General features: G+C 45.6%; 27 protein-coding genes, 1 long non-coding RNA gene and 1 other non-coding gene across 50 annotated transcripts; 20 read left to right on the forward strand and 9 right to left on the reverse strand.

Moving 5' to 3' along the window:
• Window positions 1-12,646: 12,646 nt before the first annotated feature.
• Window positions 12,647-20,663, reverse strand: rasip1 (Ras interacting protein 1). Of its 2 annotated transcripts, XM_061289893.1 has the most exons (16): window positions 20,364-20,662; window positions 19,781-19,902; window positions 18,697-19,148; window positions 18,095-18,331; window positions 17,786-18,030; window positions 16,901-17,065; window positions 16,230-16,434; window positions 15,549-15,847; window positions 15,301-15,462; window positions 14,915-14,955; window positions 14,518-14,672; window positions 13,960-14,072; window positions 13,604-13,883; window positions 13,352-13,515; window positions 13,144-13,285; window positions 12,647-13,062 (listed from the first exon to the last, which is right to left on the reverse strand). In XM_061289893.1, the coding sequence occupies exons 2-16, from the start codon at window positions 19,900-19,902 to the stop codon at window positions 12,884-12,886; spliced, it is 2,961 nt and encodes a 986-aa protein (XP_061145877.1). In that variant the 5' UTR covers window positions 20,364-20,662; the 3' UTR covers window positions 12,647-12,883. The 2 variants fall into 2 exon arrangements, with proteins under 2 accessions (XP_061145877.1, XP_061145876.1); XM_061289892.1 differs by having other exon boundaries at window positions 19,781-20,663.
• Window positions 16,953-18,393, forward strand: LOC133161553 (uncharacterized). The gene is made up of 2 exons (XR_009716088.1): window positions 16,953-17,091; window positions 18,133-18,393. It is a non-coding gene; the product is annotated as an uncharacterized LOC133161553 (long non-coding RNA).
• Window positions 20,664-21,253: 590 nt separating the features above from the next.
• Window positions 21,254-22,596, forward strand: LOC133161546 (cytochrome c oxidase subunit 6B1). The gene is made up of 4 exons (XM_061290127.1): window positions 21,254-21,319; window positions 21,770-21,884; window positions 22,070-22,170; window positions 22,317-22,596. The coding sequence occupies exons 2-4, from the start codon at window positions 21,779-21,781 to the stop codon at window positions 22,368-22,370; spliced, it is 261 nt and encodes an 86-aa protein (XP_061146111.1). The 5' UTR covers window positions 21,254-21,319; window positions 21,770-21,778; the 3' UTR covers window positions 22,371-22,596.
• A 1,697-nt stretch (window positions 22,597-24,293) lies between these two features.
• slc2a3b (solute carrier family 2 member 3b) lies at window positions 24,294-31,114 on the forward strand. The gene is made up of 11 exons (XM_061289982.1): window positions 24,294-25,192; window positions 25,307-25,398; window positions 26,607-26,714; window positions 27,241-27,401; window positions 27,476-27,716; window positions 27,794-27,956; window positions 28,031-28,218; window positions 28,283-28,387; window positions 28,470-28,571; window positions 28,745-28,948; window positions 29,090-31,114. Exons 2-11 carry the CDS (start codon window positions 25,375-25,377, stop codon window positions 29,348-29,350), a joined length of 1,557 nt encoding a protein of 518 aa, XP_061145966.1. The 5' UTR covers window positions 24,294-25,192; window positions 25,307-25,374; the 3' UTR covers window positions 29,351-31,114.
• A 707-nt stretch (window positions 31,115-31,821) lies between these two features.
• On the forward strand, window positions 31,822-52,841 carry ephb6 (eph receptor B6). Of its 2 annotated transcripts, XM_061289889.1 has the most exons (19): window positions 32,183-32,288; window positions 38,140-38,204; window positions 41,349-41,621; window positions 42,950-43,119; window positions 43,195-43,490; window positions 48,134-48,289; window positions 48,686-48,960; window positions 49,047-49,128; window positions 49,431-49,555; window positions 49,634-49,796; window positions 49,889-50,003; window positions 50,076-50,131; window positions 50,361-50,477; window positions 50,554-50,801; window positions 50,865-51,083; window positions 51,159-51,308; window positions 51,424-51,608; window positions 51,674-51,832; window positions 51,920-52,841. In XM_061289889.1, exons 1-19 carry the CDS (start codon window positions 32,183-32,185, stop codon window positions 52,023-52,025), a joined length of 3,066 nt encoding a protein of 1,021 aa, XP_061145873.1. In that variant the 3' UTR covers window positions 52,026-52,841. The 2 variants fall into 2 exon arrangements, with proteins under 2 accessions (XP_061145874.1, XP_061145873.1); XM_061289890.1 differs by lacking the exons at window positions 51,674-51,832; window positions 51,920-52,841 and adding an exon at window positions 31,822-31,969 and having other exon boundaries at window positions 32,202-32,288; window positions 51,159-51,567.
• Window positions 52,842-53,859: 1,018 nt separating this feature from the next.
• On the forward strand, window positions 53,860-58,932 carry trpv6 (transient receptor potential cation channel, subfamily V, member 6). Its single transcript, XM_061289931.1, has 17 exons — window positions 53,860-54,000; window positions 54,070-54,285; window positions 54,540-54,637; window positions 54,694-54,816; window positions 55,277-55,417; window positions 55,497-55,595; window positions 55,725-55,900; window positions 56,199-56,345; window positions 56,478-56,557; window positions 56,644-56,779; window positions 56,873-56,959; window positions 57,287-57,363; window positions 57,436-57,601; window positions 57,702-57,768; window positions 57,902-58,170; window positions 58,268-58,374; window positions 58,453-58,932. Exons 2-17 carry the CDS (start codon window positions 54,155-54,157, stop codon window positions 58,685-58,687), a joined length of 2,139 nt encoding a protein of 712 aa, XP_061145915.1. The 5' UTR covers window positions 53,860-54,000; window positions 54,070-54,154; the 3' UTR covers window positions 58,688-58,932.
• Window positions 58,761-61,972, reverse strand: si:dkey-26c10.5 (uncharacterized protein LOC563797 homolog). The gene is made up of 7 exons (XM_061290074.1): window positions 61,693-61,972; window positions 61,490-61,570; window positions 60,713-60,817; window positions 60,449-60,547; window positions 60,218-60,369; window positions 60,026-60,126; window positions 58,761-59,179 (listed from the first exon to the last, which is right to left on the reverse strand). Exons 1-7 carry the CDS (start codon window positions 61,799-61,801, stop codon window positions 59,053-59,055), a joined length of 774 nt encoding a protein of 257 aa, XP_061146058.1. The 5' UTR covers window positions 61,802-61,972; the 3' UTR covers window positions 58,761-59,052.
• A 144-nt stretch (window positions 61,973-62,116) lies between these two features.
• On the reverse strand, window positions 62,117-63,754 carry zgc:92606 (uncharacterized protein LOC100000242 homolog). Of its 2 annotated transcripts, none has more exons than XM_061290121.1 (5): window positions 63,550-63,754; window positions 63,002-63,091; window positions 62,845-62,923; window positions 62,585-62,703; window positions 62,117-62,506 (listed from the first exon to the last, which is right to left on the reverse strand). In XM_061290121.1, the coding sequence occupies exons 2-5, from the start codon at window positions 63,089-63,091 to the stop codon at window positions 62,447-62,449; spliced, it is 348 nt and encodes a 115-aa protein (XP_061146105.1). In that variant the 5' UTR covers window positions 63,550-63,754; the 3' UTR covers window positions 62,117-62,446. The 2 variants fall into 2 exon arrangements, with proteins under 2 accessions (XP_061146105.1, XP_061146103.1); XM_061290119.1 differs by having other exon boundaries at window positions 62,117-62,480; window positions 63,550-63,753.
• A 423-nt stretch (window positions 63,755-64,177) lies between these two features.
• arhgef5 (Rho guanine nucleotide exchange factor (GEF) 5) lies at window positions 64,178-73,515 on the reverse strand. Of its 2 annotated transcripts, none has more exons than XM_061289869.1 (15): window positions 72,962-73,515; window positions 69,333-72,581; window positions 68,525-68,567; window positions 68,348-68,397; window positions 67,244-67,614; window positions 66,721-66,881; window positions 66,408-66,560; window positions 66,204-66,333; window positions 65,903-65,977; window positions 65,704-65,793; window positions 65,485-65,627; window positions 65,168-65,311; window positions 65,023-65,093; window positions 64,839-64,943; window positions 64,178-64,771 (listed from the first exon to the last, which is right to left on the reverse strand). In XM_061289869.1, exons 2-15 carry the CDS (start codon window positions 72,559-72,561, stop codon window positions 64,629-64,631), a joined length of 4,908 nt encoding a protein of 1,635 aa, XP_061145853.1. In that variant the 5' UTR covers window positions 72,562-72,581; window positions 72,962-73,515; the 3' UTR covers window positions 64,178-64,628. The 2 variants fall into 2 exon arrangements, with proteins under 2 accessions (XP_061145853.1, XP_061145854.1); XM_061289870.1 differs by having other exon boundaries at window positions 70,008-72,581; window positions 72,962-73,512.
• Window positions 73,516-79,517: 6,002 nt separating this feature from the next.
• Window positions 79,518-83,100, forward strand: m6pr (mannose-6-phosphate receptor (cation dependent)). Its single transcript, XM_061290066.1, has 7 exons — window positions 79,518-79,788; window positions 80,484-80,656; window positions 80,723-80,892; window positions 81,055-81,164; window positions 81,386-81,516; window positions 81,764-81,890; window positions 82,073-83,100. Exons 1-7 carry the CDS (start codon window positions 79,783-79,785, stop codon window positions 82,193-82,195), a joined length of 840 nt encoding a protein of 279 aa, XP_061146050.1. The 5' UTR covers window positions 79,518-79,782; the 3' UTR covers window positions 82,196-83,100.
• A 152-nt stretch (window positions 83,101-83,252) lies between these two features.
• On the forward strand, window positions 83,253-88,799 carry phc1 (polyhomeotic homolog 1). 3 transcript variants are annotated; one of them, XM_061289924.1, is made up of 14 exons: window positions 83,253-83,418; window positions 83,969-84,144; window positions 84,216-84,326; window positions 84,506-84,571; window positions 84,651-84,794; window positions 84,863-85,021; window positions 85,139-85,783; window positions 85,853-85,988; window positions 86,113-86,288; window positions 86,671-86,734; window positions 86,835-86,922; window positions 87,100-87,268; window positions 87,341-87,590; window positions 87,670-88,799. In XM_061289924.1, the coding sequence occupies exons 2-14, from the start codon at window positions 83,977-83,979 to the stop codon at window positions 87,819-87,821; spliced, it is 2,328 nt and encodes a 775-aa protein (XP_061145908.1). In that variant the 5' UTR covers window positions 83,253-83,418; window positions 83,969-83,976; the 3' UTR covers window positions 87,822-88,799. The 3 variants fall into 3 exon arrangements, with proteins under 3 accessions (XP_061145908.1, XP_061145910.1, XP_061145909.1); XM_061289926.1 differs by having other exon boundaries at window positions 86,116-86,288; XM_061289925.1 differs by having other exon boundaries at window positions 83,972-84,144.
• Window positions 88,506-92,674, reverse strand: styk1b (serine/threonine/tyrosine kinase 1b). Of its 4 annotated transcripts, XM_061290006.1 has the most exons (12): window positions 92,400-92,674; window positions 92,143-92,228; window positions 91,214-91,268; window positions 91,030-91,102; window positions 90,547-90,717; window positions 90,155-90,481; window positions 89,876-90,057; window positions 89,736-89,810; window positions 89,395-89,603; window positions 89,286-89,326; window positions 89,121-89,217; window positions 88,506-89,055 (listed from the first exon to the last, which is right to left on the reverse strand). In XM_061290006.1, the coding sequence occupies exons 4-12, from the start codon at window positions 91,082-91,084 to the stop codon at window positions 88,863-88,865; spliced, it is 1,350 nt and encodes a 449-aa protein (XP_061145990.1). In that variant the 5' UTR covers window positions 91,085-91,102; window positions 91,214-91,268; window positions 92,143-92,228; window positions 92,400-92,674; the 3' UTR covers window positions 88,506-88,862. The 4 variants fall into 4 exon arrangements, with proteins under 4 accessions (XP_061145990.1, XP_061145989.1, XP_061145988.1 ...); XM_061290005.1 differs by lacking the exon at window positions 92,143-92,228; XM_061290004.1 differs by lacking the exon at window positions 91,214-91,268.
• Window positions 92,675-92,906: 232 nt separating this feature from the next.
• LOC133161516 (glutathione S-transferase kappa 1-like) lies at window positions 92,907-94,644 on the reverse strand. The gene is made up of 7 exons (XM_061290086.1): window positions 94,340-94,644; window positions 94,163-94,244; window positions 93,939-94,067; window positions 93,698-93,837; window positions 93,501-93,617; window positions 93,341-93,434; window positions 92,907-93,164 (listed from the first exon to the last, which is right to left on the reverse strand). Exons 1-7 carry the CDS (start codon window positions 94,406-94,408, stop codon window positions 93,106-93,108), a joined length of 690 nt encoding a protein of 229 aa, XP_061146070.1. The 5' UTR covers window positions 94,409-94,644; the 3' UTR covers window positions 92,907-93,105.
• Window positions 94,645-94,907: 263 nt separating this feature from the next.
• rap1gapl (RAP1 GTPase activating protein-like) lies at window positions 94,908-98,891 on the reverse strand. The gene is made up of 15 exons (XM_061289981.1): window positions 98,371-98,891; window positions 98,058-98,172; window positions 97,941-97,988; window positions 97,659-97,856; window positions 96,962-97,059; window positions 96,814-96,892; window positions 96,595-96,648; window positions 96,435-96,518; window positions 96,272-96,372; window positions 96,078-96,207; window positions 95,799-95,966; window positions 95,655-95,726; window positions 95,496-95,582; window positions 95,260-95,415; window positions 94,908-95,178 (listed from the first exon to the last, which is right to left on the reverse strand). The coding sequence occupies exons 1-15, from the start codon at window positions 98,439-98,441 to the stop codon at window positions 95,074-95,076; spliced, it is 1,566 nt and encodes a 521-aa protein (XP_061145965.1). The 5' UTR covers window positions 98,442-98,891; the 3' UTR covers window positions 94,908-95,073.
• Window positions 98,892-99,775: 884 nt separating this feature from the next.
• casp2 (caspase 2, apoptosis-related cysteine peptidase) lies at window positions 99,776-106,695 on the forward strand. 2 transcript variants are annotated; one of them, XM_061290000.1, is made up of 12 exons: window positions 99,776-99,932; window positions 100,263-100,410; window positions 100,609-100,773; window positions 100,839-100,913; window positions 101,493-101,562; window positions 101,981-102,072; window positions 102,630-102,803; window positions 102,882-103,010; window positions 103,099-103,189; window positions 104,163-104,363; window positions 105,195-105,304; window positions 105,397-106,695. In XM_061290000.1, exons 2-12 carry the CDS (start codon window positions 100,267-100,269, stop codon window positions 105,532-105,534), a joined length of 1,389 nt encoding a protein of 462 aa, XP_061145984.1. In that variant the 5' UTR covers window positions 99,776-99,932; window positions 100,263-100,266; the 3' UTR covers window positions 105,535-106,695. The 2 variants fall into 2 exon arrangements, with proteins under 2 accessions (XP_061145984.1, XP_061145985.1); XM_061290001.1 differs by having other exon boundaries at window positions 104,163-104,351.
• A 1,917-nt stretch (window positions 106,696-108,612) lies between these two features.
• clcn1b (chloride channel, voltage-sensitive 1b) lies at window positions 108,613-133,491 on the forward strand. Of its 3 annotated transcripts, XR_009716079.1 has the most exons (27): window positions 111,268-111,466; window positions 114,700-114,913; window positions 115,285-115,416; window positions 115,487-115,615; window positions 115,697-115,830; window positions 116,738-116,815; window positions 117,723-117,801; window positions 118,687-118,812; window positions 119,795-119,879; window positions 119,944-120,045; window positions 120,306-120,390; window positions 120,713-120,868; window positions 120,948-121,017; window positions 121,109-121,219; window positions 121,318-121,531; window positions 121,605-121,738; window positions 121,818-121,999; window positions 122,079-122,160; window positions 122,297-122,382; window positions 122,483-122,527; window positions 122,615-122,719; window positions 122,959-123,045; window positions 123,145-124,347; window positions 128,029-128,308; window positions 128,479-128,619; window positions 128,981-129,160; window positions 133,142-133,491. XR_009716079.1 is itself a non-coding variant. In XM_061289896.1 (24 exons), the coding sequence occupies exons 2-24, from the start codon at window positions 112,829-112,831 to the stop codon at window positions 123,520-123,522; spliced, it is 2,835 nt and encodes a 944-aa protein (XP_061145880.1). In that variant the 5' UTR covers window positions 108,613-108,899; window positions 112,685-112,828; the 3' UTR covers window positions 123,523-123,883. The 3 variants fall into 3 exon arrangements, 2 of the variants coding, with proteins under 2 accessions (XP_061145880.1, XP_061145879.1); XM_061289896.1 differs by lacking the exons at window positions 111,268-111,466; window positions 128,029-128,308; window positions 128,479-128,619; window positions 128,981-129,160; window positions 133,142-133,491 and adding exons at window positions 108,613-108,899; window positions 112,685-112,849 and having other exon boundaries at window positions 123,145-123,883; XM_061289895.1 differs by lacking the exons at window positions 111,268-111,466; window positions 128,029-128,308; window positions 128,479-128,619; window positions 128,981-129,160; window positions 133,142-133,491 and adding an exon at window positions 108,613-108,899 and having other exon boundaries at window positions 123,145-123,883.
• On the reverse strand, window positions 124,205-149,332 carry fam131bb (family with sequence similarity 131 member Bb). 7 transcript variants are annotated; one of them, XM_061289993.1, is made up of 10 exons: window positions 149,137-149,332; window positions 148,278-148,358; window positions 143,924-144,622; window positions 134,269-134,303; window positions 132,193-132,295; window positions 129,773-129,997; window positions 128,944-129,084; window positions 128,332-128,666; window positions 127,996-128,262; window positions 124,205-127,669 (listed from the first exon to the last, which is right to left on the reverse strand). In XM_061289993.1, exons 3-10 carry the CDS (start codon window positions 143,949-143,951, stop codon window positions 127,412-127,414), a joined length of 1,392 nt encoding a protein of 463 aa, XP_061145977.1. In that variant the 5' UTR covers window positions 143,952-144,622; window positions 148,278-148,358; window positions 149,137-149,332; the 3' UTR covers window positions 124,205-127,411. The 7 variants fall into 7 exon arrangements, with proteins under 7 accessions (XP_061145977.1, XP_061145976.1, XP_061145982.1 ...); XM_061289992.1 differs by having other exon boundaries at window positions 134,269-134,306; XM_061289998.1 differs by lacking the exon at window positions 132,193-132,295.
• A 20-nt stretch (window positions 149,333-149,352) lies between these two features.
• zyx (zyxin) lies at window positions 149,353-157,630 on the forward strand. Of its 2 annotated transcripts, none has more exons than XM_061289959.1 (10): window positions 149,353-149,610; window positions 152,910-153,147; window positions 153,472-153,707; window positions 153,896-153,991; window positions 154,631-155,152; window positions 155,264-155,408; window positions 155,485-155,654; window positions 155,714-155,892; window positions 156,009-156,129; window positions 156,343-157,630. In XM_061289959.1, exons 2-10 carry the CDS (start codon window positions 152,925-152,927, stop codon window positions 156,442-156,444), a joined length of 1,794 nt encoding a protein of 597 aa, XP_061145943.1. In that variant the 5' UTR covers window positions 149,353-149,610; window positions 152,910-152,924; the 3' UTR covers window positions 156,445-157,630. The 2 variants fall into 2 exon arrangements, with proteins under 2 accessions (XP_061145943.1, XP_061145944.1); XM_061289960.1 differs by lacking the exon at window positions 149,353-149,610 and adding an exon at window positions 149,647-150,149.
• A 143-nt stretch (window positions 157,631-157,773) lies between these two features.
• kel (Kell metallo-endopeptidase (Kell blood group)) lies at window positions 157,774-164,040 on the forward strand. Its single transcript, XM_061289921.1, has 17 exons — window positions 157,774-158,275; window positions 159,439-159,691; window positions 159,769-159,993; window positions 160,062-160,183; window positions 160,257-160,415; window positions 160,476-160,547; window positions 160,612-160,806; window positions 161,007-161,167; window positions 161,248-161,506; window positions 161,572-161,670; window positions 161,736-161,813; window positions 162,030-162,136; window positions 162,207-162,296; window positions 162,370-162,437; window positions 162,502-162,656; window positions 162,726-162,815; window positions 162,890-164,040. Exons 1-17 carry the CDS (start codon window positions 158,192-158,194, stop codon window positions 163,034-163,036), a joined length of 2,364 nt encoding a protein of 787 aa, XP_061145905.1. The 5' UTR covers window positions 157,774-158,191; the 3' UTR covers window positions 163,037-164,040.
• emg1 (EMG1 N1-specific pseudouridine methyltransferase) lies at window positions 163,666-165,250 on the reverse strand. The gene is made up of 5 exons (XM_061290082.1): window positions 165,082-165,250; window positions 164,846-164,947; window positions 164,583-164,724; window positions 164,301-164,506; window positions 163,666-164,224 (listed from the first exon to the last, which is right to left on the reverse strand). Exons 1-5 carry the CDS (start codon window positions 165,229-165,231, stop codon window positions 164,111-164,113), a joined length of 714 nt encoding a protein of 237 aa, XP_061146066.1. The 5' UTR covers window positions 165,232-165,250; the 3' UTR covers window positions 163,666-164,110.
• A 210-nt stretch (window positions 165,251-165,460) lies between these two features.
• Window positions 165,461-170,056, forward strand: nop2 (NOP2 nucleolar protein homolog (yeast)). 2 transcript variants are annotated; one of them, XM_061289928.1, is made up of 16 exons: window positions 165,461-165,550; window positions 166,100-166,226; window positions 166,331-166,373; window positions 166,460-166,527; window positions 166,669-166,970; window positions 167,093-167,312; window positions 167,394-167,593; window positions 167,719-167,808; window positions 167,884-167,971; window positions 168,059-168,199; window positions 168,336-168,475; window positions 168,550-168,639; window positions 168,761-168,883; window positions 168,955-169,052; window positions 169,154-169,290; window positions 169,370-170,056. In XM_061289928.1, exons 2-16 carry the CDS (start codon window positions 166,121-166,123, stop codon window positions 169,804-169,806), a joined length of 2,283 nt encoding a protein of 760 aa, XP_061145912.1. In that variant the 5' UTR covers window positions 165,461-165,550; window positions 166,100-166,120; the 3' UTR covers window positions 169,807-170,056. The 2 variants fall into 2 exon arrangements, with proteins under 2 accessions (XP_061145912.1, XP_061145911.1); XM_061289927.1 differs by having other exon boundaries at window positions 165,469-165,550; window positions 166,067-166,226.
• Window positions 170,057-170,337: 281 nt separating this feature from the next.
• ing4 (inhibitor of growth family, member 4) lies at window positions 170,338-173,040 on the forward strand. Its single transcript, XM_061290078.1, has 8 exons — window positions 170,338-170,465; window positions 170,845-170,916; window positions 171,007-171,173; window positions 171,245-171,359; window positions 171,434-171,545; window positions 171,631-171,775; window positions 172,211-172,272; window positions 172,361-173,040. Exons 1-8 carry the CDS (start codon window positions 170,429-170,431, stop codon window positions 172,398-172,400), a joined length of 750 nt encoding a protein of 249 aa, XP_061146062.1. The 5' UTR covers window positions 170,338-170,428; the 3' UTR covers window positions 172,401-173,040.
• Window positions 173,041-173,266: 226 nt separating this feature from the next.
• On the forward strand, window positions 173,267-185,471 carry ncapd2 (non-SMC condensin I complex, subunit D2). Its single transcript, XM_061289880.1, has 32 exons — window positions 173,267-173,422; window positions 173,744-173,863; window positions 174,013-174,088; window positions 174,224-174,282; window positions 174,369-174,544; window positions 174,994-175,136; window positions 175,316-175,443; window positions 175,604-175,727; window positions 175,845-175,992; window positions 176,083-176,280; window positions 176,352-176,486; window positions 176,547-176,634; window positions 177,599-177,794; window positions 177,859-177,977; window positions 178,274-178,471; window positions 178,543-178,717; window positions 179,080-179,164; window positions 179,246-179,382; window positions 179,803-179,935; window positions 180,005-180,080; window positions 180,155-180,364; window positions 180,436-180,596; window positions 181,112-181,223; window positions 181,354-181,477; window positions 181,556-181,711; window positions 182,749-182,926; window positions 183,010-183,104; window positions 183,352-183,432; window positions 183,869-184,052; window positions 184,679-184,841; window positions 184,999-185,121; window positions 185,279-185,471. The coding sequence occupies exons 2-32, from the start codon at window positions 173,746-173,748 to the stop codon at window positions 185,359-185,361; spliced, it is 4,182 nt and encodes a 1,393-aa protein (XP_061145864.1). The 5' UTR covers window positions 173,267-173,422; window positions 173,744-173,745; the 3' UTR covers window positions 185,362-185,471.
• LOC133161619 (small nucleolar RNA U85) lies at window positions 174,597-174,914 on the forward strand. Its single transcript, XR_009716102.1, has one exon. It is a non-coding gene; the product is annotated as a small nucleolar RNA U85 (small nucleolar RNA).
• Window positions 185,472-186,557: 1,086 nt separating the features above from the next.
• Window positions 186,558-188,279, forward strand: nppcl (natriuretic peptide C-like). The gene is made up of 3 exons (XM_061290110.1): window positions 186,558-186,885; window positions 187,171-187,345; window positions 187,631-188,279. The coding sequence occupies exons 2-3, from the start codon at window positions 187,244-187,246 to the stop codon at window positions 187,922-187,924; spliced, it is 396 nt and encodes a 131-aa protein (XP_061146094.1). The 5' UTR covers window positions 186,558-186,885; window positions 187,171-187,243; the 3' UTR covers window positions 187,925-188,279.
• Window positions 188,280-190,659: 2,380 nt separating this feature from the next.
• gapdh (glyceraldehyde-3-phosphate dehydrogenase) lies at window positions 190,660-193,742 on the forward strand. The gene is made up of 12 exons (XM_061290047.1): window positions 190,660-190,774; window positions 190,891-190,936; window positions 191,735-191,834; window positions 191,907-192,013; window positions 192,091-192,181; window positions 192,261-192,376; window positions 192,448-192,529; window positions 192,612-192,763; window positions 192,847-192,925; window positions 193,021-193,104; window positions 193,187-193,284; window positions 193,374-193,742. The coding sequence occupies exons 2-12, from the start codon at window positions 190,914-190,916 to the stop codon at window positions 193,441-193,443; spliced, it is 1,002 nt and encodes a 333-aa protein (XP_061146031.1). The 5' UTR covers window positions 190,660-190,774; window positions 190,891-190,913; the 3' UTR covers window positions 193,444-193,742.
• Window positions 193,743-195,983: 2,241 nt separating this feature from the next.
• Window positions 195,984-202,904, forward strand: iffo1b (intermediate filament family orphan 1b). The gene is made up of 9 exons (XM_061289957.1): window positions 195,984-197,292; window positions 198,718-198,778; window positions 198,863-198,958; window positions 199,146-199,286; window positions 199,389-199,609; window positions 199,679-199,805; window positions 200,140-200,232; window positions 200,541-200,671; window positions 200,801-202,904. Exons 1-9 carry the CDS (start codon window positions 196,394-196,396, stop codon window positions 200,892-200,894), a joined length of 1,863 nt encoding a protein of 620 aa, XP_061145941.1. The 5' UTR covers window positions 195,984-196,393; the 3' UTR covers window positions 200,895-202,904.
• Window positions 202,905-203,238: 334 nt separating this feature from the next.
• Window positions 203,239-206,872, forward strand: si:dkey-260g12.1 (tumor necrosis factor receptor superfamily member 14). Its single transcript, XM_061290049.1, has 12 exons — window positions 203,239-203,260; window positions 203,328-203,400; window positions 203,474-203,516; window positions 203,594-203,660; window positions 204,174-204,284; window positions 204,354-204,485; window positions 204,729-204,840; window positions 204,964-205,004; window positions 205,083-205,202; window positions 205,276-205,298; window positions 205,547-205,610; window positions 205,693-206,872. The coding sequence occupies exons 3-12, from the start codon at window positions 203,475-203,477 to the stop codon at window positions 205,935-205,937; spliced, it is 957 nt and encodes a 318-aa protein (XP_061146033.1). The 5' UTR covers window positions 203,239-203,260; window positions 203,328-203,400; window position 203,474; the 3' UTR covers window positions 205,938-206,872.
• A 1,895-nt stretch (window positions 206,873-208,767) lies between these two features.
• tnfrsf1a (tumor necrosis factor receptor superfamily, member 1a) lies at window positions 208,768-216,221 on the forward strand. Of its 2 annotated transcripts, none has more exons than XM_061290023.1 (10): window positions 208,768-208,991; window positions 210,644-210,743; window positions 210,863-210,968; window positions 211,058-211,183; window positions 211,387-211,542; window positions 212,548-212,626; window positions 213,267-213,322; window positions 213,563-213,723; window positions 213,796-213,898; window positions 214,133-216,221. In XM_061290023.1, the coding sequence occupies exons 2-10, from the start codon at window positions 210,711-210,713 to the stop codon at window positions 214,444-214,446; spliced, it is 1,134 nt and encodes a 377-aa protein (XP_061146007.1). In that variant the 5' UTR covers window positions 208,768-208,991; window positions 210,644-210,710; the 3' UTR covers window positions 214,447-216,221. The 2 variants fall into 2 exon arrangements, with proteins under 2 accessions (XP_061146007.1, XP_061146008.1); XM_061290024.1 differs by having other exon boundaries at window positions 208,768-208,964.
• Window positions 216,222-217,283: the final 1,062 nt, after the last annotated feature.

Below are 217,283 nucleotides of genomic sequence, written 5' to 3' on the forward strand. Positions count from 1 at the left end.
TGGCTATCTCCCAATCCAAATCGCTTCCTCCTTTGCCCATTGTCTTTACGTGTTATCAGCCCAGCTCATCACTCGCGTGCCTTTCATAACTCGCACATGCCTGGAGGTCATTTTATTTCAACCCCAAAATGATGTTATTTATATGAATGGAGAGAATACCTTTCTCTCCCTCTTTTTCTCACCCCTGGCTCTTTTTCTGCCCCTCTTGAGACAGCAGTCTGTTATTTCCACTGCCCCGCCACCCACCACACACACACACACACACACGCACACACACACACACACATACTATCCACCTCCCATTTTTTCTTTCTCCCTCCCTTCCTCCCTCCCCAGGGTGAAGGAAAGAGTGAGGAGTGAGCGACGGATAGGAGAGAGAAGTGTTGTCCAGGACCGGTCCAGAAGGGGCCTCCGAGACTCGTTGCATAGAAACAGTGAGAACACATGCACATCCATGCATTTTTTTTTCAGGGGCATGAGCGCACGCTTGTATATTGTGGGTGGGGTGCCCACTCAGCGAGGTCACGAAGGACAGACAGCATGACAACATACATATATAACGAACACACACGACTCGCTGAGGCACAAACAAGATTCCTCACACTAATGGAAATGTTTAGATGAGCAAAGCAAACAGATAAAGTGCACGGTTGGCTAATTAATTGATTGTGGCCCCTCCCCCACTCACTCGAGGGGAAAACTTTCTGAGGGTCACTCATAACACAAATGTTTTCAAAAAATTAAGCGATTACTCTAAAAACTAAATATCCGGCACTTTTAAGTCAGTTTTACTGTATATATATCTATATCTATATATAATTAAATAACTATCAAAGTGCGCTGAGGCGCCCTCCTGTGGTACATGATGGATTTTTCTGAATTAAATGTTCAAACTTTTTGTCATAGTGGCTTCAACTTTTTAGGTGCAGTAGATTTGCAGTGTATGTTATTTAACTTTACACGCAACACTTAGAAATGTTCCTTAATGTAAACGTTACGACCGATAGATTTTAATTTCGTGAATCTCACCAGCACTGGTAATAAGACCAAAAATGGAGGGATGACTATTTTTTTTTTTTACTCGTGTTCTGTTTCATGCATTTCCCCCCTCAAACACGCCACACATGCACACTGCATATTGAGCTGAGTAGGACTGACTGGAAAGATTCCGTCAGGTGCAGTAAAGCGTGACCCACTGTTGCAAAAGGGCAAAAATGACTTTCCAGTCATGCCAGAGGGATCATGCATCAGTGTGTATACACTACTTTCAAGTGAAAGCACCCACAAGGAAAGAAACTGAGAGAAAACTAAGAAGGAAGAAGGAAACATAAACTCGTGATGCGGTCAGGTAATATTTGGCAAGCGGGACATTTTTGTGCGGGAGCGGAATGGCCACCGCGGCAATCAGGGTCACCAAGCGAAAGATTGGCGAGCTCATTTCTCAGGTGGGCGACCTGGAAGAAAAGCCAGGGGAGATGATATTGACACACGGGGTCCTTATTTCTCATTTGCCACATCAAAAGGCCGTTTGAAGACACAGCTGGGGTGGAGAAGAAAAGAAAGAGTGAAGTTAGTCACTCTCCCTGCTTTGCGCTCATGATGGGGGTCTCCTGGGTGGTTCGCAGGATCAACAACACACACACGCACAGATGCCCGTAAGACTTTATGGTTGCGATAATTAAAGGCTTTTAGACAATACAAGACTTTTCAAACACTTTTATTATGAAATTGTGCTGTATGGCCCACAGCCACAGCATGTGTAGTAAGACATTATAGCCACATGTGATTCTAGGTCAAAGGTCACCAACAAATTTGATCGAATGATATCCACTTATGTTAGTCACTGATCACGTTAATGATTGTACGCAATCATTTTTAACAGTTTCATTTGGGATGCCGCTAAAGTGGCCGCTTTAGAGCGCCTCATCGTTGTCCATAAGTGTGTGTGTGCACGTTACAAAAAAGGTGTCAGCCAAACATTTGTTGCCACGACTCAAATATGTTGGAGGTTAAATGGGTCACGTTTGATTGGCACTTGACAGCCAAGTGGGGTGCGGCCTCGCCGTGTCAAGCGGACACGCCCACAATTTTTCACCATTTCAAAACCTCATTGGATATATTTGGCAGCGTTTCCAACAGCACACTGGCGCACGCCTGCTGAAAAAGGGGGACTCCAGGCTTTGTGTAAATGCGGACTGTAATTATGGGCATGTGGCCGTATAAATGCGGTGCCTGTGCAGCGCGCCGGGCATCAGCGTTTGTGCGTGTTTGTGCATCTACGTGTGTGTGGCCTTCACGCGCTACCCATGACATCACCGATGTGCGTTAAAGCGCCACGGGAGGAGAAACAGAGTGAGACACTTAGCGACCTCAAAGGCATCAGGGAGGAAGGGGAACCTGTGACACGGCCTCGCCGCCAGACAAACTTTACTCACATAAGCTTCTCTCAGCCGCGCAACACTGGGCTTCCTGTGCGCCGCCGGGCCGTGCGTTCACACATTATTACGCAGGCTTCGCATCATTTCAATGCCCGCCACTCTTCGCTCACCTTTGGCGGTTTGCGCCCGCACAGTTGCCCGATTCATGACGCTGTTTGCCGAAGTCTCTTTAACACGCCAATTTAAACGTATTCAGAGTGATTATGGCCGTATTCTCCTACTGGGCAAACATGCTCGTGTTGTTGTTCGCAACTTACTTTAGTGTGACAAATTAGAGGGTGGGTCGTTCGGGATGAAAGCATTTTTTTGCATTGTTTACCATTTCATCATGTAAAGTCAATCAGTGAGCTCCTCAAATGTAAACATGATTAATATTTTTTTACTTATGTGCTTGATGCACAGGTACATCATGGCGTGGGCCATGACATTCAATAATTGGATGAGTGTGAACTATCTTTATTTAGTCTCCATTATTAATATATTAATATAAACTCCAGGAAGCTTTGATTTACAGCATAGAATTCATTTTGACCTGCTTTTGAACAAGTTTATTTTGGACCACACTTTCTGAGAACCACCCACATACTAGCATCAAATATATTGTAGATACTCTGTTTGTACCGTCATGGCCATTTTGCTAATGTTGTTGTTCACTTGTTACTTTAGTGCAAGGAGGGCGGCACAAAAATGTTGATCATGCTAGTTATCATATCAGAGAAGTGTTTCCCTCAATTACTGTCATTTTTTGGTGAGGATAAACAATGTCATATTGTCTACTTGTGTTTCTTTTTGTTAGCCTGTCTTTGGCATTTAACATTAAGCTAGCGGATAATCGGTTGCTCTACTTTTCGTTGTCACGTAAGCATTTTTCCAAGTCTTCTTCCTTTACATTTGCCGTCAACCACATCACTGGCCAAACATTGTGATGACATTTTATGGCGAGTTACTCTTCAACAGTGTTGCCACCTCCGGCAACAACATCATGCTGTGACTGTGTGTCCATTGCGATATGGCTGGTTTTCCCCATCCTTTATTTTTTTATTTTTATGGCTCTGTGTATTTCCACGTCCAGGTGGATGATAAAGCGACTTGTGTGGTTTTTAGGGTCAGGTCCGAATCCCCCAGAGCGTCATTTGTAAACAGGGGAAACGTTGGCCGTGACGCAACGGCCATCGGAAGAAGTGGTAATAAATTCATTATTTTCTTTTCTTTTTTTTTTTTTATGTAGCACGCTCATTTCCTCAGGGAATTCCAGCAGGGTCTTGAGTAAACAAACCCAGCGATTACGTTCAAAGGCGAAACCAAAGCATCCAACCTTTTAATGTTAATATTTACTCTCCCATAACAGGACACTTTTAAGTTTCCCCGCGACCTTGTTCTCCCCCCCCCCCCCCCCTTCCTCCCTCCGCCGTCATTCGAGCTCTCATTCATTCTCTCCGGCTCGCTCCCACGTGAGTGATTCCGACGGGGCATCCTGTCCGAGGGAATCGCCATGGTAACCCAAGCCCAACTTGCTACCCCTTCATACCCCCTTTTACCTACGTCAGAGAGAAAGTGAGTGTGTTAATAGTTAGTAAAAAAAAGGGGGGGGGTGAATATGGTGTGCGTTCAAAGGGCAGCAAAGTGACGTCTGCGGCCTTTTGTCGTTGTCAGTGATAGGGGTCGTCCTTCTCGAGTCATCTAACCATGCCACTCTCGCTTTTGTACACCCCCCCCTCCGTCCCAGACAGACGTAATGTGTAGCGACGCCACTCAAGAAACAGTTGCTAAGATGAGTGACTCACAAGTTCACCACTCGCATCCATTCACACTTTGAAGGACACTTTGGTCTTCAAACGCCACAGGGGGTCTTCTAAATATAGCCACATTGGAGAATTTCATATCCAAATGCTGTCAAAAGTGTAACTGGACTCATGAGAGTGTCCACAAAAGTGGCATTTTTTGTGTGATGAGAAAGAAAGTTCATTCTTATGTTTTTACAAGGATGGTCCAAAAGTGAATCACCAGGTTTCCAAATGCTGAACTTTCCCCTGATATGATTCGTTGTGATATCGCCAACCGATCCAGCTATGATGCACCAAAAATGCCAACATTAGCCAACAAAACCTTCATTTGGTTGTAATTTCCAACACGTCATTGATTTCGAAAAGTAGATTGAAATTTAAAAATGATCAATTAAAAAATTATCAAATTGAAATTTCCACCTTGTCTGACCTTGGTGATTCAGGAAGTTATATTCTGTTTTCCAGTGAAAATACTTTCTCTTGTCATTTTTGCCCGTGTCTCATTTTTGCAATGAATCATCAGCTCCTCAATTCCTACCAGTCTGCTTCCTTTTTTTTTGGTTTTCTGCTGGTGTGTCCCATCGTAGCCTCTGGTTGGGCCTCGCAGGAAACAGGCTTCAGCTTTCTTGGAAGCCGATGACTTTGGACTTGCTCAAGCTTTGGCCCTAACGACTTGAGTCACCTGTCTGGTTTATGCAGGCTTTTTTTTTTTTTTTTTTTTTACGAGAGCGCCGTCGTCATTAGTACTGTTTTGCTACACGAAGCCCGGCTTGCGCTGAATAAAGTGGAACGTGTTGTTGCGTCACTTCCCATTGAGGAGACCGAACAAAAAGATGCTGTGGCGGTGTTTCGTCGATCGAAGGGGGCGGGACCGAGCAAAAGGGAACTTTTGACTAAAATAAACACTCTTTCCATCTTCCGTCTGGTGTCTCAGACTGCTTTTAATCGGCCCGAGAGCAGCCGGGCCCTGTGTCGGAGCTCCCGATTCCTCCTCCGCCGCCATTCTCAGTCGCCCTAAACATTCTTTCCTTTCCTGTCACTGCGCGTCCAGTCTGTCTGCTGCATCCCTCAACTCTTCCTCTCTCTAAAGTGCTACCCCCTCATCTCTCTCTCACTCTCTCTCCCACGTGCTCTTCCAACACAGTCGTGGAATCGATGAAAACAGAACAAGCTAGCAGATGTTATCAAACTGTGGATCATTTTATCAGATGGCTACGATATGTTAGCTCATAGCTAAGAGCTAAGCTAAGAGTCATGAACTTTTGCAGGCGCATACCCAAGTCCGCAGAGACGTTGCCCCCGGCGACGCTTCCTCACCCGCACGCACTGAAGTGAATGACTCCATACGTGTACTTTGCGCCACGTGCGCCATATCGGAGCTGAGCGCCATTTACCGGCACGGTGTACGTCACTCGCACAATGGGCCGGTTGCCATGTTTTGCTACGGAAGCTGCACTCACGGGGTGTGTGTGTGAGAAAAAGGAAGACAAAAGGAAGAAGTGACAGTTGCGTTGTTACTACGTCCCTCAATGTCGTTATCAACGTGACCCCTGTCACGAGGGGTCTCCTCAGACGTATACAAGTCAGGACGACACAAATATGCTTACGTTCACGCCGGCAATTTATAACCCAATGCCATCTTTAACGTGACATGCCCGGGCTGTTTTTTGGCCAGCGCTGACGCACTTCAGGCGCCCCCTTGAGTGGCCGTTCATTAAATTAAAGCTCATTACAAATGAGCCGCCGTAAATCAAGGCCTCGGAGACGGTGATAGCAGATAACGCAAACTTCTGTATTGATTCTGCCAGCGTCGCTTCCTGTGCGTCAGCCTTCGGGGTGTGTAAATTTCGTCACGGCTGAGAGTAAACATGGGAAAGGAAATTTCATATCCGCGTGTTGTCAGGGTTTGGGAAGCGAGGGGAAGCCGTCAGCAAGGTCGCGCGCATCTGAAGACCGTGTGGTCAAATTGAGTTTGAATTGACGACAAGCTTCTTCTCCCGTGTGTTTTTTATTGTTTCTGTATCAAAGAAAAAGGCTTACTGTAATTGTTTATACAAGCTGTGAACTTTATATTCATCCTTGCTCCTGAACATTCTTATCTCCGGCACAGTCAGATATGGAAGTAATGTGTTTGCATGCATTCTTGCTAACCGCTAATCGCAGCATCTGCGATTTGCATCGACCAGCCTAACAACAGCACAAACTCTGCTTTCATTTCCTCGACCTTTGTTGATGGTGGCAATTCGCTGAAGCTTTGTTTAGCCGAGCACCTTTATCGCCAGGAGGGCCGTGACTAAGAGGAATGACACGGTCGGCATTCTGATCCCGCTTGTTCCCGCAGTTTAATGTGCACTTTGACCTCCCGCCGTTACCGATTTGCCACAAACGGCTCTGCCGGGGGAGATTTGAATGCCTGACATGTCTTCTTTTATCAATAACTCTTTGAGTCAAGGTCTTTGAAATGAAAGCCGTTCGGAATGTTCTATTTTTGGCACCGAGTTCACACACGTTAGCATTACACCACCGTCGCCGCAGTCGTTTTTTTTTTTTTGTCTGGCCCTCCCTCCCTTTTCTCCCCGACTGCTCGTTGACTTTCGCCTCATCAATCACAGAAGATCACCGCTGGATGTAGGAATGGTGTCGGTCGGGTCTCGACCAGCGCCTGCGTTGTTTTACCGACGCCCTCGCATCTGGCCCGGACCCCCGGTAGCGCCGGGAATCGTGCCAAGAATTCAAGGAATGGGCCCCCCTGGTGAGCGATAAGAAGGAAATTCCCCGCCTCCGTTCGGACGGGGAGCAACAGGCGCGCAGGCAATCACTGGGGAGAAATGAAAAGGGGATGACGACAAAAGCGCAGTCCGGCCGAGCCGGCTCTGACATTGACGCTAAGACAATAAACACGGCCACGGCGGCTATCCTGGGAGGCCGAGAGTGATGACGAAGATGCGAGTGATGACACATGAAAGGGGAGAGCGGAGGGATGGGAAGGCTGGGCGGGACACGGACAGTCATGAGAAAAGGCCTAATGAACACTGACGGGCGGGATTAGACAAAACAAAAGGATGTGAGACAGGGGTGTCAAAGTCTTTTTTTGTCGCGGTCATAGTTCCCTTCCAAGGGCTATTATGACTATCAATGCCTTATATTATTTACAGCAGAGGTGTCAAACTCAATTTTTTGCGGGCCTCATTGTAGTCATAGCTTCTTTCGAAGGGCCATTATGACTGTCAACCCAAATAAATGTATATTATTAAAAGTGAAGACAATTTGCAATTCTAGTACTGACACGAATTTGATGCACAATTTGTCTTCGCGGGCCACATAAAATGATGTGGCGGGCCGTATCTGGCCCCCGGGCCTTGAGTTTGACATCTGTGATTTACAGTATAGGCTACACAACAAACGGACTAGTTTTGAGACTAGTAAAACGCATTTTTTTAAAAAGATGAATGGTAATAAAAATTGCTAGCAACATCTCTTAAAAGTGAAGACAATTTGTAATTTTATTATTGACACATAAAGTCGATGCACAATTTGTCTTGGCGGGCCAAATATAATCACACCAAATTTGGCCCGCAGGCCAGAGTTTGACATCTGACGTCAGAGATTGACCCAATGCCGGATCGCGGCGGTACAGACATAAAACAGACCCGCGTGAAGGCTGTCGGCCCAACTGAGGCGCTTCGGCGGGACAGGAAGACAAGTATGATTGGTTGACAGTGACTGAGAAGCAGATTCTTGGCCGCTGAGTCCCCCTGTTTGACTGACAGCACCTGCTCATGAGTCAACCCCCGCCCCCCCCTCACGGCTTTTCTTTGGTCGCCCACACGTTGAGGCCTCCGACCCAGTAAATCTCACTCAACGTCACGACACATTCCCCTTTTGTCTGGCTACACATGCGCTCAGCCACTTGTAAATGGTTTTGGCCTGCCAAATTGCAGCGGGAAGGATCGGATTACCGACCACCGGGCCAGTTTCTCCCGGATGACATCAGTAATTGGGCGCCCTCATCTGTGAGTAAGCACATACCTCGCAGTAACAGGGGTGGCCATCCATGTGACTGGAAAGTCTTTTTGAAATTGCTCCTTATTATTTGGGGTATTTCAGAGACGGTTACTTGGACCACCGACCGGCTCGAGTGTATCCTAGTCCATCGTCTGTGATGCCCGAACCAAAAACCGGTACTGAAATACTTTGCGTAGCTGACAGTCATGCAGCTTTGATCAGTCTGAATTGTAGAAACATTTCTAGGCTAGTTCTTTGTACAGCAAGAGCAACCCCTACTCATGATTGGTCAGTCCAGCGTCGTCCATAGTGAAATCCAGACGAGTAACTGGTTTCTGTCCGACGATTGGTTCACACGTGTGACTTCCACGCAATTAACTGTGTCTCTGCTCTGACCCTGAACAGAACAAGCAGGATGGGAATCCGATAGATGTATGAAGTCTTCCTACTGTTCACGTCCTGATCCAAAACCAAGAGTTCTTTGTATGCAGATCATAATCGCCCTAACTACTAAAGGAAATGAAAGATTGTCCCCATAAAAAGCGCCCGGGGTGTGTTATTTTGTTTGAAAATGTATCATTCTTAAAATATCAAGATCACAGCGCAGAGCTCAGCCAATCGCAATAACCAAATGGAAGATGGATCACAATATTCCAGCCACAATATGGACCGCTTTGCTCCACAGCATCATACTAATTAATCTTTGAAGGCAAAGAGTTGACCTTTCATGAAAAAGCAAACACCGACCACTTCTGTGGGATCAGATCAACACCGTGAAGGTCAAGCGAACCCGAGTGGGCGCAAAAGACAGACGAGACACGACACGCTATTCGTCCCACGGCGCGGTTTGCGTAGAACAAATTGGGGTCGCAAATCTGATTATGTGAATGTGAAGAGTTCTCCCTCGGTTTGGGTCAAAACCTCCCGTAATGACATAGTGCGGTTCCATGGCTTTTCGACCCATCTGAAACAGCTGACGCAAGGCGGCGGTTGTGTGTGTGTGTGACTTTTTGAGGGGAGGCAGTGAGAGACGCAGGCAGACGGGCAAAGGTAACTCTGTTTTTAGGCAACCGCATTCAAAAAAGAACCCCTGGGAAGTTTGGACCATTGACGGCTGAGGTGGAGCCTGGGGGCGGCCAAGACGCTGGGAGAGTTTTTCCCCGTGTTTTTGCGAGCGGTTTCCTTAACTACTGAGACCTACAGTGCGGATGTATGCAGTATATGTACATGTGGCGGTCTCTCAGAACCGCAGGTGAAGGTGAAGGGTCCACCAATGGGGGGGGGGTACCCGGGGAACACCTCGCTGTGTAGGTGGGGGCCTCCTCCAACATGCAGAGTATCCCTGACACTAATATGGAAAAAAGCATGTTTGGAGTGAATATAAGGGCAAATATTATTCTTCCTGACAGTTACCACGGCGAGCACCCCTGACCTGGCAGTGAAACGGCCGAAACAAAAAGCCCAAAGACTTTTTTTTTTGCTCCATCAAAGGAGAGCTACATAAAATAAACACGGCCATCAGATTACCACGCTCGAACACGAGGCTACGCTAACCCCGCTTCGGCACAAACCCTCAGCTCTGAGGGACTAAAGTGTGGAGTCCGCTCAGTCAACACCATGACGCAAAATGGAACAGAAGCCCCCCGGGCTGGATGGAATAAGGCCCCTACCCGCAGGTCCCCCCGGCCTGAGGTGAAGCGGGAGAGCCCGAGGAATGGAGGCTAAAGGTAGAGCTGAGACAAACACCGGCGTCCCGTATTGGAGCCATCGTTGGCCCTGTCCCAAGCGACGGCCCCCGGGACTCGCAGCCGCCAGTGGCCAGCAAAACGGGGCCGGGTTTGGCGGGAGTGGTGAGACTTTTCGGCTGGATCCGACCTCACAGGGTTTCTTTATAGCTCTCTGTGTCCCGAAAGGAACTGCGTGTTTGTGTTTATACGCGCATCTCGTGTTTGGGTGATGCGAACCGGATCAAAACACACGTCTGCCCCCTTGAAGGTTTTTCTCTCCGCCGGTCGTCTGGCTGAACATGACCTAGTTCCCTCGCCGGCCTTCAGTCTGTCTACACCCCTGGCCACGGTTCAGTCTGTCTCTGTGCCAGTCTGTGAGCTAACAGAGAATCCCCCCCTTGCTCCTGTGTTTCCTACCTCACCTTTACACAGGACTCAGCTGTGAACAATGTTCCACTCTCTGGCTGTCTGACTGCGTCTGATACAGCCAGACTCTTCAAATATTTTCACTATGAGACCCAAAAGACTTTTTTCCCCACTCCCTCATTTATGCGGAGCCAGACTCCATAGTGACCCCCACCTTCTCGATGAGGCCACGATACAAAAACAATTTAAGTCCACATCACGTTTAAGGTTCCACAATGTGTGGTAATGATGACTGCTTTGGACCGAGAAGAGCCCACACACTTTTCCAATCCAATTTCCTGATAGTCTCACGGCACGGCCTCTGTCAGTGGCCCTGACGTAGGACTTGAAAAAACGTCCTGTGGGGTGACGTCGGGCTCAGGTAAAATGTTGCCAGATCACAAATAGAGAGTTTCTGCCAAATGGTACTTCTTAGTTGGCAGGACCGTGGGCCGTTGCGGGTTCCCGATGGCGACTCCCGGGCCTCACTGCATCTTTTCTCCTCTGACTCAGCTGTTTTTGTAGGAAACTCCGTCTCTTTGAAGAGTGGAAGAATCTTTCATTACTCGACAGCGGGCCCAGAGAAGGAAAAAAGGGAGATGATAGGGAGAGAAGAACCGGTCCATTGTCTCCAGACTCCCCCCCCTTTCCCGATGGTAATTGTGCGGGGCTAATTACAGAGAAACGCCACAACAACAGGTGTGGGGACTGTGCACCTGGGCGAAAAAAGACGGCCCCGGGTGCGTACGTACGTGCGTGCGTGAGGCCGGTAGGTGGGATGGCGCAATTCCGGGTGAAAGTGTGCATGACATGTCGTCTGTGTCAGATCACAGGAAGCGTTTGTGTGTCACACACTTACTAAAGCTTACACTGTTACTTAATCCTAGTCAGACGCTGCTCACAGTAGTGCAAAAAACATCAAACAATTAGCAGAGGGCCAGTCTGAGGCTCCATCTGTGTTGAATTATACGTCTTACAACTTGCATCTGTGTGTGGCATGACTGGAAAGTAATCACTAATCACCGCTTCTCAAACTGAGGAACCCGGGGGGGTCGGCAAAATAATTTGCAATAAATGATGGCAGTACAGTAGCGGGTCTCAAAATGAAAGTTTAGTTCTCCCTCATGACACTCCCAAATGTTGAATCATCGTTCATTAATCATACCGACAAAACAAAACAAAAATGTTATGTGGCTCTCTATGATATGGTACTTTTAAAATCATAAAGTAAGAACATAATTATAAAGAATGAAAATAATTTAACATTTTGTACTTCATGCTGCTAATTCAATTAAATGTGCTGCTCCTTCTGATGTTCCTGCCTTGGCCACCAGGTGACAGTATAATAAATTCATGCAGACCCAAAAAATATTTTACTGCTATTGTAAGTCACGCACTGTAATAGTAAATTTTCTAAAAAGTGTATTTTTATCTGATCCAAGCGTTACTATTGATGCTGTTAGCATGTCATTGGCGAGCAGGGTTAGCATTAAGCTAGCAGGCGTTTCTTAAGACACAATATTTAGCTTTTTTTGCTTGTCTTTCAACCTTACGCAGGCTTCTGCTTTTTGGATGTCTACAGTGAGAATACTTGGTGATGATGTAAACAGAGGGGGTGTGTCAGATGGCGTCTCTGGGCGATCTTTTTTTTTTCCAGCTTTTTACCGTAATCATACGAGGGGCTGACCGGAAGAGAGGAAACCGGTTTGGGTGGAAGCCAGTGTTGCAGAACAATAACTTTGCAGAGACGTCAGAGGGTTTCAGCCCCTAAACTGAGACCCTGATGCACTGTTTTCTTTGGACTCCTGCTTGATAAGTATGCGGACTTAACTGGATATGACAGAGACCGGGTGCAGCAACAAGTCCATGGCATGGCCGTTAGTCATTCCACGATAGCGGCCGGCCGCCACCACCTGTCTGCCCCATTGTGCTCGGACTTTACCGCATTAGTGAAATGGGAAAGTACTCGAGTGTGTCACATCAATTGAAGGGGAAATTAAAATTCGTCTCTGCACTTTTAAGCTCTGACCTGCTTTACGATACCTTGCATCGGCGATTTGTTGCCTTGAGTCATCGGCCGACCTAAATTGTCACCGTTATTACAGGAAATGACAGTTGTGGCTTTGGCGCTGATGATTATGTGCAAACGTGATGGCCTCCTTACTAAAGCAATTCTACATGCGCACTCATCATTTCGGCTCAGAGGACGAATGGGTCCTGCAGCGCCACCTTGTGGGAACACTGTTTATCTTCAGAGACCTCTGTTTGGCACAAATCATTCAGCCAATGCAGAATAAAGACTTTTATTAAAAACTAGTAGTTTTAATTGATACAATTCCGTAACACGGACATTTAAAGCATTGTTCCAAAAGCTTTTCGGTATATTTTGGGAATCAAAACAACGCAGTCCTCTTACGGTAGTACTCGGAAATATCTAAATGATTACATTCATTGATATGGAAATGTTGTGAAGTTTGTTGGTTTTATTTCATGCGGCATCCCTAAATCTAAATCCAGGGCCGGCTCAAAGCCGAGTCCTCTGATTGGCGGGAAGCTCATCCTGGTCAAGCCCCCACAAGAAGGTGCGAAGGCGCGTCACTTCCTTTTGGAGGTCCGGGCTCGGCACCGGCTGGGAGAGGTCGAGGCGAGGGGTCTCGTTCGGCAGGATGAGAGGAGGGTGGTCCAGGAAGCTCTCAAATATGTCTAAAGAAATCGAAAATGGTGGATGGATAAAAGGTCTTCAGCGAGACACGCGCTGAAATGGACAATGGTGAGAACTTTTACCTCCGCTGAGCATGGTGCCAGGTGGCGGAGTCCAGCAGGCCGGAGGTGCTCTGCTTGGTCCCAATTTATAATGAGTGAGGAGGTGGTTCAGTTGGGCGGGGCTTAACAAGGTGTGATCCTCTTGTAAACTGTTCCAGGAGGACTAGAAGAGAAGAGACAAAGTTCCACAGGAGCTCCAAACAGGCAGCAATGGGAAAAATCACATTACCTGTATGAGACGGGTTTTGGGGATACATAAAAAGTTGACTATGACTGACAGCTTCTTCATGAATTCAGAAGCTATGTCCCCTAGTCCCGCCCCCTGGAGCCAGTCCAGGACCAGGTCCAAGTTTGTACGTATCTGCACGGCTCTGGACCAAGAAAACAGTCCATCTGTGAAAAAACACAACGGGAATGTGAGTAATCTGGACTTTTTCTCCATGTTTTGATTTTGACTTGAAAAAGCAAAACAAAACCTCACCTCTCTCCAGCAAGGTGTTGAGCAAAGATGTGTTGGTGAAGAAGAAGAGGTAGCCGAAGGTTTGGGAGGTGAGCGGCGGTGAAAGGCAAGCTTCCCTGGAGAGCACGAGTGAAGAGCGATACACTTCCACCAGCCCGGCCACTTTGGGCGGCAGGGTGGACACGTCGTCCGCCTCGTCTCCTTTCTCCTCACCCTCTGCTCCCGCCGCTCCATCTTTTTCCTTCTCTTCCGTGGAGAAAGGGTTGGTGTCCAGCAGGGCGGGAAGGAGCGAGTAGAGGGTCTTGTGATGACAGGAAGTGAGGTCATGGTGATGCAAGGTGGATGAGTTAACCATCACGGCGGGTGTGGCGGTTTACCTTGGTGAGGTGATAGACGCACTGCTGGAAGGTGTGCATGATGACCTCATCCAGTTGCGCAAGAGCTTCTGAGCATGTGTCCATGTCAGCCGTCAACACTGGATCCCCCGGGGCTGTTTTATCAACACGCATGACTTTACTTCATTACCTCACATTTAGGAGACTAAAATGACGAAAACTAAAAATGACCAACCGAGATGAGTGATTGCGCAAGTGTGCACACCCTCTTATAATGACGGTGTGACATTCTTTTCAAACCTTTTGGCATTATGGCCAAAAGGTTAAGCCTTGGCTTTACGGAACTGTAAGAAAAATTCTCACAAACACAAGTGGGAAAATGTGTTGAGGAAATGATCCAATTAGCAGTTAGCGTTAGCGCAGAACCTTCAGGATTTTGCTTAAAAGATGAATGTTAGGACAATTCGACTAGAACATCTGAACTTGACTCACTTTATTCACTTTGAGCGTGATTAGATAATTCTGAACAGTTCTGAGTGGGTGTGCACACTTTTGCTAAGTCCAGAGTAGTTACAGAGTTTGCTCTCTCACGGTTCTCACCTTCAAACTCCCACTCTTTCTCCATGTTTTCCACTTTCACCTGAAAAAAGTTAAGGAGCTCTGTAGCATTGGACATCCAGAACATCAGAGGTCGAAGGTCCGATGACAACTTCTGGACATTGGCTGTGCTAATCTCACTTTCTGGCTCACTGGAACTGGACACAACAGGTAATGCCATTCCAAAATTAGTTTCTTACATAATTGTGAAACTTGGGAGTAATAACAGAGCGGGGTTATTTTTACCCGACTCAATTTTGCAACTTGCTTTCATCATACCACAAAAATGTAGCGCAGTCATAACAGTGCAAGGACAAATGTATCATGAATCGCTGAGCCGGAGGCTGCTAAATGAAGCAAACATGAGGTTGGAAGAAAAAAAAAAAAAAAAAGGTCTTACTTTTGCGTGGGATGCTTATCCCCAAATTCCTTAATGTTATCCTGGGAAGAGATTTGGAGACAGAAGAGAGGAGAGAGACATCTCGGCTTAGTGTGGAGGTGCTGGAGCAGCGGCAGGAGTCGGGCCCGAGGCCCGCCGCCGGCCCGGCACCATGACAGCACATTTTCCAGCAACACAAGCGAGTGACATCAGCTCATCCCTACTCATCTCCAGAACTTTGCAGGCCGCAATGACATTGATGCGCTCACTAACAATACTGTCAATACCAGCGTATTTTCCATCCATAAGTCGGACCGAGAATTCAAGGCAACATTTTTTACGGCATCATTCAAATGCTGCAGGCGTACTTAATACTGTGGCCTTTGGGTGTGGACCATGTGACTTACCCAGACAATGTCTTTGATCTGATTGGCCGCCTTGAGTAATATCTGCGGCGTGAGCGCGGGGTCGAGGCGCTTGGATGCGTGGTCGATCATGATTGACAGCAGATACGCCGGCGCCAAAGGCCCCCCTCCGGAGTCGGGGGAGGCGTTTTTCGATAATATCTCCTAGCGGACCAACAAGAGACACAATCTAGGTTATTGGTCTCGTACAGCTTGGTTGGGGTTTGGTCCGGTACTTTCCGATACCTCACCTGCAGCAAGGCATCGGCGTGCCGAGGATGGAACTTGAGAACGGACTCGGTGGATCCGAGGTAGTGCCTCAGCGCCTCCTGTTTGTCTGCCAAGCCCGAAGAGCAGCAGGGGTGCAAGCCGTCCGCGTGCCAGGGCAGCGTCAATGCCAACGGGGGAGCCGGTGTGACTCGGGGGTCGCGGTACAAGAAGAGGAAGTGGTCCCCGAGACCGATGACGTCGCCGGGTTTTAGGACGGTCTCTCTGTAAAGAGCCACGCCGTTGTGCGTGATGGCACCGCCTCGGAAAGGCCGTATCAAAGCTGCGATGGCGTGGAGACAGACGAGAGCAGAATACAGTATCCCTTTACGACTCATAGAAAATATTCTCAGTTAAACACAGTGAAATTACGGTAGTCGTTCTTTGCAGAGGATGAGGAATATGTCAAATCTGATATGTTGCACCACCGTTTTTCTTCAAGTATTTGTAGCTTAAATGATAACCGCTTAGCCTTTGATCAAAAACTGCAACTATTTATTAGCCTGCCTATGGCTTTTAGTATTGTTCGTTAGCACTAAGCTAAACGGGCAAAGCTGTGGTTGTTTTAAATACATAACATGTTAGTTTTATGTTTAGTTTGAGAGTAGATTTGAACTGTGAGTTTGTTAGTGCTGCTTGTCGTAGTGATGCTGCGTACTGTGTACCTCGCCCAGCGGGGGTCTCAGGAACGGCGGAATCCCTCCTCACAAGCAGGTGTCTGGCCAAGAGGTCAGGTGCAGACAAGAACGTGTCCACCTTGAGAGGTTTCTTCCCCTTCCTCTCTCTGTCTTTGTCCTTCTCCCGTTCCCTCATTGTGGGCTTTCTCCCAAACACGTGCGTATGTCCCGCCATAATGTACAAAACAAAATCCTAAAGAAAACACACAGCGGTGGGAAAAGGTGAGGGACGCCTGGGGGGTCCCGTGGTTTACATCAACCCTCCATCAGATATTGAGGCTAACAGAAGGGAGTTGATATTATACAAAGTGTGTCACAGTTTGCTACAAAGAGGACCTGTGTGAGGTCATTGTGCAAGATGGAGTGATGTGCGCGAAGCCTCTTGTGTCTCAGGAGTGTGTGTTGTCCGGGCATTGTGCGCATCTGCAGATGTTTTGAGTCGGACGCTGGGCGGGGGAGGCGAGATGGAAATGCAGATGGTATGCGGCGATTAGAGGCATGCTGGTATGATGTCATGACCTGGGGGTGCGCATGTGTTTACGTCGCGCCCCGTTTTCATTCATCATACTCGTGCTGTTAGCGTCCACATTGCTACGTGGGGCTCGTCCTTGGTTACGCGGCTGTTTGCCAGCATGATAGCATCTCTGAGCGTGTCTTGCCTTGCTTTGGTCGTAACCCTGCAGCAACAGGAAGTAGGGCCGGTCCGTAGGTGGAAGGATCAAACTTTGGGACATCATCTCCAGGTCACAGCTGGAGTAGTCCTTTTGCTCCTCGGATGTCTGGTGCGTCCAGCCGACCTTTGCGTCCGCCTTAGATGCTCTAATCTGAAAAAAAGAACATCAAAATCAAGGTTAGACAACCAATCGTGGATCAATACCTCTACACACAAATAAGGTTTTTACTAGCGTAATTTTGTTCATCCATGTACATCGGGTGTAAAAAGTCGACACACCCCAGATTTACCAGAACAGCTGAAGTTTATATGGGCTTAATCAGAGCAATATGAAATGTTGGAGGGTGTGTTTGAATGTGATTGATTATGAACACAGCTAATTCCCCACTTAGAAGAGGGTGTGCACACTTATGCAAACACATTATTCCAGCTGTTTGTTTTTTATCCTTTGTTAATGGAGTTGTACAGATAAATCATATTAATAATGGTTGGAAAACATTTGAAACGAGCTCTTTTGTTTGTATTACAAATCCTGGGATTTGAACAGGGGTGTGTAGACTTTTTAAACATTGTCATTGGTGAAGCTGAAACCGATTTTGTTGCAGTGTCATTTATCCCAGAGGAAACTCAGAAGACAGTAGACATTACTGCCCTCTAGAGGACACATTAGTCCTTGCTCTGCTGAGCTACTGTTTTGCCGGACTGGTGCCGACTTGCGTCACACTTGGGTCGGCTCTCGACAAAAGGTACTCGTACAAATCCCAGGAAATTTTGGCAAAGGGTGTCAGAGAAACCAAAGACCAAACTTTTTGTGAATTTCTGGATAAAAATGCTCTGAATGATCTTCTTTCGCCGTGGTGATGTCCCTCACCTCTCCGTGCTGCGGGCTGATCATAGTCACAATGTTCTTCCTGTCCACCACGGCTCCGTTGTTGTTGGCGGGCCGGCCACCGCCTCCACGCTGCTCATTGGTCACATGGTTGCCTTGGCGGCGCCTCAGGCTGAGGTTCATGTCGCTGATGCTCCTCCTGAGCTCCGAGTTCCTTCCGCGGTGGCCGCGCTCGCCCTCCTCCGCCGCGCTCCCTGACGACATCCTGCTTCGCCTCCAGCGCACACCTGTTGGCCAGACAGTCGGCGGGATGAGCACCGCTCGTCGTCACCTCCGATAGCCTCGGCATACCTTGATAGCTCTCCCGTTCCCTCTCTTCTCTTTCGTAGTCTTCCTTCCTCTGGATTTCAAAGCGCCGCTCGAACCCATCCTTGGGCCGCCACATGTCCGCCAACAACAAGGGGCACTCCCACGGGGCCACGTTTCTCCGACACTCCGTCTCCCACTTGATAGCTCCATCTGGCTGTTGGATGGGCTTTCCGATGACATCACACAGCAGGAAGTCCTCGGGGATGTGTTTCTGGAGAACTAGAAGGTGATGGAGGAAGGGTGGTGGTGCTGTTTATGTTTACGCTATGTCGGAGTTGGGACGACGTCACATAAAAGTCGAGTCAATCTCAAATCTTAATTTGGGTTAAGCATTTCATAAATCAAATTAAACAATCATGCTGGTCACAAAAATCTGGTCAAATTTCAGGTTTCCAGTTCTAGTGACAGCTTCCTTAGAACAATAACGTAAAAAGTGAGATTTTTTAATTGACGTCAGATCGAGTCTAAATCATGTCTTGTAAGCCCAGCAAGTGCCAAGTCTTTATTTTGACGTACGTATTTTGTTTGACTAGAGTCAAGTCACCTATGTCTCCAAGCCAAATGGCTTGGAATGGATCCTGTACCTGCTTCGTCAGTCTCCTCCCGCTCCCTCTCGGTGTAGCGAGTGATAACCTGAGCGATGAGCTGACTGGCCGTCGAGTGAACGTTAGCCAGCAAGGAGCGATAGTTCGCGCCGCTGGATAGCGCATCTCCGTAGATCTTGATCAGGCCCGGGGCAGAGGAAGAAGTCGGGGATACGTAGTGGTGAGTGGAGGAGGCCGCCGAGTGGGCCCAAAGCTCTCTCTCCCTCTCGCCCACCGCCCGGTCCCGGTCGCTATTGGAGCGCCCCCGCAGGAAGAGATGGGAAAGGCGCTTGGTGCGCGACTGGGGCGCAGCGGGCCGAGGCCTGAGGAAGGCCGGGGAAGGAGACGGCGACGGGTTTGGGGAAGCCAGCGAGGGAGTTGAGTTAGAAAGGGAAGAGGAAGGAATAGAGGGGGCCTCGTGTAGGGAGGCCGCGTCGGAGCTGGTGGTCGACCTGGAAGCAACACGACAGGGGAAGAGGAAGAGACCAGTCAGCTGTGAATTATGACGGCCTAAACAGGTCCAAACAAGGCCCAAAATAAAATGCGCAAGGCTGCACCGGAAGTGATGGTGGAACATGTCCAGGCATCCGTTTTCTACTGTGCGCTGCTCTGGAGCCTAGCCCAGATGATTCTGGGCAAGAAGAAGCAGGTGACACCTGGACCGGTTGCAGTCACAATTACTCTCACATCCAGACAATTTAGAGTCCATGTTTTTGGACAAATTACATTCTATAAACTTAGATCTCCTGATTGCAAGGCAGAAGTGTTAATGGCCAAATCTTAGCCATAGGCTAGTGTCCATCTGTAGTCCTTTTGTTGGTTAACGAAGCATTTTAATTCATTCACTGCCATTGACGACAATAGACGTCGGATTTTTAACTGGGATGGCAGCAAATGAGTTTAACTAAATAGGTTAGGCTCCAGCTCACTCACCACAATAAAAGGGATTATAGATGTAGAATGTCTGGATGGATAAAAACTTGGGTGCCTCATGTTGCGCGGTGAAAGACATTTGACCAAATTCTGAACTTATTTAGCAATAACTGGCAGTTCATCGAAAATCAAAAAGCCTCAGTAGACTCACTTGACAGAGACCGCGCTGGGCCAACGACGCCCCAGCTTTGCAAAATGTTTCCTGGGGGAATTGATCCAAAGACCGACTGGGAACTGGAGCTTTCTGCCACGAGGACTGCCTGACCCCTCCATCTGAGCAAACCAACACATTCAAAGACACGTAGATGCTAAAAATGCAATAATCGCAGCCGGATACTGCGTGACGGCGTGTCACCAGTGCCAGAAGTGAAACAATATAACAATAGGATGATGTCACCCTCAAGATATATCAACAGGATGGAGACACTGTAAGTTGTCAACATGTGAAAAGAAACACGGACAAATCAACCCAAACGCAGTTCCTGAAAAATGCGACATTTGAACAGGAAGCGTCCTTTTGTTGGATTCGGCTCCAGCTGGAAGGGATGTCCCGCTGCTGGAGTAGTCGCTTTGCCGCCATTAGCTACAATTCCCGTCAAAATACACTCTGGACAGCCTTTAGGAACTATTCACATCCTTAGGAAGGATTATATTCACCTTTCGACATTTAAAAGGATCTTTCTAGCGAAGATTTACCAAAAAAGTAACTTTGAAAATATCATTTTGGTACTCACCCACAGGAACTTCTGATCCTTGTGTAGTTTTTTTAGTACCTTAAAAGCAAACACGCAAGTCAATGCAAACTAACAATCCTCAGTATTTCCCTTTCCCTGTGACGATATTCCATGTTTCAATCCGTCGCACATCTACGCGTGTGCTTCTCTATCTCCTGCCATCCATGAATCCAATCTTCTGCGCAGGAGAAAATTCTTTGAATTCACGACGGCTTCAACAAGCTATGCTGGTTCCTCGCAGCCCTCGGCCTTTCTGAGTCTATAGATAGAGAAACAGGCCCATTGTTCTGAGTGACAGAATTTCCTTCCTTTGCGGTGGACAACACCTATATCCTGACTGGGAGCGGGAGAGAAGGAACGGCGACTATGAAAGCGGGACAAATGGGAACAGTCGCTCGGACCTGGAGTACAATCAATCATTCCATATTTGAGGGTAATTGGAAGGACATTGAACATCTTCACTTGTTTGCTTTCACAGCAAAGAGGATGAGGGGAAGTCGTAGACAGCGAGACAAAAAGTTAGAAAAAAGTAGACAACCATGACCTTTGCAAGAGAAAGCTGATTAGCAGAGGGCCACATTGCTGTTGCCAATTTAGCAAGGTTTTTCCCATAAATCGTGACTTTTCCGACCCCTCTAGTAAATATTTTTCCCAAAAACAGACAAGCAAAAATGACAACAGTTGTCCATATGTTAGCAACATTGTGAGATGGATGTATAAACAAGTGCAATAAATTGACAAAGGATATAAAAGCCAGATAATATAAATTAATAAAAAAATTAGAAAATACACAACAAAAATTATACATGTTATACATGATAAGATTTGTGTGTTTTAGTGGCCTCGAGTTTTTTTTTCTTCTTTTTTTGCACTGACTTTTTATTTCCCAGCATGCATTGTGCATCGAACAGGAAATACGTCTTTCCGAAGAGGACATAGCTGACAAGCACCTCAAGGTTAGCTCGCTTTCACAATCAGATATGGCTTTTTCTGCATACATTTGGTCTTTTATGAACTCGATAATGTGCCACTAAATATCTTAGAGATAAGTCGCAGTTGCTGTCTTACTAACGTGACAGTCCTGTTCCAAAAATATCCAAAGAGCTAAGGTGTTAGCATCTCTGTATTAGCATTATCCTCGGCTAACCCTGCATGCTAACTCCCGTTAGTTGTTTTCAATCGAATTGGGTGTCGCTATTTCTACTAAACATTCTGTTGTGTTTTATGTTGTTTGTATTGCCAAACGGTGATCGAGTGTTACCAGCCATTACTAATCGTGGCTTGTTTGTTTATTTATAGTTTAGCCGGCTAACAGCGCTAAATCTAAGCCGAGGTCATGACGATTTGCTCCGATTTAAAAGCATTCGCGGTTTAGTTAAAGTAACGTGTTCACATCAAATTTGAAGCTCGCAAACATGTCTGAGACGATTGCTGAGAAAATCAAGAACTACAAGACGGCGCCCTTCGACGCCCGCTTCCCTAACACCAACCAGACCCGCAACTGCTTCCAGAACTACTTGGGTGAGCCACAATCTCTAGTTCAGTTAATTGCGTGGAATCAAACATTGAATTGTTTTTTTAACGATGCATGCTTTTAGACGCCTCGTCTAATTTTTACGTGATTGACTAACTGTTGCAACTTTTAGGACACAGGTTGAATTTCCCCTCGAAGGATAACAATAACTTATTCTCAATTCATTGCACAGACTTCCACAGGTGCAACAAGGCCCTGTCATCCAAAGGTCAAGATGTGACACCCTGCCAGTGGTACCAGAAGGTTTACGATAGTCTTTGTCCCATGAGCTGGGTGAGGTGTACACATTGGATTGACTCAATAGGTTCATAATGTGCTTGTCAAAAATTGCCCACTGTGAATTGATGGCTGATTTTAGACCTCAATAGTTTGAGTGGGCCCTTTAAAGATGTGAGCAATGTCTTCATTGTGTCTTTCAGGTTGAGGAATGGGACGAGCAGATTGAAAATGGGAGTTTCCCTGGAAAGATCTAAAATGTGACCCCTGATCCCTGTCTAAATATTTGCAGGCCGTTTTTGTGACAGCTTCCGCTGTGGTGCTGTGTAGAACATCTTTAATATCATCGCCATCATCTTCTACGGTGTTGACTTAAGGTGCAAATGCACAACCATTTAACCTGCGTGTCAAGTCCAATATGTGTAGTTACCCCCTCTTTGGCATTGTTTATTCAATAAATAAATGCAGTGCACATTTAATTTATTTTTTTTCAGTGTATTTTTTTTACTTGATAACCTGCCAATCCCAACTCTGTCAGAAATGCATTTTTTCAAAAATATATTCATAATCTGGTCATTAGGTAAATATATTTTGCAAATGGATTTCAGAAAAGAAAATGACAGTTATTCAGTAAGGTACATCTGCAATATCTTGTAATTTGACACTTTGGCCACAAGGTGTCACTGTCGGATAGATTTCCACACCGGTTGGGCATATTATGGGGGGTGAAGTTTTCCTAGTCGAAAATGTACTTGGAGTAACGCTCCACTGATGAACCTGCTGAAACCATTTATGTTGCTCATGTTTTTTTTTTTTTTTTTTTAAAGCCACTCTTCAACAGTGTTTCAAACAGGCTCGTAGGCTAACCGTTGCAACTGTCTTGCATAACAAATTGGCAACACACCTCAATTACTACAAGCCCAAAACTATGCCTGATAGGTCCTGACATGTCTTGCTTATTTAGCGACCGCTAACTTGCCACATCGCCCTCTGTTGGCCATTGTGATTAAAAACAGTTTTTAGTGACGCTGTCAAAGGTAAGATGAACTCTTTGACATGTATTGTTTCTGTTAAAAATAAACTATGAAGATTGGTTGAAGAGTTGGGGATTCAAGTCAAAGTTTGAGTTTTAAATTAGGTTTGTTAAGTAAGTTTGGTGTTTTATTAAGTGTTAATCCGTATAGTGGAAACATGCTGGTCTGCTAAGACTTTTTTGATTGGTTTGAGGCAGCGGACGTGCTTGTCGGACTTATTACACATGATCAGGAAATGAACACAAGTCGTTGGCTTGTGCGCCAGCGAGATTGTCCGACAGTTCCGCCCTCGCTTCCGGTCTTCATTCTTTTATTTGACCACAAAAACAATTGTTTTTATTGTGTCCATGTCGCTGGAGGGCAGGTTGCCTTGGCGACAGATGACAGGACGGGACGTTGGGATTGGAGGCTCTGAAGAATGAAGAAAGTGAGCGCTTTGCATTGCACGAGCGTGCGTGCGTGTGTGCATGTAACAGCTGCAGGGTGTGATGTCACATTTGCAAAAGCGAACCGGTATGTGGCAAGAATGAGTGTTTGTAAATTACACACGCATGTGACGTTACTAGAAGGGAAAAAAAAAAGACGATGACTATTGGATCGCTAGAGTCTTGTGAAGGATTGTCTTCTTTAAACACCCATGTGTTATTTGTTGGGAAATCCTCGCCAACTAAATCTCAAATTAGCAACAATTTAAAAAAAACATTATAAACCTGTTGTAAAAAAAAGTCAGATTTAAAAAAAAAATAGGCACAATCTCCTGTGTCACATTTGGTTATATATATATATATATATATATATATATATATATATATATATATATATATATATATATATATATATATATATATATATATATTTAATAATCTAAACAAAGTAAAAATATTCATTTTTCATGGCTAAATTCACTCGTTTTCCTCAATTCTATTTGTAAACAGCAGCTCTCGACTCTCTTTAGATCATGAATGTTGATCCTGTCAATAATAATCAAATCTTAGCAAATCGTTTGGCATTTTGTGGAGGCTTTCAAATTCCAGGCTGAGATTTAGGTGGGCTATAAGATTAGAATTGAAGTATTAGGGGAAGGAGGGGTGCGGTGGCGAGTGGCTTGTGATTGTTTGCCACCCACTGAGTCGGTCTCATGGTCTCGGCGTGACCGGGCTTTGTATCTCAGGCATGTACACGTTGACCTTTGTGCCAGCGTTTCGGTGGGCAGCCGCCACAGAGCCTCTTTTCACCGGCAGTGTTTGTCCTCCACCTCAGACCCATTCCGCCTTCTCCTTTTTCTTCTTCTTCGCCTTCTTCTTGTATAAGTGAGGTCACAGTGATTGGGGGAAGTACACACTTTCATATTCGTATAAGTCGATGTGTCGCACACTGTAACAGTTCTCAGAGATGCAAATACAGTGGATTGAAAAAGTCCACGCACTCCTGTTTAAAGGACAGTTTTTAGCCGAGCAAAGGTTTTAAATCAACTTTTATTTTGAAGGCCCATGTCTGTAAATTGCCAGACAAAATAGTTTTGGTGACTTGAAAATTCCTTCTGCTGTTCCCAAATGTTGCTACCCAAAGCTTTGATAGTGGTGAGATCTGATTGTAAGAAACACTCTGTGCTAGATGTAGCAAAGCTGCCCCACAATTCAAGAACATTGTGTGGTTTCGTGATAAAAGATACAACAAGTTACTTTTATCAACATCCTGTTAAAATGTTAGGTTTTTTTCACCATCTTGTAACTTGCCTTCATCTTATTTGAAAATAAGTATCAGTGGGTGGTATCATCAACCTCCACGAGTACCCAATACCTCAGAAAAATGTCCTGTTTTGACCCAATACCGATTTTCCCACGCACCTCAATATATTTTCTTTAAGAGTTGACTGAAATAATTCAGAAGCAGTTTTTATTGAAAGAGACTGTTGCAGCACTGGGGGGGAGGCAGAGTATGAAGAGAAGTCGAGGGAGGAGGAAGAGGAGAAGGAGGAGTTTCTCGTCTGCCGCTGCTGTTGTGAGTGAGAGCAGACCATCTTCATTCTTCTGGACCCAAAACAGGTTGGCACCGTCCCCGTTCAACAGATATGTAACTTGTTGGTACATGTAGCTCTCATTGGTGCGTTCTGGTTCTGCTGAAATAATCCTGCTCCTTATTTATATATTTGCTTTCAGGATTCACAGCTGTTTGCGCTGAGAGGTGTGTTATTCAAAACAGATCGATTTGTGTAAAAAGAAGCAAGATGGAGCGCATGGAAGATGACAAGGTAAGCATTTGGCTTACTTGTATTCTATTAATGCAATTTTTATTTCTTCTTTTTCTTTTTTTTTTACTGTAAACCTGCTAAAGGTTTCCATTCCTGTCTTTAGACTTTCAGTCTCGGTTGCCATTAGTTAGGACTCTGTTTTAAGTGGCTTGTATTTGAATTTAAAAAGAAAAAAAAAAAGCTGGACTTTATTAAGTCACAGGCTGGCACTTCTGTAATTTTCCTTCATGGTACGAGGAGGATGAGAACGGATTTTGGGGACGTGACTAAGAGCGAGAGAGCAGGAGCAAGTTTCAACTTGAGCGCGATGCCTCAGTGTTTAAATGCACGTTGGGAGAGCAAGCGCGTGCGGAAGACAATGACCGATCACGGACACAACATTAGGTACACCTGCACCATCATTTTTCTCAGAGAAGTCGTTTGCACTGCATCCAAGTGATTTTGTAACCTGTTGCACAGTTACGTCAACCTCAAGCTTACTTAACATTTTGAAATCGCTTGCATGGGTGTCCAAATACATACAAAACACCAAAAAGTGTCATTATTTTGCGCCTCGATTTTATTTTGCTGTCATGTGTGATGCGAGGAAAAATGAGTGGGCCCGGTAATGTACAGTAGTTTTGAAATTCCCATTTTCAGCAATGAGCACTAAATAAGCAAAAGTAACAAAACCGCCCATTAGGGTCACAGCGATTTTTGCCCCGCCTCTCGCCCAATGTCAGCTGGGCTAGTCTCCACCTCCTCAACCTGGCGACCCCGAAAAGGGCAAGTGCTGCAGAACCAGATGGATGGATTCTTCATACAAGTTCCCACATGTTATAAGTGACCGTTTAGATTTTTAGGATTATGTAACACTCCTTTAGAAATGGAGTTGAATTGCGTGTGATTCTCGGACGGATAAACGTCACGACCACTCCCCGGATTTTAAAGGTGTAATTTTCACGTTGCTTGACAGTTGGGTAACAAAAGCGTGTCGCTGCAAGTGCTCGACTTGCCAGTTGCACAGCGAGCGCTGCGGTTGAAAAGCGCCAGTGAGAGCCGAGATGTGCAAAAGGCTCATTGTGCGTTTGTGACGGCTGGTGTGTCCATAAACAACAAGAGCTTTGTCAAAAGGCAGGAACGCTGTTCAAAGAGAGGACTTGATTTGTCAAAAATCCACCCTTGTGTTCTTCTCATCTCGTCCTTTTTCTCTTGCCTCCACAAAACAGCCCAAGCAGAAGAAAGTCACATTGTACCTGCTCTACTGCGTGGCCACTGCAGTCATCGGTTCGCTGCAGTTCGGTTACAACACCGGGGTCATCAATGCACCAGAGCAGGTGTGTGTGTGTCAATGTGTGTGCGCGCCACATGCAAAATCAAGTAATCCACAGAGCAGATATTTGATGACATCGTGAAAACATTAAAGCATGCTTAATCTTTATACTGCACTCTTCCTTTAAGTGTAACTCACTGGCAGTTGTTGCTAATCATACAATTTGTCTATCTATATATGCAAAGAAATGTGCATTGCAGTTTCACATAACGGCAAAGACCATATTAAAGTTGTTTAAGGTGTGACTCATTGTTGTGGGAGATCAGTCATTCCAAAATATTGCAACAACTGATGACAAAAACGTTAGTTTGTCATTATTGCTGATACATCAGTGGTATTCCGAGTAAAAATTGTTTCAATGAAAATATTTGATGCCATGACGTGTGCGCTGTGCGAGTTCTTTTGACCTTTTATGCCCCCTGAGGGCTGTAGCATTATTATGGTGCCCCCTTGTGGATGGACACAAAATGCTCTTAAAGTTGAATAGCAACATCTAATTGTTTATTTCATTTGTTTTATGACTACAATAGAAACTGCGCCGCTTCTTCCAAAACATTTCTCTGGAGCGCTTCGATGAGCCCTTCACTCCCGGAGTCACCACCATGGTGTGGAGTTTTGCCGTGGCCATCTTTAGTGTGGGGGGTATGTTTGGCTCCTTCAGTGTGGGGGCAATGGTCAACAAGTTTGGCAGGTGAGTAAGTCAAGACCCTGCTCAGGTGTTCGTCCCAAAATGTCACTGTTGAAATGTCCTGTTCTCTCTGGCAGGAGGAAGTCCATGGTGCTGGCCAACGTTCTGGCTGTGCTGGGCGGGGGCCTCATGGGACTGTCCAGCCTGAGTCGCTCTTTCGAGATGATCATCATCGGACGCTTGATCATCGGTGTCTTCTGCGGGATGTGCACGGGACTGACGCCCATGTATGTGGGCGAGATCGCCCCCACCGCCCTCCGAGGGGCCTTTGGCACCCTGAACCAGCTGGGCGTGGTCATCGGCATCCTGGTGGCACAGGTACGAGGATGGAACGCAATTAGAAACATAAAATATGTATATATATTAATACTGTATCTGTATTGATCAATGTTTAGATCTTTGGATTGGAGTTTCTTCTGGGCTCTGACAGACTCTGGCCCATCCTCCTGGCCTTGACCATCCTGCCTGCCATCCTCCAGAGCATCATGCTGCCCTTCTGCCCCGAGAGCCCCCGCTACCTTCTCATCGTCCTCAAACAGGAAGAGGAAGCCCGGAAAGGTTCTGACCCACAAACGCACGCCGATGACCCTCACCTCGGCTTCTCGTTCTTAATTTTATTTACTCCCTTGCAGCGCTGGTGCGGTTGCGCGGTCGCCAGGACGTGAGCGAGGACATGGACGAGATGAGGGAGGAAGGGATGAAGATGGCCATGGAGAAAAAAGCCACCATCTTGGAGCTCTTCCGCTCGCACAACTACCGCCAGCCCATCATCATCGCCATCGTCCTGCAGCTCTCGCAGCAGTTGTCGGGCATCAACGCCGTGAGTGCGCTTACTGAGGGACGCTGAGATGAAGTCATGAGGGTGTACTAACATTTTTTTGTAGGTCTTCTACTACTCGACGGGCATCTTTGCCACGGCTGGTGTAACGCAACCCATCTACGCCACCATTGGTGCCGGAGTAGTCAACACCGTGTTCACCGTCGTTTCCGTGAGTGGTGAACTGCGAGCTTGTCGATCTTTCACTGCAGTCAGTTGGATTATTATTGCGCAATCTTTGGTGTTTGTCGCAGCTCTTCCTGGTGGAGAAGGCGGGCCGAAGGACCTTACACCTAATAGGGCTCGGCGGAATGGCCGTTTCTGCCCTGGTCATGACCATCTCCCTTTCGCTTGTGGTGAGTGACAAGTAGGCGTGTCCATCAGTTTTCAAATCGGCTTGACATGTTCAGGTGGCACAAAGATTCTGGAGCCCATGCTAAAAAATGTTTTATTTATGTTTAGCAGAACCCTGAAAGTTTTATGATGTTCATAATTACTATTGACGTCATTTTTCTGTTCGTCTGATCAGAAAACGACCCCGTCTCTGAGCTACTTGGCCATCGTGGCCGTGTTTGCCTTCGTGGCCAGTTTTGAGATGGGTCCCGGTCCCATCCCTTGGTTCATCGTGGCCGAGCTCTTCTCCCAGGGCCCTCGACCCGCCGCCATGGCCGTCTCTGGGTTCTCCAACTGGACCGCCAACTTCCTGGTGGGCCTCGGGTTCCCCAAACTGGAGGTATGTACGAGTTCAGGATGCTTTTATTGGAAGTGAAATACAACCAAACTGCACATAGTCGATTGTTCACATACCGCAAGAGCGCGCCTGTGGGCCACACTTTGAGAACGACCCCACGAGCTGACCCAAACTCTTCCTCAGGAACTCTGCGGGCCTTACGTGTTCATCATCTTCATGGTCTTGCTCATCATCTTCTTCATCTTCACTTTCCTGCGAGTGCCCGAGACCAAAGGAAGGACCTTTGATGACATCGCTCAAGCGTTCGCCGCCAGCGCCGCCAAATCCTCCGGCTCCCCCGTGCCCGAAGCGGCGGTCGTGGATCTGCCCGGGAGCAAAGAACCTCCGCCCATGTCCCCTACGGAAAAGGTCCCCATGGTGGCACTTCCTGCCGACAAGCCCTAAGACGGAGAAGTTAGAAAAGGTCAGTGGAATGACATCACAAATGAGACTTTTTATAGATTCAAAAAAATCACATAAAACAGGGTATTTGATTTGTTGTGTGTGGAAATGCCAAAATAATTAACCTGGGTCCTTGTAAGCCAGCTTTAACGGAATTTCTGGCTCATAAAAGTTTGTTGACGTTCTTCGCCAACCGCCCGCCTCGTTTTTAAGAGGATCACTGTGCATTCAGTGTTAAAACCCCCTCGGCCATCAGCTGCATTAGAAGGTTGCCGGATTTGAGCTTTTAGGTATTGAGGTCAAGCTCAGCAAAGCCCGAGTGACCCCGAAATGCTGATGGCGGGGGTCCCGGACCCCAAAGTCTTCCCTGTGACACACGGAGGAATACAGCTACTTCAAAGAATTACAAACCACGAACCATGTGATGTGTGTGTTTATACCGTGTGCGTGTTGGACTCTGCTGCTAAAGAAGAAACAAGTTGTGCGAACATCTACTGCCAAGGAGGAACTTTGATTGTATGACCATGAGGTGGACTTGAGGCTTTTTGCTGACTTTTCACTTTTTCCAGCCAATGAAACCAACCACATACTTGTAGTTCGGCATGCGCCGGTTCAATTCTTGGGCCTGACCGAAAAGTGTTGCTTTGGCGCCATCTGGGGGCCTCTTGGGAATGAAATGTGTTGAGGAGCTTCATTTGGATGACGGTAGTAAAGATTATTCGAGAAGGAAATTACAGTGGAGAGTCAAATACTTGCAAAGGTCAGTCTCATACAAAAGTAGTGCTTAATAGTAATGTGTAAATTAAAACTTTTCCCTCAATTACATTTAATGACTTTTTAGAGCAGCTTCATTAGTATTTATTTTATAATTTTTAGTTTCATTATTTCATTAGTTTCAGTATTACTGTATTTTTTCACTGAAAGGGCAAAAAGTCAACTATTATAAATAATGAAATTAATAAAATAATAAAAAAAATTTTTTGTAACTAACCTTAATATCATTATCGTGGCAAAGCACTAATTTTGTTTCAGACATCTCTACACATTGACTCAATGAAGCTCTTACTTGCACTTCAACATAGTTCCCAGGCGCCAAGATGCCACAGGAGAGCACCAAAGCACTACTTTTATTTTGGGCAGGGCTTTGGCCTACAAACAAAAACAGAAAATAGGGGAGCAAATTGCAAACGTTTGCTCAAAGTCTGCGGATTCATTCTAAGCAAAGAGCTCCAATCAAAACACTAGCAACTATTTATTTCAGTGGTTGGGACGCACGAAAAATGAGCATTTGTTTGTTTTGAATGTTGCTGCGGCAACGACAGTAACGACTGCGACAGCAACTTGAGGAGCCAGCAGCGTTACGTTTGCACTTTGGCATGGTGAACTTTGGTGATTTCCGTCTGCCGTCCTGCTTAATTTTCATCCACTGGACGCATTCTGTCAATTTATTCAATTTGTCGAGATGAATCCTCCCCTCCGAGATTCTTTTGTAGGCTGACATCGTTGAAAGTTTACATTAACTTCGATTGGCCCTTCGAGGGGTACCTAATATATTGATTAGAGTGTACGTTTATTAAATGCTGATTTTTCATGCACTTCTGTCTTTGGACTGTTATAATGCCATTCCTGTATGCCAGCCTCTAATATGTATATTTTGCTCTGTGTTTGCATTTTTATATGGGTACGACAAAAATGGTGAGTGGGTGTCACTTTGCTGTGAAACAACTCCTTGAAAAAGTGGAAATAAAGTTGTGCATCTGTTTAAAATTAGGGCTCTGTGCCTTAATCTGTGTGGATTTTTAATGCTTGCAACCGTTCCGTTTCGGACCTGCGTGCAAGTGTGACAGCAATGCCTGCTCAGTGGAGCGACACAATATGGTAAATAAAATAAAACTTAAAAAAAAAAAAAAAATGGGCAGAGGCAGTCGGATAAAATATGCAACACGAGCAAGAGTTCAAATTTTCTGCCTTGACTGGTCATTTTGCATGAAGTCTTCTTAAGACTTTTAAATTATGCGGTGGTTTAATGTGCAATTATTTGTTTTAGGGTTAGTTCCAAAGTAAAGTTCAACTAGGAGTGGCGTAAAACCACGTGACATGAAACCACTTGAAGCCTCTTTTGGGAAAAAAAAGGTTCACTGCAATGACAAAGATTCGAATTCTATCTGCAGAACAATAAACATAATAGACCGACACATCAGATTTATTATACGTAAATTTTTTTGTCTTATAGATTTAGCTTGCATTAAGTAAGAGGTATAATATTGTTTGTACTATGATTTGACCCCTAGACAAATGTCACTAAAGTCAAGCATTTTTTTTTCATAATCATTTTGGACTTAAATACCCATATTTAGTCGCCCCTGCCCCCCACGCCCCCGACCGGCTGGGAATGGGGCCATTGAATTGTGTCGAGCCGGCGGGCAAACATCTCCCTTGCAAGAGTCTACTCAAGTCTTCCTCATTGCAGGGAACTGGGGCATGAAAAGCGCCCAGTCAACAAGCTGCAATGCTTTGAGGAGACCAGTGTGTGGCGTGCGTGGGCCAGGCGTGACTTCACAAATAAAAGTGTGCATGACATAGACATGTGAGGGACGCCACAACATGCTGGCTGACATTGAGGTGACTCTCACACTTCTTATTAGCTCTCTTGTTTCCATGACGATGGCATTGTTTACAAAGGCAATTTTTTTCTTTCTGTAAATATCACAACCCCCCCCACCCTTTTCTCTCATTCATTCATCCTCCTCCTGTTCCTGATAGTGGAAGCAGACTCCTCCTACCCCTAGCCCCCCCCCTCGACACATACTCAAACACACAATCTCTCACTCTTTCATGCGCTCTCCCTCCCCAGCCCGCTGTCAGTGTCACTCTGTAGTGGAGATGTGGAGCGTCTTTCTGTGCCTCTGTCTCGTTCTCCGGCCCAATTCAGCTGAAGAAGGTAAGAAGTAACTTTTTACTCACGCTCATGAATATTTCATTTTCCATAATGTTCTAATTGTGATGAGAGCTCGCTCAAAGTTAGTCTTCACTGAGGAACTCCGACTGCAATGTATGGGAATTCAATTGTTGCTAGGAATAACACCCTCTCACCTTGTTCCAGCGTGCATGTGTGTGTGTGTCTGTGTGTGTGTGTTGCCAGGTGCATGTTGGGGCTTATCGTTCATCAGCAAACAGAACAATATGGAGATAAGGTAGCAGATACAAATGAATAAGTTGCGCAAGCTACCTCCCCCTCACTCTCTGATGTCCCCCTCAAGCCAGGCAACCCTTAACACCCACACAACCAGCCAACCAGCAAACCAACCACCCACACACACACACACACACACACACAGACACACACACACGCACGCACGCACGCACACACACACACACACCACACACACGCACTTTCTCTGTCGCTCATAAGTAAGAGACCCCCTGCCCCCATCTACATTCTTGAGTGCCTATAGAGGCAAATGTGCAAGATTGTTTAAGTGAGATTTTATCCTGGGCAGATGAGAGTGGGCAGGTTTGAGAGATTGGAGTGATAGTCGTCTAATGACTCAGATATCATCCGCGCGTGGAGGCGAGGGGTGTACCTGTCTGTCAATGTGTGTTGTGCCCTTGAAACCGGTCTTACTAAAAAAAACATTTTGGATCTGCACCTGTTCAAAATTTTTAATTAAAAAAACTGAATTGGCATCCATGGAAAATTATTATTCTCTGTGATAAATCACAATGAAAACCTGTAACTATATTCCTTCCTTAAGAAAACACCCTATTTAATGTAACTGATGCCTGATGCCAATGGTGTTCCACAGGGATCATTGTTAGGACCACTGCTATTAGTCTGTAAATAAATATATTTAGGGTTATAACAAATATGTAACTACTAAATAGCAACAAGCCTACTTTTATAAATAATTATATATAATAATAATAATTTAAAAATCCTGCTCAGATCTATTTAAAAATCTCAATCATCTCTGTGTGTGTGCGTATCAAAGAGGTAACTTGTACGTCAGCGTGTGGCCGCCCATCGATCAGTGCTGGCAGCAGATGGCCTGGATGAGGATGAAAGAGCGGGAGCAAGGCCACCACACTTGAGCTTATCCTACTGACTCGATGTCGTTGAAATGAAGCTCTGCGTAATACACAAATGTCCCAATAGCGGGGGCATCCGTAAAGATCCGCCTCGCCCTGGCATGTCGGGTCTGTCTGGGCACATTCTGTGTGCAACAATGTTATTGCTTGTTCTTTGAACCGCCGAGATATTACTTGAGTTATTTTGTAGGCACAAATAAGACAGCAAGTTGACCGCACAAGCCATCCGACCATTTTCTGCAGCGCTTGTCCTTACTTGAGTCACGGGTGAGCTGGCAACACATAACATTGTGTGTGATTTAGATTTGTGATGATGGCGTGTGGACTTTGTCACCATACGGACGGCAAGAAGGTGCACCTGAGGCCCTTCCAGCGCTTCTCCTCCAGTCAAGCTGCAACTTAATTAGGCAGCTCGTCGCTCTGTCGTTAAGTGTGATAAGCCGTCTTTTCGGGATGATGATGAAAACAAAGGGCGGGCGACAGTCTGTCGACGCAAGGCCGGAAAAGAAAGGAACCTTCTGTTCAGGTCGCTGTCTGTTGTAACTGAAAGAGTGCAGCAAGCAGGATTTTTGACACGACACGGCCGTGGTTATTTCGGGACTAAGGTTCATCAGGCCCTGCTCTCTTGGCGTAGGGCTGGTCGTCTGTGGTCGCGCGTAATGATGGTTTGCTTGAGGCTTCGTCCTGGACCGACTGTCTGTGGGTGGAGCATCCGTCGGAGGACTGCATGCTTGCAAGTGCGGCCATCTTACAAGGAAATGTCAATGTGCAGGTGTAACAGCTTTTGACTACATGAGACTGGTCATTTTTCTCAGCCTTGACTGAGCTAAGGAATTCATGTTGAAGTCTTGTTGGTGTTGACTGAATGTTATAGTGTGTCACACCGCTTATTTTATTTTATTTTATTTTATTTTATTTTATTTTATTTTATTTTATTTTATTTTATTTTATTTTATTTTATTTTATTTTATTTTATTTTATTTTATTTTATTTTATTTTATTTTATTTTATTTTATTTTATTTATGTGTTGGGTATAAATAAGCTAGCATTGACTGGGTTGGCTATTTCACCCAATTTGGGTTATTTTCGACCTATCAGTTTGAAGAGTGTGCATAATTGAAGGGTATATAAATTTTCAAAGTGTATTTTATTCTACTTAGCGTTGCTCTTAAGCTGTAATACAACCTGGGGCATTTGTTAATAATAAAAGCAAAGTCTTTGGCGGATTGTGTAAGGCGTTAAAGTAACATGTGGCCCAAAAGCAGGCGACAGCAAACACGACACTTTGCACGCGCGAGAGTGTGGCGGCAAATGTGGAAAGCGGATTTGGAGGCTGCGAGTTGGAAGGCCGCTCAGCTGTGAGCCAAGCGGAGGAGGTCGCCCGTGAACTAATGCGGGTCAACACTGCACCGTTCTCACCCACGCTCGCGCTCGGCGAGAGACAAACACAATGGCGGCGAAGGCAACGGCTCAGGCGGCGGCTTTTAATGTACACCCAGTCGGACCCTGCTGTCACTTTTTTTTTCTCCCCTCTGAATAATAGACACCCGAGCAGGATGCGAAGAAGATGACTACGAAGTGGCAAAAGTATTCACACCCTGTATTTAAAATACAATATAGGGTTAACATACTTGTGGTTAAAAAATAATAAAACTGGTAAAAATAGAAGTGAAACTAAGAAAGTAGACAAGGGGACATGATGGAAGAGCTGGTAAAAGAAGCAGCGAGTGAAGCGCTGTGCTTTAAATGCAACAGCACTCAGGTCCAGATTGCAGACTCAGCACTTCTCCGAGCTGTCAAGAACAAAAGCCGAGTGTTTCTGCTGTCAGATGGACCAAGAACGGAGATGCTGTGGCAGTGTGTGTGTGTGAGTGCGTGTGTGTGTGTCACAGAGTTAAATAAAGAGGCTTTTACAGCCAAGTGGCCCTGCCAGCAAAAGTCCCCCCACCACCACTTTTTTGTCCATGTCGCGGGGTCTTAATTCCCTGAAAGGTGTGCACTCAACGCTTTACCTCGTGATGTCACCGTGAATTATTCACCATGCAAATGTCACGCCACGAGAACTGCGTGCGGGACTTGGCGACGATCCGCTTATGTACACGTTTGTTTCGCATAGTTAGTAGCCTATCTCACTCCCTCAAGACACGGGAACTAGAAAGACGTGAATATTCATTTTTAAATCTTTAAACGTGTTATTACTCATGCTTGGCTGCATTCTGACCTTCCTGTGTGAAGTTTGCGTGGTCTCCATGAGCTCGCGTGGCTTTCACGGCTTCCTCCCACTTACCAAAAACACGCATGTTAGGTTCCATGAAGATTATAAATCAAAGGGGTCAAAATGATTTTGTCATGAGATTATCAATCATAGTTTGGCTTTCCCTCAGAGACTGTCAAAGAACGTATAGGAGAAATTGCCTCATCATATTACGTTAACTGGAGAAAATTTTGGAACAGTCGAGCGACACAAACAATATAACATATATTCTTTATCCTCTGCAAAGAAAATGCCAATGTTTTTCATTACTGATCCGCTTAACAGCTCAGTCAGAGATAATCCGCAAATGACATCATATTCTTCTCATCACCTGTGACTGAATTTAAGCTATCTGCCATCAAGGCAGAGATCTTCTCCACGCACAGATGAGAAATTCCTTTTCAGTGAACAATCGTGTGCCATGAATTGTGATCAAAATTGTATGACCCCGGTAAGAATTATTTATGCAAAACCAGAGGTAGATGTTTCCCCCCGAAGCATGACTTACTGTACGTGGACTGCAGCCCGTCAGAAAATAAGCGCCTCTCCCCATGCAATTTTTTTAACCTCCCCAAAAAAACATTCCAACGGGAAGTTTTTTGCTTCACCATGCACAGGAAACTTTGGTTAAGTGTGCTCGCTACCAGACTGGAGCGGACGGCGGCCAGCGGGAAATTTGGAAGCCAGCTGGAAAAATTCCTGTGGCCAGATTCTAAGTGTAGACCCCCGTCCCAACAAAAAGTGTGTACTAACACAATGGGGCGGTTTTGCTTGAAAAGTGACAAAGCAATCTTTTCCCGTCTGGCTTTTTTCGAGGGGAAGCATTTATTTCCTTTTATTTTTAAACCACCAAAAGAGATTCATACTGTCTCTTAAGGCCAAAGCAAATTTAGCAAACACGTGGGTGACATCCATCCCTTTTTTGCATTAGTCTATGAGAGTTACTAACTTTTTTATATTTTATATTTTTTTGTTGTTGTTGTCTTCATTCCTTATGAGTCTTACCGTTTTTTCCATGTATAATGCGCCCCCATGTATAATACGCACCCTAAAAATGGCATGTTGATGCTGGAAAAAAGCCTGTACCCATGTATAATACGCACCCAAATTTTGACTCCTACTTAAGTCGGCGCCCCGGTTAGGACTCCCTGCGCCCCGGTTGAAAAAAATCGAGCTTTTTCGATTCTTCATTTTCATGCCGTTTCTTTCTTTCAGTCTTGCGCGAATGTGCTTGTGCTATTCTATGCGCCCGATGTTATCCATTCACCGTTTGCCTCCCGGACCCGGATGTTGTTTTAGCAATCAGCGAACGGCGTGGGTGATGTTCGATTTTTTTTCCTGTGGGCGTGCACCCCTACTGGAAAAATTCCTGGCTACGCCACTGTCGAGCAAGCGTCTGATACGAGAGCATTGTGTTCGTATGGAGCGTGTTTGAAGTGAACAGCAGAGAAGAAAGCGCATCTGTAATGGCGGCCTCCGTATGATATCCGGATAAAAAAAAATAAAAGATTGTACCCATGTATAATGCGCACCCCAGATTTTAGGACAATAAATTAGTTAAATTTTGCACTTTATACATGGAAAAAACGGTATTTGTCTTTTTACTTCCCGTACTGGATTTAAAGGCTTTTAAAACACAATATACAAAACATTCAGTTCTCCTTTTTCTGCGGTGTTCCTCAAGAGTCAATCTTAGGACCCATTCTTTTTTCCCATAAAGGTTGGGAAACACTGCTTTAGATAAATGAGTCGATATAATAAAAAAAAAATGCCTCGAGATGACATCATCCTCATTAAAGTGATTTTTTAAATTAATTTTTTATTAATCACTGTCTAATTATGTCTAGATTCACTTCTGCTTGTGTTGGGCTATACATTGGTGCTGCATATTGTTCCTGTTCAGCCAGTGCATTCAAAATGTGTTTTAACATGTTTCACCATCTTTTTAATACCTTCGTTGCTGCTTCCTTTTTGTGTGGGAGGCCATCATGTGTCGGAATGCAGCGCCCTGCCTTGAAGTGGATCCTGCTTTTATCAAGTGCTTGAAAACCAATGAGTGGAAAAATCTTCAATTGGCTGTCTGAAAATTTGACCAGCGGTTCATTATTATCATTAGTTGACCTTCAATGGAGGTCACCCTTTTCGGGTCGATCCGTTCGATTTTGCGAACACCGGAGCCTCGTGCCAGCGTGCATCTTCTCGGAACGTCTTATCATCTTTGACATTCGCACATAGCGGGAGAGTGTTGTGATTACACAGCGTGGGTGTGTGTGTGTGTGTGGGGGGGGGGGGATCAAAGCGCAACGTGCACCGGACCTGGATTTCTTCCAGGGTCTGATAATCTGCGTCCATCTTTTTATTTGGAGCTCAAGTTCTATTTTTAGCATGACACATCTCTTCATCAATTTTGAACCTTCTAATAACCTTCTGTATCTGTTTTTGTGACAGTGATGCTGCTGGACACAACTGAGTCTACCTCCGAGCTGGGCTGGACCACTTACCCGGACACGGGGGTAAGGAACCACAACAGGAACATTTCACATATTGACATTTATGGGAACAATTTCAGTTAGTCCAGTACGGCAAAAAAAAACTGTTCCTAGGGGAAATCCAGACATTTCCCCCAAATCCCTGTTGGCCACCACGCCCCTGCTTCAGTCCCATTATAACTTGAAAGTTAGCTTCATCCCCGATTGACTAGCGACCAGTCCAGGGTTGCCCCCGCCTCTCACTCCAGTCCAGTCGGGACAGGCTCCAGCAGGATAAGCGGCTGAAAATGAATAGATGGCGGGATTACAAGTGCAGATGTGCGCGTTGTCTCCTCTACTGGAAGTCACTGCATGATTACAAGCTACCTCAAACTGGAAAGAACATAAAAAAAGGCAAATTATACGGATGCTGTGGGGGCTTTTCTCCTCCATGACAGAAGTGGGCCTGCAAATGTGTAATTATTTCTAGGTGTGTTGAACGCTGGCGACAACACCACAAGACCAGAAAAAGTTTTGGTCTTAGACGCCCCCCCCCCACATGTTCTTTGTCATATGATTTCATCCATGATGAGATTGCAGTGATTAAAGCCTAGATTTGCCTTTCTCTACATGCGTGTCTGCGTGTGCATGTCTGCTTGCATGACTGTGCCAGGGTCATGTCCTGGGTCAGTAAAGTTCATTCATCTGTGAGTGATTCTGGCTCACTATGTCTACTAATTACACACACACACACACACACACCTTTTATCCACTGTCATTATCAGTAAATGAAAAGTGAACAATAACTTCAAGAAAATTCAGTTAGCCACTTTGTATAGTATGGAAAGGCGAACAAAGGTGTTTTGCTTCTGCTAATTGTTTATTTTTAAGTACTGCTTTCAGTTTCAATTGTTAGAGCATTCTTTTCATGCTTAGTGGAAGTCTAGCACAATGTTTACTCAAATGTTGGTGTTTTCTATCTTTTGGTATTTTTGTAGGCAGGCGCTGTTGTGGGTGTGAACACAGTCGACTCACTTACTGCCCAATAAAAACGACTCCACTTAATGTCTTTAAATTCAGCACAGGAGAGTTCTTGTAAAAAAAATACTCTTAGTAATCCTCAAATTAATTTCTTTGTTTTTTTAAGTATATCAGACCTAATTATAATTCATTTTTTTGTTGTTTTAATTATTTCGGGCCCTAAAAAAAAAGAGATTTTATTAATGATACATATATTTTTTAAATAAATGATGGATTATTTAGTTATCAGAAATGTGTTCACTCAAATATTAGAATCAGCCTAAATAAAAAAAAGTTCATTTTAGCCCGAGCCTGAAAATGTCCCTAAAACTTACCCTACATTCTAGCTTTGTTCAATGAGTCACGCTGAAAGAATTTATCCAACACTGACATCCCTCCCGAATGTGCGCGTTTGCACATGCCTGCCGTGCTTATGTGCATGATGATGGCAAGTGCATGTGAGACCAAGATATGTTTGGATGACCGAGAGCAAAAAAAACACATGCGGTACTGTTAGTTGTATGTTTGAGTCCATGTGTGTCTTCCGTACATTTCTCCCCACATGCCATCTTTTTTTTCCAAGGCTCGAGGGCACATGGAGATTCCGTGTCCTTGCTGTGTCTCCGTGCTCCAAATGACAGCCCGCCCCCTCCTTCCTCTTCCTCCTTCTTCTTGTCCTTTCAATCTTTCCTCCTTTCACATGCATACAACCACTTCGTTCGGTCTCCCACTCGGAGTCCGTGCAACACAACTCATGACTTCAGTTAAAGCAGTTTGCATTCTTATCACGCCTTTATCCCAATTCCATCACGTCCATATGTCTGCTGAAATGTGTGTGTGTGTAAGTGTGTGTCTTTGTGTGTCCTGGTTTGGGTTCTGAGCCGCCACCCCGCCCTGTTCTTTTGTCACCGGAGGGATTACGAGCCTCGCTGGCATTTCAGATCAAATCAAATCATATATGTGAGTTGTTCCTATTTTTTCTGTTTGTTACTTATTAGCTACCCCCACACCACCAACACACACACAATCTGTGAGCCCACTTTTTTTCGTGGTGTGTGTGTGTCTCCCACACCGAGTCTGCGTTTGAGCATCTGGACATGAGTTGTGGCCTACAGCAGCTCCAAGCCAGTGTTCTCATTTTTCGATTTGTGTGTTTGGCTTTTTGTCTTGTTCAATAAATGGATGCAAGTGCATGTGTGAGCGTTGTTCTCCTTGCCCACACGCGAGGGGCATCACAACATCTCAATTGTAGAATGCAGATTTTCGTTTGTGTAGGTGAACCTAATGTTATAACCAGTTGGTGTTTGCATGCTGCCTCCCTTCCAGTTCTGTCCTTTGTCTCAAATTACATTCCATCCCTTTTATTGTGACAGCGTTATTATCTGTGTGTCATCATTATTTTAATTGGACCAAATGTTGTGCGATGATTCAGACTTTTGTCACAGTCGCACAAAGACAGACACGCACTTTGTTTGAGCGAGCGTTCCCGCCCATTCGGCCTGCCATTGTTGCGTGGAGAATGATGAACATGTTTAATACATCATTCCTCAACGTTATGACATAAAAGGACCGAGGGCTGCGCAAGCCTTTTTTTTTTCACACTGCCAGCGAATAATTGGTGAAGCTAAACCACGGGGACTGCATTTGCATTTTGACTCGTCGGCTTTGGCGCTGCCGGGTTTTCTTCATGGATGAAGTGCTCAAAAGCCATGATGGCGTTGACAGTATTAGGATTCACCATAATGACACCGCTGGCCTCTGTTTATGTTCATGTTATGCGATAGTCACGCAAACGTCCAAGTGAACTTATATGCAAATGAAATGGCAGGAGAACAAATTGCGGTGAAAATAGTCAGTCCTAGGTTGGGGTGAGCTAAAAACATTGATGAAGTATAAAAATATATAGTTACATATTTACAAGTTCATTCATAATGGTAATGGTTCGTGGAATGTCGGTGCGAATGGTCGGCCCCTATACAGGACTGTCTCAGAAAATGAATGCATTAATCGTGCGCCTTATAGTCCGGTGCGCCTTATATATGGACAAAGTTTTAAAATGGGCCATTTATTGAAGGTGCGCCTTATAGTCCCGTGCGCCTTATAGTCCCGTGCGCCTTATAGTCCGGAAAATACGGTACTCTAACAAGCATTTGTTTGCGTTCCTTCCAGTGGGACGAAGTGAGCGTCCTGGACGACCGCGGGAGGCTCATCCGGACGTTTGAGGTTTGCAACGTCAACCAGAACTCGCGCACCAAAGACAACTGGTTGGCCACGCCTTTCTTGTATCGCCACGCCGCCCCGCGGGTCTTTGTCACCCTGCGCTTCTCGGTGCGGGACTGCGCCAGCCTGCGGAACCCGTCGCCCACCTGCCGAGAGACGCTCACCTTGTACTACAAGCAGGCCGACAGCCAGCGGGAACTGGAGAGGACTTGGGCGCCGGAGGTGAGGCCGTCGCTTCCATGTACAGTACACAGACACGAAAATATGTCGGGCATTTTCTATCTACCGCATTTGAATATCATATATGGTTAACTTTATAACACAATCAATGACAATACCTTGAACTCCACATACGTCAACATCTTCATATTGAAAAACTAAGATGTAAACTTATGAAAACTATAATTATACTGATTCCAAGACACTATAAACCACTTTGTTGCATATAGTTCTTGACACGTGTATTCTTAATAGCGATAACACGCAACATTTGCCGTTCGCACGCTCATGTCAACCTTGTTGTACAAGCAAGTAATTGCCTAATCATGCAATCATCATTTGTGTTCTTGCCGAGAGGAGACGACGCCTTACATCACATTGATGTGAAGCTAATAAGCTACGATTCGCAGGGTACGGAAAGATGTCGCTGTCATCTCTCAAAACATCACCGCCGTCCAAGTAATTGCCTCTAAAGGCTTCCTAAGTGGCTGTGGCGGCCTTTGCAAAGATGTTTTATTTAGTTCACTAAGAAGTTTTCTCTGCTTTTTCCACCCATTTCGGGACCCATCGGCAGTAAGGGAGGGGGGGATATTTGTAAAGATGAGTGTGTCGCTCTTCGGGGAGATGAGAAGCCTTTTTTAACATGCAAATCAAAGCCTGATGAGGAAGGAGCAGGAAGCGCTGAAAGTCGACGAGAGGGTTTGAACGCAAATTCCTGCAACGACCTGCTTGGAGGCTAATCAACATTTGCCTTGCTCCTCACTTTGTCTTGCATTTATATTTAGTCAGATTGATTCCATTGTATATTTTGAGGACATGACAATAAACCCACAAAAAAAATAATAATGATGAAAATGCTGTAGTTTGCATGCCAGGCCACTAGGCAGCAATGGTAATTGTCTTAGTTGTTATCTTGTCCTCAAGTGAGTAACTGAACGTTGAGTGTATTAGTGGTCAAAGTTCACGCGTCCATCTACTGTGTCAATATTTCAGATAAGATTATATATCATTCGCTTATGATTGTATTTATTTTAACTTTCTGAGTCATCCATTAATTTCTGAACTGAAATCTGAAACGTGCTGCTCCCTAAATGTCAATATTGGAACTAAAAACCTTATACATTAGTTTCAAACATTTGTATTTTCTCCATCTCAAATGACATTCTCAGAAAAAGAAAGGACATAAAGAAAACTTCTTATTTCTGTTTTACTTTTTTAATATCACAATTCTATTCTTATCTTTTTATTTTGTTCATGTTAAAAATGCTACAGAGTCGTTTATATCATCTTCTGTCTATTAACGTAATTAATATTCTCTTGCGTCCGTGCAGCCTTCCAGCGGCGAGAAGGAGAGCAGGGAGGGCTGGGTGAAGATTGATACCATCGCAGCAGACAAGAGTTTTTCCAAGGTGGAGCCCAGTTCACCACATCAGTACCAACCCAACCGCTACAGCCGCATCAACATCAAGACACGCAGCTTCGCCCCGCTCACACGCAACGGGTAAAGACGCGCACCCGCGTGCCCTGCTCCGCTCCAGATTGCGAGAACTTTGGCTCATGTGACCTCCCTCGGCAGATTCGTCCTGGCCGTTGTGGACAGCGGCGCCTGCGTTTCCCTCATGGGAGTGTCGGTCTTCTACCGCCGCTGTCCCGCCACCAGCCTGTACTTGGCGTCCTACCCGGCCACACCCTCCGGGGCCGAGGCCACGGCTCTGGTGCCCGTGGGCGGAACCTGTGTCCCCCACAGCAAGGCCCAAGGGGGCAACGGGCCTCGTATGCACTGCAATGCCGAGGGCGAGTGGATGGTGCCCGTGGGCGTCTGCGTCTGCGATGAGGGCTTTGAACCCAACCTTAACGGATCCGCCTGCTTGGGTAAGCCAGCGTCGGCATAATCACGCCGTCATGTGGAAGGATTAAAAGGGCACAGGCGGGTTGATAAGCCTCGATGATGCCTGGTCTGATTGCGGAGGAATAGAAATGACTTTGGCGATGTTTTGCCGCGTGAAAAGATAAGCAAAAGGACTGCGGTCACCTTGAGTAGAGATGCTGTCAATTTGGTCCACAACTTGAATTTGTGGTGATGGAAAGTTTAGATGGAAGCAAGCTTAAGATGGGATGCTTGAGCAAATGTTTTACATCGGAAAAATTGAGCACACCGGTATGGAATCGCAGAACGTATCCACCATATGTTATCCAATTCTTTCAAGTTTGATTGATTGGATATTGATTCCGTTTTGAAAGATTTGTATTCAGTTGGCCTCGGTATAAAAGTGAGTCAGTGAATATTGAGCCCATTTCAGCCATCACGCTGGAAATCGCGCAAGCTGGACTAAAGAGCACGCCACCGTTATGAGCGCACGCACGCTTCTGAATCCTTCACCATCTATTTAAAAGATTCCGCCGGCAACTGCGTCCATATGGTCCAACTCATCAGAGAGCACAGCAAAGCGCACTGCATATAGTTTAGGAAATAATGCCGACGTCGTCTGTCCGGCCGGGGCTTGCACGTCTGTTATTTTTGTTTTGGGGGACAATGAAGAGATGAGCGAACAGTGACGAGATATAAGAAGAGGACAGCGGGGGGGGGGGGGAGTAGAGTCATCATGTGAGCGGGCTGTGACACATTTAGGTCACGGGGACGTAAAGGCCACTCATCTGTGAGCAAATGATGGAAACAGCGGGGGTTGGCAATGCAACGGCTGGTGGTCGGCATGGATTGACCAGTATAGGATGCAATTTAAACAAACGGTTGTCTTTTTCAAGCGTATGCACGCGGGAACGCCAAAGAGGCGAGATTTTTTAAATTAAAATCTGCGGAAGTTATTTTTCTATAATTGTCTAATTGGGTCCACGGTATGTACGCTAGCAAGCAAAGTTCCTCCCGAATTTTGCTGCCAAAATCCGGAGGCTCATGACAATGACTGTTTCAGTCGCGCCAACTCAGCTGTGAAATATGTCAAGGCTTTTTCTCTCGTCCAAACTTGGTTGAAAGGCACTTGCGAGCGATCTCACGGTTGCGACCATCTTTGGATGAGCTGGGTTTTTGTTGAGCCATTCGTCGATGATTACAAGAGAGACAAAATGGTGATGAAATCATCACTGGTAATTAAACATTGCCAGATGACGGTCGGGATGACGTGGACGTGCATTCTTTTGTTTTCTGGCCCATTTGTAAATGTCATTGGCTGCTCCGATCCAAACTTGACAAACGTCGGCGAAATGTTAATAGTTTAGACACCTCACTTGAAAAAAGAACACGTACTTCTCTCACTGTTAAGTGCGTCTGCTTATTTGCATTTCATCTCGCCGCTTGTTTTTAACAAGTAGGAGGCACTTTGCAAGCGGCTGCTTTCCATCACTTATTTTCCAAATGTCACAACGAAACAAAACAAACTTCATTAAAGCTATTTTCATGTGGCTGATCGAAATATGTTTCCCAAATATTATTAGTTGTTGAGTATTTAGTTTTGTACTTCCCCCCCCCCCCGACACAACCTTTGAAACTTTAAGAGTGATGACAAAGCGTCACAAAGGCTTTGCTATTTTGCGCCCAGAAAAACCCAGCTGACATTTTGGCAGAAAGCAATTGAAAAAGTCCCATTTTAATTATTCATCAAAAAGTTTGTCACAAGCAAGTAGAGCGGAACATCCGCCCGCGCTATACGGTCACGGTGACATTCGGAAGCTTGTTTTCGTGCCGAATCTCCTCTCGTCTCGTTTGAAAGCGCACACGTGCGCGCCGGCCGGCCGGCTGCCGGATGTTGTTTGGGTTCTGGCCGACTGATGAGTCTCTTCTTGACATTTGTGAGGCCTCGTGTGGGTGAACGAGAAGCTTAGAAGGGCATTCGCGCGAAATAGGACTGACTGAGCAGGGGAAACCAATTATGCATCAATGAGAATGTAGCTTTGACTGTCTGGCTAAGCGTTAGCCATGCTGCGTGTTTGTTGCGTGACCTGAGTTGAGGCCGTCGACAAGTCATCTTTATTTTTTTTCTGTTTGATAAACTGATTGAAAGCGGCTATGTCTCTCCTCCCTCCACCCTAAACACTAATGAAAGGATCACATTTTGTTCGTGGTAGGCTATATTAGATTAGCTAACGACTATATTCAATTAGCTAATAATGTTTACTTTACCATAGCTTTGCGGTTGTGTATTTTCTCTATATTCGGTTTCAAATGATCCCAAATTTTCGACATTCATTGTCTTAAGCATGATTTCCTCCTGCCTTGGGCTTTTTGCAGTCCGCGGTAATCGACGAGCATCTGAAAGTTGGAAAAAGAACCGACCAGTGATGGAGTGACGTAGCGATATAGTATACAGTTCCGCATGAATACTTCATTTTTGTTTGGCAGTAGCGTGCCGTGATGTGATCTCAAATATGCGCCTTGGCTCGATAAAGATTGGAAAACACGGCATGCACTAAGTATTCCTACAGGAAGGGAAAATTGCCGCAAAAATGGAGTTGGCCCTCTTCTTTTTCAGCTATAGCTAATCTATTGAGACCATTTTGGAGCGTGCCTGTTGAAAACATTTGCAGTGTTGGCTGCCACGACATCATCTTCTTTCTTCGTCTTCACTCACTAGTTAGTGTTTACTCGTTCCCAACCTCATCACGTACACAAGAGAAAGGGAAACAAAAGAATGGACATGATTTGTCGGCCAGTAGCTGAGCGAATGTGTGATTCACTGGATGCGGTGTGCTCGCATCTGTGCCTGAGTGCGTGCGTGCGTGTGTGTGTGTGTGCGACAGATTATGCTGGGAGTCGAAAGAGAGAGAGCGAGAACAAGAAGAAAAAGTGGGTCACTGATCCAGGCAGCAGCAAAGTATTATGTCGAGATCATGAAATTACGCATCCAGCTGCCCTCATGTCTCTCTCTTTGAATAGCACATTGCTTTTTTTTTTTTTTTTTCAAATCCCACTCTACCCAAATAGAAACAAGAAGGTTCGGTGCAATTAAAACCACGCCGAGCGTAATACCGATTAGGCCAGAATCCACCAAATTAACTAAAACCATCATTACAGAAAAAAACCCTTCATTTTTTTTCTTTATTGCACAACATATAGAGAGCTTTTTTGTCTTGCACTCAACAAATACTCAATGCTTGCTTTTCATCCAATTCATGTTTCATGTCAAACGTGTAAGCCGACACGTCGGCCGATGTGCTCACGGAGCATTAAAGATGGAGGAAAGCTGCCGTTAACATTGTCTTCCTTCCTTTCTTTCTTCATTCCTTCCTCCAAGTCAAGAACTCACATGGCCGTTTTGGGTGCTCTGTTTTGCCCTTTCCCATCTTCACACCTATATAAAAGCCACGCTCGAGTCCAGCCGACAAGCGAGAACACCGAAAGGCTTTTATCGTGTCATTCTCTCTTTATCTTTTACTTCCTGCTTCTTCTTCCTTCCTCTTTTGCATAGCGCTCAAGCACATGCCCCAAAAAAATGTTGTGCACATGCCCACAATGGTGCAATCCTCATGCACCCCCCCTTTTTTTTTTCAGATTTAATAAAGGTTCTGTTTTTGATTGTTCCTCCCGTCGGGCGCTGAAATAAGCATGGCCTTTGCAGGCATGGCAACTCATCAACACTCAATCGTCTTGCAGCGGCAGCTCGGGACAAACGAGGCCGCGAGCGCGGCGACGGGCGCGTTTAGCCTCGACCTCGGCGTTCGGTCAGCGCACGTGTGACATTAGCACTCGACGCACGCTCCACATTTGGAAGCAGTCAAATACATTAGCCGGCAGTTTTATACTAGCAGACAAATTCCATTCATTTTATCACTTTATTTTTTATTCAATCTTTTCTTTCATGTGTTTTCAATAATAACAGCTTGTGGGAGTCACAGCTTAATATTGATTCAAGCGTTTCCCTTTCCAAGCGTCCAAATTGGAGTCCGAGTTAAGAAGGATTATCGATGTTCCTCTCAATGTGCGGCTTCCTTTCAAATAGGTCGCCTCTACCCTCAGCAAAACAACATGGCGGCCAGCACAACATGTACGGCTCTTGCGCGGCGGCCAGTGGCCTGGCGTGACGCCGGCCAGCGTTTCAGCCTTTCAGCAGCAGAACGCAACTTACTGCTAATAACAGCCCTCGCCTTTCACCACTAATTCGCAAGAATTGGATGCTCGGCCCCGAAATCATTTTTGCTGTGGTTGCATTTGTCTGTGAGGGAAAATACCAAACAGCACATGTGTTGAGGAGGAGGAGGAGTAAAAATGTAATAATAGTAATAAGAACATGTATTATTATTATTATATTGTTAATATATAGTTATTGTCATTAGTTTTTCATATTATTCACAAAAAATCTTTCAAATGTTCCAGGAAATATTTAAAAAATCGGTGGTAGGCATATAAGATTGAAATTTTGAAATGGTGACATTTAAATTTTTTAAGACATAATGTTATGAGAACAATCTTTAAAAATAAAAAAAACATTGACAGTTGTAATTATTTATTATATTATTGTTATTATTGATTAACCGAAAGATGTTTCTTTTGTGTCTTCCTGCAGGCTGCTCAGTGGGCTACTTCAAGCCGGCCTCGGGTTCCGCTGCCTGCGCGGTGTGCCCCCCCAACAGCAGAACAAGCCACGAGGGCTCCAGTGTGTGTGAATGTCGCAGCGGCTTCTACCGGGCGGCTGGCGACGCCAACTCGTCAGCCTGCACAAGTGAGCCTTTTGTGCGCTTTTGTCGGTCACGCTCCGAGGGAGTCCCGCGCTCGTTTATCTTGCTCACGCCGCAGCGAGATGCCACATCCATCATCTGCTCCCTCTTACAGATCTTTAGTTGAGACGTTTGGTCTCCTCGCTTCACATTTGTCAACACGCACGCGGGTCAGTCGTAAATCCATCTTCTTTTTTTTGACAGCGTTTGTTCTCATTTGGGTAAACTAGGGCCCATCTGGGCCGACTTTAGCCATGACGAGGGGCTGCAACAAAAATAACCAGTCGAACGCACATCCAAATATTACAATATGGACAATTGAGTGCATGTTTTCCAACATTCCTTAAATGTCCTTGCTCGCTTGTTTTGTTGATCCAAACTCACTTTTATTCTCTACGCAGCTCCTCCCTCGGCTCCAGTGTCCTTGTCGTGGGAGTATGAGAGCGGCGACGGCGCCGGGGTATCTTTAAGGTGGCGCCCCCCGGTGGATATGGGAGGCCGCAGTGAAGTCTGGTATGGAGTGGTGTGTCGCATCTGCCCCTCGCCCACCGTCATCAACCCGGCGTCGTGCTCCTGGTGCGGAGAAGGTGTCACCTTCAGCCCCGTCCAGACCAACCTCAAGCAAACCAGCGTGACCCTCAACAACCTGCTCACCAGAGTCACCTACCTCATACAGGTGAGTTGTCAGGTTTACAGCCTGGGTTGGGGTTGACATCCTGCTCAGATACTCAAAGGAGCTATGTGTTGTTCTCGTTGTGCCAGGTGCAAGCCATGAATGAGGTATCGGCGCTGAGCCCGTTCCCGGCTCGTTACACAAGCATCAATTTTACCACGAGCCAGTCAGGTGAGTTGGGACGGACGGGATGAAAAACGAGGAGATGAAAGTGAAGCCCGCTTTTGATGTTAATGTATTTATGTTTGGTACTGGCGTAAAGAGCGCCCCCCGCTGCCCTCCTCCTCTTTCCGCTCTCGCTGTCCAGACAGAAAGGTTGTGCGAGGTTACAGTATCCCGTCAGATCCCATTATAGTCTCTGTGGGATGACTAAAAGGATCGAGATGAATGAGGAAGGGAGATTATGTTGCATGTTGTCTTGGCAAACGAATTGAAATGACACCTTTGAATTTGGCAATGATTGTATCCCACAGTTCCCAGTACAGTTCCCATGATGCACCAGCTGAGCCGGGCCCCGGACTCCATCACCCTGTCATGGCCGCAGCCTGACAGACCCAATGGCGACATTTTAGAGTACCAGCTCAGATACTTTGATAAGGTGTGCGTACCAGGGTGGTGGGGCTAATTCCAGGAACCAGCAGATGTCTCACGGTTGACTCCGTGGTGGCTTTGACAGGCCTCGGATGTGGACAGCGCGGTCAGCGTGTACAGCGAGACCAACACTCTAACCGTCGGCTCGCTCATCGCAGGCTCCATCTACGCCTTCCAGATCCGAGCTCGCAACGAGCGCGGCTTCGGTCCTTACAGCAACACCGTCTACTTCACCACACTGCCTCTTGGTGAGGCTCAAAATGAATCCTGGAGGCTAACATGGCATCCATTCAGCAATGTATTGTTATTATTATTATTATTTCCATCTTCTCTTTCATAGAAGAACATTCACATCAGGTTCAAAATCAGCTTCCTCTGCTAGTGGGCTCAGTGATGGGAGGGGCAGCGTTTCTGCTGGTGGTGGCGGCCATTGTGGTGGTGGTGGTCTTTCGCAGGTGAGTCGGTGGACCAATGTAACCAGACCAAACGCATATTGTGCAATTAATGTGTTTGCTTTTGTGCGTCAGTAAAAGGAGGGCGAGTCCATACAGCGATAGGCTCCAGAGGTACATCAGTAACAGAGGTGGGAGGATGCATTTTTTCTTTCAAGGTTCTTTTTACCTCTTTGACTGCAGTTGACATACGTTTTCGTCAAAAACGAGACAGAAGTTTTAAAACCAAAGAATAGCAGAAAAAAATATTTTAAAAATTCCCGGCTGTAGTTCTAAATTAACCTTTCATTAGTACTATGTGATTTACTCGCACGTGCATGCTCCCTCTAGTGGTGACTTAGAATGAATCCGTTTCTCCAGGTGGTGTGAAATATTACGTGGACCCCTCCACTTACGAGGACCCCAGCGAGGCCGTCAAAGAATTCGCCCGAGAGATTGAGTCCACTCACCTGAAGATCGAGGAGGTGATTGGTTCTGGTAAGTCTCATTTCTCTCGGAATGGGCCAGTGACTGTTTGATGGCGATAATGACCAATGCTTCTTGTCCTCTGCAGCCCAGTTCGGGGAAGTGTCCAGAGGTCGCTACCGTCCACCGGGCCGCCGGGAGTTGCTGGTCGCCGTCAAAACCTTGCGCTTGGGGGCGTCCGACCGAGAGAAGGGCATGTTCCTGAGTGAGGCGGGGGTCTTGGGACAGTTTGACCACCCCAACGTGCTCAAGTTAGAGGGCGTGATTACCCGTGTTCCCTCTGCAAGGATAATCACAGAGTTCATGGAGAACGGACCCCTGGATTCCTTCCTCAGGGTGAGACGATCAAAAAGAGAACTTATGTTTGACCTTGTATTGACCTTTCGTCGCCCTCTATAGGAGAACGAGGATCAATTCAGCGTCCTCCAGCTGGTGGGGATGCTCCGAGGTGTCGGCGCTGGGATGCGTTACCTGTCGGAGAGGAACTTTGTCCACAGGGACCTGGCGGCCAGAAACGTGCTGGTCAACTCCAACCTGGTGTGCAAAGTGTCCGACTTCGGCCTGTCCCGACTCATGAGGGGCATGGACCACAACATGCCGACGTACACGGCTTCGCTGGTGCGTACCGGGGGATCGGAACTTCCTTCTAGTGAAATGTGGAGTACTTAAGCAGCTCCCGTTGTCCTGCATCAGGGGAGCAAGATCCCTGTGAGGTGGACAGCTCTGGAAGCCTTTCAGCATCGCAAGTTCAGCTCGGCCAGCGACGTCTGGAGCTTCGGCATCCTCATGTGGGAAGTCATGTCGTACGGAGAGCGGCCCTACTGGGACATGAGCAATCAAGAAGTGGGTACCAGGGAGCTTTTTAGTCTTCAATTTTACTTTTATGGAAGATGAATGGTTTTGAGCTTTACTTTTGCTCGGGGGTCCATGTGAGTCCTTTTGTCAATGTTCGACACAGGTGATGAAGGCTGTAGCGGAGCAGTTCCGCCTCCCCGCCCCCACCGGCTGCCCCTCAGCTCTCCACTCGCTGATGCTTCAATGCTGGCAGGCCGAGCGAGAGGACAGGCCGAGCTTCGAGTCCATCCTGTCCTCCATGGACCGCCTCATTAGGCATCCCGTGTCCCTCAAGACGGACATAACGCGGTAAGATCGCCGACCATGCGCCGAGTCTCCACACACGGGGTCTTTGATTTGTTTTGTATCTGTAGAAGCTGCTCGCAGCCACTGCTAAGCCCCACCCCCACAGACTTCTCATCAGTGTCCACAGTCAGCGATTGGCTACGGGCGCTGAGGATGGAGCGATATCAAGACGAGTTCGCTCGGGCGCATTTGGACACGTTGGACAGAGTCAGCCGCCTCACCGTGGAGTGAGTCCGGCCAAAAACTTGCGGGGGGGGGGGTATTTCGTCAACCTTTACGTCCAACTCTCCTGACTCTTCCGCTGTCTCCATCAGAGACATCCAGAACCTTGGCGTGAATCTGCTGGGTCACCAGAGGAAGATCTTCAACGCCGCCCAACAACTCAAGGCCCATCTGACTCAAGGCCAGGTGGAGGTTTGACTGCAAGCCTCGGTGATTGAAGGCCCAAAACTTGAAGGCCCAAAACTTGAAGGAAACCAGCATGTACTGTACTTCCACTGACTCTCAACACAACATTCAAAGTCACGTCCGGGGACTGAAAGGAGCGAAAAAGTGCACTATGGGAAATGAAGTCCAGCCATGAGGAAGAAGAGAACGGTATCTTGTTTCAGACAAAATCAGACTTGATTGTTTTCCTCTCCTTCGCGTCTCCTTTTCGGCACCCCTCGTCCACACCCGGAACGTTGGCGTTATTATTTGACATTTTTTATTTTTTGATAATCTATCAGCGGAGGTTGCCCTGAGCAAGGAATTGCGGCAAGACAATGATCAAAGTATTTTTGTGCGTGCGACTTTATTTTACCAAAGGCTGGAAAGTGTTGCTGCCTTTCAAGGTTCTTCTGCGTAGTTGCTTTAAACTTGAGGAGGGGGGAAAAAAAGATTTTAGTAACCCCGAAAGACATATTTTCCCCAGGACATATCCGTGGTCGGACTGCAGCCACGTTCGTAACACTTTTATTCTCACTTTCTGTGGCAAAAAGACATTTTTTGGTGTAAACAGCACCCCACGAGGTTTCGTACTGTAGAGAACTCTCACGCTTCACTTTGGTTTTCTTTGGACTGCAAAACACCGAGAGCTCTTGTGATCGGATCGGATCGGACTCACACTTGAAGGGAATGACCACGTGTGTGCGCGTGCGTGTCAGCTTACACGTAAATAGCTGTGTTTACATGTATGAGTGAGTGTTCACCGCAATTGTGAAACATTTGTAAAATAAATGAAAAGATTTTATTTAACATATATGACTGTCATTTTTTTTCAACACATATATAGTTCTGATTCTCTATTTTCTCACTTTTATTATTCAGATCACTTTTTGGCCTGCATATATGTAAGTACTCCCAACTGATACATCTGCTTTACACCGTTCCCATTGACCATTCGTGGTAAATATAGATACGTGGACATTTAAAAATAAAGCCTGGTCATTTTTTTTTCATTTTAATAACCTAATTCTGTGATGTAAATGTATTGGATCAAGGTTTATATTAGCAGTTCATACAGGAGAGTAAAAGAAACTCATGACGCTGACATCGATCAATACCAACATCAGAATTGTTACTGATGATTGGATTGTTCCGCCCCTCATTACTCGAGACAAATGAATAGCAGCCATGACTGAATGACAGTAGAGGATTTTTTTTTGTTTCCGCACTGACAGCCCTTGACATTGACAACCCAGGATGACCTTCACGGTGGACTCATTGATCTTTGTGGAGGTCAGCATTTTTGGAACCGAATCACAGCGGGAGATCTGCTGGCCTCAGCATGGGTCGGACAAGACTGGCATGGTGGCACCACCAGGAGGACGTTGACAAGCGATTTGCGGCGATAGCGAGACTGCTTACGCAAACTCACTTGGGAGCACCAATGAGACGTTATGTCACGTATGACAGGAAGCCTTATTGCTAGTATTGTCTTCTTAGGAAGTGCTTATTATTTATTTATTTATTTATTTATTTATTTATTGCAATTCTTTTTATTGTTATTTATTTCTTGTTTATTTATTTATGTATGTATTTCTTTATATCTAATTTTCCAAAACATTGATGGTGTCGCGATTCACCTTTAATTTCATCCTATTCAAAACAAAGTAATTGGTTTTCATGCTGAATATGAGTCAATGTGTACGTGTCATTGTCAAAAATGACTAATGTTAAGGCTTCAAATTGAGGCGAGTTGTTCCTTGCATCATATCTGATTGAAACGCTTGCAAATTCCAAACTGGTTTTTCTCAGAAAGCTGCATTTGAAACCCATCATGATGTTGCAGGATTTGCCATGGTGGCCATGCGGGTTTCCGTGCAGGCTGCCGGAATGCAGACCAGCTTTTAAAAACTTAAAACCACTTCTTGGATGTCTTTGAAGGACTTCTTTAGCTAAGCGCTCATTTCCAGTGAGTTCCGACTCGAGGTCGATACGGTGTGTCGCTTCTCTTGCTGCCTCACCTGCGGCTCTCTTGCAGGCGACTCCTCCCTCGTGACGGGGTCATATAAAACGAAGCTCACTGGACATTCTGGGACTTTGTGCGCCTCAACTTTTGGACGAGTATGTCTCCTGCGTTGGCCAGATCGGCTCCCAGCGAGCTCAACCACTGGTGGAGTCAACTCAAGTTTCGCCTTCAGAACAAGAAAGGATGGAACGAGATGCTGGATGAGACATTTCTGATGCACACCAAGTGGTGAGAAGTCTGTTTCATCCTATAAATAAGTTTGTCAATCACCACAGATTTTAAAAGTCTACACACCCCTGTTTGAAAGTAGCAAAATTATTAAAACTAGAATTTTTTTACACCTTTTTTTGCCAACAAAATACAATAAAAGAATCATCTATATTGTAATAATCTATGTTGATTATTTTTTAGCCTTTTTTATTTTTTTTTTGATATTCAATGAGAAACTCATGTGCGAGGCGTAATGTGCAAATGTCTTTCAGCATGACTGACATTCCTCTCTTCTACGCGGCAAAGAGGAACAGCGCCGGCTGCATCAAGAAGCTGCTCGGCTGTTCGTCCACCAACATCTTTGAGAGAGGTACGCCTGTCCATCCGTCCATCTGTCCGTCATTTAACCCCAAGTTTGTACTTTAGGCGCTCTGGGCGAGACGGCGCTCCATGTGGCCGCCATGAACGACAACCTGGACGTGGCCGTGGCTCTGATGGACGGCGCCCCGGAACTCATCAATGAGCCCATGACCTCCGACCTCTTCCAAGGTCAAGATATTGTATTGTATATATTTGTAGATACCATACAAATGTTGTAATAATCCTAATTTTTTTCTCTTTACTAAGTCATTTTATCTTACCGTATTTTCCGCACTACAAGGCGCACTGGATTATAAGGCATACCTTCAATGAATGGCCCATTTTAAAACTTTGTCTATATATAAGGTGCACCGAATTATAAGGCGCACCTTCAATGAATGGCCCATTTTAAAACTTTGTCCATATATAAGATATACTATACATTTGGCCCACGGGTCGGACTTTGGACACGCCTGCTGTAGTGGCTCAATATTGGTCCATATATAAGGCGCACCTGATTATAAAGGCGCACTGTCGGCGTTCGAGAAAATTTGAGGTTTTTAGGTGCGCCTTATAATGCGAAAAAAAACAGTAATATATGTGAATCCTCAGCTTGACTATCCACTTTACCCCCCAAATATGTTTCCAGGTGTCACTCCTCTCCACATTGCTGTGGTGAATCAAAACTTGGACCTGGTCCATCACCTGGTGAGTCGTGGGGCGGACGCAGCCACCCCCAGAGTCACAGGCCTCTACTTCAGAAAAAGGATCGGAGGACTTCTTTACTACGGTAGGAAACATCAGTTTTTGTAAAAGTAGAATAATTCATAAATAAAAGTCTGACAATGCCCTTGTCCCGATGTTCTCAGGCGAGCACATTCTTTGTTTTGCTGCATGCGCGGGCAATGAGGACATCATTAACATGATCATCGACGCAGGGGCCAGCACCAGAGTCCAAGACTATCGCGGTAGATGAAAACAAAAACTCAGCATGATCACTTCGTTTCATCATGAGCTTCATCACGACCTATGTAGGCGATGCTGCTTCTCGCCTTCAACTCGATTGTCTCGTATCTTTTGTTTCCCCCCTTCAAAAGGTAACACCGTGCTTCACGTATTAGTCCTGCAGCCCAACAAGACGATTGCATGCCAAGCTATTGACCTAATAATGGCCCGTGATGCAGAACTGGACCAGTCGGTACCGCTTGACATGGTGCCCAATTCTCGAGGACTTACGCCTTTCAAACTGGCGGCCAAAGAAGGAAACACCGTTGTGAGTCACCAAAGACATTACAATTAACTTCGTCGAATGTTTACGTTTTTTCCACATTGGAAAACATATCTGTACTTTCTACTTCTTATTTTGTCAAAGGTTAGAATTAGCTAGTTTAGCATCTACATTATCTTTCTATTTAGCTTATTTGCTAGAAAGCTAATTTGGTAATTCACTTGCTAATTTCCTAACTAGCTAGCTATCTACCTGTCCATCTGTCCTTTTGTCTCGCTAGCCACTTGTGCTGTTTTGTATAAAGGTGAAGTGCATTGTTTCACTCCCCTTCTTTCTTCATCAGGCTTTTCAGCACCTGGTGAACAAAAGGCGTTTGGTCCAGTGGGGTCTGGGACCTTTGACCTCTCACCTCTACGATCTAAGTGAGATTGACTCATGGGCCGACAACATGTCAGTGCTGGAGCTCATTGTGGGAAGCCCACGGAGAGAGGTGCAGTGCAGTGTTCATTATTATATATTCATTATTATATATTCATTATTATTATAGGTTAAAAATTTTAATTAGTGATTAGCATGTCAAAATGGAAGACTGGATAGTATGTTTCATCATTTTGGTGTCCAGGCCAGGAGAATACTGGAGTTGACCCCTGTGAGGCAGCTGGTCAGCCTCAAGTGGAACCTGTATGGAAAGCATTACTTCAGGTAAACTTTAACATGTAACCAACTGCAAACTTATTTAGTGTTGCTTCACACTTGTATTTTATTTTTCCTGAATGTCATTTTTGCAGACTCCTGATGGTTTTCTACCTGCTCTACATTGGAATATTCACATTGTGTTGCACATATCGCCCCCTAAAGGACATTCCTGAGAACTACACGTTATCAGAACTGGACAAAACCATCCGAATTCAGAAAACGCTTCGTGTGCGTTGACGGCCGAAAATACACAGCATGAACATGAGTACATTTATTTTCTAGCCTGACTGAATTGACTGTAATTCTCCCTTCATCTCTCAGGAGAGTTATGTGACATACACGGACAAGCTGCGACTGGTAGGCGAGATCATCAGTGTCCTGGGAGCTTTGGCCATCTTATTGCTGGAAGTATGTCCTTACGAAGGATATAAAAAGGCTATACACCGCCGTTCCAATGGCAGGCTTGCAACATGAGTTGGGATGTGATTCCTCAATTTAAAAACAGCCACATGCCCAGTTATTAAAGGGTGTGCACACTTTTGCAACCACATTATCTCAGTTGTTTGTTTTTACTTTCTCTCTCAGAAAGATATTCTTAAAAATTTAATGGAGTTGAACAGATGTTTGAAAAGGTATTATGTCACCTAGCATTTAAACAGGAGTGTGTAGACTTTTTATTTCCCCTGCTGTTTATTACAAACGCGCATTGACACCTTTGCTGTCCATCCTTTTCAGATCCCGGACATCCTGAGGGTGGGAGCGAAGCGCTATTTTGGTCAAACGGCATTGGGCGGACCCTTCCACGTTATCCTGTACGATCGTGAAATAGCCACGAATGCCGAGCGGATTCAAATTCACTCAAAATGTCGTTGGTGTTGTTGCAGTGTCAGCTACGCATGCCTGGTGGTGCTGCTGATCGTGTTCCGAGCGTGCGGTGTGCAGCGCGAGGCCGAGGTCATGGCTGTGTGTTTGGTGCTGGGCTGGAGCAACGTAATGTTCTTCGCACGCGGCTTTGAAATGCTTGGCCCGTACGTCATCATGATCCAGAAGGTACAACCAAAAAGATCTCCATGCAAGTGACTTTTTCAAGTCATACTGCACAGCTGTGTTGACGTTTTGCGGTCATGATCTTCGGCTCGTTTCCTCCTAGATTATATTTGGAGACCTGACCAAGTTCATGTGGCTGAGCATGATTGTACTTCTTGGTTTTTCAACTTGTGAGTATATCTGTGTCAAACAAAGTATCAAGTATCAATGTGGGGGAAAAAAGTACAAAGTGATTAAATAGTCTGACAAATGTACATTTGTAAGATACTCTAAATGCACTTGACCCTGGTTTTGACTCCTCAGCCCTGTGGATGGTGTACATGACTCAGGATCCGGACTCCCTCCCCACATATCGCTCCTTCCCCATCACGCTCTTCTCCCAGTTTGAGCTCAGCGTGGGCCTCATTGACCTGCCAGTGGACCACACCTTCACTACGCCCCCTATCGTCCACGTGCTGCACTGCGCCTTCTCCCTGGTGTCCTACATCCTCTTGCTTAACCTGCTGATCGCCATGATGAGTGACACCCACTGGCGGGTGGCCCAGGAGAGAGATGAGCTCTGGAGGACTCAGGTAAGCGTTGCGATCAACGTGCAGATCAGCACAGAACATTAATTTGTTTTAATTTGTTACATGGATGTGATGTGTTGTCATGGTGACTGTTGTGCAGGTGGTGGCCACCACGTTGATGCTGGAGAGGAGGCTGCCCCGCTGCCTCTGGCCTCGACTCGGAGTGTGCGGGCTCAGCTACGGCCTGACCGAGCGCTGGTACCTCCGGTAAGCCGCGTTCGTTCGTCATTACGGAAATTCCTCATTTTTAATGCTAAACGTTCGAATCGACGACTCGCTTTGCAGAGTTGAGGACAGGAACGACCCATTGATGCAGAAGATGCGGCGATACATTAAAGTATTTGCCCGCGAGGACGAAAAGCAGGAACAGGAGGGAACCGAAAAGGCTGACCTGAACGTCAAAGTTACACCGAGAAACGCGAGATCTCGGATGAGCTGGCAGCTGATTCGTCAGAGCGCTTTGGGCGGCAACGGGGAGCTGGAGGAGCCCGAGGACGAGCAAGACATTCAGTTTGTCTAGTCTAAACCAGTAAATGACGTCACTTTCTATCTTTTAGTCTTTAGAGTCAAAAAGTGCAATTTTTCCTGCTGTATTACACACTAGAAAAGTATTTTTATAGCAATATATGGCAGGAATATATGCAAGGAGGAAACAATGTGCTACACAATCATATTCATGTGACAAATTTCTATTGAAGCTAAATGCAAAGCTATGTCTAATATTTAAGGTGAATTAAAAATCAATCTATCCATAGCGATACATAATACTGTGGAGTTGTGATTCTAAATTTAGCACATGAATGCAAACGCACAAACTTAGACAGTGCTATCATTTAAAAGGTTTCATTGGCAGGCTGGGAATGATGTTCACGGACTCACTGCAGTTCAGAGCTGGATCTGACAGATGTAGTACGAGTGCGAGTTGCAGGTGATCTTCATCCAGTTCTTCTCGGCAGGATCGCTGCTGCTCAGTAGCGCACAATCTCCCGATGTCTGACTGTCTACCCAGTAGCTACAAATCACAACGAAAATCATCAACCTTTTATCATGCATCTATCCATCTTGCGCACTAGCTTGAAAACTTGCTATCTTACCTTACGTATACAGTAATCCTTTGTTTATCGTGGATAATCGGTTCCAAAAACCACCCGCGATAAGTGAAATCCGCAAAGTACAATCACCAACAAGAAGTACTGGGCAGGCTAACGAGTTAGCGGAAAGATGCTCATTCGCGATCGTGCTAACACGCAAAAACGGAATTGTAAAGGAATGTAAACGAACATTTGGAGCAATACTACATTGTCCAAAAGGTTAGACACATGTTTCCTCAATTTAGAAGTTTTATTTTGACTTTTAAATGTTTTTTTAATTTGGAAAAAAAAATCCGCCATGTAGTGAAGCCGCGATAAACGAAACGCGAAGTAGCGAGGGATCACTGTAGTGTAGTTTTGCGTTGATGTAATTTACCTTCATGCCACTAGAGGGACTCTCATACATTGTTATGTTCTGGGAATCATGTTAAAGCCGTGGTCAACTTGAACATGGCAGGAATTGACAGGACGGCAACAGTTTTTGACTCTCAAATGTACGTTAAAGTCAGAAAGTGGGAATTCTCACTCTAAAGTCAGAATTCTGAGAATAAAGTCCGAATTCTGACGAATTGACTATATGGGTTTAATCTTATCAACAATTTTGTCATTGTGTTCAATAAAATTTAATTGGAGGTATTGGGGCCTGTGTACTCAAAGAGTGCATATACTGGTATCGTTCTGAAAACAAAGTGGTATCCAACATTCCCAAATAAATGACCCTTTAAAAAGATAATCTGGCCGATCCAAACTGACTTTCATCAGCTCACCTCTTTCCCAGCGTGCTGTTGTCCACCCAGGTCCACCTATTGCCGTTGCGCCGCAGACCGATCCAGTATTTCAAATTTTCCGCTCTTTCAGTCAGAAAGGTCTGGAATCGGAAGCCGACATCGTCATTCAAACCACAATGTGCAAATCAGTTTGTAGTGCCTGGAGAGCACGGTAATCGTCGCGGCAACCACCTGGAGTTTCTGGCTGCTGATGACGGCCAGAGATCCTCCTTCTCCGGAGCAATTCTTCTGGCTCTCCTCCCAGTTCAGCCTGAACGTGGACGCGAAGAAACAAGTCTGGTCCAGCCTAAACCACCCGAAGGGGCACTGGTTGCAGCAGTAACCTAAGGCAGAGTACACACAAAGTACATCATCAATGATGGACCTTGAGCTGGATTTGAGAATGCTCAAACGTCCACCCACATTGGTCTTGATTTCGCGACTTGAAAGTCCTGCACATGTCCGCCCTGCACGTTGGCGGACGCCAGGTCCCAAGATCCTCAGGGCAGGCATCGGTTTTTGCTAGAAATTGGGACGAAAGGTTGAGGGGAGAACGTATTAGCATCAAGGCCCCGGCAGCAGAACAGACTGTCAAATGTCTACTGACATAGGAAGCGTAACAGATCGGAGCCCGTTTCACTCAAAGTGTCAGGATGTGTCAAAATGGAGTTGGATTATTCTCCTCACTTTTCACTAAGAAGACAATCACAACCACCAGCAGCAGACAGCACAGCACAGTCAGGATCAAACACGCAAGACGATAAGGCCTCACGGCACCTTGGGCCTGGTCAGCTGACGATAGGGAAAGAGAAAAAGATGAGTAGGAGATCTTGCTCACATATTCCAAGAAAGCGAAACCTTTCCAGCCTTCCTTCCTCTTCTGATTTGGTGGCTAGTAGACTTGGTTCTATTGTATCAAGCTTGAAAGGAAAGCTGTTTTGCATTAAAAAAATAAAAGCTACATGAAAAGTTCAAGTAAATGCAAATAATTAGAATGAAGAATGGTATTTCTAATTATTAGTTTTCTAATTAATTGATTTTATTGTATCAAGCTTGAAAGCAAAGTTGTTTTGCAAAAAAAACAAAGCTACATGGAAACTTCAAGTACATGCAAATAATTAGAATGAAGAATGGTATTTGTAATTATTAGTTTTCCAATTAATGGTATATATATATATATATATATATACATATATATACAATGTAGATATTAATTACAAGGTACAAAGTCAGTCATAATTTGCCCACTCAATAAAATGCCACAACTTCTGCTTTTGAATCGATTATCTTAAATGCCAGCAGCCTTTTTCAAAGAAATCTTGCATCCGTTTCTTCTAATTGCATTCATCATCCCCAGAAATGGTGTGATGGAGACACACCCTAAAATGTTCTCACGCACTCTAAAGCTTTTTTTTTTTTTGGGTGCGGATGTATTTAACAAACACATTAAAAGCAGTTGCATACTTGGTTCTGAAATGGCTGCGTAGATATCCTCGGATGGCTTTTTCAATCCTGTGTAGTCGTTCGGTTCTATTTCCTCTCCGGCTAAAGCAAAATAATGAGAATATTTTTAAACAGAAACTACATGGAATTTGTAAGACCAAAATTAGAAACTAATAAGGCAAAGGGTGTGTGTGAGTCCTTAGTATTTTTTTGTTCAGACTTACTTGGTGGTACCGCGGCAAGCGAGTACAGGTTCGCACCACATTCACCTTCCACCAACGCTGCCTTTTCTTTGCGTTGCTTTATCTTGTTGGCTTTCTCCTGCATCTCCATGATTCCTTCTTTCTCTCCGACAAACTTTCTCTTTCCCTGGAAAAGTACTGAATGGGATTGACTAGTGGATAAGAGATGAAGTTCTCACCTTGAGAATGTGCAAGCGGGGGGGACGAAAACTCTCAGATGTGTCTGATCTTCAGCTGTTTGTTGAAGACTGACTACTTCCCCTTGTTAAGATTCTCTTTAGTTCTACATTTGACCTTCCTCTAAATCTTGGTTATACAGTGTAAGACCAAAGACAGGGTAGAGGAAGAAGCACTGCGCAAAAAGTGTTAAGTCACACGATATGCTAAAATAAACTGATCATTATCATGCTTTTCTCGTATTTATTTGCCACAAAAAAAATCCATGATTGGATCATTTACAAAACCAAAACTATGTTCATTAAATACACATGAGTAAGAGAGGACGAGAGCGCCGGTTGAGATCATGGGACAACTTCTTTTTCCATCACTTTTTTTCATCAGCCTTGTAAATAATAAAAAGAGTAAAGATTTAATCGTAAATGAAACTGCAACTTTAGCCTGCGTGATTATTCATACACCAGCGTAGTGATATTAATGACGGCAGCTCCCGTCACCCCTCTTTCCCGTCGGCAACGCGTTCCCCTTCAGGCGCCGTAGACGCTCTCGTTGCTGTAGGTCATGTAGAGAAATAAGTCTTCTTCGTGGTGCTCCTGGAACGCAACGCAACACCCGTGCACTTGTAATTTTTTTTAGGATTGTTTTGAAGTACACGAGGGGTAAGGATTTATTTTCATATTATCCGTTGAGGTCTTACCTCGTAGACTGCAGACAGAGGCGAGCTGGAGGGGGGCATGGAGTTGTTGACAAAGAAGAAGAGCGCCTCCTCTGGTCTCAATGACACGCGCTGCCGGATGAGGAAACACAACTGGCCCACTGTCAGGGAGAGACGGCAGCGAACAACGTGAGATCAGCAGAAGGAGCACAATGTGTAGTGAAGCAAGGAATCCTCAAGGGAAACATTGTATTTATGTTCCTCTAGTACATGTTTACAAAATACTGTGGAGTTAAATGTACCTGTTAAATCTGAGGGCACCAAGTATTTCTTCTTATCCAGGTCAGGAGCTCGTGACCTCTGGGCCCTCTCCACAATGATCTGTTAAGAAAAAAATGGAGTAATGAATCAAACATCTTATTTTAACCTGCAAATTGAGATGTTTGTCATCAAGCTGACCGGTATCTTGTCAGGATGTTTGGCCCGGACGCGCTCTCCTTCCGCTCTCCTCACCTCCAGCGGTACGGAGCGCTGGTACTGACTCGACATCTGGTGGCAATGACGTCATTTTCAGACGTTGGCGGGGCAAAAGAATGTAAACAACGATAACGGACTCGGAATAGTCTTTTTCCTCCCCACGCGGTTCAGCTACTTATCTCGTTTCTGGCCTCCACGTTTGGTCAAATGGTCGAAATAGAGCAAAATAAAAACAAAACTATGGAGATTGGCCTCCACATGGTCGAAATGGAGCAAAATAAAAACAAAACTATGGCGATTGTGCAACAATGCCACGTCACGTGACGTCACAACATCAGTGTTGAACTTGGTTGATTTGACAGCCGAATTCCCATAAACAACCTAATCGAAGCTGACGAGCGGTCAGCACTATTTGTCTAGATTGTGGTACTATTTTTAAAATGTAGTGATGTTAACACGAATCAAGCAGGTGCTAACGTTGCTTTGAGGACCATGTAGCAATACCTTGTCGTCGTTTCTGGTTTACGTACCTTCAAGACAGCTTAAAAACGATCCTCAATTTCAGAGCAAGTCCAAAAAACCCTGCTTGTCTATCGCGTCAAATAATTAACTACTGTAGAAAAATGTTTATCGCTCCGATCACTTTTTTGATCATTTTTGGGAGTGCAACCGAATGTAAAGATGTCGTCCGTCGTTTTCCGCTCCTCGAAAACAACAAATATGACACGGTCGGCCCACAATATTTCTGACCAATCATTGGATAGCAATGTTGACTGACAGTAATGCCAGACCATTTGAATTGCACTACAAAATAACTTGCTGTGATTTCATTGGTGAATAATCTCTAGTGATGTGACAATCCGCCAATCGGTGCTTTCGGGACAACCTTAAAAAAACGCCCCCAACGTTTACGTGCTCGACGTGTTCCGCATACCTTGGGATCAACGTGAAGGAACTTGCACTGGTACTATTCCAATGCAGGTGGAAATTTGAGAGATAAACGGTATACTTTTAAAGGTCTAATTAGTTTAAAACAATTTATTATTGCTGTTGCCAGAGCTGAAGGTGCAGCTATCAAATGCACTGCCCACCTCTGCTGATTTCTGTAGCTGTGTATATATAAAAATGAACATTCCAGTAAATGCGTTCCCACGTGCGTGATTGAAATTTGAATTTATTGAAACATGTTCACTGTGTCCCTAAAACGTTCTGTACATTTAAGAAGTTGCGATTTTTTTACATTGAGCGCTGTCAAGGTCTCCTGCATGCAGGAGCTCGCGTTGCATTAATACATGCGCGCTTAACTCATCTATGCCACTCGAATAGATATACAGATGTATTATTTTCCTCAAAACATTTCTTGGGAAAATATTTTTGCTTTTGAAAACACATATTATAACCACACACAGTTTGTGATGAGGATAAAAAAAAAAAATCATAGAGTCCACAAGTCCAGGCCTCATCTACTGTGGTCTTGCATTGCTCCAATGAGGCACAATGTCTTTGATTAAAAGGCAGGAATCCACATTCAGAAACACAGACTCTCCAAATCATCCCAAGAGGAAATGTAAGGCAAGCAGATGCACGAGTCTGTCGCTTTCAGTCCCGCTCATACCGCGGCCGTGGCCGTCGTGAGCTTGAGGGCATCTGACAGATTGCGCTGTCGGACCCTGGTGTTGCCGATCAATTCCAAATGCGAGTCCGGTACCCATCCGCGATGCCGATCGGACAGTCTGGTGCCCTCGACCCAATCTGGGGAAAACCATAGAAAGCCATGAGGAAAAAGAATCAATGGATTACAAGTTTGAGATGGTCTTACGGTCGCTGCTTTGTTGGTGCACTAGTATGATGTCAGCTTTTTCTAACGACAACTCATCCGGCTGCTGGGCCACAAACGCTCTGATACACTGCATCTGTGGGAAATCTAAAAGGAAATAAAAATTATGTTAGATTTTATAATATGGATGGTTGATTAATGAGGCAATAAGGCGGGAGGCATTTACCTTGAGCTGAAGAAAAATCCACTTCAGGGTGAGGACGTGAAAGGGCGGATATCCAGCGTAGCTTATCACTCCTGAAGGAAACAAAAGGCAAAAAAAAATGATTGCATATTTCCTCAGCCTTTTGTGACTTTACACCGCCTCTTACTGTGTGTCGGTCCTTAGCAGCAGCGACTTGCCGGACATGTGGAGCCTGAAAAGGTTCTTCTGCAGGGAATGAAGTTTGACACGGCAGTTCTCCACTCGCAGCTCCTCCACGGGAGCGTGGTCGATCACCGTAAATCGGCCCCCCCTGGATATGGGAAAGTGATAATTAGATATCTTGATTGACGTGAATAATTTGAACGTCAGAGTGATTTGACTCAAAGATAAAAAGATGGGGCAGATGCGTGAAGAACGGGATGTTGTTGCAAGTCGCCAACCCAATCAGAGTCAAAATAAATAAATAAACGTCGACTGACTCACTCTTTATGTTGTGAAACCAGCAGGTAGTCGTTGAAGAGGTGCATGTAAATATTCCTCTCTGTGTCTTTTAGGGAGAAGTCCATCAGTTCGGTGACCAGTCCCTCTCGTACCAACCTCCGAGACTGACTGATGAGAGGAAGAGTCTGCGAGCAAGATCATATTGTCAGCATTGATTGCCACTTTAAAGTTCCACAAAGAAAATCCAAAGGTTTGACGCACCCTGCACTCAAAGTCCACCTTGGCGCTGAGACACACCAACGACTCGATGCTTTTCATTTGGGAGATGCTGTCGTTGCTCTCTTGGATCAGCTGGAGGGCACCAAAAAAACAACAACCGTAATGGTTATAACCTGGCAAGCGGCATAAAAGAAAATGACCAGCAGAGGGAGACAGAGCGGAAGCCTGAAGGAAAATTGACCTTTTCTAACTGTCTCAAAGCTTTAATAGCCTGCGTCGCTTCCGGGGTGCCCGCAGTTGTTCTCTTCACGATATTCTGCGAAGGGAACAATAAAATGTTTGTTAATTTTTTTTTATCAAATTTAGAGGTAGAAATATGCCTCGAAAGTCACATACTAGATTTTGAACTGTTGCGAGCTCATAGAGCAGTTTTGCATACATATGTGTTTTTCTTTTTCCTTTTTTTTTTTTTTTTTTTACAACACTTTAAATATATAGGATGACAGGGAAAGAGGTTCTGTTAGGAATGAGCACAAATTCACCTGGACCAGCAGTTTGATTCGTGTTATTCTTTGGAATGGAAGGACGAGGAAGGAACGAAGGGGGAGTCTCTGACAAACAGGACTCCTCTCCAATTTCTCCACGATGCGCTTAAAGCCTGGATTCTCATTCCTGGAAAAAAAAAAAAAAAAATTGAAGCAGTCGAAAAAAACATGAAGCAGTTGAGAGGATGAATCGTTTCTTACATGAGTCTCTGGTAGGTGGCGTCCTGATAGGACTGGTTGGTGAGGTAGGGAACGTAAACCATCTTGAAGCGCTGGCAGTGGCGAGCGATGATGTCACACACGGTAAAGTGCATAATGTCAGACTCCAGCCGCTCCTCCAGCTTTGACAAGAAACTAAGACGTGAGACATCAAAAGTGGTTATTTGCGCCGTTGCGAATCTTAAAAATGTAAATGCTCGGGGGGACGAATTAAAGCAGCGAGCGGGTCGTATGTGACCCACGATCCATACGTTGCCCACCACTGTTAAAGCTTCAAAGCCGCATCCCATCTGACCTGTGACTGATGGCGCGGACGTCAGCTAGCCGGGAAAAGAGCCAGTTGCGATCCTGGGTGGTCAGTAGCGACCCCAGCTGTTTGGACTTGACAAAATGCTCCACCACGATGTCCAGACTGCGACAGTAGGACGCCTCAGATGTCACCACTTCAAATCGCACCTTGAAATGAAAAAAAAGAGGAACACAATGTGACTGATGCCCCTATGCCTGTTCTCCATGACATATTTTTGGCTTGACTGGAAAAAAAAGTGGAAGTGTCAATTCTGTTGAAAAGCTAACTGGCAAAGGCGGACCTGACTTTTTTTTCAAAGGAATGATTGCGCAATCGCTGCTTGAAGAACGATGGGGAAACTCTGGTATTTTTGGACTATTTTGTAGCAGCTTGAGTTATGAGGTAATCACAGAGGGCGAATGATTCGTTTTGGTTACGCTTTGTTTAAAGCAAAACAGCCATTTGTAGAAATAAAATAAGGCCCCAAAACAGAGTGATCATGTAACAAAGAGCAGTCCTGCTGCCTTACCTCCTGAAGACGCCTCTTGTCTTCCGTGAGGTCCTCCAGCTCGTTGCTACTCCTGACTCCCGGCAGCTCTCGCCACAGCGTGGCCGACTGCGTGAGCGAGATGGAGAGGCGCGGCGACGAGGGCCTGCCCTCGCTCCTGTGGGGCTCGGGCAGAGGCAAGCTTTTCACGCTGGTGACAGAGCCCGCATGGGACAGGGAGTGGGGGTGCGGGACCGGGGGTAGCGGCGGGAGAGGTCGGCGGGCCGGAGGCGGCGACGCGGCCGGAGAGGCCGAATTTTCCTCGCCAACCGAGAGGATATCGGAGCGAGACTGGCGCAGGATTTCGGAGTTCTGAGCCGCTTCGCTGTACTGCTGGTAGAGTTGAGCGCGATCTTTCGTGGTGAGGAGAAAAAGAGGGCAAGAAGAGGATGTTAGAAAAAAAAAAAATGAAGTACAGGAAGTTAAAGACAAGAAACAGACAAAACTTGATCAAATAGGGTGACATGTTTACATTTTTAGTACCCTAATACTTTTCATTTGGTTCAAAATAAATTGAACTATGATATGTCCGTCTGTGTCTGATTTACACGTACTCGCTGGAATGCAAAGTTAGTAGCAGCAGGTTTTTTCCCGCAAGGTTGTAGATACGAAAGCTTGCGCAAACCTGCCTGTTGCTCGCGGACACACACATATAGCCTACATTGCCTCAACACACACATACAAACACACACTCCACTTGTGAGTCAAGAGCAGGCAGACTTTTGTTTTAGCTTCTCCAAACACTTTTTTTTTTGCTTTTCATTTGTATCATTTTGGTCAGAGCTGCGTGCGGTAAGAGGCGGAGGTGTTGTGAGCTAGTGTTTCTGCCCGAATGAATCACACAAGCTGAAGGGAAATGAGCCAATGCGTCACGCTTTTCCCGTCTGCAGATACACATCTGAAGGCACGTTGCCCAGCCAACTAATACACTCGATTAAGATTTATTAGGAAAATAACACCCAAAACAAGCGTGGAATGTTTTCTGACTGTAGAGTTCTATTTCTTCATCTTTGCATGATGGAGAGCAATTCACTTAGGTCATTATGTACTTTTGCATGTTCCATATGAGGGAAATGAGTTACTCACTGAAAAATTTTGAATTCCTTTTCCGTCTCCCAATTGTGTCCAAAACGTTCCTGAAGAAACACAACACCAGTGTTTTGTTTATAACAAGAAAAATAATTATAACATACATGATTTGAAACTACGCTTCAGTGTTGAGCATCACTAAAGTGTTTTCTAAAGTTGACTTTTTGGACTCACCTCAGGTCCACCTCTCCCCAGCTTTTACAGCGATCATCCTCGTCTGGAAGAAGAAAGTTTCCAGTTGTCAAAACATTGTACAACAGCGTTCCCATCAAAGTACCACAGTGAAAATGGTAAAGAAGTACAAAAATTAAATGCTTGAGTTAGTCCGAGGGACTTAAAGAAGTTAAAAAATGAAATGCTCGAGTTAGTCCGAGGGACTTTGGTGACATTGAAGCTGTTCAACTTCTGAGTACTACTCCTTCAATCAACTTCTCTTGGTTTCCTTCACTGCCTGCACTTGACTCCGCCCACCACCCAACCACAACGTTACCTGTGATGCGTGGGGCCGCACAATCGCGTAAGACTGACAGTAAAGACGAGTCTTCCGATGAAGTCAAATTGTGAGATTTCATCAACAGATGTGGGTTTGTGACAATGGCATGCAATGATGCAATATTCTGGAAATGTGAGGTTTCAAGGCATTGATCAAAACAATAGAGAGAGCACAATCAAGTATTCTACAAGGTGCCCCAAAAAACTCATTTGAAATATAACATCTTTGGCAAAAAATATTAACCCATTCATTGCCAGCCCTTTTAAGACATCTTTAGCCGTCAATGGCAGTGAATGAGTTAAATGGGCGACAGAATCTGACCGACAGGTACCCCCTTCAAAACAGGCTGATTTCATCAGAACAGCTACTACAAAGTCATTTTTTTATATTTTTTGGTGGCACCTCCTATTTTGGATCATTTAAGAAAACAGGCAGTTGATTGGTGAGCTAAGAACCATCAGAATCAGGGACCGCCTCCTCTTTGGTTACCTGTTGTAGTGAATATTCGAGTTCTGCGATCGCCGGCAACACCTTCCTCCTCTTCCACCTCTACAAGCACCTCGTTTCTTCTTTCGGTGGTCTTACGGATGCCCCGTCTCCTCAAACGGGCCTCGGAACCCAAGTCCCGGAAACTGGAGGTGCTCGTCAGAGCGGCGCCTCCCCGTTTCCTCGCTTCCGGGTCTGCTCCGTCTGTGCTAAGCTCATCTGGTTCTGACTCTACACTTGATGAGTCCTGATCCTGCAGCGAACCTGTCTCCTGCCCCTCCCTTTTGCCTTCTGCCTCTTCATCATCTACCTCATCATCATTACCCTCTGTGGAGGGTTGGAGGAGATCCAATTGAGACGGATAATTGAGAATGGGGCAGCTGCTCGGCTTATACAGCGTGTTGCTCACGCTCAAATATATCTCCGTTTCCTTCTGTCTGCTCGCCTCTTTCTCAGTCTCTGACATCTTTACCTCGTTGTCTGTCTCCTCGGCCATTTTCACGGCTACCTTCTCTGACCGCAACTCGGGCTGAGCCTCAGATTCTATATCCACGGCCGAGTTTGGATCCTCCTTCCCTTGTGTGTCGACCAATGTGTCAGCGCGAGTGTACGCGGATGTGTCAGCATGCATGGCCGAGAGCCGGTGAGCATGCATGTCTTCCTGGCCTTGCCCCATACCTCTCAGTCCCTCCACATCCTCCTCCAGCTCCAGCTCGGGTTCGGACTGCGGCTCGTCCTCTCTCGGTTTCCGGAGGTGCATTTCCGCGGTCCCTTGCGCAACCTCGTCCGCTCGGCTCGTCTCGGTCCGTGCGAGTCCTCGATCTCCCGAGCCGGGGTCTTCTGTCAGGTCCTCGGCTGAGTGTCCCAGGATCTCCCGTACTACGTTTTTGGCCCACTTAAGGTGAGGGGCTTGTGAATGACGCTTCGGCTCCTCTGACATGCTCCACGCGCCGCTCATTCGGATGCGAATGGCTTCTTTCTCTTCTGGGCTCATGTCTTCAACGTTGAGTCCTTCTAAGGCAGGCAGAATTTGCTCAAAAGTCACCTGTGAGTAGACATTGGCGTAAGGATTCCTCGGGGGAGGAGACGGTCCTTGCCGCTCTACAATTTCTTTACTCTTTTCCCTCCACTTCATGAGGAGTTTTTCAGTCTGTGAATCCCTTTTAAAAGGCCCAATTTCATCGTACGGGTGCTCCGCTTTCCTCGCTTTCATGTCTTGCGGAGAAAGCGTTTCTTGGTTGTCCTCTGTACACCTGTTGTTGTCCCCGTCAGCCTCCCGTTGGCTGTTCATCACATGCTCATCATTGCTCATCGGTGACGGGCGTAGGTCATCAGGAGGTTGCCAGCTGACATCATCGCTGCTTTCCGAAAGGAGGTTGCGTCTTTCGGCTTCTTCCTCCTGCTCAGCAACTGACGGTGACATCCTGTCAGTCTTCGCTCGTTCTAACGTTTGCCCGATCACGCAGAAGACGTATTTGGGCTTCTTTTCCCTCCCAGCCGGTTCTTCCTCATTAGCATTTTCCTCCCTCGTCTGCGGCTCACGTCCGAGAGTCGGAGGAGTGTCTCTCGAAACCCCGCCCCCCCAAAAGTCCTGACAGTCCAGAAACTCCTCTCGCTCGTCCTCGTCGTCACCGCCGCTCGACACTGTCACAAAGCCGTCCTCTCCTGAGTGTATTCGCTCACTATCTAGCCTCCACCCTGTCTCACTTCCCCTTTCGCTCTCCTCGCTGTTGCTCTCTCTCTCTTCATCCCTCTGCCAGCTTAGCCCCATACCTCCATGGCCGCCATCTAACTCCCCTGGGACCTCCTCTTCCCCGTCTACGCTGACCCCCTCCCGTCTCCGACTATCAACTCGTCCTGTCTGTGCCTCCCTCCCCTCGTTCCACTCGCCGGGCTTCTCTCTGTCTGCAAAGTCGTCCTCCAGAGACGACTGTTTGCTGTTCCTGCCCCTCACTGGTTCTAACCACAGCCGTTTCTGCTCCATCTCATTTTTGCCTATCTCACTTCTCCTTTGCTCTTCTCTCTTTGCACTCCTCCTGTCGTCCCGCTGGCTGTCCTTCCCCGACTCCCCCTCTTCTTCTCTGCCTCGCCTGCGTCGCGTGTCATTGTCCATATTGCTGCTCCACTCGCCACTACTCTGAGATTTCGGCGGCGCCCTCGAGGCCGCCTCCCTGAGGGTTGTGTCATCGCCCCTAGGGTCAGCCTCTCTTTCCTGTCTTTGCCTTTCCTTCCTCGGACCGTGCGCCCTGTAGTGCTCCTTCTCTCTCCTGTCTCTGGACTGTCCCCCCCCCTCCCACGCTACTCTCCCACCGTCATCCCTATGTCTGTCCCTCTCCTCCCCCCTCTCAACTCGGTCTCTGTGCCGGTGTCTGTCCGGCTCCCTTGCTGAGCTGCCCTTGCTGTCCCCCTCACTTCTGCTGTGTTGATATGTCAACTCCTCCCGCTCTCTGCTGTCCCTCGTTTTTTGCCGCCTTCTGTCTCGGTCATCGCTGTCTCCCTCGCTCCTCGTGCCCCTCCCTCTGGCTGTCTTGTAGGCCCTCTCGCTGTCGTGATACATCCCCCTGTCTCTCCGACTGTGCGGTGAGGGCATCCTGGCCTCCTTGCCTCCCACGTTTTCCCTTCTTCTTGACTCAATGTCTTTCCTTTTTTCTCTGGGAGGAGGGTTGGACTCTTGATATCGTTGCCGGGATTTTTCATAGTTTCGCCATTCGCCTCTTTCTCGCTCCCTCTGATGAGTTCGATCTCTTTCGCGCTCCCAGTCGTCCGCCTCGGTCCTTCTCGGCTTGTCTCTTTGGCGCCTCTGCTCGCGTCCTTCATCCCGTTCACGACTTCTTCTCATCCTGGGAAATGTGTCACCTTTCCCCATGCTCCATTCCATCTCCCGCCCAATGACGCTCTCGACATTTGACAGCGGCCTCCCATTTTTCCTTTCATCGTCTCGCCTCCTTTCTTCGCCAGCCTCCCTCGGCCTGGTCTTTGGACCTCGGTCTCGCTCGTAGTATCTTTCACGGGGTTCTGTATCTCTGTACCTGGGCTTGTATTTCATTTTCTCAACTTCCCGATCCCGCCGTCCCTCTTCGTCTCGGCCGCTTTCCCACTCTGCCTGGGCAGTCATGGCTTGCCTTGGACTTGGATCCCTGGAGACTCTTCCGCCTGGCTGAAGGCTGCGGTCACACGTCTTTATATTTGATGAATTATCAAAGAGGGTGCAATTTGGCCTTTTGGTCCCCATGGTACCATAATTTGGAGAACCTTAAAGACATTTCACACAGTTAAGTCACAAAAGAATTCAAATCAAAGTAACATCTTATATAATGAAGTACAAATAAAGACGTCTCAGCACGTTTTGCTTCAGCCAGTTTTACATCTCCACTGTTACAGAACTGAATGATACATAGTAGCTTCATGCATGTCTGCCAAAGAGCAGAAAGGAACACACAGCCCAGAGAGAGAGAAGAAAAGGTGGCACCCTGGTACAGTTTGCTAAGAATGCAGCACAAACCTGCAAAGCGGCGCATACCAAAGGAAGCCAAGGGGCCGCTTACACTTAGGCACGGCATTTAACATGCAAGTCACGACAGAATAGAAAAAGACTCACGGTGGTGTATATGTGGAAATCACAAGACACTCACCTGAATGTGAAGTCGTGGGGAGAGCTGGTCTCCCCCCGGTCCTGCTCAGCTCTCAAGCATGGGGATTGCACAACACACAAGTCTGCATTTTTTGCTTTCACCTTGTCCGAGGTGACTTATTTAATCTCAAGCATATTTCCAAAATGAAGCTGCTTATCTAAGAGTGGCGGAAAAAAAGCCAAATGTTTACGCCTGAACTCTCCTCCACTTTCTCGCTGCCTCTCTCTGGCTCTCCCCACCTCCTTCCTTCTTCAAATTCCCAAACAAGTCTCAACAGATTGACACTTATCTTGTCCCCTCCTCCTTCAACCCCCTTGTGCCTTGTTATACTCTATAAGCCGATCTCACTGAACTGCTTTCTCATAAATCAAACAAATATTTTTGCAGGCTCTTGTCCATTTCTTTCGCTACTCTTAGCTGCGCAGCATGAAACTCCCAGGAAGAAAAGTACTCAAGTCGTTGGCTGCGCTGTCCTGCCCCATTCTTCTTTGACCAAAGACAGGAAGTACACCTCCTTGGGGGAGTGGCTGCTCAACACACACACACACACACAACCTCGCAGCCAGGTAAGGTGGTAATGGAGCAGGAGGGGGAGGGGAGAACCGAGGCCTTGGAAAATAACGCCTGCATTCCCCAGAGTGGTATTGGGGAGGAGAATGACAAACACAAAAACACATTTTGGAATTATTAAAAATTAGATTAGGAAATCACAGAGGAGAGAGCACAACCTCATAACAAAGTTGTTTGTGATTCAAAACGACTTGTTTTTCCAATTTGGATGAAGTCACTCGTCATTCCATTGCCTTTGTTTGTGCACACATTTTGGTTTCATTTAGAAGGATGCAAATACCAAGCACACAACTCATGAAGCACATAAATAGTTTTGAATACATTTGATTGAAATCTTGGGTTTTCCATTGTTTTTATTATCATTGTTGTCATATTTTTATACGTGTCTGTTTTTAATTTCATTATTTTACTGTTTGCACAGGAGAATTCCTTGTTAATGGTCTGCACACATTCTTGGAAATAACCTTGATTGTGATGGATTGAATCTGATGCGCAACGAGAGTTGACATATTTTTGTTGGAATGGTTGAGGCTATATTTGTCAGGATCATAAATTGAATAACTGTGGCCCTGAGCGCTGCATTTAGAAACTAACATATTTAGTTCGTCCTCTTCCCCTAAGGAAATGCAGTCAGTCGCTGTTGAAGTGAAGGGGCTTACATGGTGATGTTTTAGGTTGGGACGCGACTGTTATGCAAACTAACCTCTTTGGTTTTGATTGGTTCATGGTCCATTCACATATGGAAATGAATAACTTTCAAGATACAAAAGGTAGGCTTATCATCTCAAAAGGGCTACTAGATATCAGTTAATCAGATGATGTTGTCATTTCAAGACGTTTTCTACTGCAGTCTGCTGACTTGATTAAAAGGAGAAGAAAATGGCATGTTTGTAATGTAATGAAATGTAATGTAATGTTTTAACCATTATCAATTTTGATTCACTAGAGTAGTTTTAGAAACCGAAAACTAGTCTTTGAAAAAAAAAAATTCTAGAGTTAAACACTAAAACAGTCATCATGCCAGTAAGCTTGTGACGTACACTCCCACTATACTGTATGCATATTAATTAGAGGGAAATTGTTTTCTCCGCAGAGCTTTTTCCATTGTGCCAGGCAAAACTGGTATTGCATATTTACGATAAATAAAATATATTTTTTTAATAAATTTACTTGAAAGTGTTGCGTCAGTTCCTCTTTCTCAGTTTTTTTTACACATATATCCATAGTGTATCTCATCATCATCGGCAGTCACTCGGAACGAGTATGACGGTCTTCTTTTCAGGGTCGTCTACTTGTGGGTCCGCAGGTGGGCGTAGAGGCCGATCCGGGATCCACATATTTTTGTGCAGTGTGGGCAGGGGAAAGTGGCGGTGGGTTGTGGTCGTGCTGGAGCCAGTTTTTGTCTTTCCTTTCGGAGTTGTCGTTTGGTTTCTGCGACACGGCGGAGTTCCTTTTCGTGATGTGCTGCACCTTCTTGCACCGCTGCCCTCCAGCAGTTCCTGTTCAAGGCGATGCGCTCCCAGTCCCGAGATGTTATTTGGAATTTCTTGAGATTGGTCTTGAGGTTGTCCTTAAAACGTTTCTTTTGCCCGCCCGGGGCTCGCGGACCTCTCTCCAGCTGGGAGTATAACATCTGTTTGGGGAGGCGGGTGTCAGCCATGCGGATGAGATGTCCTGTCCATCGGAGTTGGTGCTGCATTATTAAGGTGGTGATGCTCGGTATCCTGGCTTCCTCCAGAACGCTGATGTTTGTGCGTCTGTCCTCCCATTTGATCCGGAGTATTTTCCTCAAGGTTCTCTGGTGGTGTTGTTCAAGAGCTCTTAGGTGCCTGCTGTAGGTTGTCCATGACTCTGCCCCGTAAAGTAAGGTGGGGAGAACCACAGCTTTGTAAACCAGGAGCTTGGTGTCAACCCGGAGGTCTCGGTCTTCGAAGACTCTTTTCCGGAGTCTGGCATACGCTCCACTGGCACAGCTCAGGCGATGGTTGACCTCGGAGTCAATGTCCGCTTTGGAGGAGAGAAAACAGCCGAGGTAGGGGAAATGGTGAACATAATCAAGTGCAGTGTTGTCCACATTTATGATGGGCGGAGTAGATGGCTGGTTGGGTGGGGGTTGATGTAGCACCTGGGTCTTCTTGATGTTCACGGTCAGACCCAGGGCTCTGTATGCCTTAGCAAAGGAGTTCAGGATGCCCTGGAGGTCTTCTGCAGAGTGTGCTGCTATGACATTATCGTCTGCATACTGGAGCTCCACGACCGTGGTGGTTCTGATCTTGGTTTTGGCTTTGAACCTGTTAAGGTTGAAGAGCCTGCCATCAGTCCTGTACCATATTGGGATTCCGTGTGGTAGTTCTTTGTTGATGAGGTGGAGTATGGCGGCAATGAAGACAGAGAACAGGGTGGGTGCAATAATGCATCCCTGTTTGACCCCTGTCTCTACAGTGAAAGGCTCAGTCAAGGAGCTGTTATTGAGCACTGTGGCTGTCATTCCGTCATGTAATAAACGCAGTATTCTGACGTATTTGTCCGGGCAACCATACCTCAGGAGGATGCTCCATAGGGCCTGGCGATCCACCGTGTCAAAGGCTTTTGTAAGGTCTATGAAAGCCATGAACAAAGGCTGTTTATGCTCACGGCATTTCTCCTGGAGTTGGCGTGCTGTAAAAATCATGTCTGCAGTGCCTCTAGATGGGCGAAAACCGCACTGCGATTCTGGGAGAATTTCCTCAGACAGTGGCAGTAGGCGATTGGCAAGAACACGAGCAAGTACTTTGCCAACTGTTGAAAGGAGCGAGATGCCCCTATAGTTTCCGCAATCCGCTTTGTCCCCTTTCTTGAAAATGGTCACTATCAGAGCATCCCTGTGCTCCGAGGGGAGTACTTCTTTTTCCCAGACCTTCAGAAAGAGGGAATGGAGGTGGCGCTGGAGCTCTAGTCCACCTTCCTTTAGGACCTCAGCTGGGATCCCATCTGGCCCAGAGGCCTTGTTGTTCTTCAGGCTCCTGATGGCATCTTGGACCTCTACTAAAGTGGGAGGTTCACCCATGTCTTCCCTGATGGGACTCTGAGGGATGTGACTGAGGAAATCTGACTGAGTTGTGCTGTCACGGTTGAGGAGTTCCTGAAAGTGCTCTCTCCACCGGTTGTTTATGGACTCATTGTCCTTCAACAGCTCCTGCCCGTCTTTAGAGCGTAGGGGGTTTTGGCCGCGATGGCTTGGGCCGTAGACAGCCTTAGTAGCGCTGAAAAAGCCTCTGGTGTCACCAGAGTCTGCCAAACTCTGGATTTCCAGTGCCCTTTCTGTCCACCAGGAGTTTTTAATCTGTCTCACCCGGCTCTGGACGTCAGCCTTGGCTTTGGAGTGGGCCTGTCTCTTTGCTGTGCAGGTGATGTCATTTTGCCAGACACGAAAGGTTTCCCTTTTCTTGGAGATGAGCTGTTCTATCTCTGTGTCGTTCTCATCAAACCAGTCCTGATGCTTTCTGGCCTTGTACCCGAGAGTGGCACGGCAGGTGTCGAGGATGGAAGACTTGAGCAGGCTCCAGTGTTTTTCGATGTCCTCAGGGTATTCCTGAATGAGGCTTTCTCCAAGAGAGGCCTGAAACAGCTGCAGGGTGGCAGTGTTGTTCAGGGCCTCGAGGTTTAGTCTCTGCCGGCTCAGCTTCTTTTGGAGTCTCCTCTTCCTCTTGAGTCTGATGGACATCGTGGATCGTATCAGGCGGTGATCTGTCCAGCAGGCCTCTGAATCCATCATGGCTTTTGTGATGGTCACGTCGCGCTGATCCCTGGCTCTGACAATGACATAGTCAATAAGATGCCATTGTTTAGAGCGAGGGTGTCTCCATGAACCCTTGAGTTTGTTCTTCTGGCGAAAGATGGTATTTGTGATGGTAAGGTCATATTGAGCACATTTGCTAAGAAGCAAAACCCCGTTGGAGTTGATGTTTCCAATGCCTTCCTTTCCAATGGTGCCCTTCCAGAGGTGGTGGTCCCGGCCCACTCTGGCATTGAAATCTCCCAGTATAATAATCTTGTCCTCTTTGGGGATTTTTGACAATACATCATCCAGACAGGCATAGAAGGCCTCTTTTTTGTCCTCATCGGAAGCAAGGGTAGGTGCATAAGCACTAAGAACTGTTGCCGTCTGGTTGTTGACCAGCACCAGACGGAGGGTCATCAGGCGCTCACTGATTCCCACAGGGAGTTCAGAGAGCTGACTGATCAGTTGGTTCTTGATGGCAAAACCAACCCCATGGATCCTAGGCTCATCTGTGGCCTTTCCTTTCCAAAAGAAAGTGTATCCACCCTTTTCCTCCTTCAGATGACCTTCCTCTGCCCGCCGGGTTTCTGAAAGAGCAGCTATGTCAATCCGGCATCTTCTCAGTTCCCTGGCAATGATGGCGGTTCTCCTCTCCGGCCTATCACTGGTTACACTGTCCATTAGTGTGCGCACATTCCATGCTCCAAAATTCATGTTTTTGTGGTTTCGACCGCATATTGGTGATCCCTCTGAACGCGGTAATCCAGTCGGGAGGTTTGAGGCAGGCTATGTTTAGGGCACCTTTTCTAGCCCCTTCCCCATCAGGGGTGAGCAGAGTGGATCCTAAAAAGGGCTGCTCAGTCGTGGATGCAGCTACCGAAGAGCTCTATCTGCCTCGGTCCAGGAGCCCAACGATCATCTAACATCCACCGCCTGATGTGCCAGCTTGTGACTAGGGGCTTCCAGACTTCACAATCCTGCCCCCGTTGCCACTTACTGGTCGCCACAGGACTTTAATCCGGGATGTAAGGTGGATTCCCTGAAAAAGACGCCTGTGCGTGACTTTGTTTAAAGTGGGGAGACTGGTGCACAGACAGTCACCACACTGTCCTTGACAGATCGGGGTCAGAGTCCAGTGGCAAGGAGACCAAGACGACTGGTGACCCTTTTCTGCTGCAGCCTTCATCCGCCTTCCCAGCCGTTGTGACGCCACCCCTCAGGTCAGCCATCATCCTCCGCCTGGTCCACCGTTGAGGTCTTCACTATTTACCCATAGCTGGAGCTGTTTACCCACAGCCGGGACAGTGGTTGATGGGCAGTAGGGCGTGTCCACACACCGGTGGGCCTACATGCCACATCTCTGGGGCCCACTGCTGCTCCGAGATCCTGCACAACTTAGCCTGGGACCGCAAGGTGCCAGTTACCGTGTGTGGCCACGAGGAGGCGTGTGCAAGTCTTGGCAATGGAGAGGCTGTGTACCGGCTGAGGAGACTTACACACTCGGCTCCTCTTTTCACCCCCGGAAACAGAGGGCTAGCCGGTGGCGGTAGCTGAAAGCAGAAAAGTGGCAAGCAGAGGCAGCATGCAGCATGCACAAACTACAGGCACTACTACTCCAACACTACTGCACTGACGCATCACACGCCCTGTGCGCTGATGGAACACACACCCACAAAATGGCATGTTTGTAATGTAATGAAATGTAATGTAATGTTTTAACCATTATCAATTTTGATTCACTAGAGTAGTTTTAGAAACCGAAAACTAGTCTTTGAAAAAAAAAAATTCTAGAGTTAAACACTAAAACAGTCATCATGCCAGTAAGCTTGTGACGTACACTCCCACTATACTGTATGCATATTAATTAGAGGGAAATTGTTTTCTCCGCAGAGCTTTTTCCATTGTGCCAGGCAAAACTGGTATTGCATATTTACGATAAATAAAATATATTTTTTTAATAAATTTACTTGAAAGTGTTGCGTCAGTTCCTCTTTCTCAGTTTTTTTTACACATATATCCATAGTGTATCTATAGTGTAAGCATTTTCGTCACATCTTGTGAGAACCATGTTAGATATAAATAATTTTTATGATTCAACTATTTCCCCACAGTAACAATTTCCCAGCAGCATTTTGCCGTATTTATCGTTTACACGGTGGCTTTTCCGGTCAGCTGACTTAGCGCGCAGGAATCTGGCGCTTGTCATAGGTGGCTTGTGTCACGTGATGGCATGTTTAGTTTCACTTCCGCACTTTGGTAACTGTTCTGCTTACATCACGTTTGCAGGTCGGCTGGCGTTAAAAGCATTTCCTTTAAAGAGATAATCATCCTACTAAAGCAGCCAAGACGTTTATAAACTTATGTGATGATGTCATAATTTGACTTGAGGACACATGTGAAGCAACGTGTCCATTAAAGTCAACCAGGAAGTGGCGTGAACGCTGCGACGTTGGCTACTTGATTGGACGCCAAACTGCAGCTAAAAGCAGAAATGCAGGTACGTTAGCGAGATACTGCTCACACTTTCCCCTTGATCCATATTTATTAAGCTTAGCAAAAAGCATCCTACGTTTAGAAGCTGTTACTACTGTTACGATTGCAGTTCAAGTGTTTATTTACTGATGAAACATACACGCACCAGTACAATAAGTTCTTTGCTTGGATCGTTAAATGGTCACAAGGAGGATCTTTGCTCATCGGTAGACTTCATTATCCATTAACACGAAACGTCATCACCATATCTTTGAAGCCGTTAAATGCCACGTTGTTTTTGAGTCCATTAGTACTTTGAATCAATACTGTATTTTGCTCATGTAGATTTTCAGACGTTTCCGTTACATAGATACTATGTACATGCACGCTACAATCACAGTAAAAATGTTTTATTCGTATTAAAAAAACGACCTAAAATATTATTGCAATGCTAGGTAAATAAATTTGATGTAATACTGACCGGAAAAACTGCTCCCTTGAAAAAAATGAGAAGTCCTAAATCTGTTTGAATTAGATTTCATAATTCAAAAGTAGAAGTAGAATTAGTATTTTATTTGCATTCTTTCCTCTAGTAGTGTCTTACTATGGGTCATATTCTTATGTACTTAAAAGGGAAATACAACTGAAATGTACTTAGGCTGTGATTCTTTTGATTACCACCAGAGGGGGTGATGGACACTTAATTTTGTATTTTTTCAGAGTTTGACGCATCCCATCGGAAGGTGTCTCTTGGTGTGGACACTGGTGGTCCAGCTGGTCCTGCAAGGAAGTGGAGCGTACGCTGACAGCACCACCAAAAACTGTAAACTTACATTTGAGTCCGAGTCGGAACGCAAAGTCCTCCAGCGAATAGAGTCGCTCGGTCACAGGAAGTAAGTCAAGCTCCGACGCCCACGAGCAATGCAAACGTTCACTAATGTAAATCTCCCTCACGATAGCTTTTCAGCGGAGGCCAAGATTGGAGAGGCCAAGTACTCGTATGTTTTCCGGTTGTGCGCCGATGCAGGCGGGGTTCCCGGAGCCGGCGTCATTCAAGTGGAAGGACCGAAAACTGAGAAGAAAATCACCGTGATTGGCATGTACAACGCAACAGAAGTCATCGGAGGAAGTGAGTTGCTGTTCAAACCAAATACGCAACGTCCCCACCGTTTTATATGGGCACATATTGACATATTAAGCGTCCATTCGATTCTTTCAGCATGATTCTGTCATTTGTCCTCTCTCATTGTAGTTCCTAAATTTCCTTTTTTTTTGGACTTCTTCCTTGTAGGCGACTATGTGTGGCTCCTCTACGGCAACGGAGAAAATTACGATACCCACTGTTCTCAGGAACAGCGAAAAGCCATCCTGATGATTTTCTGCAACCGGAATTTTGAAGTGGTGAGTAGGTGGATTTAGAACACAGACAAAAAAATGGAAGGCCATTCCTGTGCTGGGAAAGAAGGTGTCTTACAAATGCATTCATCGTCATTACCATATAGTCATTGCAAACAAAACGCCAGAGACGGGCTAGGCAATCATATCTGTGTCACACAAAAGCCGCAGAAACAAGGTATAAAGATTTTTTTTTTTTAAGGTATTTTACCAACATCTATTTTCAGGGCCAGCTGGAGATTGTGCAAGAGAACAGGGAACGGGTGCAGAACTGCTTCTACCAGTTCAAGCTTGAGACCAGTGCCGTGTGTCCGCCTCTTGAGTACAAACTCAGCACCGGCTCCATCATACTCATTGTGTGAGTACATCGCAGGACGGGATGTAATACACTCAACCTACTAAAAAAATACTCTGAACAAAGCCACCTGTCAGTTATGAGGGTGTGCACACTTGTGCAAAGACATTATCTCTATTTTAACTGGGAAAAAAAATAATTTGCATATGGGTAAAAGGACAAAACGTCTCCTGGCATTTGAACACATGGTGTGTAGATTTTTCCTATCCACTCTGAGTACACCATTTCTCATTCTCAATTCATCTTCCAGCGTGGTCTGTCTTGTGGCCGTATACCTGATTGGAGGGTTCCTCTACCAGCGGCTCATCGTGGGGGCTAAAGGCATGGAGCAGTTTCCCAACTATGCTTTCTGGAGAGAGGTCGGCAATCTCTCGGCAGTAAGTCCCGAGTCGCCGTCAACGTTGTCGCATCAACTCCAACTTCGAGTTGTGTGAATGCTAAAGATGCTCGCACGCGTTATTCCTATTTTCAATTTAACGTAATCAAAAATTTCACATCACCCAGGCATGATTTTTCTCCAGAGTTTACTAACGTTCTGCACACACGATCCTCTCAACAGGACGGTTGCGACTTTGTGTGCCGCTCACGAGATCGAGAGGAGCCTCCGACTTACACGGGGGTGTCCACTGAGCCCCTGGACGAGGAGCCAGAAGAAAGGGATGACCACTTGTTACCGATGTAACCCGGTGGCCAGTCAATAGCTTTTCACTGTGTGACTTTACTGAGAGCTTTGATGAAACTCCGTTCTCGGTCCGCTTTGAGTGCACGTTTGTTACCTCGCTGGATGGTAAGCAAACGAGGGATTCGTCCAGGTTTACGATGAGGCTTCGTCTCAAGAAATCTGAAGAAACCTAAGTTTCTACCTGCTTAGCCTGATACAATATAATTAGCATTTTTTTCCCCCCATGCTTATGTCAGAGAATGTTAAAACTATCTACTGTGGGCCATGAAAGTCTGCTGCTCCTTTAAACTTTAGTTTAGGACGGGTTACATAATGTGAATGTTCATATTTAGCTATGACGGACGGGGCTTGGGCTTTAACACCGCTGAATTAAATGGTTTCAATTCTCTTGGTCACAAACTGTTACAGTTAGAATATGACCTACATATTTAATAAATAAATAAAACAGCTACTAATTAATCCAAATCAGTTCCCTTTACATCTCTCTAAAGGCAAATGTACGCAGATGTATGAAAATAATACACATAGTACGTGTGAGTATATTTTGATAAAATACATACACTTTTACTGCAAAAGACCAAAGTTGATAGAAAACGTTATTTAACTCCATATGATGTCAAGGGACATCCAATGAAATAAATGAGAATGACTTGTTTTGTTTTCTACATTCATTTAATTTCATTAAAAATTGAAACGAGAAAACATCCCATGATGTCACTGCTTGGTTTGCATCAATTTCAGCGTTGTTTAATATTATTTAGTGACTAATCTGTGGGAGTCCTGGATCAATCCAAAAAAATGTTTGTTTACGCCATAATAGTTTGTACTTTTTGGGATTCAAATATATGTGGACGTTTTCTGTATGCAGTGCTGTTTAAATAATAAAAAAGAACATTTCATGCTCATTCTTTTTAAAGCAACAACTTTATCGGAGGAATTTTCCTTAATTTTCCTTCTTATTGACTGAATATCATGGTCCGAACGCCCTCGACAAAGTAAATGCTAAAGGTAAACCGTCCAGTAGATGGCAGCATTGCTTAAATCATTCACACAGCTCCAAACATTCCAGCGAGGAAGAAGATGAAGAATCGACCTGTTGGGGGGCGGTTTATCTTTTTAGAACCAAAAAGCCAATAAAAGGCTTTTCGCGTCTGGGTTTCAAATCGAAACCGTCGGGATTACAAATCCCTGCAAATAGGAGTGAAATTTGACCAAGAAAAGAGGTAAAGACACAAGCACGCCTTTTCGAGATTGCACACGCTCATGATGACTTCTTGCATGTTTGCTCGCAATGTAGCTGTAAATGCTAGCGCGGCTAGTTAGCCCCTAGGAAGCGAATCATCAACTTTCACCATGGCCGTCGCTTGATCCCATAAACGTCCGTATTTTTCTGCTCATTTAAATTTATACTCAGCATTTTAAGGGTCATACTTAGCCAAATCTATTGTTCGCCCGAGCGTGGTAGCCTTTTAGCTGGACGGACCAAGCCCAATAATGCTTTTTATTTTTATCGTGTTTTACACTCCCAGGTTGACTTCTTTCGGAAATCGAAAATCACGTTGTTGGTGGTCAGGTCCTTCAGTGCGCTTCGGTCGGCTCAGTCTTCTGCTTTTTAAAGAACACTGTTTCGTGATAAGCATCTGCATGAAAAAAAAAAGTTAGTTCCTGCCAGTTGTGTGGACGCACCGCAGCATCAGCACCCTGGATCAGTTGCAACCTTTTGTCTGGTGTGTCCATTGATTCGATTTTATTGACACTGCTCACTATTTCTAGTAGCCAAAATGGATGCAAGTGAGGACCAAAACACCGGCACTAGCACAAACAACAGCAACACCACCACCACTACCACCGGCACCAGCAGTACCACCAATGGAAACCCTCAAACAAGCAGAACCTCCCGCCCACCGCAGATAGCCCACATGTCCCTCTACGAGCGACAGGCTGTGCAGGTTCGAGCTCCTTTGCATACGGCGCGAAATCCACGATTGCATTCTGTATCTAACGACATTCTCGTTTTTAGGCTCTCCAAGCCTTGCAGAGACAGCCGAACGCGGCGCAGTACTTCCAGCAACTCATGCTACAGCAGCAGATCAACAACGCTCAACTGCATAACCTGGCCGCTGTGCAACAGGTAGGCAGGAATCAGAAGTACACAATTCCTCCACATTAGCAAGGCAATCCAATGTTTCCTTATTTTTGGTGTACCACTTCTTCCTCAACAGTAAAAAAAATACTATTAGTGGAAATTCTGGTTAAAATATCCTGTGCTTGTTTTAGGGATTTTTTCATGTTTTTTTTTTTTCCAACCAGGCTACACTCGCCGCGAGCCGCCAGTCTAACACGCCGAGTAGCAGCATCTCCCAGGCGGCCACCACTGTACACTTTCTTATCACCACTTGTTTGCATTGATCTGCGAACTCGACATCTGAATCAGAATGAATGTTTTTACCCCCAGGTGAATCTCAGCACCACATCAGCAGGGGGAGCCGGCGTAACTCCCCGTCCCCACGGGACAGCCACCTCCGCGACAACAACTGCCCTCAACCAGTCAGTGTTGTTGGGGGGAAACACGCCAGGACAGGGGCAGATGTATCTTCGGGTGAGTCGATACAACGCGGATAAGTTGTGCTGCCTGGCTCAATGTAACAACGAGACTCTGTCCTGCAGGTGAACCGTTCCCTCAGGGCTCCTCTGGCCTCACAGCTCATCTTCATGCCCGGGGGCACAGCAACAGCTACCGTGGCAACAGTGGCCCAGACCCAGCAGCAACAGCAGCAGCAGACCGAAGCTCCTACCTCAGCCAACGCTCACCCAGAAAGTGATCAGGTTGGAGCAACATCACACTCAAGTCAAGTCAACTTATTGTTTTATTAACAGTGCTGGCTTTCAGTACTGTAGACTAAGCTTGCAGGAACCAAAAGGAAACTTTGTTTTGTCTCCCAGGTGCAGAATTTGGCCCTGCACTGTGTGTCCACTCCCAGAGCAATCGCCATCAAGTCGGAGGTCCCCGACAGAAAAGAGCCGGGCGCCTTTCCGCTCAGTCAGCAGCAGCAAGCGGCCAAATCGTCGGGCAACGCGATCGCCGTCAAAGGTTCCATCCAGCCGGCGATGGCCGCTCCCGCGGCCTCGGTGGCGCCCTCCGCCTCCCCAGCGCTCCCCCTTTCCCAGCTCCTCCTGTCACCCTCGGCCGCTCCCGTCATCCTGGTGCCTACCTCCAGTGTGCCCACCTCCACCCACGGCTACTCCATCAGCTCGGTGGCGCCCAAAGCCAACGTCAACACGCAGACGCTGGTGGTGCAGCCCCTCCAGCAGGCCGCCGCAGACAAAGGTCCCGTACCCATCCAGCCCAAGACGGTGCACGGACACCGCTTACCCATGCAGGTTTCCCCCCGCCAGCCGCTCCCAATTCTCCCGGCGCCGCCCGGCAACAGCCAAGCGGCCCACAACCACCCGCACATTCCCGTGCAGCTGGTGGGGGCCCGGCAGTGTATGGCGGGCGGCGTGCAGGCTGTGGCCCTTGCGCAGGTGCGAAACGTGGCAGCCCAGGAGAACCTGAACACCGTCTCGCACAACACTTCCGCACCTGTGGTAAGCTCATTCGGAATCTGTTCCTTAAGCGAGCTTGAGCGACGGCTGTAAATAAACTTTTTCTGATAGAACAAGTCCATCAATGGCTCTCTGAAGAGAAAGTCAGACTGCGAAGCACCCAACGAGACGACGACGGTATCTTCAGAATCTGCTCCCAATAAGGACGCCACTCCTGCTTTAACTCCAGCACCCACAAAGGAATCTGGTACGTAAACTCGGGCTTGACCGATATGGATTTTTGTCAGGATAATGCTGAGTATATAAAATCTATACGTGTATCACTAATAACCAAATTCAACTTTACTCCAATTCTTTCCTTCCATCCTCAGCAGCTCCCCCTTCCGCAGCCTCCTTCCTGTTGGCGCCCAGCCTGCCTCTCCCGCTGTCGAGGGGCGTCCACGGCGACAAAGAGCGGGCGCCGCTCCCCCAGGCCGTGGTCAAGCCGCAAGTCCTCACCCACCTCATCGAGGGCTTCGTCATCCAGGAGGGAGCCGAGCCTTTCCCCGTAAGACTTTATCGTCAGCGCCTTTCTTAATGACATTGTCGTTTTCAAAAAACCACCACGCGGGCAGCCGTCTCCATTAGTTTTATTGACATTTCAGACAAATAATATTTCACTTGATGAAGACTGTAACTGAATTTAATGACGTGCCAAACAATTTCAGCCTCACTACATAAACTCCCTCTCAGGCCGCTCGCCTTGGAAATGGCTCCGCCCACCCTCTCCCCTCATTACTTGCCTGGACTAATGGTTCCAAAATAATCATTTGTGCTGCATAAACAGCAAAATATTCCGCAACACTTGTTGATGATGCGGGTGATAAATATTGAAGCCTTGTTAAGTTGGCATATCTTGAACAGTGTTTTTTGTTTGTTTAATTTGGAAGGTCGCAGGGCTCCTCAAAGATCGGGACTTTGCACTGGGCGCCCGCGCCGAAAACGGCCCACCTTGTAAGTGACTTAACGCTAACACACACACAATAAGGTTGTGTGAATTCACCTGTGTGAATAAGGTTCCCTCAATGCCGTACCTTTCCCCCTTTTCTTTTAGTATTGAAGTGTGAGTACTGCTCGAGCCTGGCGCCAGCCAACCAGTTCCGAGGAACCAAGAGGTTCTGTTCCAACACCTGCGCAAAGAGGTACGCCTCCACTGAGTAAAATGCAGGTTGGATTGCTCTATGATGGCGCCACAATTTGAACCTTGGCCAAGTTTTTGTTGTTCACACCAGACTTTAATGAAGATGAGTTTTAGAGCACGGGATTAGTTATCTTCTCTTGGGTCTGACTACAACTCAATGTGTCTTTGTTGTGAACAGGTACAACATAAGCTTCCGAAAACGCTACAAGTCGAGCAGGGGACGAAGCGATGACGCGACGCCGGCGCCCCCTCTGGCCACGACTGAGAATGCGACCAGGCGCCGCGGGCCCCCTCGCCGCAGCAGCTCAAACAGCAGCAAGTTGTCCAGCCAGCATCTAAACGTTAAGGTAACAAAGAATTCAAAAACGGGCATTTCGGGTTCATTGGAGACGTCCCGTTGACTCGTCCGGGTGTTTTAGTGCCGCTCCGACTCCAGCCGCTCGGAGGACGCGTCCAGCGACGGGGACGAGGAGGAAGAGGACATGCCGTCTCTTTCTCCCAGCTCCTCTCACTCGCGCTCGTGCTCCAGAGCCGAGCAGGATAATGCTCCCCAGTCGGACACCGCCTCGGCTCCCGGGAGCCTCCCCATGGAGACGGCCGGCTTCCTGTCGGCCACTCCGGCCCAGTGGAGCGTAGAGGAAGTCTGCAGGTTCATCTCGTCGCTTCAAGGTTGGAACACTCATTTTGACATTTTACGAAGCAAGACTCGTGTTTAAAAAAAAAAAAAAAAAAATCCTTGCGTGTCTAGGCTGCGAGGAGCTGGCCGCTCACTTCTTGTCGCAGGAAATCGATGGGCAGGCGCTACTGCTTCTCCGAGAGGACCATCTCATCTCCACCATGAACATCAAGTTGGGACCCGCCCTCAAGATCTGTGCCTCTATCAACAGCCTGCGCGAGTGAGCTGTCTTATTTGGATTTTCGGCACCACACAATGATTGACAGTTTACATTCTGGACCTTGAATGTGCCAAAACACATTTGGCTTTTTTGGCTGGAGAATGAGTGACGACATTAACCATATTAAGTGCACTAACCCCATAGTGAGAACTTGGATTTGGTTAAGTGGTAGCAAGGTTACCTTCACATGAGACACGTTGCCTTCTTGAAAATGGTGCTTCAAATTTTTTTTGTTACAAGTTCCTGTCCGACAAGCAGGGAGTCGTTCAAAACGGTGTCTTAAAGTTTAGTTTTGTATCTTTTACAATTTTTACTCAAAAAGAATTTTTCATGACAAGTTTTAGGAGCTATAAACAACTAAACGTGCCGTGTCAAAGTTCCAGGACTGGCGTCACAAGACATGCAAGTAACGCAAAACATTTCAAATCTTCTCATTGAAATAAAAGAAAATGCCATTGTGCTCCTTCCTTCATTAATTGTTCTTTGCAGAGAATAAGAACTATATGCCTGTAAGTCTTAATGTGCTGCGCCACCGTTTGTGTTCCCTGACGCTCGAGAGAGAAAATCTATTCAAATATAATTCAAGCGATACCAGTCCTGGAACTTTGGCCACTCGTTGCAACCTGAATACGGGCCGATGTGAGTTAGCGTTTTGTATTCCTTCACTTTGCAATAAGCAGACCCACGATTATTTATTCACATTTTATCCGTCATTCAGTTCACGGTCGTTCGATGTAGGAGCGTACAAAAAACAAACATGGATGGCATCTGTTACTTGATAAGTTGGTAAACAAATCAGACAAACCGTCATTCCACAGCATCCACTCTGACCGGATGCCTTTCAAGTTTACATCTGTATGAAAGTCTGTATTTCCTTTTGCCTAAACCTTAAAATAAAACATTTCATAGAGAAAGCTTAATAAAAAATCTTGAGTATACAAGTTTTGTTTCTTTTCATGTGCAAAGCGAAATATGTAACAGTTGGTTGTGGGAAAAGTGCACAGGTAAAAAAAAAAAAAAAAAGTGGACTGCCTTTTTGTTCTAATCAGAAGATGGTGTAGCTGTTGGCCTCCCCGTAGCCGGCCTCTTGCAGGTAGCGCTCCAGGTTGACCGCCAGCGCCCCCTTGAGGACTTTATCCGGGGCGCTCTTCTCCCCTGACACCAGTTTGCGGGTCACGTCGGCTAACGAGGGGCGATCCGCTTCTTTCCACTGGCAGCAAGCCTTAATGATGGCGTAGCTGTGGAGAAATTATAAAGTTGAGAACCTACATTTGACTTTTGGAGCGAGCGCCGGATTCCTTACAGGGCGTTGGAGCAGTTGGGATGCTTCTTCAGACTTTTGCCCCGCTGGTGGAACTGGAGGAGCTCATTAACGGGGATCTCGGCAAACGGAGCTTCTCCTACACAGGCAAACAATTTGGATAAATACTGTAAAATATTAGATGATCAAATTTTGAGCCCGACTTACCCAGTGTTGCCATTTCATACAGTAAGATGCCAAAAGACCATCTAGAGAGAAAAAAAAGTCAGGGTGGATGGAAGAGGTCAAAGGGCAAACAACCAGCTGGCGCACTCACAAGTCACTGCTGGGCCCGACAGTTCTTCTGGCTAAAATCTCCGGCGCCTGCCATTTCTTCATGCTGGGGTCATCCTTTTGCGTGGATGCTTGGTTCTTGCGTGTGAAGACCCCGTGAAGCCCCCACAGCTTGGCCGTGTGCGCCTGGCTGACCAGGACGCTGCGGGCTCGGATGTTCCCGTGCAGGAGATCTTTGCTGTGGAGGTACGTCTGGAGAGAAAACGTTTTGTGAATTCATTATCATCACCCGGCTAAGTTTAGATTGAAAGGTCAACACAGATTCATAAAACACGATTAATAATTACACCAATTTGATTGGACCCTCAAATAATGTTTACAAACCAGCGCTGAGAGCACATGTTGGGCCATGGTAAATATTCGCCTCTCTGTCATCTCACACGGAGGATTCACGTCTTCCTGCGTGAGACAAATGCAACGTTTACTTTTACGTTGACAGCGCTAAATTCCGCCGTTCGACTGACCCGTCTGCACCGCCACAGGAAGCTGAGCAGGTCCCGGTTCTCCAACTCCTCCACCGCTGTCACCAGCGGGGCCCGCAAGGAGACCACGCCCAACAGCTCGGGTAAGAACGGGTGCGGCCCCAGCTGGGCCAGGAAGGACGCAAAGCCCAGGAAGTTGTGCCTCTCGGTGGCATCGGCCGAGTCTGCCGCCGGACAGGAAGTTCACACAGGTCCATGTAAGTAAGCTTCACGCAAATCTCATACTAGTGAGGGCATAGAAGGTTCAAAGGGGTCCCCCACCTTTAAGAACTCGTAGGACCACGTTCCTGTTCTCCATGCGGGCCCTGTAGAGGGACACGGAGGAGTTGGAGCGCAAGGGGAAGCAACCCGGCAGCGGGTTGACCAAGTTGAAGGACTCGGGCAGCCTCTGGCGCGGCAGCTCCCTGGGCTGGATCACGACTTCCGACGCCGGCTTGTAGGCTTGGGCGCCCGACGACAGCGGAGGCATATCCACGGACAGGGAGAGCTTTTTGGAGGCGTACATGCTGGGCGGCTGAAAGGTGGAGTACGTGTTGGGCATGTCCAAAGCGATGCTTTCGTGCTCCAGAACATTGATGCCGGGTGGAGCTGCGTGAAGACCAAAAGAATCAGCACAGTCCAGTCACGATGCCGTGAAAAATAAGCAGCGGTACCATCGATGCCGTGCAGATCCCGCCTGAAGGTGGGCCTGGTGGTGCTGAGACGGATGCGCTCGACCTTCTCCGGACAGAAGCGCAGCAGGAGGATGAAGACCAGCGTGACCACAAAGATGGCCAGCAGCAGAATGGGCACGATTATCACTTCCTTCTCATACACACGAATCTCTGACCCAGGAAGAAAAAAAAAGAGTGGTGAGATGATCACAAAGTGTATTTTAATCTCTTTCCGGAACATTTTGACCTGACTCCTGCTCTTTTATAGTTAATATAAAATCCGTAAAATTTTAATCACCAATAATTGACGTCTAACCTATAAGACCGTTAAGAGGAAAAATAAATTATACATTACAAAAAAATAACTGAAAGAATGCGGTTGCTGGTTACAAATTACTGCCCAAAAGTCACGAAACCAAAAGCGACTTATTTGAGACACGAAAAATGTACATTTTTAAAAATGCTGTCAAGTATTTAGCTCACCACAGATTGTGTCTCCTGGTTGGCAGCGGAAGTCTGCGTTTGATATTGACGACATCCTGTCAAAGCGGTGAGCCTGCAAAAAGTAAGGGCAGTTTATTTGCATAACACAGGGCAAATAGTTTGCTCCATGGTCAATCAGGCTTTATAGACACTAAGATTAGACTGAGGAGATTTTAGGACCGACCGGTGTGGTGGGTTCCAATCAGAACTCGAGCAGCGACATTCTGAAGCAGTTGTAGCTGTTGGATGGATTTTTGTTGTTATTGCCGTTCAGGCCTCAAAAAGCACCTTAACAATAGTCTGGTGCGCTAAAAATGAATAAAGTGTGAACAAGCTTTTCCATGTCTTGTTTGTTCAAGCGACACGAGTCAAACACATGAAATAAACATGGAAAATTGGATTTCTTGCTGGGCTGATTGCAAGTCACAATATTAGGAACATTGACATAACTCTTTACGAAGATAACAATGTTCATCTTTAATAAATTAATGTGTATTGTGGTTGTGGCGATAATACATTTAGGTCGATTATTAGTGATTTTCAACCACTGTGCCGTGACGCATTGGTGTGTCGTGACATCATCGTGTGTGCGCTGCAGGAAATGATCTAGTTTCACTTAATTGGTCCAGGAATGATTTATTTATGACAAATGTACAGCGGCAGGCAGAACAATTAATACTAAATAGCAATTCTGTGCGTGCAAATCTAAAATGTGTCAATTTAAACAAATTAAATTATTATTACATTTAAATAAAGTAATTAAAAATGTGTCAATTTAAATAAATTACATTTTTAATTAGGTAATTAATTAAATCAAAGTAATTTGTGGTTAGATTGTCAAGCGTGTATATTCAACACAGATTCACGGAAATCATATTCATATTTTACAGCTCTGGCCTAGATCTTTATCACTGACATGAATTAGAGTAGGTCTTTGCTGTGACCACATTATGCATGTGCTTGTACATTTAAAAATATTGACTAGCCAAACATGAATATGTAATAAAATGTAAATTACATAATGTATATATTTTTTAATATATTGTGCTGCAATACGATGACACGAGCTGTTTTCCTTTCAGACAGCGTCCTAACAATATGGTGCTTATTTACCTCAAAGCGTTCTACTGGGAAATTCTACAATGACGTGGAGGTAACCGTTTGGACGTCAGCGTGGGCGAACCTGTCCCTCTGCATTTCTGCCGGCGTTCCACACGCCCACGAAGGGGAAAACCACAAGTGGCACAAAAAGCATCCAGTCGCTAAACGTTAATCTTGAAAACGCTGTTATTCTCTTTAACGTCTTCTCGCCGCACATAATATAAAGCAGGATTTCAAATCGACATACAGGAGCAATAACATGGTCTTACCTTTTACTTTGACTTGTGTACTAAGTCCTCCAGAATAATTTTGCTTTTGCAGTCTTCATGGAGTAAGTTCCACATCGGTCCAATTGTGTGAGAAATCCTGGGTCGCTTCTACATGGTCTTGTTTTCCTGGGTCTGACTGTCAGGGGATCAGCATACACCTGTTTGTCTACGCTCTGACGTCTGTTTTTAACTCCGCCCTCCTCCCCAGCACCTTGCTCCTTCCTTCTTCCTTGCCCTCGCGGGGCAAATCAACACGCTTGTGACAGTCTTTGTTTGCTCTATTAATCTCCTCCTAGGCCGAGGCCCGCATCGGTCTTGTGGTGGCCCAACCTTTTTTGGCTTTGTGAAGAACTGGTCTGGCCACTCCCCGCCGCAGGCTTCGGATAAAAACCTTGGGGACGCGGCTGTCCCTGGAACCCGTACGACGAGCTCGGCGCCCTCGAGACAGTTACGTCAGCGATAAGCCTCGTCTTTGCGCTCTTCAAACACAAATAAGTGACCTTTGGCTTTTGAAGCAGCAACAATTTATTTTAAATGCAATCTACAGTGTGCACTGTTTGGTTTTGGCACACACAATTTTAAAAATGGTCTTGTGGCCTATTCCATTGTGATCAAAAGGCACAGTGCCTGAATCGCTGGTTTACAAACAAGGTTATGCAATATGAATTAGTGCATAGACAGACGTGGTTTTGAAAGCAGCTTTGTCTCACAGTTTGGCAGATGACATTTCAAAACGAACAGGCTGAGGGCCGTGCCACTTTTCACCTAAAAAAAAACAGTAAAACACATTGTACATTCGCAGGCCTGTTTTGTTCTTTTATTCGAACTACACCATCTCAAAATATGTGTTGCCATCTAGTGGTCAGCAATGGTATTACATTTCATATAAACGCATTAACTATACAAAGAAACGTTGGCAAAGATAAATCAAACTTTCTTACCAAGACAGTGGGCCATGACCTCAAATCTATCCGAACCAAAGAACATCTCAGCTTTGCCGTTGATGTGACACACCATCATGGGGAAGCCAAATGCCTGACAAGATAAAAATAAATAAATAAATGAAATCACATTAGACCGGAGACAGACAAATGAACCGACCCCATATTCCAGCGCGTCCTGAGTGCTTCTCTTCAGTTTGTCTTTAATTTCCTGAGTGGTGCAAAGCTTCTGCAACTCTTCCACTTCACTCCTGCCCAAGCCAGCTTTCTGTGCTGCCTGAAAAAAAGATGGCCAATAATCTTTTCATCCTCTTTCTTTTTCTTTGTGTGTGCTAATTCCTCAAGATGGGGTGCTACCTCAGCTAGTGACGTGGGCTGAGTGATATCTTTGTCCTGGCTCCAGATTCTTCTCCAGAGCTCTCTGGACACCTTCTCCACCTGCTGGTCTCCACCCGTCTCCTGCACTGCTTTCACAAAGCGCATTGCATTCAAGGAGCCTACGAGGAAACAAAATCACATCTCAACATAAGATATACAATAGTATGCAAATTGTAGTTATATTCATTTCGATATGACGCTCCATTTACTTGGCGTGTACCTTTATTGAACATGGCTTCCACAGGGTCTGAAGGAGGATGCAGCGGGACGTTGAAATATTCTGCCAGGCGAGCCAAGTCCTTGTTCATATACAAAAATTTGTTCGGAACCATTCCAGGGGGCTTGTTGCCTATCACGGTGAGACGTCAACTCAATAAAGTGGGAAGTAACAACAGTACAAATACTTTGGTATCACAGTGTTTGCACTTTAGTTCACAAGCTTACCAGCGCCTTGCATGACACCACCCAGAAACGCAGGTCTGAGTTTGAGATCAATATTCCACACAGTTCTGTAGCGGCACATGACCTGTAAACGAATCGCTTTAAATCGGCGTTGACATGGACACCAGCTCGTAATAGTATCGCCATTTATACCACGAATCAAATCAATAATAGACAAACCTCGAAGGCCAACCAGGAGTAGGGAGACACCACATCGTAGAACAACTCGATCACTTTCTTGGAGGTCATTTTCGACGTGTGCACTCGAGCAGGAAAGAAAGTATTGTTCACAACCTGCACAGTGTGTCAAAGTTCGAAGCGGCCACAAGCAATGTTGAACGTTATCCAAAACGCCTCTTGAACCGGCGTCACGGAGCCAAAACAAGTCAAATTTGATTCTGTAGCAAACTTAGGCAAGATTTGCACAGCGTTGATTGTTCGCAAGTTGTTTATATTGAATTATTAATTAGGTAAATTCTTCTTTTACTGTAAATACATTCGGCTCGAACGTATGTACTGCCCCCTATGGGAATGGGCTCCAGCGGCACGCTGAACATAAACAAATCTGGTTTAATCTGGTTAAAGTTAATCGTTGTTTTTTTTCAATGACTGTAAAAATAAAAAGTAAAAAACACATCTGTACTGGAATAACTTAATAGTCATCTTAAATTACTACTATTTTCTTTCTCAGTTAAAAAAAAGGAAAAAGTAGAAAATAATCCAAACCTTAAACATTTTCAGGCTTTTATTTACCATACATGTCACTAAAATATAATTTGTATTACATATATGACTGCTATTGCAGCATGATAATTACGTGAGCAGCAATTTTAATTTACTACCTTTACAGGAGTCCTCCACACAGATAATAAGGTCAACATGGAAGTGCATAAATGTCTAAAATCTGGAATGTACTACGTCTCCTCTTGAGGACTCGCTTGGACCTGTGGTGAGATGCCACTGATTTTCCTGGGCACCCCGAGGGTCTCGAAGGAATGGCTCCGCACTCGGATGGCCCTCTTAGGGGAAAAAAATTGAATGCAAGAAATGCTTTCATGTGAGATCGACTAATAGAACAAGAACTGTCATTGAATGCTGACCTTAAAGTTCTCAATGAACCCCCCACTGCCTTCGGACACCCCCCTGACACTCTCAGCAGAGGGGACAGAAGAGGCTGATGGGTCTCCCAGCATGCATTGTGAACGAGTGGAGAGTTCTGCCTGCAGATTCTCCAGAAGTGCTGAGCGTGTGCGTTGCTTTATTTATTTGGGGGGGGGGGGGTAATGATATTACCACCAAATGGAGCTCGTGACTTTGAGGCGGGATGAGCACCTACCTCCAGTCTGCTGAACTGTTCGGCTTTACAGCAGGAAATTTCCGCATTGATGAGCTTGGTGAGGAGGAATTCTCTCAGTAGGGAGTGCTTAAGACAAAAACCTTTTGAGCATCTCAACATTAAGAAACAAATTAAATATATTGATGTTTGGATTTTTACATCTGTGAAGACTGGAGGATCTGGAAGCACTGGACCGAATGGAGGAACGTCATCCCTAGCAGTGACGGATAACTGTGACAAGTGCTGTTAATAGACTCGGTAGCCACAACACAATATGAAAGCCAAAAAAAAAAGAGACAGCACCTGATATGCAGTTTGGCCAGCATCATCCGTCTTCCCGCTTTGGACCCTCCGGACCACGATGAAACAGTGCAGGAAGTGCGACTTAATCATGTCAGCTAAGAAAGTAGTCGGACCCTCCTGGTAGACCATCGCCACAATGTCGTTACCAATGTGTCTCTTCCTTTGCAGCTGAGGTGACATATTTTTTTGGAGAAGGTAAAAAATCAGTAAAATACTCGAGTACAGTCGTTACGTGCCGCCATTTTGCCACAAACTCTCTCGTTTGGCGCAGGAGCCAACCTGCTGTGGGTCGCCTTCAGTGAAGGGCAGTTTTGTCGCCACATGAAACATGACTTCTCTGCCGTGGAAGGAAGTAAAGACCGCCTCGCTCCCCGTCTGGCCGTGACAAACATCCAGACCTCCTCTGAAGCTGAACACAGGACAATGGGATGAAATGTTGCACCGTGAGCGACCTTCGGCCAATCACGGTTTACCCAGTGAAGCCTTGGAGTTGAACCGTGTCCCCCAAAATCGACAGGAACTCGGTAAAGCCTTCGCTTTCTTCATCGTTACCGAGGATGTCCTCCTCGGTGAACTGGTGAAAGTTCAGTTCTTTAACATTTTTGTGGAAGCCCAAAACAAAAATTCCATTCTTACCTGATTCTCCTTCTGGTACAAAACACCAAACTTGAAATTGGACGACACCCTGTGCTCATCGAACGCTTTTATTAGTACCGGAGCCTTGAGGATGAGTGAGAAAGAAATCCATACGTTTCATCAAAATCAAGTGACTTTTCCGGTCATGTTGAAGAATTACCTTGAGGTAGCTGACCGCGTCAAACTTTGAGACGGTCACTCTGTCGCACAGCATCTAGAAATAATTATTTATTTTGTATTATTATATTATTCTTATTTTTTATTATTATTATAGAATCTTATTCTATTTCCCGAGCTCAATTTGTAGAACCCAAATTACGTTTAAATGTATTTTGACCATAAAATGTCTTCTGCTGGTACTGCAAACTAATCCGTGTACCTTTGCCAGTTCGACAGATGATGGAATACCAGGGAAAAGCGACAGAGAGAAAACTCCGTGCAGAGAACATTCTTTCATCCTGCGAGACAAGACGCACAATCGCGTTTAAAGTAAAGGTAAACAGAAGCGATGGAAAAGCTGCTTTCACCTCAGTATGACTCGCAGGCGATTTTCCTCTTCCTCCAAACACACAGACAACACCAGCGGCCCTAAGGTCGGATCCACCGCCGTGAAGGAATGGTGATACTGGCAAATGCAAGAAAAAAAAAATCCAACTCAGAAGGTTAGCATTTTATGAATGGAATCTGTGAATTAAATTTGTCCGGTTAACTCTGAGTTCTTTTTGTTCTCGTTGATGTTGTAGGAAGGTGAATGAGGGTAAACAGTGGCTATAAAAAGTCTACACACCCTTTTTTGCATAAAATCACCATTCGGTCATTGACGTATGGGACCGTATGGAGTTATTTTTCTTTAGATGGAAATGTGGCCTTAGTCAAGGTGGAGGGAATAATGAACAGTTCAAAATGGCAGTCAGTGTTAGCACAAAAATGTCATGAAAAGCCCACTAGAACATCTAAACTTTATCGGGGTTTTCTTTTAATGGTCGCAGTCTTGCGCAACTTTGACTCCTTGTAGGTTGAATGTTATTGGTTAACTCTACCTCTGGAAAAGATGAAATAAAATCAATTGAAATGTATAGGTTATATAACTCCTTTTTTCTATATTGCTCAAAGCTACAATTTGAACACGGGTGTGTAGACTTTTTTTTGTACATGCACTGCAGGCAACAATACGTCACAGTTCAAAAGTTCAATTGGAATTATGAATGACAGCGAGCTACTGACCCGCGAGCGGAAAAAGTGGCGGTAGATTTTGGCCTCGCCGTCCCTTTCCTTGAGTTCGTAGTCGTCTGCTGGGAGGCCGTGATGGGAGGAGGTGGGGCTGACATCTGCGAGTCTCTCCAAAGGCGGGTCGACCCAGTAGCGCCCCAGCTTCGAAGGGAGGATGATTGGCAGCTCTCCGCCTGTCGTCAAAAGCCGAGACTAAAATAGACCATGACGAGTTGCTTGATTAGGAAAACAAATCAACACAAAACGTTTTTTTTTTCTCTGACTAAGTGGACGAACCTTAAGCGGCAGCGGGAATTCACATCGCTGCTCATCGAGCCTGCTGCCCTGAAACACCAAAGAAACACTGATGACAAAATCCTCCTTTGAATTTGACGCCACATCTCAAGAACTCACCTGGAGCTTTGCAATGATTTCAAACAACTCCGTTTCCTTCTGGCTGCCGCTAGCCGAGAGGACAGGCTTGCCGTCATCCAAGATGTCCGTCGTCGTGCTCTCGCCGGCTTCCGCTCTGCAGCAACAGGTGCAGACAGCCACACAAGCAAAACCCTCATTCTCCTCCCTCGTAAACTTTGCTCAAAAGTGCTTCAATAAATGAGGAATTAAGAAAGCCTTAGCCTGCTTCGTCCTTGGATATGTCCATGCTGGGAACCGGAAAGTAAGACGAGCTTCATCACAGGTGAAATGCAGTCCAATTTGAAACACTCACCTTCCATAAGTGCCAAAAGTGAAACTTCTCCTTCTGGGGAAGAATGTGCCTTCTCTCTTCCCTTCCTCCATGTTTGTACTGTACTGCAAGTTTGCAGTTTACCAGTTTATCAGGGCTGGCCAAGGCTGAATTAATTCACTCAATAATTCTGTCACTCCCCCTCCATGACCCCCCGCCACCCACTTATTTAAAGCTTCCCTTCACCTCCTTCTGTGCTGCTGTCACTCATGCCGCATGAACCCGTTTGCGCTCAGTCACGCGCAGGTGCAAGCAAAACACAAGCACGGCTAGTAAATAGTCGGCGCTTTCTCCGAGCTTCAAGACCGACTTGTGAATAAATGAAGAAATGACACATGAGACATTTTCTGCCGGACCTGTTACCCTTTGAGAGTCACTAAAGACCATCAATTATTGACAGCACGCAGTGAGAGTGAGGAGATAGACAGCAGGGGAGGGTGAAGCCGCTCTCCGAGCAGAGGTGCAGCCAGTGAGACGCACGGTGGAAAGATAGCACACCTGCACAACACAATAAGGAACAACTGATCATTTTTACCTGATGTCATGTCACGCAACTCTGGGCATGCCTGCAGCCGCCATCTTAGAGGTGGATGCGGATCCTTTTGTGGATTTCCTTTTGAGTGTAGATCAATTTGTTAGCTATAAAAATGTAGTGTTGGGCTGCAACAATACAGGCGGGAGAGACAAGGCCTCGTTTTCTGACACCAACATTGAATTAGGCAAGCTGAGACTAGATTTGTGATGAAAAAGGTGCAAATTGTGGCTTTCCTTGATTAGAAATGCAGAAATGATTACCACTCACCCATTCCCACCATGACAACCACTAACAAGCATCGAGGCCAATGTAACACACATCAATGCTGTTACAGGGTCAAGTAACACAAGATGTCAACTCTCCTGGATCAATAAGCGTTTTTATTTACACTTGTCTTCACATGCAGCTAGGGAATCATAGTTGTTAATGAAGACCATTTAGTCAAAGTATGTTGTTGTGCTGTCAATTTAGTATGACTTAGTGCAGCTCCACTGCAATGAAAACTAAAGTTATGAAGCTGTTGTTTCCGAGCAGTCTTGAACTGGATCTCATTGCAAATATCCTCAAGGCCTAATTGAATTGTAGCCAGTAAATCTACCAAGAAAAATCAACTTTAACTGCTAAAGCGACGACATTTTTTAAATAAGAAATATAACCAATGACAGTTGAAAATTTGTATTTTGAGATTCCTTGACACTGTTCGTTTTTCGCCTGAAACAACGACCGCGTTCAATATCCCGCCAGGACAAGGGTTGTGTGACGTCAAGAAAACGGCTGAGTGGCCTAAGAATCTGTCGCTCAAGCTTTTCGCGCTTTCATTGGTCCAAATAATAAACAATAAGTTTCTGGCCCCGCCCCGTCGCATTGCAGCTAACGTTACCCGCGGAAGTTGGGCGGTCGTTGGGGGCCGTCGTTTTCTGGCGTGACAAAAGGGAAAAACGACCACATTTACTCGCCCCCCTCCTTGAAGGTTTGATACTGTGCTGCATCGGCGGAAGAACGCTCGAAGGTAGGAGAAACGCGGCTTGTTTCACTCAACAAAGTTCGGCTAGCTAGCACCGCGTTCCGCCACTTTCGAACGCTGAGATAGCCATCCAGTGGCCATCTGTCAGCGCGCGTGGCTTCCTTTCACGCATATCTGCTGCAATTCGAATTTCAAATGATCCTAGTTTGCATTCCGTGTTTGGTTTGTGTTTTGCCACACCAAGCTGATTCCAAGTGTTTTGAACTTGTTCACTATTGGCATGCTTAATCGAAAGCGCGGAACACCAACAAGAGATAGTCCTCCTAATAAAAAAAAAAAAAAAACATAACATTGCAACGTGTGTGTATATTCTAGCAAAATGCGGGAGTGTGGCATGCTGGAGAGGGACCGGGTAGCTCTGCGGAGTGCTTCTCTCTGCAGGCAGCTGGTGGTGGATGAGCTTCTCATTCAGTTTCTGCTTCAGGACAACATCCTCACCGACAGTATGGCTGAGGGCATCCTGGTATGTTTGTGTTTTTATTAGATCCTTTCACTGTGACGGAAGTAGTAAACCTTTCAAAAGAGGCATCAGTGGATTTGAATGAATCCTGCGTCACTTAATATGCAAAGTAAACACTGGTGCCCTAAAAAAACGGCTACTGTGCATACAGAAGGGAGGAGCCCGTTTTACTCTCATGTCTCCAATGGACATTTTCCTTAGGCCGAGCAAACGTCCCAGAAACGAAGCTTGCGTCTGCTGTTGCTCCTTCCCAAGCGAGGGCCGCGTGCCTTCAGCAGCTTCTGCTCGGCGCTCCGAGAAACCGAGCAGCGACACCTGTGCGAGCTGCTCACGCAATCGCAGGAGAAGGATGGCAAAGAGGCGCAAGTGAGTGAGCGTTAAATCGGGCAATCCGTCAATGCTAATCATCTAAGTGACTTGTATGCGCACAGGGTTTCCAGCCTGATGAGGAGCGTGAAGGACGGGCAGGATGGCAGCTAATGCAGACATCAGAGAGGAGGAGAGAGGTGAGCCACCTGAGCTTCACTCTTGATACTCTTGTGAATGATTAAGTGGCCGGCACGTAATTGAGTCACTCGCCAGCCTTTGCACGAGAGATAGCTGCACAACTGTGCCTTTGCTGGGACATTTGCTCCATTTACGTTGCTAGATTAAGTCATCATTAAGTAAAGTGAGCAATTATAAATGTTTACTTAGATTATTTATTTCAATAAAGCTGCAATGCAGGCTACAGTGAAGCCCTGCTATTTTCAGGCGATAAGGACCACAAGGTGCTTGTAATCTCAGGTTGAAGCCAGAAGAGGGCGGCAACAAAGAGGATCATAAAGCACCAACAGCATGCATCTAGCATGTACACACTCATGAACCCATGTCACACCAAAATTCCACCAAGAGAGACCAAAGTAATAATTTTGTCACTTTGGCCACAAAATCAGCTAATATAAAATTAAAAAAAGAGCAAATTCAGGCAATAGTTTTCTTACTCCATTGTGTGGTCGGTGGAGGCGACAATTGACTCCGCTTGCCAAATGAAGGCAGTCTACAGTTGACTTGGGTGCATTGAACTCATTCTGTCTTCCTTTCAGAGATATAGCGACTCCTCTCTTCCACTTGCCACTCAGGAAGAAACCGTAGCAAAACGAGCCAGGACGCACGGTGAGATGTGACGCATCACTAATGTTTCTCGTGTCAATATTTTTCTTTTTTTGTCGACACACTTGTCAAGATTCCGGATACGAGTGATTAAATAAAACTTCTGGGACTACTCGGGATATTCTTCTCCTCAGCGGGTTAATTTTTTAGGTATCATATTACTGAAAGGGAGTGCGGGTGCCACACCTTGTGAGTGACTCATGTGCAGGCTTGTAGTAGCGACTTTGTCACCTTAAAGCTGCCGGTGCGATGCAACAACATAAGACATTTTTTGCTTACTCTTATACAATCCAAAACTTTGTTTACAATTATTTAACTTGACAAGATGGGTCGAATGTTTTTTATATTATGTTAAGTATTATTCTATTAAATAATATATATTATTTGTATTGAAGTGCAACATTTTGTGCATTGTTTTCAGAATTTATGGAGTACAGCTTGGATGCAGATAGTCCCATCACCACTCCCGTCCGCCCTTGCACACATGACCTCTACCTCTCACAATGCCCCAGGGTAAGGCAAGGACGCAGGCTGTCGATGTGGCTCAGTTTAAAAAAAAAAAAAAGCCGATATATCTAAATTGAATGAATCATAGATACTGTTATAATACTCTGGCATGTCCAGTCGTGGTCCTGGCGAGTCAGCAAAAGGATAATTAAGATTAACAAATAGAAAATAAATAAAACACGAATCAAGCAGTGCATAAATGAATTAGAAAACTTTAGTTTCCAATTGTGCTTGCTTTCTTTTATGTTAGGGCTGAGCTAGTGAAATTATTTAGTGTCGCCTTCTGGCTTTTCTTGATGCTCCACAAGGGGGTGCTAATTGCCCATAATAACGTCAACGCTTGACACACCATGCATTCCAAAGTAGATAAACCATTTTACATCATATTTTGTAGAAAAAAAATCTGCCCATACTGTACATGCCAGAGTCCACAACTGGTCTTGTCAATGATGTTCTGAATTTTTTTTTTAAATGTCCTGTAAAATAATCAGTTTCTCTGATTTAGAAAAACATTTTGAGGTAATAGTTGTGTAATATGAATGTCCCTCCCCCCTGTGTTGCAGTCCTATGCAATGACCTCATCCCCACGTGGTTTAGCCCTGGTGATCAGCAATATGACGTTTGACCCACCCGACCTGGAACCCAGGAAGGGCGGTGAGGTGGACTACGATGTGCTCAGCAAGCTTTTCACAGATCTGGACTACGCGGTGACGCTCCGCAGAGACCTGACGGCTGAGGTGACACCGTCTCGCCCGCGCTGCTTCACCCTCCACCGCACCCCAAATTGAACATTTTGCCCTCTTTATTTTCCCCAGGAAATGAGAACCTGCATCGAGAGCTTCCGTCGGCGTCCGGAGCACCGCTCGGTGAACAGCAGCGTGGTTTGTCTCCTCTCCCACGGCGTAGAAGGTGCCGTGTACGGCACAGACGGCCAGCTCCTGCAGGTGTGCTGTCATCCTGAACAACACTGAGGGAAAACTTGATGTTGACATCTAACCTGCCACCCACATTATGTCACATGTTCATATTTAGCTTCAGTGGGTGTTTGAGGCCTTTGACAACGTGCGCTGCCCACTGCTGCAGAACAAACCAAAGATGTTTTTCATCCAGGCCTGCAGAGGAGGTAAGGAAGGCGACATGCAGAACATGTTGGCAAGTCCTAAAAAGATCAAATAGGGCTTGATGAGATGAGTAGCATAATTGAGATCTTCCACATTAACATTCTGAATCGGTTCAGTCTGACATTTGGTGTCACGTTGCGACTTCCGTCTATGCGTACGCAATTGAAATTGTGTAAATCGTTTCTTAAAAAACACTGTTACTTGTCGTTCTTGGAGCGCGCGGAAAGAATTGCCAACTCTGTGTTTTATTCATCACTTAACTATGATAGTCGGTGTCTTATTGATTTCATTTGATGTTTTATTCTTTTAATCATCTGTTGGCATTAAGCTCCGGACGATAACCGCTTTAAAGGTGGTTTTAAAAAGTCGAGGCTTCAATAAGGTATTTTCTATAAAGATAAAAAAAATTGTGCCAGCATGTTGTAGATAGTCCCAAGGACAACATAAGTAGCCCATGGCTCTTTGAAAAATAGCTCACCACTCACAGTGTGATTTGCTAAAAAAATTAAAACAGAAGGTCAATACTTAGTCTTATTAATTTCAAATTAACATGGTGCCCATTTCTAAATGTACAATATGTCAAAGTTTACCATGATGATTAAAAAAAATATATATATATATATTGTAGCCAGAAGTTACAAACAAACAACTGAGCAAAAAGAACCACTTTGTTGTAAAAAAACAAATAACATTGCACGGTGAAGTTAATCATCTTCGACTGTGCGGTCAATTAGGCTCAGCCCCGATGCCGCGACAAGGCTAATGACGCCTAGCGCAAATCTGCCGACCCCTCGGGAGTCTCCGCAATTAGTACAGCGTGGCCCTCTTTGTACTCGCCCGACACCGCAGGTGTGCTGCCAAAATACCATTAGGTGTGCTCGTCCCCTTCATCTGCAGTCAGATGGGAAAAAAAAAAAAAAAACATCTCTCACTGAAATGACAAGTGTCTTAATACAAGTCATTGCCGTCTCATAGAGGAGCTGGACTGCGGAGTGGAGCAGGTGGATGGGCCAGGAAGGAGCAGCTCACCCAGCTGTGAACAGCGGGACGCCGGGCGAGAAGGTCCCAGGGGCGCCGGTGCCAGACAGGGAGGGGACTTAGAACTGCCCAGGATTAAACTGCCCCAGCGCTCTGACATGATATGCGGCTATGCCTCTCTCAAAGGTCAGACCATTTGTAAGTTTGTCCCTTTTTTGGATATTCCTTTGTGGCCTTAGCTGGGAACTTCACTTGCCCTGAGCACCTTTTTTGCTGTGGCACATCCCTTAGTCCATTAATTCATCTACTCGTTTAATTAAAAATACAGGCAATCCTTTACATTTCGATGCCCCTTAATTAGATTTAAATTCTGGGGGAAAATATTGACCACAAGTAGGGCTTGACGGATTAGTCAACCAACTGATTGAATTGGCTAATATTAGCTTTTTTAAAAAAAATATGAATAATTCTCGTCATTATTTTTTTATATTAATCTGCAAGTCAATCGACTATCGGACTTTTCCAATATATTTTCAGGGGGTGTGTTTGAATGTCACTATTGTCTTTAGTTCTAATATGTTAATGTGTAAACAAAAAAATAAAACATTTATTTAAAAAAAAAAAAAATCCTCTGACTTTAGCAGATTTTGAAAGAGCTACTGTTAGCCAATTAAATCAGTCGGGCGTCTGTAGAAACTCTTTCTGAAGACAAACTAATCAATAAGCGTTCTGGAATGCGCTCGGTTGCGGCTCAGCGGTTCCTCTGGGCCCGCTTGTCTCACTCGTGTTGACACCTTCCTGTAAACACATTCCGCAACATTACAGCTGTTATTTGTTGTCTCTCTGCTGGGATTCCCTTTGCTTCACAATCTTTTCAGACACCTTTCTCTCTTTACCGTCGGCGCATGTACCCGACAAAACATTAAGCACAAACACACGCTACGACTTTGTTTGCCGCTGCGTCGCAGTTGCCTTCTCATCGTGGTCTAGCGTTATGAAGCCGCTCGTGTTTGCTTTGCTCTTTTAAAGGCACGGCGGCCATGCGCAACACCAAGCGAGGATCCTGGTTCATCCAGGAGCTCAACTCTGCCCTCCGCCTCCACGCCAGAGACACACACATGGCTGACATCCTGGTGCAGGTACATTTCTGCTTCCATCGCAAGCCGTCGCTGCCATCTTGTAACTTCGATATGTCATCGCAAAGTCGATCATTCGCTATTGGGGTCCGCAGGTCAACGGGCGGATCAAAGAGCGCGAGGGTTACGCCCCCGGCAGGCCCCACCATCGCTGCAAAGAGATGTCCGAGTTCACCAGCTCGCTGTGCAAAGACCTCTTCCTTTTTCCCAAATACCAGCCCCATTCTTTATAATGCACTTACACACACACGCACACTAGTGTGTTCACACGTCCCCTCATTCCAAGCGTATTACTGTCACACACTTTTGCATTCCAGCTGACACACACACACACACACACACACACACACACACAGGCTTCCAAACATTTACTCATTCGCAATTTCTGTGTTAATGCTCCCTCAGCAAAAGTCTGCATGTTTGACATCTCACAGCGTTCACAATTCTGTGTCGAGTGTGTTCATCCCTCTTCTGGGTATTATTGTAAAATGGTATTTTCTACACAGATCTATTTTTGTTTTGTTTTGTACAAATGTATTTTTTAAGGATTTTGTAAATTAACCCCCTCGCATTTTAATGTATTTGTTCAGCTTCAGCGTCGGTTGTCATGTTGCAGTGTACAGTAGTGAAAGGCAGAGGGCAGCATTGAGCAACGAAGTTGGTGCAGCATTTTTCTTTTTTTTTCCCCCTTCCTCCTCACCAAAAAGGGTCTCCACCATTCCAAAATGTTTCCTATTCACATGTCACCTTTTATTCAGTTGAATCCATGGCTTTTACTTGAAGATGTTTGTGTTGTAAATATTTCTCTTTTAACCGTAGCCTCCCACCTTCAGTGTGAACTTTGAACTTTACGCTAACGCTGACACCTAATCACGCTCCCCTCTGAGGGAGGTGACACGCATTTAGCGACACCCCTACTCAACCTTTTAGCGTTTATATTTTCTGTTATGTCATCCCAGTGACCAATGTACATCTCGTGTCTTCCAAAAAGTTTCAGGAAATATGCAGATAAAAAAAAAAGCTGGTTATTATCACAGTGTATTGAAGCGCTCCCCCCTTGACTCAGACATCCAGCATTTGTCAATGCTGGATGTTCATTGATGTTTCCCAGAAAAGCCACAACGAGGCAACGTGCGTTTGGTTACAGTGTTGTGGAGAAAGATACTACGAAGCAGTATTGATTTGTCACCAAAGAGGCTTTGAAAGTACTTGCGTGATCTTCTTGGATGTTGCGTTGTAACGATAGTAAAAGAATGACGAAGAGGTCACCGTGCAGAGAGAGGATGTGATTTGCTGCCAAACTCTTGTGCTGGGATGGGAGGGGGGTTTATTTCTGTCATCGCTAATGACTGCCAAGTCTTCCTGACAATAAACAAGCTAATGTTTATCAACAACTTTGTTTCTTTTAGTTTTTTTTCCACTACTGTGAACAAGGCAAGTCAGAAAAGTTCCGGGACAGGTCTTCTAAGCTAATGCTAAATGCTTCAATACATGCACTCTCCAACTTTTTTGCACGGACCCGGCAGGTTTTGGAAGCTCGTGTTTTCCTTGCCCCGGTCTCATTAGCTAGGAGGGCTACATTTCCCACAATTCTTAGACATAAGCAGGAATAGCCCTTGTGGTTTTGACCAAAACGTGTTAGCAGTTAGCTTGCTAGCTTTTACGTGCTAAAACTAGTCCATTTCTGTCCCTTGTAATTGACGTGGCAAGGCGAGAGTCACCCTCGACTCTTCCACTCAAAAGCTGTGCTGAACTCAAATCCACAGCAATGTCAACATTGTTAGAGGCCTTTAGCAAATTGATTGGCTGTGAATGAGTTGAGTTGATGCCTGTGACAACCATGCTACGGAGGATCCAGGGAGAATGAGATGGAGAATGGCGCTAATGGCATTAGACTCCAGGGGGTTTACTCTAAATGAGAAAACTTGTCGTTTGGATTTGAAACATGACCTTTCTGACACCAGTCCCGGAACTTTTCTGACACGCCACTCACATGCCCTCCTCTGCATATGATCCGCCTTGTTGCTGTGTTTGTGGGTGTTGTTGCGTTACGGCGTGTCCTCGCCGCACTCAGGTGTAGTGTAACTAGCCCACCCGCTATCCCGCTGCGCTCAGGTCTCTCCATGCCCCCGGACGACGTATGTCATTCCCGCCACTCAGTGATAATATTCAGAGTGTATCAGATGGAGGCCCAGACCAGCTGTCCGGAGTCATTCCCCTTTGACGCACACACACAGTCGCATGCGTGTGCACGCACTGCGAGCAGCGGTCCGAGTAATACGTTTTCCTGTGGCCTGCCGTGGAGCTGTGAGATTAGGCTGATATGCGCCGGCGTGCGGACCACAAAGCGGGACAGGGTTAAGGGGGATCTGGATCTGCATGTGTCTGTGCCTTTGTTGTTGTCATGATGGTGGCCCACAACACGCACACACATGTTCAAGGATGTTGTCTCAGCAGCCCGCAAAGCAACCTCCAAGGTCAAACGTGATCCATTCTGGGAAGCTGGCCGACCTTTGTGGTGTTGGTATTTTGGAACAATTTGCCCATTGGAAATAATACCAAGTCAATTATCGTGCATCCCTTCCAGGGTCAAACTCATTTGAGGTGGGGGACTCGAGTCACGTGACCTGACTCGGGTTGGCAATAAATTGAGTAAAAAACAAATCACATTTGGAAATAGTGTCCCAGTATGTGACCTTTTTAGAATCTAAAGGGTTCACTGTATTCTGTCAAGACGGTGTGAGTTCAATTCTCGGTCCCGAAAATATTTTTCCTCAGGAAGAGCATCATGTAAAAACCGCGCCAAATAAATCCTGTAACAACTCCTTGTGGTGACCCTCAAAACAACAAGCACCCGTTAGCTTTTCCGCTTTGCACTGTCCAAACTTCCATATGATTTATTGACGTGGCATTTAAGCGTTACGGGGATTGTCCTCGCATCATAGGCTGATAAGACGTGAGCTGTCATAGGGGTGTCGTGTGCCTTCCTGCTCACGTTGCAGGGGCAGCCCTATGGGAGAGAAGGGGTGCCCTTCCATTAACCCCCCCACTCCACTATACCCCGAAACCCCCTCAACCCCCCCCTCCAAACGAACTATGTCCATCCGGCATACACCTCTAATGGCCGGCTGGCGGGGCGGGTGCAACTAGTGTGTGTGTGTGTGTTATTAGGTGTCTGCAGTTCTAATAAAGGAAAGTGTCCTTCGCTGCCTCATCAGATGGCTTTGCTCTGCTTTGTCCGCCAGTCTGATTTCTCTCAGCCTGTCGTTTCCGTCGCCCGCGCTGGATATCCCCCCCCCCACCCACCCACGACCTCTGGACCACCTGAAGACCACCACCAAGACCACCAGCGTCCCCCTTTGCCTTGGAAGTGTGTGTGTTTTTCTAAATGGGGAGTGAAACGGATGGTGGTGGATTGCGTGTGCCTTTAACTTGAACGCTGTGTGTGTGTCGGAGTGCGTGGAGCTCGTTGCAAGTTGGTGGGCCATGCCAGTGGAAATGCTGGGGCGTCCGGCGAGGTTATTTTTGGATCACTGACTGCGTGTCAATGGCTACAGATGCATCGCAAAGGAAGGCTCTGAGATACCAACAGACCTTGGTAGGTCTTTGCACATCTTCTACCTTCATGCTTGCCTGTTCTTCTCTGGCGCTCCTCCAGCTCTTGCATCTCTGCCACAGACGCATCTCCCACCTGTTGCACCCCTTTCCCCCTCCATCTCTTCCATTTTATCCTTCACACTTCCTTGGTGCAAAAACATTCCTTGTCCGGCTGTTTTATTTTTTCATGCATGTATTTCATTTTTTGGGCCGTCTCATTGACAGTGTTATGAAATGCTTCCCTGAAGGTGATGAACGCAAACCGTCGTTTGAATTTATGGCGTCCCCCTAAGCTCTTATCTGGGCCCTCTTTGCATTGCAGATCCTTAAGTGAATGTCCTTAAGTTCCTCGTCTTCTGCCACACACGCGTCTCCGCAAGCTGCCGGCTCTTTTCCCGTGTCGGGGCATATAAGTACCAAAATGCGGGAAACCTGAGCAGACAGGTTACGAGGCGTATTCGGAGGCGAAGTCATGTCACAATATCCTCGGGTTTTGCTTTTTTTTTTTTTATTTAAAGATTTATATAAGGATGGTATTTCCTGGTTTAGCAGTGACAGGCATTTGGTACCACGTTGAAATTGTAGAAACCATCGTAGAAATATTTACGCAAGCACGGCTGCTATGATACAACGTTTGCCTGCGAGAGGAAATCAGAGGCTTGAAGGATTTGAGGGTTTATATGCAGAGGTGCTACAGGCGGATGCTGATCCGGAAGAATGCAACGACTACTTGTATTTCCCCAGTGACTGAAATCGAAAAGTGTTAATATCATTTAACCCTGAAAGTAAATCATACTCCCGGGCAGTTTTCATTAAATACAGTGCAATAAAATCTGTTTTCTACGTAGTTGTATAAGCACTTGATATGTGTATTTTAGATGCTAATGACTGTGTTAGCATAAATGAGTGAAAAAAAGTGTAAAAAAAATTAAAATAGCACTAAACTAAAATATAAACACCCTACTTATCTAAGTGTGGATATAAGTACAGAATCTTGTGGGTAAAAAGATTATTGTACTAATAGAAGTACTGATTCAACTCTTGTAATTAAGTCAAAATAAATAAGTTCAGACTGTACAAAAGTAGAAATAAGTTTTGGTAACTTGGTGCTCGTCGTGACAGAAGAAAAAATAATGTTTCTGTTCCTGTTGCTGAAAAGCTAAGCTCGACTTCAAAACAACTGTCGCTTTGATTATATTTATAAATATTATCCAAAAAAATCTGAAAATACTAAGTAACGTACTCATGTCATTCAGCGCTACATGTCGGCAAGTTTTGCGGAGGTGCCCAATTTAGCATCGTAATATTTTTCAAATAAGACTTGCAATGAAATTTTTGCATTGCAAATTGCTTTCTGTCAAGAGGCGTTGAGGACCTCAACGAGGACAAAAACTTTGTAGCCGTCATAAAAACAAGGGTTCTCCGAGGGGACGGCTCGCACGCGGCGAGGCTGTCATCGGTAGTGAAATAGATCTCGTAAGTCTCAAATGGTACATGCTAGCAAAGGGATAATGTTCACCTGCCAAATGTTTCGCAGCCATGCGAGCGATTAAGCCATTAAAACTTCACGTGATACTCGGGCCACTTGACACCCTCTTTCTCACTCCCTCCGTTGCTTGGGCGTCAAAATGAAATGACGCGACGTCACATTACTTGTCATTGTTTTGGACGAAAGGCTAACAAGCTCCATCTTTCAGTACGACGGGCCTCGCGGGAGGGATGAGCGCCGAACAAGCGAGAACATCGGGGAAGTGTGTCACTGAACATTGGGTCACACCGTGTGCTAAATTTACCCACGAGTAAGGTTTCACCTCAGGGGAGGGGGCTCGGATGGATGGGGACCCGGAAGGGTGCCAGGGGGAACGTTTTGGGTGGAAGAGTGAGAGAGCAAAGTGAAATGCAAGCTCGCCCCATCTGTTTGGTACCTGGTACCAACTCAACTGAATCCACCTCGTTGCAATCATTAAATTAATCCGGATTATGGTCTGAGCAAAATTGATGTGGATCACATTCATTAGCACATCTTTCATCGGAAAACACTTGATGATGACCTCTACTGTCATCTTTCTTAGAAGGGGCCTCAGAAATGACAAGTTACTGTGCACATCTACCCGCCTCCCTCCATACCGCACAATGTCAACATGTCTCCACTCCGTCAGCAAGTATTATTGTCATACTTTGAGCTTGTGCGCGGCCGGCACGCTGCCATTAGCCGAGCGCCGCACGACTCGGTCGGAATCTGCTGGATCGGACCGCCGTGCAGGACTCTGAATTAAGAGCTGCTGACACTTTATTGTCAAGCTTCAAGTCTCCGCGTTAACCTCGGTGTGTCTTTTCATGCGTGTGTTTCTGTGTGAGTGCTGTGCTTGTACCTGGTCTGGCGCATACGGCCAGGCGACAGGCCGCCATGGCAAAGATGAGGAAGGGCAGATTTAAGGCGGCGATGTGAGGACGGGGAATTGCACTATGTTAGAGAGAGTCCAAAAAGTGAGTTGCAGAGGAGCGCTGGGAAACATGCGACAGAGGACCAACACTCTTGAGACGGCGCCGAACACAGATGAGTTGCCGGTAAGGCGTATGAGATTATACGTCGGTATTTTCACAAAGAAATGAACAACGACTGCGTAACGCATAGAAAATCCGACACATTTCTCTTTTTTTTGTCGACACTCATTAATTAGAACATGACGAGGACGAGGCATGGTGTTGTTATTGTGCTGTTAATTAGGGCGTGCATATGGTAACTCGTGGAAGGCGTGCGCGTGTGTGTGTGTGTGCACGCGTACAGTGCCGGGATAATCTCCTGATCTATCTGCCAGCGGGTGGGTCAAATTTGATCATTAACCTTGTGCTGTGGGGCAGGGTTATATTGTTGTAAGGCCTCAGCACACAATCGGCGTGCCGTGTCGTGAGCTCATAAACACAAACGCGCAAATTTATGAATATGCGGCGCCCACTCTTATGAGAGAGCCCCGGAATGTGCAATTACACTTTGAATTAACTCTCAGGGTCACGCTGACCTTCAACCACTGCATTCATTAGATTTTAACTCTGTTCCACATGGTGCACATAGATTGAGCAAAAACAAATACATAAAACATAAATATATATATAGAGAGAGAGAGAGAGAGCGCGAGAGAGAGCGAGAGAGAGCGAGAGAGAGCGAGAGAGAGAGAGAGAGAGACGCATTTGCATGTATATGGTGTTTGCATCTGAATGATTCTTTTATTAGATCAAACTCCAGTTTTGTATTCCCAGCAGAGCAACGACATGCAGGATCGTTTCCCTCTTTCTCGTCGTCCCAGGAGACTTTTTGCAGTGTGGTGGGAAAAAAGAAAGGAAAAAAAAAAAGGTTAATGAGTTGTTCATTAAAGCTGACTACTTTTATGGAGTTTATTCAAGGAATAAAGGGCAGCGTGATAATGAACAAATTTGCGCGTGTATTCGCCAGCTCCCAACTGCAGAAGCGTGTGAAAGTTGCGCAAGGGTCACCTTGTGGCGCTCCAGGTGACACCCGAGGTCACATGACTGTATCAGTGTAAACGCAAAGGTTGACAGATGGAGACAGCAAAGATACAAATGGAGCTTTCAATGTCTTTCCCACATTTGTTCTCGCTGAGTAAATATGCTAGGAGGTAGCGGGCAATCTGCTCTTGTAAAAAAAAAAGGAAAAAAAACGAGAACCATTTTTTCTACAGTTACGTAATTCCATTTCCTTTATTGAATTAAAACCCCGCTCAGAGGTCAGAGGTCACAACAGCACGTCTCTGCTGCTTCTGTGAACAGTGCGCAGGTCTCCCCGGTTAGCGGCGGCCTCTTTGATGGCTGATGTTGATGGATCGGTGGTGCGGCCCTTAATGCTCGGCCCAGGGCGTCTGTTGTGCCGGACAGGTGACAGAACAAGGCGCACGACGCGGACGCCGCCAAGTCATGCCCGAGTCAAGTGATGAGGTAACCATCTGGTGGAGCCTTTTGATTATTTTTTTTTTTAATTGTTTTTCATTCATTTTTAATTGGGCTGATAATGGCGTGTGTGCATATTTTGATGCTGGCGCACTTCGGATTTGGTCACCGGGAATGATTATGAAAGGCGCGTGTTGTGATTTTAAAAAATATTTCATAGTAATAATCTGATAATTAAGTTTTAAGTAGTTTTAATTTGAGCTCCACAATATATTCTCATCCAGTGGGATTTCCTTATTTGATCTAAATTCTGAATTATTGACTGAATATTTACGTACATCTTCACATTTGATGTTAATCTAATTCAAATAAATGTGAAGTATTGTTTCACAAGTATCGGCTCATGAAGTAATCAATGTGTTTTAAATGTCGAACTGTAAAATGTTTTTAACTAAACTAGCATGCAGCTATAGATACTGTATTTCCTAATTACTTACAATATAAAACAGAAAGAAAATTATAATTATAGTGACAATATCCTTTGGTTTTATTTATGTCAATATTTTACATGGATAGATAATACCTTTAAAGATTGGTAGATAGAATACAAAAAGTAAGCCAGGACATGACAGCATGAGCGTTTTGTTCAGCCAATTTATTAGCTTTTTAAAAGTGGTTTAATGAAAGGACATGTAGTTAAAGCAACGCTGGTAATGGGCAGTTGATTAACAAAATCAATACGACAAATGAAATGAATTTGTGGGATGGTAATTAACATGTTTTCCGTTACGAAAAGAGAGGAAGCAGGGTCACGCTAGCATCCATCTTTTTAGCTCGCCGTTCAGATATTTGATTGTTTGACAACGGAGAGAACAACTTGATTGGTCACATTTTTCAAGCTTCATTTCATAACCCTGAGAATATTTTTGAATGGACTTTGGCAGTGTTGTTGAAACGCCTCTTCTCTGTGGCATGTCCAATTCACCGGAGATTTATTTTCACTTGACAGCGACTTTCTCCACCACTTTTGCAACAATATGGGCAATCTGTTAGAGTCTTGCACCTGCTAGCTAGCATCTCACTAATGCTCCGGTGAGGATAAGCAGTTCAGAGAATGCATAAATCACAGACAGAGTCGTTAAAAAGGTTGACTTGAGTCCAATCGTGTGACTCGAGTTCCTATCGCGTCATAATATCTGGTGCCATGTGGTTTGGGGTGTCGTTTCGATCCTACCGATTTTACGTTATAGTGCAACTGGGGTGTCGATTTATAGGCGGTTAGATGAGCTTTGGTCCTCTTTGGGGCCTCCTGGCCAGCTCTCCTTTCCAGTGTGAACACGAGAGCATAATGTGAAGCCCGTATGATTTAGCGTCTTGCGCGGCAACGGCGGCGACGGGATGCGAGCAATCTGCGGGTTTGTGTTGCACGAGGTGCACCTGTGCCCGGATGTGCTGGATTTCACAGCTTCTGCGCTTGCAAAGCGATCAGGCCGGATCGCTTGGCGTCATGTCGTGTGTGTGCATGCTCGCATGTGACCCGGGCTTGAAGGTGTAAAGAGCGGAAGGGGAAGATGTGGCATGTTCTCCCTATCCAGGATCTCCTCGTGTGGCCAGCGTCCAGAGCCGGCCTTCGCTCGGGGAGGGGTTTTTCCGATCTCTATGCCCGTTTTTTCTATTTCTGTCTGCAGGGTATTCAGGTTGGTGTGTATCCCTTACAGGGGTCACCAATATGGTGCTCGCGGGCATCTAGGGAGTACTCAAAGAGGGAATACTCGGACTGGTATCGGTCTGAAAAAAAGAGTGGTATCGGATATTCCTTGTCATTAAACATGTGGCCCTTTTAGAGCGCCCCGTTGTCAGTCAGTATTAAAAAAAATTGCCACATTTTTTGCTCGCAGCTCTACGGGGAGTATAGGGAGCAGCTGGGAAACTTTGCCCGGCGGGAGGCAGCCCGTTTGCTGACAGAGCGACAATGGCAAAGACAGGCAGAAGAGAACAACGCGGTGGGGGGCAAAGGGGCAGGACGACGGCATCAGCATCCCGTCATCTTGGAGTCCCACCTCAGTCACAGCTCCTCCACCAAGAAGCCACGCCCCTACTCCAAATGTCAAGGTCGCCTAGCCTAATACTAAGACACAAGAGAAAACCGCATTAATGGGAAAACAGAAGGAACACAAAAGTTCCAGCAACACATGTAGACAGACAATATGACAAGATTCTCAGGCATATTTTTTATACTATGCAAACAAATAGTTTTACTGATTAATTAACTGAATAATTGACATGTCCATAACTATATTATAAATGTGGAAAGAGGAAAATGTACCTAAATAGATCGTACGTGCCATGTATAGTCGGTTTTATCTTTTAATGAAGTCTTTGACTTCTTCATCTTCCTCATGATTACTCGCAGCGATTGTTGCAACAACTGAGTGTCACAAACGAGCTTCGCCGATAAATGGAATCATTCATATCCGCTCCAGATTGCTTGGTTCGTGTGCAGCGCTACATCGTGAACAAGATAGGGGAAGACTGGATTTTCCTGGTCCTCCTTGGCCTGACCATGGCGCTGGTCAGCTGGAGTATGGACTACGCCAGCGCCAAGAGCCTGCAAGGTAGCGGGGTCGGCAGGGGGAAGGGTCAGATTTACAGGTTTACATTTGAATGATTTATTCGCTCCTGCAGCCTACAAGTGGATGCATGGGGAGCTGAAGGGCAATGTGGCGCTCCAGTACCTCGCCTGGATTAGCTACCCCATGATCCTCGTCATGTTCGCCTCCCTCTTCTGTCACCTGGTTTCCCCGCAGGCCATCGGTAAGCTCCGCCCCACCCGCTGACCCCACATCAACCATCAACCCCTCTCACCGCCTTGTTTACATCCCCTCTCGGCTTCAGGTTCCGGAATCCCGGAGCTTAAAACCATCCTGAGGGGCGTAGTTCTTAAGGAGTATCTGACCCTGAAGGCCTTTGTGGCTAAAGTCATCGGCTTGACGGCGGGTTTGGGCAGTGGGATGCCAGTGGGCAAAGAGGTAAAGCGGTGTTGTACTTACTAGCTCCCATTTTGACTTACTGTACTTGAATTAGGATTGCAAAGAGGTGGAAAATGTGAAATTGCCAGTGAGCTTCCTCTAAAAAAAAGAAATTCGGTCAACATTTTGTTTGAGGCTTTTTTTGTTGTTGTCTTTTTACTGGTTCTTTGTGAGGAAATGTTAAAAAATAGAAGACAATTCAAATGAATGAAAATGAAAGACTCCTTTAAAAGCAATTAGCAATTAGCGGCTAGTTGACGGTAGTAGTAAAGTTGAATCGTTGACTCCTGTACAAAAGCTGGCCAATGTGTTGTGGTGGTATAAACCACACACATAAACAAGTAGTGTGTAATTTATCCGATTTAGCATTTTTTTTGTTGGTTACTTCACAATGTTAGCTAAACTATGGGAATAATTTTTGATTTTTTTTCTTCTCAGTTTCAACACTGAAATTAAAGCAGGTCAATATTTCATGTGCAGTAAATTTTCACTTGTTGTGCTATTTTACTTTTAGTCAAGTACTTGAATCAGTACTGAGCGGGAGTAATTTTGTCATCTGTGAGTAAACAAGCTTTTCATCCTCGTTTACTATCCAGCATCGCCGCCATCGTCACTTTTTACTCTCCCCTCATTCCTCTCCCACTCTATCTACTTTTACCATGAGTTCAGAAGATAATAAATCATCAGCTGTCTTATTGTCCTGCCCTGCCTCCCCTCGCTGATTATTCAAGTCCTCCAAGGAGTGCATTAGTCCCCCCCCATCCATAGTTGCGGCGAAGGCTATCTCAGCCCGGCAATTAGGCCCTGATTGATGTGTCTCGATACCACGCGACCCATTTCAGACACGGATGTTTTACACGCCATCGTCAGTGTTTTGTATGTGTCTGTCATCTGCCTCCTCCCTCAGGGTCCATTCGTCCACATCGCCAGTATCTGTGCTGCAGTGCTGAGTCGCTTCATGTCCATCTTCTCTGGCGTCTATGAGGTAAGATGAAGCCTCAGGCAAAAGTGCCGTTTCCCCCGTTCCATCCTAAATGTTGTTAAACTCTTCCCATTTTGGTGACCCTGAAAAAAACATTTGAGACAACGCCAATGAATCTTGACTTGATATTTTCCAATTCAGTGGATGATCTATTAATAATCAGCCCATCACTATAATTTGAAAAGAAAATGGGAAAAGTGTTTTTTTCTCCCATCCACGGTACTCACCGTGCATTTGATGCTTTTGTTTTGCCCCCCCCCCCAATAAAAAACACCTTGTCTCTTTGCGTCTCATCGTATTAATAGCGTGATGCTAATGTGTAATCATGTTGACCTTTCCTGACCTATTTGTCCCCGCCCCTTTTGCTCTCTCATTCATTCATCCCAACTGCTTTACCCCCTCCTCGTGCTTCCCCACTTCCTACTGACCTTTGAACCCTAGAATGGCACCCATAACCGGGACCTGTTGGTGTGTGCTTGTGCTGTGGGGGTGGCCACTTGTTTTGCTGCTCCAGTGGGAGGCAAGTCCCCAAAGGATGACCTCAAAATGGACCTAAGACATCAGAATTAACGTTTAGATGACGCGTCCTGAAACTTTTGACCAAATACTGAAGCATCCATTTTTTCCGAATGCATGCGCTTCCTCGCTTTTATGATGCCCTCCAGCTGAGTTGTGATGTTTCCTCACACCTTTATTACCACCTCTTGCAAAAATCCATTGAACATTATTTATTCACTTTATCCAATTTTGCTTCCCCACTGTCACATCACCCCATCTGCCCTCCCATCCTCTCCTCTCTGCCTTCACCTGTTTTGTCTCTCTGTCCCATCAACCAATCACCCCCCCCCCCCCCCCCCCCCAACGAACCCCTTTTCCCTCCTCCCCACCCTCCTGTTGTCTGTGTCAGTAGAACCCTTACGGTTACACAGATATTCTGACTGTTGGCTGTGCTGTCGGGGTGGGATGCTGTTTCGGCACTCCACTAGGAGGTACTGTACAACTTTGCACCCCTCACTACCCCCCCTCCGTCCGCCACAGCATGGCTTTCGAAGCTCTTTTTGCTGCTGTTTTTTAAATACATAAATAAATCATTTTTGTTTTTATAATTAAATCACAGGTTTAAAAAATAGAGAACATTAAAAAAAGACGTGTCCTATTTGGCCACCAGGAGTCAGTATAATAGGTTCACGCAAATATAGAGGACAAGAAATTCTTCTTCTACTACCACCGTAAGATACCTACCAAGCTGCTGTAATATTAGTCATTTTTCATAGATGATAAATATATATGTATATATAGGCCTATGAGTATTGTTATATTATCTGACCATATGTGTTATTCATCCGTTTCTGTTCAAGTATTTGTTTCTAGTAAAACAACGACTATGGATGCTAACAATACATGTCAACGGCGTTTTGCATTGTGTGTTAGCATTAAGCTAAGCGTACTTCCACAAGACAAAGCCATGTGGTTCTTTCCTTATTTCATGTTTAGTTTTAGAGTAAATTTCAAAAGCAAGCTTCAAGCCTCAGTTTGGAAACTTATTCACTAACAACAACAACTCGCAAGTCGGGTCACTTGTATCTCAAGGCACCACAGTATTAACTTTAAGTCAAGTCACTAACACGTGCCTGGTGTCTATACTTAATAAGAGTGCACTTGTGTTTTTTAGTGGCCCTTCTGTTGAGTATGATCATACCCTCAACTCCAAGTGTTTTTTGTCTCCCTCAGCATATTTGAACTCATTTCTCTACACCCTTCACATCGTCTCCCTCGTTGACCAATTCTTCCCTCATGTTTTCCCTCTAATCCTTCTCGCTCTTCTCTCCTCCATCCCTCCTTTCGTTCCTTTTCCTCTCCTCCTCCACCACCAGGGGTGTTGTTCAGTATTGAGGTCACGTCTACCTACTTTGCAGTGAGGAATTACTGGCGGGGATATTTTGCCGCCACATTCAGCGCCTTCATATTCAGGGTGCTCTCTGTGTGGAACAAAGATGCTGGTGAGACACACTTCACACACTCTCAAACACACACTGGAAATACTGCAGCGCTGGCTACTTTTTATAGAAAGTAGCCTCTTGTGACAGCAAAGTCCGTACCGCAGTGTGTTTGCACCGTCGCCCAAAAGTAATTGGAATTGCAAAAGTAATTGGACAATCAATGAGTTGCCTTCTTACACCACCAACATGATGAGATCAAACCATCAAGTGTCAGCTGGAGTGTAGATTTCCATCTTTTCAGCATCTAGGTATTAGACGTTGTGGTATGTTTTGGATCACGAATTGGATACGTGTGAAATCAAAGCGGAACGTGTTATGAACATGATGTGAGGTAGGACCCAAATGCATGACTCAACTAAATTGGATCTGAGGCATGAATAAGAAATAATTCCGAAACAAACTGGCGCAGAGACAGAACAAGACACGAGGTTAAATACATGAGGTCATCGGATATGAGGAGGCGCAGGTGAGCACAAGACGGAGAGAAGAGCCAGGACACACACACACAGTCTACACTTGTGTCACAAATAATGAATGTGCTAATTAAGCCATGAAAACTCAGATTTTTTTTTTCCTGTAAATTATTTATTTAACAAATTAAATGATTTGCAAATGTATTTTTTGTGAATATTTAACTACAAAAATGTCAGTAAAATGCTTCTATTCACATCCAAGCCGTTTTATTTTGGGAGGATATTTGACTTAATTTCTCAACGGATTCTCATAGAGCTTAATGTCAAAAGTCCAAATTGCATGGGAATACTAAATCCAGTTGAAATATAGGACCTGACAACTACTATGTGAATTATTATATCACATTAAAGCCATTCCCAGATAACATGAAAAATGTGACCTTGAGGGCTGGTGAGCAGATGAGGAATGAAATCTGAGCGATCTGATTTGGTTATGTAATGAATTAGTAGCCCAGACCGTATGCGATTGAATTATTTCCTCCTATGTGTGTTTGTTTCTCCTCCGACAGTCACAATCACTGCTCTCTTCAAAACCAACTTCCGCAAGGATTTCCCCTTTGACCTCCAGGAGCTGCCGGCGTTCGCAATCATCGGGTAATGCGTCGGCCTGTGCAATGAAATGAAAACCTATCTGAGCGATTCGTCTCTTGGCTTTCAGAATCTCGTGCGGCTTTCTGGGGGCCTTCTTTGTCTACTTGAACCGACAGGTGGTTCTCTTCATGAGAAGACCCACGGCGCTCACGCGCTTTCTGACGAAGCAGTGAGTACACACACACACACACACTTGAACATCTGCCGACATTATTTAGTGCGGCTCTCCTCTTTGAGCTCATCGGTGTCATGGTGGCGCAAAGCAGGAGAGCTTTAATAACCTTTTGGCAAGGTATTTGCTCAATGTCTGCTCCCCTGCGGCCTGACAATCTGGAAGCACTCATCGCCGCCATTTGGGAGGCGGGTAGAACTGTGTGTGTGTTTTTCCGTTTTAATCCAACGTTATTGTTTTTATGTCCTTCTGTCCAGTCGGTTGATCTATCCAGGCGCAGTCACGTTGATCATCGCCACCTTCACGTTCCCTCCTGGATTCGGACAGTTTATGGCTGGCGAGGTGAGGATGTATTAGATACAGCTTGTCTCATGGCGGGATGACTGTTTTCTCCAGCTTTCATTGTGTAGTTTTAGCATCCTGTATACCAGCGGTGGCCAACCCGCGGCTCTTTGGCTGGTTTCATGTGGCTCTTTTACGTTCATATCAACATTTGTGTTTATTTTTCGTGCGTATTTGCTTCGCTGAATTTCGCAAGCACAAGTTTGGACACTTTGAAAAGTCAGCGCTCTTCTGCATTTTGATTGACTTCAACCTTTCTGTGAGATGACTTTTGGAGTTTTACAAGCAAGCGTCATCTTGCGCTCTTCCGTGTCCGTGGCAGCTCATGCCCAGAGAGTGCATCAACTCCTTGTTCGACAACTTCACCTGGACCAAAATCTCAACAGCCGCCCCTCCGCCCGGCCTGGGCCGCTCGGCCGTGTGGCTTCACCCTCAGGTCAGCGTCTTCGTCATCCTCCTCCTCTTTCTCGTCATGAAGGTGAGCAGCCGCACACACGCGAACAGGACACAGCATTAGGTACACTTGCGCAATAAAATGCAGGCGCTCTCGTTTGCAGTTTTGGATGTCAGCGGTTTCCACCACCATGCCCATCCCCTCGGGTGCCTTCATGCCAGTGTTCATATTAGGTAAGAGGATTTTTTTTGTAGTTATGCGAACATCGCCGGGTGCTGACCTTGAGCAGCTACTTCAACAGCGCGTCTTATCTCGCTGCTGTAGGAGCTGCTTTTGGTCGCCTGGTAGGGGAGATCATGGCCACTCTCTTCCCAAATGGAATCCTGTTTGACGGGATTGTGTATCGAATCCTGCCGGGAGGCTACGCCGTCATCGGTCAGTCGCAGGCCTTTCGCAATCCGATTAATTTGATAATCGATGAGTTATCGGTTCACAGATGCGTGACACCAAACTGTCCTCTTTTCCCTTCCCAGGCGCGGCCGCCATGACGGGAGCGGTGACTCACACAGTTTCCACGGCGGTGATCTGCTTCGAGCTGACGGGTCAGATCTCCCACATCCTGCCCATGATGGTGGCAGTCATCCTGGCCAATATGGTGGCCCAGGGTCTGCAGCCTTCGCTCTACGACTCCATCATCCAGGTGAAGAAGCTGCCGTACTTGCCTGAGCTGGCCCTCGGGCACATCAGGTAAAGCGGGAACCTGGATGTCATGATCCCGAAAGGACGGTCACCTTCAGTGATGTCCGGCGTATTTCTTTAGCAAGTACAACATCTTCGTGGAGGACATCATGGTGCGCAAGGTCAAGTTCTTGTCGTCTCACACCACCTATCGGGAACTGAATGATCTGCTGGATACGACGGCGCTAAAAACCATCCCCCTCGTTGACACCAAAGGTTAGAAGAGCTAAAAACTTCAGACGACAATGCCATCCATGCACACGAGGCCTCACCTTTCCTTTATTTGCCTGCATAGAATCCATGATTCTTCTGGGCTCCATCGAGAGGATGGAGCTCCAAGCCGCCATCGACTGGTGGCTCTCGCCAGCCAGGCGGGTCTTTGAGACAGCTCAGAGTTCACCGGGCCAATTTTCCAAACTCAGCTGGGAGTCGTTTAGCTTCGTGGACGAGGAAGGCGCTAACGACGGCGTGGACAAGGTGAGGATGATGAATGTGGCGTGCTACAGCAACGGCGCTCTGCAATGCAGATGGACGTAAATGCGTGTTTTCATATCAGACTGCGCCGGTGATGGACGAATGCAATGGGCCCGTCCCATCGCCTAAAACTCAGGAGCCTTCCAGCAATCACACAAGCACAGGTAAAGAAGCAAAGGCCGTTTCCTCCCGTAATCCCAACGTGTTTTGGAATTAAATAATCAATTATCAAATTAATTGACAACTACTTTCATAATTGAATAATGGTTTAGAATCCATTGTTTAACATTTTCACTTCAGACAAGCGCAAAACGCCTTCTGTCCGAAAGACCTTCCAGAGACTCTTCTCCTCGTCGTCGTCGTCGACCGGACAGACCGACGTACAGGTACGTCGCCTTCTTGCCGTTTTGCACATATGATGTGAGGGACTGATAATGTCCAAGATGGCAGCTTGCTCAACATTCAGCATTTTATTCATCCATTCAGGAAACAGCTCCCCCTACATTAGCTGACACCATGTCACCAGAGGAGGTACAGCAGCGTCGCCGCCGCTCAGCATCATCAGATAATCAGTCAGGTTAGCGTACGATCGATCATTGCGGCCCTGTCATTGCGCAGATCAAAGCCTGGGAGGAGGCCCAGATGGACAAGCCAATGGATATGGAGCAGATTCGCATCGACCCCTCCCCTTTCCAGTTGGTGGAAAGAACGTCTTTGCACAAGGTAAGCGACAGCGCAGGTCAAAGTTCAAATCTGGGAGAAGAATTTCACGCACGCAACCTATAGTATACATTATGTATCGCAACATTTGCCATTTGACCTGTTTTCAAATCCATCGTAAGTGTAAGGGACGTGCTAAAGAGCAGCCACGCAAGCAGAATGCTGTCACATTCCAATACGTTTAATGCTGACTGGACGACGCCCCCCCCCTCCTCCTCTTCCTCCTTTCTGCTATTACTCAGACCCACACTCTGTTCTCTCTGCTGGGTCTGAGTCACGCCTACGTCACCAGTATTGGCAAGCTGGTGGGTGTGGTTGCACTCAAAGAGGTAAGGCGTTTATTTGTTTCTTTTTTTTCTGTTTACTTAGCTGTGTTTTTTACTCTCAGTGATTTAATGAGAATTGAGTGTCTTCTTCTGTGCTCCCAGTTACAGAAAGCCATCGAGGGCTCGACTCGGAGCGGCGTGAGGCTCCGCCCACCGTTGGCCAGCTTCCGGGACGCCAGCAGAAAAAGCAAGCACCAGTCTCCTTCCTCCAACCCTGCCTCACCCACGTGGGACCGGAACCTTTGGGGTGAAGGCAGCAGGAGGGACGGGGAGCCGGCGAGGGAGGACAATCCCCGAGGGATGCCCACCCGCAACGCCCCGTCCTCGCCCAGCGGAGGCGACTCGGGCAGCACGCGCGAGCCGGCGTCCCCGTCTACCTCCTCGCCCACCGACTCGCCGGGCTCACCCGGCGGGCCCGTCCTCACGCTGTCCTCCTTGCACAAGGAGCAGGAGAGCGAGGAGTCAGACGAGCCCATCTAGGAAGGAGTCAGGTCACAAACTTTGCGCTCTCAGCGGGCCAACTTTTTCTACTTTTTTCCCCCCCCATTCTTCAAATTTCAGGTGCCTTCCTGTGTCTTTCACAAACTCTTTTGACAATCTGTCCTACACGACGTCGATTTCGTATACTCACCAAGAAGCTCCTTGAAAGACTGGCAGTGCTTAATGACGACCATGAAATATGTTGAGATAGACTTCTTAATAACTTTGACCTCAAGGAGGATTTACTGTTTACTGATGAAGGTTAATTTAATTGTACAATTTATGATTATATAATCGCTGTAAAATCACCCGTAAAGGTCTGTCATTTTTAAAAATAATAAATGGCGGAAATTATGAAGAATTTCTTTTTTAACTATTCATTCACACTTTAACAGTCTACTCAATATTGACGCTTATCCACTTAAAAAAAATTGTCAATAAGGTTGATGATTATTGGCGATGTTAACCGCTTGTCACTGGTTGAACGATTCAATTTGTCATCGTTGGGTTTTGACGAGAAATGTTCAGAATTGGCCAAAATAAACACGCATGCTAATGTTAGCTAATGCCAGTAGCACAATGGGCCATAGTATCATCATCAACATCCCAATTTGAAGAAAAGCAGAGCTGGCTGACGAGAGACAAATGCACATATGCACGAGACGTTTTGCTTTGTCTGTTTATTTGCTCCACAGGAGGAGACGAGAGAAGGAGTCGGAGTGATGTGAGGAGGTCCGCCCGTGCAGGAGTGACGAGGAGGAGGAGGATGGCAAACAAACAAAAGCATAAAGACAATAACGAAATGGAGCCCAGAAGCAAGAACGCGTGAGTGCCAATTTTTCTACACAAGCGTCATTTCACAAAGTCATTGCGGTTTTTGATGCTGCTGGTTGCCTTTAATATTCTTTGGTTCAAAATGTTCCGAGCTAGTTTTCAGTTGTTTTAATCTAGGGGTGTTTTTTTTTCTCGGCTTTGACAACACAATACAAATAGAAAATAAGCGGGAGAGAGAGAGACATGGTCCTTAAATCCTTTACGTCCACACAAATCAATGTGGCTTCATATTTATTCATTCATTGAGATTTGGATCAAGAAAATAAAAAGCAGGAATTCACTGCTCCCCACACTTCACCCAAGCATGTTGCCTCTTTGAGGTGAGCCCGTATCGAACGAACGCAGCATCTAATCATGAGACCCTCGACAAAACATACAAGGGTCACATCGAACCGTTGATTCTGTACAAGCTAGTCCTCCCTAATAGCTCAATAAATAAAAGAATATGTGCCATTGTGTAAAGACATTCTTACCAGAACCCATGCCGAAACCCAACTCTTCTTATTTTTTTCTCAGCGCACACTAAAAAAATACCGGCTCATTTTGCTAACTCAACCGCTGGGTCAGTTTGGATTTTGGGCAGATTCGGTTACTTTTACCTCAGGTTGGGTTAGTTATTTTTGAGTCATGGGTTGCCAACAACCCAATACCTCGGCTATAAAGAACCCAGCATCGGCTCTGTCCCTTTTGGACCCAGCGCTGCGTTAGCTGCTTCACCCAATGCGGGTTACTTTCGACCCAGCATTTTTTTTTTTTTTAGCGCGCACAACTTTACAACCATGACACATATTCTAGCTTTAGGGATTTTGAGTAGAAAAATAAACGTTGTTCCCACATTGCATAAAGAAGCCATCAATACATCAATTCATTCAAGTCAGTAAATTGCTGTTTTGTTTTATCGATATATATATATATGCATGTGTGTGTATATACAGTATATATACTGTATCTTCAAAGTTTCTCACACAATCAACAACATGAGGAGAAGATTCTCCCCGACAGAGAAAAGACAGAAAGTTTCTTGAACGCCGCCCGCCCCTCTGTTCCTCACAAGACAAGATTCCAAATCATACAAAGAAATGCAAATGTGTCCGCACACAAGGAACCGCCTCACAGTAATCAACACGTGAGCAAGGAAGACGCCTTTAGCTCCGCCTCCTCTATTCCCTGATTGGCTGATTGGGCAGCGCGCGTCCTTCGTAGGCGCTAGCTAGACCGACACAAGCTTGTTTTTCATGGAACCGCCGCAGAAAGGATGAATGCGGGTCAAAATTGTGGTGAAATCCCAACCGAAAGTTAAGACGGAATGGTGAAAGAAAGAAAATAATAATAATTTGCTAGTCTAAGGTGTTATCTAAATTATTTACATCTATATAACAGGAGCTGGCACTGGCTGACCGGCCTTGTGTCCGCCTATTGCTGGTTACAATTTGGATATTTGTGTTTTTTAGGTCCAGAAGCAGTTTTAGGATGTTTGGCTTTTGTACATAGCTGTAATGAAACAATTAAGATAGGACGGAACTGTAGACTTTCAGCTTTTACGGAAGAGGATGAATGACACCAAAGGATTACTGTCCAAAAAAAATCTTTCTCAATTTGACGGGATTCAAATCTTTACTTTTGTCTTCAGGAAGTTATAAAAACAAGCTTGAGATCCAACTTGGCCATGGAAGAATATTCTGTTCCTTTGCCTGTTCTCAGGCGGCTTTTCGCAACATCAGCAGAGGTCTGGGGAAGCGAGGCGTATCGTTCTCAAAATGTACCATCAAGAAATGCCTGCCTGAATGATAATCATGTCCAAGGTGCAAACCGCTGCTCTCGGTCGTGCCCAGGAAAGTCAGATTGTGATTTGGAACAATGAAATATCACAATGACATTAAGCGGAAGCTGAAAGTCTACACTTGAATGACATCTCGTTTTATTTCTTTGTGGTGATGTAAAAAATGCGAAATCCCCCCCCCCCCCCCAAAAAAAACCCCGCACGGTCCACATACTTCTGGACCTGACCAAATTTCATTGTGGTGCTGCGGATGAGCCAGCAGTAAATTCCATCTCAACACACAAATCCCTAAAAGCATTCTGATCCAGGCCAGTACATTCAAATCATCATCATCTTCATTAGGTGAGGCTCAGCCGGGTATTGGTTGCTGAAAGCTTTGAAGAGTGGCCCTCGGCCAACGTCGACAGTCCAGAAGGCAACCTCTGATGGGTTGGATTGCATCGGTGCAAATGAAGAAAAGAGAGAGTTCTGTCTTATTTTTTCTCCCCTCCATCATTCGCCGCCAATCCTCCGTCCCGCCCCCGACGATGGTTCAGTGCAAAGTCTATACAGTGTCGTATAGTTCAGGTACTCCACAGGAACATGCATACAGTGAGACAGAGTAGGAAGCACACTTATCTTTACAGTACAATCCTTAATCTGTGCAGTGTTATCGCTCGGGTGTGTGTCAGCGGGATCGGCGTCATGGAAATTGTGTTCATCATCTGGCGGGGTGGGGGTGGGGGGGTGTTGCCGTAACTCATTAATATGTAAGAAAGGTGAACACAATATTCTAACATGTAAACAAAGACGCCCCCCACTCCTCCTCTCCCCTCCTCCACTGATGGAAATCTGTTAATATCATACATTGAAACATTTTTTTTTTCTCACTCAGCCCATCACGCATTTTTATAAAATTATTCCTTTTATAATCTTGGAATATGTTTTTGTTATAGGATGATGGGGTCACATGCATGTATTGGCCGCACAGCCCCCCCCCCCCCAACACACACACACACAACACTTGTCCCTCCCCCCTGTTCCCTGATGATAATGTCCGTGTAGCTCCTCATCCTTTCGACATGTGTTTACCTTTGGGATGTAAGGCTTACAAAGTTTGTTGCATCAGGTTGCATCCTTATCAGCACGAGTCCACAATTTCCAAAACAATTCATCCTGCCCGGATTATTTTTTTTTTTTTATACCTGAAAAGCAACAGGATAATAGATAGATATTGTATTATTACGGCTGACTCCCGGTCAGTTTGTATGGAGGAATCATGTGACAGCCAGGAAGTCAGTTGGTTGCCATGGAAGCGGCTCCCCCCTCTTCCTGCTGCCCGGTGTTCTCGTTCTCCTCCTCTTCCTCCTCCTCCTCTTCTTCCTGTAGCGTGTGAGCGAGACCGGCCGGCGTGGCGGCGTCGGAGGCCCTTTGCTCACTCACTGGCGAGGCTGGCAGAAGTCCCGGACTGCTGCCGCCCGAGGCGTCCCCCGGATGTGTGGGCGGAGTCAATGTGGACAACTCTGGCTCCATACACAGTGTCATTTCTCCATCCTGGATAGATAAGACTGATTGGTAGATACGGTATATAGATGAAGTACAGGATGGATGGATGCACTGGGTTGTTTTTCTTTGGGTGGCAGTGGAGGACCAAGGATATCTCAGGAAGTCCGCAAAACAAACAAAATTGCTTTTACAAAATTCTTCTGAAAACACTGATAAAGATTCATGATTTGTTCCTTACGGGAAACGGGTGGGAATGTTGAAAGAAAAAAGATCGGAAAAGATTTCAGGGGGGGCAGTGCCCCCCACACAAGCCCCCCCATCTAGCTCCACCAGTGTATGTATATGTATGGATTGTAAATATAATGTGAGCTCACCTTGACATCCTCCTCTTCCTCCTGCTGCTCCAGCAGCGGCGAGTGTTCATTCCCCACCACCTCCTCTCCGCCAGGAACGCAGAGGCCCGGTTCCACCGCAGCCGCCGTACCCATGTAGCCTCCAGCCTCCACCTGATAGGCTTCCATCTGGCCCGTGTTCCACAGATCCACCAGGGGCGGGTGCACTTGGTGGATCAGGCTGTGGATGGTGCTGTTTGGGGTGGCTTGCAAGGAGTGGTTGGCGCTGTGCAGCCGATGTTCCAGTGACTAGCAAAGCAGAGCGTGGAGATCAGAACGTTACGGAGAAAGAGCTGTGAGTCCTTTTTTTGCGCTCACCTGTTGTTGCTGATACTGCAAGAGCTGCTGCTGCTGGTAGTGCTGCATCTGTTGGATCTGCTGCAGCTGCTGCAGTTGGTTTTGCTGCTGGAGGTTAAATTGCTGCTGCTGCTGTTGCTGCTGCTGTTGTTGCTGCTGCTGCGACAGGAAGTGAGGGGCCGTCTGCCCGTCGTAACCCTCGCTCCCCACGAGGTAGGAGCCGGCGGGGGGAGACGCCACGCCGGACGGGTCATTGTTGATGGGCTCCCAAGCGTCCGAGGAGGAGAGGCAGTAGTGTCCCTGGGAGACGTAAGTGTGAGGCCACACCTCGGCTGAGGAGTGATGCAAGATCTGGTCTGGAGGAAAGAGCAATTAATCGGTAATTGGAATGATATTCCGCACTGTTCTGCTTTCTCTTAAGAGGCAGATTTAAATTGGACCCCAGAGGAAAAAAGAGCCACAATTCTGAGCTTTAAGAATCTTGGGATGATTTCATGCAAATGAAGCATCACGAAGCTTTGGGTTGTAAAGCACAACTCATTAACGTCGACTGTGGCTAAACCATCTAAATGTGCTGCTTATGCAGATTCGGGATTGCAATTTGCGGGGTCCACACTTTGCCAAACGTTTTACCTCGACTGGTGATACTCTCCTGGTTGACCTCGCTCAGATGCGCCACGCTGCCCTGGTTTGATCCCGAGCGAGGGCTCTCGCCATCCATCGACGACCAGGCCATGAGGGTCGCCTCGGAGATGGCGAATTGCTGTAGGATGCCTGAAGTCAAGACAGCAAAAGACAAGTTTAATTGGCTGAAGAAATGACACGAAGAAGACGAGAGGAGCGCTTGACGGTAAGGCTGAACACTTGATGAAACTCAAATCGACATTGCAGTGTAGTAGGATGCAGTTTTTTACTTCGTGGGATTATTCCAATGGTCAATTAATCTGAAAATTATTTGTCAATTAATTGATCAATCAAATAAAGCACATTTTAATTACCATCCTTTTATTAAAAAAGTGGACATTATTTAGTGCAAAAAGGGAATAAGCAAATTATGATTAGGTTATTGCTTTGGTCCACCAAAATGTTGGTCACTTAAGTAAATGTAATTCTTTTAATTTGATACAACACAAAAACAATCATTGTGCTTTCATGCAGGACTACAGAAATATTTACTGATGAGAAGGTGAAGTTATGATGATTTGGACCATTTTAAAGTCCAAAAATTAATTTTTAAAGTCCCCCCAATTTTTTTTTTTTTTTAAATGAGCAATTAATTTGATAATTAATTGTTTTTTGTTATTTTAAAATCAGAACAATTTCTCGCTTGTTCATTACATACAAGGAAAAAGAACCCCGTAAAAATGAATAATTGAATTGCAATACAGATTGGATTCTTTTTCAAACGGGTTCAGCCCTACTTGTCAGGAAAGACTTTGCTCTGGCCAGCGTGTTTCCCAACCTGCAGCAAAGCGGGCCTCCTTCTCGCCGTCGCTCAGGTCGCTGTAGGCGTCGTTCTCCAGCCGTCGCTCCTTTTCCCGCTCCTGGGTGGTGATGCGGGACTGGGGGATGCCCCCCACGCCCACCGTGGCCATGCCCCAGTTTTGCCACTCAATCATGTGGGCGACCCGGCCCTGGGCCATGGCCGTGGGTTTGGTCACTCTTTCCTTCATGGTGCGCGACACGCCTGAGTCGGGGCGGAGCGGGTGATAGATGAGAGAGGGTTGAGGGACACAAAATGGAGAAGTGGCATGTGGGCAAATAGAAAAGAGGGGGAAGGGCGGACAAAGGAGAGAAGCGTTATTCTGGAGTGTGTCTGACGCTTTGGTGGCGGATGTTTTGATGGCCTGTCACAATATGTGAAGCCGGCAGGCTTGGACTGATTTATTGCTTTTTCCGTTTGATGGTATTGAGCAGCTAGTTACGTCTTTGAGTGTGATTGATATGATGTTATTACACGCGCTCACCAGACAATTCATTATGTACGCCGAAACAATCTCAACTAATAAGAATCCAATGCTTTCTTTTGATTGACACATGCCACACATGCATTCATTCAATCGCGTGTTCACTATTGTTTTGGACATTTTGATTCATTTTTAATCTTCCAAAACACGTGGGAAAATAAGATTTTTTTTTAAAAATTTGAACAGGGGTGTGTAAACTGTTTATATTTGCTGGAAGTTAATTTAATATTGTAAACCATCTTAAATATTCAAATTGAGTTCTGTAAGCTTACGGTTCAGTCGAAGCCAGGCTGCGGTTAAATGAGGGTGCTCATGATCATGGATTATGAGAATAGCTGAATGACAAAGGTCATGGAGATGACGTGAAATGAGACTGAGCCATCCTGGATTTAGCAGACCGAGGGAAGGAAGCAAGGAAGTAAGGGAAGGATGAGATGAATGAGTGGCATCAAGTCAGAACGTGCCCGCCGAGCTGCTGACTTCCGTAATGGCCACGCGTGCCACTGTACTGGCTCTTTGTGATGAGATGAACAAATGATGACAATGTTTGCGGACGTCCACACAGTAGAACGGCTGCACTGCACTCAATTCAACTGCACTGCAGAAAACCACTCCATCGAGCCAGTGTCGATTCGTGGCATTCGTAGCTGGTGGGGTCACCACAGATTCCCATACACATATAATGTCTAGATTTTATGTTTGTTTTAAAAAAGATATATCAAACTAAGTGGATGCTGACTCAAAGCAGTAAAGCTCCAGCGCCAACTTGTTATCTCACTCACCATCTGTGAGATTAAAAGTGTTTTTACATGTTTTACGGGAGTAACCACATTTGCCCCCTGTATGACAGTTAAAAATTAATTGAAATGGAAATGGAGTTACAAATGGAATTTAACTAATGGAGATTAGTTTCCCTGGAATTGACTGGGTTTGACTTACTAGCTCAGGGGTGTCAAACTCATTTTTTTCACGAGCCGCATTGTAGTCATAGCTTCTTTCGGAGGGCCATTATGACTGTCAACCCAAATAAATGTATGAGCACCTCATATTACATACAGTAAAAGCTACAAAACAAACTGAGAAATAACTTGTTTTCAAATCAGACGAGTGAAAACTGGTCAAATATTTAAAAGTTATTTAAAACTGAAGACAATTTGCAATTCTAGTATTAATTTATATTATTATATATATTATTATTATATATTTATATTGTACGAGTATAAATTTGTAATTTCCATAGTGTTTTTCTCAGCATTTCATTTGACATTCCAACAAAGATTTTTTCATACTTGACCAATTCTGCCGCGCAGTAAAGTGCCACACCAATGTGAGACACACCGAGAAACGAACTTATAGTGGCTGCTAGCTTTATTAGAAATTAATTTTAGCGGTTTGGCAACAAAATATATGGGAAAACACATTTGTGGCTTAGATGTTGTACATAAGTAACGCAGCTTCATGGTTGGTGCCCCACCAGTTTTCTCAAAAAAAGCCACTGGATGAAACCAAAAATAACACTGCACTGAAGAAAACACTTGACCGCACTTGATTAAATTCCACTGAACACGCACGCCACTTTGCACAAGTCCAAACATCCAAACTGATTTGAATTCAGGACGACACACAGACACCAAATCACACTCTACCTCACTTTGTCACTCACCTGTTCTCAGAGCAACACGCAGCACAGTGCACAGTGATGTCTATTGTCTTTCTCAGCCTGATTTCATTCCGCCAATGACTCACGTTGAGTCATTGACAATCACAGTGTGGGGGTGGGAGCAGGAAACGGAGGAGGTGAAGCAAAACAAAACAAAACTGGGGAACCCATTTTGGGTACCATGCTGACTCCAGTGTCCGCGTTGGGACGGAGCCAACATGGGGTCTCTTTACCGGTCACAGCACAGACACACACCTGACACACCTGACAGAGAAGACTTAGCCAGAGCGCCGATGCCGTAAGCGTTTGAGTTCCTCTTGAGGCGCGGCAGGATGGACGTGGTGTCCTCCATAGAAAGCTGCAGCAGACGGGAGGAGAGAGGGATGGCGGCGGGGGTGGAGAAAGAAAACAATAGTATGGTCGGTGTGACGGGGCACACAAAGACAGTGTTAGGGAGAGGTGAGTGGAAGGGGGAGGTGATGGAGATGGTGGATTAATATCAATCGACATCGGCCCAAAATCATAACTGCAAGTTACCGTGCGCTTATTGCTACTGTGCCCGCTCTACACGTAAAACAAGACTTGAAAGCCGAGGTGAGGAAAGTCAGGTGGGGGGGGGTGAAGAATCAACCTCAAAAGACGGCGACAAAAGGGACAAAGGACAATGTCTCCACACTTACATTGATCCCCTCCCATGAAAATTCAGAACGTCCATGCTGAGGAGGAGAGAGGGGCGTACATCGACATGCATGGCGGGGAGAGGAAGAGAGCAGAGATTGCGGTGGTAGGGGGGGGGGGGGGGGGGTACACACGACGAGGCGAGATACAAGACACGGACGGGTTTTTCCGGGAATCACAGAATGACAGGGAGAAGGGTGGGAATTGAACAGCCATCAGTTTAGATTTGTTCACTTTGGACGAGCAGGGGATGAATGAGCGAGCCACCTGCTCACTTACAAACGTTCTCACACCTGCAGAAATGGGCGGAGTTTGCAAATTGCCCAGAATTTGCATCACTGCTTTTTTTTTTTTTTTAGTCGTATCCATTAAAAAGACAGACAAAGATGTCAGTTGAATCTGATGCAGCTGTCAGACCAACAACTGAAGCTTGCAGCGAGACCAACGCGTGTGTGTGTGTGTGTGTGTGTGTGTGTGTGTGTGTGTGTGTGTGCGTGTGCGTGTGTGTGTGTGTGTGTGCGTGTAGGCTGCCACCGAGGACAAAGACGATAAGGCGGGATTTCTCTTTTATCAGATGGACACCAAGTGGAGCAGGACAAGCGGGTGGCTCTCGCCGCTGCCGAAAAGTAGATTAGCGCACTCCGTTTCAAGTCAAATGCCAATCAAGTAAGTGGCAACTTTTTTTTTGGTCCAACATTTACCTTGTGTGTCCATTCAGATTCAAAAGTGAACAAACTCATTAGAAATCAGTGGTGACAAGGTCAAGGTCGCTGTTGGAATACTTCACAAAAGCCAATTTGGCTATTTTTGTGGTCTTTGTACATTAATGAACACGGCGATGAAAGGAAGTTATGAGCCTGAGCCAAATTACATCCCCAGCTCATTTCAAAAATGTTTAAAAAAAAAAGGTAATAAACTATAATTCAAACTGCATGCCGCTCTGTAATATCGAAATAAATACATCCCCTGGCGGAGCTAAGAGGGGGGGCGATGGGGCCACTGGCACCCCCTGATATTTTCAGGAATTTTTGGCTTACTTTGGCTTGTTACTCCCTCGTAATATAGACTCACGTAAATATTATGTAAGACTGACACTGTGTTTCCATATTTTGCAGCGATTGATTGATGCAATTCCATTAATCTTCTTGTTCTTACTCCTCCTTTTCCGTGTCGTGTATTGTTCTTTCATACTTTCTAGCTCCCATTTTGGAAAAAAAAAAGGCTCCTAAAAATGATCATGGGTGTGGGTGTTTTTCTCTCTGCAAGGGCATGGCACATAAATAAATCATGGGATGGCTCTGCCAGTTCATTTGCTTTGGAAAGTGAGGCAGCGTTTTAGTGGGAAATGGCTTCCTCCCTCTCCAATGCCCCCGTCCCAGAGGACAAAGATGGGGAGGGGGAGGTGTCATGGGAATGGTGACTGACTTATCGGACAACCCGACTGCAATGAGCCTACTGAGCCAGATGTTTGCTCACTCTTCCAGTGGTGGATATGGAAGCGCGTTAACGTTCCATGTTTACTAAGCGCGACCGGCGCCGCTTTGGCAAGGAAGCTCCTGTGGCGTGAAACCGACTGCATCAAGTCGGCCACGTCGCTTGCCCAGCTCGTCCGCCTGTGGGGAAAGTTGCGGCGCATGGTGAACAAGGTCTTACCTGCTCGCCATCCTTCTGGACTGGCACGCCATCTGCTGCTGAGAGCACAGAAAAGGAGAGAGAGAGAGAGAGGAAGAAGAGAGAGAGGAAGAAGAGAGAGGATATATATTAAGTACATTCGCTCCTCTGATTCAAGACAAAACAGAAGCCACAGAAGAATGATTTGCCCACAAGATGAGTAGCTGTAGCTTGGAGAACATGAACTTTAAAGTCCAGAAGTTGTATCGGCTCCAAGAAATTTCTAAATTGTGGTCAATTAAAAAAAAGAAAAGTGAGAGAGCAACAATAACTCATTTACAAGACCTTCTCAGATGGATAAATTAATGTTATTATTACCCCCCCCATACCCCCCCTGCCGTTTTCCAGACTGCTCAAATCCTAATTAAAACATTGGTTTAATTTGATAGTGTACTGCTAATTGGGTTTAAACACAGCTCCAGTCTCTAGGTGCCAGCTCTCTCTCTGTATCAGCAACTCTCAGAGGGGTGCACTCCCGTGTCAGCGCAGCGTGTGTGTGTGTGTGTGTTTGTGTGTGTGTGTGTTGCGGAGGCGATGAGGTAGTCAGCGCGGCGTTTGCCAATGATGAGCTATTCCTCAGCAGCGCCAGTGAGAGCGTTTTGGCTTTGCGGATGGCCAGTGATGTCTGCGACCCACTGACCCAGTGATTCCAAAACATCACCTCTGCTCTGTCTTCCGTCTCAACTAACAACAACAAAAAAAGAGTGACGCTCTAGTCTAGACAATGATAACGTTTCTCCAACGACATACATTTACTGAAGCCGGTTGAGAAAAATAACTCCTCTAACTTCATTAAGGGGAATTTTCATTTTCTGTAGCTCCGTGTCGATGGCGATTGATTTTACAACGGTGTCGTGGAGACGTTTCGTCCTCGAGAGGACTGAACCAGAATATGAATAGCGGCCGACAGGCCGGGCCGCGTCTCGTTTCATTCGATTTCATTTCAGGTGTCATTCTGACAGATGTGAGGCCATCAGCACGAGACGGCTTCGTCTCGGCGGTTTTCGTAAGCTTATCGTTCCAGACGTTCATCTAAAGCAGGGGTGTCCAACTCTGGCCAGTGGACCAAATTTGGCCCGCAGTGTAAATATATGCAGTGCAAAGACAAATTGCGTATCAACTTTGTATCAAAACTAAACTTGCAAATTGTCTTCACTTTTAAAAAAAAATACAGATGATTTTGATTACCATTCATCTTTTTAGAATTTTGAATAATTTTTTAGTAGTCTCTGATTTCAAAACTAGTTATTCAGCAGTTTGTTCGTGTAGCCTACACTGTATATAATATGAGATGTTCATACATTTATTTGGGTTGACAATCATCATGGCCCTCCAAAGGAAACTATGACTGCGATGCGGCCCGTGTCAAAAAATTAATTTGACACCCCTGATCTGAAGCTTGGGAAAGTCTCTCCGGAAGGTATCATCATGAAAAAAGCTTTCTGCATTCCAACTTGGGTTTTTTGATCAAACCAGGAGAAACACAAAATGCAGAGAACTGTATTCAATTGATTGTACAATTTGAAAAACAGCAGCATGGCCTCTTGTCTGTCCGAATGTATACCTCCGGAAACAAAAGTCACTTTTGGGAACACCCTTTCCGAAGACTTGGGAGCGTGCCCGTGGGAATTCACACAATCTCCGTTGTCGACGAGGTCGTTCCGCCCCAACTCAGCCAAACTCGCCTTTATTGCCCTTTGCTTTGCGGACCGGCCCCGTCAGCCCACCTCTTAACCCAAATCCAGCTTGGAGGCTCCCGAACTCCTCACCCAATATAGAAACCAAACGCGTAGCTGATTTATGACGTACTTCGACTCGTGTCATCTGGTATAAAATAACACGGACAAGGTGTCCTTATTAAAGAAAGCATTACTCTCAGCAAAAAAGCGACAAAGAAACCGCTGATGATCTTCCCCGAGCGCTGGTAAAAGGCTGTCTGAGACGTTTGCAAATTTTACTATTAGAGCTGAACTGCGCGTGACCCCGAGCCGGATTAGTCAGCCGTGTCTCATCTTTGTCGCTCTGGAGTACGGCGTGAGACAATTCCGGCGTATGTCACTAAAACCTTTTGCGACTGGCTGGCAGGGAGAGGAGCGTGTCCCAGATTCCATAAACATGGCCCTCAAACATAATATATGCACACCCACAAACTATATTGGACCTACAGCAGAATGGACACAATTCATCTCGCGCCGTTCCCCTCGCTCACGTTTTTTTTTTTTTTTCCAATTTCTCTGCTCGCTATCCAGCAGTCCTGTTTGTCCAATTAGCGGATTAGCAGTCACTCTTCCCTCAACGTAGCTCAAGACCTCTTCTAGCCTACGGGTCTTCTGGCCCAATGGGCAGCACGGGACCGGTCTATTAAGTGCGATGAGCAAATCTTCAGATGGAGCGGAGTGCCTTGAGTGGGCGTCACGTAGGACGCCGTCGATGCGTTTGTCAAGTGATGCTTCAGATGTCTCTGTTTGTGATGAGTTGGACTTGTTTGGGCTGCAGGCTCCTCAGATGACGGGTCAGTAGTCATTAGCAAGCATCTCTGTGGTTTCTAAGGCTATGGCACGCTCGCGTGTGGCTCCGCAAACCGTTAGGTGAAAGCAAGACATTGCGGAGTTCCGCGTTTGAGAAGGCGGGCGGGATTTCTTCTTCAGGAGGAACAAAAACAACAACAACAATGAAGCACGTGACCGTCTTTTCCTCCTTCGGCGTTCCTCTGCTCCTCCGACGCACACACAATGATGCAGCGCTGGATGTCATGAGGGGGATGGCTGCTTTAGCACTGCCGATGAGGAGCGAGAGCGAGGGGGGAGTTGGAGGAGCACCGGGAGGAAAAAGAGGGAGCGGCTCAGGCTCAGCCGTGCGTAATGAATGACCAAAGATCTGCAGCGCTTGCACTGTCAACTCCAGCTTGGACCGGAGCGGCTTGACGGTTCACGCTCAAGTGAGAAGCACTTGACTGTCATCTGTCTTTTCTTGACTTCGCGCTTACCCTGAAGCCACACCGGTGAGGAACCGGTGGCTCGGTGCTTGTTTATGAAGACAGCTGCGACGAAGCTGGATCCCACACAGGGGTAATGGCTTGGATAGAAGCCCTCTCGCAGGGAGGTGTGCAGATGTGAAGTTTGGCGCGGGGAAAACAAAAACGTTCCTTTGGAAAGACACAAAATTGCAGGGGAGGGAGACGAGATGGAAAAACACAGCACGGGTCATTAACTCGCAGGGGGGGTAAGAGATGCCCAAATGACACGAGGGGCATGAAAATGGCCCCCGGGACACGTCGATAGCCGTGACTGCCGGAAGGTAAATATGTCATCGACTTCTGCACTGCACTTAGTGCGGTAACCAAAAACCTGTAAAGTCGCATCTTGCCGCAGCCACGTTCCCCCGGCATCCATCAACCCGATATAAACGTCCTAATGGTCCGCTAAATGTAGAATGAACATTTAGAAGCTGATCTGGAAATGACATCCAATTGTGTAAAAAGGATGAAAAGCTGCAGGGAAGGGCAAAATCAGCGACTGATGCGCCGGGCCGATATCGCGGTCTTTATTTTCTTGTGAGGCGAACATCTGCAGATAACAAAGATGCAATTAGCGCCGGTCACACGCTAATGCCGACTGCGTGTGCAATTGCACAGAAATTCATAAACACACTCCAGCGCAACGTTACAACACCCCACTCCGCCCCTCAGATCACCGCGCGGATACTTTTTTTTACGGCATTATGTTTCATTTTCATAGCTCGCTCTGTGGTTGAGTCAGATTGTTTACAAAAACGCCTGCCGTCGTGCCCACCCACCCACCCACACACACACACACGAGTGCGGGCCTCTCGACTCCCATTTGCCACTTAGACATGAAAGCTCCCGACGATAACAAGTGCGAGCCCACCTATCGACCTGTTTACATTTAACGTGAACTCCCGTGACCCGCCGGTGGTGACCCTCCGTCACATGTGCTGTCGTTGCCATCCTCAGGTGAGGGTCGTTAGGCCTCGCCGTGTCTCACCGCTGCGTCAATGACTCATTCACCTTGAATATGTTGATGGCATTGCCGAACTGGACCGAAGCCAATCAGACAGCCTCCGCCTCGGTCTGCCAGATTTGCCGGTTAACAGCGGGGATGAGTGGCGGATGTGGCCCTCGACGGTCACGGTTGTGTTCTTTTCGGTGGGAGTGGCAGGGAATCCCTCTCGGTGATATATATCTTTATTTTATTTATTTATTTTTTTCAAATTATGTTTATTTGACTACATCTAGCTGGCATCGGCTAAGTACGTCTGATCCGTGTTCACGTCGCACTAACAGTGTCAGAAATCCGATAAGTATCTGATCTTTATCCACATTTGGAAGAGGCCCTCACCCCGGATTTTCTTTTTCTATCTACACTGGCGCCGATCCCAAATGTGCCACTTGGGTGTGAAAAATGCCAATCCAGCCTCGTTGACGCACACCATCCCGCCTGTACAACTTTGCTACCATGTCATCCATCATCAGCGTTAACGGTGACATTTTTCATTGTAACCGTGTGCACATAGTCTACAGCAGGAAACGACTGTATAACAGTTAAGAGCGTTAAACATCGTGAAGCGTGAAGTTCATTCCCCGACTGTAACGCTCTCTCTATTTCCTTAACCGACTAGGCCTCAATCACATGCTAAATATTTATTACAAATAAAAAATATAAATTTCAAGCCTCGCTGTATTTGTAAATACAAAGTACCAGAACCCCTCAATTTGATATCCCCTGCATTGCTTACGTGTTGTACTGAATAGCAAAATCAAAATAGTCTGCGCAAGAAGGTGACTTATCAAGATGTCCCACTTTCGCGCTATTATTTCCATGTTGCTGCAGCAGCTTGCCCGCCGCGCCAGCGCCGTTAGATACGCAGCGCAAAACAATGCCCTGATTTATGCAATGATTGATGTTTCTAGCGCTCGCAGGTATCATGTGACCCGCTAAATGGATGCGGGAAAACGCTTGTGATGCGTGGTCTTGAGCAAAGATACGGCTGATGATACCAACGGCGGCGCATCAATTGTGAGCCGCGCCGTGGCGCTGGCACAAGATGAGTCCCATTACTGATAATGGCTTCTGTAGTTTTGCTCTCCAACATATGCCCGCCCTGCGCAAAAAGCTGATCCGCTGGAGAAATAGTTGACTGATTTCACTGTCAGTTGTTTTGCCGAGGCCGTTCTTTGCTGACGTGGCCCAAAGGAATTTGCCCCTCCCATCGACTTCTTCTCAAGGCCTTTGCTCGTCGAAAGGGATGATGAATGCCCTCCGCGTCACCGTCACGTGACCCGGCGGGGCTGACGAGATGTCGAAAAGCCTCGCCTAGTCAATGAAATCTGTAGTTTACGACGATCGATTTATCGATGGGAGCTGCCTGTGTCAACTGAATACAAGTGACGTGCCGTGTGAGGTGTTACGGGACTTCCAGCCGGATGACATTTTGATTCGGCATGCATTAATCTGGGAGTAAAATGCCAGCGTGCAAAAGGGAAATCCAGAGATGATCAACAAGCGCGCCAGCCGACGTCTTATTGATTTTCTCATCTGTTCTACAAATGTCTAATGCAGGCTTTCACTTTTGTGGAAGAATGTCGAGTAGAATAGAAGATGTATTCTCAGATGATGAAATTGGAGCGCCACTCCCAAGTTCTGGTCCGTGTGGTCCAGCAGCGCCTGTCTGAGCGCAGCGGGTCACGGTGAGTGGGAGCCGCCATTGGTGACAGCCTCTTTCTAGCTTACGAGACGTGAAGACGGAGGAGAGGGGTCTCTCTGTCTTGACCGCCCTCAGAAGCGTTCGTTCTTTCCTCAGTGCGGTGGGAGAGCCATCAGGTTAGACTTCTCTCGAAGGTCGTGCGGAGAAGGTCACAAGCAGCTTCTGGCAGATGTTTTTCCTGGACGCCGCTGTGCTTGCTCAGTGACAGCCGAGGTGCGTCTAGATCAGGAGAGGGTGCCCAAAAAAAGCATTTGGTCCGCACTGATGTAGAGGGCACACTTGTCTCATAGTTTCAAATCTCGGCTCCAACCTTCCATTGGGGCGTTGTTCTCAATTAGACCTTGATTTGCACTATTCATATTTCAAATGATATTTTTTGTCTCACAAATTCCAGGGTGTGCCCATACCCAGCATCTCAGCCGACGAGTGCTATAGAAAACGGATGGATGGCTGGATGACTTCCGTGTTGGCAGCGCTTCAGTTCCCACTCGCATGAATGTGAGTGTGAATGCTTTCCTGACTCATTATGTGCCCCGTGATTGACTGGCAGACTGGTCGTCTTGCTTTTCACCCCAAGTCAGCTGGGATCGGCTCCAGCTCAGCCAAGAGACGCTGAACAAGAACATTGGTAGAGAAATGGATGGAATTACTTTACACTTATTTTCTCTAGTTGGAACAGTTTTGTTAGTCCTTTAACAAAAAATCACACTGGATCTATTTAAAAAAACAAAAGGTGGCTGACTACTATCACTAGTTCTACACATCCAATGGGTAAGCTCTGATAACAATCTTCAAAGCTAATTGTACTTTAGTGTAACAATTCACAGTTTGTGGACTGATTTGGGGAGGAAATTGGGAAGTCACAGATACATAAAGAACGACTACGCCGCGCAGTCGGACTTAACGACCAAGTTACCGGAGGTCATCCGGACACACGGCGGCTACTCCCGCTAAAAGCCAGAGCCGATCTGGCAGCCTCCTGTTGATCTCCACTCGGCGGGTCGGACTGCAGCGGAGAAGCCCGATCAATAGTGCACACTGAAGCTATTCTCACCCAGGATAAACACGAGCATGCCTCCACATTAGTCTGGCTGCTGAATCGGGCACCGAAGGGGAGAGGGTTACATCAGCATCACATCAGGTGCAAACACAACCTGCTGGAGATGCTATTGTCTCCATTGTTGTGTGTTTTTCAATAGAGATCCAGAAAAGCAAACAGGCGCCTTTGACACATGAAGGCATCGAAAGTAATTCTGCTTGATCCTTGCTTTTATGACACTGTTCAGTAGAGAAAGCGGAACAACGGTAACCTAGGAAAAAGCTATATTAAAATCGGATTTAGCTATGGTAAATGTTACATTTGTATGAACAACACTAAAACGTTCTTTCACAAATTTAAATTCGTTCTAAAACTACGTTTGCAAACTGAAATTGATATATTGCCCATTGTAATGTATGGAAATATAAATAACACTTTCCAGCCTCAAAACAAAGTTACCTTGTTGTTATTGTTGTCGAGTTAAAAATAAATACAGTACAATAAAGAAGTATAAACACACTTTACTATGAGGACATAACAGTGTGTTCGCTAGCGTATCACTCAGCACCAATTAGCCTTCAAAATACAGACGCTGTATAGCTAGCTAGCGCATAATGCTAAAGCTGTCACCAATCATCTACATTAGCAGTTGTTTTCCAACCTTTTCTATAATTTATACCGTTTTTTTCCATGTATAATGCGCAACATTTAACTAATTTATTGTCCTAAAATCTGGGGTGCGCATTATACATGTTTTTTTTTTTTTTATCGGGAGATGATATGGAGGCCGCCATTACAGATGCGCTTTCTTCTCTGCTGTTCACTTCAAACACGCTCCATACGAACAAAATGCTCTCGTATCAGACGCTTGCTCGATCACCTGCTCGTTTGCTGTCACAATGTACCCTACACAAATCCGAAACATTTCTTTGCTATCGAGTTTGCTAGCGCATGCGCAGTGATACTGACCGGCAGAATAACATCCGGTTGTTCCCAAAGATGATCTTTTTTCTGAAATAATTTTACATTTACGGACTTAAGTAGGAGTCAAAATTTGGGTGCGTATTATACATGGGTACAGGCTTTTTTCCAGCATCAACATGCCATTTTTAGGGTGCGTATTATACATGGGGGCGCATTATACAAGGAAAAAAACGGTAATACTTATAATAAGTCATCTAAGAAGGCCTTTGTCATATTAAGATAGTACTTACTTTTGACTTTCTAACAACACTAACATAACTAGCCGTTTCCATGTAACCAAACTGTAAGCTAATTGTCAATGCAATTGATGTGATATACTCTCTCCCCACCTTGGCCTGTCAGTTCAACGTGGTTAATAAAAATCCATATTTTAGAAGCAGAAATCCTCATCTGCATGTCATGTCAGCAGGTAGTGAAGCTTTCATGACGGCAACCGTTTGGCCCTGACACAAATTCACCCAATTTCCATTACTTCCTCGAAACAATTGATTCAAATTAGAGTTTGACCTCGTCCCCAAATGAGTTGTTGATTCATCGACCTTGGAGGCTCCACTTTACTTTGCATTCCATTTTTCATGATCATAGCCCATTATCAGCTCGTGTCACTTAAAACGTGGCATTGAAATTGGCTTGTATTATTTGCCGTCTTTTTGATGCCGTTCAAAGTGAGGACGAGAACAACGGCGCCCTTCGCGTCGCCGCAAGCTCGTCGCAATTCCATTATTTTCTAACAAATTGGACTTGCTTGGCTCTCGCGTCAAACCCGACCGACCTTGTGCTGCTTCTCAGCTCTACCACACGCTTAAATCAGGTGGAAGCCAGCCTGCTGCATTGAGTTTCCAGCCACCTCCCGGCCGCTCTGCTTTTTCTTCTTCGACATGCTCGAGCTGGATATTTTTAAAGCAGCCCTCATCAAGAATTTACCTCGAGAGGATGGCGGGAGGTGGGGAAGAGCTCAGCGAGACACCGCAAGTCCTTTTACCTGCTCGGGACGTGCTTGACCCTGCAAAGGGCTGGGCTGCGTTGGTGGTGACATTGCTCCTTTGCCGTAAATAAGTTGAAGAGCTTCTCGCGCTAAGTGGCTCATGAATATTTAACGGCAGAGGAAGTGTGTTTATTTTTCGCCTCGAGTGTTGCGCTGCAACATTTCAACAAACAGTTGGTTGGACGTGACATTCAAGAGTCCACCCTAAGCGGTCTGTGCCCACCGTGTGCTTTGACTCTCACCTGAAGCCTCTCATCCATTCCACCCCCCACCCCTCGCCCGCACGTATTTGCCCCTCCCTCTCTCCACGGCCATCCGTCCGTCTCCCTTCCTCCTCTGCCGCTTGTCTGATGATCTCAGCTTCATCCCTATTATCGCCGCAAATAACAACAAACTGTGCAAGCGCCTCCGACAATGGCATTATCACTTTCGCCTTTTTTTTTTTTCCAGCCCTCCCCATCTTCCTTCCTTGGAGCCATGCCGCCCTATAAATAAGCTCCCGCCTCTGCCTTCTCCATCCCGCTCTGCCTCCTACTCACACACATATACATACTGCCAAACAGCATCATAAATCAAGGGATGGGAGGAGGGGTGCCGAGAGGTGGAGGAGGTGAGGGGGGGTACACACACACACACGCACACATACAGCCACGTTGGAACACATATCGTCTGTGACATCTTGCCCGCATACAGTATGGAAGAGCCGCTGCAAGCACAGCTTTCTTAAACACGGCAAAGAGCGAGAAGCACAACACAGCACGCATGCATAAACATCTCGCATCTCTGGAACACCAAGCGTCACTTCTGCAGGACACCCCCATCTCCATCCCCATCCCACCCCCTTCTCCTTGCCCCCCACCCCCTACTTTTTTCCGCATTGAGCGAGCAAGAGAAGTGGTGCTTACTCAGTCTCCTGGAGCCGATGCATCCCATGGTGTATTCACAAAGGCCCTGGATACAAGCATGGAAGAGTTAGCCAGACGCCGTGCATTCTCCCTCTTCCTCCTGCGACTCTCTTCCTCTTCGCTATGTTTTTTTTCCCCTCTTCCCTCCTCCTGTGCTCTCTCTTTCTCTCCTGCGCTTGCCCGGCCACTCATCCGTCCTCCCTCCCTCTCTCTCTCTCCCTCTCTCTCTCTCTCTCTCTCTCTCTCTCTCTCTCTCTCTCTCTCTCTCTCTCTCTCTCTCTCTCTCTCTCTCTCTCTCTCTCTCTCTCCGGTGCAGTGTCTTAGATCCGGTTAGTAAGTCAGTATGCCTGGAGGCAGTTGACGACTAAATAAAGCGTTGTCAATATCACCGGCAAGTTGCTCTCATTTGCCGACGCATCCTTAACTACTATATTTGCCTGGCTCGTGTGTAAAGAAAAACAACAATTAGATTGAGCGGCAGCGTGTGTATTAGGTTGCCACGAGGGGGAGAGGATCAATAGCACAATGCCGAGAGTGGCCGGCTGCCATTGTTTTGGATATCGCTGCATTGCTGTAATATTGAGCTAAAATAGGGGGTTCCTCTTCCTCTCGCTCTCTCTCTCTCTCTCTCTCTCCTGACAATGCACGGCAGCTGTTTCCATCCCTCCTCATGAATACGCCGTCAGAAATCCTAAGACCCTAAAAAAACACACACACACACACACACACAAAGAAGGGTTTTCCTTCCCTCCCTGCAGTATTGATCCACCCCACACTCATTCCTTGCTTTTCCTACAACATCTTCAATCTCCTCCTCCGATGCCAACATGATATCTAGAACTTCCGTCTTTGCAAGCCCCCCCTCCCCCGTCCCATTCCATTTTGTCCCCGTCTTGCCCTCTCTCTTGGAGATGACAAATGTGTGTGTGTGGTGTGTGCTGAGAATGACACAAGCTGGACAGTCTGGACAGTGAGAAGGAGAAGTGTGCAGAGGAGGGGGTGCATTCGTGTGGTCACTCACATTGTGAGTGTGGCAAAGAAGGAATGAGAGCAAAGAACACGAGACGGACAGATGGGCAGAGGACTGGGAGGAAAAAAAGCAAAGCTTGAGACGTGAGCGAGAGAGAGGTGTTGAGATGGTGTGTGTGGGATTTTCACGAGAGTGGACATGGTAAAAAGGAAAAACAAGTGTGTAGGGCCATTGCTGATTTCAATATGCAGCAGAATCAAATGACTGATAACTGATTTATTGCAAGGTATAGTCATTTATTAATTAATTTATTGTTGATTTTTTTAATACTAGTGAAGTGGTTGCAGCATTGAGCAGTTTTGATCCTATTTGGCTGACAGAACCTTTGTGTAGTCATATGGTGTTCCACAGGGTTCAGTTCTGGGGCCTCTGTTGTTTTCATTGTACCTGCTGCCTTTGGATTTTATCTTAGAAGACATAGTATTTCCTTCCAGCTCATTATTTTTGTCTTATGTGTGTTTTGTCTAATGTGTTACTAGTATAAAAAAAAAAAACTATTTTTTGGGGGGTCATTTCAAAGCATCTAATATCTAATCGGGCCCGAGCTGTGTGAAATCATAAGCGCTGTGTTAGGTTCAATTTGTAATATTTTTTAGTAACTTGGCTCAGAACTCAATATATTGAATTAGACTACCGATGAAGTTGTACAATACAAAGTCATCCCCAATTTGAGTAAAACATCATATTTTAGAGTGGCCTTTCATTACAGGCGGCCTCAGGCACACCTATGCGTTAATCATTAATCATATCACCATTTTGATATGCCAAACGTGAGGTGAATGGAAGAGAAGTGCTCAAAAGTCCGATTTTATTTTTTGCTGAAAAGTGATCGCATCATTTTGTGCAGTGAAGGTTTTGGGAGTATTATTTCCCCACCTGCAAATTTCTCATTGGAACAGGCTCATAAGACAGATCATTAAAAATGAAATGCATTGGTGGGGATGTGGCGTGACAATAAAAGGCTTTACGGTGGATGTGTGCAGCTCGCCCAACATAAATCATACATAATCCAGCCAATCCCCGTGATGTGGTTTATATATAGACGTGACACATCTTTTTGTTAGTTGCCCGCTCGGGCGGAGGAGATCAGGCCAGGCTGCGGCAGAGGTCAGTTTCTGCTCAAAACAATACTCCCCTGATATTTGTGATTGCTTCTGAGGAAGGTTATTATTACCTCCAGCGGCCCTTCTCCACATGAATTGGAGGTACAAGCCATTTGACTTAGGGGCATATTCCATTCCATTCTCGCCACGCCCACGTGTGCAAGCATGCGACACACCTATGTGACAACATTGCGATCTGTGTCATGCGCCATCAATGCCACGCAAGGTCAAACGTTGTTGATGCTAATCTCGCTCGTGATGCATTGGCCAGTCACACACACACGCACACAGAAAGAGCGAGGGGCCTCCCGCCACGCTGCAACTCTCACCCACGCACGTTTAGACTGCGGCTAACTAAAGTGACTCAGATGACTTCCATCACATTCACTGTCAGCGGCGATGATGCAGCGCTGAATTTAAATTACAGATGCTCCTGTTTGATTTCATCACGAGTGACTCACTCCTCCACTTTCTTGTCGCCGTTGCTATCCATCCATCTGCTTGTGGATTGACTCATTTATTGCATACACTTTGGCTGAGGTGCTCCAAAGATACGCCAGCAGATAAATGTAAATGCCCGTTATCTGGGTCATTCTAAAGGTTGGCTCTCTCTAGAAGAAAATAGCTCCTTTAAACACAATCGCTGTCCTCGACACGGCGCTGGAAATGTCAAATTTATTTTTCATCCACGCTCGCACGACTCAAACTGTTACAGTACGTGTTAATTAGAGTCACGTGTTACGCGTTAGCCCCAGGAGGAGCCGCAAAGTTAGTTAAGTGTGTGTGTTCTGTAAGACGCGGCGGGGGGTGGGGGGGTGAAGGGAGGGGGGCTGAATTGGGCTCTACTGGAGAGAAAAAACACAAGTGGAGGAGAAAGCTTTAAGAGCTCGAGCAGAGCCAAGTGGAGAGGAGAGGGGGATTAGTGGGGAATGCTGGACGGTTTGTTTTTTAGGGAAAGGGCATATGAAGTGCGGGGGGGTCATTTCGTCCTGAAAAAAGTGCATGTGCGATCAATTCCTTTATGAAAAATGATTTGCCCTCATCAGAACATATTTGCAAAAGGATGAAAAGCATTTAGTTACACTTCTGTTGGCAACTGCCGCATCACAGTTAGCTGCTGCTTCACCGTGTTTGCTTGAAAACCCGGGCTCCACTAATTGACCCCAGTCTGCACATTGCAGAGCAGCTCGACTTGGTTTCTATTCCAAGAACATATTCTTAATGTATTCGGGACTCTGTGGAAAGGGAGGCACAATATGCGCCGACGCCCCATTTGTCTGGATTTGGTGTACTCGGCACGGACAAATTAACATCTCATCCGCCATTGTGGTTCTAATGCTGCAATTACGCTGCGTGATCGAGGCTATTGTCGGAGTGTCTTCTCACGTGTTTATTTTTGCACACTCCAGCGGTTCCACAAGTTCCCGACTCTCCTCTAGTATTTACAGTTTTCCGTGCACCCCTGGGGGTAATTACACAGCCTTCCCTCATGTCCCGAACGTCCTCATCCAGATCATCCACTCGGCCGTTTAACAAGTCCGAGGCCTGTTTTGCCGTCCATTACGCTCGTGGCCGTCCATCAAGCTCATCATCGGGCACGTCAGTACCTCATTGGGTTCACTTCCTGCCGCCTTTTATCTCATTTCGAACTGATCGAGATGTACTTGCTGTCAGAGAGGAAATCTGGGGAGATTGACTCCCTCAAGGCATTTTCGTCTGGGTACGTGCGGCGCGTTGTTATGCGTCTGTCCTGACACCAACTGGTGGAAGTGTGAAGTGCAGTTATGTGTGTGTGTTTGAATGGGAGCCAGTTTGGCAGTGGAAAAATGTTTCCATGTTGTTAGGTAGGCAAAGTCCTCATCCTGCCCGGAATTTCTGTTTGATGAGCAGATTTATGAATGATATTCTCGCTAAGGAAAGTCTGCTGTGAGGATTTTCAACCTCCTGTTGGTAAAATATGAGGAGGGGATTAGGGCAAGGGGAGCAAAGGTGCAGGTAGAAGATGATGGCGGGGTGGTGAAGAGGAGGGAGGAGCGGAAAGAACGATGGGAAGGGAAGTGCAAGTGCAGCGGTGGCGAGGCCAGGCTGACAAATGTTGGGATATGGGATGGGGGAGGAGCAGCGGGCCGGGTGGGGTTTTCATTCCAAGCTTTGGCGGCATTCCAGGCTGTCTGGCTCTGATTGTAGCCACCTCCCCTGAACCCCCCCCCCCCCTTCTTACCTCCAGACTGGCAGGACCCCACGGTTGTCGTCTCTCTGCTTCATCCAAACTTTGAGTCATCATGAGGATGCTTGCAGCTGGCTGAAAAAAAAAAGGGTTTGCGTTTTGGTGTCTATGCAAAAAGGAAACTCATATTCCCTGCGAGAACGTATTTCCCTAAAGGAAACTTCGACATGACGCTTTGACACATTTTTCAGCCACGGTGGAAGTTGAATGCGACTGGAAACATTTCTTGCGGGACAATGGGGGGAATCAAATTCCAATGATAACCACTCCCTTAAATTTGCAGTCACGATTTGATGCTTCCTGTGTTGCTTTCACATTGATCTATTGGTTAGATGGAAATTGGAAATGATGATTTCTTTTCTTACATTACCATGAAGTTTTTTTTATTAATACTTATGGAACAGTATCAACTCATTTCCCCTTTCATGACATCACTCATCCCAAAGCTAGAAATGTTTCTGTGAGTTTCAGCCAAAAACATTTGAGTCTTCAGGGTTCATAAATCATTTTATTGCCGTGACGTAATGACAAGACTCCGAGGTGATGGCTGTGTGAGTCGCTAAGTGTGTTTTATGGTTGTTATGCAAGTTGAGAGTTTTTATGGTCACTCGGGATCACGTAGCACTGACAATTACTCATTATCGCCTTGTCAGGAGGAAACTAGGTCATAAAACAGCTTTACTCTCTAGAAACAAGCACACTTAGCCAACTGACTAACGCTGAAACCTAGAAAAGTTGGGAGTAGTCGGAAAAACAACCGCAGTAACCTTCTTCTTTCTGCACCAGTTCTGTCAATTTGAGCAATTTGATATGGAAAACTTTGGAAGCGTTCCTAACAAGTTACTATCCGTACCTAATCATGCCTCTTTGGATCCATTATCTCTCCCTCCTTCTCTCGCCCTGTTCCATTCCCCCACTCCTGCCTGACCTTACAAGGAGAGGCGAGGAGAGAGGTTGATGTCATTGAATGAAGAATGCTGCAAGAATCCAGAAAGAAAGGGGAGCAGTAAGGGGGGGTTAGGGGGAGGAGTCTGACTGGACAGTTCATAGTGATCCAGAGAGTGAGGTGCTGTTTACATTGTACTCCACAGGTCCTGAGCCCAAGTCAAACGAGACAGAACTTGTTTGAAAGGATGCTGTCATTCCTTATCCAGTCTGAAAAGCACAGGGGGAGGGTCTAGCAGCTGGAAAGAGGAAGCCTGAGTCACAACGAGAGAGAGTCAGAAAAGGGAGAAGTTAGCAGCACTACTGGCAACTGGGACAAGAGGAACCGAGCAAAAAGAAAAGAGTTGGAAGGAACGACGGAGGAAAGAACCGCATTGTCACGGTGAGTGCCTTTTGGGTTAAGTAAGACGAAAAGGAAGTGTGTGGTTTTTAAGAACATGCTGACAACAATTACCAAATAAGGACAACTCTTGTGTCAGATTTGAATTCTGCAGCTGTCTTTGGCACACAATGCTGATAACCCAGATGTTGTCTTTTTAGGTGTCAAACCACAAACTGCGACGGCGATCTCATAAACGTATTTGGATCTATCACTCGGTTTGTGCTAATTCGCTGAACAGATTCACAAGATCTCTTGCCAGCTGATGGGCATCGACGATAAAAGGGCGGCTATGCGGAAGCACTAACCTAGCAAAAAAAAAAAAGTCCAAAGTTGATTCTGTTACCTGAGCGCGTTAGCCACGCTGCTTTTAAGCTTTGGTTTAATTCAAACATTTCAACGATTGTTCAACCGGAGTCCCTTTTTCGCCAGCTCGGTCCAGACTAGCTCGACTGTTAGTGGGCGTGCTGGTGGTCTGCTCAGCTAAGCTAACGTGAGTGACAGCCCAGGCAAGATTGCGTGGAAGCAGGCGGCGCAGGCAGGTGAGTGACGACCGCTTGGATCGAACTGTCAGGCGAGCATTCTCGATTTGAGTGCACCGTAGCCAGCTTCGAATACCGACGAATTTAAATTGATCACGCTTCATCTTAACTCTCTTAAATTGGGGATTCCCAATCTAGCTTTTAGGGGCACCTGACCTAGCTTAGCTAGTGTTCCTGCTTGCCACGCGACATTGTTAGCCAATTGTAGCTTTGAATTGCAATACTATGTGCTCAAAATAATGCAAAATTAATCAATGCAAGATGATGTAGCCTGTTACCTAAGCCATGTGGTTGCCCTGGTGTTCTCTCTAAACATTCAGCAATGGACATTGTGGTGTTAATTAGGGCAAAATGTGGATTGAACTACAAATACGGAGCATGCGAACCCTTGGGCCAGGAAACATTATAGAAGATGACGTCAGAGCATTCTAATTGGACAATTCCGGTTGAATTTATTTTCTGTGGAACGTGTCGACTGAAATGAGCTATTAACGGCACATATTCACTGTTTTTATAGTCTTTCTGTTAAGCACTGTCACAAGATACCAAAGTGCTGGCTATACTGGAAATTGGTGTCAATGAAGTATGTTGATGTAATGCTATTCAACTGAGGGGAGGAGCTAAGCTTAGCCCAGAAGGAATAATCTTACGTTGAGGGCTTTTCCCATTAGGGTTTTTCCTTATGCCTACTACGCCTTAAAATGAGTGGGAAAATAAAAGCTTCACTCATATTTTTAAGAAACAGAAGATGATTATGGCAAATCTGTGAAGGTTTACTGTACTTCCACTCACTGCAAAATAATCACGCAATCACATGTACGCCATTGTTCTCAAATGGAAGCTAGAGCACCGAGCCAAGGCGTCGTTGCTAACAAACAAAACCAAGAAACCATTAGTGGTTTCGCTTGAGCTCATTGCGGCAGCTTCTCTCTGAGAGGATGATGTGTGAATCCTGTCCATATATGTGAGGCAAAAGAAAAAGTGGAGATGACGTTTGAATGGTAGAGGAATTCTTCTTTTGATTGTAGCCTTGACGAACGGGGTGTGCATTTTTCTGTTTTGTCTACCAAGAGCCTTTGCCCCGATAGTGCATCGGGAACAAGGCTGTTTGCTTGCACGTAGGTTTAATTATTCATCTCTGTGTGATCAGAGGTGGAACACAGCGGGGGTGCTCAATGGATGTCTAGTGACCTGTAAGATTGCTGGTTTCTCCCCGCATTAGTGACCTAGACACACTTTCCCAACAAATGGCCTTGTGCTATTTAAGTCACAACAATAGAGAGATTATATGAAAAACACACGCGTTAACAATCATGGCGGCCACTTAGATCGGAAAGTGTACACAGTTTGAAGTATGAACCCTCGTCTCGTGTACAGTACCAATCCATTCGGTCATGTCGAAGGTATGCTATATTCGAGTAGTTAATAGCATACAATTTGGGCGACAGTTCTGCGGTTGTGTAATGCTCTCTTACGTTGCATCTGGAAAGGGGAAACGATAGTATCGTGCCGCAAGTGACGTCTTTCGCTTCAAGGAACTGCAGGATGAGGAACGTGTAAAAATAATATGGATGAGATTAGCCATAGCCAAAAAGTTCCTCATTTGGGTATTGCAAAGCTTAAGTCAGCACAGATGGAGGGTCGTCGCTTTCAAAACAGCTCAGAAGGTGATGTCATCGTGCTGTAATGCAACATTTCTCCCCGCCGCAAAAGCTCCCGCTCACATCTCGGGGATCACGTTTCAAGACCGATCGAGGTTGTCACCGCGCTAAACCCCCTCCGGTAGGATCGAGGAACAGATGCAACCTGTTAGGGCTGTTGATTGACGTGAATGATTGAGGGTACTAATGGTGCTAGACTCTGGCAAATTCATCAAGGATGATACATTAAAAATTAATATTAGAGCGATCCCACGTAAGGGTGCTTTGGCTTTAACATAAGGCAAAGTCGTTAAGCAATACTCGTCGAGCGTTTGTCTTGTCAGAACTTGAAGCGGAGCTTGTTACCTGGTAAAAAAAATGCAAATGACATCAGCATAGTTGTTCCTGGTATTCTTCAGGTTCAGGACATTGCGGTGCAGCAGAATACCAAAATGAGGAATAATGTGTCAGCTCATCATCACCTGACAACAGTAATTGAAAGCGAGCATTCATTAGAGGCCCGCCTGACTGGTATTGTGCATAACGAAATGGCTTTATTTGCGTAAGAGTGGAACAGCCGTCCTTTTGACTAAAGGTCATGTCTGAGATTTGAAAAATGCTGCAGCGTTGTGCGGAATCCCCGCAAAGACACAGCAGCAAGTTCAACGTTTGTTGAACTTCAAGCATGTGTGAGGTGACCCGCTTTTGTTGACGCAGCTCGCGTGGTTATGCTAGCTCTACTACACCCGTGACCCAACCGGAACCGTGATTGATGTCACCATAAACAACTATGTGACAAATATGCTAAACTGTTGCTGTGGTGTGCGTGAGCCACATCAGCTCTGTGTACACGGTCCAGCGCTAATGGACTCCTTCATTTTCTGTCGCTGTCCGTTTGCCAACGCGCTTGTATTCATAGAAGCTGAAACACAATTATGATGCGGTTCTTTTTATGTGGATGTTTCACTAAATCAGGATCTAATCCACATAATAAGGGGACTTCATCTCCACAGTTCAACATGTGATGCTAGTTTTGTTAGCCTGTCTATGGGATTTTATATTGTTTGTTAGCCTCAAGCTATCTTGACTTTATTCATTGTATTCATTTGTGTGCCGACAGGTCAATTGGTAGACAATGGAGAGCTCCAGCAGCAGCAAGCCAGTCATGGTGACGTCCTCCCTCAACTTCAAAGTCACCACGCCGTCCTTCTATAACCAGCCAAAGAAGTTTGCTTCGGTAGCCCCGCCGCGGCCCAAGAGCATAACGCCACCCTCCGGGCCGTCGCCAACGCCTGTGGGCATGGGCATGATCGGACGTGTGGGAGACATGCCCCCGCCGCCCCCCTCGCTCTGTGATGGTATTTAAGACCTCGTTTATGACTTTTGGGTCATCTGAGCCAATCAGGAGAGATCGTAACTAAAGATCAAGAAGGCGCTTGAGTGCGTGAACAAAGCATGCCGCAACTCGCCTCATCATCAGCAGATTGTAAGAAGGTGATGGTGTCGTGAGCCAGCTTCTCTTAGGTTATCTGACAGTTGAATTTAAGAAGAGGTGAAATTATAGTCAGCCATGAACCTTAACCGCCAAAATGGGCGTCAGCACAGTGATGTCACATGATTGCCTCCTCGACCTTGGCGGTTGTAATACATGATTCAAATTGAACCCTCCGTGTCGCCCTCAGATTTCCCGCCCCCTCCCCCTCCTCCTCCCATGGATGACGACTTGCCGGCCCCACCCCCCGAATTCCAGATCACAAATCTCGCCTCCGACGCCCCCCCACCGGCTTTTCCTGCTCCGCCACCTGTAGCGGAAGACCTGCCCCTACCGGCCGCCCCTGACGAGACCGCCTGTTTGACGAGCGTTCCCGACCCCCCTCCTCCCCCTCCACCACCCGCCCCGACTGTTGGGCACCCTCAGGTAAGTCTGGATGGACCCCTCGACCAAAACTCTGATGATAAGGCTATTGGGTAATCATCTTAATTCTATTTTAATTCTGCTTAATTGTGACGGATGACGGAAATTTTTAGTCTGTATTATCGTAGACCTTTTCATGTCTATTAATGTGTTTTTTTGTCGCCCCCACCACCACCGTCTTTCTCGAACAGAAAATCATAGTGAAGCAATCAAGTCTCGATAGGCAGATCGACTCCCTTACGAGCATGCTCTCAGAAATGGAGACGCAGGGACCCTTCAACCCAAAGGTACGAAAGCCGAGGTGACGTTACAAACGCGGATACTAACGATGAGATGAGAAAAAGAGAGTCGGAGAGAGGAAGGAAACAAAACAAAGGATGGCCGGTCGGTGGAAATGATTTGGAGTTATGCCAGGTCGGGTTTTATGAGTCTCAGTTCAGGTGGAAAGCTCAATGATAAGTGAAGTGCATACGCAGCACATTGGGTTGGCAAAAACAGGATAAAAAAAAAAGACTCATACTGAGTGGAGCGTGAGAGTGCGACAGAGCCAGAATGTGCTGCCAGAGACCCAGAGAGAGGTCCATAAATGGAGTGTGTTTAGTCCAAGCGGGAGATGCAGAATAATGTTTGCTCCAAATCTACAAAATAAATGTCAGAAAGCTGAAGCCCCGTCGATAAGCCCCAAACATCAAGTGCGCTGTTTGCTTTATCAAAGTGTTTCATGCAAAGCTGGCGTCGCGTCGCCGTGCCTTATATGACCTTCCCCTAGGGATTTTTTGTTTTGTTTTGTATAAAGTACTCCATGGCGTCTGTTCATTAATTTAAGTCAGTGTTGTGTCAAATTTGACTTTGTAGGGACTTGAAATAGTTTTGTCGCTTCAATGAACTGGAAGCTTTTATGTGAATGTTTTTTTTTTTTCTTGTAGTTGCCAAATCAGTACTCTACTGGACCATCACCCAAACCAGTCGGCCCCCCACCAACAGCCCCCAAGCCATCCCTCTCTTTCCTCCCCCCTCCTGAGATGGGAGACCGCCCCCCTCCCGCTCCCTGGGCTGAGGAACTGAAAGCCCGGACAAACCGGCAAGCCAACCACAACTCGCCGCCGCCACCGGTGGCCAAGTCCCCATTTGGAGCAAAAATAACCACATCGTCTTCGTCACTGGCGAAGAAGCTCAACCAGAACCTGAACCAGTCTCCGTATTCAGGCAACGGGCTGCAGAAAACCTCTCCTGCAAAGGTCACCGGCACTTTCCCCCCAGTTCCAGTATCTCCGCCTGCACCTGCTGCTCCGCCGAACAATATGACCGCCAATCACGCAAAGAGTCCCCAGTTTGTCAGTCAGAACCAAAACCCGCCCGCTGCCGTGCCTGCTCCCCAAACTAAGACCATGGCATCCCCTTCGGCCTCCTCTTTCAATCAGCCAATGAAATCTCCTCCTGCAGCCACGGTATGCTCAATGTGTGTGCAAATCTAGTGTTACACAAGAGTCAACTAAAACTGTTGAAAGTTTCTGTTGAACTCAATAGATGATGGTCTATAATTGCTTCTGTGTTGGCAGCCATCATCACCGCCAGGTCCAGTGTCAATCAAAGGTGGAGGGGTGCCACTCAACATGAGGGAAGTGGAGGAACTTGAGAAAATGACCAAGGACTTCATCAAAAACATGGACAATCACCCACCGGTCGGCCCCGCCCCTCTGACCGGTCAGCCCTCAAGCATCTGTAGCAAACTTCAGGACACAACAAATATTTCTCTGAAGTAACCTTTGCCTCATTTCAGACGTTTGCGGCAAGTGCGGCGAGGCGCTGTCCCGCACTCAGCCGGCCGTGCGAGCCATGGAGAAACTCTTCCACTCCAACTGCTTCTGTTGCGTTACATGCCGTCGCCCCCTGCAGGGCATGCAGTTCTACGACAGGGACGGCGCGCCCGAGTGCGAGGAATGCTACATGGTGAGTAGACCACGTCAGATGATTGGAACCCTTCGCAATAACTCTGTTCTCCTCCTCAGAATTCCCTGGCCGTGTGTTCCCGATGCGGGGAGAGGATCACGGACCGTGTGCTGAAAGCGGTCGGCCAGTGTTTCCATTCGCACTGTTTCCGCTGCAGCACCTGCTCGTGCATACTGGAGGGGGCGCCCTTCATCACCGACGACAACAACAACCCTTACTGTGTCCAGGATTACCACAGGTGCAACTTCCTGCTATTCTCATACTTGATGATCAAATTAAATGAGGCATGCAAAACATTTCCATAGATTTTAATAATCAAGATGCGTAAATGTCATTGATGTGATTGGATTGCAGGCGGTTCTCCCCACTGTGCGTCAGCTGCAATGAGCCCATTATTCCATCGCCAGGCAGCGAGGAGACAGTCAGAGTCGTCGCTCTTGACAAGAACTTTCATCTCAAGTGCTACCGCTGCGAAGTAAGATGGGCAGGATTGATTGACGTTCCAATTCATTTGCTCTTAATTTGAAAATGGACTGTTCCTTTCACCAACATTAAACGCTCAAACAAATTTGACTCAATGTTCCACACACTTTTTTTTATTTTTTATTTAATCTTTTTAACTTCAGATAACTTCGTAAAAGATGGAAAATAAAGTTAACTCTGGATTCTGTTCTGTTGTGTTGTCCAGGACTGCGCTCGCCCTCTTTCCATCGAAGCGGACGAGAATGGCTGCTACCCGCTGGACGGTCGTATCTTGTGTATGAAGTGCCACGCCAAGCGAGCCAATTAGACGACTCAGTGAACCCCCCACCACCTTTTTCCGCTCGATTCCGAATCCAAAAGCACAGCTTCCCTCCAGTTTGCAACACAGGGCTTTGCTTCGTGTGAATGTCCCGCGTGAAACCAAGGGTGCGTTTTGCATGCCGTGCCACGCCGCGCGCTCTCGTCTTTGTTCGATCCACTTTAGTGCAGAGGTAATGTTCTGCACCGCCACACGTCTCTCCCTGTAGGTTAAGTATGTTTATGCGAACGATGCTCCGCGTTATCTTGCACAGACCGCAGTCCGTGGCCTCTAAGGTTCGCGTACAGTAGAATCTCTTTCCACTTTACTTTGGCTGAGAGGACTTGAGCAAATAATAACACTTAATTCAAGCTAGTTCAGCGTTAAACGCATGCTGTGAGCCCAGCAAAGCTTTACCAGCACAGATTCCGTTGCGGGGATCTCCTCATGTAGCTAGAAGTGTCACCAGCCTGCCGCCGAACAGGACCTGAGAAATGTTTTTATGTTTCGTGTCACTTTGACCCGTGAGCTCAAGCACATAATGGTAGGCGCCGTTGTTCTGTCGCATCGCATTAGAACCTTTTTGCTTTACCTAACATTATAATATATGGACCTTTATTTTTTAAAACTTCATTTTAAAGACTTTTAAGGTATCATGTTTGAGCATAGTGACCAAATATTTAGAAGCTGTTTGAATTGTTTGGAACAATTTGTTTGCCATCATTACTCATTTTTGAGCCCAGTAAGTTGACCTTGAGCTCGTCTTGAGGTTCATGTAAACACTTTCATTATCTTCCATTATTCACCTCTTCGACATGGGTATTATTTTTATTGTATTGTATTTTTACTTTTTTTTTTTTTTAACACATCTCCTCACTCCTATCATGGCATTGTGCCTTCACTCCTTGCCTCTTTGAATGGACGCCGGGTTTGAACCATCGCAATTTATTGGGCATAGTGACTCAGCCTTGCATGCATGTACTGTAGGTGCTGGTATTCCTCAAGTGTTATTTTACAGGCAACAGCTTTAAATGCCTTTGCGTGCGCAAATACTTAGGACAATGCCTGCATTTATCCGCTGTCATGTTGCCTTTTCCTTTTTGTATACCTTTTTTTATATCAACAGTTTGGTATGTGTCTAAATAAATACATTTACCCCCTCCAGTCCATTCTAAAAATAAATGAATAAAATGTATGTTTTTGATTTTTTTTCATTTCATTAGGTACCCGTGCGCAAGTTTTTTTTGACACGTGATGAGCGCAAAACGTGACCCCCCCCCCCTCCTCCCCCTGATGACGGAAACGGACCACGCTGTTGGTGGACCCCAAACATCTCTATCAGTCGCCACCAGCCGTGTGTTACGCTGATTATGACGACAGCGTGTGTGCACATTTTGGAATGTTTACGTTCTATAATTTGTTCGCACAGCTCCATTGTAGCGTAACAATAATCCAAAGTCAATTGCTGTGAATTTATCTGTTAACTGTTGTTGACAGACTTGTGATCTAAACATGGCAGGAAAATGCAATTGAGATTGCAACCTTATTCATCAGCATTTAATCGTCTCCAGCATACCCTGAAAGTACCTGAACACAAACTAAAAATACCATCTGCAGTGTATATGTGCAGGAGAGTTTTTTTTTTTTTTTATCAGTCTGGCAAGAAGAATGACCTGACTGATAAGAGCAGATGACGGCTGAGTTGAGATGACGGAGGCGGTGGGGGGGACGGCTCAAGCTCTAACACTTACACAAGATGTTAAAGATGGTCAACGCCGCCGAAGAAACGCAGAAAGGCAACCAAATGTTAAGAATGAGTGAAACTCCAAAAGGGCCTCAGGTAGGACAGAAAACCTTTTTTTTGTTTATTTGGTGTCTTTACATTTGTAAACTCAAGTCACAGTATCAGGAAATGACTTTTGGCTCTGGTACTTCTACTTTTGATTTGATTTTATTCTTTTATAATTTTGTTTATTCCAAAAGAAGGCAAATATAACATTCCAGCTCCCTTAAGAAGGAAATTGTTCTTCAGTAAACTGTCTCTGATGCTGTTCCACGGTCAAGACAGATTCTGTTGGGTTCAGTCAGTTAATCAAAGCGTCAACTTTACGCCTTTCTTCTAAAGCTTGACTTCGACTAATCGTTAATCACATTTTTAGCAACTGGACTTACATTGGACAATTTGCTGTTGACAGATTATCAAACTCTGGAGAAATTTATTTAGACAAATATAATCATGATGACAAAAACATAGTGAGACCTGATATCTCGGTCATTTTCCCATGGTTTTCTTAAAAATGACCAAAACAATCAAGATATATTGTGCTTTGTCAACCATGTTGTCTTTTAAGAGTCTGTTGGTCACATGACACACCTGTAATCATACCATAGTATTAAAATGAACATGAAAGATATAAATACCGTTTTTTTCCATGTATAATGCGCCCCCATGTATAATACGCACCCTAAAAATGGCATGTTGATGCTGGAAAAAAGCCTGTACCCATGCATAATACGCACCCAAATTTTGACTCCTACTTAAGTCCGTAAACGTAAAATTATTTCAGAAAAAAGATCATTTTTGGGAACAACCGGATGTTATTCTGCCGGTCAGTATCACTGCGCATGCGCTAGCAAACTCAATAGCGAAGTAATGTTTCGGATTTGTGTAGGGTACATTGTGACAGCAAACGAGCAGGTGATCGAGCAAGCGTCTGATACGAAAGCATTGTGTTTGTATGGAGCGTGTTTGAAGTGAACAGCAGAGAAGAAAGCGCATCTGTAATGGCGGCCTCCGTATCATATCCAGTTAAAAAAGTTTTTTTTGTACCCATGTATAATGCGCAGATTTTAGGACAATAAATTAGTTAAATTTTGCGCATTATACATGGAAAAAAACGGTACACTGCTAGCATCATCGTCGTTAATCAGGGTTTGCCTTGTTTCATAAACTTCCTAGCCTGAGTCCTCAGCGACCTCCTTCCCAACCAATCTTTGTTTCAGCTGAAACTGTCTACCCAAGACCCCGCCGAGGCCCAGCAACAAATCGAGCCGGAGCTTCCGAAGTCTACCCTGCCACGAGAGTCAGACCTCGAGGAGCAGCGAGCCGCTGAACGAACTAAACCGGGGTGGATAAAATGCAGGTGTTCACTCTGGGCCTTGGTTTTGGCCTTCTGTTTGTGCGTCGTTTTACCTGGGATGGTTTTCTACTTACATCACTCTCTTCGTGGCGGGAACTGGAAGCAGGAAGTTCTCGGTGGGCCCAAATGCACACAAAGCGCCTTAAATGCAGATATTGTTCGGAGTTCTAATTTGTCTCCTCGTTCCTTGTAGCAAGCCCTTGCAACTCCTCAGCCTGTCAGAGGGCCTCGGTTCATCTCTCTATGTCAGCGGACCCTTTCACACACCCCTGCGACTACTTCCTCTTCTCGTGCGGACCCGACGGATCTTCAACCAAAGCCCAAGGACACCAGAGAGAAAAATCCAGAAGAGACGTAAAAGAAAAAAGGACGCTGGACAGAAAAACTGAGCTGCTGCAGTATCTCAGGGAGATTTTAGGCAAGGGAGTCTTGACCCATTTTTCACACATGAGAATCAATAAAAAAAAATGTTTTCACTTTTTCTAGAATCAGATGACAGCCTCGCAAGTTCAGCTGTGCAGAAAGCAAAAGCTTTTTATCGCACCTGCTTGGACACCAAATCCTTGGATAACGCTGGAGAGGAGCCTTTCCTCGCGCTCATCCATAAAGTGAGTCAATGCAAAACGGACAAAAGTATTGGGACACATCTTGTTCATATTGCCACGTGTTATCACACCGCAGCTTGGAGGTTGGTTCGTGTCGGGCCAGTGGAATCAGACTGACTTCAACTCCACCCTCAGCGTGCTGATGCGCGACTACGCCACCTTCCCCTTCTTCAACGCCTACGTGGACAAAGACCCCACCGACACATCCGGCGAGACCACCAAACGATACATACAGGTCAGTCTTCTGTATTCACATGCTTCCAACACAACATTGAGGCCTTCGCTCTGCCTGCAGATCGATCAGCCTGACCTGTTGATCCCGATCGAATGGATCAGCGAGAAGGAAAAGTCTCAAGTTATAAGGGAGGTTGGTAAAATGTTCCGCCAGCGTGTCTCTGTGTCGTTGTACTTACGCACTCTTGCTCGCTTAGACGCTGCATCCTTTCTTGGCTTCGTGCAGTCGGTACCTGGCGCTGCTGGGATCCCCGCCGGACAGCAGCAGTAGCAAGATCAGCGTCGGCGCCTTCGTTTCGCTGTCTTCCGAGCTCGCTGTTGCCATGGCGCCTCTGAGCCATCGCAAGGCTAAAGGGCAGCTCTCTCAGCGCTTGACCATCAAGGAGCTGCAGGTGACCCTTTGAATTCCTTATACTGGATGTTTTTTTTTTGTGGCTTTAGAGCATCGAGTGGGGGCAAAAATTGGCAAGTAAAGGCCCATACCATACATAAAAAGTGTTGTAATTGACTCATTTTGACAACTCTGTCCCCTGTATTTATTGCAATGGCTTCCTGCTCTGTCAAATTCATCTCATCCCATGTCGGTCCATAGAGCATAGCACCGGCTGTGGACTGGCTGGGTTGCCTGCAGGCCGCGTTCCATTCCCCGCCGCTCACGGAAGACGAGCGAGTCCTCCTGCACAACTTGCCTTATGTGGTGCAGATGTCCCACATCATCGGCAATTGGATCAGCGGTCACGAGCTGAGCCCCAGGTACTGTAAGTGCCCCATCCGGCACCTTCCCTTTTGCGCTTTCCCCGCTTAGTCTCAGGACCCGCTGTCGTTTTGCCCAGTGGCCCCCTCCACACCTTCATGCTGCTCAACTTGCTCCACACCCTGCTGCCCGCCCTGGACTCCAGATTCTCGGAAACGGCAAATAATTTTTCAGTGGTTCTGGGCCACGTAGGGGTGAGGCAAGGCGTTCTTGACTCTAAGCCTCAGAGTGAAGGCTTCACCGCGGCCCCTCGCTGGAAACGCTGCGTGCTGGAAACCGAGCGAGGCTTCGATGGGGTTCTGGCACATCTGCTTGGAATTAACATCGCTGGCGGGGAGGTGAGGAGACGTCGCGAGCGCATTAACGTGATATATTTCCACCCAACGTCTTTGTTGTCGGGCAGGCGGAAGAGCTTGTTGAAAATATCCTGTCCTCCTTCAAGTCCCAACTTTACAAACTCAAGTGGCACAATCAGAAGACTCTCCAGTTTGTTATGAGAAAGGTGAAGACCACAAGTTTGCCTTTGAACCTCACAGTGGCTACAAATAATGGATTCTCTCCCTTCAGGGTCAGTCTGTAACTCCAAAAATTGGGACTACAAAAGAAAAATCAAGTGAGGCTGAGCTGGACCTGCTTTATTCTGAGGTAAATGAATCCCCAAAATAGACTGCTCCCTCCCTGGAATGCATAAACCCGATTCTTACACGGATTCATCTTATTTTTATATTGTTCATAACTTTTCCGTTTAGCCCTTCGACATGTATTTGTTTTTATTTATTTTTTGGTCCTACTTTGTGAAATTCCTTATCAGCCCTCAAAAAGATGAGGCTGGTTACCGACTCTGCTCTTGTGCAATTCCAGGTGTCCGTCAGCCTCGACAGCTTCTTCTCCAACTACTTGCAGCTGCTCTCCTTGTTGCAAAAGCGGCGTAGCAAACTCTTGCATGATGATTGGATCAGCGCCGATATGTACGTGTCTCACTTATATTCCATGCAATGCGCATTTGTACAAAGCTTCATTGATTTTTTTTTTTCCAAGTCTGTCTGTCACGCCGTCTCTTCTTGGCAATGAGCTGAGCGTTCCCATGGGAATTTTTATCCCTCCTCTCTTCCATCCCACATACCCGAGGTGAGCTTTTGCACAATTATGTTGATCTATTTTTTGGGGAAACAATCATGTAATTCTCTCCTTCATTGAACAGAGCTATGAATTACGGCGTGTTGGGATTCCTTCTGGCCAAAGACCTCCTTCACGTGCTTCTCCCTGACAGTAAGAAAATTTTGCGTGCAAATATCAACCCTGCGTTGATGTCGTCGTTTGTGTCGTTTCGTAGTTTACTCGCAGAGCGTGACGGTGCGCGATGTGGGCCAGTGCGTGTGGTCCCACTACCGCTCGGTGACCAACAATGAGAGCCAGGCACCTCCGCTTCCCACGGCACAGCAGCAGGAAGTGTGGCTGCAATTTTCGGCATTGCAGATCGCACTGGAGGTCCGGAATCTGAGGGGTTTTTTTCCACCGCGCGGCTGTAAGAGAATAACAGCGGCTTTTCTTCGACAGGCATATCAGAAGAGTTTGAAGAAACAGCCGGCAGACACGTCCATCTCGGGATTCTCCACCACGCGTCTGTTTTTTGTGGCGTTCTCTCAGGTATTTGAGAGTCTGTGCGAGCATTTAAATCATCCTTATGCCGCAACCAACTCAGACGTGTCCTCCTCCCGCAGGTCAACTGTGACGCTGACCTCTATCACCACTTGATGCCTCTCGAGCCGTCCTTCCTCGTCACAGCCATTTGTGCCAAATCTCATCTTTGTCCCACAACCTTGCAATGCCCCAAAACAACTCGCCGGTATTCGTCCCACGGCTGTTGAAAGTGTTTGCGGGAGAAATAATATCTTTTCATAACTCAAAACAGTTCGAGTGTCTTAACACGTTTGTAACTTGTCTTGCTGAAATTAGCCTGATTTAGGGGCCGGCCCACGATCTGTTCGACCAATGGCAGGTCGGGCTTTTGTTACCATGACGACCGGTGGGCTGGATGTTGACAGGCGAGTGTAAGTGCGTTACGGCCGGCTGGAAGCGGAGATCAGAGTGGGGTGGTAGTGTGTGTGTGTGTGTGTGCGCGTGTGTTGACGAGCGTCCTTGAGGACATTGTAGAAAAGTAGTCCATACACTAAACTGCGTGTATGTGCCACATGGAAATCAAATACGATCGGCATCATAGCCACATTGACAACCTGAACAAGCAATAAAGTGCCACTTAGCAAAAGCTAATGCCGTTAGCATCCAAGACCTCTTTGCAGCTCTACTTACCTTGCACTGTGCAGTAAATGACATGCTTATCTGACGCTAACAACAGCGACACTGTAGGCCAATGCAAATCTCCTCTACCTGCAGATTCGCTTACCTTTTAGTTAGCTTTGACCGCCAATTGACCGCTTTGGCCAGTCTAGCTGCCAGGTCATTGGCAGAGAAACATTTAAATAAATAGGCAGAAGGATTTACTTGGTTGTTTTCATTTCTTGCTTGTCGAGTGGGCAGGCACTACAGACACACAAATGTTTAGGTACAACAAATAAAAATGTCTGCCCACTTTATGATCAATACCAGTATATCCGCAGATGCGCTGTAACATTGTGTACATAGGCAAACGGACTATTTTTGTATTATGAGCCTTGTTTGCGTGCTGTATTATTTGCACAATTATGTTTGGTGTTCATTTGTGTTCTGTTGTAAAATAAACTATCATGGTCTATTTGTATTAATGTAGCATACAGATTCCATGATAATGATTGAACAGGCTCTGATATGAGAACAATGACTGTCGAAAAATGTTGGTGTCATAGTCATCATAGAAAATAGGATCCACGTAATGTCCACGCATGAAAAACTGCAACCAGTCCATAAAAAAAAAAAAGGTGGATGTTCTGCCAGGCCAACGTTGATCATAAGACACCCCAAACTTCCTCAAAAGCTGAACACATCTTGGCACAGGTGAGTGCCGCGGAAAGCGGGTAGTTACTGATGGACACCGTCTTCTCTGTGTAGTCGACATTCACCTGCAAAAGACACTGAGGAGTGAAACACGCCTGGACGCCAACGACAGATGCAGAAAAAAAAAAAAGCATGACTCACCGCTCCATGTGCAAAAGCACCGATCACCACGGTGGCCGGCCCCTCGGGCACCACGGTGCGAGGACAAACAGCCTCTCCGGCGGAGAAGGAGGTGGAGATGCGTGGGCAGCCGGGGGGCAGGTGGTCCGACACAGGATTTTTTATCATTCTCAAGAGCCTCTGTGGACCATCAGACGCTCGCACACTCAGCTTGTGCAGCAGTTGAACTGAAAGTGGAAATACATTGGTACCATGACTCAGACAGAATGATAAACAAAATTCATATTGATGTGGTAGAATTACCCATGAGCCCACAGAAGCGCTGAAAAGTTCTTGGAATGCGCGTCTGTGGGTTGATCTCTATTAAGGCGTTCTTCTCAGTGTGGATGTAAACCTGCAGCAGCCCTGCTCTGTTCAGTGGGCTGTCCATCAACATGAGCAGACACTAGTGGTAGAAAATCTCATGTTTACATTGGCACAAAATGCTTCTGTGTATGTTTTACAGGATATTGCAATATACTCAATAAATGTTAACATACTTCAAGAATGTTGACAAATATAATTACCTGATGTGTGATGTCTGGTCTTACATGGCCTGGATTTCTTCCACTTTTGATTATGATGTTTTTGTGTTGGTCGCAGTTCAACAACTCAAACGTTTTTCCAGCCTGTAACAATTTGTGCCATTGAAATTATGTTTTAAAGTAATCATTCACCCACTTTAACTCTACTTATATCTGCACATCACCTCATTTAATTGTTTTTAGAAATAACAAACTGTAGGACGTTGCTGCTGTTTTACCTTGACGGTTTCTAGAGAGGCGCCCTCCAGAACAACAACAAGACGCCTTTCCGTCATGCGATCGTGTAGGCTGCGGAGATGTTTGGCAGGTTTTGGTTCATATTCGTCCAAATGCTCAAAGCCACGCTTCTTCGCGTCGGTGGCCGCCATCTTGACTTCTTCTGTTACCAACGGTCGCACAATGAAAACGTCACTACAAGAACTTGCGCGCGTCACAATTAGTTTTAAAATACTATAAAAACTAAACTCTTTTAAGGGTTTCGCTGAAGCCTTAAGCGTGTAAAATATAAAATACATATATATTATCTAAAATTACGATTTTGAGAGTGACAGCACACACAAAATTACAGCACAAAATTAGGTCACAATTCACGTCATCATAGCGCACCGGAAGCTCATCCACAACGTGTCGTCGGGAAATTCACGCGTGTGCGTTTCGTTCAACTTGCGATCAGATATTGGACAAAACGTAAGTGAAATACAGTTGTTGACTTTATGGCAAAGAATCGCACTTGGTGTTTTATCATTGTTGTGACAATAGTCTCCACTTATTGCATACATGATGCTATGTGCAGTCACAGTTTTATAAATAGCCAAAGCGTCTAACTCTTGTCTGCTAAATAAATGCACATTCCGTCACGTGGTAGCATGTAGTCAGTTCAACGTGAAATGAATATGTAACATATGTGGACATCGTGGTCGCAAAGTATATTCGTATTTATATATTTTTTTGTCTGATCTGCGCTGACATCGTTTGAGTACAAACTAACAGGCAATCATATTTTACCCGACTTGTATTGCGAAATAAGCTATTCAAAATATGAGAAAAACTTTTGAACCAGTTGCAAATGCTCACAACCTGGATAATTGACAATTATGACCGTAAAATGCAATGATTTTTTTTCTAATGGCTCAACTGAAGTGCAATATCAGATACTAAAATTATGAAATAGACTGCATTTCCATTGTTTGTTATTTTGCACAGGTGCTGAGCATCCTCTATTTTGGTCTTTTCAAGGTGTCCTTGTAGCGAGGCATCATGGGTCGCAGGTTGGATCCCGCCAACAAGGTGAAACGAGGTCCCGGGCGGAAATCCAGAAAGCAGCAAGGGGCGGAAACAGAGTTAACCAAATTCGTAAAAGATGGTGACTATGTGCTTTTCTTGTGATTCTTTATATAACAACAAATGTGTTCATTATAATGCAAAAAAAAAAAATCCATCTGACTGACTTTGGCTGTCTGCCTGCAGAGGAATCGGAGCAAAAACGTCAGTCAAGAAGAGCCAGGATAAGGTCAGCTATTGCTGAGATTACATAACACGAATGTGGAGTATATTCAGCTGCATCTTATTCATTCATGTCATGATTGATTTTGACAGGAATGCAAAAAAAATCGCCAACACTTTGACAAAGGCTAAAGCAGCTGCTGAGGAGCAGGCTAAGAAAGGTAAGTACTGTAGTAATAATTCCACTACAATGTCTGAGTTGATAGCAGAAGTTAGAGAGTCTTTTATATTCTAAATGTTATTCTAAATTCAAGATTCCGTAAGTTCTTAAGGTAATGGCTGCTCACGTTTGGTCTCTGAAGGCTTCACAGACGAGAACAGCAAATGGCTGAAGCCGACAAAGAGGAATCGCAAGGTGGAGCAATCCGACAGCGAGGAAGGCAGCGACGAGCACTGGGAGGAAGAAGACGATTTTGACGAGGAGGAGGAGGAGGCAGAAGTCGGAGCGCCGCCATCGAAGAAGAATGAAGGAAAGAACCAAGCAAAGATGAACACACAATTGGGAATGAAAGAATTGGAGGAGGAAGATGATGATGATGATGATGATGAAGAAATGGTAGATGACTACGGTGCTCTTGATGAAGAGGAAAGTGACGGAGATGAGGTACGTCCAGTAAAATGTGTCCAAATATTCCGACCATCAGCAGGTTGCAATTAGTCACAAAAAAAGTATACAAGTAGATTTTCTTTTTTTTAACTAAAACGTGTGATCATTCTGATTTGTAGCTTCTCCCTATTGAGCGTGCAGCCAAAAAACAAAAGGAGCTGAAGCAAACTATGGGGCTTGAGAGTGATGATGAGGAGGATGATGATGATAGTGATGAGGTGGATGATGACAAAGATGCCGATAAAAAATCCGATGATGAAGAGAAAGAAACATTGCAGACCAACGTAGACGACTTGGATAATTTCAGGTTTCCTAGACCGGAGGAGAGTGAGAATGAAGGTTAGTTCTAGAAACTATATAAGTGTACAAAAATCAAGCTGACCAAAACTTCTTCATCCGTTTGTCATCTGCACAAACCAGGAGTCCTGCCTGTGGACCTGAAGACGATACACCAAAGAATCAAGGACAACATTGACGTCCTTTGTAACTTTGCGTCGAAAAGAGAGCCGGGGAAAGCGAGAGTAGACTACGTCGCTCTGCTGAAAAATGATCTTTGCACCTACTACAGCTACAACGAGTTCCTCGTCGAGAAGTTCATCGAGCTCTTCCCGCCCTCGGAGGTGCGTGTTCGAAAAACGGTGTTGCCTTCACTTGCGAGCGGAAGTGAAGATGAGAGAACTAGATGATCGCCATGAAGCAGCTCGCGGCCTAACAATTTTACCATGCATGTTTTTCTCACTTACAGTTGGTGGAATTCCTTGAGGCGAATGAAGTTCACAGGCCAGTCACCATTCGGACCAACACATTGAAAACCAGGAGGAGGGACCTCGCTCAGGTAAATGCGTACAGATGGCCTTTATATAACCACATATATACGATGGAAAGACATTCAAAGACTTCTTTTTTTTAGGCCCTAATCAACAGAGGTGTAAACTTGGATCCACTAGGAAAATGGTCCAAAGTGGGTTTAGTCATTTACGATTCCTCTGTCCCCATTGGTGAGTTTGCCCTCCGGTCAATCATGATGAACTCTTTTTGAAGCTAAAAATGCTGACAAATGACTTTGCGGCTGTGTTATGACATAGGCGCCACTCCGGAGTACCTGTCTGGTCAGTATATGCTGCAAGGCGCTTCCAGCTTTCTGCCAGTAATGGCGCTCGCGCCGCAGGAGGGCGAGACCGTGTTGGACATGAGCGCTGCCCCGGGAGGGAAAACCACTTATATCGGTAATGGCCTTGGTCAATTCCTGTAAAATCACAAAAATTAACACACACACACACATCTTGTATTGGATCTCATTGGATTGCGGAGGATGTGTTTACGTCTTGAAGCATGTTTTCGAATATTTTCTGCCTCTCGCAGCTCAGCTGATGAAAAACACGGGGGTGGTCATCGCTAACGATGCCAACGCTGACAGATTGAAGAGTGTGGTGGGCAACATCCACCGTCTGGGCGTCACCAACACGCTAGTGTGCAATTACGACGGCAGGCGGTTCCCAAAGGTGACGCAAATCGCTGTTTGTTGACACGCTGAGTTGGAACTCGTTGTTGTGCGCTAAGACTCGTTGCAACGCAGGTCCTGGGCGGCTTCGACAGAGTGCTCCTCGATGCTCCGTGCTCCGGTACAGGCATCATCGCTAAAGACCCTGCTGTGAAGACCAACAAGGTAGAGCGCAATTTTCGGAGGGAGAAAATGCATCAATGTATTATCCTTGTAAATGTTGTCAATTCAAAACTTTAAACATTTGTTTGTAGCAATGTCGCTGATGTGTCGACTTTCTTGACAGGATGAAGCTGACATCCTGCGCGCCGCTCACTTGCAGAAAGAGTTGCTCATGTCCGCCATCGACTCTGTCAACGCCCAGTCCACCTCGGGAGGATATCTGGTCTACTGCACGTGCTCCGTGATGGTTCGTATTCCGCCTATGGGACGGCCATTGCCGCGCACGTCTGGCTTTTGTGACAAAATGTTTTGTGGCAGGTGGAGGAGAATGAATGGGTGGTGGACTACGCGTTGAAGAAGAGGAATGTCAAATTGGTTCCCACCGGACTGGATTTTGGCAAGGAGGGCTTCACCAGGTAACAAGACTGACTTTTTTTTTTTTATACAAAACTTTGTTCTCATCATGTGTTCCTATTAAGACGAGATCACTGTACCTGGCCTTTGTGTATTCATTCAGGTTCAGAGCTCACCGGTTCCACCCGACTCTGCAGCTCACCAGGCGGTTTTACCCCCACACTCACAACATGGACGGCTTTTTTGTGGCCAAGTTTAAAAAGTTCGCCAACGTGATTCCAACTGCACCCGCAGCGAAAGGTACACGCTTCTGACTGCACTTCTTGCTGACTTTCAGTATGAATTGATTAAGGAATATTCTTTTGTGTCCATATTACAGAAGAAGATAAGGCAGACGCTCCGGACGAAAAAGCGGCCGAAGCGGACGAGACCAAGGTCGTCCCCGGCGAGGCGGGCGAGTTAAAGCAGGAGGCTAAAATAAATGGAACAGCAGCAAAAAAAAGGCCTCACTTCCAGGCTAAAGGGAAAAACAACTCTCCTGCTGGACCGAAAAAAGCTAAGATAGCCAGGATGGACAGAGATACTGTGACAGGACAAAGGACCAAGACGCACGCCATGGCTGAGACGAAAGCGGGGAAGAAGGCTGAGAGCAGATTTGAGAAGAAGCAGGCCAACCAGAAGGAGAACCCCATGAAAGCTAAGAATAAAATGGGGAATAATTTCAACAAAAATAGGAAAAAGAAACAACAAGCTAAGAATACAATGGGGAAGAATACATTCAACAAAAAGTGGAAAAAGAAACAAGCGAGATCATAAAAAAAATGTATTTGTGTGTAGAAGGTTACTAAAAAAGGAGCTTTGTTGGGTCGTTTTGGAGATGTATGCAACAATCTCTCCACAACCGAGTCAAGCATAGCTAAAGTAACTACAGACGTACATATATTGTGCTGTTTTTTTTATTGTACCATGAAAGAGCAATTATATTTGTTGTGTTGACTGAATTATGTGAATGGGGTTCTCGCATAAACCTGACACAATAAATCTCTGAGATACCCATGTTCTTTAATCATTTTGCAGTGTTTGCTTTACTCAAACTTCATCTGACATCCAGTTAAGGCCATTTTTACAGCACTTATCGTCATTTTGGGGACACTCAAACTGTTGGCTTACACAGCGCATTTTGTGTGAGATGGCAGACTGGTTGGACTGGAAACCAACCTATTTCCACTATATTTTCCATCCAATTCACTATAAGTTTGGGACTGAACTGTAATGTGACACTGAATTCCCACCTTAATTTACATCGATTATTTTACTTTTCCAATTTTCTAAATCGAAACTTTTCACTGCAAAATCTTCCATCGGCGTCTTGTGTGGGAACAACCAATCGGAGGTGGCCTTCGGCTGACCGGAAGCTGTGTTGTTTACATTTTCCAAGATGGCGGCGGGGATGTATTTGGAGCATTATTTGGACAGTAAGCTATTTATCGAGATAAAACACATCCGTGACGCTTTGTAAAGAGCGATAACAGCAGAATACAATGTCGTTATTTTGCTTTCGAAGAACGGGCGGGACGTGAATCTTCATCTGTTCCCCAACCGTTAGGCAGCGCTCGGATCGGTCTATTTGCTGGATTGTCACTAAAATGGCGACTCAACGTTCAATTCCTCGCGTTTAGTCCATCAACACACCCTTTAAGTATACACGTGCCGGGCCTTAATTATTGGTACGAATGCTTGAAAATTACCCGTCGACATTGAGCTGCACATGAGCGGGAGCGAGCTACTTTTGCCTGTTTTTTGACTCCATTTATTGTCAATATATCTTTAATCCATTTTTCTGTGTCACACCAGGCATAGAGAACTTGCCCTTCGAGTTGCAGAGAAACTTCAATCTGATGCGGGATTTAGATCAACGCACAGAAGGTGGGAAGTGAATTTTAGGGAATCTACACATGGACTACAGCAGTGTTGTGTTTACAGAATAATTACTCAATGTTAACGGTCTTCCTGCAGATCTCAAAGGACAGATAGATTCCCTTGCCAAAGAATACACATCAAATGCTCGGACTCTTTCCTCCGAACAAAAGCTGTCTATACTGAGGCAAATCCAGCAATCATACAGCAAGTGCAAAGAGTTTGGCGATGACAAAGTGCAACTGGCCATGCAGACCTATGAGATGGTGAGTGTCAGATGTTTTGAAATGACGTTGGTGTGTGCTTGATCAAATTTATGACAAGCGTTCGTGTTTAGGTGGACAAGCACATCAGACGCCTGGACACAGACCTGGCCCGTTTCGAAGCCGACCTGAAGGAAAAACAGATCGAGAGCACAGATTATGATTCCACCTCCAGTAAAGGAAAGAAAGGTTTGTGCCGCGTCAATATGGATGCCTCCTCCCGTGTGCCCAGACAGTTAATCTACCATGTTGTGTAATTCCAGTTGACACCAGACAAAAGGAAAAGAAGTCGGCTAAAACGAGATCTAAAGTCAAAAGCTCAGATGAAGACGGCAGTCCCAAAAGCGCCCAGAAGAAAGTCAAACTCCTTCAAACGTATGTTTGCCTTCTGCTATTTGGCTGCTTTGTTATTTTGTCACATTTTGTCTTTCCAGGCCTAATTTTTTGTTTGTGCCATCAGGGGCGAATTCAACACCCCCTCCGCCAACTTTGGGAATGTGCACCCATCTGATGTGCTGGACATGCCAGTGGATCCCAACGAGCCCACGTATTGTCTGTGCCATCAGGTGTCTTATGGCGAGATGATCGGCTGCGACAACACTGATGTGAGTCGTCGTGCTCGTGTCCAGCATGAGCCGAATTCCAATTGTATTATTTACTATTTATTACACAATTTAATAAGTTCCAACAGCAACATTCTTGATTATTGAAGGGGGGGGGGGGGTAAAATGCATGGGTGCATATCATTCACTGTCCAACTGAGACTATAAATTCTAGTAAATGTATCATGTCAGTTTCCGTAATGTATTTGGCCCATTATTTTGATTTTATCAGTAAGCAAATAGCCTTTTTTATGGAAGCAGGAAAAATGTCAAAAAAATGAATGGAAAATGGCAAATCTTTTGAATAAGGTCACAGATGACAGACACGCTGAGTGATTGATTACTCAGACGACACGTACGGGCAATGTCTCCTGCGTGAAATTGATCCAAGCCTCTGAGTTTAATGTTATAGCCTTACACGGAAGTTTTTGTCTGCAGTGCTCCATTGAGTGGTTCCATTTTGCGTGTGTGGGTCTGACCACCAAACCACGAGGCAAATGGTAAGAAATCCGCAAATTCACAATGTTCTGGCCAATCTCTTTTCCCTACTCATGCAGTGTAATCCAAGTGTCTATGTTCTTCATGCAGGTATTGTCCACGCTGCTCTCAAGACAGAAAGAGAAAATAAAACGGTTGCTCCGGAATAAACGCTGATTACAAGGGGTGGGTGTGATTCGTCTTGAATGAGGACATTTCTTTTGGTTTTCATCATCCTTAACATTAGGGTGCTTCATTTTCCCCTTTTTTTTGTATTTGCCTTGGTCTGATGCAGTGTGTGACGAATTTATGAAGTGGTTTCTGGTGTATTTAAAAACTGTTTTTTTCGCTTAGTTACATTGGTGCTCTTAAAATGTTTTGTTTAAATAATAAACACTACAACTGCCCCAAACGGTATAATGGTTTGAATTTGCATGATGCAACGACTATTCACATGCAAAATGTAAAGTATTTTCTCTTGAAAAAAAGAACCTGGCCATTTATAATTTTTTGTTTGTTTTTTTGTTGTGTAGTTCCTTTTTTATGCCATGGCGAACAAACCTCACTGTTTTGTTTGAGAGGTAAGAAGACAAAAATAGTGTGATCACAAATGAGAAAGTATTAGTCATCCCTTTATTAGAGACGATTTTATTTTAGCATTTTGATCGAGTGCTGTTTAGAGTGCAAAGCATTTTGTGAAAAGAATTGTCATCGATGTAGCTGGAATATTGGTACAAGGAGGGAGGATGTGATTGTGTTATCAATCATTTGAATACAGCTACTACCTCAAATTCTTGCCTGTTGTGTTTTATTTTATTATGGCTTTTCATTTCCATTCAGTACCTTGATTTAAAAGTGCGGATCAGGATACATAGTGGATTGATTGAATATATTCCCTCAAAATATAAATTACATTCACAGTAAACCAAAGTCGCTTCGTGGATTCACTATAAACATTTCCCTGTAAGTGGCGCTGTTTTGCGGTTTATTTAATCCTTGAACAATTGTCGCTCATATATGACGTCACTAGAGCGCCGACTATTTGGCGCGATGTGCTACAAATTTGAAAATCCGAGGGCGGTCGAAACCCAGTTTGCGGACCAGAGGGCCGAGTGTGAAAACATTCGCCTCTTACGGTCGACGTCGCGGTGGACGGGAGAGCGAATAATAAAAGTAGGTCGAATGTTGTTAACTTAGCGAGGCTTTCGCCAGATAACAATTAATCGTGAGTGTTTAGCCGTAATGTCGTCATTACAAACGTGGGTAACGGCAGTTAGCATGTCTAGTTTAGGACCTGCGTTTCTAGTTTGTTTTCATATTTCTTGGTTGAATTTAGTCTTCAAGTTCTTCCTTCTGTTACGTCTTAAAACATAGTATTGCTTCAGTCAAAGAAAAACAAGAACAAAAAGTTTCCGGTGTTAATGTGATCTTTAGCTTTGACGAAATTGGGTTTTTGCTTTTGAATTCTCATCGGGGGGTTTCCCTACTCTGCAGGGATGTCGTGGGACTTTTTGGTGCCCGTGTGCGTGGGCGACCTGGTCAAGACCGGGGGGATAAACCAGTACGTCGTGCAAGATGTGGTTTCCCCAAAACAGTTGCCGTCCCATCTTCACAGTGAGTGGTCATCTAGTGTTTGGCTGTATTTTCATTGTAGTCACTTCATATGGTCTCATAACATTAATTACAATTTTTTTACCATTTAAATAAGACGGCAATGTGTAAAGATGATCTTAGTCTTGTGTTTCTGCCTCCATTGTACTCAGGATTCAAGGCTGCATTGAGAAGCCAAGGCCCTTTGTGCATCCTGGAACACTTTGACACAGCCTACAGTGTATTACAGTGAGTGAGATTTTTACTGTAATAGAACAGTTTTTTTTCTTTTCCAAAGTCAAAATCTGCAAATTAGTAGCCGTCCAAAAAGGGGATTTGTGATTGCGTATGTTCACTGTACAAGTATTGTCTTTACTCCCAAAGGCATGCCAACTCGGTGGATCTCAGTGTGAAAGAGGACACTCTGGACTTGCTGGTGCAAGGTTCGAGTTGTTCACATTGAATATTTTAAAAGGACTCTCATTAAAAGCCGTCAAATCATCTATTTTCCCGTTTACTTTTGTTGCAGTTGTCAGCAGCCTGTCCTCCTCCCTGCCCTCGTTGCTCATCTCGGTCTCCTTTTCTGCAGCCGAGCGAAAAGAGAATCTCAATGCCGTCAAAATGAGCGTCTTCTTGCTCTGCAAAATCACAGAGTGTCTCGAAAGCGACTCTTACAGGCAGAGCTTCATCGCTGCACCTGGCAAGGTATGACTTGGTAGAATATTTTACAGGGTATTGGGCTTTTTCTTTTTTTAATGCCCAGTGATGCAGTCTTGGCAGTATGGTGATCTGTCAGATCAGGGATTATGATCGCTTGCTTTCTGTTTGATGGGTAATCTTGGTAGTGTCATAGTCATATTTCACTACTGTAAGGGCCCACCTACACTTACGTTGTCGTTGCTTCTACAATATCTGTCCTCCTCAGAGTAATGAGATGGGACTGGTAGGAGATGTCAAACAATGTGTGAATGTCTGTTTGTGTGATGTTTGATTATATGTAGCAGTTGGCAAGACGATCTAGTCTCTTTGGAGGGTTTGGCAGGTATGAGCTACAATCTTTGGTAATCTGAGGGCATTTGTGTCATTGTATGATTAGTAGTTGCTTTTGCTCCAAAAAGCGATAAACTATAAAAGTGGTTTCACTCTTTGGACAGGGTGGCAGAAAGGCCAAAACGGGCGATGGACTCCAGCAGTGGGACAGCGAGCGGGAGCGAGTTCTTCAGGCTCTCGTGCAGCTACTCCAGGTGGACATCCGCTCCCTCTGGAATCTTTCCCTCGTTGAAGAAGAGTTCACCTGGTACTTAAAAGCGGCGTCAGCATTTGCTTTGTCTGAAATGTTTTTTCTGTGTGTGTTTTTTGGACTTTTGTGTTACTTCATTTCCTAAATTTGTCAGATTGAGATTTATTTACTAACCTGTCGGTTGAGGTCCAGATGTCTACCCCCACAAGTTCCTCATTGACTTTTGATTTCCTTAGCTGTGTGACCTGCTGTTGCTACAAGCTACTCGAGAATCCGACCATCAGCCACGTCAAGAGCAAACCCACCAGGGAAAATATCATCCATCTTCTCGGCTTGCTGATCAAGAAGTACAATCACCTCCTCGGTGAGGCTTCGACTTATCTTAGTGGGCTCCTTTAATCGATTGCAAACGCTGTAACTGAAATGCTTTGTAACGTACATGGTAACTGGCCGGTCGGAGCAACGTACTTTTGTTTGTTTGGCTTGTGCTGATGTCGGCGAACTCTTGATCGTCTGCCCAACAGGTGCCAGCGTGAAGGTGATCCAGCTGCTGCAACACTTTGAGCAGTTGTCCTCTGTGTTTGCTCAGGCCGTGTCTGTGTGGAGCACCGAATACGGAGTCAGGGCCATCATCGGGGAGGTCATAAGGTCAGTCAGCGTGCGGTCTTTTATACACACTCGTGACTGAATCGTTTCAATGTAGGACATTGGTGGATTGTTCTGAAATGGAGGGAGCATTGTAACAAGACCAAAACATTTATTCAGAGAGATTGGCCAGAAGTCAAGTGAGGAGCTCGCCAGGGAGGGCTCGGGTGTCAAAGCGTTTGCATCTTTCCTCTCTGAAGTCGGCGCACTGGTACCCGAGTTAATGATCCCCAACATCAGCGTACTGATCACACACTTGGAAGGAGAGGTACACGACCTTTTCAACACCTGCATCACACCACCCGTTCGTCGTTTGTTCCTTCTGAAGACAAATCCGTTTTGTGTAAATGATCCCTAGAGCCACACGATGCGTGTGGCCGTGTGCGAGGTGCTGGGTGACATCCTGGTGCGCGTCCTTTGCGGGGACGGACTGGAAGAGTCCAGCAGAGCTGACCGCGACCGCTTCTTTGACATCCTGCAGGAGCACCTGCACGACACGCACTCTCACGTCAGGGCGCGCGTCTTGCAGGTGTACGCTCGGATTGTAAACAGCAAGGTAAGTTCCCGAGTCTCGGAGGTTCATCTTGTGGTGTTTGCTGACTTAATGTTTGTTCTTCCCGCTCCTAGGCCTTGCCGCTATGTCGGTACAGCGAGGTGATGGGGCTGGCCGTGGGCAGACTGATGGACAAATCAATAAATGCGGTCAAGAGCGCCATCCAGCTGCTGGCAGCCTTCATTGCGCACAACCCCTACAGCTGCAAGGTAACGCACGTCGGAATCTTTGACCATCTTGAACCTCGCTGAAGCCTTTGTGACTTTCAGCTGAGCAGCGCGGATCTGAAAAAACCTTTGGAGAAAGAGACGGCCAAGCTGAGAGAGATGAAAGAGAAGCTGCGTGGGAGTGCACCGGGTGAGCGCTTGATTCTTGATGACCCGGTCTTCGATCTGGCCCGCTCCTCCTTGCCCAATGATGAAACCAAGGCGAATACGAGCTGAGTGAACGACAGCTGGCTGCTTCTTGCCTTAACTGGCGGGTAATCTTGGCAGTGCAAGGGAGGCTTGTTGCTCTGCTGTAAGGGCCCGTCGACAGTAAATCTGGCTGTGCTATTGGTTCTCCTCTGAAAGTTACATTGGAGGAATCATTTAGATGAAGCCCACAGTGTGTTTGTGTGTGTGTGTGTGTGTGTGTGTGTGTGTGTGTGTGTGTGTGTGTGTGTGTGTGTGTGTGTGTGTGTGTGTGTGTGTGTGTGTGTGTGTGTGTGTGTGTGTGTGTGTGTGTGTGAAGGCCTGAAGTTTGCCCAGCTGTTTTCACTCTTCACTCAGCAATGAGTTGCTTCTTTGGTAATCTGAGGGCCAAAAAAAAGTTTTACGTTCAACCACAACACAGCGGGTCATGCTCAATCATCTCCTTGTTATACATTCCCTCCATCTCGCTTTTAATTCCTGGCGCTCACCCTGCTGACGGCCAATACGTCATGTGGCTTCTTTGTCACGCCGCAAGAATTGACTTTTTGAAGAGTCTGACGCAATGCTTCCACTTTTAGCCGCAATGGAAAGTATTGGATGCATTCACTCTAAGTGCTTTGAGTCATAAAGTTACACCTGTTTCCCCGGCTCGACGCAACCCATTCAAGTTTGTGCGGGTTCATTAATGTGAGTGTAGCCGGCGTTCCTCAGAAAGCCTTTTAATATAATTGGAAAGGCTTTGCAAAAGACCGCAATTGCACAAATCTAACAAAAAGATGAAAAGTACGTCGGGATGTGACAAAATAAAAGCAACTCGGGGGACTGTGCTGAACTACGTGGTCTGTTTCCTTTTCATTCTTCATGATAACATTCAACTGTTCCCCCCCCCTGGGTTTGTGCCTTTGCAGTAATTAAGGCATCAGAACTGTGGGCCGCCATGGAGCCTGAAGTGCGCATCACCGTCGACACCGAGCTGGAGCCTTCGAATGATTCCGAGAAGGAGCAAAATGAGGAGGATCCAGATGTCGAGGAAGGAAACGAGATGGAGGATGATAGGGCAACCGGCGTGAAGATTGCTCAGTACCTCCGGGTCAACAAATACAGGTAAACCTGCTATAATGTCGGAAAACTGTGTTTACAATACACGTGACTATTTTCTTCTCTGCAGGAATGCCGTGCGTCTCTGCATCAAGGCCCGCAGCCGCTTTGCCAAATCGGAGATGTTTGCTGCCCTGTCTGATCTCACTTCCGAGACGCTAATGGACACGCTGGCCTGTCTCTTCATAGGTCATCCCGTTTGTTCGCTTCACTTTGTGTGTCACTCAGGCCCGTTGAGATTCGCTTCTGGGGTTTCGTCCTTATGAGAGGACGTCCCTTTGACATCTTTTGATGTCGCATGATTATAATTGACAAGTTCATAATGGAAATAGCTTTTAAAGTATGTCGGAAACCAACCGCCATGACAATGTCACTCAGGGGGGACAACTTAAATGATGGCGGAGGTCACTTTGATTGGCACTTAATGTACAAGTCCAAATCATGACAATCCTTAAGATAATTTATTTCCCGTTCCTTCTCCTTAGGCTCTGACCGGGACACCCCCGAGCACAGTCAGCACTTGCCTCCCACTCCACAGAAAGGCGACAAAGAGGCGGACGATGCGGAGTTCAAGAAGCAGGAGATGTTGGTGCAGTATCTCAGAGATACGGAAACCTTCGCCCTTCAAGTGGAGAGAGCCATCTCTGTCATCAACTCCATGTTGTACTGGAAAACCACTTCAGGTTGCTGCTCTTCAAGTGTTTTCAAAAAGTCGTTCGTGTTTTGTTACTGATGGATAGTTTTTGTTTTGTAGTGGTTCAGGAGGCGGTGCAGTTTTGCGTCACAGTCTGCGAGTTTGGCGTAGCCAACTCTCTCAGCGGCGTGAGGAAAATGTTGCCTCTAGTTTGGTCGACTGATTCGGCCATCAAGGATGCAGTAATCCAGGCCTACAGACGCCTCTATCTCAACCCCAAAGGAGACACTGTCAGGTCAGCAAAAAACACTCACTCAATGACATGCTAGCAACTTTGGAAAAGGCCACATGTGGTGCCACCAGCCGGTTGTAACTGCCTTTAGTCGAGGAGGCGCTAGAGTCTAAATAAATAACAATTTGGCTATGGAATGATGCCTTTAAATAAAAGCCTTCCCCTAAAGATGCGTGATGCTATAAAGTAATGATAGAATAGCATCGCCATAGCAACCATGCAGTACAAGGTCATGTCTTTGAATAATTGAAATGCCAAGTTTGGTTCTTCCACTCAAGCTTCTCCGTTTATTGATTTACTTTAAGCTGAAGCACTCAATCGAGGGAATTTGTGATATTCATCCTTATCCTATTTTATCCCGCCAGGGTGAAAGCTCAGACTCTTGTGGACAGTTTGTCAGAACTAATGGTGGACGCGTCTCTTGGAACGATTCAGTGCCTTGAGGAAATAGTGAGTCGTTTATTCCTGAATGTGTCGACGGGGTGATTTTTAGCCACCTAACCACAAAACGTCCCAATTGTGTCACTGTAGGTGCAGGAGTTCTTCGGAAGTGGCAACAGCCTGGAGTCGACGGTGGTGCAGGTCCTGTGGGGGAGGTTCACCGGCAAAACGGAAAGCTCGCCTCTGTATAGGCGAGCTGCCGTGCTGCTGCTGGGAATGGCTGCACGGTGAGACAACCGTTGGACGATGCACGTCACCACCCAATCTCGCTCCTGCGTCAAATCGTCTCATTTGTAACACCGCGCTAATCGACCGTGGCTTTTTCGTGGAATCCAAGTCACGGCCCAAAAAATAGGAATGTGTTGAGCGGAATATTTTTAGTGTCTCCCCGGCTGCTCAAAGGCTTCCACCGCTGCGGGGAAGAGTAAAGCGAGACTATCTGCAGTCCGCCCACACCGCCGCATGTCTTCACCCAGCCGACAACATTCACAACCTATTAAATCTCAATGCGGTTCTCTTCAAACCCGGCTTCCCACGTACATTATCTGGCCGAGCGCCGGCGAGGCCACCTCAACGGCGCTCGAGTTAATGTAGGCCATCCGTTTGCGTAATAACGTTCATTTTTGGCGCTTGTCTTTTCTCAACAGGGCAGAAAGTGAGGTGGTCCTCAGCAATCTAGACACGCTTTGTGCGGTGGCCTTGGGAGAAAAAGTCACAGGAGACTTTCTGATGGCGAGAGACACCGTCATCACCATCTGCAGCATCACTGACCATGTTCGGGTAAGCATGTTTATCGAAACTCTTGATGGCCTTTGAAGTTTCTGAAATGTGTAATGTTCCTTTCACCAGCAATCAAAAGGTACCCCATTCCGACTGCCTCAAGAACATGTGCTTTTTACCCGCCTCACACAAGCAATCGCTGAAGGTATTTTTTTTTTATTTTTACTTTTTGCTTGGTATGTTTTCACTCGTCTGACGGTGGGCAATGGCTCGTTCCAGGTGCCATGATGGAGGACCCGCACTGGCAGAGCTTCATGGAGCAAGCCGTCCGCCTCACCTACTTTCTGGCTGAATCTCCTGACCAGTTGTGCTCCCGCTTGATCCAACGCACCGCACGACTCCTGCTCGATCAAATTCATGAAGGCTGCGAGCTTAACTCCAAGGATGTCCCTCCTACACAGGAGGGCTCGCAAGAGGCCAGCGAGGAAGGTGAACGACATTTTATTTTTTTATATCCTCACCCCACACTGTTGCTTCACTGGTGTTCTCCTCTCCCGCAGTGAACTGTGTTTGTCTGGCTCAGCTGCTGGCTTTGTGTGGCTGCGTGGCCTTCTGGCAAGTGTCGCACCTCGAGCGCAGCGTGAGTGGCGAGTTGCGGAGGCGGAGATTAGAGACCGAGGAGCGGGAGGAGAAGGAAAAGGCTCCACCCGGCAAAGCTAAGGTGCGTCACCACTGCTGTGTACGTGCATGTAGACATTCTTAGAAGTTGCTGTTATGCATCTGCTGTCATTATTTTAAAAAAGATAATAATAATAAATAATTATGTAACACTCGTCTGAGTTGCATTTAAAAATTTTAACACGGAATCGTATCAAAACGTTTTGTTTAGAAAATTCAATGTCTTTCATTTGATGATATGCCCCGTGCATTTTTGTGCCATCTGAAGTCTTTTATTTTTTATTATTATTATCATTATATAAAGGGTAAGGAAATAGTTTGTGAAATTTGCTCGCAGAAAAAAAAAAATCTTTAAAAGTCAAACTCAGTGGACACAGATTTCTCATGGCAATTTTTTTAGTTTAAATTTAAGACATTGACAGACACTAGTAGCGTTTATATTTATTGTGTTCATCTCATCATTTACTAACATCAGTTTTGAGATGAAGTCTGTGTGATGAAGTGTCAAGCTTTGTGATAGCCAAAAGAAAGTTACGCCACTCTTGAATTTTCCACCAGCTAACGGCAAACGAGAGCGCAATGGAGGAGGAGCTAGGCTTGATGGGCGCCTCTGCGGATGATACAGAGGCCGAGCTCATCAGGAAGATTTGCGAAACGGAATTGCTAGCTGGTAACAAGAATTACATCCAATCTTCTCCTCTTTTGTCCTGTATTTAGTTGCTCATTAAACGCACGCTGCTCCATTCACATGCTAATGCTGTGTTTTGCGTCCACCCTGCCAACTCTGTTCTCTCCTTAAGAGGAGAACCTGCTGAGTGCATTCCTTCCTTTGCTGGTGAAAGTATCCAGCTCACCCGGACGCTATTGCCACCCTCAGCTCATCACGGCGGCCTGTCTGGCTCTCTCGCAATACATGATGATTAGGTAAACACATTCCCTGCTGTTTTGAATCATTAGGATAATGATTGGTCTTTTTTTTTTTTCCCCTCCCCCCTTTTCCAGCCCATCTGTTTGTGAGGCGAACGCCCGTCTAATGTTCACAGTGCTGGAGCGCTCTCCACTTCCCGTGGTCAGGGCCAACGCCATCATTGCTCTGGGAGACCTAACTGTCCGCTTTCCCAACATATTGGAACCCTGGACCCAGAATTTATACGCCAGGTAATGGGACTGGCTTTTTGAGTCCAATCAACAGGTCGCTGTCACGTAAGCGTTCATTTCTCACAATTTCAGGCCTGTTGTGAGTTGATTGCGCAAGCTGTGTGGGCGGTTGTCCTGATTGTCTTATTCAATTTATTATTATTATTTTTTTGCATCACTCTGCTCTCCATACACTCCACTGAGTCACGATGAGCGGAAGTTGACTCTTTCCATTTTTATCAACTAACTTGAGACGGATGTGTGGTCAAACTCACGTGGTTGTCATGGCAACAAGGCCAGTGCTCTATGAACCGAGGCTTGTGACGCCTTCGACAAGGTCTTCGCCCTTCAAGCGTTTAATTAATAGCTTGTAACAGATTGCGGCTGGTCACTCTGCTGTAATTATACACAGCGGCTGCGAGAGTAGGACAGAAACAAAATCATTTCCACTTGTGTCAAGAAGTCGACTTTAAAACACTAATGGATTCTCAAGTCAAAGCCCCGCCGCCAACTTGGAAGCCAAGATGTTTCGTTTGATGTGTTTAATTATAACGCTCGACAACGGATGCGTTTTGGCGTTTGGGAAATGTCAACATTCACTTCCTTTCTAATGCCTCCTTGCCGTCCTCGTGTTGCCTACCTGATAATTTCCCCCTAATTCTCTCCCACACAAACACCTCCACTGTCCTCCGAGCTGTCGGCGTCGCTGCTGCCACCGCCTTGGAGCCTTCAGATAAGCGTATTAAGAATTAATTACCTCGTTCATTGCTGCAGTAAGCCCCTGCATTGGCAAGAGCGAGTGGCGTGCACGCCTTTCTGATCTTCCGCCAGAAGTCCCGCCTCCTTGCCATAAATGAGCAACGCTTAATGACTTTCTTTTGTGTGGTGAGTTTGATTGAGGCAAACTTTTATTTTATTTATTTTTTCTCTCAAACTTGGCTCACCCAGGGCGATAGAAGATGGACGGATGCCATGTCCACATCCGGCCTGCACCGCAGGCGATATCGCTCAAGTTTGGGGTTGTCTCGTTATGCTAATGCGACATCCTTCTCTCGCAGGCTCAGCGACGAGGTTCCGTCTGTGAGGCAGACGGCTGTGACAGTGCTGACACAATTGGTCCTTAAGGATGTGCTGAAGGTCAAAGGTCAAGTCAGCGAGGTGGCCGTGCTGTTAATTGACCCCGAGCTACACATATCCAGCCTGGCCTTGAACTTCTTCAACGAGCTGGCCTCCAAGGTGCGCCCTCCCACAGCTTTGAGGTTTGGAATTACAATGGAGTTCTCACGTACCGCTACCTGCCAATCATCTTCCACCTTCAGGACAACGCCATTTACAACCTGCTCCCGGACATCATCAGCCGTCTGTCTGACCCGGAGAGGGCCATGAGCTCCGACGACTTCAACACCATCATGAAGTGAGTCGGCTGCCGTTATGACTTGTCGGATTCTGGAGTATATCAAGGCAAGGGTGAATTTTGTGTATCCAAAGTACTAGTGGTATCGGTACTTGGTATCGATGACTACTTGACATCCTGGATACCAAATATTTCTTTAAAAAAAAAAAAAAAACAGGCTTAAAAACTGCACGGTATAAAATATTCAGAAGAAGCAATCATCACAAATATTGCATACTCAATATTTACCGGATCTATGTGTTTTTAGACGGCTCTTCTCGTACATCACCAAGGAGAGACAGACGGAGTCTTTGGTGGAGAAACTATGTCAGCGCTTCAGGACCGCCAGGTGAGCGCACGAGCATTGCGTGTGGCGCGGCTCTGTCGTGGCGTCGCCTTTGTCTTTGCCCATTGTGAGCATGTCAGCTAATTAGTTGTGTTTGTGTGTGTGTGTGAAGAGGCGAGCTGACATTTAATGCCAGTTCACCTATTAATCACACGCTGACATAACCTTCACTCATCTTGTCTTTCCGCGCCGTTTGAGAACGGAGGTGGAACAATGGGCCGAGACCTGCGCCTCAGCTCCACCTCTGACTCATCCGTACTCCGAGGAAGGACATTTTACATTACTCAGTGGCAAAGTGAATTATAGATAGCAAATGCGATTTGTTCCAAATGCCACGACAAAGCCAAATCCACGAGTAAAAGATCCAGAACGGCGTTCCCATTTGCATAATTTTCTAATCCGATTTAGTGGCCTCAAATTGGTCTTCTTTACTCCGCAGGACGGAGCGCCAGTGGTGTGACCTGGCCGTCTCGCTGTCCCTGCTGTCCATGTGGGAGCGCGGCTTCAAGAGGCTGCAGGAGTGCTGGGAGTGCTACAGCGACAAGCTGACCGAGCCCGGCGTCTACCAGCCTCTGCTCGCCATCGCTGCCAAGCTGCGCCGAGGAGCCAAGATCCAGTTCAAGGTGCCGCCAATTTGTCATAGCCCTATATCAGTTGTTTTTTTCTTTCAGGCCCAATAATGATTATTAATGGCTAAGGAGCCTGATATTGATATGCAGCAAAACGTAAAGTTTTTTTTTTGCATTGGCACAATATCTTTGTTTTAAAATTCGACCAAAACGTGCAGAAGTTCTAAAACAAAAGGTTTACAAGGGACACCACCACCGCTTATGGCTCCCTGAAGGTTTATGAAATATATAAGTATTAAACATCCATTTTCTGTACCGCTTTGTCCCCACGGGGGTCACGGGTGTGCTCGAGCCTATCCCAGCGGTCATCGGGCAGTAGGCGGGGGACACCCTGAACCGGTTGCCAGCCGATCCCAGGGCACACAGAGACAAACCACCATCCGCACTCGCACCTAGGGGCAATTTGTAGTGCTCAGTCGTCCTATCAATCATGTTTTGGAGATGTGGGAGGAAACCGGAGTACCCGGAGAAATCTCACGCGGGTTTGGGGAGAACATGGAAACTCCACACAGGGAGGGTCAAAGGTGGAATTGAACGGGCACCCTCCTAACTGAGGCGGACGTGCTAACCAGTGCACCACCAAGTAAATATAATTTGAATGTAATATAAACGTGTCACAGAGCCAAGTGGACGACTTTGAGAAGCGTCTGACTGCGGTCCACACACGAGGTCTGGAGAACGTGGAAAGCCCCGAGATGGAAGAAGAAAGTCAAAAAGAGGGCAGGGCCACTAACAAGACGGTCACGCCAAGGCCTGCAAGAGGTCGTGCCAAGTCCAAGCGAGGTCTGTGCATCATCTTCGTCTTTTAAAATGTATATTTACTGTAATTAATTAAGGCTTGCTTGCTTGACCGATTTAATCGGCTGAGATCAGCGCTTTTAACATTTTATTTTATCAAGCTCCACTAAAATTCCCGTGTTCTGTCTCTCGTTCCATCCAGGTCAGTCAAAGTCGTCAGTTTCCAGCCAGTACGACGACAGTTTTGTCACGCCTCAGAGAACTCGCAAGTCCAAGAAGAAACCTGTCATCACCTTCAGCAGTGACGAAGAGGAGAGCGAGGAGGGTGAGTCCATCCGAACTAGGAACTGAATCAAGACGTTGGGGTTAATTGAGGTTCTTTTCTAAGAGAGTGGTATCTCGCTGCTTTCCTTGGTGGAGGTACCCAGACAGTTGTCCTCGATGCTCACCTTCATCTCGCTCCAATGTTTATCTTTCATCAGATGCCGTGCTGGACGAGAGCGAGACCCCCAAAGTCACCACGCCGATTGGCCGCACATCTCGACGAGCTCGCCTCAGAAACTGAACAGTTTTTAATTGTTTTATTTTATTATTTTACTACCCTCATGCCGATTAACGTGCCCCTTTAATCAAGGAGTCTTTTAATAAACCCGCACCTGATGTGGTTGTTTCAAACGTCCTGAGCGGCGGTGTCCTTTTGTCGCATCACCGTCCAACCTGTGTGCTGGCTTACACCAGAACTTTTCAAAATGGTGGCGCAGTGCTAAAACAATTCATCTGGAGTCATTTTGTCAGCTCAGTGGTGGGACTCGCTTGTTTATTTAGTTATTTATTGACTATTTTTCCTCAGGCTGCTGTGCTTTGCTTCAGCCTGATTTTGGGTGTTTGGACAGTGATGTGTCGCCACCTGTGTTCTTTTCCTTGCAGTTTTCCGCTCTGCCTCACCCACCGCGGCGCTCCCGCCATCACACTGGCTTTTCCCTCTGACTTTGTGTGCATACTAACAATCCGCTCTTTCCCCGTCGTTCCTCTGACGTTTTGGTTTCATAGCAGGTTGGCCTGACTTCACTCAGCAATCTTTTCGAGGTCTGTGCCTGGTAATCCCCTCCACTTACGCTCACTGCCTACATTTTTCTTTTTAAATTTTTTTTTTTTAGATTTCCTCCCACAGTGCTCATCTCTCCGCTGACATCACATGCAACCCCCCTCCCTCACTGCCTTCCCCCCCCTCCCTCTCATGATTGCTAATCTCTCCTTTTCGCCTGCTGCCTGCCCCCACATGTTGTCCTCTCCCAAAAAACATAAAAGCGGGGTGAATTTCTCGTCGTGTGTATTCATAAACGCTTATGTAAAGTCCCCACTTTCCAAACGGAGGCTTCGCAATACGACTCCGCTCCATTTTAGGCTAAATCAACCTCTATTTCACATGTATGTTTTAAGTTTTAGATGCTACCTTGAGATGTTTGATGAACTGGAGGATGTAGTTGAAATAATTAGAGGCTGTTGAACTTCTCGCTTGTGTTGTAATTTAGCGGCGGGTGGTTGTGGGGAGCAGATGGCACTGACAGACTGTAACTTGGCCAAAGGCGAGTGGAGCTCAGTGCACGCTGGCAAAGACTGGAGACAAAAAGGGAGAAATGCTTGCCTACATTTGGAAAAATAAAGGGGCCTTATAATCACTTCTTGGTTAGCTGAATGCTAGCGAGAAATTGATTTTTACGTATGCGGCCAACAGCATCTGAAGCAAGTAGAATTCATGAAATCAGATCATCAGTATGTCATTTATGAATCGTTTTGCACAGATGAAAGATAAATGAATGTGAGCCCCCGACCCAAAAAAAACGTATCGGTTGATGGCCCTGCCAGGAGGACAAAAAAGCAAGTGGAGGTGGAGAAGGGCGGGGAGAGGAATAATAATTTCAATTCCACCACAGAGTGGGTGAGGAGGAGGAGGAAGAGGAGGCGGGGCCAGGCCAGAGAGATAGTGATGCTCTCGGCAGGTGCCGGCAAGTGAGAGGTAGCCCAGACCGGGGATGGAGAAGACTCGCTGAGCGCACAAGACTTCCACACATACTTGCGCACGCAACAGGTGAGTAAGATTTGCTTCTGCTCTTTCTTACGAAAAAGAATTCTTGAATTAGTTCAAATGTTGAGGATTGTAGTTTGACAAATGATTGCTTTTTGGAATATTTTGGATGGTTGAAAAAATAAATATGAAGTGTTCCCTCTTATTTGGCAGTTTGTTTATGTCAAATGAATTGTTTTAAGACACTTGAATTGGAGCAAGAAATTGCTCTTTTGGGTTTGTTGCCCTTTTTAGATTTGAAACAAAAGTAAAAAAAAAAACCTGTTTTTTGGGGGGTTTTTTTGGCAGGTCAAACAACCGAACTCTTTTGCAGCCAGTGTGTTCTCCAGTCCTCCTGCTAGAGCTCTCCATCTCCGTCGCCATGTTGCTTTGTTCCGTCCTGCTGGGAGCGACCCTGCTCATCCTGGCCCCCATGGAGAGCCCTGAAGCTCGCGCGCTTCACCCTTCTCCGGATAGCCCTCAGGTAAGACGGCCACAAGTCGCTAAAGTGCTCACTAATGAGTCAAGACTGATAAGTAACAATGAATTGATTATTTTCATATATATACTTTTTTTAGATGTAGAGGGTAAACATAAAAAATACATAGCCAAATAAAGATATCTGAAAAGTCTACTTAAGTAACTCCCCAGGATGGAGGTCAGCAGGCTAAGGAGCTTGTTGAAGGATGCGCAGAAGAAAGTAATGAAATGTCTCTATGATTGCATTAGTCTCCTCTCTATCGAATTTGTATTTGTGTTGCGGGTGAAGTTAATGGAGCAGCTCCTGGATCGCTATAACGACCTGCTGACCATGGACGACCTGGAGAACCTCCTGAGCAGCCCGGCCGAGGAGCAATCCACGTTGTCCTCCGGGGCCAAAGGGTCCGAGTTTCCTGCCAAATGGGCCGACGTCCAGCCAGAGACCCCCTGGCTCCGCCTCCTCCGGGATGCCCTGGCCAATCGCAAGCCCGTAGAGTCGGAGCGCTCACGGAGGGGCTGGAACCGAGGTTGCTTTGGCCTCAAGCTGGATCGGATCGGGTCCATGAGCGGATTGGGTTGTTAGTCAACAGACTGGTGTCATCCTTTTGGGATGGCGGGGAAGGTAAAGGCAGTTTACGCGTGTGTTAGTCGCACCTTTGTGGCTGTTGAATAGTTAGTTGCGCTGTAGTATTTCACTCATTCAATATGTTTCACATCAAGCAGCAGTTTCTTGCCATTGCCCGTCTTGCTTTTTGTAAATGAGGTTAATAGCGTTAGTCCAATGTAATGGCTGGTCAGTGTTGTGATGTGTGGAATCCTCGTCCCAAGTGCAAGTTGTAGTAGTAAAATAACAACTAGAAGTTTAGCAGCCCATCGTGTCCACACTTTCTGCTCTTTGTCTACTTATGAGTTGCACCAATAAATCCATTTTGACTTTATATGAATGTCTCATTGGCCATTTTATTAGGTACACACGCACAATTAAATGGGAGGTAAAACAACCATGGTCCTTTCTGCCAGAAAAAAATAAAATGAACGGGGTTTTTTTTTCAGTTTATTCACTCTTAACGGAGTTATGCTGTACTATTTCAGTTGTCCATGCTTGCGTTTCTCTCATGTGCCACTAGATGGCATCTAAAGTTAATTTACAATTGTGCCTTCACTACAAGGTCCCGTGCCTTGGACTTCACACCGGCCTTCTATCCTGGCTTCAGGTTGCTTTAGTGAGTCCTTTTTTTTGTCGTTGCATCAACTACAGCCTTTAAAAACAATCCACTGATAACATAATGCATCAAAATATCAAATGATGTGAGAATTATTACTTTTCAGAATCAGCTTTATTGGCCCCAAGTTTGTGGAATGTGACTGGTTGATCTCAGCCCCTGCACAACATTTAAGTGACTAACAACAGTTAGTTGTTCAGTTCTGTTGTTTCTTTAAAATCTCAAACTGTAAGCAACTGTTTTGAGTTGCTCTGACTCATTAATACAGCACAATACAATTTAGCTCATCTGCATTTCCTGATTTTGCCACAGAAACATTTCTGATGCCACTCCACAAATTCTCTATGGAGTTGCGGTTTTAGGCTTGGGCTGGCCTCTCTATAACATCCACCGTGGTTGTTTGGGACCGAGAAGCTGATCACTCGTTTGGGGGGGCTGCCTTGTCCTCTTTGGCAGGAGGAAACATGATCTCCTCCAGTAATCTGATGTAATCAAAGTAACCTCGTATACCATAAATAGGCCCGCTGTGCATCGCGGTGTGAGAAACACGTATCCATTTTGTGATGCTCGAATGTAGTCGCGCAGTCCCAAAGTCTGATGTTGTCCACTGTCCAAGTGTGGAGCAGCCAGCCGCCGTCTAATCTTAGCCTGCCCTTTACTTCCCCTCTTTGACCTTAAGCTCTAGTGCGGCATGCACCCGGGCCGAGCGTTTGGTTCTTCAGCTGTGCCGGTGTGCGCGCCGCCACCGCTTCACAATGGCACGTCTGCAAACACACAGCTGATAGTGCGCACACAAAAAATGTCAACACTCAACATTACGCGTTGCTCTGTGGATGTGGCAAGACTCAAGTTGCAACTTCGGCACGTTTTACCTTATCTACAAATGACGTTGGCAATCTGTTTGTTTTAAAAGTCAAATGTGGACCTTCAGCACAAAACAACTGCTTTGACACTTACTTGGGTTCATTTACTGTGGTTCAGTATTTTAAATACATGTTTGCTATACTATTGCATAAGTTATCAGCGAGAAGGGGTCATGGCCTTTGGACACGAAATGTCACTGTAAGGCAGGAAGAGATCTGATCCCCAGTCTGCTCCCCTTTATACATCTGCCTGTGTGTGTTTTGTGTGTACCGTAATTTTCGGACTATAAGTCGCCTTTTTTTTTTTTTCATAGTTTGGGTGGGGGGGGCGACTTATACTCAGGAGCGACTTATATACGTTTCTTTTCACAAATTTTTACTTGGTCATTAACACATCACTTACTTACAAGTATAGTTGACCACTTCACATGTTATTTTTAGTATAGTTGATCACTTCACATAACGTGAAAAATGGAGAGAAAAAATCAAATAAAGTAATTAACACTTTAAAGAGCCATATCCTCTGGACATGTCCTCTGTCACCAGGATGACATAAAGGACGAGAAATTTGATCGACGGATCTAATGATTTGGAGTGACACAAATGGTTTCATAATATTGTTGTTTATGTGATAGTTATTTAAAATATAGTTTATATATCGTTGTATGGGCATGTGGAATAATTTGAACTGCGGCGCAGCACACGGCATTGTTGACAAAGGACGATCGATGGATTTAATGAATTGGAGTGACACAGATGGTTTTATAAATGTGTTATTTATGTAATAGTTTTTTTTAAAATAACTGAATGTTACGTCAGGCCTGTTCTCAGCTCCTCGTTTGTGTTAGCATACCGTATCGTTTAGCCTGTTGTTGCTCGTTCATGTCTGTTCTTGGTGTTGGATTTTGTCGAATAAATTGCCCCCCAAAATGCGACTTATACTCCGGAGCGACTTATATATGTTTTTTTTCACATTTTTGGGCATTTTATGGCTGGTGCGACTTATACTCCGAAAATTACGGTACGTGTATTTGCTGAGAAGGTCAGCGATGGACCCCAAGACGAAAACGAAACCGCGGCGGGCGTTGCCTGTGTGCACAATGCGGACGCTTATGGTGTCACATGAAGCAAATGCAAAGTGGGGTGCAAAGAGGCCTGTTGCAAACTGCGTGACAGCCTGGCTGACCTTGACATTCAGAAGGCCACAAAGGGGCGTGTGGCTAGGAAAAAAAAGGCGGTCAGGGGGCTTGGCTTCAAAGTCCGCGTCGCTATAAAAAGCCGTGTTCAACTTTGCACTCCCTCACTCTCACCTGGAGTCGCAGGACAGATTCAGGCATCTCACAAACGGTAATGGAAAAATTTGTGTTTTGTATACTTAAAACCGGACCACCGAATTGAAAGCACCCGGTGCTTGATTGACAATTTTGTTGACTAACCTCTTCGTTCCCCTTTCGTCTTTGCAGAGGACTTACTCAACTCAAGCAAAATGGTGAAAGTCGGTATTAACGGGTAAGACTTCTTTGTGCATATATTGCGTCTTGGTATGTCCACGTGTTGCAATTTAATCTGCGCTTGCTCCAAGTGAGCCTTTGGGACACTCAAGGAGAAAATGTCGAGCTATTTTTAACCGCACCATTCGATGTGGATGACTGGAGATGACCATGTTTGTATGGGAGCCTCACAGTGTGATGTGCACTGTTGGGTAATAATAGTACTGATAAAATGGAGCCGTCCCAATCGTTTGCACTTTGACCTTAAGCAGATAGCAGTTCGACATATGTATTTTTTTTTTTTTTTTTACCCTTAACTTCCATTGGCTCACTTGGATGTCTGCCTTCTATCCGCCCACCCTCTGGAGTGTATTTTGAACTCCCCGGTTAAAAAGTAACAAGTGTTGATCAAACACGGCGCTTGTCGTCATTACAACAATTGGCACATTTGACCTCTCATTTCGTCAAAGTAGGGAAAGATTTGACAGCCTGAAAGAGTTAAGCTTGTCCTTGGCACAGAAATGCAAATTTGCATTGTGCACATTCAGCACTGACTCATTTATATAAATCATAAATAAGAGGAAGCCCAATACAGAGCTCTGTGGAACCCCCTTACGAAGAATAACAAATTTAGAGCCATACATCATGTTTACCATTGTAGCAAATTTCATGTCACTCTTTGAGATTTGATATTAAGAATGTAACCTTCAGAAAGCTTAAGAGCAAAGGTTATCCCACCCCTGTTCTGATTGCGCAGCTCATGTTGCCACCTAAAGGCCATATAAAAATAAGTGTTTTGTTTTTTTAACTTTGCCAGATTCGGCCGCATTGGTCGTCTGGTGACCCGTGCTGCTTTCCACTCCAAGAAGGTGGAGATTGTGGCCATCAATGACCCCTTCATCGACCTGGAATACATGGTGAGTTTTAGTTTTTGCGCCGTGAACCGGGTCCAGGTTGTCAGGACTTTGATTTTCACGCCCCCCCCATAGGTCTACATGTTCAAGTATGACTCCACCCACGGCCGCTACCACGGTGAGGTCAAGGTTGAGGGTGACAAGCTGGTCATCGACGGACACAAGATCACCGTGTTCCACGAGTGAGTCCAATAAGGATCTGCCAAAAAAAATCAATGGATTTGGTAAGAAATGCTGATGAAGTTTTGGTCCTGTGCAGGAGGGACCCCGCTAACATCAAATGGGGCGATGCTGGTGCCCAGTACGTGGTCGAGTCCACTGGTGTTTTCACCACCATCGAGAAGGCCTCCGTACGTATAATTCGATTCTCATCTGCCCTGTACTGCTTTCTGACAAAATGGCTCATATCTGCAACCACCTCAAACACAGACCCACTTGAAGGGCGGCGCCAAGAGAGTCATCATCTCGGCACCCAGCGCCGACGCACCCATGTTTGTCATGGGGGTCAACCACGAGAAGTACGACAACTCCCTCAAGGTTGTCAGGTGAGAATCTGCCCACGTGACTCAATGTCCCTTGAATTTTCTTTAAATGCCTTTGCTGTTTGTTGTCATAGCAACGCTTCCTGCACAACCAACTGCCTGGCCCCGCTGGCCAAGGTCATCAACGACAACTTTGGCATCATTGAAGGCCTGATGGTGAGAATCAAAATACACAAACTATGAAGACCAACATGTCACGTTTGAACTCATCATCGGACGTGTGGCCTTCACCCGTCAGAGCACAGTTCACGCCATCACCGCCACCCAGAAGACTGTGGATGGCCCCTCGGGCAAGCTGTGGAGGGACGGCCGCGGTGCCAGCCAGAACATCATCCCCGCTTCCACCGGCGCTGCCAAAGCTGTCGGCAAGGTCATCCCTGAGCTGAACGGGTAACGTTTCAAAAATAAAACCATCAGCCGACTATTTATGAGAAGCACTCGAGGCAACTTGTCAAATTGTGTTGATTTGACAGCAAGCTGACCGGCATGGCCTTCCGTGTGCCCACCCCCAACGTGTCCGTGGTGGACCTCACTGTCCGTCTGGAGAAACCCGTGAGTGGTCCTACTTAGCCGGGATTACAGAAATGTCTTTGACTAGCAAATGTTTTAGATTTTACACTAAATTCTGTCATCTCCGTTTTCTCCAGGCCAAGTACGATGACATCAAGAAGGTGGTGAAGGCTGCCGCTGAAGGACCCATGAAGGGCGTTCTGGGATACACGGACCACCAGGTACGTAGCTGTCCTGCTCAATTGTTTTGTTCCTTTTATTTTTATGTTGTTAAACGACATAGTGTGACGTCCCCCATTGCAGGTTGTGTCCACAGACTTCAACGGCGACACCCACTCCTCCATCTTTGATGCTGGCGCTGGCATCGCCCTCAACGACCACTTTGTCAAGCTGGTCACTTGGTATGTGTGGATCTTAAGTAGAAGTACTGATTTGTAATGAAGTAAAAGTAGCTTTCCATTTATCTGAGGTTTTTTTTTCCTCTCCACAGGTACGACAATGAGTTTGGCTACAGCAACCGCGTGTGCGACCTGATGGCCCACATGGCTTCCAAGGAGTAGATTTACTCGGGCGACTGCACCTTGCCACATTCTCCACATCAGGGTTCCACATGTACAATAACAAAAAAAAAAGGTTTAACACTGTACACATGGAGCTCTGGCTTGTTGCGTTTACTAGACGAAAGAAACCCTCTGCCTGGGAAGAGAATCCCCCCCACCTATCCACAGATCACAAAGGAATGATTTGTAAAGATTTCCCTCTCTGAAATGTCCTGTTCTGCGTTTGTGAGGAGGTGTTGAGTGTCTGTGGTGCTGCAGCAATGCAGTTGGCGGAGAAATAAAAAGTCCTCTTTGTGAGACTCGGGGCCTCTTGTGTGGCATTCAACACATAAATATAAAATTATGACATATTAAGGAACTGTAATGCACCGTATATGTGAGCAAGGAGAGCTAGTCACCAATGCGCTTAAAATGGTTTTATAGCATTTACGTTACATGTAAAACAAAAATACTGGGCGAACAAGTAAAATGGGTAAGGCAAAAATAATGTTCAACAAAATTGCTGAATTTTCAAAAGAAAACCTGTCCCACAAAATAATGTGACAGGATTAAAGTATATTTTACATGTAATAATCTTCAATCAAAACTAGGATGAGTTTGAAATTCCTCCCGTTTGACTCTTAGTTCGACAAACTATAAAGTGCCGCCATCTAGTGGACGACAGTGGTATGAACGGTGAGCCCTGAACCTGCGATGGATGGGGGTTTACTGTAATAGGTGCTATACAATTTTTTTAAAGTCCACTGAAACCAAGGCTAAACCATGGGAATAACTGTTAAAAAATTGCATGAAATAAATATTAATTAGGATATAAATGTAGGTCCGTGCTTCTGGTAGTGTTTAAACAAGTAGACTTTGCTGCCCTAAAATAAAGAAAAATAATCATGTTAAAATTATCCTGTCCTATTTTGGTAAATAAAAAGCAAAACAGTACTTGTATTTATGAAACATATCAAATAAAGACTTAGCCCTATTTTGATTTTAACCGATTTCTGTGTTGAATAATATAAAAATTACAAGTCTTAGGGGGCATTCTGTGCCTCTCAGGAAAATGCTGGGATGGAGGCAGACATTTTGTCGGAATCAGGAATCTCAGTTGCAGTCGGAGTGCTAGTGTCAGGAGTTTGAATGTCACCGCCAGGGACGTCTGGAGATGAAGTACCATTCTTTAGTTGCGTATCCAGGATATGATCCACATGACATCTCCATGTCTGCTCCCCATGTCTCCCTCCCATGTCTTTCATCCTGATAACCTCTGGCCACTTGGAATGAGCATCAACAGCGATCAGGAACATAAAGTTCATGAATGGAACAGTGAAATGCATCTGTTGCCATGGCGACGATGGCCTTCAGATGGAGGTGGAGGAAACAAAGAGGAAATTTGTCAGGTCTAAGTACCATCAGACATTAAACCGAACCAAAGAGGAGAAGACAACCAGTGTTCGTTTTACTCGCGAGGAGAACTGCAAAGAGCGTTCTGGTTACATTCTCTGTCAATTCTGAGCGCTTAATCTGCTGTCTCCTCTTTTTATTTTGGGTTGCCCTGGTTACAAAGGCGTTACTACACTAAAGGGAGGCGAGTTTTTTGCTGTAGCAACGCTGCCAAGCTAACGAAGTGGGCCGACAGAACCTTTCCGTGACCCCAGCCGGGCAGAGTCTGTCCTCAGTTGGTTGGCAGCCTCGTCCTCGACTGTGATTAGATATCTCCAAGCGTGCTGAGTGCCGTTTTCCTGTGAAACAATGCAACTAGACTTTCTTGCTAAGTTTCACACAATAATATTGAATAAATAATTGGATACCTTTTGTGGAAACACTTCAACAGATTTTAAGTAAAAGTGAGATAACTTGTATGGAGTTACTTGAACAAACATTGAGTAAATATGGGATAATTTATATGCAACTACTTCAACATGTATGTCTGTTCTATAACACTTGACAAAAAAAAACAGTCCAGTTCAATGTTAACATTGATGACATCATCATGACAGGAAAAAACGATGAAGAACATCTTGAAAACCTCAGCAAGATTCTCAACAGGCTGAGTGAGTACGGCCTTCGTGCAAAGTAAAGTAAATGTGAGTTTTTCAAAAACAAAATCACACATCAGCGATAAACATAAGTCACTGGAAAAAGTTGAAGCCATATTGCAAGCACTAAAACCGGAGAACATGTCACAGCTCAGGTCATATCTTGGTCTTGTGAACTCCTACCATAAATTTTTTCCAAATTCAGTCATGACAGTACAGGTGGAAATGCTTCTCATTCCAAACACGAATCAATCTGCTGTTCTGACGTCAACAATACCGCTCACACCCGCATGGGGTCGCACTTTCAAAACATCCGCATTGCTTGACGTACTACCCTGTGTAGACAAACTTCTATTAATTTCTCATTCCGTAATTTCAGCTCAGTGACAACATTTTTCAGCATTTTCACGTAATTTCTGATTGAATTTTCATTGATCCTTTGCTTCTCATTTCTAGTAGTGCAATTTGGTGCGCTAAAGAAAGTTACGAGGACCTCTTGCTCGTTTGCTCTTGTCATTACGGTAAAGCTTGTATCAGCTGCACTTGTCCTGCGGTCACATTTTGTTGCCATAATTCCGAGGGACTCGCTTACTTCAGATTTCTCCTTCATCCATCTGCTTTTAATCGCCTTTTTTGGGACAAATCCTCCACCGTGTCGCCGTGTTCCGTGTTGTGCATTCAGTGTAGATTTTGGCTTTTTTTTTTTTTTCTTGGAACGGGGGGGGCCTTGTGAGTTAACCCAACAACATCAGCAGTCGACGTTAAGACCTTCCTTCTAATCTGTGAGGATAAATCTAATTGAGAGACACTTATATAAGAAGGTAAACGCTGCGCATCTCGACCGTTCGGTCCTTTATTTTTTTTTAATCGGTGTTTTTAGTCACATTATTCTGCTTCAAGAGAGCCATATCCCGCCCGTGTTCATGCCAGATCTGCAGCGTTTTAGTTTCCCGTACCATAGCATGAATCCATTGTTGGGTGCTTCGACGCATCCCCAACAGCATCCGCAGCCGATCCAGGCCACCGGACACCCAGAATCCCCCTCGGGCCTCCTCCCGGACGCCGTGTTCGGATCCCCGGACTCGGCGTCTTTCCTTCTGGCTGAGCTCCCCGGGCCCGAACATCCGGGGCCCGAGTTCCCCTCCCAGAGCTCACCTTATCTGCATCACTTTCAGCATCAGCAGCACCACCCCACCGTGCACCATCCTCCCGCCGCCATGGCTCTGCGCAACGATCTGGGCTCCAACATCAGCGTGCTCAAAACCCTCAATTTGAGATTCAGGTGCTTCCTGGCCAAGGTGCACGAGCTGGAACGCAGGAATAAAGTTCTGGAAAAGCAGCTGCAGCAGGCGCTGGAGGCCAATAGCGGCGGCAGGCCACACACGCAAGAGGCTGGCGTGCAGACGTCTTTCGTGGGGACCATCCCGCTCCGACCCGGCTCACTCCCCTTCCACAACACCAACAACTCCGCCAGAAGGCCCACAAGCTTGTCCTGCCTGACTCCCGAGAGCGCCTCACCCGCCCAAACCGATGCCGCTTGTAACCCGGCCATCACCGTCAGCCGGGCGTCGCCATCGGCCGACTCCCCCGTGTCCAGAACCGGCGGACGGTCGGTGACCGGGGCTCCTCGCTTCCTGCCAGGCACCATCTGGTCCTACAATCCCACTCGCAGGTACGGCTCGGAGCGGCTGACCAGCCCGGGGGTCTCCTGGGTGCACCCGGATGGAGTCGGGGTCCAGATCGACACCATCACCCCTGAGATCAGAGCGCTCTACAACGTCCTGGCCAAAGTCAAGCGTGAGAGGGACGAGTATAAACGCAGGTGAGTGGAATTACAGTGGTACCTTGAATTACAAGTTTATTGCTTCCATGACTGAGCTTGTAACTTGGGCAGAGCAAGTTTTTAATGCTGTTTTTAAACAGCTGCAGTTCAGCTGTCTCTCGCTGAGTCAGCATAAATTCCACTCAGTGTGGTAGTTCACGCAGAAGCAGGTGCTTGTTGCTAGGAATATACACACAACATCAACAATCAGCTTCTAAATATACTGAAGAATGAAGCTCAATCACGTTTCGATTGGTCACGTGTTCGCATTGGAGCGTCCCACTCGCACGGTCTGCGATCTTCCATCTGAGCATTGTGCTTGATAGCCTCTTTAAAGTTGTAGCAACATGTTTATTTTGTCATTGTGAAATGAAACTATTGTTACTTTATTAAATCTTAAAGAATTTTAAAAAATGGCTGCCATCTTAAAAAAAAAAAATGGCCGCCAGCAGCAAGGTGATGCTCACTTTCAACTAGTTTGTTGGCTAAAAAAAATCAACCTCGCCCGCATCAGCTGTTGGGAGTGGAGTTCATCCTCAGCTGCGATACAACTCCTCCGGGCAACATTCTTCTGCTTCAAGCAGGAGTTAAGAACATGACGAGGGAGAGTTTACCCACCCACCATCTTTGGCGCGTCAAAAAACATTGAAGGCCGCATTCAAAATGGTCAAAACCTCAATCAATTATTTTTGGTCAATATCATGCAGTCGTTCGAAGGTCTGAAGAGTTTTAAATGGGACTCCTGATGAATGTCCTTATACATGTCCGGCTTCAAGTAACCTTCACGGGCTGAGCATTTGCCCCGTCCCGAATGACTTCAACGTGAGCTTAGACGTCAGTCTCCCTCAGTTACGACATACCTTTATGCCATAAAGCGACATTTTTCTGACCTTGTATCATTTTACTTTGATTACATATTTGCTTACTAACTATTGTAACCACACACAGAGTGGAAAAAAACGTCTCCTGTCTCGACTCTCTCTGCCTCCCCCTCACTATCTGCATTGCACCATGCACTGGTTGGGGCGGGCGGGGGCGTCCCGCCTCGCTAAAGGTTGCACGCTCGTCTCCGTATTCTCAAAGCGTTCGTCTCCCGTTTGGCCGACTGTTTGAGATGCAGGAGCACTTGACAAAATCTCGGTGTGTCGCAGTGCTTGGAAATCCTTAATGAGATGATGCGGCAGTTTGAGGAGGGCGGCACCATTCACACACAAGGGGGGGGGGGGCTTTTAAATGTATTAAAAGTTCAGATTTATGAGAGTGGTGTACTTTTTATCATTTGTATGACCCTCGGTTCTGCCGTTAATCTTAATTCTTTGTCTTCCTGGGAGATTCTGGAAGGATTGGACAATTTGTCACATGGGGCAAAAAAATAAATGACACATTTTGAATTGAATTGACCTGGTGTATCTGTTTGACTTGTAGATGGGAAGAAGAATACACCATGAGAAGCGATCTGCAGCAAAAGATTGCTGACTTGCAGGAGGTAACGATTTGCATGTATCTGTGTGTTTGTATGTTGTGCTTGGATGCTTGATGGGTTTTTTTTTTTTTTTTTGCGTGAGCGCAGGACTTGCAGGAGAGCGAAGGCTGCCAGGACGAGCTGGCCGTCAGAGTTCAGCAGCTGAAGGCCGAGCTGGTTCTCTTCAAAGGCCTCATGAGCAACGTGAGTGCAGCACCGCCCACATCAGTCAGACCACCAGAATAATTAATAATAATCTAATATTCATATATTTAGATGCCAAATTTAAATGTGATAAATTTAAATGCAATCATTTAAATGAAATAAAATTGTATTAATAAATACAATTTTATTTAAAATACTGTCATTTTTCTTGTTCTTGCTCATGTAGAATCTGTCCGATCTGGACACCAAGATTCAGGAGAAAGCCATGAAAGTGGACATGGACATCTGCCGCAGGATCGACATCACGGCCCGCCTCTGCGACGTCGCCCAGCAAAGGAACTGCGAAGACGTCATCCAGATGTACCAGGTGGAAAGTTGATGACATTTTCACGGTTGATTTTCATATTTAACCTGTGCTAACCCCGTTGTTGCATCCCATCACTTTGTAACCCCCAAAACATGCGCGCAGGTTACAAACAACCAGCCGACGTTGAGCCTGCGCCGCAAACAGACGCCCATGTCCGTCAACGGCAGCGAGGCAGATGAACCACTTAGCATGTCGGAAAGCGACGCCGGCGTGGCCAAAGAGGAGGGTCAGCAGCAGCCACAACCACAACAGCAGCAACAACAGCACGGCAACTCGTCGGCCAATCAGATCAACGAGGAGATGCAGAGGATGCTCAACCATCTGTGAGCGGTCACACTCGTAAAGGAGACTTTGCGGAATTTGCGTCTCTCATGTCAACATTTGCCTTGCAGGCGCGAGTGCGAGTTTGAGGATGACTGTGACAGTCTGGCTTGGGAGGAGACGGAGGAGACGTTGTTGCTGTGGGAGGATTTCCCAGGATGCACTCTGCCTCCTGACCCCGCCCACCCGCCTGGCGAGGTAAGCCGCGGCAATTTTTGGTTGATCGCCCATATCGTGCCCAGGATGCCAATACGAAGGAGTTTAGAAAATTGATAGATGCAATTATATATGATAAATTTAATTATAATAATCACAATATTGTTATTATAAAAAAACAGTTTTTCATAAATTAAAAATGTTAATTGGTTTTGTTAATTATAAAATAAACCAATTGTAGTTACTAAAGCAATAACAATGAGGAATTATTTTATTCTAATTCGAATAAAATCTTGATTATAAATGAATAGTTTTATTTTACATACTCTTTTGAACATTTGTCTATTTTACTGTCCATGTTCTTTTCTCCTTCCAGCAGGACGACTGTCTGGAAAAAGTGATAAATGACACCGAGTGCTTGTTTAAGTCCCGAGAGAAGGAATACCAGGAGACCATCGACCAGATTGAGGTAAAACCAGTATCGATATCTGTGCCGATACTGCACGTCAGTAATTAAAATTGGAAAAATAAATTGCACAACATTTTGTACACAAGAGTGTTAAATTATATCATAAAAATTCAAAGAAGACCATCTCTCTTCTAAGCGCAGTGAACTGCAATACTATTATTTGCTTTTGGGAGAGGATAAAGAATATATTCCTGTGCGTATCATATTGTCCGTCAGTGTACGTTGCTTATATAACCACTGTGACATCACTGACACTTGTTTAGTTGATTTGATCTCGACCAAAAATAAATGGTGTCTTTTTCCTCCAGTTGGAGTTGGCGACAGCAAAGAGCGACATGAACCGCCACCTGCATGAGTACATGGAGATGTGTTCCATGAAGAGAGGCCTGGACGTCCAGATGGAGACTTGTAGAAGACTCATCACGCAAAGCGGCGACAAGTACGAGCCCCCACACACGTCGTCTCAAAATCGTTTTTTTTCCACCTGTACTTTGACGTCTATAGTCGTCAATGGCAGTCAATCACTTAAGCGTCGAGCGTGAACTTTTGCCGTCCCTGTCTGTTGCAGCAACGCGGCGGCGCAGACGTCCTCCGACGACAGCGACCAGCGAGAGAGCGATAGAAGCTCGGCGTCACCCTCGTCCGGTGGCGGGAGATCCTGACACCTGGCCGCCGCGGTCAGGTGACCCGTGCCGTCACAACGCCGCCAAACATCTCTGTCATCTTTGCAGTAGTCAATATTTGTATCGTAGATGCAGTCGTCATACACCAGCTTGTCAAGTAGCCTGCTAACATGCTAACATTTAGTAAGATTTGGTACAAAATGTGAAGCATTCCAATGAGTGGCGGACTGACCAATTTTTGTTGCTGCTTCGAAGAGCTTCCATTTTTTTGTGGTAGCATGTAACATGAGAAGAGGCAAAAAGCATTTTTAAGGAGCAAAACAATTGACAGCGTTTTCTTGGGAGGTTACCTGTTAGGTTAAGTTAACAACAATGAGTATGGTCTAAAATTGTTTGGTTTTCGTGCCGCATGTCAGCCAACGGTTATCAAAAACAATCCAGTCGTCGCCACAACAGTGCTTCACTTATTGTACAATTTCTCACAGAATTTTCTCCAGGTTTATTTCCCATGTTGACGTGTACCTCATTCGCAAATAAGACAAGTGAGCGTTGCATAGCATCATTATAGACGCAGTTCCACTCATTGATGACAAAATGACAACACAAATATAGTCAATAGGAAACTATTTCACTCTAATATAGCGAGGAGCAAATATGTCTAGCTAGCCAAAGTCAAATTCTTTGTTTTCCCACCAACTGTGTGGATGGCGTGCACTTTCCCACTCATGTTCCGATGTCACGACTCAGCGTTTTACTGCCTTGCAGCCGCAGCTCACATTGGTTCCACGCAGAAAGTCGATCAGGGCGCAAACCTGCATTTGTCAATTGTGAGAATGAAACCAATCCAAACTTGAAACGTCGCTGATAACGCGCCAACCTTTTGCCACAATGACAAAAAATGATTGGTCACGTCTTGGGAATTTCGGGACATGTGAGCTCATTATTGTCCCAGCGCACTTTAACTGACCTGTGCTTTTTTTTTTTTTTTCACCCTTACCGACGTGCTTGATGTGATTAAAGTCAACCTTGAGTTTTGCACATAGAAAGAAACAAGCAAAGCAACGAAGCAACCGGCGCTATCGCTCGTCAAGCTGTAACTGAGAAACTGTAAATAGGAAAACTACGTTTGCTCTCTGAAGCCATCACTGAAAACTCTTTAGCGTGCTGCTGGAAGGTGGCGAAATGATCAAGTTGTTCAATTTAGGGGCAAGAAGTTACTATATTCCGATAATGCATGGTGCTGTTTGACTGAAGCTGAAAGCTGCAAGAACGAGACGTTCCATTTGCTTTCAATTTCCCAGCCAGTTTGGTCGAATGCATGTGACAGTGTGCAGCCCAATTGAGAATGTTTTCATCCAAAATACTATTAGGAGGTTTACCGGAGCAAATGAAGATGGAAGCACAAGCAGCCCAGTTGTTCTTTTGTCAATAGTAAGGAACAATCGATTTCCCCGCTCCGCTTGTGTCGTGTCTTGAAATTCATTATTTATTACGCAATAAATAGTACTCAGCAATGACGTAATGTCCCGGCTGCTCCGACAATGTTATCACAAGCACTTGAGTAATGACAACATCAAGAGAAGCTTTAGAGCCATTATTAATATTTTTATCATTATTAATTTTGTTGTTGTTGCTTTAAATTTAATGATCTTTTTCTCCTTATTGGCACTCTTTGGCAGAGACCAACATCCAAATTTGGCCAACTTCTTTTTTTTTTTCCCTCAAAATTATTGTATTGCGCAATCCCCACGTGGGCAACGTTATGTAACGGTAATGCAAAATAATCCATTTTAAGAAAAATGGTAAGTTTGGTTTTACTGATGCAAGGGGGGAAAAAAACAAGCGTATGCTGCAGTAGCCGAGCTAGAATATAAACAGCGGGTGAAAAAAAAAGTTTCATTTCACAGTAAGAGTAAAAACGAAGCTGTGTTTCCTTTCAAACCTTTTTTGTTTGTTTGTTAGGTCAAAATTGTACATGGAACCGCTTGTTGCGAGGTGTTCTGTATGTCAAACGCGAGGGGAAAGAATAAACGACGTATCTCAGCAACATACCAAGTGTGATTCTTGTCTCACTCTTATTGAACGATCAATTAAAAAAAAAAAAGATTACAAGCACATGCCTGCTCACAGATGCAATTTTCTAGACATCTTGCAATTTGATTTGGTGCCTGTTCTATTTTTAGTGTGCTTGAAAAACTTTTAATAAACCTGTAGCAGGGGATGAGTTTCCGTATGAGCGGTAAGTGGCGAGGCGACGCTTGCGCGTGCGTAAGCGGACGCGACGTCGGCTGGGGAGGAAAGAGTGACGCCGACAATGGGTGGAGGCAAGCGGTATGAAAAGTAACACAAAGTGAAAACGGCCGGCATTGAACTTCCGGAGAACCGAAGCGGCGTCACAGATGAAGGTAAAACAAATGTGGCGGGATGATGCAAATGCATTTTTGTGATTGTTTTTTTTCTGTGGCCTCGCAGGATGGGTCTCAAAGTGCAATATTTGCTCAGCGTCCTGTTGGCATCTGCACGGCTGCTTCTCACCTTACCGCTGGTAAGGTCACAAAAGTGCTGACAAGGCATTTTTTTTTTTATTTAAAGTTTTTGTTCCATTTATAAAAGTATAGGATGCCATCAGATGGCGGCAAAAAAGTAATTGGTGTCAAGGAAGTATGTTGATTTGATATTTTTTAACTAAGATCTTACGTTTATTTTTGGAAGATTAACAATGCGATGCAAAATTGCAGACGGAGAGGAACGTCTTGTCGGTTCAGCGTGCAGCTCTCCGGCCGAGCTGTAAGATGTGCCCTGCAGGTGAGGGAAACCTTTTTCTGGGCAAAGTCTTTCTTTTTTGTTCTTGCGAAACACGTAATTAACGCCAAATTCTTACTTGTAGTTTTGTTCAAGAATTTGTGAATTTGGATTAGGTCACCACTGTACGTACATTTTACATGTGATGTCACTTAAGGAATCAATAAGCGGAATCGTCAAGAAATTAAACGGGTTCAATTTTTCATGTTTAATGTTGCGTTGCATGTTTTTTGCAAAGCATGCAATGTGTCATACAAAAGCACATTTTGCACATCTCTGCCTTTTGCTCACAATGCTTTGACTCACGGCCACTTATCAATGGAACCGTAAACGGATGGAAAAGAATGTGGCAAAGTATGACAGCCTTTTCATCTTTTCCCACGCCCTACCCGTGTTTCTATCGATGCTGACAAATAACGCAGCGGCGCTCTGCTAGCTTGGGCTATAAAGTACATGACCACATCCTGCCTCGGATCTCTTGGTTGGCACGTTACGTGTTTTTTTTTTTTTTCTCAGGTCAGTACCAGAAATCTTGCGAGCAGTGCGCGCCGTGTCCCGCCGGGACCTACACCACCGTTCGGAACGATGAGCATAGCTGCCATCGTTGCTACGGCGACTGCAGGCCTGGTAGAGCTGCGTTGTTCATGCACCGGATGGTCACAACATTATGAAAGCCCATAAAATGTTCTTTGTCAGAATTCAATCAGAGGGTGCTGGCGAACTGCAGCAGCACGTCGAACCTCAAGTGCACATGCCAAGACGGCTTCCGCTGCACGGGTGTGGTGACGTATTCTGACAACTGCAAAAACTGTGTCGCAACCACAACAGGTAACCGGATGCTGACAAGTGCTGACAAGTCTTGGCAATGTCATTTATCAAAAATCCATTTTTTTGCAACTCACCAAGGGACCCGTAAGCAAAATATTTACAAAGCTTGTTTTAATTGGTGAAAACATGAAACTAGGGCAAATGTGTTTTGGGTTCCTTGAATACAGAAAATATCTGTCCTTTGCCACTACGTAACAAAATATTATCTAGTCAGTTGTTAAAGCGCTGTGCTTCATCCCTCAGTGACATGGACAACAATGAGGACAAAAACAACAACAGCGCCAAATGAAGAAGAAAATTCTCCTTCCAGCTCACCTTCAGGAGACGGCAGCCACTCCGCCAGCTCATTTCACAAGTAAGTAATGCATAAGCATCAACTGTCATAATTATTAACAGTCAGAAATGGTTATACTCATAATTGATTTTTGCATAGTTTTATGACCTTAACTTGAAGATATATTTTGTATATCTCATCCAGAGATGACGGTCTGCCTGGAAACAGCTCGCACACTAACAAAGGTGGGTCGTGGGTTTTTTATGTAAAGTGTAGAGACTTTTGCAGCTGCTTTGCTGAAGGTGTCCCCGTTTGCGACGCAGAGGACCGTGGGGGACCTTGGTTGGTGAACATTGTCCTCCCCATGGTTGTCGTGGTAACCGTGGCCCTCGTGATCCTGCTCTGCAACCGCCGCTCAGGAGAGGGAACGTATTTGAAACAAGGTAAGATGACAATTGATGGATTTGAATATTTTGGCAAGCCTGGTAATAAAAGTGTGATATTCATGTTTTGCAGCAGTCATCAAATTGTGCAACAAGGTGAGTGATGCACATGACAAAACTTTTTGAGTGCGTCAAAGAAAGTGCTGGAGAATATACTGTATGACCATTGCTTTGCTGCCCTCTTGTGGCACCCTGAGGTCATTCTAAACCATTTTGAGGGTGTCATGAATTTTTGTGCCAGGGTTCCCTGGATTTATTTTTAAATATCAGGAAACAAAAAAAACATGAAAAAAATTGGCGCATTCTTTTTAAACTCTCAAAGCAGATGTATTTTTACACTCCAGAGTGCTCCCAATGATGCTGGCCAGGAGAAGGAGTCAACTCAGCCTTTCCCCATCGGCCCTTGTGGTATGAAACCTTTTTGTCCATCTTAGGATTCACACGTGTGCTCGCTACTCCGAGATGTTTGAATTACGGAACGTCTGCGCAGGTGCTGTGCACGTCCACAACGCAGGGACGGTCATTGTCAGCTGGCTGAGTCAATTTACCGGTCCAGTGGGACCCGTGATAGAAAAGAAGGACGACAACAACGAGGAGGAGACCGAAGACGCTCCTCCTCCCGTCTCACCCAGTGTGCCCCTCTCTGAGGAGGAGGGAACCAGCGAGGCCATCTTCTTCCCCTCTCAGGAGGAAGGCAAAGACTGGCACGTATCCAAAGAAGAAGCAGAAGCTTGAAGCATGGACCTCAGAACACCTCACCAGAGCGGGACATTTCTTCTGTATGTTTAGCAAACGCCGGGAAGAGCCACTGTCTGCTAGGAAAGTGAGAAGAAAGGAAGGCAGGGGCATCCAGAGTGACATGAAAAGACAAGGATGTACCAATTTAGGCTGGACCCGCCCCTCATAATTAGCGGAGCACAGCGACTAGTAATTCACACAAGTGTTCTTTGAAGGAATGTGATCCCATCGGCGGTTAATTGTTATGATGTAGTGTTTGCTAAACGTCAGGTTGTCTTCTCGCTCCTCGATTGCTGCCTGGTTTGTCTGAACAGGAAGAGAGAGAGATGATTACAAGTCATAAAGTGGCCTATTAAAAACTTAATTTAATAGTAGTAATAATAATCGTGACATATTTGGAACTATCAGAAAAAAATGGTGCCACTAGCTTTAAATTTATTTCGTTTGCGTTTGTTTTGTAAACGTGAGATGTAGTTTTAATAGTCATTGTTTTTGAAAGAATTTTTATTTTTAATTTCATGTTTTTTTCTTCATTTTAGTTCATTGGTCTTCATTCAAATATTCCTGAACAGTGTGAAATAGTGTATGCTTTAAAAACACCAATCAGCATTTACTTTTGTTCCGGTGCTAATCTTTCTTTAGCTTTTTGTTTTTGTGTCTTCACGATGCTTTTCATTTGATGACAGGACAGATGTTAAAGTCCAAAAGTGGCTGAAATGCAAAGCTCTATTGACTCAGGTCAGCAAACAGTGCTTAGCGCTTCCAAAATGAAGCAATATTTAGATGGTTGGATGAAATCAGGGAATACATTATCAAGTGAGCTTTGCTGTTTTTATACCGTTTTTGTGGTTGGGTTTGGCATCAGGATTACACAAAACTTGCAATACTATTTGAGAAGTTTTAGGCCATATAAAAGTGACATTTTCTAACTAGTTTTGGTCTCGCTGGTTTCACGGATTTTCACAGATAGGTATTCCCAGACCCCCCCCCCCCCCCCATCCAATCAGAAGCTGCAAGCGCTCATGTGGTTGCTAAGAGATAATCATTAAGACGCCGTCGTGATATGAGTGCCTGGACGAGAAAAACAAAGCAAAACAGAGAAAGACCTTTTGTCGGCTTGTTAGTCATCGCTACTTCCAGTGGCTCATTTTCAGAGTATTGTGCCGACGGCTCAACCGCACAGTTAGCAGCCACTTGCTTGAACTCATTTCCACCAAAACTGAAACCGCGAAACGGGAAGTCTTTGACATGATGAATCAACACAATGATTGTCCACCGACTTGACGGTGCTTGCTGCCAGGGAGTCACATGTAAAGCTTGACAAAAGGACACTTGGGAGAGGCACACATAGTGGGAACTTTTTTGAGGTTCTGAACTACAGTAATCCCTCGTTTATCGCGGATAATTGGTTCCAAAAACCACCCACGCTAAGTGAAATCCGCGAAGTACGGTCACCAACAAGAAGTACTGGGCAGGCTAATGAGATGCTAATTCACGATCGCGCTAACACACGAAAACGGACTTCCAAAGGAATGTAAACGAACATTTGGAGCAATATTAAATTGTCCAAAAGGTTAGACACGTTTCCTCAATTTAGAAGTTTTAGTTTGACTTTCAGATTTTTTTTTAATTTTGAAAAAAAAATCTGCGATGTAATGAAGCCGCGATAAACGAAACGCGAAGTAACGAGGGACCTATGTACATCGATGACATTGTGGCTGTTTTCAGTACAGTGCATGTGTACTGAAGAGAAAACGCTTATGCACACCGTGAAGACACTTTGTCTCATGTGTGATAACAATGCTCACTTTTTAAATAAAATGATCTGTGGGCTATTTCTATCTATCTATCTATCTATCTATCTATCTATCTATCTATCTATCTATCTATCTATCTATCTATCTATCTATCTATCTATCTATCTATCTATCTATCTATCTATCTATCTATCTATCTATCTATCTATCTATCTATCTATCTATCTATCTATCTATCTATCTATCTATCTATCTATCTATCTATCTATCTATCTATCTATCTATCTATCTATCTATCTATCTATCTATCTATCTATCTATCTATCTATCTATCTATCTATCTATCTATCTATCTATCTATCTATCTATCTATCTATCTATCTATCTATCTATCTATCTATCTATCTATCTATCTATCTATCTATCTATCTATCTATCTATCTATCTATCTATCTATCTATCTATCTATCTATCTATCTATCTATCTATCTATCTATCTATCTATCTATCTATCTATCTATCTATCTATCTATCTATCTATCTATCTATCTATCTATCTATCTATCTATCTATCTATCTATCTATCTATCTATCTATCTATCTATCTATCTATCTATCTATCTATCTATCTATCTATCTATCTATCTATCTATCTAATCCAGGGGTCACCAACCCGGTGCCCGTGGCGACCACATCAGTCGCCCCCAGCGACCACATCAGTCGGCCATAGGCCAGTTCTAAAAATAGTTTACAGTACACTGGTGAAGAGCATGCAATGCCAGGCTTCCCACTAACATTAATGTTCAGTGTCTTCACATAGAATATCATTAATAAAAATATAAAATTAAAGGTACACTGTGTAACTTTGTTATTTCAGAAGTGTATTATCAAAGTGGTCGCCCTTTGCATTATTCGGTGCCCTTGAAGTAGCTCCCAACTTCAAAAAGGTTGGTGACCCCTGATCTAATCGAATCTAATCCCGTCCGTCAATCCGTTGGTTGGATAGGGTTAAATGCCCAACGAAGGGTTCCTTGAAATGGTAGCGTGACTCAACTAGTTCCCGTTTAAGACCGCCTCCTCCGCTCGTCGTGTGCTCTTTGCCTCAGGTTTCACCTCATTGGATTGTTTATCTCTAAACGCAACTACAACGCGGGTGGAATTGGAGCCGGCCGGTTTATTGAAAGTGGCCACTCGCCGCGCTTGCTGTCCGGGTCCGGTGACGAACGCAAGTGAAAGTTTACGCACTGAGCCTCGCGTCTTCGTTCAGGTGGGTGACGCTCAGCCGGAAAACGAGGTGAGTGACAAGCCGAGTAGCTCCAAGGTCTCGTTTTCAGTTACCCTCGAATTCATCGAACGATTCGTGCGTTTAATTACTCATAATCTAATTAGTCATCTTTACATCTTTAAACTTTGGCCCCGCTTGAAATCTGTGCGTCCTGTTGCGCGTATTACGAAACCATATTGTGTTTTCACGCCCGAGTAATTTCTCGCTGAACCGTCCTCTTGTCTTTGGAGTAACATCTCATCCACTTCATTTAATGGAGACAAGTAAAAAAAAAAAAAAAAAAAGCGGTAATTGACTATTTCAGGTTGTCCTGATTTGAAAATATTTAATTTGGGGTGCTCTTTTGGCTCATCTCTGGCTTGTTGTCTAAAATGGGAGAAATAGCTTTCATGCTATGAAGGTGTAGTAAGTAACTAACAGGCTTTTAAAAATGAATCATAATTTGTCTTTTGGTACTTTAGTATGGTTGTGACGATCTCTTCGGATTAACATTTTTAACTGGCTAATGTTCTCCTAGGTATTAAAAAATCCAAAGTAGTTTGAAAACAGGTCACAGGTAGGTACAATCCAGCAGTTTGCCAAGTGTAACGCCTTTTAAAAGTTTCACGCATGTGTGACATTTTTTGAACCAGCCCAACCTGAGTTTCTTCTCCAGTCAACTTAATTATCCTTCCCTTTGGTACCTTTTTTTTTTTTTTGGACTTCGTTTTGACCTAATCCGTAAAGTGCGCATCACGCTCATTTGTTGAAATGTGAAAATTGAAATACAATATGGAAAATTGGGCATTTATTCCTCAATTAATATTGGTGGCATTTTGCTTTTGAATGGAGAATGGGATGATCTGAGCTCCTGTTGCCACTACTTTATTGATGTCTTACTATATAATAGTAATATATACTATATTACTATATAATAATTATAATTAAAACTATAGTTTTAATACTCTATATTTAATAGTTGTTATCTGTCTGCTATTCTTCTGTTTGACTTCAGCATCTCTTGCTGGCCACAATACTCGAGGATACATGCGCTTCATATATTAGTTGTTTTCAACTCTTAGTGGTTTGGCATCTACGGAAGAGGATTAGGGCCAGTGAAGAAAAAAAAAAAGAGGGGTGATTCTGAGAATAAAGTCAGAATTCTGACTTCTGAGAAAAAAGTCAGAATCCTGTCACCCCTCGTTTTCTTTTTCTCACTGGCCCTAATCCTCTTCCGCAGGCATCTGCTTTTGTTTGCTGTCAACACAAAAGAGAATTGCCAGACTCTGAACATATCATGCAGAAATTGGCTTTTTGCAATCAGTGGCAGCAAATCGATGATACTTTACATTAGCCAGTTCATGGTGTTTGGCATTCTATGTTAGCATCAAGCTAGCAGACTTTGATTAGATAAAAATGTATGATCTGTTTGTACACGTTTTTTTCTCCGTGAGTGTTAAAGGAGTCATTGTTTGAAAGTTTTAAAATTACCATAGCATCTCTGCTAATTTCCATTAGCCTGTCTATGGCACTTCACATTATATGTTAGCTTTAAGCTAGTGGAATCGTCAGGTGTTTCGATAATTGACATTCTCTTCAATCCACGCATCATATTTTCTGCTTGATATGAATCAGAACATTCTGAGAAACGTATTTTTTAATGCCACTGGTTTTGTTCACAGGTTCATCGTCTCCGATGGACTTTGCTGAAGTGTAGGAAGGTCAAGGCGGGCCTGCAGGCATAGCAACATGGCCACCCTTGGCGTCCTCCTGCTGTTGGCGGTCAGCACCTCCTTTTAGCATTTCAGCCCAAACGAGTCACATTTTTTTGTATTTTTACACAGAGCAAATTAAGCGCAGCAGAATGTGGTCTCACCAGCGTCGTCTGCTTTGTCTCACAGTGTGTATTCACACCCACGTCGACACAGATTCCCACTAGCAGGGAGAGGGAGTGCCCCCTCGGAGACTATCTTGAAAATGGGATTTGCTGCAACAAATGTCCACCTGGTAAATTAAATACACAAACTGCATTTTTTCTCAAAAGGTTTCATGAGTAAATCTATGTCCGAATAAAAATCATCGCTTCTGTTGCACAGGTTTCAAACTCGTGGAGAAGTGCCTGGGCGAGGGGAAGAGGAGTAACTGCACGCCATGTCCTCCTGACCAGTATTCGGACCATATGAACTTCTACCCCAAATGCATGCCATGCAAATCCTGCAACAGTAAGGAAACTACCACTTGTTCGCAGCCGAGCACAGTAGCTTCAAAATCGAGATGAATGAAAGGCTTTTTTGATTGATTCCACATATCATTGATCAATCCAGTACATGAGTGGAAGGTGAAAAAAAAAAAGAATACCCGACTGAATTCTGACAACACTCATTTGTTGCGGTTGAGTGCTCATACCAAATTTGTGTTCCCACAGAGAAGAAGCATGAAGTGGAAGACTCCAAATGCGAAGCGGACCGAAACACGCGGTGCCGCTGCGAGGACGGCTTCTACATCTTCGCCATCGACTCGGAGACCACTGAGTGCCTTAAGTGCACGCTGTGCGGCTCGGATGAGAGGGAAGTCCAAAAATGTGAGTCTTTCACATCTATTTGTCATCCGCTCGTTCCGTTTTTAACCTTTTTTTCTTTGTCTTGCCTGATTTTTCATAATTTCAGTTTCCCCCAATTAGATGTGTTTAGTTGACTTTCTAAGGTGTGCCATTGAAAATGTTTTATTTTTATTTATTATTTATAAACTCACAAATAATGATCTATGTATAGCAGTGATGTAGAACAATTAAAATAAATAAGTGCCCTTCCACTAATTAGCAGAAGGCGTGTCAGCTTTTCAATACACTTTGTTAGTTTAATGAAAGTTTGGAAGGTCAGTAAAGTTTACCACGCCCTGCCGCCAATAACGCAATGGGGCCGGTAATTGACTTGATGTCATCTCATATTCTGTAAAAGTCTCCAAAAAGGAAATCAATCAAACCCCACAAAGGCTTATAATTAATTATCTGTAGATGCCACAAGATGGCGACAAAACACACTTTTTATCTCAATAAAGCTCCTCAACTCACCTCAAGATACTTCAATGTCAATCATGTTTCATTTATCACAAATTCAGAAAATTAGGGAATATTAGCAGTAAATGAACAGGACACGTCACGAGACGAGCACTAGTAGCATTTGAAGTAAATTTCATAAACTTAGAGTCCCTTTTGAATTTTTGGAAATTTAATTGCCAATTGAAAATGGAAAGAAGAAAATGATACGCGGACAGTGACGTAGCCGAGCCGGGGCGAGCGCCGGTTAGGACTCCCTGCGCCCCGGTTGAAAAAAGCTTTTTCGATTCTTCATTTTCATGCCGTTTTTTTCTTTCAGTCTTGCGCGAATGCCTGCGCTATTCTATCTGCGCGATGTTATCCATTCACCGTTTGCCTCCCGGACGACGTGGGTGATGTTCGATTTTTTTTTCCTGTGGGCGCGCGCCCCTACTGGAAAAATTCCTGGCTACGCCACTGCACGCGGATTCTTTCTAATAGCGTGGATGCGGTTCATTGTACGCTTTTCTAAATATGAATGATCCCTTGCAGGTACGGCGAAGAGGAATACTGTCTGCGAGTGCAAAGAGAACTTCCATAGAGTGAAGAGGAAGTGCGAGCCATGCAAGAGGTGTGTGTGTGCGTGTGTGTGCGCGCGTGTGTGCGTGTGTGTGTTTGTGTGTGTCTGAGGCCTGGCACATCGTTTATTCCTTCAAGGCCGAGACTGCTACAAGGAAGTGGTTATGTGAACTGAAACTTTTTCCATCATCAGCAGGAGAAAAGAGAAGCCATTCCATTCCAAATTTAGTTACTGACATTTTGGCTCAAGTGTTCACTTGAACACACTCAGTGTCACACCAAATGCTTTAATTGCATTAGGTGGTGTTTTTTTTGTATTCATTACAGAGTACAATCAAAGCGGTTTATTAATCGAATGTACCTAAACAAACTCGTATTGTTTTCGGAATGCCACTCCCTGTACGGTGGTTTCGCAACGCAGCCTGGTGGGAGTGGCTTGCTAATGCCTGTCTTTTCATTGGCCCACGGGGCAGTTATCGTTTTGCCCTCTAAACTCTACCTAGCAACAAGAGTACCGTGACCAGGAAAAGCAATTCAATATTCCTGTGTTTGTGCGATGTTTTAAATTGTTATGAAAAACATTTTCAATTGATTTTAGAGTTCAAAACTTAAAGCAGAACTTAGCATGTTTTTACGTGTGCTACTTGTTACTGTACTTTAAAACCACACTTCCTCTGTGTGTCTTTCCACAGTTGCGCAGCCGATTGCAAACATCTCTGCAAGTCGCTTCCTTCCCACAATTCAGGGGGTAAGCACAAAAACCCCCCACCAGATTATGAGAATGCTTTTTATCCATTTGATTAAATATGACAGGGATGCTTCTAATTTATTTATTTACTTTTATTAGTCTAAACATGTGACCGTCTGTTTCCATAACGAAGCAATGTCTTCATGCAGTATTACAATCAGAAATTGAACCCCTGTGTGAGTCTTGTTGGGGCTCCGTCGATGCAGTGTTTCATAAGCACTCCTTCTTGTGTCTCCATAGATTCTGAGGAGAGTGGAAATGGAAATATTGTTCAGATCCTGATCGGAGTGGTGGTTGTGGTCATGATGCTGTTGATCCTGCTCATCATTTACATGGCCACCAAGCGCTTGACCAAAAAATTGCCGCCCCCAATATCAGAGACGTCGGCAGAGTTGTCTGAGGTACGTTAACTGTCTCACGTGTGTGCAGCACATAGAGTGCCATTAACAGTATGTCGTCCTATTACATTGTAGGTCCTGTTTCCGAAGGTCATAGCAGTGATTGGTTGTCCTGAGAGCACAATGCTTGGCAAGGCGAATTCCAAACTCCCCGACTGTGTCCCGCTGGAGATCAAGAGTGAGTGTTTGGACATACAAAGAGCCAGGAGTCAATCTAAGAATTGAACTTTCGGGAGTTTGTCCACAGGTTCTCAGTTTAAGATGTACAAAGTTCCATTTCTTAATATAATGTAATATTGCAGACTACAGGGCTGCCAAAATTAGGATCACAATTAGAATTGGATCAATTATGCAGCCGTGGCCGAGACTCGATGACACTCTTTCTTAATCGTTTTTGCGTACCTCTCCACAGCCCACGACTTCATCTACACGCTGCTCGACTTGGTTCCCGTCACGCAGGTCAAGCAGCTGGTGCGTTCCCTCGGCGTGACCGAGACAGTCATCGAACGGGCCGAGCTGGACTACCGCCCCAGCAAGGAGGCTCACTACCAGATGCTGAAAGCCTGGGCGGAAATGGGCTCGCAGCCTTCCGGCGGCGGCGGCGGAGGAGGAGGTCGGGGCGGAATGTTGCACTCTGCTTTGCTACAGGAGCTTTTGCTCAAACTGAGACACATGCACCTCGGCGGGGTGGCAGAGGAGCTGGAGACAAAGTACACCATTCACTAAATCTCGGACGCGCGCCAAGTGGCATCACACGCACATACCTGAATCAGAGTATTGTTCTCTATGGGGACCTCTAGGACAGACTGAGAGCATTCCCAAATGGATAGTTCTTGCACGTGGACCAAGACAACCTTTGTGGTGTCTCCCTTTCATCCACACTTGAAACTCCCGAGAGATCAAATGGTTGCGGACGTTTGCAGGATTAAGAGTAACTAACCTGCCCCGGCCGATGTGAAGCTGCCACCTGCTGAAAGGGGGAACAGAAATATATACAGAAATAAAGGACCGAGCTCGCCGCCAAGAGTCTGTGAGGAATAGACACTCAAGTCGTGGTAATGTTGTGAATACATATTTTAGGAATGTTTGCGGTTCACACTGCCGAACAAAACTGTCGCCAAAAAGTACATACTGAAATAGTGATTATCTCGTCCCTTTTTAGGGACAGATTTGCAGAATAATGAAAAGAAAAAAACAACCAAAATTACCTGAAATTTTGCTTTTCTTTGCCCCGTTCTTTCAGAAATGTTCTTGCAGCCCCTACTTAACTCATTTTCAAATCTGTTTGAGGCATAAAGGTACAGATTTGGGGGGTTATTTTTCTACTAGAGGTTTTTTTCTTCCTTATCACATCATCGCATAAAGAGATTATTAGAAGATGTTGAAGTATTTTCCCATACAAAACCAGATCATTTTCACCTCAATAAGTTTATTTCAACAATGCTTTTGCAATGTGTTCTTTTGTCAGGATGAAGATTTCACTTTTAAAGGGAGAACACTAGATTTGAAACCAAGTAGCTGGAGTCCATAAGCAAAATAAGCTGTTGCTTAGGGCCATGGGGGGGACGGGGGGGTGAAAACAACACAAAAAAAGTTTTGATTGATTTTAGTTTGTGGTTGTTTTTTTTTTTTTTTTTTTTTTGCTGATGTCTTGTAGGAAAAAAAAATGTCTTTTTATTACCATATCCATGCATTTGCGGACGACAGGCATAAAACAGAAGAAGCCCGAACATATAAAATATATAAATAATATAAAAACAAATAAATTAGCAAATAGAAGGTAAAATTGTGAAAAGGAGTTTGAAAGGTAACCTAAAATCAGCCACACTAATCAAAAAGTCTAATTACAAACTCGGGATGTTGGTATTAACATGGGGAAAGGATGGATATTTTGTTTGAGGCCTCAAAAATGTCTGCTCAAATCAAAGCTAATTTTGGTGCTACTCTACAACAAATATTTATTCCTGAGGGTCTTGCTCTGCTTAAGCTAGCAGTTTCCTGTTTTGAGTGGGAAGCTGCATTTCACCTTTTTATGAAATTATTCTGAATATAACGCTGGGTAGTTTTTGGGAAACCGTTTAGTCATTCCATATTGGACTGATTCCATTGTACGGCTTGCACTTATCCTACACGTGATGAATGAATGTTTGGATATTTTAAAAGAGGCATTTGGAAGACATTTCAGGATGGACCTGAAATGTATTTATGTTTTGGTAAATTTACTTGGGACAACTGTTTAATGTTTTACTATTTCTGTACTACTGAGTGTTGTTTTTACCAAGGAGGTTTTTGTTGTTTTAAATTTCTAAGGACAGCTACCTCTTTGTCATTCTGTGATCCTTCCAGTGTCAAGGTGTCTCTGATGCATCTTGAACAACATTCTGAGGTTTAGTAAAAATATAAAAGTTCTTCTGTAAAAGTTAGAGCCCATTTTAGGTTGATCCTGAAACTTTGCTGAATATTTCATACTTTTTGGAAGTAATAAAAATGAGGAACTTTGACACACTCACCCTTTTCCTTCCGCCTCCCTACTCTCCTCCAACGCCTTTATTGGCGAATGGCCGCACCTTGTTGCAACTCATCTTACTAGTCAGTCTCAGCCTGCCTTTTGCCCTAGTAACATGCCAAGTTTATTAGTCACACACTTTGTGCTTTATAATTCTGGACATAATAAAATGACAGCAATGTGCGAAGAACGTCGAAGAACAACTGCGGCTCTGTGGTTGCATAAATAAAAGGTGAATTAATAAGTGTCATTAACATTTTTGGGGAGTGCTGAAGATTGAGGGCTTGATTAGCTCACTTTGATCCGCAGGCACGTCACCCGTCAACATTCCTACATGGAGACGTTAATGATCAACATTTCCTTTAATTAAACAACAATTTTATAACTTTTCTGTGTGTTAAACTATGATTTCCAAAGGTAAAATAGAATCAAACATTTATTTATATAAAAATCAGTAACCTTTACAGCATATGTGTCAAACCCAAGGCCCGGGGGGACAGATACGGCCTGCCACATTATTTTAAGTGGCCCGCAAAGGCAGATTTTGCATCAACTTTGTGTCATTACTAAATCACAAATTGTCTTCACTTTTTAAAAATTGCTATACTGTATGTATATAGAAGACGTTAACAGTCACAATGGCCCTCCGAGGGAAACTGACTACAATGCGGCTTGCGACAAAAACGAGTTTGACACCCCTGCATTAGTGTCATGGCTCGGGAAATGGGTGGTGGTGTCTGCAGGACGACACTACCACCTAGCGGCTTTCTGCTGGTATTGCTGGACTTAACGTGTTGCGTCTTGCATGCACTGTACATACACTGTATGTAAGAAAGAAGAAAGAAAGAAAGAAAGAAAGAAAGAAAGAAAGAAAGAAAGAAAGAAAGAAAGAAAGAAAGAAAGAAAGAAAGAAAGAAAGAAAGAAAGAAAGAAAGAAAGAAAGAAAGAAAGAAAGAAAGAAAGAAAGAAAGAAAGAAAGAAAGAAAGAAAGCATAGCATAGCATAGGATAATGTTGATCAATCTAGAGCAGGGGTGTCAAACTCATTTTTGCCGCGG

This window comes from Syngnathus typhle, linkage group LG10 (genome assembly GCF_033458585.1).
Source record: "Syngnathus typhle isolate RoL2023-S1 ecotype Sweden linkage group LG10, RoL_Styp_1.0, whole genome shotgun sequence".
Taxonomy (NCBI): Eukaryota; Metazoa; Chordata; class Actinopteri; order Syngnathiformes; family Syngnathidae; genus Syngnathus; species Syngnathus typhle.

What these genes read in the sequence shown, in the direction of transcription:
- emg1 (XM_061290082.1), bottom strand. Translation starts at nt 165,231, where the DNA reads ATGGCGGCCACCGACGCGAAGAAGCGTGGCTTTGAGCATTTGGACGAA. An exon ending in GACCAGACATCACACATCAG is followed by an intron (nt 164,725 to 164,845) that starts GTAATTATATTT and finishes TTCTACCACTAG; the next exon opens with TGTCTGCTCATGTTGATGGA. An exon ending in GTGCTTTTGCACATGGAGCG is followed by an intron (nt 164,225 to 164,300) that starts GTGAGTCATGCT and finishes TGTCTTTTGCAG; the next exon opens with GTGAATGTCGACTACACAGA.
- nppcl (XM_061290110.1), top strand. Translation starts at nt 187,244, where the DNA reads ATGTTGCTTTGTTCCGTCCTGCTGGGAGCGACCCTGCTCATCCTGGCC. An exon ending in CTTCTCCGGATAGCCCTCAG is followed by an intron (nt 187,346 to 187,630) that starts GTAAGACGGCCA and finishes TTGCGGGTGAAG; the next exon opens with TTAATGGAGCAGCTCCTGGA.
- rap1gapl (XM_061289981.1), bottom strand. Translation starts at nt 98,441, where the DNA reads ATGGAGGAAGGGAAGAGAGAAGGCACATTCTTCCCCAGAAGGAGAAGT. An exon ending in CGCCTGCGAGTCATACTGAG is followed by an intron (nt 96,893 to 96,961) that starts GTGAAAGCAGCT and finishes CTTGTCTCGCAG; the next exon opens with GATGAAAGAATGTTCTCTGC. An exon ending in CTGAAGGCGACCCACAGCAG is followed by an intron (nt 95,967 to 96,077) that starts GTTGGCTCCTGC and finishes ATGTCACCTCAG; the next exon opens with CTGCAAAGGAAGAGACACAT.
- fam131bb (XM_061289992.1), bottom strand. Translation starts at nt 143,951, where the DNA reads ATGGGATGCATCGGCTCCAGGAGACTGA. An exon ending in TGCAGTATCAGCAACAACAG is followed by an intron (nt 128,263 to 128,331) that starts GTGAGCGCAAAA and finishes CTGCTTTGCTAG; the next exon opens with TCACTGGAACATCGGCTGCA. An exon ending in AGGAAGAGGAGGATGTCAAG is followed by an intron (nt 127,670 to 127,995) that starts GTGAGCTCACAT and finishes TTATCTATCCAG; the next exon opens with GATGGAGAAATGACACTGTG.
- rasip1 (XM_061289892.1), bottom strand. Translation starts at nt 19,920, where the DNA reads ATGTGTTGGTTTGCTCAGATGGAGGGGTCAGGCAGTCCTCGTGGCAGA. An exon ending in GAAAGAGTGGGAGTTTGAAG is followed by an intron (nt 14,073 to 14,517) that starts GTGAGAACCGTG and finishes TTGATAAAACAG; the next exon opens with CCCCGGGGGATCCAGTGTTG. An exon ending in CAACACCTTGCTGGAGAGAG is followed by an intron (nt 13,516 to 13,603) that starts GTGAGGTTTTGT and finishes GTTTTTTCACAG; the next exon opens with ATGGACTGTTTTCTTGGTCC.
- iffo1b (XM_061289957.1), top strand. Translation starts at nt 196,394, where the DNA reads ATGCCAGATCTGCAGCGTTTTAGTTTCCCGTACCATAGCATGAATCCA. An exon ending in AGATTGCTGACTTGCAGGAG is followed by an intron (nt 198,779 to 198,862) that starts GTAACGATTTGC and finishes GCGTGAGCGCAG; the next exon opens with GACTTGCAGGAGAGCGAAGG. An exon ending in AGACCATCGACCAGATTGAG is followed by an intron (nt 200,233 to 200,540) that starts GTAAAACCAGTA and finishes TTTTTCCTCCAG; the next exon opens with TTGGAGTTGGCGACAGCAAA.
- ephb6 (XM_061289889.1), top strand. Translation starts at nt 32,183, where the DNA reads ATGCGCTCTCCCTCCCCAGCCCGCTGTCAGTGTCACTCTGTAGTGGAG. An exon ending in GCCCAATTCAGCTGAAGAAG is followed by an intron (nt 32,289 to 38,139) that starts GTAAGAAGTAAC and finishes TTTTTGTGACAG; the next exon opens with TGATGCTGCTGGACACAACT. An exon ending in GTCAGCCGCCTCACCGTGGA is followed by an intron (nt 51,833 to 51,919) that starts GTGAGTCCGGCC and finishes TGTCTCCATCAG; the next exon opens with AGACATCCAGAACCTTGGCG.
- arhgef5 (XM_061289869.1), bottom strand. Translation starts at nt 72,561, where the DNA reads ATGGGGACCAAAAGGCCAAATTGCACCCTCTTTGATAATTCATCAAAT. An exon ending in TGGGGAGAGGTGGACCTGAG is followed by an intron (nt 68,398 to 68,524) that starts GTGAGTCCAAAA and finishes GTGTTTCTTCAG; the next exon opens with GAACGTTTTGGACACAATTG. An exon ending in CTTTGAGACAGTTAGAAAAG is followed by an intron (nt 65,794 to 65,902) that starts GTCAATTTTCCT and finishes GGTGCCCTCCAG; the next exon opens with CTGATCCAAGAGAGCAACGA.
- styk1b (XM_061290005.1), bottom strand. Translation starts at nt 91,084, where the DNA reads ATGTCGTCAATATCAAACGCAGACTTCCGCTGCCAACCAGGAGACACA. An exon ending in ACCAGGAGACACAATCTGTG is followed by an intron (nt 90,718 to 91,029) that starts GTGAGCTAAATA and finishes TTCCTGGGTCAG; the next exon opens with AGATTCGTGTGTATGAGAAG. An exon ending in GGATCTGCACGGCATCGATG is followed by an intron (nt 90,482 to 90,546) that starts GTACCGCTGCTT and finishes GTCTTCACGCAG; the next exon opens with CTCCACCCGGCATCAATGTT.
- si:dkey-260g12.1 (XM_061290049.1), top strand. Translation starts at nt 203,475, where the DNA reads ATGCCATCAGATGGCGGCAAAAAAGTAATTGGTGTCAAGGAA. An exon ending in CTGTGTCGCAACCACAACAG is followed by an intron (nt 204,486 to 204,728) that starts GTAACCGGATGC and finishes TTCATCCCTCAG; the next exon opens with TGACATGGACAACAATGAGG. An exon ending in TCATCAAATTGTGCAACAAG is followed by an intron (nt 205,299 to 205,546) that starts GTGAGTGATGCA and finishes TTTACACTCCAG; the next exon opens with AGTGCTCCCAATGATGCTGG.
- zgc:92606 (XM_061290119.1), bottom strand. Translation starts at nt 63,091, where the DNA reads ATGTCGAGTCAGTACCAGCGCTCCGTACCGCTGGAGGTGAGGAGAGCG. An exon ending in AACATCCTGACAAGATACCG is followed by an intron (nt 62,924 to 63,001) that starts GTCAGCTTGATG and finishes TTTTCTTAACAG; the next exon opens with ATCATTGTGGAGAGGGCCCA. An exon ending in CTCTGTCTGCAGTCTACGAG is followed by an intron (nt 62,481 to 62,584) that starts GTAAGACCTCAA and finishes GTTGCGTTCCAG; the next exon opens with GAGCACCACGAAGAAGACTT.
- tnfrsf1a (XM_061290023.1), top strand. Translation starts at nt 210,711, where the DNA reads ATGGCCACCCTTGGCGTCCTCCTGCTGTTGGCG. An exon ending in TCCTTCCCACAATTCAGGGG is followed by an intron (nt 213,323 to 213,562) that starts GTAAGCACAAAA and finishes GTGTCTCCATAG; the next exon opens with ATTCTGAGGAGAGTGGAAAT. An exon ending in TGTCCCGCTGGAGATCAAGA is followed by an intron (nt 213,899 to 214,132) that starts GTGAGTGTTTGG and finishes ACCTCTCCACAG; the next exon opens with CCCACGACTTCATCTACACG.
- ncapd2 (XM_061289880.1), top strand. Translation starts at nt 173,746, where the DNA reads ATGTCGTGGGACTTTTTGGTGCCCGTGTGCGTGGGCGACCTGGTCAAG. An exon ending in CACACAAGCAATCGCTGAAG is followed by an intron (nt 180,081 to 180,154) that starts GTATTTTTTTTT and finishes GGCTCGTTCCAG; the next exon opens with GTGCCATGATGGAGGACCCG. An exon ending in TCGCAATACATGATGATTAG is followed by an intron (nt 181,478 to 181,555) that starts GTAAACACATTC and finishes CCCCTTTTCCAG; the next exon opens with CCCATCTGTTTGTGAGGCGA.
- LOC133161546 (XM_061290127.1), top strand. Translation starts at nt 21,779, where the DNA reads ATGTCTGAGACGATTGCTGAGAAAATCAAGAACTACAAGACGGCGCCC. An exon ending in CTGCTTCCAGAACTACTTGG is followed by an intron (nt 21,885 to 22,069) that starts GTGAGCCACAAT and finishes TTCATTGCACAG; the next exon opens with ACTTCCACAGGTGCAACAAG. An exon ending in GTCTTTGTCCCATGAGCTGG is followed by an intron (nt 22,171 to 22,316) that starts GTGAGGTGTACA and finishes TGTGTCTTTCAG; the next exon opens with GTTGAGGAATGGGACGAGCA.
- clcn1b (XM_061289895.1), top strand. Translation starts at nt 108,849, where the DNA reads ATGGCTACAGATGCATCGCAAAGGAAGGCTCTGAGATACCAACAGACC. An exon ending in TGTGTGGAACAAAGATGCTG is followed by an intron (nt 118,813 to 119,794) that starts GTGAGACACACT and finishes CTCCTCCGACAG; the next exon opens with TCACAATCACTGCTCTCTTC. An exon ending in CATGCCAGTGTTCATATTAG is followed by an intron (nt 121,018 to 121,108) that starts GTAAGAGGATTT and finishes TCGCTGCTGTAG; the next exon opens with GAGCTGCTTTTGGTCGCCTG.
- m6pr (XM_061290066.1), top strand. An exon ending in GAGTCGCTCGGTCACAGGAA is followed by an intron (nt 80,657 to 80,722) that starts GTAAGTCAAGCT and finishes CCCTCACGATAG; the next exon opens with CTTTTCAGCGGAGGCCAAGA. An exon ending in AACAGAAGTCATCGGAGGAA is followed by an intron (nt 80,893 to 81,054) that starts GTGAGTTGCTGT and finishes TCTTCCTTGTAG; the next exon opens with GCGACTATGTGTGGCTCCTC.
- ing4 (XM_061290078.1), top strand. Translation starts at nt 170,429, where the DNA reads ATGGCGGCGGGGATGTATTTGGAGCATTATTTGGACA. An exon ending in TTTAGATCAACGCACAGAAG is followed by an intron (nt 170,917 to 171,006) that starts GTGGGAAGTGAA and finishes GTCTTCCTGCAG; the next exon opens with ATCTCAAAGGACAGATAGAT. An exon ending in CTCCAGTAAAGGAAAGAAAG is followed by an intron (nt 171,360 to 171,433) that starts GTTTGTGCCGCG and finishes GTGTAATTCCAG; the next exon opens with TTGACACCAGACAAAAGGAA.
- casp2 (XM_061290000.1), top strand. Translation starts at nt 100,267, where the DNA reads ATGCGGGAGTGTGGCATGCTGGAGAGGGACCGGGTAGCTCTGCGGAGT. An exon ending in AGGATGGCAAAGAGGCGCAA is followed by an intron (nt 100,774 to 100,838) that starts GTGAGTGAGCGT and finishes GTATGCGCACAG; the next exon opens with GGTTTCCAGCCTGATGAGGA. An exon ending in ACCTCTCACAATGCCCCAGG is followed by an intron (nt 102,073 to 102,629) that starts GTAAGGCAAGGA and finishes CCTGTGTTGCAG; the next exon opens with TCCTATGCAATGACCTCATC.
- si:dkey-26c10.5 (XM_061290074.1), bottom strand. Translation starts at nt 61,801, where the DNA reads ATGGAGATGCAGGAGAAAGCCAACAAGATAAAGCAACGCAAAGAAAAG. An exon ending in GCTTGCCGCGGTACCACCAA is followed by an intron (nt 61,571 to 61,692) that starts GTAAGTCTGAAC and finishes ATTTTGCTTTAG; the next exon opens with CCGGAGAGGAAATAGAACCG. An exon ending in CGCAGCCATTTCAGAACCAA is followed by an intron (nt 60,818 to 61,489) that starts GTATGCAACTGC and finishes CCCTATCGTCAG; the next exon opens with CTGACCAGGCCCAAGGTGCC.
- nop2 (XM_061289928.1), top strand. Translation starts at nt 166,121, where the DNA reads ATGGGTCGCAGGTTGGATCCCGCCAACAAGGTGAAACGAGGTCCCGGG. An exon ending in TGAGGAGCAGGCTAAGAAAG is followed by an intron (nt 166,528 to 166,668) that starts GTAAGTACTGTA and finishes TGGTCTCTGAAG; the next exon opens with GCTTCACAGACGAGAACAGC. An exon ending in AGGGAAAACCACTTATATCG is followed by an intron (nt 168,200 to 168,335) that starts GTAATGGCCTTG and finishes TGCCTCTCGCAG; the next exon opens with CTCAGCTGATGAAAAACACG.
- slc2a3b (XM_061289982.1), top strand. Translation starts at nt 25,375, where the DNA reads ATGGAGCGCATGGAAGATGACAAG. An exon ending in TCGGCATCCTGGTGGCACAG is followed by an intron (nt 27,717 to 27,793) that starts GTACGAGGATGG and finishes ATCAATGTTTAG; the next exon opens with ATCTTTGGATTGGAGTTTCT. An exon ending in TCGGGTTCCCCAAACTGGAG is followed by an intron (nt 28,949 to 29,089) that starts GTATGTACGAGT and finishes ACTCTTCCTCAG; the next exon opens with GAACTCTGCGGGCCTTACGT.
- kel (XM_061289921.1), top strand. Translation starts at nt 158,192, where the DNA reads ATGTTAAAGATGGTCAACGCCGCCGAAGAAACGCAGAAAGGCAACCAA. An exon ending in CCACCAAACGATACATACAG is followed by an intron (nt 160,416 to 160,475) that starts GTCAGTCTTCTG and finishes CTCTGCCTGCAG; the next exon opens with ATCGATCAGCCTGACCTGTT. An exon ending in GATTGGATCAGCGCCGATAT is followed by an intron (nt 162,137 to 162,206) that starts GTACGTGTCTCA and finishes TTTTTTTCCAAG; the next exon opens with TCTGTCTGTCACGCCGTCTC.
- zyx (XM_061289959.1), top strand. Translation starts at nt 152,925, where the DNA reads ATGGAGAGCTCCAGCAGCAGCAAGCCAGTCATGGTGACGTCCTCCCTC. An exon ending in AGGGACCCTTCAACCCAAAG is followed by an intron (nt 153,992 to 154,630) that starts GTACGAAAGCCG and finishes TTTTTCTTGTAG; the next exon opens with TTGCCAAATCAGTACTCTAC. An exon ending in TGTGTCCAGGATTACCACAG is followed by an intron (nt 155,893 to 156,008) that starts GTGCAACTTCCT and finishes ATTGGATTGCAG; the next exon opens with GCGGTTCTCCCCACTGTGCG.
- LOC133161516 (XM_061290086.1), bottom strand. Translation starts at nt 94,408, where the DNA reads ATGACCTCCAAGAAAGTGATCGAGTTGTTCTACGATGTGGTGTCTCCC. An exon ending in ACTCCTGGTTGGCCTTCGAG is followed by an intron (nt 94,245 to 94,339) that starts GTTTGTCTATTA and finishes ATTCGTTTACAG; the next exon opens with GTCATGTGCCGCTACAGAAC. An exon ending in AGGACGCGCTGGAATATGGG is followed by an intron (nt 93,435 to 93,500) that starts GTCGGTTCATTT and finishes TTATCTTGTCAG; the next exon opens with GCATTTGGCTTCCCCATGAT.
- phc1 (XM_061289924.1), top strand. Translation starts at nt 83,977, where the DNA reads ATGGATGCAAGTGAGGACCAAAACACCGGCACTAGCACAAACAACAGC. An exon ending in ACAACACTTCCGCACCTGTG is followed by an intron (nt 85,784 to 85,852) that starts GTAAGCTCATTC and finishes TTTTTCTGATAG; the next exon opens with AACAAGTCCATCAATGGCTC. An exon ending in TCCAACACCTGCGCAAAGAG is followed by an intron (nt 86,923 to 87,099) that starts GTACGCCTCCAC and finishes TGTTGTGAACAG; the next exon opens with GTACAACATAAGCTTCCGAA.
- gapdh (XM_061290047.1), top strand. Translation starts at nt 190,914, where the DNA reads ATGGTGAAAGTCGGTATTAACGG. An exon ending in TCATCGACCTGGAATACATG is followed by an intron (nt 191,835 to 191,906) that starts GTGAGTTTTAGT and finishes CCCCCCCCATAG; the next exon opens with GTCTACATGTTCAAGTATGA. An exon ending in CCACCATCGAGAAGGCCTCC is followed by an intron (nt 192,182 to 192,260) that starts GTACGTATAATT and finishes CCTCAAACACAG; the next exon opens with ACCCACTTGAAGGGCGGCGC.
- trpv6 (XM_061289931.1), top strand. Translation starts at nt 54,155, where the DNA reads ATGTCTCCTGCGTTGGCCAGATCGGCTCCCAGCGAGCTCAACCACTGG. An exon ending in TTTCTGATGCACACCAAGTG is followed by an intron (nt 54,286 to 54,539) that starts GTGAGAAGTCTG and finishes AATGTCTTTCAG; the next exon opens with CATGACTGACATTCCTCTCT. An exon ending in TGGGAAGCCCACGGAGAGAG is followed by an intron (nt 56,346 to 56,477) that starts GTGCAGTGCAGT and finishes TTTGGTGTCCAG; the next exon opens with GCCAGGAGAATACTGGAGTT.